The sequence below is a fragment of the Phalacrocorax carbo genome, chromosome 4 (assembly GCF_963921805.1).
Source record: "Phalacrocorax carbo chromosome 4, bPhaCar2.1, whole genome shotgun sequence".
NCBI classification, from domain to species: Eukaryota; Metazoa; Chordata; class Aves; order Suliformes; family Phalacrocoracidae; genus Phalacrocorax; species Phalacrocorax carbo.
The window spans coordinates 49,760,188-50,048,545 of record NC_087516.1 but is presented as its reverse complement, the minus strand read 5'-3'; the positions used below and the strand labels follow the sequence as shown (position 1 = coordinate 50,048,545).

The 288,358-nt window shown below is 41.1% G+C and overlaps 5 protein-coding genes, 1 long non-coding RNA gene and 1 other non-coding gene across 12 annotated transcripts; 4 read left to right on the top strand and 3 right to left on the bottom strand.

The window, feature by feature from the left end:
- Positions 1 to 11,523: 11,523 nt before the first annotated feature.
- LOC135313101 (ribonuclease CL2-like) lies at positions 11,524 to 12,576 on the bottom strand. Of its 2 annotated transcripts, none has more exons than XM_064449889.1 (2): positions 12,469 to 12,576; positions 11,524 to 12,051 (listed from the first exon to the last, which is right to left on the bottom strand). In XM_064449889.1, exon 2 carries the CDS (start codon positions 12,043 to 12,045, stop codon positions 11,608 to 11,610), a length of 438 nt encoding a protein of 145 aa, XP_064305959.1. In that variant the 5' UTR covers positions 12,046 to 12,051; positions 12,469 to 12,576; the 3' UTR covers positions 11,524 to 11,607. The 2 variants fall into 2 exon arrangements, with proteins under 2 accessions (XP_064305959.1, XP_064305960.1); XM_064449890.1 differs by having other exon boundaries at positions 12,463 to 12,555.
- A 2,541-nt stretch (positions 12,577 to 15,117) lies between these two features.
- On the top strand, positions 15,118 to 19,006 carry RPS3A (ribosomal protein S3A). The gene is made up of 6 exons (XM_064449887.1): positions 15,118 to 15,248; positions 15,738 to 15,841; positions 17,036 to 17,223; positions 17,398 to 17,606; positions 18,174 to 18,283; positions 18,840 to 19,006. The coding sequence occupies exons 1-6, from the start codon at positions 15,187 to 15,189 to the stop codon at positions 18,959 to 18,961; spliced, it is 795 nt and encodes a 264-aa protein (XP_064305957.1). The 5' UTR covers positions 15,118 to 15,186; the 3' UTR covers positions 18,962 to 19,006.
- Positions 18,504 to 18,574, top strand: LOC135313314 (small nucleolar RNA SNORD73). The gene has a single exon (XR_010372930.1). It is a non-coding gene; the product is annotated as a small nucleolar RNA SNORD73 (small nucleolar RNA).
- Positions 19,007 to 21,855: 2,849 nt separating the features above from the next.
- Positions 21,856 to 108,741, bottom strand: SH3D19 (SH3 domain containing 19). 5 transcript variants are annotated; one of them, XM_064449886.1, is made up of 21 exons: positions 108,663 to 108,741; positions 87,865 to 87,904; positions 67,211 to 67,251; positions 60,914 to 60,954; positions 59,942 to 59,984; positions 58,551 to 58,698; positions 58,118 to 58,319; positions 56,512 to 57,507; positions 44,350 to 44,457; positions 40,792 to 40,904; positions 38,497 to 38,555; positions 35,921 to 36,185; positions 34,569 to 34,637; positions 33,206 to 33,278; positions 32,784 to 32,914; positions 30,359 to 30,417; positions 28,545 to 28,732; positions 28,232 to 28,284; positions 27,544 to 27,730; positions 26,535 to 26,632; positions 21,856 to 25,179 (listed from the first exon to the last, which is right to left on the bottom strand). In XM_064449886.1, the coding sequence occupies exons 4-21, from the start codon at positions 60,927 to 60,929 to the stop codon at positions 25,063 to 25,065; spliced, it is 2,925 nt and encodes a 974-aa protein (XP_064305956.1). In that variant the 5' UTR covers positions 60,930 to 60,954; positions 67,211 to 67,251; positions 87,865 to 87,904; positions 108,663 to 108,741; the 3' UTR covers positions 21,856 to 25,062. The 5 variants fall into 5 exon arrangements, with proteins under 5 accessions (XP_064305956.1, XP_064305955.1, XP_064305952.1 ...); XM_064449885.1 differs by lacking the exon at positions 108,663 to 108,741 and adding an exon at positions 88,077 to 88,155; XM_064449882.1 differs by lacking the exons at positions 60,914 to 60,954; positions 108,663 to 108,741 and adding an exon at positions 106,951 to 107,411.
- A 26,482-nt stretch (positions 108,742 to 135,223) lies between these two features.
- LOC135313276 (uncharacterized) lies at positions 135,224 to 187,691 on the top strand. Its single transcript, XR_010372896.1, has 6 exons — positions 135,224 to 135,519; positions 135,818 to 135,894; positions 144,473 to 144,581; positions 150,731 to 150,854; positions 157,069 to 157,175; positions 185,838 to 187,691. It is a non-coding gene; the product is annotated as an uncharacterized LOC135313276 (long non-coding RNA).
- Positions 187,692 to 190,328: 2,637 nt separating this feature from the next.
- Positions 190,329 to 238,100, top strand: FHIP1A (FHF complex subunit HOOK interacting protein 1A). Its single transcript, XM_064449881.1, has 11 exons — positions 190,329 to 190,555; positions 191,966 to 192,592; positions 197,446 to 197,604; positions 200,054 to 200,140; positions 212,774 to 212,941; positions 216,638 to 216,717; positions 218,145 to 218,332; positions 218,845 to 219,885; positions 223,458 to 223,636; positions 223,923 to 224,061; positions 228,118 to 238,100. Exons 1-11 carry the CDS (start codon positions 190,454 to 190,456, stop codon positions 228,366 to 228,368), a joined length of 3,021 nt encoding a protein of 1,006 aa, XP_064305951.1. The 5' UTR covers positions 190,329 to 190,453; the 3' UTR covers positions 228,369 to 238,100.
- A 1,155-nt stretch (positions 238,101 to 239,255) lies between these two features.
- On the bottom strand, positions 239,256 to 287,879 carry GATB (glutamyl-tRNA amidotransferase subunit B). Its single transcript, XM_064449880.1, has 13 exons — positions 287,702 to 287,879; positions 285,455 to 285,605; positions 269,380 to 269,493; positions 265,454 to 265,652; positions 264,332 to 264,454; positions 258,732 to 258,845; positions 257,591 to 257,675; positions 257,171 to 257,215; positions 255,504 to 255,693; positions 248,436 to 248,569; positions 247,949 to 248,027; positions 242,291 to 242,425; positions 239,256 to 239,727 (listed from the first exon to the last, which is right to left on the bottom strand). Exons 1-13 carry the CDS (start codon positions 287,842 to 287,844, stop codon positions 239,599 to 239,601), a joined length of 1,641 nt encoding a protein of 546 aa, XP_064305950.1. The 5' UTR covers positions 287,845 to 287,879; the 3' UTR covers positions 239,256 to 239,598.
- Positions 287,880 to 288,358: the final 479 nt, after the last annotated feature.

The window sequence follows — 288,358 nt, the reverse complement described above, 5'->3', positions numbered from 1 at the left end:
CTCTGTATCAGCTGTATTTTCCACTGTGGGCAATTCAATATCAGCCGCCTACTACCTTTGTTAGATACTAATACAGCATGGCTTTCCTGTTTAGTGGTGCAGCCATGCAGGCTGTTGATTGTGAAAGGGAGAGAGCGAGCCCAGGATGCATCTGTTCATGAGGATGATGCTGCATGCTGGGAATTACCCCTTGTAAAGTTAATGAAATGGAAAATCCCCAATTCACCTCCAAGGCCTTGCGGGGGGAAGTCAGGGCGAGGTTGCTTTGCTTTCCCCATCCCTCCAGCTGCCTCCCTTCACCCGGTAATTCACCTGTCCCTTGTGTCTAGCCTTTATTTAACCTCTTTATCAAGAGATGAGCTGGCACGTAAAAGGCCAGGGCCACTGGCCTGTGGTCTGAGAGGGTCTTATTGCTGCTGATGTTTGAATTAGAAATGCAGAGAGCTGGCTGCACTGTGAACATTCTCTTCCAACAGATGCAATGCAAGAGCAGCACGATGAAAGAGGGAGAAGCAGGCCTGGCTCCCCCCAGCCCTTTTCCTTCTATCCAGACATACAGGAGCTATTCAGCTTGATAGGGGGGCCGTGCTGCTGCTCAGAAAAACTTATCTTCCAAATGATTGTGGCTGGTTTTACTCTTCCACCCCAACACGAGGCAGAGATGAGCTGCTCTGTTCCTGGCACCAGTTCTGCAGCCCTTGGAGAAGGGGTAGGTTTGCAACACGTGGAGAGAGCCCAGCACCAGTTTAGCTGAGACAGGATGTCATGAGCTGACCTACCCTCCTCCCAGCTCAAAATGGGGAGAAATTCACGAGTGCTTTCCTCTAGCCTTGATTCACCTCCAGATACAGCCTTCTCTCTTGGGGGAATTTTAATTCCCCAGGTTTTTTTGACACTTCCTACACTTTCTGTGAATCTTTTCCAGGCTTTTCACCTGGATTATTTTTTTTATCTATTTGGCTATGGTTGCTGCTGATGGGAGGGGATGGTTCCTCATCTGGGCACCCATTTGCAATGAATTTCCCGTGATCCCCTTAGGGAGGAGGCTGTGCATGTCCCTGCCTGCTAAAAGAATGTGGGATGGCTCCAACTGTGGCCCTCAGGGATTTTTTTTGTACAGTGGCTTTCTTGCCTCTGACTTTTGGGTCCACTTCCCTGCAACATAGGTGGCAGGACCCTTTTGGCTTAGGAACCACTGCCCCATGGACCATCCCGGACACATGGCCCTGGAAAGTCTGGCCCTGGCTTGCTGCATGTGGTCTCACATGGGTCAGCAGAGTGGTGAAACAACTGGAGAATCTGCCTGAAGGAGCCCAGCATGTTTTTCAGAGATAAGATGAAGAGATGACTCAGTTTCTAAGCATAAATATAGGGAATAAGTTGGAGGCAGCTCTGCAGGACAGCACTGAGGGTGACCTGGCCATAACAAATCCAAACTGTGCTGTCAACGGGGAGATTATATGTGGGGCAAGTGACTGGCAAGGCTTGGATTGGGTACTCAGCAGGACTCAGGAAGTAGCCAAGCATCCAACCAATTCCCATAATATGAGATTTCTGCTGTGTATCTTTTTGGGGAAAGCAACACCTAAGCATCAGTTGAAAGCCACAGCCGAGTCCGATAACTTTGCTGCCTTACTCCCCCCTACCCATGCTGTCCTCAGCACACCACAGGCATTAGCCTCCCTTTTCCTAGCAGGCATTCTTGCCCCCATGCCCGGGATCCTCTGCAAGAACAGTGGAGGCGATGGATCATCCCTCTTCCTCATGTGGCAGGGGACACAGCTGACCCTGTGCCCTGGGGGCCAAGCATGTGCCCCACTTGGTGGGGGGGATGAGTATTGCAGGAGACATCTAATTGGGAACACAGTTTGGGGTCCACATGCCACAGGGACAGTGCTGAGGAGCAACTGATGGAGGAGCACCACAGACCTATGCATCGTGACAGTACTGCTGGGTGAGAAAAGGGGTGTTTCATGTTTTGTGCTGCCCCCAGATGGACTGAAAGTCCCTTTCCCTGTGCCCAGGCTCCCAGTGGTCTGTGTACACAAGAAAGGTGGAAAGACAGGCCAGCAAGGTGAGGTGGAGGAGTTGCTCTTTATGTGAGGGAGCAACTGGAATATATTGAGCTCTGCCCAGGGGTAGAGGAGAGCTTATGGGTAAAAATTAAGGGGCAGTTAAATATGGGTGACACTGCTGTGGGCGTTTGCTACAGGCCACCTGATCAGGGAGAAGTTGTTGACAAGGCATTCTACAGACAGCTGGAAGTAGCCTCACAATCAAAGGCCCTGGTTCTCAAGGGGGACTTCAACCACCCTGATATTTGCTGGAAAAGCAACATGGCAAGGCACACACAATCCAGGCGGTTCCTGCAGAGCATCAAGGATAACTTTTTGATGCAGATGGTGGAGGAGCCAATGAGGTGAGATGTGCTGCTGGACCTTATCCTAACAAACAAAGAAGGTCTAGTTGAGGATGTGAGGGTTGGGGGTAGCCTTGGCTGCAGTGACCATGAGATGGTTGAGTGACCATGAGATGGCCCTGATGAGATGCACCCACGAGTGCTGAGGGAGCTGGCGGATGCTGTCGCTAAGCCACTCTCCATCACCTTTGAAAGGTCCTGGAGGACATGAGATGTGCCTGAGGACTGGAGGGTAGCAAATGTCACTTCGGTTTTCAAAAAGGGCAAGAAGGAGGACCCAGGAAACTATAGGCCAGTCAGCCTCACCTCCATCCCTGGAAAGGGGATGGAACAGTTAATTCTGGAGGTCATCTCCAGGCATGCAGAGAAAAAGAAGGTTATTGTCGTGGTTTAGCGGCAGCTCAGCCCCACACAGTCACTCACTCGCTCCCCACCGGTAGATGGGGGAGAGAATCAGAAGGGTAACGCTCGTGGGTTGGGATAAGAACAGTTTAATAATTAAAATTAAAAGAAACAACAACAGAAATGCAATGTAAAGGAGAACAACGAGAGGCGCAAAGCCCCGGGGGAGGGGGGCGGCGAGGAGGGAGGGGGAACGAACCGCCGGAACAAACCGCGCGCGCCGCAGCCGCTCGCCACCCGCCGACCCGACGCCTCCGTGCTGCCACTGCCCCCCCCCCCCCCAATATATTGGTTGTGGTGTCACATGGTATGGAATGAACCTGCCATTGGCCAGTTGGGGTCAGCTGCCCCCACCGTGGCCCTGCCCCTCCCAGCCCCCCCCGCCACGCGGCAGAGCGCGGGAAGCTGGAAAGGTAGCCAACCCCCACAGTGAGGAGAATTAACCCCTTCTCAGCCAAAACCAGCACAGTTATCAGAAGCCATCAACATGGATTCACCAAGGGGAGATCATGCTAGACCAACCTGATAAGCCTTCTATGATGGCCTGACTGGCTGAGTAGATGAAGGGAGAGCAGTGGATGTTGTTTATCTTGACTTCAGCAAGGCTTTTGACACTCTTTCCCATAACATCCTCCTAGGTAAGCTTAGGAAATGTGGGTTAGATGAGTGGACAGTGAGGTGGACAGAGAACTGGCTCAACAACAGAGCTCAGAGCATCGTGTTCAATGGCACAGAGTCTGGCTGGAGGCCTGTAACTAGTGGTGTTCCCCAGGGACCTGTGCTGGGTCCAGTCCTGGTCAACATATTCATCAATGACCTGGACAAAGGAACAGAGTGTAACCTCAGCAAGTTTGCTGACGATACCAAGCTGGGAGGAGTGGCTGATACACCAGAAGGCTGTTCTGCCATCCAGCGAGACCTGGACAGGCTGGAGAGCTGGGCCGAGGAGAACCTGATGAAATTCAACAAATGCAGGTGTAAGGTCCTGCACCTGGGGAGGAACAACCCCATGCACCAGTACAGGCTGGGGGCTGACCTACTGGAAAGCAGCTCTGCTGAGAAGGACCTTGGAGCACTGATGGACAGCAAGCTGACCATGAACCAGCAACATGCCATTGTGGCCAAGAAGGCCAATGGTATCCTGGGGTGCATTAAAAGGAGTGTGGCCAAGCAGGTTGAGGGAGGTTATCCTCTTCCACTCTACCCTAGTGAGGTGACGTCTGGAGTATTGCATCCAGTTCTGGGCTCCCCAGTTCAAGAAAGACAGGGAGCTACTGGAGAGAGTCCATCAGAGAGATATGAAGCTGATCAGGGGGCTGGAGCGTCTCCCATATGAGGAAAGGCTGAGAGGCTTGGGTTTGTTCAGCGTGGAAAAGAGAAGACTGAGGGGGGATTTCATCAATATGTATAAATATCTAAAGGGTGGGTGTCAGGACGATGGGACTAGACTTTTTTCAGTGGTGCCCAATGACAGGCCAAGGGGCAATGGGCATGAGTTGGAACACAGGAAGTTCCACTTAAACATGAGAAAACTTCTTTCCTGTGAGGGTGCTGGAGCAATGGACCAGGCTGCCTGGAGAAGTTGTGGAGTCTCTTTCTTTGGAAATATTCAAAACCAGTCTGGACACAATCCTGTGCCCCCTGCTCTAGGTGTACCTTCTCAAAGAGGGGGGCTGGACGAGATGATCTCCAGAGATGCCTTCCAACTCCTACCATTCTGTGATTCTGTGAAAGACAGCTCTGCCAGTGCCTGCTATCACCATGGAGGATGGATTGCCAGGAGCTGGACACAGTTGCTGACTGGTGCGTTCATAGCACAGGTTAGTTTGGTGGGGAGGTTGTGTGGTTCCTACGTGAGATGAGGCTGAGACCCAAAACCCTGAGAGAAACACTGGGCAGGCAGTTCTGCTACAAGCCCTCTTGCCCAGTGGTCTGGTGACCTAGCCTCCCTGCTTCAGAGCATCCCTCAAAGCTGAGGGACATTCCAGGAGTAAAAGCTAACCTGGTTCTCCAGAGATGCTGTTATATGACATTCCTTGGCCAACAGCACTTCTCACCCTGTGTGCTCATGTGTGCAGGGATGTGCCCCACCACCCACACAAGTTAGCCCAGGACAGGCTCAGTTCTGCTTCAGCTTCTTGGCAAGCAGCAGCAGCAGCAGCGCGAAGCTGTAGGAGAGGGGAAGGATGCTGTTGCAGGAAGTCCAGAGCAGGCAGAGCATGGAGAAGCTCTCGGTCTCCACAGCCACCAGGTTGTAGGCAACGATGAGCTGTGTGAAGACCCAGGTTGTGCCACGGTAGAGGAGCTTTGCACCCTGGGAGGTGGCCTGGGCACTGAGGAAGGAATGGATGCGGTAGTCAGCCTCCACCATGACAGCCCAGCACAGGAACCCAAAAAGCTGCCCAGGCCGGAGGCCGTGCCACCAGGCAGAGAAGGCAAAGGTGGCTAGGAGTGGCTGGGTAGGGCAGCGCTGGAAGATGAGTCTCCTCAACCAGCTGCCCATGGCTGTGCCAGCAAGAAGACATCCTCCAGCGAGGAGGAATATATACCTGGAAGAGACCAGATGCCCTTTGGCTGCCTTTTGGGGAAAATGGGGCTTGAAATTCCTGCCACAGTGTTGGTATCGGAGCTTAGTCTTGGTTCTGCAGCCTCCACAGGCTCCCTGTAGTCTGCCTCTTGGCGGCTCATGGGGCTGAGGGAACACCAGGGCAATCATGGCTGCAAGCAGGAACTGGGGGGGGGGGGGGCGGGGCAGGGGGGCGCACTGGGGCAGATATTGCTGGCCCTGCCTGGCCCCCATCCTAATCACACCAGAGGTAGTCCCTATTTCCTGCCCTGCCCATGTGCTCATCCTGGTACATCCCTAAACCCACCTCTCACAACACTGGAGTGTCCAACCTAGCTCTTTTGTCCTTAATGACCTTGATCTGGCCCCACAGCAGAGAGAGGGGGCTGGGGACAGCTCATAGCCAAGCCATACAAATGCCCCTACCCGAGTTAGCAGGGACTTGCTACCATGCATCCCACTGCACCTCTGGCCAGGAGAGCCCCCAGAAAGCATCCACAGTCATGACTTGCCCTCAGCGCGGCAGCAGGGGTGATGACTACGTACCGGGCAGTCAGAGAGAGGCGCTCCGAAGCACAGAGGTGGTGGAAGAGAGCAGCAAAGGGGAAAGCCGCCAGCTGGTACGGGGCTGCAGGGAGAAGGACAAGCAGGTCTGCCCAGCGCATGGAGCACCTTGCTTCTTCAACTGCCTCTGATGCCTGGAGAAAAGACTGAGCTAAGGGCTGCTCTGGCTCCTCTTTATATGTGGCAGGACCTCAAAAAAACAGAGCAGAGCCAAGGAAACAGAGGTATCTGCAGGAAGGGAAGCATGTTTTTTGCATTCATCAGTGCTGACTCCTTTAAGCACTTCTGTCTCAAGGTTTGTGTGTAGGTGGAAAAAGCTGTGGTTGGTTATTTGCTCTGCCAGACGCCTGGGCCATTACCACATACTTCAAAGACAGTTGAGAGCATGCTGCCGAGGTAAGAGCCTCTTGAGCTGCCACATGTGCCACCATGTGCACCTCAGAGCAAAATCCCCAGTAACTCCCAGAGTCTTGGTCCTTTCTCTTCACTTCCTCTCAGCTCAGTCCTTCACAGAAAGCTGTGGCTTTTTCCTGGCTCATTTGTTATGGGGTAGTGGTGGGGACGTCCGGGTATTTAAACCCCTGGTCACAGAAAGGAGAGGATGGGTTCTGCCACATCTCAGTGATGAGGGAGGGTGAGCACCTCAGCCCCACCACACAGACCAAGCTACAGGGCCTTTTCATTTACAAGAGATAAAGGAATAGCTCTATTCTCTCCGAACAGTTTTTCTTCAAGACAATAACAAAAAAGAGAAAAAAAACAGGACTCAGAGAGAGGACTCGGAGAAATATGTGTGATGGTAGGGATCAGTCATTGCAGTTAAACTGTTTCAACTGCAAATTCATTCAAATATGTGTCATACGAGAAAGCAAAAGGTCCTCTTTTGGGCCAGGCCAGAAAGAGATTTGAAGAGTGATCTCTAGGGTGACATGGAGCCAGCTGCTATTGCTCTCATAATGCCACCAGCAGTATTTCATGCTAAACAGACAAAAATCTTCAAGAAAACCAGTCTACAGGACTTCACTCTTCGTTGTGAGATACAGCTAAGAAAAACCAGATGAATTCAAATGGAAAGCTCATGGATTTTTTTTTTTAAACTCAGTTGATATCTGCTTTATTTTAAGCAAATGAACAGTGTGAATGCAAAGAGGAATACCATGGACTTTCCTTCTGGAAGGAAAAAAAAAACCCATACTGGAGGGGTAGAAGAAATAAGGTTTTCCCCTTCCTCTGATGAATTTTTCAAAATATCTAGATTAGTCTGTGTTTCAATAAAAGCAAAATTGGCACCGGAAATTACAGAAAGAACTGTGCTCATTATAAAAAGAAATTTTATTTTAAAAGTATATCGGTTCTGACTTTCATGAATGCTTCACTGAGCTTTTCAAGCTATCATAATGTTGCAAAGCTTGCCACATTATTTGGATGAGTTATTTAGTTATAAGAAGGTGGGGAGACCAAAACCCCATAGAAAAAATTATTAGAGCAAATGCTGCAGAGAAACTGGCTGTATTTTGCTATATTTGTGCAGGGTATATTTTAAGAGCAAGCGATAGCACTGGAGAGAGGCTTTTTCCATGTCAATATTGGCATGCGTGGCATGCAGCAACAGCCTGGTTTCACAGGACTCATTCTGCCCAATCCATGGAGCCTGGTATTGACTTTGCTGAGTAAATATTTTTGAAGGCCTTTGCAGTGCCTACTTAAGCAATTCCCTGCTATGGTTCTGCAAAAATGCCACTGATTTTCAAGAAGCAGAAATGAATTTCCACAGTAGCATCGGAAATGTTAACCAACTGCTCACGCCTCTCATTTTATACCATCAGACACCAGGCGGTGGAAGTATGATCTTAGAGCAAGCATGTGAGCCATAGTGAAGCATGTGAGAGCACATTATTTGCTTCATTTGCACGTACTGAACAAGCAACAGACTGGTTCCTGGCAAAGGAATTAATTGTTTGATAATATGGCAGGTGAGAAGAGGAGGCTGACCACTGTCACAGCAAACTCTGGGCATGAAATTCGAGCAGGTAGGACTCAGATACTAGCTTTGGGCTAGCATCCAGAAAGTTTATAGTTGTGTTCTTGGTGGAATATAGCACTGTTTTGGAAAGTTTTGGTTGCCTATTGTAATGTAGCCTGTACTGATCTGCTGCAGGACACACTGCAAAGTGAAAGGCGTACATTGAAAGCAAAAAATGTTAGTTGAAAGAAAAAGTCAGACTAACACAGTTTGTCTTTTCTCCAGAGAAAAGTACATAAATGGGAAGGAAGGCCATTAAATAGGGTTCAGGAGGCCTGAACTGAGCTCCCGTCTCAGACTTTCTCTGTGACCTTAGGAAAGCTGCTTAACTCCCATCCACAAAACAGAGATGATAGTTTCTGTCTCCCTGTGGTGTTATAAGTACCTAAATGAGAAAGGAATTAAGAAATAAATGTAATGGTTTATTAATACACAGAAATGCAAAAATCCCTCCTTTATTTTCAGGCACCAATCCCATGCTGGCCTTTTGCTACTTGCTGCCATTACAGATTTGCTGACCACTGCCTGTAAATGGCCCACTGCTGCTTGTGGCAAAGGCCTTTTTGTCTCCCCAGATAAAGGGCCACATCCCAGTAGTTTAAAGGCAGTGCAGAAGTCTCTTACCACAAATATGATCCCACTCATGGAGGTCTGAAGTTGTGCCTGGGGAAGGGGGAAGAAAGGCATTTCCATTAGTTCTCATGTGATTTTTTTTTCTGTCTTCTGTGCTTCTCAATACACAAATCAGTAATTAAAAGTGTAAGTTAACTGGCAATAAATTAAATTAAGTGAAATTTATGCAAATCACTTTTTTCCCTGCAATATGGCCTTGCAACTCCTGAGCACAGCCACATCCACTGAATTTAGTGCCAGTGAGGGGCCAGCCCTGTGCCCTTCCCTGTGCCAGCAGTGGCAAAAAGGTGATTTATTTTCAAGGCAGAATCCTGTTTGGAACATCTTTGTCTCTTTTGGTGTTGAGACCAAGACCAGATGGAGAGGATCCTTTTGTACTTCCTAAGGTTTTGGGACATTTAGAACAGGAACTTACGTCACTGGAGACCATCCCCTGTGCCAGTCCCCCTCAACCTCACCACTGAGCTCCTGAGATAGGAGGTTTACAGCTCTGAGCACCATGAACAGTAGCCAGTGATGGGGGAAAAAAGGTGTAGGGCTGCACGCTGTTCCCCTTCCATCCCCTTTCACATGATACGCAAGCCCCACAGAGGGCCAGTTCTTGTCCTGACATCTCCTTTTGGAGATAGCAGGAGCAGCTACAGCTTTTCTGATCCTTGTTATGAAGCCAGCAGATCAACTGGTGCTTTCTTTGCCTCAGATAAAGTACCTGAGTATGATCCCCATTGCCCCTGACTGCTGGAAAGAGTGGGTGTCCTAACACCCTCGGGATGATCCCAATTCCTTCGTGGTGAATTTTTTCCCTTTTGCCTTCACAAAGAACAGACACTAACATAAGCTGAAGAAGTGGAGTTGCTTCTCAGGGGAAAGCACAGCAGAAGGGTGAACCAAGAGAGCAATAATGGGACGGGATGTGCCAGAGGGGTGGAGCTGCCCTGCAGGCAAAAGGGAGATGACAGAAACAAGGCAGACTTCCCAGCACATTCAGGTAGCCCCAGCATGCAGGGCATCCCAGAACTGGCATTGCTGCTCTGGGACTGCTGCTCAGAGCTGCCTCCCCAAGGTGGGCACCACCTCTCCCATGCTCTTCCTCATCTGTTGTGGCAGGCTCGTAGGGTAAATCACAGTGGTGATATTTTTCTCTCTCAGTTTCAGGATGATCTGAGCTGCCAGCGAACAGATGGAGAGGCTGGAGTCCTCCTCCAAGCCTTGAAGAACCAAGGTAGAAAGAAACAGAGCTGAGATTAAACCCTTCTACTTGTAGAGACCCCAGGCATTTCCTCCTGAGAGGGTCAGCCCACCCAGCTCCTCCCACAGCCAGGAGGGAGCAGCATGGACAAGTGAATCTGCTGGAAGTTGCTGTACCAGGAATGCCCCAAATGCCCTTGAAATACCCCAGTTCCTCTCCAGTGTGCAGGGAGTAGAGCTCTCCTCACTGGGAGAGGGCTGAGAGCTGGAGTTCACCAGTCCATAGAGGGTCCTCCAAGTGCCTTTCTGCTGAACTCCAGAAAAGGAGCACCTGAGTTACTCAAGGCACATGAGCAAGAGACATCTTGGACAGGGAGCAATTGAAAAGGATCGGGAAGACCATTTGCTTCTTTTCCTCCTCGGCTACAATTTCTGAGTGCATTTGGGCTGCCTTTGTGCAGCTGCACAGCACCTGGATGTCACCACTTCCATTGGAGTCCTCAGGGCTCCCTCCGCAATCGGACCAGAGCAAAGAGGACCCCCTGCCTGCTGGGCTGCATTAGGCAGAGTGTTGCGAGCAGGTTGGAGGGAGGTGATCCTGCTCCTCTGCTCAGCACTACTGAGACACACCAGAGTGCTGGGTCCAGTGATGGACTTGCTGATACAAGAGAGACATGAAAATACTGGAGAGAGTCCAGCAAAGAGCTGATGATGATGATGAAGGGACCGGGGCATCTCTGATAAGAGGAAAGGCTGAGACAGCTGGGACTGTTCAGCCTGGAGGACAGAAAGCTCAGGCAGGGGATGCTTATCAGTGTACTGATGGGGAGGAACGAAGACAAGGAAGCCACACTCTTCTTAGTGGTGCCCAGTGACAGGACAAGAGGTGATGAACACAAGCTGAAACACATGAAATCCCATCCAAACCCAAGAAAATACTTGTTTGTGTATGCGTGTGCATGTACTGTGTGTGTTGTGTGTATTGTGTATGTGGGGTGTGTGTGTTTGTGCTGTGTATGTGTGCTGTGTGTAGGAGCGGGCGTGTGTATGTTTTGTGCTGTGAGTTGCTGTGTGGTTGTGTGCACTGTGCATGCTTTGTGTGCATTGTGTTTCTCTGTGTGTGCAGTGTTGTGTTTCTGTGTGTGTTCAGCGTGCATGGAGTGGTGGTTCAGGCTTGCGTGTGGCCCCAGCCAGTGCTTGGCTCTGCGAGGGTGCTAAGGGGGGCCAAGAGCAGCCTCAGCCCCAGAGGGGCCGCAGGCAGGGTCATAGGCACGTGGGAGAGGGGACTGTGGGGCACATGAGGATTTATGGGGCAGGCATGGGGGAAGCTGGGGGGTACCCGGGGAGTTAGGAGGCACATGGGTTGTTGGGAGACCCTGCAGGAGCTATGGGGTATCTGGAAAAGCAATGTGCCACCCAAAGGGTCAGGATACCAGGGAAGAGAGTTGGGCGCACATCAAGGGGATTTGGGGCCCCTGCGGAGGTTATGGGGCACCCAGGGGAGTTGTGGAGTACACAGGAAAGGGGAGTCTGTGGGGCACAGGAGAGGTCAGAGGCACCCTAGGGGGTTATGGGACTCTCAGGAGGTTGGGAAAACACATGGGTTTATGAGGCACACGGGAGCCAGGTCGACCTTGTGCAGGGTTGGGGACACCCAAGGGGGCTCAGGGGCACCCAGAGAGGGGTAGGATCAGAGGGTCCCCCCAGAAGCTGATGCCAGAGCCCAGGCCTGTAGCACCTCCTTTATTGCAGGACCTAACGGACCCCCCAATGGGAGGGCAAATCCACATCCCCACTTACAGCCACCCCATGTCAAACCTCCCTTGGGGGCATGTGGGTGCCAGCGAGGTGCACGGGCAGCCCATCAAGGCAGGCGACACGCACATGGTGGTGGAGCTGCCGGGCCCGGTAGGTGCAAGGGGGCCGGGTGTCCCCCCCCCGCAGGCGGCAGGCTGTGAGGCTCATGGGTGTTGGGGTGCTGTGGAGTCCCGCTGTGTCAGGCGTCTGGGTGCAGGCAGCCACCAGCTCTCCAGCTGGTGCGTGCACAAAGGTGTTGGAGGGCTTGCAGGGCCGCCCCGGGGCCGTCACCTGCCGGCGTGCCAGCATGGTCTCACAGTAGCGGTGTGCCACGAACACGGATGTCCGGGGGTAGTCCACATGCTGCCGCAGGAACTTCTCATAGCGGCTCTCACCCACTGCCTCTGGCAGTGCTGCCAGCACCAGGGCCATGCATAAAGCCCAGCCCGCCATGGACACCTGCGGAAAGTGGGGTCAGGGGCATCTGGACTTCTGGGCCCCCAACTGGAAACCCCACCCTGGATGCTCAATTCCTTTACAAATTCCTCCTCCCAGACACTTGGGTCCCTTACAAATCCCCTCTAAATGCATGGGGATCCCCCCTGGACACCTGGGCCACCTGTGGATCCCACCTGGATGCCTGGGTCCCCTACAGAACACCCCATGGACACCTGGGTCCCCTACAATTCTGCACTCCCCCAACACCCGGCTCCCCTGTGGAACACCCCCGCCCTGGACCCCTGGATCCCCTATAGATCCACCCCCTGCCCCTGCACCTGGATCCCCTACATATCCTCCCTTCCCCACTGGATCCTTGGGTCCCTCACAGTCCCCTCCCACAGACACTCTGGTCCCCTATGCATCCCTCACCCGCACCTCTGTGTGTGCCTCAGTTTCCCTTATGGCCTCGGGATCTCTGGATCCCTCCCACTCCTCTGTGCCTCTTTTATACTGGCCCCAGCTGGGCCCAATGGGCAAGGATCCAGGAGGAGGGGCAGGGCAAAGAGCAAAGTCCAGTGGATGTGGGGCGGGAGCCAGGCACCCAGGAGGCCCCACTCCCCCTCATGGCCCACCCCAAGGTCATTAGGTAGTCATTAACGAGCCACACCACTGGCTGTGCACGTCCCCTCGGCTGCCCCCTGCCCATGTTGCCTTGGACCGTGCATTCAGGCCTCGGCCATGTGTCCCATGGCGGGCAGGATACCTGGTCCCCTTGGGCAGCAGGGCAAGATACCTAGTCCCATTGTGGGTGGGCAGGATGTCAGCATCACGTCTGGGGCAGCTGACAGACACTCCTGCCCCTTTTGGATGATGTGGTATGTCCGTGGCTGCCCCACATTGCTTCGGGAGGTGTCTGTCCCTTCCCCCTGTGCCCCCTTGCAAATTCGTACCCCTGGGAAGTGCCAGGATGCATTCTTCTACAGCATTCTCCTAGTGAAGCTGGTGGCTCATGGCTTGGACGGGTGTACTCTTTGCTGGGTGAAAAACTGGCTGGATGGCCGAGCCCAGAGGGCTGTGGTGAATGGAGCTAAATCCAGTTGGTGGCTGGTCACAAGCAGGATTCTCCAGGGCTCAGTGTTGGGGCCAGTCTTGTTTAATACCTTTATCAGTGATCTGGATAAGGGAATTGAGTGCACCCAAAGTAAGTTTGCAGGTGACACCAAACTGGGGGGGAGTTTGATCTGTTTGAGGGTAGGAAGGCTCTGCAGAGGGACCTGGACAGGCTGGACTAATGGGTTGAGGCCAACTGTACGAGGTTCAACAAGGCCAAGTGGCAGGTCCTGCACTTGGGTCACAACAACCCCATGCAACGCTCCAGGCTTGGGGAAGAGTGGCTGGGGGGCTGCCTGGCAGAGAATGACCTGGGGGTGTTGGTTGACAGCCGGCTGAGCACAAACCAGCAGTGTGCCCAGGTGGCCAGGAAGACCAACAGCATCCTGGCTTGTGTCAGGAATAGTGTGGCCAGCAGGAGTAGGGAAGCGATCGTGCCCCTGTACTCGGCACCAGTGAGGCCGCACCTTTGAATACTGTGTTCAGTTTTGGGCCCCTCAGTACAAGATGGACATCGAGGTGCTGGAGCATGTCCAGAGAAGGGCAACGAAGCTGGTGAAGAGTCTATAGCACAAGTCTTCTCTGGAGCGGCTGAGGGAACTGGGTTTGTTTAGTCTGGAGGAGGCTGAGGGGAGACCTTCTCACTCCCTACAACCTGACAGGAGGTTGTAGCAAGGTGGGTGTTGGTCTCTTCTCCCAAGTAACTTGTTTTAGGATGAGAGTCAATGGCCTCAATTTGCATTAGGGGAGGTTTAGATTGGATATTAGGAAAAACTTCTTTCCTGACAGAGAGTTCAAGCATTGGAACAGGCTGCCCAGAGAGGTGGTGGAGTCACCATCCCCGAGGGTGTTAAGAAATGTGTAGATGTGGCACTCCAGGACATGGTTTAGGAGGCCTGGTGGTGTTGGGTTGACGGTTGGACTAGATGATCCTAGAAGTCTTTTCCAACCTTAATGATTCTGTGATTCTATGATTTTGCCCCAGCATTACCTCACATGCTCCCAGCTGCTCCACTGAGGCAGAGACAAGCAAAGAACCACGAGCCAGCCTGAGCCAAGAAGAGCGTGTCCCTTCCAGAGGGAGAGGCATACAGTGCCCGGGGGAGGCTGTCACCAGTGGGTGCAAGTGGTCTCCACTGCCCTCTTCAAAGACATGATAGAGACTGTGATGGGAAGTGGCAAACCAAGGATGAAGAAGCAAGTGGAGCCTCCAGCTGCCCCTTTTCTGCATGAGCAACCAAGTTTGACCTCACCAGTAATTCAGGAAAGACGATGACACCGGGTGCCGGCATTCCATGAGTGGGCCCCAGCACTAGTGCCAGGCGCTGCTGTGAGATGCACCCTCCCAGTGTGTGCCACCATCAGACCAGACCGACTTGCCCCCAAGGACGGCACAGAGCTGCGCCCCCGACTGCCCCAGGCCCACCGTGTCCTTCAGCCTGGGGCAGGCTCGGTCCTGGGCACCACCTACCCCAGAAGAGCTGAGGCGGCAGATGCCCTGCCCTGGGCTGCGGTGGCATCTCCAGGGCAATGTGGCCTCTCAAGAAATCCTCCTCCGAGCCGCGGAGCCCCTGGCCACCCCTCGCCGGCGCGGACGACGGGCACAGCCCCCCTCGCCGATCCCCCGAGGCTGACCGGCCGCTGCTCCGCCGGGCAGGGGGCAGGGTGGGGCTCTCATCACCGCCCCAGCGCTGCCCCTAGCTGGCACCGGGCGGGTCCCGGGCCCAGAGCCGTCTCAGCCGGGCACCCTCAGGCACCCCGCCAGAGGCTGCCGTGGGGCTCCTCGGCGAGCCACCACCCGCGGTCCCCGCCTGTCCTCGGGGAGCGCCCCCTGCCCCACGCACGCCCCTGCTGCCGCCCTGACCCCCCCTGCCCCCCGTCCCCCCCGCGCCTTTGGTTCCGACCCGCCGTGGTACGGCCCGGGGGCCGCCCGCCCCCTCCCGGCGCGACGCCGCTCGCGGTTCTCGCGAGAACACCGCCGCCGCTCTCGTATAATCTCGCGCGAGCGGCCGCTTCCGGTCTTTTCGTCGGCAGGGCGGGACCATGGCGGTGGGCAAGAACAAGCGCCTGACCAAGGGCGGCAAGAAGGGCGCCAAGAAGAAAGTGTAAGGGCGGCCGGGGAGGGCGAGAGGGGCCCGGGGGCGCCGGGCGGGGCGCCGCGGCGGCGGGATGCCGCGGGTGCGCGGCGGATGGCGGCGGGCAGCGGCGGGCGCCGGCGGGCGCTGCTGTCATGGCGGCGGGCGCGGGCCTGGGCTGGAGGTGTTCGTGGGGAAGTCTCTTGTGGCGCGCTGCTCGTATCGCCCCGGAGCGATGGCCGGGGCTGTAGCGCTGGGTGGTTTTCTGTCATCTTGGCTGTACGATGCTCCTGCAGTTGGGTTCCAGCTTTCTGAAGTAAACTGAAATGAACGCCTGCCTCACTGCAGTGGGTAGTAGTAACTGTCTCCATCCATATACTTACCAGCCTGCCCGCCTTAAACTTGGTGAGAAAATTCTGACGTCTGACGCTTCCATTTCACAAAACATATGGGGAGGAAGTTCATATTTCAGCCCGGTTTCTTTTTTAAAAAAATCTTTTCTGCTTTATTTAAATTAAGGGTTGATCCTTTCTCCAAAAAGGACTGGTATGATGTCAAAGCACCAGCAATGTTTAATATCCGAAACATTGGGAAGACACTTGTCACCAGGACCCAAGGAACTAGTGAGTAGTGGGCTTTGTACAGTAGAGGGAGATGTATTTGTTCGATGTGCTAACTCCAAAATGAGTCCCGATTAAAGAACTGCTGACAAGTAGTTTTTGCTTGTAATATTATGAACCTGGAAGCTTAAAAACAAGAAAAAAAAAAGTGTCTCTAACTTAATTGCTTGATTGGAGTGAGTTTTCTTAAGTTGACAGAGTTGTTTAAGTAAATGAGCTTAGTTGCAGGGGAGTTAATGCAGTGTGGCCCTCGTTCGTACAGGCGTACCAAACCATGGGCATGATACACAAGAACATGCCTGAAGTTTCTAATGAGCTGCTGTTGTGGTAACATGACGAGTTTGAGGAAAGCTCTGAGTTAAGGAGTCATTCTGATTATCCCAGAGGGAGACGTGGAGGCACTGCTACAGGAGACCTTGGTCATAATAGGATCATAAAGACTGTTGTGTTAGAAGAAACTGAAATTTGAAGCTTTTAGGTAAAGAGATCTCTCTGTCGAGAAGTAGAATTGCTGACTTAATGGGAGCATATGTAGGTGTACCACTGAATGGTGAAGGTTTTTTATATGACCTGGCACACCTTAGGGAAAGGAAGCCTCTGTTAGGAATACAGGGTGATCCGGAGAGAGGTGACAGTATTTTTGGAAGGTTAACCATGTAGAGTGGCTAAGTAGTTGCATTATACTATTCTGGTTGCTCTTAAAGTAACAAAGATGATTGTTATTTTGAACTGTGTACACATGAAACAAGTAAAATAAGGGGCACTGTAAACCAAGGATGAGTTAGCCAATGTTAAAATGGTTAATTGTTAGAGGTAGAGCTGTGAAATGGCTGTCCTTAGGTGTTTGTTGCTGCTTTATCTCAAGCACACATGGCTTTTTATGTTTCCAAATACTTTGTAACCCCTTCCACTTAAAAAAAACCAAACTATCACACATGCTGGAATCTGCAGTGTGCTGGTATTTGTGTTCAGGATCTAATATAATTCTATTAAAAAGATTCCTCATAAAGTTAACAAAATATGGTATTTGGTTCTATGAGTTGATGTGATCTCGTTCAAGATACGTATAAACTTCCGAGCTGTGAAGCTCATGGCATCACCTACTATTAGAAAACACTGAATGGAAATTCAGTATCTGATTTGAATAATGTTTTTATAATGGTAAGAAAAGGTGTTTTCTTTTGTTTCCTCATGCAGAAATTGCCTCTGATGGACTGAAGGGTCGTGTATTTGAAGTGAGTCTGGCTGATCTGCAGAATGATGAGGTTGCCTTCCGTAAATTTAAGCTGATAACTGAGGACGTTCAGGGCAAAAACTGTCTGACCAACTTCCATGGAATGGACCTCACCCGGGATAAAATGTGCTCCATGGTCAAAAAGTGGCAGGTGTGTAAAGAACAAGGTCTGCGTTGTTGCTAGTGCCTTTAGGAAACGAAGAATCTGCTGGCACCTGGCAAAGCTATGTTTGAAGTGGCATTGGCAGATACTGATGCATGTCGGGTGCATGGTTTTGAGAAACTTGTCCGTCACGTTGGTGACAAATGATCATTTCTTTTTTAGACAATGATCGAAGCCCATGTAGACGTCAAAACCACCGATGGTTACCTGCTGCGCCTCTTCTGCGTGGGTTTTACGAAGAAGCGTAATAACCAAATCCGCAAGACCTCGTATGCCCAGCATCAGCAGGTTCGGCAGATTCGCAAGAAGATGATGGAAATCATGACCCGAGAGGTCCAAACCAATGACCTGAAAGAAGTTGTCAATAAGCTGTAAGCTTTGTCCGTGTTTTCGGTTTGCTCCCCTACAGTTTAAATAGTTGTTTGTTGGTCAGTTGTTACTGAGTGCTTAGGGAATGCTGGCGCTTTGCGTGCTGCTTGGCAGAGACCAGGCAAGGTGCCTCTTGTCTTGGAAAGCTGATGTGCTGTTTTCTTCGAATACTCTTAGTCTCATATTTGGCTTCTATCAACCATCATGTTTGCGTAAGTATTTTCCTACAGACTAAAACTGTAATTCTGACCAGCTGTGTCTGTGAATGTTCTGGGTTCTTCTGACAGAAGGATGTTTTCCAAAGTGTGGTGTTTGCTTCCAGAAGTTTGCAGATTTTGCTCTCAAAATAAGCATGCTTGCACTATGTCCCTTCCAACATTGCAAGGAAAATGTCTTAAGAGTCTAAACATGCTTGAAAAAATTGTCAGAGTGCGAAGCTAGTATTGATGACGCAGGCTTCTATAGAGAGTATTATGCGTTCCTAGGAATTATTTTAAGCCTGTGTTGCAGATGAAGGAGAAGGCATAATTTTTAACACTCTGGTACTGATGTGCTCTCTGATCTCTCAGGATCCCAGACAGCATTGGCAAAGACATAGAGAAGGCGTGTCAGTCTATCTACCCTCTTCACGATGTCTATGTCCGCAAGGTTAAGATGCTGAAGAAGCCCAAGTTTGAATGTAAGTCGATTACCGCAAACACGTAGCGTTCTTTGAGGAGGATGTGGGGAGCCGTTTCTCTAAAACGCATTTGCTTTTGGATAAAGATGTTAAAGCAGCCTTGTGAGCTTAAGTAGCTGTAGCAGCTAAAAGGCTTGTCCTTCTAGTCAGTGGTCAGTTCGCAGCTTTGTTGAATTCTGGCCTGAAACTGCTGCCGAATGCTCTAAGGCTTTGGCTTGGGAATGAATGATGACAAAATGTTTCGGTCCCAGATGACATCGAATGATTCTATTTTCCCCCTTTTCTGACATTCCCATATAATGCAGTAGTAGGTTACATCTTTTTAAGAAAAACCTTAATTTGCAGCTTCATTATGTAGCACTCATTTCACTGCTTGTTTTTGTCTGACTCTCAGTTAATGCAGCAGCATCTCCTTGTGTGAGCTTTCTGGAATGGGCTCGATCGTACCTACATTAAATGTTCTGGTGGTTTAATTTGTATATGGTGACCAATTCAGTAATTTAAAACTGTCTTAAATAGATGTATCTCTCACTATGTATAATACTTTTCTTTTTAGTGGGCAAGCTGATGGAACTGCATGGTGAAGGTGGTGGTGCTGGGAAAACTTCTGGAGATGAGGCAGGCACTAAAGTAGAGCGAGCTGATGGATACGAGCCGCCCGTGCAGGAGTCTGTCTGAAACTGAAAACTGATAGAAAATAAAAGTTTTAATATACAGAAATAATGCTTGGTTGCCTGTCTTGCTACTGGACAGTGCTGGTACTGGATATGGGAATGGGTTTTTAATAAGGTAAACCTATTGCCTTGGCTTAAAAAAAAAAGGAAAAAATACTTGTTTTGGAGAGCTGTATTTCATGATTGGTGTTGCGAGATGGGTGGAAGAAGGTGGGTTGTAAAAAGGTGCTATTGGAAAGTACAATACCAAGGATTCTGTATGCTGTTTTTTCCCCGGTAGTTTTTGTCCTCAGAACCCTTGCGGAATGTGTGCAGAGTTTGTAGCTTCTGTTATACTGGTGAAACGTGCTTCGAAGAGGAGTGTTGTACAGGGCAAGTGGGGTGCCACGCAGGGAAACTCACTGCTTCAGAATTCTTTGTTACAAGGAAGCTTGAGGGGTTCATCAGACTACTTGAGAAATTCATAACATGTGTGTTTAAGCTTCTTGGTGGTAATTTGTTTGATATGGCCTCATGGGGTAGATCTGGTCTCTGATACTCAAAAGGTCTTAAAAAGATCTTGAAGTTGTAATTCTGATTGTGGAAGCAGTGTTAAGCTTTGAGCAGTGTGGAAACGCAGAATATGCTCAGGGGTAGGGTTGTGTGTAGTATTTTTTATCCTCTATCAGAACTGAGACATAACTCTAATCACAGTTTAAAAACCTGTGGTGCTTCAGGGTAAAAAATTCTACCATAAAAAGGCAGTGGTCTATGTTCTGAAAATAAAGCGCTTAAAATTGCTCTGCAAATCGCTCAAGAGCGCTATTTCCATTATCTGGTAGTGTTTTGCTTGTTTTTCATCTTGTGCTGCCTTAAAAATGGAAGAGTGTGTTCTGGGTAAAACGAGCATTTTGCACTATCGGCATGTTTTCGTTAGATTTGGGCAACGAACCTAAACTTTGTGCTATTACATTGTTGCTAGGTTTGTGATTTAAAACCTGAGAAGAAAATGGTGCCGACCTACTTGGGGCGGTCACTGAGATCGCGGTGGTGGCTCTTGCAGTCAGCTGTGAAATAGCTTAGGACGAGAAATGAGGGAAAGTCATGAGATGTTACTGTTGGAACCGAGATAGCAGGGGAGAGGGACGCTACCCGTGGGGGCTGTGCTCTTCTGTGTTGGGGATTTTCACCTTTTCCTAGCTGATAATTCTGGTTTGGAGCAAATGATGTGCAAAAAGAAGATGATCCTTTCTAATTTAGAAGACTGCAGGTGATGTGTTTTCATGTTGTGATTCCAAGTTACTATTTTAACATGGGGGGTGATATTTAGAACAGCCCATGACTTAATATTTGGGTAACCACCTTTACTGGACTGTAAATGTGGGCCTGCTTGTTCTGCGTTTTCCAGTTTGCGTAGTGGCAGGGTAGCGAGTGTTCAAAATCTTCATGATGCTGACACAGGAGAAAGCAATAGTGCTGCTTCAGGTCTTCTGCGTTGCTCTTTTCATCTGCGCCCTTGAGGCAGGTGTCGTTCTCCATGAGTTGTATTTTTGAAGTCATGAATTGCAACAAATTCCACTTCACTTTTCTAGTAAAAATGAGAACTTTTCGCTTGAGTTAGAAAAACAAACCGTGACTTAGGGTAAGCGTAGTGAGGTTGACAATTTTTGAACCTACTACAGCTAAGTTATAACGCAGATGCATACATACATATATGTGGATGTGGAAGCCCTGCATCAAAGCTAAGATCTGTCAGAGCTTTCTAGTGATAGATGTGTGTTGGCTGTATTTTTTCTGCTTAGCAATGTTTCCATCAAACACATCCTGAGGGGCCGCAGGTGGCCTGTATTCTGTAGACTAGGAGAGTTAGAAATCCTAAGGTGTTGTTTCTGAAAGCTTGTGTGTCTTCTATCCTGTGCCTTTTTCCTTCAGCTGTGTGCCTTTTTCCTTCAGCTGTGTGCCTTTTTCCTTCAGCTGTGTGCCTTTTTCCTTCAGCTGTGTGCCTTTTTCCTTCAGCTGTGTGCCTTTTTCCTTCAGCTGTGTGCCTTTTTCCTTCAGCTGTGTGCCTTTTTCCTTCAGCTGTGTGCCTTTTTCCTTCAGCTGTGTGCCTTTTTCCTTCAGCTGTGTGCCTTTTTCCTTCAGCTGTGTGCCTTTTTCCTTCAGCTGTGTGCCTTTTTCCTTCAGCTGTGTGCCTTTTTCCTTCAGCTGTGTGCCTTTTTCCTTCAGCTGTGTGCCTTTTTCCTTCAGCTGTGTGCCTTTTTCCTTCAGCTGTGTGCCTGGGGAGTAAATGTTGCAAAAAGGCCAGTGCAGGAGCATCTTGGGCATGAGCAAGAACTTGCTTTTTTCAGTTTTTCAGAAACTGTTCTACAGTTTCATGCTGTTCTGGTTTGGATGGGGTTTTTTTGTTGTTTGGTTTGGGGTTTTTTTGAACACAGCACTGCCGTTACCACGTAGGGGGCTTCATAAAATTATTTCACATGGAGAAAAGTTAAGCAGGAAGGAAAATTTTGTGCATCCTCTGTAATCTCTATGAAAAACCAACTGAAAAATGATTGCTGCTAGTCATACACCATCAGCAGAGCACACTTAAAAGTATGCGTGGAATTGCTAAAAGTATGTGCAGGTGGGGCTCAGGCTGTACCTTTGATACAGGTAAATCTCACAGGTAGATCTTTCCACAGCATGGGTAGAACATCACAGTTTTGTGCGATGCCCTGCAGCGGCAGCTGGCTGCTGCAGGTAGCAAACGTCAGATGCTGCAGGTGGTAAGTGTGAAATGTACCCGCGTCCAAAGGCTTGAATAAAGCCGTCTGGATTGTCTGCGGGGTTTGGGCTACTCATAAGGGGATGCAATAGTCCCTTATTTTAAGGGAGAGCTCTTTTCTCCACAGCATAAAACAATAAAAATGTTATAATGACTTAATTATAAAAATTTTATTGGTTAAATACATTCTTAATTTACAGAGGTACCATAACAAACTTACTGGACTTAACAAAGATTTATTTAGGACACTGTTAGTTGTACACAGAACAAAGATGTCTTCCCGACGATATTTCCAGAGGGTGGATCAAACAGAAAATGTTTTTATAAATGAGGCTTTTATTACTGTACTAACGTATGGGGGTCTAGCTGAATTTCAAGGTTACAGCTCAAATTTGCTACTATACTGCTGTTAGGATTTGTGCTCCACCTCATTCTCTGTTTTTTTTTTGCAGATTATGCACTGTACACCTTAGGAATTTTATGTTATGATCTATATGCAGTTTCATGGTGATAGTAGGCATCATATATTAAGAAATCCCTTCCTGTAAAAGCCGAGCATCTAACTTGTTTCAGTTTTAATAAATATGCTGTTTTAGCTGCCTGCAGTAATGCAAGCAGCCTGTAGATGGCACTCCTTGCTCTGATTATAAGGCTTTGCTGCTCTTCCTGCCCTGCATAATAGGGAGGAGATGAATAAAATAAAGCAGAGTGGTCTTATCTACTGACAGGCACTGACTTCAAACATTCAGTGGAATTTACAAAAACAACTGGTTTATACACAGTTATAAAAACGGGGAAGAAAAAATTGAAAAAAAAATTATACAAAAGGGTTCTACTTTTGAGACTCGTATCAAAATCTTAGAAAACTGCCAGACAAACGGTAAGTAAACATTACACACTTCAGCCTCACTCACCACCACGATGATGCAGTATGTCTTTGGAGGACCTGGGTATTCTGTTGGTGTGGGCTTTGCTTGGTTCTGCTGTTCTCCCCCCGCTGTGCACGCTGGAGGTTCAGGAATCAGGTTGGCACAGGTCATGGCGAGAGAAGCCTGTTCTAACAGGGCGATCAACTGAAAGTTTATGGTTGAAAAGTCTGAGTGGGCTTGCAGGAGTCAGGAAATCTTACCTATCTATATATGTTTCCTTGGATTCCTCTAGGAGATGGCTGTTTTATTGGAATAAATAAGGAGGTGGGCTTACGTTAGATTCTACAGGAGTTCCAGATAGGCTTGTTGGAGATGGTAAAATTTAATAGCTGCATAAATTGTTGTGTTTCCACCTTTCTAGAATAGCACATGATTTCTAATTGGTTTTTATAATGTTAATCCCCTTAATGAAAGTAGAAATCCAGTTCTTGGCTCATTAACCCTGCATGTGATCTTCATCCCCCAGTTGTGTGAATGGTATTGGTGCAGTTTAAATATACAGCACCTCATGTTCATGAGGCTTCTAGAGAAAAAAACAGACGGCTAACACCTGTGTCCATATCTGCAAGTACTGTGGCGTAGCAGTGGCTCTGCAGAGCAAAGTGGCACCAAGAACCTTGTGTCTGTGCTGTCTGTTCCTTGGGCTGGCTTCAGGCAAGCTCCAGTCTGCTACTGAGACTGGACGCCTGGTCCCTGCTGTGGGGGAGTCCTTCAGCCCAGCTTTGGCTGTAAGCTTGCTTCTGCCTGCTGCGATGGTAACCAAAGCATGTGCGCGGGGAGGGGAGGGCTACACTCACCAGCGTGCTTAGACACCAGTTTGGGCACACCCTGATCTTTTGTGGCAGTAGGTATTTGAAGCCATCGTACTTGGACCTGGTGTTGGTAAAGTTGTAAGCAGACACATGACAGTCAAAACTATCTCAAGGTCAATCATGATTCCCATTTCCAGTCTCCATCTGCCACTCAACTGTTGGCCCTTCTGCAACCTGAACTTCCAGACCCACAAAGAAAAAGCTCCTAAGGATATCTTGATACCTGCATGAGTAATGACCCATGCTAACAGCTTACTGGTTCCTTTCTGTACAAAAGTGAAGGAATGCTGTCAAGCAATGAAAGCCCCAACTGCAGCATAATTCTTTCCGTTCCAGTCTGATGAAGTTAGTGGTTAATGGAGATGTGTTTTAACTTTTTTGTCAGAAGCCAAGTGTTGCAAAAAGGAATTTACTACCAGATGTTCCTACCATGTGACGCTACCTCCATCATGGCTATCTTAGTTTGTTTGCTGCTTTTTACTAAATGCTTTTGGAGCTTCTTGAAGTAACCTCTTGCCCTGCGTGTTTTCCTTAAGGCCTCGACAGACCATTTATAATGATGCTCAGTATAGCTGGTATGTGGTAACAAACTGAAAACTAATCCCATGTCTGCTGAAAGCTAAAACCAAGGCTGTAAAATATCCTTCGTGTTAAGGATAGGAATAGTGTTACTGAAGTATGTTCCAGTGCTTGAGTGACAAATGAAATGCAGACTGAGCGAAGACTGGCTTTCCACTTACATGAAGGGGGTGGAGGGGCAAATAGTTGGAATAGTGCAGCTACTGCATGGAGGGATCTGAGAAAGCTCAGTAAATGCTGTCCATCACAACTGGCTTCAGCTGGGAAAGGAGGGTACGATGGAGCTCAAACAACAGTAGAAACATTAAACCTATATCTGGAAGGGATTTTAGGGGAAGGGAGGAAGGTCTAAGATGATTCATACCTATTTGAACATTATTTGTTAAGAGACAAAATACTTAAATTCTTGTGATCTTCCTGTATGAGCAGCTTGGGCTAAGAATAGAAGAATACTACACAAGGATTGGCTTCGGAGTTTTCCCTCTTACCAGTATTAGATTTTATATTTTTCTACTATGAAATATCAGTTATCTTCCTTATTCTCTAAGTCATAAAACAAGTGGATTCTACTGCTAATGTGGAAGTCAGGCAGTAATGAAACTTGGATATCAAACTTGATCTACATACTGAGTGCTGTAATTATATCTTAAAAACAATTTTTTAAATTTGAATTTAAAAAAAGTTTTTAAAGAAGCCCAAAGAACCTTACTTTATGCAGACTCTGTGCATGATAAATGTAATACCAGATAGTAAACACACTAGAAGGCTATTTAAGTTAAAATGGTGTTGCACCACAGTATTTCCCTAGTTGGAAACTGCTAAAAATCCTGCTTTTATTTGCTCTCAGAGCATTCATGAAGCATGACTACATACACTGTCACAGAAGACTCAAATTTTTCTTATTTGACTTCAAGACACTAGTATGACTGTCTAGAAAAAGTAGTGCAAAACATTGATAGTCAAAACGATGATGTCTTTGATGTGCCTTTAGGATAGAAAACATTCTCTCCCACATGCAGGGAGTGCAAAGAGAGGCAACAATTCACGGTGCTTTTAAAATCTGAACAAAGTTCTTGGGAAATATCCCAGACTTCCCTTGTATCTCTCCGCTCATCCAGTCTTCGTCTACAGCTTCCAGCTCTGTTATTGTATCACCTGCCTGTAAGAGAAGGAGTAACATGAGCCAGTACAGCTTACCCTGCAATGTTAATGCATGCATAGCTGATGTTGTTCAGAAGCAATTAATATCAATCACATAGAAGAGAGGCAGGACCTGGCCAGTCCCTTTGGTTGGTTACACTTCAAGATTGTTTGCCAAAACCAGCTGAAGCTTCTCTCAGGGTAAAGACTTGCCTATGCTGTAAAATCCTTCCGTGCGGAAAGAAAAAATAGCACTGCTGATTAACTTCTTGCATTGGTTAAGCAATCCAGGTAGGTATGTTGGAGAGCTGGCTCACAGGCCCCTGGCCTTACTTGTTAGTCCCTGCTCTATTATGAGGTTTTCTTTTCTTAAAATTCTGCAAAACTTTTGGTTTTATTTTTTTTACAATTTAGTCCAAATATTTTCCAGCACTTTAGAAACTTCCCCGTCCTTTAGAAACTTTCCTTTTCTAAAAAGGAAAGCAATCATCGAAGCAGCTTAGTGTGGCCATTTAAAATAAGCTGCAATGCCTATATTTGATCCTGTTTCTGTTTTCACTGTCCCATGCCACACCCTTCACCTTTCGTACTGTTATGGCCCTGGCCTTTCTTCCAGTACCATTATTCCCCTTGTCTGCTTTAAAGAATCCTTTATCCTTTCAGCACTGCAAGCTGCTAATGCTGAAACTTATTATTTTCCTAGGTTTAGAAAGAGAAAATAGTGTGTTCCAGCTGACGAACACAATTTGGGGCCTGCTGTGAAAAGCTGCTGTTTCTTGGAAACTTGCTTTTGAGGACACAGTTACCTAAATCATTACTTTGAATCTACAAGGACACGCTGTTTCTTGTTCATGCTTCTTTAATATTATCTGGGCATCCAGCAAGTATTTGATTTCTCCTCTTGCTCCCATGACAACTATGTATTGTGCTGCCAAACTTTTAGATTTTGCTCTACTAGGTGTCCCTTAGAGGCATCACTGCTGTAGCACTGGCACTCTTACTACTATTCTCCTTCTCGTTGCTGTCTTTCTAGTTAAAAAGGAGGCTCCCTTGACCATATCAACTGATCAAGAACTGAATGTACTGCAAAATGAGGTTTGTTTCTCTTGTCATGTTTACTGGATCGGAGAAGTCACAGGAATTCTGCAATTCCTGACCTCTTTTCAATGTCCTCAGTGAAGATTTCACCAATATGAAACAGAAGTGGTAAGGCCAAAAGTTTTTTTTAGAAAGGCCATTTATCAAATGCATCTATTCTATGTGCTTTGTTCTTTCCTGGTCAAACACTATTTTCACTGTGGATAAATCCTGGTTTTTTAGCATTCTTTAGGAGCATAAGACCTTTTGGAAAATTGGGCCAAGAGTGGTACTTACTTTGAAGGAAAGCTCATCTTCATTTTCTCCATGAAAATCATAAAGAGCTTTGGCTTTTCCTTTCTTCCTTCCTAGAGACTGTGACAGCTCTACCCTGGCTGCAGAATGGGGACAAGACAAGTTATTTGGATTGGAGTGAAATATCTCTGTTTCTGGAGTAGTTTCCTGTCATTCTCCTGTTTTCTCCCCACTATGTGCTACAGGGTGGCCTACTGCCACTTAGCAAATTTACTGTCCTAATGGAATAAAAATCTCTACTGATACCAGTTCATTTTACAGTACTAACACATTCCAATGGTTCTGCCTCTAAGAGGATTAAATTTGAAGTTCACTTACTTGAACTTTCCAATAGCAATACCTAATAAAAGCTGTCTTTTCCTCTTTGTACTTGGAGATGAAGTGGCACTTGGTATGCACTCTTTGCCAGTTAGGTGGAATTTATTTCCTGTCAACTTTCACTTATGGCTTTACTTGTGAAAACTATAGGGAAAAGAATGTGATTTTCTGTGTCCTCTGTGAAGGTTTTGACTGCATTCATTTGAGGACCAAACAGAAGCTCGAGGACAGCAAGCAGCCTTCATTCCTTGCTTCACCAAGGGCATTACAATAGTTCTGTGCCAAGATGCAGCAGTTAGTTATTTACAGCTCTACCAGCTCTTTGGCTCTGCTGCAGTGTTTCTCTTCAGCTGAGGGAGAAGCTGGCTCCCCCCCATCTTTTGTACACCTGAATTCCTACTAAAGGCGGCTCGATGGTCCTCTCCTGTGTTGCTTATGCCCAAAGCATGCTTTAAACTGACCCAGAATCTGTTTCACCTCCCAGATTACTTACTCACTAAAGCATTGTATTGCCATTATTAGAGTGGTTCAATGCTTAGTTTAGCTTTATGATATTAAGGACTGTGGTGGTGTGTGTCTTGTTAATGCTAATGGAATAGTTGGGTTCTCCTAGAACTCTGTCATGACTGTCACAGCCCAAGGAACAATGAATTGCCATCTAGGAGCACTGTACCTGAGCAGGTCTTAACAAAAACTGCTGGGAAAATCCCTTCCTTTTCATTCAGTCTTCCTTTATACCACTCTGAATCTACTTGTTCCAGTATTTGGATGTAGTCTCCCTTTTTAAAGGATAAATCGTCTTTGGTTTCTGCTGTAAAATCATGAAGTGCTTCACACCACTCTACTGAGCGTCTGTTGTTCTATTCAAGTGAACAGAAGAAATGCATTAATTTTAGAAGCGTTAATGGAGCCCATAAGCTGATAGATACTGGTGAAAGCAGCTGTACAGAACACGGGTGTCCTGAATTTCTCTCATACAATAGTTTCACTGCAGATGTAGACTAGAATGGCATTTCAGCAATTACCACAGAATTTCATCTAGGCTCAGACGCATTCCTTTTTATCATTGGTGGCAGGGGACAGGATTAATAAATTCAAAATTAGACCACTGCAGCAATACTTAAAATAGAGCTAACAAGAATTTGCTTAAGGACAAAGAATAAAAATTTACTTATGTTAATTTGCCAGAAGCTATGAATTCAGTTTAGGCCAACTGTCAGAATTCAAGCACTGTGTGCTGTGGGAGTTGTGTTACAGTCAGGTGTAAAGCTGGGCAGCTAATCTGACATTATTATAGGAAGTCTATGTAAATCTATGAAACCACGATGTAAATTCTGTCCCTCACTACATAATTTTATTACCTGAGGAAGGGAAGAAGAAACCTCCACCTTGTTCTTCAGTGCTGCTCCTGTACCTATGTAGGCAAAGGACAACTTAAAATAGCAGCAATGACTATTCAAAATGCTACTAACAGAAGATTTTAGATATTCAAAGTGATTATTAAGAATAACTTCTTGAAGTCCTACTATTCCTTTTGATTTTTCTTATCTGTCTCTTCTCCCTTTCTCCCTCCTTCCCACATTCATTGTCCTTTTGGGCTTTTCTCCTATATGCTGCCTATATACATGCAGTACAAAACCGTGTTCTCGAAGATTTTTGCAAACATACTCCTACCTGTTCCAGGCAGATCTTCAATTACTTCCACAAAGTTCAAGGGGAAAATTCCAGATGTGCCTCTGAGCTCTCCTTTGGCCCACTCTTCATTTACATATTCTTTAAGCATAATGGTTTCACCTTCTGAAAAACTGAGCTCATCTTTCTGATCTCCAATATATTCAAATCGTGCTACACACCTTGGGCCTCTGCACAAACAAAAGAGAAGCTTAGTTTCCTTATTTATTATTGTTCCCTTAATAATAAGGCAGCATTGTGCAAAATATGGATTGACATCTTTAAGTAAAATGATGAAAGAATGCACTGAAGATACAACAGGTAGAAAACTGAGGTCTAGCCCTGATTTTTATTTCTGGTTTCTGAGGAAGATGAGTATGGAGTCTTGAGGAACTGCATGCAACTTCTGCACCCCAATTCCTGGCTTTTACAGTATTTTGCATAAGACCCTATTTCTGTTCCAAACAACAACAACAAAAATATCACTTTGTTTCTGGGCTACCTGTCCCATTTTATATTTTTGCCTGTATCCAAGTAAGTGCTTTTGTTAAGAGTTTGATGGGTTTTTGAGCTAGCATCCAATTTAGATGCAGTCAGTTGTGTATTTGTCCCAAATACGTGGATGTTTCATTGGGGGAAGCTAGTTTTTATCTACTTTGTCAAACTTTATTCTGCAAAATCTATCCCAGGCATGAGGAAATAAATTATCTATCAAAGAAAAACACCAATGCATCTGATAGATTTTTACATAACTTGGTATAATACTGAAAAATAATTTTTTTCCTGAACTTAGAGTAGATATCATAATTTAATAAACTATTAAAATACATTTAAGAAATTAAGAAGATTTTTGATTTACCAGGAAAACTATGCTGGAAAAACGTTATAATAGGCTTTAATTCTTTCTATAGAATCAAAGCATCAACCAATTTAAGAACCTTGATTCCCACCCCTGTCCCCCACTCACATCTTTGCAAAATCTTCAGGACAGAGCTAGCACTTTCTGTTTCTTTCTTAGTTGCAGAAGCAGCTTTTAAAAATAAAGTTTTTTATTTAAAGTTTAAATAAAGTTTAAATAAAGTTTTTTATTCTGAGGAACAAACTGAACAATTCCATTGATACTAGTTCCTGCCTCATCCTGAATTTGCTTTAATTGCTGCAATGAATGATTATGAAATCGAATAAATAATTATTGAGTAAAAAGAGCAGGAAAAGTTGTTCCTTGCCCACAAATCTTAGTACAAGTTGTTTGCAAATTAGAAATTGAAGTCCTTGAAGTACATTTGATAATTTAATCTGAGGAACTTTAGATTCACCTCTATACGCTGAAGGTTAGATAGATTTCTTAAAGTGCAGCTGTATTCTGTCCCATTTTATCTTGTTCTTTCAAATGAGTAGAAGCCCTACTACATGTTAGATCTCATGAAGATACTGGAAGAAAATAACAAGGCCAGAAGCAGAGAGGAGTGTGCAACGCTGCTGATGTTAATCAGATTGGTTCACAATATCTGTGACCAATTTTCATGAAAGATTATAGGAAATGCTCTTCTAATACATTTATTCTAAATATCTATTATAAAGGTAAAGTGATCTACCGATTTTCTGAAACCATGAAGTGAGTTTTTAGGCTTTTTCTACCTGAATATGACTCTTATGAAAACATAATAAACTTTCAGTTTTGAGAGCTTAATTTTTAAAATCTATTTTGGCAAAGAAACTGTTAACCTCAGTGCACATAATACCTGCTTCAAAGTTATCTTTCTTTTTACTTCCTAGTAAATCAACACAAGAAAGAAAATAAGATTTATCTGACTCACTTAACACATTGTGATGAACAGGGTATTTTTTTCCTGTTGCCTTCTTCTGGAACATCAATCTAATAAGACAACAAAATAAGTAAAATCTTCCATTTCAAGCTCATGCAATGTAGCTACAGTAAACTTGGAACTGGTTAAAATAATCTATTTTTCAGCTAAGCATCAGCTCCAGTTATGACCTCCATGCGACGCTCCATAGTTGCTGGCATGCTATGATATATTACCATATTAATGTAGATTTTGGGTTTGTACACCTGATTTCTCATTTTTCAATCTTATGCAAACAAGGAGCACTATTTAATGTTTTCTGTTATGAAACTGGTTTACTGTTTCTACTTGTGGCATGACTGATTGACAGAAAATGGGACTGGATGCCACTATATGTTGTTGCATTTAGCTCCCAACTTTCAATCGGTAATTCCTCACTATTATTTACTAGCACAATATATCACAATAGACAAAATTATTGTTTACACGTATCCTTTCTGGGCTTTGGACAGCCAGCTGTCCTCTGGACAAAAACATGTCTCAAATCTCACTTGAATTGGAGAAATATAATTTAGAAAATCAATACACGGATATGTCAGACAGCATTCAAGTCCTTTATCACAACAGGATTTCAGCTGTATTTTTGGCGTGACACCAAGGATGATCTGTGGGATGTATAAGACTACAGGGCTAGAGACCCTGGCGAGGAGCTTTGGGTTAAAGCTCACTGTCACATGAGCCAGTTCCCACAAAAGTCAACAAGAATGTTTCATTAGCTTATGTGAAGGACTGGGGGAAATCATGATGCCTTTTTAGGACAAATAATCTTTGCAGTGCTCTTGCTAGAGGAGCTGGTATCTGTGGTGCTCTGAAGGTTCTGTGGGAGGTAATAACCGTGTATTGTTAGGTGTCCAGACCTAAGCTACTACCCAGCTCAATATTGTAAAACACACTATAGCGTATTGTATAGAGACCTTGTATCAAGATCAAATCTGACATGAATGAACAGAAGAATTCACTCAGGAAATTAGCCTCATGTACTGCACTTTTTTTTTTTAAATTTTGCTGAAACGAAAGAATTTTTGCACTCGGAGGGTAACCACCTTCTACAACTAAAATAGAAACTTGAAACACATCTTCCCTAGCTTTTACAAAGTTGTATCTGTCTGTATCAATGCAGAATTTGACCCCAAATAATCATTCCACTGCTTTAACATCTTTTCTTTATTAGCAATCAGTAGTAATAAGAGCTTTTAAATTAAATTCTTGGTCTGTGTAGAAGCAGCTTATCAATTTAGCTAATGAACCTTTCTTGTGAAAGCGAATTGAGCACGGTTCCATTATTACTAACCCCGAGTTTAGCTTTTATCCTTCAGCACTTCTCAAATCTAAAAAATTTTCTCCAGTAACACCATTACAAGCTAAACAGACACCCTATGCTCTCTGATGGTTACCAAATACTTGGTATTGCCCATGTAGCAGCAGTGCTCATCTCTGCCAGCTGCCCCAGCTCAACAGAGACACTTACTGTCTTTAATGCCCAGCCATAACCTTCACTGCATCCTGGTGTCAGTTTAGCTGCCCTCCATCTCCATACGGCTGGTGCGGATAGCCCAGTGGCCCCCCATCTACTACTGGAAGATGGACTTCAATCTCAGACTCAGGCTTGCAATAGATTTGACTCAGCGAACCATACTGTATCTCTTTTAAAGATGAGGCACTCGATTGCTACCAGGCTCCAAAACAGCACCTGTCTCTTGCCTGCCATTTACTGTCAAGTGTTATATTCAGTAACAGGATTGCTTTAAGCTGCTCATTTGCCACAACATGGTCTCCTTGCACTGTGCCAGCACAACCATTTGTGCAGCCACTTAGTAAGCCACTTAGGCAAATTGATCCAGATGGAAAAAAATATTCTAGGAAGAAAAAACCCCATGTTTCGTTGTGTCCAACTGCTGTCCTGACCTAGCTCACTACATGGTTATAGAAGTGGTGATTCCAGCGCAGTTCAAGGGACAAGAAAATGAGAGAAGCTGTGGGGGTGGGAGAGACACAAAAATCAACCATCTTACTGAGTGTTGATTCTTAGATGCAGCTGTGAAAAATAATCTGCTCTGTAGACCTTGTGAAAATACCCATGTTAACAAAGAGAATTTGGTGAGGGCCATGATTTTGTCATTTAGCTTCAAGTAACACAAGTTGGTCATGCCAAATCAAGCATCTTTCTAATACTATATATATATTATATATATATAATATAATATATATATATTATATATACTAATACAAACAAGTTGATACGTATTCTGTGCTGCCAGAGCAAAAAGGGATTATTTAAATACAGAATGGAATTAAACACACAGGAGCTATAGTAAAATAGAACCAGCAAACAAATGCCATAGGATCTTATGTAGCAATGTAAACAAAGCCTACATACAACTACTTTAACAAAGCTGGCAGGAAATATCCCTGTGCGATTCCCACATTTTCCTCTGTACCACTCAGTATCGATTTTCTCCAAAAGACAAACGGTGTCTCCAGAATGAAGGTCCAAGTCATCAGCATGCTCTGTAAGACAGCATCATTTCAGTTAACGGCAGTTGTCACACTCACTGATTTTCTCTAAGTAAATCCTTCTTAATATTAATACCACAGGCAAAACTAGAATAAGTTTTCAAAAAGTCTTTTAATTATACTTGATAAACCCATTAGCTTTAACTAAACGACTGGCCCAACTATAACTAAACCCATGGATCTGAATCACTCTACATGCAGACCTTGCAGGCTGAGCTTCCTCGTCATTTTTAAAATCCAAGTCTTGGAACAAAACAAGCTTTCAGAATAGTCACATTTACTTACCTGCAGAAAAATCATGCAGGACTACAGCATGAGGTGCACTTGTGTCAGAAACTTTTGGAGGGTGGTTTGAATCCTGACAACAACAAATAAATCCAAATAGTTTATAAATCATGGAAGATACTCACAGAGGTTCTCTGTTATATACTCAGAAAGTAATTTTCTGACTTTGGACACAACATTGTTCTTGTATCAGAGAATCACCTTTGGAGGCAGCAGTAAGTATTGGTCACACAGCTATGGGTCTGAATTCTGCATGCCTTTGCCTATGTAAATCAGAATGCATTTCACCAAAATCTACTTTTGAGCCAGTAAAAGGAAGGCATGGCCTGTAACTTTTCCCAGTATCGACAAAGCCTCAGCTGTCCCTGTGGGTCAGAAATCTGGAGCATCGATAGCAACTCCCATTGCAAGGGATGTGGCCAAATTTTGCACTGCTGCTCAGTACTGCATGCCACCAGTTACTCTTCCTTGCTTGGAGAGAACACCCTAGCCCAACTACCCCCAGCACACTCAGCAGGGGCAGCTGACTGCCAAGCATTTTAGAGGGGTGAGCAAGCCACCAGGCCTTTGCTTACAGGAAGATAATGCTGAGGGGAAATTACAATTTTGTTGTGGAATCTTTATAAAGATAAATTATATTGAAAATGCTGAGCCTTCTTCTCTATCCCACCCACTAGGAATTTTTAGACTGTACTAATGACAATCACTGTGTGTGAATTACATGCAAAGTAATTCATTGCATACAAAAAACCCAACCAAGAAAGCCCAAAATGGACAAAGATAAGGCCAGAATAATGTGAGTTACAACAGATAACAACAGATTGCCTAGAAATCTATTTCAGCCATGTAGGTTTCTGATAATAATCAAAAAGGCTGCTCATAGCTGTAATTTATATTAGCCATTTAATATTAATAGTCATGCCCTAAAAACAGGTTAGGTTCTGTAGAAGCAGTGAGAGGAAAATACTTTGAAGTCCGTATGTCAAAGCCAATTCACTGATATATCATCTACAGCACTTCAAAGAACTATTAGATTATCTTTTGCCCACTTATCACATACTCAGCGAAGGGAGTGATTATCTTCCTGTGAGACAGAAGCTTTACCAGTTTCCCTTCTGGCACTTTGAGTAATTACTGTTGCTCTGCTCCATTACCAGAATATCCTCGTGCTATAAGGCAAATCACTGTTATTGGGTTTTGTTTTGGTGGTGGTTTTGTTTTTATTAAAGAAACACAAGGATTTAAAAAACACTATTACATTTATCTCCCAGTGTAACCTTTAAAGCCTAAAGCACTTGATACTTTAACGAAACAGAGGAGACTAGCTCGTTAAATATTTATCAGCAGAAAAAAAATTCCTTACCTTACAGGACAGTTCTCCAGTGCTCCTGGGAAGACAATCTTCCTTGGCAACTCCATGAGGCACAGGTAGCTTGAATAGAAAGAGAGGCAAATGGAAAAGTTTGTTTCACTTGTAAGCAACTGAAAATGGTGAGACGATGAAGCTATTTAAGCCACCTATTACAGGTAACTAGTTTAGGAGTCCAGTGGAAGAAGACAAGCTCCTTTGGAAGGCATTCCAAATGGACTGCTGCTGATATGAACTGCCACTTCGAGAAACCCAGGTGTTGTCACATGCTTTAAAAGTGTCTTAGCCACCTAACTGGTATCATACCACACAGTGCATGATGTTCAGCAACACACTGACACAGAAATGTATTCGTCATGGAAGGCACTGGAAGAACAACCTGGGAGGAAAATTTAGTTGACAGTAACACTTGAGGGCAAGGAATTACTAGTGATCTGCTACTGAAAAAAAAAAATCTCACAAAATAAGTAACATGTTTCATATGTAAATAGGTGTGGCTACACCAGAGAGGAAGCAACGTACTTCCTTTATCTCAAAGATGTTCCTACTATCAACTTAGATACATCTTTCTCTTTCTTGCTCCTCTGCCCCACCAAGGAACTAATTTCAAGAGTGAAGATCAAAAAGAAGGCAACAGAAAGCTTCCACTTCATGCTGAATGTTAATGTTGTTCATGCTACGGTTGTGTGGGTGCTTTTTTTGACAACAGCCCTGGTTCAAGCAGTCACCAGCTTCAGCACCAATTTCAAGTATCTGGGGAAAGACACTCTCCTCTTTATCTGTAATGTTGATCCATTTATACTTAATAATCCTGAACAACACATGCAATACCAAAAAGAAACATTTTTATAATGAAAAGGGATGGCATCAATAGGATGAAAATGTAGAAGTAAGTGATGTTACATTCCTCACTCTTTGCAGGTTTGGTTAAGCAAGGTAAACTACCTTTAAAATTCTAATGTTCCGCATTTTTCTTAGGCATTTTGACATATACAGGGAAAAATAATATACAAACACAACTATTTAGCATCATTTTACACGCTGTAATAGAATTCAGAACTGGCGACTGTAAAAAGAACCCCCAAACCCTATGCATTAAAGAGATAAAACATCTATACACAAAAATGCACACACATATATCTATACTTTGCATGTATAAATTGCTTTCTCCAGTATTACCTTACAGTGCTTATTACTATTTATCTACTAGTATTTTCTAAGAAAGATTATGCTGATAGATGCAGTTTGAAAGCCACATCGTAGCAACCTACTTTACTACCTTTTTCACTACTATTTTAACCAGCACTGTTTTATAAAAAATAGTCTCAGAGTACCTCAACTCTCACCATGTATTTATTGTAGAGAGGATGACCTGGTTTAGGTCTAGGAGGTAATGCCAGATCTGGACTTTTAATGACTTGACTTTTTGCTCTCTGGGGTCCCAATCTGAACTTGCTGGGCTTTTTATCATGAGCAATGTCAGAAATAGATCGTGGAAGAGCATCCTTCTGGGAGGAGGTCTTGGCTGCAGAGAGTTTTGGTGGAGGCGGCCTTCCAGGAACACCTTTAGGTGGGGGAGGTCGAGCAGGTATAATTTTTCCATCCACAGGCCTAAAAATTGGGCAAAGCATCAGAGAAATATGCATATTAATAAGCCTGCCAACTTATACTCCACCACAGCCCTAGCTGTAAAGAGTACGCAATAAGGAAACTTGACTCACGATGACCTGGGCTGTCGAGTGTGTAGTAACCAAAGCTCTCCGGGAATACATGAACTTTTCAGATACTGGGAGTGGATGATCAAAGCTTTAGACAGATCCTTTGTCTATGTATTTTCAAGTCTGCTCACCACTTTTGCTTATCAACAGCCTGCCAGCTTTCTCGGGCGCCCACTACATAAGTAGGATTTCTTTCAGCAATCCACCTTTAGAAAGAGCTTTGCCTGAAGCTGCCTCAGGATGAAGCTGTTCTAGTGGACAGCTTTAGTGAAAGCCCTGAGAAACTCTGCTGATCTAGCTGGTCTTCAGGAATCAGGCCAGCTCATTCCCTGGGATGTCACTTACCTTTGGGCCTCTGCTGAAACTGATGACGTATGACGCCACTTTGACAATGACATCAACAGCAGAATTTACCATTTTTATGCAACAGATATCTACTGCAGAAAGAAAACACTGGTGAAAATACTCCAGTTTTCTGGCAATGCTGGAGATACCCCACTCTCATTAGAGTACCAGTAGTTTAGAAACCAAAATCAGAGACTCGTAAGTGACAGTGGTAATTTAAAAAAAAAATTTTAAATCTAAAACAATACCCCTTACTAACCATTGATTTAAAAAAGCTCTCTATACAGCCATGTATTTTTAGAATCAAAGAGTGTGGCCAAATCAATAATTTGCTAATTAAAAATCACCTGTGTTATAAACCAGCATTAGGTACACACAATGTTGGCTTCATGTTGTCACGAACACTGACACTACCACTATTTAAAAAATACAATATTGTTTTATTGTTATTGGGAAATCTTCAGCCAGTTACCGCAAGTTTCTGCTACAATTGCCTCTCTTTTTTCATATAGTGTAATTCAGCATAATTATTTGCTCATGTGATTTCCTCAAGGGTCTGTAAAAATTACCAACCACAACAAACACGCATTAGTGGATCTTTGGAGTATCCTTCTGACATATTTTTTGAGTGTCATCCACCACTTGAGAAGATATTAGTGCTCTACTAATACTTCTGATAAGAGTTCTCTTACTATTTGAGTATGGACTATTTTTTAAATTTCAAAAAAAAATTTACACTTCTGTTCAACTTCTACCTCTCCCCTTCCTTGGCTTCATCCTAAACTAAGCATTTTTAATATTGACAAAGGGGAAATTCCAAGTTAGACTGCATTGAATCTGGAAACAAACCAACCCATACGGTTGTAAGGCAACTCGACTAAACAAGAAAACCCGAACAAGCAATTCAGAGAATTATTACTGCTTACTTTAAGAAAAAATTTAAAAAATCCATTTGAGCAGAAGAATGAAAGGACAAAACGTCTGCTGCAGTTCCAGAGACCCTCAGGAGAATGGGGAATGCTGTTATGCTAAACAGAACAGGGGAAAGTAACAAACCCAAAAGGGGCAATAATGAGGTGTTTTCCTTGTGGGTACAACCACATTCTTGCCTGTTAATGAATACTCATTATTATTGGTAGACTAAGTTTAGTAACTGAACGATTCTCTTCTGACACAACAGAGCAAACTCTTGTGTTTAAACCCACAGATTTAGAGTGCAGATGCTGAGATAGCCGCAGCTGGCCAGCTAGCCAATGCCTTATCTCCCTCCAGTTTGTCTGGCATTTAGTTGACCTGAATTTAAATCTGGTCCAGCTACTTTTGCCTCTGCAGGCCTTCTTTGTTGTTGGTTCAAAAGAATAAAAAAACCCCAAGGTTATAATCGATTCTGCAGCTTCCATGGGGTTTTAGGTCTGAAGTGAACTGCATAAACTAGCCAGTGCTTCTGGGAAGGCGCTGGCCCAGCATCTGCCACCCCCATTCCTTCACCACTCAAACCCAGCCACAAGTGCAAGTGCTGTTGATCAAAAGGTCAGCAACAGGCAGGAGGGGATGTTCTACGTTCAGCTGTGGGTGAAAAGGTTAAAGATGCAGAAAGGAATGACTGTCAGCAGCCACTGTACATTAGCTGAAGAGCCAAACAGCTGTCCTCCTATAATCTCCCTGCTCATACCAATAACGTACAAACAAGTATTAATCAGCTAGCAACTTGGTCCTGCCTATTTTTTAGTGAGCATACTACCTACCCAGGCCTACTGAGTTAGGTAGGACTAGACTTGGTAGTGTCTACACTGAGACTAACTAGGCAAACTAGCTCTGAAGCACCACTTTTAAGTGAGTCATAGAAGAACTGCACTTACCTTGGGGGTAGTACAGGTTCTAGCTGAGGCACTCCACCTTGTTCTGAATGATCCGACTCCTACAAAGATTCAAAAGAAAAAAGCCATTTCTTTAAGCCTAAGAAATGAAAATTATCTTGTTTAAATGATGCATTTCTTATATTAAATTATAATCTACAGACAGGAAAAGCAAGAGTTTCTGGAGGTCTGGAAATAAAGTAATAAGTATTATGGTGTGTCCTAGCATTTTATAGTCTTGTTGGACATAGAGGGAGGTGTAAATAACCTGGCTGACCACCTGAACCACACCTTAAATTGTGCATGAGGTATGACCCAGCCCTCTTTTCCAACTACATGGGAGTCAGGGCTTAAAAGCCAAATTCAGGAGAGTCATAAAAATGTACAGTTTCACTGTCCATAGGATTCCAACTACTGCAGTTACATTATCAATTTTTATTTAACTTCGACAGATGAAACACTTTGAACATGCTTAAAGCAGAGAACATGACATTGATGCAACTCGCACAGGACAGTGTCTCTTGCAAATAACATTAGCTCTCATTAAAGAAGGCATCTAAGTATGTTTCCTAGAGATCTAACAGATAAACCCTGGTGAATCTTGCTTTGGCAGATGAAGGTGTCACTCCTCCCAGCTGCCCATCCTGACCCTGCCAGAGATTACTACCCTGCAGCGGAGTCAGCAGACGGGAACATGCGCCATGTCTGAAGGGCTTGGACCACAGTAATGGATTAACAAGTTACCATCCTTTCTGCCTCCTGCTGTTCATTTCCATCCCAGTGCCTGAGAGTATTGCCAGCTCCTCTGAACAAGCACAGCTGCTTGTGGAACAGCATGGTAAATCAGAGTGCTGAATCTGGGTTCAAAAGTATCCTTTTTGAATCAGTAGTTTTAAAGAGATCTGAACAGTCTTGTTTACTTAATTAGGGATACATATGCTTGAAACCGGTAAACAATTTCTGTGATCTTTCCCACCTAGAAAATACCTAAATGTATTTTGTGACAAAATTTTGACCCTTGATTGAGTCCCCAAATGAATGTTCCTGATCAAATGATCCTGATTAGAAAGAAAACAACCTGCCACTTTCAGATGGGGATGTTATCCTCATACCAAAAATTTTCTTCTTCTGTGTAAAAAGGAAGAAATCTGTATCAACTGCTGCTTACAGTCAACAATTTTTACTGTTGCTGGTTTATCACTCCCACTGACAAACAATACTAGTTTTAGAAGCACAGAAGTTCATATCTTTCCAAAGAAAAGATTTAAATGTTTCATTGGATTTGATGCAGTCTTTTTCTTAAAAAGATCCTCTGAAACTTACACATGCCTGTCACAATAACCTGGATGACATTGTAAAAGTTTTGGGGTTGCATTGTATAAAATGTTATTTAATGTCTTGTATTGGAAATCATTTTTTTCAGCATTATCCAGAAAAGATGGGACATCTATGAATAGCCTCTTCAGTCATGACATTTAAAAATCTCTTTATCCTATTAGCAGAGGTAGCCACAAAGACATTTGTTGGCAGCTGTCCATCTAGTGAGGGCTTTTGATTCGATTTGATCTCATCTTTCTACTGCCTGTGTTTTCCACAAGATTCTCTGCCATTCTTGCCATCACAGCACTCAATATTTAGAAATCCTACTGTAATTTTCCAGTTTAATTCCCACTTGTAACTCTGTGTCAAAGGGCGTACAGGACACATAGCTACAATGGCTACCGTTACTGTGTGCTCAGAAGTGAGGAGCAGAGTCTTACTTTCCGAAATAGGTGGTTCTATTCAGGATCTGACAGGACCAGTAGAAAACAACTAGAAGGAAAGAGCTGAAGAAAGCAAGCTTCATTCATCTACAGAAAAGTTTCCTCTGCCTGGAAATTAGCACAGACACCAAGTGGTACTGTGTGTATGAAGGTAAAAAAAAAAAACAAACCACATTTCTAAATGACTTTGACAATATTCCACTATGTAAATCTCACTGGACTTTAAACCACTTTGCAGTGCTTTTGAAACTAAATTGTAGACTATCCTGATTCCAGCTGCTAAAAACAGAAAATTGAAGATAGATGTGATCAAAGTTTAGTAAAATCAACAAAGTGCTTTTCAGAACTGACAGCAGGCTAAATTACCTAATTAAATTAGAGGATGCAATTAAAAGAAAAAAGCTTTATATTTTTGAGTAGTCCTTTTCATCCTTTGGTCCTTCAAGTAACTTGCTTTACAAATGCTTGAGAGTCACAAGAGATCTGTTAACCAAAGCAGACAAAGTTGTAACATAGGGAAAAAGTTCTAACTTACCACTTTTTTTACTAGGTCACCACTGTTGGGTTTTCCCACTGTGATATCGGAGGTGTTCCCAATAGGCTTTTCAGCAGGAAGTGGTGGAGGGCTATGCAGGATTTCATTTAAAGCTGTAAAAAAACCCCAAAAGTTCCTAAATGAAAGTCTAAATTAATAGGTTCTTTACATGGACCAACAATAGGTAAGTGAATGCACCTTGGTTTGGGGCATTTTTTTGTGAACACAACTTCCTTCCTCAAAGCCAGAGCGGCCAATGGGCAGGACCACTTAAAGACTAGTGAAGCAAAAAGGGATGTGAAGTGAAGGCAACGTTGCAACTCTGAGGCTGACTTAAGGAGTACTTCCCATCCTGCATAACAGATCTTCACTTTACACTCAGGACACCAGCAAGTTATTCTAGAGCTTCAAGGTTTCAGCTGCAATGCTTGTTGATATAATATTAGACGAGTAGAAGAGTTTCTACCCCTGGGAATGTCAGACTCATTACTGGATACCCTGAAACACCATCACCATCTCTCAGCCACATTTCTAAACTGGCTCACTTTTTTTCAGCTGTCAGCTCCTGGAATATCCTCCAGGCTGGAAAACAGCTGAGGGTTATTTAAGTAACCCTGAAAGATCAGGAGACTTGGATGGAAGAATCTCCAGAAAGGTAAAGGCAAGAAAAGAAACAGTTGCCTACTACAAAATTCAGGGTGACAGAAAGAAAACAGAGATGGAAGCTCCCTGGTAGTCTTTAAGGAGCTAAGTAAATTTAGGACATGGAAGAGGAAACAGTAGAGCTCTTACTAGGGAAGAGTGATGATGTCCTCAGTCTCAATAAAGAACACAAAAACCTGCTAATTATATTATATTTGCTTTCAACGTCTCTGCCATTGAAACCTAGAAAGCACTTGGACAGGTTTTGCCAGTATATTTAGCAATCATTTTGCCGTTACATATTGGAACCTGACCATCTATTTTACAATGTATTTGTATACCAAGAAAATTCATTTCATACAAAAGAACTGCAGACACTTATGCTCTTCTGAGTTCCAGCCAGTCTTGGAGTTATATAAAAATATGTGTAGACAGCCTGGACGTTTACAGACTGATGACAAAGAAGAGGAGACATCCTATCCAAATGAAAACTTTTGGTGGCTCATTTCATGAAAAGTACACTCAACAAAGAAGCAACACATAGGAAGGAGAAGTGGTGTTTGTTTTTAACACCTCAGTTGCATTACTATGATCTAAAACACTGGTGTGACATTTAAAAATGGATCAGTTCAAGGATAAATTCCTTATTCTTCAGAGCATGTCACAGTTACCATGTTGGCAGTGACTGAGCACAGCGGAAAAAGAAGTTAGTGAAGTTCATCACTCTTCTAAGCTAGTACGATGGATGAAAAGTAAAAAAAAATACCTGACAGTAATTGCAAGAGAAATCTTCTCTTATCATACCTTACTGATATATAAAAAGCATGAGAGATTTATTTATTCACACCACTTCAAATCTTGATATATACATAGGTGTCCTAATTTCCTTGCCCTTGCTCTTTATAAGACCAAAATTAAAGGAAATAAAAGAAAAAAAAAACCCAGAATGCAAGAAGCAGGAGGCAGGTGTTATTTTCAGTGATTGCTAAGTGTAATAACTGAAGTGGAAGTTTAATACTTCCTTTCTAATCACATCTCAACAAAAATGCTAATGCTAAATGAGTGCTTTACTGGAGTTCAAATTCTTAAGCATCCAACTCTGTTCCCTTTTCAGTAGTGCTGGGAGAGTTTGTTGTTGTTGTTGTTGTTTATTGGGGTTTTTCTTTTTGGTTTGTGCTGGTTCCTGGCAGAATTAATTTCCTTCCATACCCACAATGGTGAAAGACCCCTTGTACTGAGATTATGTGGCCCCCTTACAAGGTAAATCCTACTATATCCATATTGTACCTTGGCCCAGTTGTACTTTTCTCATTTTTTTAACTTTTAATAGCTCACGTTCCCACAGCAGCTCCTATCTGACAAAAGACTACTCTGCTCTCTTGGAACCTGCTTCTGTTCCTCCACATTCCATCAATCTTCCAGCCGCGGCCTCCCATAAAGCAGCCCTTCACACCCCCCTGACAACGGGAGCCAAGTACAGGTTCACCAGCAGCCTCCTGTGGAAAATTCAGTTACCACTAGAGGGCAGCAAAGGACCAGTTATCTACAAGTTCAAGAGCTATTCCAGCTCAGTAAAAAAAAAAAAAAAGAAAAAGAAAAAAAATTGTCAGGTCTTTTTCTTTTTTTTAATGGAAATTACAATTTCCTTTGCGGAGAAGAATTATGTCCTGGGTTCTTTACAGCAGTTCATAAACATATTATTCCAACTGAAAAAAACTTCTATTTATGATCGGGTATTAACAGAATTACTTTTCCTTATAGCTTTATCTTCAGTCCTCTCTGCATTTTTAATAATTTCCACTGCATTTCTTGCATATGCAGGAGAGAAAGCCTGGTATTTTAGCACTGGGGTGGTGGTGGTGGGAGCAAGGGAACTTGGGAAATAATGAGAAAAATCTTAGAAGAAAAGCCACCTGGACATCTAGTTGCTACAAGTTGGCTCTACACCTACTCAGTATAGTAAAATATGATTTTAAAATATGAGTTTCAGGAGCTATCTTATGACATTTCTCCCTAAGCTTTGAGGATAAAACATAAGGCTAAACAGAAGCAAGTATGTACTCCAGCACAGAAAGATCAATGCTAAGACCTTGTGGCTCTATGATAAGTTTCCACTCTGAGATACTGTCAGTGTCATTTGTAAAGCTGTAAAGGATTAGAGGTGGAAGGCATTAGGGATATAGTAACTGTCAGAAAACTATAGTCGAGACCTTGACACAAAATTGAACACATCAGGTTTTTGCATTCCTGTTCTCGCATACGTTTTTTATTCCCTCAAGTGCTACCAAAATACTATTGCTTAAACGGCCACAGATTTCAAGTCTAACAAGGGTCAAGGGAACTTTTTGATATGAGCTGTGAAAACTATGCTTACACCCCAACTAAGCTGTGTTTGAAGCAAAGTTTAATAAACTAATGTTGTTCGTTTGTCAAGTGGGGGCCCTGCTCCCAGGAAACTCGGGAGCGGCGTTGAAATATCCTCAGCTGATGTCAGAACAGAAGTCAATTTGACCAAAGGTGCAGCCTTATTGACATAGTTTAGCTGACGAAACAAACTTGCTTCTGCTGAAGGGGCCTCCTTCAGCTCTTCCCTGCCAGCCTTTAGATCTCCACCACCACACCGTTTCACCTCTGATAGGCATTAGCTCCATAAATTTTGAGGGACACCAAACTTAGTGCAAGGGAGGGAGCCAGACAAGGTAGCTGGGAGGCAGGGAGAGGGGAACATGATTCTCAGCTACTTCTCCTTCCCACCACAGCCCTTCTGTTGGCTCCTCTGTCTTGTCAAACTGTACCATGGGATTACTTTGGCAGATAATATAGCTAGTAAACAGCAACTCAATTAGTAAACAGTAAGTCCCCGTTAAAATTCTTTTCTGACAGAGATTTCTCAGACAATTTGGGAGAACAACTTACATTTCCCAGGTTTAGCTGGGATTCGGATCACAGTGGGTTTCCGGGCTAAAGCCGGTTGAGCTGTCTGTTCTTTTGCAGGTTCACTTTTGGTGACGAACTGAAATGGATCTAAAAGGGAAAAAAAAACCCAAACCACTCAACATACTTAATATTTATTTGTTGAACACAAATCTCACTGAGTATTGCTTTCATTATTATGGACATTTATATTTCACACCCAAGAAAGTCATTAAAAATATATATAAATCAGGCTGATGCAAACAGCATACTCAGCTCTTTGTAAATAACATGTCTTCTGTACATCTGCATTCATAGTTGACTTAGCATAAATATGCTCCAGATGCCTTCTGGGATTATATAAGCCACTGAACAAGAGGAACTGCATTGCTTGGTAACAGGGACCTGAAATCAGGATGGCTTTAGGGAAACATTTTCAAAGCAGTTGCTCTAATACGCAGACATAGCTGTGAACACATTAGCTAAAAAGTTTTAATCAATAAGATTTTGCCGAAGCTAAACAATCAGCAGCGCAGCAGATAAAATGCCTACAGAAACAAAACAAAACAAAGCATTTAAAAATTACTGATTACAAAACGTCTTTGCTGTAGAACAACTAATTCCCTGGAAGATTCTGCCTCATTTTGTTGGTTATAAACCTGGTATCATGAGGGAGACGGGTTCAGACCAAGGACTGGGAGTCGTGCCTGAGCTCTTCCCCTGCCTGCATTACTCATCCCTCTACAAGCCTGTCCAATCATTCCATTGGTAAGACAGGAGCAATGTTTTCTATGCTTCATAAACTTAAGCACTGGTCTCTTATTAATAGGCATGGGAACATATGTGCATGTAGAAGGCAGCTGTAAAAATACTTGTACATAAATAAAATCCAAACCAATGGGTTCTTTCTCAAGTACACCTTCATGTCAAAGAGCAATACTTCAATTTGTACCTCTTCTCTGTTGTTAACAACTGCTAACCTTTTCTCTGACATTACCAAAAACTGCAGTAAAATGGCAATGCTTAACTGTATCGTAAACATGTAAAGTAGAAACTGAAGAAGCACTCCGGACAATAAATTCTCTGTGACGCATATTCGTAGCCCCAACAACTGAGTCTGATCTCCTCTGGTGGCCTTTTTAGATGTATAGCTCAATGAGATGTTATTTATGGAGTGTCAGAGTCTCAGAGAAGTAGTATGCTGGGCATCTCTTTAAATTCTTTAGGACTTTTTATAAAACCATACCCTTTCCCAACACTACCGCCACACTTTCCGACAAAGTTGGAAGCCCTGTGTTTGATAAAATTTTATCTTCAACACTTATAAAAAACAGTTTAAAAGATTATGTAATATGAAGTAATGATTTCTTACAGATAATTTTGGACAGTATAAGACAATGCAGTTTATCAAGACACTAGAAATCTGCATCTGGGAATATACATAAGATTTAAGAAAATCCAGAAATACGGTATTTATTTATGAACAACCTCATCAAAAACCTTTTAGCATTTTAACTAAGAAAGCCTTGGCATTTTTAGCCACGGAAGAAGAGCAAGTAGATCAAGCTCTGTTGGTTTTGTTTCGGTTTGGTTTTTTTGTTTGTTTGTTTGTTTTTTAACCAAAAATAGGCCCAAAGTAATTTCAGAGACAGAAAACACTGAGTAATATAGAGCTGCTGAATTACAGTGTAACAGCCTGCCCTCCTGCACGCACACGAGTTGGCGGTCACAGCTCCCCCAGCCTCGGCTGCCGCTCCTCCTTGCCAGGTGCTTCTGCCTGCAGCCCGCTTTGCCCGTGGCCCCAGCTCTCCCCAGCTCCCGCTGCCAGCATGCAGCTGTAGCAACGGCAGGGACAACACGCTGCAGGCCCCTTGCATGCTCACCCCTGCTCAGGTGTCCACCTCCCACTAGCTCCTGGCTTAAGGCTCTCTCTGTAGGCGTATCCGTCACGTACATGTGTGCCATGGGAGTTTGTGCTGTGGTGTCTCCCTAAGTCAAGATACCTTCCTGCCTACAGGCTCCCCAGAAATCTGCCTGGGTACCTTCATGTCATACTTTAATCATGAATCGAAGTACATCAATTCCTTCTGTCAGGTTGCTTGTGTAACAGCTTTGAGCGTATACTTCAGGTAGAAAGGATCACGACAGGTCAATGATTTGTCTACAGCTAAAGGTATACAGGCTATAGTTAAAAATAAGCCAGTTAAAAATGGCTCCATCACATTGTATTTGAAGACACTGGTGCCTCCAGAAACCAGGCACAGGCAAACCACAATGTTTTAGAAGGTAAGGTTAAAACTAACATCTTGTTTAAGTTACGGATTAGCGCTAGCCAGTAAAAGGTTTAGGTCTCTTCAGTGAAAGCTGCATCACAGCACAGATTTTTCTACAGGAACTGAAAACACAGACCACAAGAGGGGTTGCAAGCATTTTGGTAGCATGGTCATCACAAGAAACAAAATTCCCACTCTTAGAGCAAGCCTGCAGTTATAATTTTCTTCTATTCCTTTATACCTATGTCTACTAGCTACACTGCTAACATTTGAATTGCATTAAAAAGAGATTTATCTAATCTTAACTCCGATGCTGGTGTTCAGAGTGACTTCAGTGCAGCTGAAAAAAAGAAAAATTAAAGCAGGCTGTCTTCTCTCTTTCAGTTATCTGGTAACTCTACAACAGATTTGAGGAGTGACCCTGGCAAGGCAGCAGGACAGCAGGGCCTCAACGCTGCACTGGCCTATTGGAAACTGGAGACACAGGATGAGCAGAGAAAAGGTGAGCAGGGCCAAGCCACGGGCTCCTTGACACAGCAGGACCATAGGGAATGCACTGGCACATGGAGTACCTCTCAAGGTAAGGTTCTGCAGAGGTTAAGTTCGTTCTCACACAATCACAGAATGGTAGGGGTTGGAAGGGACCTCTGAAGATCATCTTGTCCAACCCCCCTGCTTGAGCAGGCACCCCTAGAGCAGGGGGCACAGGAACATGTCCAAGTGGGGTTTGAAAGTCTCCAGGGAAGGAGACTCCACAACCTCCCTGGGCAGCCTGTTCCACTGCTCCGTCACCTTCACAGGAAAGGTTTTTCTCATTTTGAGGTGGAACTGCCTGTGTTCCAACTTGTGCCCATTGCCCCTTGTCCTGTCTTTGGGCACTAATGAAAGAAGCCTGGTCCCATCATCCTGACACCCACCCTTCAGATATTTACAGGTATTGATGAAATCCCCCCCTCAGTCTTCTCTTGTCCACGCTGAACAAACCCAAGCCTCTCAGCCTTTCCTCATAAGGGAGATGCTCCAGTCCCCTGATCATCTTGCTAGCTCTCCCTGGACTTGCTCAAGCAGTTCCCTGTCCTTCTTAAACTGGGGGGTCCGAAATTGGAGACAGTACTCCAGATGTGGTCTCACCTGGGCAGAGTGGAGGGGGAGGATAACCTCCCTCGACCTGCTGGCCACACTCCTTTTAATGCAGCCCAGGATACCATTGGCCTTCTTGGCCACAAGGGCACAGTGCTGGCTCATGGTCAGCTTGCTGTCCATCAGTGCTCCCAGGTCCTTCTCAACAGAGACGCTTTCCAGTACTATTGTTCTACATGAACAATGAGGAAACAGTTTTCCAAAGCCTTAATCTTATAAAACTACTGACATTGTGAGAACAAGTGGAAATGATCTTAACACCCAAGATAATCACAGATCTGTATTCTTATAAGTTTATGGGAGATTTGAAATTGTACAAAATTACTGTTTGTCCACTGCTAATCACTGCCATACGTAGAAATGGTTGTCTCGACCATTCAACAGTTGGCAGAGGTCTCTAAATCAATAAAACTGAGAAGACATTTTTAAAATCTGAGAAAAGTAATTTCTAAGGCTGAGAAAACCATTCCATGAACCTTAGTTTTCCACTCATTATCTTATGTTCAATTATACTGTTGTCACCTCATAATTAGTTTAAAACTCATTACCTTGTTTGTGTTATTCCACTCCCCAGTGTTGGATTTGCAGCAGAAATTGGCTGAGTAAAACGACTGCGCTGCTTTGTGCAATGGGACTGACAACATATCAAATTTTTATGTTGTTTAACAACAATTGGGCATCGTTTGAGCATAATTCACAAAGGTGTGAAAACAGGATTGTTAATATACTCATTTAAAGTTTCTCAGCTCAAGGAAATTAATCTGCAAGGCATTTTTCATAACACATATCAACAGACTTCTATCGATTTTTTTTATTACATTTCTACCATGATGCTTAAAGCCTGTGTCTTCCTTATACTCACTTTCCTACAGCTTCTGTTTCAAGGGTTTATGTGATAACATAATTACTGCGCTTGTTTGCAAGACAGACAAATGAAAGCTGTGTATTCAAATACACCATATATCATCGCTTTCTTTTACCACTTTAGGAGAGACTGCTTTTGTCCCCCACTCTCTTTTACCACCTTTTTTAAAAATAAAAAATTAGGAGGTTAAAGAACAAACACTAGGTTTTGCCCATGTGAGCAGGACCAATGGATGTCTTTCTGAAATATTTATTGGTAGTCTTTAAGAAAGTGGTAGTAAGATGGTAACGGATAGCTCAGCAGCCACAAGGGGAAACTCCAAACAAATGAGATGCGGAAAGCTAAAAGCACAGAATAGAGGTATCTGCTGTGAAGATGCTCGCTCAGTCCTACAAGAAGTACTCTCAGTACACACGAGAAAAAACATAGTACGGAAGGTGTTGATGCTGACATTACAACACTTGCCACTACAGAAGTACGTACCTGTGTCTACTTTCAGTGTTTAATTAAAAAAACCTAAATCAGCTGTTAAAGGCAAGGCTCACACATTCTCTTCACACAGAACAGTATTGCTATCGGGGTCTTCCAGGAAGAGAGAATAGAGCCACACACTATCAACAAATGGTTTTATTAAAACCTAGCTCCATGAAACCACTCTGGTGTTTGTGGAAGCATACTTAACCCATACTTCGGGGAAGGTTTTCAACAACAGGCCCCTCCTAGTAATATGGCTGGAGATTCAATGGAAACCTGACAGATAACATCCCGAAGAGGAATGGGGTCCACGCTCAAGAAACATTGTGATATGCTACAAGCAAACGTCTGATGTTCACTCAGACTTTCTAATTCTCAACTTATTTAAAACTATTAATAGACATTTTAAACAGGTATCCTACGTAAACTCCAGCATCAGTGAGCTTCCCAATCTCGGTTTTACCCAGTATTTTTCATCTCCAAATTAACAGTTCACTGTTCTTAGAAATGGTATTTCTGACCCAGAGAGAATAATATGAACTATACTGCCTTTCTCAAAATATGCAATTTGCAGCTCCCTGTGCATGGAAAATTGCCATGATCTGGTCACAACCATATCTTTTAACAGGAACTTTTAATAGGACTGGGAAATTGAAGAAGAAAAAGGGAAAAAAAGACGAGAGAGAGAGAATGGGATGCAGGGTGTCTCAGGATGCAATCTGTACATAACTTGAAAGTTAGCTCAGGTGAAATTCAGGCTTCTCAGGATTCTCCTAACACTAGGAGAGTAGATCAGGTCACTCAAATAAAAGGAATACAGTATTCAGGACTAGACTTAGCATGGCTTCAGACTTAAAATTGGAGCAGGGACAAGCAAATCTGCTATCATAACATTCTAGGACTTCTTTGTTCCCAGTCTACACAGAGGCTTTTCATGACTAGCCCAGTTATTTTGGTAGACGCTATGAATGGACTGTGTGGTCCTGCTTCATTCAAAAAGATTTATAGTTCATCAGGCCAAGGAGATTTGCTTTACCTGATATGGCACATTTAGTCAAACAGGTACTTGAGCAGGCTGGTAAAAATTTCTTACTTGTAACAACCTTTGCATATAAGTACCTTTTCTGATGTGGTTGCCAAAGCATTAATTTTACTTCTGCGCCTGCTTACGCTGTTTTATCAAAAGCACACAACAGCGGAGCAAGCACACAGTAATTTCAGAAAGTTTTACCCTGAGGATTATCTCTCCTCCCAGAAACACTGTGTCCAGATGCCAAACCAGAAATTTCAAACTTCTCATGCATTAACAAGATTTTATATAGAGTTGTGCAAAGACTGCAGGACAGGAAGAATTTACCCAGCAACATTTATTGCTGCTCAGAACAGAGAAAATGTATTGAACTACTTGCGTAGCTTTTAGGCACTGCTCCCTGTTCACTGCTGACATCTGATGGATCACCACAAAAAGCAAGGCAACTCAAGGCCAGTGATCACTATTTTTGAGGAACGAGTCCAATCCAAAGAATGAATGATGTTTATAGGATACATGTGGAGTTTACAGAAGGAGCCTAACCATCAGTACGACAAAAGTGCACAAAGTCAAAGAATTATGTAGAGTTTTATATTCTCTGGAAAGTATAGCAAAAAAAAAAACAACCAACCTGCTGAGGGATGCAATAGAAGAGCCAACCTAAATGTACTTGTTGAAAACGCAAGATGTCCTTAACTGAGCAATGAAATATCTCACCCACAGTGTTAGAAGGTTGGAGAGCAGATAAAATAAGATCTACTACTAGAATAGCAAAATTTCTTGGGCTATTGTAACACTTACTGGCAATACAAGCATTTATGGGGTGAAAAACTATGGTGCCATATCGTACACAGAGACAAATATAAATGGACGTTTTCTGAGCTTTCAGCACTTCTCTCTTAAACTACGGGAATGCCCACACTTACTATCTGTGTGTATCTAAAAGTACAACCATTTGGTTCATTGCTAGCTAGTCCATACTAGTAAAGGTGATAGTAATTACACCGTCTTTGGCACAAAAGGACTGCTCGTATCAGCACAGGCTATTATGTGAGAGTCTGGAGAGTTTCCTACCTCATTAATCTATTTTGCTAGTTAAAGAAATACTAGGATAGTTCAGATTGCAAGAGCCTTCAGGAGGTCTCTAATCCAACCTCCTGCCCAGAACAGGTCAGCCATGAGGTCGTGTTGTTAGAAATTGGTTGCATAACCTGATCTAACTTCAAAAATTGGATTCCAGAAGGTATTTGGACATACCGTGAGTGACCAAAAAAAAAAAAAATCACCAGGGTAATTTGGCAGTTAAGAAACACAGCCTTGTCCATTCTTGCCAGGTGAATGAATGCGTGTTCATCGGCAAGGGATTCAAGTGCCTCAAAACAGGCAAGCTGGAAATCTCCAAAGCAGAGGATTGGTGATGGGAAGCAGTAAGGCATACAAAATCTTTTTAATGAAAATGTGAAGGAAAACGGAATTTATCATGTTGTTTAAAATACCTATCTACTCTCCTGCAAGAATCTCGCATGCTTTAAGCAAAGGAAAAAAAATAGTGTGGTTTTTTTTTTTTTATAAACACTTCTTTTAAATAAGCATTTTGTCATTCTTTGACAATCTTTCTGGTCAAAGGATATCTGTATTTTAAGTCTTATTGTAAAATAAACAGATCTAATCACCAGAGCAGACAGTTATTATTAAGAACATTATTACTTGTGTGCTACCCCTTAACAGCACCTATAGACATGGAACTCAAAAGCAGAATGATTTGCATTTGACAACCTACAGGGCTCTTAATCTATTACATACTTATGACTTAAAAACCTTATTTGTTTCCTGAAACCAGATATAAGGCCCTCTCCTGTGGTAACAGTAGAGTCACTTCCAGGCTCCTTGAAGGCTAAAATTTAAGTTTACTAAGCAAACACCTGTAGTGTCTGAAGAGTTAATGGATGCTTGTTACCACTTCTGCTGGAGATTGCCAACCTCACAGCAAAACCAACAGGACACAGCACAAATCCATACCTCCACTACTCCACCCCACAGTAGCATGTCTTCAGGTAAATCTAGCCACCTTTTCTGGGGATGATACTTTTGGCAGTAAGTAAAAAAGGAGACGGGTAACTTTAAAATAACTACAAGAGTCACTGGAAGTAACACAGTAGAACCCTAAGAAAAGCTGCATTACTTTGAAGATATGTCTGGACTAATCTACCAGTCAGTTCTTTTTTTCTTTTTCTTCCTGAGGAAGCAATTAAAAACAAGCAGCTGAGCAATATCCCCACAGCAGACAAATTTGGAGTTACTCAAGCAGCAGTTTTTCTGAATTGACTACAATGTCACACAAATTCCACCATTCATGCCACGAGAAGGAACAATACATATAAATGGGTAGCAGCACTGGTTTGGGTGGGGGTTTTTCAGCATACAAGCAGAAATGAACTTTTATACTGTGATGAAGTAGGTAGATAGATAGACAGAACAATGAAGAAATGCAGTAGTCATATCTGTTAGAACTGAAATACACTAATGTGATGAAGAGAGAGAGAGATAAGTAAGGTAAGGCACTCTTTGAACTACTTTTCAAAGCATTTGGTTTAAATTGAGTTCTGCTATATCAGGCATAGAGCAATCAGTGAATGATATGCTGTTTTAGAGAGAGAAGATGAGAGAGAAGAATAATTCCACATGCAAAAAGGAATGAAAATATTCTAGCAAGATCACCTCCAGATTTTAATTCAAATGTGTGCCTTAAATGCACTGTTACCTATTTTCTTTGTCCAAAACATAAATTCTCAGAACATTTAGGAAGCAGACATAGTACTTTGCTTTAACATAGCAGCTAACACAAGTTATAGGTAAAATCATGGATCTTCAGAAGCCATGGAATTTATACCCAGTTCAACCTGCACTAGAAATTCATTTCCAAGCCGTTGTAAAAGTAGATTAGTGAGAAGACAGCCCACCTTACCGAAAGTTTTAACCTTCAGGAACTGCACAAATCCTTCTTATCACATAGAAGATAAATGGAAAAATACTCCAGATGATCCAAAATATCACAACTGTCATCAAAGCATTAGCACTTCAAGATTTAGAGTCCCAAACAGATGCCTTCACATTCTAAATGACTGACTTGAACAGGAGCAATTTCATTAGGATACTAATGGCTTTGAACATTACCTCTAGCCTTTGAGTCCAAAATTATGGCACTTGAAGCTGGCATCAATTTTGGCTGCTGATGAAAGGAGCAGTTCTACAGATTTGTCATTCCTGACTTCTCCTTCCTGGCACCTCCCTTGGGCCAGCATCAGAAAAACAAGTTGGATGCAAGGTTCTGCCACAGTTCACCTCTGAATGTCAGAGCTGTTGAGCTTCCAAAGCTCCCACAGACTTCAACTGGCAGAGTGGATGCTGAAAGCTTTGAAAGGGATCTTGGTACCTAGAGTCTCTATTTGCACCAGAATGGTTTTCCCTCTCCATATAGGTCAGACAAAGATAAAATCATTAATGTCTGGATAGGGGCAAGTTCACTCTACTAACAGCTGTGCTGTTGGAGATGCTGTCAAATACTGGCGAAACCCATGAGGTCGCCTGAGGTAGGTAAACTTGAAGAAAAAATCATCCAGCTAGGTTTAGTAGTTAAACTACCAGTTAAACACTGACAAACTCTTCAAACTATAAACTGGTTTGTTGCCAACACGGTTGATCTTAGCACATAAATAATATTCAAATACCTTTCACTACTGTGGGGATGGTAGCCTTCTGTTAGAGGAAGCTGATATCTTATGTCAGTCAACTAAATTGCCGTGGAGACTCTGAATTTGTTTTGCCTGTTTCACCTGTTCATTCATATGCTCGCTTCAACTTCTGTGCCCTCCCCATCATCAACTGAACGCTTCACCTTCTTACTTTTGCATCAGGCATTAGTAGCAGCAGTGATCCATCCTTTCAGTTCTATTTACATTAGTCAAAGTACCAGATGCATCTGTGCTGTTTCAGAAAAAAATTAAGTTTTGTGAATGCTGTAATCTGTGATGTAACATTGCTCTTTGACAAACAAGCTGTTGGTGCTTAGTTTCAAACACCACTGCATAAAAGCCTTCTTCCTTTCCTAGGGTTGCCATAACAACAAGCAGAGCACTCTCATTTTGCTAAGTAATGACAATGACAAATATGTAAGAAATGCAGAGGTCTGGGGAACTGGGAGCAAGATTAGAGCTTCTCTTCCTGCCTTTACAAAACATTTTACTGTGGATTCATCTTGCAAATCCTAAGCTGTTCCTATGGGAACATGAGAAATAGCCAGTGTTAGCGCTCCATGTTGCCTCATTTTTCAGAAAGCCAGTGTTTTTCTTGTGGATGCTTTGTCAAGACATAGCATGGCATTAGTAATCAAGAGTACAGGATATGATCTTGAGCTCACAAATGCCTGCAAAAATCTGGAATGAATCCTAATTTTACAGTGTAATAAAGCGATAATGCTGTCAGACCTTTTTCTCTTTAGTATGTAAGAAGGGGTTGCAGCAAAGATGCCATTTTATTGAATTAATAAAACCATGGACAGGTGACTCAAGAAGGCAGGAAATTATTATTTGTACAATTCTTCTGTTAACCATGAGAATGGAAACTATTTTCTTCTTAATTAAATCAAGAATAACACCTAGGACACCAACAGAAAGATGAAGACTGACATTCTTACCACTTCATCATGAAAGCTGTTTTTTCAGGTGAATTTAGTTTGGGATTTAACAGAAGAATTTATGTTATTTAATTTTTCCAGGTTGGGGAAAGGCAACCTTTTAGTGTACCTAGCCAAAACACCATTTTCCTTTTTATGCACTTTCAAAATGTAAGTATTCTCTTTTCTTGCCTACCACTCAGATCAGTTCTATTTTCCCACTGTTTGTTCCACCTATTAATCAAAATAAAATTACTAAAACTACAAGTTTTACCCCTAAATGCATGGAAAACAAGAGTCATCCCTTGTACTTCTAACTTTCTTCTAATACCATTACATGCACAGTGGCTGTTCCACAACGCCAGTCTCCAGACACGATGATCATGACTCTGTTGCTAGCTAGACACTGTCATTCATACACTTCCCTGACATAAGTACAAAATACCTCCCCAGTCACCCCATACTCCCGCCTCCTTCTAGGCTTGGTCTAGCTTCTGCAGTGGCCCTGGAATCTGTCAGTCCAAGAAGAAAATGGACTCGTATCCATGTTGAGCTAATCACTTCACCTGAAGGATCTTCTGTTGCCTTATTTCACTACTTTCATAAGCTCCCCTGAGATCGTTATGTCCATACATACCTATCTTAACAGTTTAGGGCTTTAAGGGACTTTCTACATCTGTCTTGGGGTCTTTATGCCAATACAGAGCAGAAACAATAACAAATCAGAACTTCATCTAACGATATAATCCACAAACGTTTAAGAAATCGCATTTGTTACCAATCATCAATATCAATTTACTGTGACAACTACACAGTATCTATGCTTCTCTTTTCAGAAAGCTGAGATGTTTAATGACAAAGGAGGTTAAAAAAAAAAGATTAAATATAGTTCCTTAAACAAGCATTTAGTATCACACACCATATGTTTTAAAGCAGAACTCTCTCTGGATTGCAATGGAGCTGGTAAGCTAAATCAGGACGTACTTGCATATTAAAAAGGAAAAACCTATTGCTATAAAATTTAGTGACAGCCCAACACCCACCTATGTCTTAATCTACTTAAGAGAGCACTAAAAAAGTCGACCCCAAGTGATTAATGGAATCAAAGAAGGTTTATGAAAGGGATGTAGTTGTAATAATTAATCTGTCCACATGAAACAGTTATTTTCACTTAGTAAAAATTGAAGTTGTGCAACAAGCATATTGTTGCATGACAAGACAAGACGCAGATAGGAAAGAGAAAATAAGTAGTCCCTGGTGAGGTGGAAAGGGCGTCCCAGTACATCTGATCACAAGTCTCCCTAAATGCAACAAACATTGCTGCTCCCCTAGATGACTAGATTTCTACTACAGAACTTCAGGCACTCAAATAAATTAGTCAGATTAGATGGCAAGACATAAGATGTCCCAAGTCCCCCAGAGAGAATTGTGACACATTCTGGGGGTGACATCTAGTGTGTAACATCAAGTCTTTTATCATTATTTTAGTAATCATGTGATAAAACTGGCAGGCAAGTTCTGATATTTATATAGCCTTAAAACCTCCCAAGTCTCAAAATCCAAGTAATTTCATAGTGATCTTGACGTAATAGAGAACCAAGAATTTCATATACCCATGCAAACCCCGTCAAGACAGGTAGACATAACGTACAGGGGATCACACACCTGCAAAGAATAACCATAGTGACAGTTTTAAAAAATTTCTTCTTACCTGCTGCTGCTTCAGAACTGATGCTATCTTTAACTACACAAGCTGGACTTAGGGGCAAAACGTCATCATCAAAACTGATCAGATCTCCTTCCACATCCAGTTTATTTTGCAAAGCAGGTGCTGAGGAGTTAGCTGCAGGTGACGTTTCCCCCAGAGACTTGAAAGCTTTTTCTTGGGCAGATACAGAGGCCCGTGGGGGAGCAGCAATTGGTTTTAGTGACGCCAAAGAAAGGGCAGGATTTTCTGCATAACGTGACTTTTTAGGAACGAGTGGCCTTGGCGCAGGAACAGGAAATTTCTTTTGTCCACCGCTGTTCTCTGCCACTGATCCACTCCTTGCATCAAGAAAATCACTACTACTACTTTTAACAAGGCCAGGTTTCGGCTTCTTTGGCAGTTCAGGTTTGGTTACAAAACTGCTCCCAACTACTTCAAGTTGAGGCTGCAATTCCTTTGAAGGTGTTGATTTGCTTTCTGTCCATGCATCCCAGTCTCCTGAAATTCTGCTTACCCCTGGCTTTGGAGCAACTACTGGCTTCTTTGCAGGAACAGGTCTTGGGGTGAATGAACGAGGGGCAATTTCTGGCTTTTTTAATAATCCTGAGGTATCATTAGTTCCTTGGGATTCAAAAACTTTGATCCTTGAAACGATACTATTTTGGCTCTTTTCTGTACTCATGCTGTCCATTGTCAAGTGATTGTCTAGTAAGCTATCATCTAAGAGAGGTGACTGCTGAGTTGGAGGTTGTTGCCTTTTTGTGGTAGACTCATTCACTTCTTCTCCATTCTCTATCTTACTTTCAGTATTTTTGACCACAGATCTGAGATTGCTTCTTGATCTTGGCTTTGGCACAGGACGTATCACAGCATTGGGGTTTTCTTGGCACCTCTGACCTTCAGAAATTTCAAAGACTATTAAGGGATTCTCATTTTCTGAAGGAGACCTATTCAGGAGAGATGCAGAAGGCCTAGGAGGTTTAAGAGGACTCTGCCCTGCTAACAGAAAAGAAAAAGTTGCAGTTATCTATTCCAGAACACTTTATGTTATTTTTTTTGTCAGCCATCAGGATGGTGAACACAATGGTTTTCATTGAGAACTTACTGCTTCTTGTGAAACTGCAGTTCTCTTTCTAAAAAGATGAATGAAAAAAAATACATGAACTCTAGGAAGAAGCTGAAGATTGCTGAAATGCATGGCATCCACATGTTTTGAGTTCAAAACTACTTGTTAGCTTGCAGCGCGAGGGGCATGCAAGCAATATCTAGACCAAAGAATAGTACAGTAACTTCCCCAGCTTGGTCTGCACACTTTTCAGCCTAAACATGTAACACGGCTGCTACCCTGATTGGACACCTGAGCTCCTCTGGCCACCCAGCAATTGCCATTATGGCTGAATTGAGCAAAGCTTTCAAGATTTAATTATAGTCTGACCATGAATGCAATGGTAGTTTTTCAGAAGAGAGGATTTTTACAGAAATTTACAGCAATAATCATTCACAGAAATTTAACTGTTATTCATATTAAATACTCCACAAACCATAATAAAGAAAATCTTCAGGAGACAGAGTAAGGTTTTCATCAATGAGAAATCCAAGGCAGCCTCACCTGGATAGCCTGCAGATTCCCAGTGTGTAGGCACAATAGTTTTTACATCACTTCCCGGCAAATGGCTGATTAGTTCCTCTGGAAAGTCAGTTTGCGTTGCAGAAGTAGTGGTATGTCTAGGGGCAGCAGCATTATTGTTATTTGTTGTATTGATTTGTACTTGATTGATTTCTTTTATCACCTGCTCATACGACGGTGGAAGCTACAAAACAGAGATAAATATTAACGTATGTCCAGATGTGATCCTTTAAAAAAAAAAAAAGGCATATAAATTTAAAAATACTAAATTAACGTATGTATAGGAAAAGACACTGTCATAGTCTTTTATTCAATGTGATGGAAGTCTAAGCAAGCAAAAAACTCTGTGCGTCTCTAACTTAACATGCTTTTTACCTTTATAAATCAAACACATATCATGAAAATTCACGCTCACCTCAACTGGAATATGCTCATTTCTCCTCCACTGAGCATGAGATGAAGCAGAAGGGAATCCTAATCCCTGAGGAGTGACGGGGCTTGCACCTGGAAACCAGGAGGATGGCCGGAGGGGTTCAGCAGCAACTATTGTAATCTCAGGACGCCTGGAAATGAAGGCAAAGGGGAATAATTACCTAAAACATTTTAAAATAGTCCTTTTAAATATAAAAGACCAAGATTTTCTCGGCATGGGAAATCAGAACAGCTCAGGTCTTTTTTATTTAAGCAAACATGTTTTTCCATGATTTCAAAGTAACTTACCTGACCTTTCTAGCAAGCACTTAGGCTTCCATTCAAGGCACCTAATTAAATGCCTAAGCCAAAAAGTAGGTTTATTGGCTTCAGTGAAATAATTTACATGCTTAAACTACTTAAACACAAGTGTAACTCAATTAGATGGAAGAAGTCTTAGTCTTCACGGGATAATGAGAACTAATCATGTGTTTGCCCTTAGCCTGCTACAATGTGAAAACAGCAGGATAGTTAAGGCTGCTTCTGGCTGGCTACCTAAAAGCTTGTCGATCTTAGACTTCTAGGGAAACCTCCCACTGTGCTAAAGTGGGGCAGGGCAAACCTCACGAGGCCTTTGGGACAGGGCCTATTTGCTTACAGCATCTAGTATAATAAAGACTTCCATGGCAGTTAGGGACCCATAGCTACTATACCTGTTCTATCACTGTAACAACTGCTTTAGAGCATCAGCTGCAGTGATGGCCCACGTTCCCAGACCACAGTCCCCAGAGTACCACTGATCAATCCAGTCTCACAAATAATACACTTTGAGAAGTGAGTTTTGTGAGTAGATGAAGCACCTGCTACAGAAGCCTCTGCTGACAGAAGAAACCTGCAGCAGCGTAACTTCCAAAACTATTGTAAACAGAATTTAAAAAAAAAAAAAAAAAAAAAAAAGAGGGCTACAGTTCCTTCACACCTGAAATAATGGCAGACTCAGTTCACCAGCTATCCAGGTTGGTGACTGCCTTTTTCGATCCCCTTCAACAAACTGGAAGGAGGCCCGAAAGTGTGCTTATTTTCATTGTTAAGTGATCCTGTAAATAGATATCAGGAAAGTAAAACAGTACTGCAGAGGTTTGATGGTTGGCTGCATTCTTTTTTTGAGGGCATATGAAAGTTGATGAGAACACTCCTCAAACTCTAAACCTACCCTGTCCTTAAGAATCACAGTATTTCATTTTATTCCAAGTCTAATTTATTTTTAAACACATTAAGGATCCAGAGAAGGAACAAAGATAAACTAGAGGAGAAAGACATAGAAAATAATACTGTCACATGATCTAACAAGTTTTACAGTAACACTTAATTGCAGTATAAATAACAGTATCATACCTCCTGTCCCTCTGCTGCTCGCTGTGGCTAGAGGTCCGAGAAGCTATTTAAAGAAAAGAAACAAAAGTTTTGAAGAGGTTACAATATACTGTCACAGCAGTAAGACGAGGATAATAGCAGAGCCCTTACCAATACACTATCAACAAAATGGAGAACATACAGCATCTGATCACGAATTCCAGATTTTAAGAGTGGCCAAGTTTTTTAAAAAATGTATTTGTATTAAATATGAGAAGTTTTTTACAAGGCTTAGGGCGCAGTTTCATAACCAGCTTAAGTCACTCTGTGTCTGGGCTACCACCAAGAAAGATAGTCCTGTCCCCTTTCTTCCTCCTCACCACACGTTCCTGCATTCTGCATTGTGGTGACCCTAGAGCTGAAACTTCTTTTTCTTTTCCTTTAGTTAAAACAATCCATGAATAAAACAAAAAGAAGTGTTAAACACGTCTGGCTTTGCTTTTGATGGTTTATTTCTGAGATGTGTTCTTTAATCTTTTTTTAATGTCTCTTTTTGTTTTAGAGAAGGGAAAAGTACTAAGGCACATAAACTAAGAAGCTATTTCACCCTCCGTTATGTAAAAAGAAAAAAATTAAATGTTCCCAGCTAGAAATTTCCTACAGTTTAATCACTTGTGTATTAAAAGTCAGGAACATTGTTTTTTTTTCAAACCATGTGTTTTAAGTTACATAAAATAAGTGAATCCTGACCTCTTCATTTTTCTGTTTTTGCCGTATTTATATTCAAATGATTTTTTCAACGGCCACATTATATTTCTATTTTGATTTATTTAGAGAGAAAAGGAAATTATCCAAGTGACAAATTTTTGCATAGCAAGCGCAGTTTACGAAGTGGTAGAGTCTTATCGTGCAAAAGCTGACAATTACGCTGTTCCTGTGCCATCACAGGATCATTAACTGAAATCAGCAAAGCATACTTGATTCAAGAGTTGCATAGTGTTGTGTCAGACATACCTCTTCCACAGGGCATTTTTGATGTGCACTATTCATGAGTGCTGGAGGGAAAAAAGAAGGGGTTACAGAAGAGGAAGAGGAGGTGAAGGAGAACAAACCAAGGCTTCAGAGCGCTAGAAACCATGATCAAATGGGTTAGTCACACAAGGACAGCACACGTGCCAGTGTTGTAAGAGGACAACTGTAATGTCTATTCACAATGCAGTGTCTTAAAAACCTAAAATAAAAGCAGATTTTATTTCTAGTCTCATGCTGATTTTAGCAATGGCTGTTTAGAAGTTTCCCTTACAACAAATTAACCATGAAGAATATAACTGAATATGGAAATGTCCACTGCATGACTCAACAAAGAGCCACTGTAGGAATGAGGAGAGGGAAGCCAAATCTCTTTGAATGCTTTATTTAGTTTAAAATCATGGTTTGCTTGGGTCTACACTTTTTCCCTTCCAAAAATAATGGGTCACCCAGAGGAGTTGATACAGATGCAAAGAAGTTGGGATCCCATAATTCATAGTCCCACCTACCAAACACATATGGGCAGGCAGGTTGAGCCCAATAAGAGGCACACCTCAAAGTCTTGGGCATGAACGCACATCTCCTAAACCAGTTCTGTAAAAATTGTTTGGCTAAAATTAGTAAATAAAAACCCCCTACATCTCACCTTCACTCTCTTCTTCAGAGAGCTTAACACAGCATTGATCTAATACGCACATTACAGAAAATAAACTGACCCAAACCAACCAACTCCAAGATTACTTTTGCAAAGAGGATGGAAGAAAGAGTTCATTTGGTAAATGTATTCCATACAACTGCTTGGGGTATAGCCGAATTGCAATGACAAGAGCATTAGAAATAAATGATAATTGATGAGGGATGCAAAACTGAATTTATAAACTTGTCAAATATTGATTCTTTCTTCATTTCTAGATAAAACTACATGCTGTTTTCTCCTGTGAGACTCTAAAGGTACTTCTATTTATTAAAGTTATTAAAACAAATAAGAACCTAAAAAAAGTCTGAAAGACCATTTTCCTTTCTTAACACAGGCAAAAAACCTCCAGTGAGGCATCTATGTAATCCATCAAACTCCAAATTTCAAGTAAACAAGTAAACCCACCTGAAAACAACATATTTAAAATATTTATGTAAGAATAACTTTATTAGTAGATATAAATATGTCTTTCTGAAAGGGCTAATATCCAATTCATCACACATGCTTTCAGAATGTGCTCAATCTGTTTGAAAAAATAAATCTCCCAGACATTTACTGAATCAAGCTACCTTCATGTCCATAAACATCTAAAATAAACATTTATTCTTTAAGGACCTTGACAAAGTTCTTCCCTTCTTCCATCAACCACTCTCCTCTTTTTGCTGTCACATATTGTACAACCACACTTTTAGAACACCTTTTGTTTTGAAAGCTCTTAAATCCACATTAGGAGTAGAGGTGGAAGCTACTGCATCTTCTGCCTTCATGTATTCCTTGGAGTTCCAAAAATGTGAGGGAACAGAAAATATAAACTTCCTAAATAATACTTGCCACCAGCTTGCACAGCTTTTACTCCTTTACCATTTCAAAGACATTAAATTAAAAAGTGTACAAGAGAAACCATGAATTTTTAAAATATAGCGCACACCTGATATAAAAAAAAAAAAAAAACAAAAGAAAAACCCCACAGCCACTTTTCTGGCCTTGTGGTCTTTTGATCCTGTCAGTCTATTCTTCATTCCCTTTCAGGATTGCCTTGGGAAAACATGCTATTAATTTTTCCTCCAGATCGCAAATTATGACCGCTTTAAGACTTAAAAAACCCTTTATTGACGTCAGAGGAGTCAATGGATATGTTTTTCAGTGCTGGTTTACATACTGACAACTGAAGACAGTTAGCTCCTCAACTTCCACACTAAGAAATGCTCAGGGTGAGAATTGTTGACATCTCCAGAAGATTACGCTTAGTGGTATTTGAGAAAAGGTAAGCAAAGCAGTCAATGAAGGGGTGGGAGAGGAAAAACTTGGGGCATAAAATCCAGACCTTTTCATCTCATAACCCTGTTGGTCTCAGGGGAAAGAAAAAAATATCAAATCAACTCATATCATTGTTGACTATTTATTTCCGTTAGTGTCAATGAGGCATCTAAATGTGTTAAACCTAGTACAGCATAATTTAAGCAAGTAAAGGATTAATGGTAACACTGTAAACAGAGGACAGATCAGTGACTTATAGACTAATTTTTTGTATATATTTCTACAAGCACTATTTAGTGGGCTTTATCGAATTATTTTTGAATGTGCAGTGGTAAAGGATGTATACTTACAATTCAAATGTTTTTCCTCTACTGTTTCTTCTCTGGGTCCTACTTTTCAAGTGCACTTAGCATGTTATTTGTATTTGAAACACATACAGATTATGGCACAGAGGGCATTTTAAGCTATGAGATCAAGATGCCTGTTTAAGTACAACCGCCATTACACCACAAACCCATAAATTGCAATGCTCCAGACAAGCTGGTGGCAACAGAAGTGTGACGTGCACTTTTGAGTCTTTGGAAGAGAGCTGGGCTAGAACTTACAGTCTTTCAGGCAATCTTTTAAGGCAATATAGAGGCAACTATGAAGTTCATTCAGGGATCTGCTCAGCAATACCATCCTGCTGTAAGCACTGAGGGCTTTCACAAGATATACACTGCATAATAATATTTGTATGTTTCCATTAGCAAATCTGTATGAAATACTGAACAGCTTTGTCACTAGAGAATGTTTTAAAAGCAAGTTTCATTTTGCATTAAAGATTGGAACTGTAGCCTCAAATAGCCCAAGCCTTGTGGGAAATCAAGCTCCAAATTTTTTCTAATGATTGTTATCTATTGTCCCTTCCAGCAGCTGTGAGTAAACATGATCCAGCCAATTAACTATTTCAGTAAGTTAACATTAACTATTAATAGTAGGTTTTAAAGTAATAATAATACTTTCTACAACAAGGATGTGTGCTAATATTTAAAAACACAGCTTCTTTCAATGCTTTTCTAACACCGGACTAGACATTTCTTCCATCAATCCTATTAAATATGTAGACTATTAGACTGAGATGTTATTCTTCTCACTATATAGCTGCCTAGGAATAAAGGTTATTCATTAGAGTATCTCAAAGAGAGTCTCAAGAGTGGGCAAACACTCCCTCCCTTACCTACAAAGTAATACACCAGAAGAGCTGACAGAATGGTTCCACTCAAGAGGCCACGCTTGCAGTCTTTGCACAATACCAAAGGTGTTACACGGCTGCGGAGGCCCTTCTTCAGGGACCAGGTAATCCTCAAACCAAAAGCAGAAGAAAAAGTCTGATTTCACCCAAGATCCGATTAGACTATTTCTGGACAAGTGGAGGTTCAAACTAATTGGAAGTTTTCATGCATCTCTGAAGAGTTGAAGCTTTTCTCCTGAACTATTTCTCGGCACAAGGGGGAGGTCTTGCGCCTTTTCTTCTGTTTCCAAGCACCTCAGGGAAATGTTAGATTGTCTGAGATTAGAGCTAGGCTGATCTGATGCTTGAATGTAGCTGCAAGAGATGGTGATGCCCGATTCCCCTTCCAAACATAGATTTTTGGCCCCTCTTGAATGAACATTAGCACTCATATGACACCACAGTAAGCGAGTTCAGAGTGTTAAATAAAAAAAAGTAAGTACTTTCTGTACAGTTTTTGTCCGTTTTATCCCCCTGAACCTGCTCACCTTGGGCTCAGACCACCAGCAGCACAGGGGAAGGAACATGCCACCCTCAACAGCTGGCTCTGTTTCCTGCCTCTGCTTCCCAGCTCCAGTTATTCTTCATGCAACTTCAGTGAGGGAACTGACGAAAAATAACCTGGGGGGGTGACGAGGATTCTTCTTCCCACCCCCAGTGATGTCAGATAGCCTTTTCACAGCTGTCCAAACTGCTGGGCACCACAGAGGCTGGCATCATAGTTATGCAGATTTTTTTCCACAGACCCTTAGAGCAAGCCCGTAGTTTCACTCAAATCTGACAATAATGATTTATGAAGGCAATTCATTCCTTCCTACACCTTTCCCTGGGCTGTATGTTCCTGCCTCTGCACCATCCCCTGCATTATGACAGCCCAAATGTTTGTGCAGATGGGGAGAGAGTGAGGTCATGGAATTGATCTGGTTGGGAAAAAGTGGGAGCCAAAAGAACCTAGGAAGCCCCCAAGCAAAACAAAATAAAAATGAAAAACAAACAAAACCCACAGCCAAAAATGGCTGCAAAACTGCCAAATGGAAGCCACAGCCTCAGAGTGCATACAAGCTGTTACGCATCCTTCATTCAGCCACATATTTGCTTAGGACAGAATGGCAACAGAACAAGCTTGCAGGCTTTTCCAACATTTTAGGGCAGGAGACTTCTTTCCATAGCCCTGCTCCTTAACGCCACCCTATTCTGGAAGAGCGGAGAAGCAAGCAAAAACATTGTTCCTCTTTGTCTCACTACTGCAGCACTTGGCTTGCCTCTTTTTACTTTCTTTGGCATTCTTGTCCATGTTGCTGTGCTGGCATCAATGAAAATAGTTCACTGATTTCAGTGGGCGCTGGATTTAGTGGTGTGTCCTGGCCTGAGACCATCATTAAAAATCCAGGGGTAACTTTTGAAGAGCTGAGATTAAAAAATTACTCCTGAGCACATCGCACGTTCACATGCTTGCTTTCTTCAAGTTGGGCTCACTGCTCTGAATTCTAGTGAGCTGTCAAACAACTGAAACTAAATGACACTGTCTTTCTATCCAGAGTCGTAGTCAGAGCGGCTGAAAGGCAACGAAACCCTCTTCCTCTTTGGCCACAAGATGTGGAGAGACTTACCGATACAAAGCCATATAAAGTGTTGTCTGCAGATTGGAAAGTTGAAACCCTGCACACACCTATAATGTTTCTTGAAAAAGAGAGATAAACAGCTCACAGAAGCTGTGATTAAGAAATAAAGATAGGTTTCTGACTCTGTTAGGGACATACACTTTTCCAGAGAATACTTTTTCCAGACTAACAGCAAGGGGAGTTAGGAGTTATTCAGGGTCCATTTTTAATTTAGGTCCATCCACAGGTATGGTTACTGGCATACAAAGAACTATGGTTTCAAATACAATGCCTTGATATGTGCATGGAGATTTTTTTCTAGCTTATCATCTGAATAATTCACATGGTTCTTGTATTTCATCATAGTTATTTACATATTAATAATATTAAGTATAATGTTGTAGCGTATGAGCCAGGGCTTCTTGACTATAATTTTTTTAGTTGATTGTGCCTCAAAACACAGTATCACTCGCTACTATATTTTCAAAAACATAGATATCAATTGCTTAATGATCTTTTAGACGGTTTCTCAGTTAAACGAGGTACTGGGGCTTAGGCAGTCTGAATTAATTCCTGACTCCACCACAAAAGGCCCTCTGTGATCTGATGCTCTCTGTTTTCCAGCTTCCTAGCTATGGCAGCAACAGCACAGATAAAGTGCTGCATTTTAACTACAGCATCATGGAGACTTGCTCCGAGTAAAGCTTTCATGATCCCCTTTGACTACCTCCAACCTAATCCATACTAATGAGCCCCTGACTAATAGGTCCAGGAGAAACAACTCAGTAGTACATACACTAATTTATTTTTCCCCATAGCAGTATCCTGAGGGTTGTTTCATTAATATGAAATTGAAATCATGGACAGAAAGGAAATAAAATTGAAAAGCGGAAGAAAGAAACAGCAAAAAATACTTTGGAGGATGCAGCTAAAGAAATTTTCTGCCTGGAAATATCATGAGCTGGGAAAGGGAAAGATGAGTTAAACAATGAAATCAGGGAAGAAGAGTTTGGACTTTCATTCAAGATTTATAAACAATTTTTTTGTTATCCAAAATGAGCCCAGTGCACGAGTTTAATCCTGTCCACAGTATAGTCACCAAGCAGTTGCTGCAGATTTCTACTAAAATAGAAAAATCATCTGTTTTGTCAAGTGAACTAAAAATTGGGCATCCATAACCCAAGTTCTCCAGAGACGGATCACATCTGTGCACAAATGCATTAGTGCATAAATAAGAAAACGTTAGTAACTGGCAAGAAGAAACAGCCCGTCAGCAAAGCAAAAAGATGGTCTAACGTGAAGCAAAAAAGAAAAAGGGTGAGAAAGAAATTACATCCCCCCCAAAGCCTGCTAGTTACTTTGTTTCCACACATAAAGTTATCTAGGTACTAAAAACAAAGATGTAGCAATCTTACAATATTATGGTTCTCAAAAAATAAGAAAAGTAGACTTACATCTCTTGATTGCTGCTTTTATGGATGACAAGGGTCCTTGCCTTAAAGAAGAAAAAAAAATATTACAATGTGATTAATGCCTCAAAGAAAAAACAATGAAGTAACACCATGCAGAAATTCACCATATATTGTAAAGGGTTTGCCAAGTGCATATTTCCCCTAGGTTGTTATCTTACAGAAACTTGTCCGAAACTCCTGGAGTATACAACCATACCCAACCCCTTCTAATGAAACCCAGGCTACAGCTTAGCTGCAAGACTCTGCAAAGATAGAAAGCCAATTATTAAAACCATTTTCTTCTCGATTCTGTGTTGAAGTTCACATTCTGTCTCATTTGACAGAAAAACCTGGAGAAGAGCCCATGTGGGTGTGCATATTCTCAGATTATAAGCATTTAATGGCTTAACATGCTTGTAAATAAATAAAACTTACACAGCCAAGTAAAAACCTACAACCCCTTTGCTAAATATTTTTAACAATTACTTAACAACTTATCTTCCCTTTCAGTTGAGATTGCATTTTTCAGTAATAACTTGGTGGGTGGGGTTAGATAGGAAGATAACATGACGACCAAAAATCTGTTGATACACAAGGACAGAAAAATGTTTCCTTCTGCCAACTCATCTGTTTTCTTGGTAAGACTAAGGTTTCTGATGCTTCTCTTCTGAAGGTCTTATTTAACAGATATAGCAGTCCTTACTATTTTTGCAGGTAAAAATCACAACTAACTTGGGATTATCATTTTCAGAAAGCGTTGCTAACTTGGAGAACATGGTATTAATAACCTGCCACTTGTGCAAATCTACAGAGTAGATTAAAAAAAAAAAGAACACACAACTACTTCAGAAAAGGACTTTTTTGCTCTTTTTTGTAAAGAATACTTGTTGGTGAGAAGCCACTGGAAGTGCTGAAAAGTCTTTTTAATGGCTGAAAATAAATAGACTACACCTGGTTCAAATTAATACAATATCTTAATTACAACAGAAAGGTATACTGATCAAGCCTTTTCTGGAAACCTTCCACCACAGCCTTCATCAGCAGTATAACAGCAGGAATGTTAGTACAGGGAGGGCATTAGCATTTTAACACTGCTCTCACTCTGCCTGCTGCAGGCACGCTGCACACCAACTCTGTCAGGGCTCAGATTAGCTCCACGTGCGCTTCCACTGCAATTGCTGATGGCTGCAATTACTCCAGTGGGATGAAGAATAGGGGGATTTGGAGGAGAGAAGAAAGAGACAGTCAGAAAGGACATGGATGAAAAATGTCCTCCCTCTACAGTCATTCTGAAAACTAATTAAGACAAAAAATGAAAGTTGCTCTGACTGAACTGTTTTCTGAAACAGTTTGGCCAGTCTAGGATAAACAATGCCTATTTGTCTGGTTTCAGAAACAGTTCAAATGTGGCTTGGCCCCTATCCACACAGCTAGCAAAGCTGCATTAGAAAACAGTTCTGTCAGTCATATTTCACCGTGCATTCTCAGCAGAAAAGGATTCTAATTTTCCTTCAAAATGTCCCATAATAATACAGCCTTATCTTTAAGAAGCACTTTTAGTTGTATGTTCCTCCCAGATGTACCCCAGACTCCTCTTTTAATTCCTTGTAACTCAAGTCTATTTCTTTTGGATGTTCATTTTTGAAGCTTTATTCTTCTGCTTTCGTTGCTGTGAATAACTACATTCTTCAGGGTTTTATTTTAATCATATTTAGTATCAGACAGGAAGGAGACTGAAGTCTGGTAATATGAATGTGTGAAATCTTCTGGAGTAGCAAAAACTTTCTATACTCAGAATTCAAGATTTACTTAAGTTTTATAGCAGGGAATTAGGAAATCTATAAACTGTGCATGTTCAAGTATCAGTCAGAACCAAAAGGAACAAGTTAAGCTTTTTCCTCCACTGGCAAGAGCCCTTTGACCCATTGCAATTTGCCTCAGAATCCAATGAGCACTTTCATATATGAGCAGGTATTTTTGGCTAGAAATCACAGGAGTCATCACGGCGGTAAAAGTTTGAGTTTTCCATGCAACATGAGGATCAAAAAGGGTATAGGAAAAACCAATTTTAAAAATCAAAATTCAAAGAACAAAGACACAAAAGCTTTCACAAAACCAACCTAGTGAAGTTGAAGTACGGATATATCAAGAGCAAGGCAGTTCAAGTATGCAACTATCCGTGTAATTTAGACCCCAGGATAACATAGTTCTGTTAGAAAATTTATGAGCTTACAGGCAAAACAAGCTGTTAGCAGATAGTTTCTTTTCCACTTTCCATTAACAGGTCACCCATCAACAACCTTTTGGCAAAGCACTACATGTCCTACCCCCAGGAGAGTCTGAGTCACATTTAGCTTACAGTTATTTAAGCCCTTTCAAAATATGGAAATGGGAGTGGATGTAGAAATATTTTTTTCTTACATGAAGCCCTGTAAAGGAACTGTAAATTCCATAACTTCGTTATACACTAAACCCCAGTAATTTAAATAAGGTGCTGTTCTTGGGGCAGCTGGTGATTTTGCTCGTAGCTTATCCTGACCTAACCCCTCCCTGTTCCACAGGCAACAACTTCTGATCTCTTGACCTGTCTTGCAAAGAGAGAAATGATAACGTTACTAATATCCTCCTCTGCTCCACAGTTAATGACACATTTTCTCTCAAGCCATCCAAATAATTAACACCACCAAATCAAATTTAATTCTCGTATTTGATGAGGTAGGAGCTGCAGCAATTACTCTACTGTATGGAGTCCCTGCCTCTTTCCCACCTCCTCCTCCAGTCCATAAAGCACAGCAATGAACCACAGCACACACAAAATCCCCACAAATGCACATGTCAAGGAGAAACAAAGACAGAAGAAGTTTCATCTGCATGGGACCTCTGATCCTGGTCCCAGCTCAACTCCCCTGACAGTTACATCAGAGCACGTGAGGACAGCCCCTGGGGGTGGGGGACAGCAGCTCCTGTATCACCCTGCGAGGTACATAAGCAAAGTCCAAACTCATCTTGCTGGAAGAAAACAGTGCAAAAGTTTCAGAGCATCATTAGCTCCAACACCACTCAAGCCATACCTGATAGGGAGTAACTAAAGATGCAAACTATTCATCCATCCCCGACATGATTTAGCATGCAGGAGTGGACAACCAGAGCACATTTATCCTAGACCTCGCTCACTGTTAATTTAAAGCCCACACTTTGTTTCATGTCCAGCTAAGGCAGCAGCTTCATTGAGCTCCACCTGCCAGCCCCTGAAAAGGGGGAAATAACCCACCTCTGTCGGGCCCTCTAGGCAGCCAAACAACCCACTCAATAGGTTCAGAGGGGATCTGTAAGCTGCTGTACCTGCTATGCTGAAAGCAGCTGGGTACTTACAACTAGTAAGTCGGCACTGATATGAAAAGGGTCCCAGGGCTCACCATTTCTGAAAGATAACCTGGAGTGGTATGTTTGAAGTTGTTGAACACCTACTAACTCTTCTACGCAGGCTTTATTCTGGGTTTCAAGGACAGGCTTTCTAAATATAAACACTTGAGGAAAACACTTCAAAAGCATATTTTAGGTCTGTGTATTGGAGAAATAAATTTGCCACAAACTACACTAGGCAAGAGCTGTAAACTGTTCAGTGGAATAAGTCACTTACTGTGTATAAACCATGGTCTCTTCCTCATTAGGGCCTCTGCTCTGACACTTGTACTGAGCAGTGTCTCTCTCAAACACAACTTCAGCGTAGCTACAGTATTTCTCAAAGGCCTGCTCCTGCAGGGTGACTCCTGACCCAACACAGCAACTGTGCTAGTATCACTCACCAGAACAGTCCTCACACAGCAGAGGAGGGGAGATACCATTCAAGTGGAATAAAGCTCAAATCACACAGGCATCTCCAAGCAAGCAGGCAGGGATTTGTGTGTGCCCGGAGCAGGATAGCATTTAAGTCATATATTACTGGAGCAAAGAGGCCAGGAGGTTCTGGGCTACCTTTTCACCCACACATCTTACAGCTGTTTTGGCTGATGGTGAGCCAGCTCTGCTGCTGAGTGCAGTCAGAGGAGTGCTGGGCTTTACCTGCCTCTGGAGAGCACAGGCAGTGCTGGCTTGCAACTGCTCCCTCCTGCCTCTGAGCATACCCATAGCCATTTAGGGCATCTCCCCAGGCTATCTACAGTCTTCTGCCCTATGGGTTGTGGTACTGCTTGCTATACAAGAGACATACCAAGCTACAGTCCTGTCTCAGCATCTCTCCTTCATCCACTTCCACCAGTGTCCTATTGGCTTGCATGGGATTCTCAGCTGGAATCGAGCAATCCTCCACGATGCCTGCTCCCTTTATGAGAACCAGGACTGTTGGTTTCTTTATCTAAACTCACATAACAATGAATATTCTACAGGAAAACTGATTGCACTTCTTTCCTACGTCACTGAAGACATACATAAAAGCCTTGGGGAGGGGGGGTATTAAAAAGAATGATCACTTTTTCTAAAAAATGAATATGATGAAGCATCTACTGCAAAATCTCAAAACTTATCCTTCATGTCATATTATACAAAGCTTTCCTTCAGTCCTTAGATTCACCCACCTGTGTAAAAGCTTTTTAACATATTTTTAATTGTGATTGTTATTGACCCTGTCCTACACACACGCACATACACAGAGTAAAAAAAAAAGTTAAAATGTTGCTATTTTTAATGTTTTGTGACTCCTTGGAATGTGAGCCAAGAATTTTTAAATAGCTGATGTTGAAATTATTGTGAGGCAAAACACTACTTTAATAAAAGACATCATATATTGCTCTCAGTTACTTTAGAAATCACGCTGTCTATGTAACAGCCAGTGCACTACAGTGTAAGATTTATAAAACTTATTAGAAGACATTATTCCAAACACAAAATCTTTAAAATGCCACCTAAATGATTGCACTGCACACTGAGTCACAGAAGGATGCTAGCAATTTTATAGTTAAATTAAGGGTGGTGCAAAAGATCAGATTTACCACCACCCTGATAGTGGGCCAAAGACACACCTATTAATTCAACCAAAAAGCTCCCAAAGTTGGGACAGAAGGCTTACAGCTATCCCATCTTTATGATTTGAATGCAGTAGACAGAACTGTATTAATCCTGCGGATTAAACGAGTCGACACTGAAAATGTATCCACAGTGATCAGTTTCTTCAATGCCTCCACTGCAGAGGACTCCCAACCCTCTAACTGATACATGAAATTAGATTACGTGACACACAGACTCGAGGTGCAGTTTCCTCATTAGAGTAAGCAGAGACTGCGCAGCCAGTAGTCCCACTTTCCCCACGCTCACGATTTCCACCAGCTCTTGTGTTGATGCTGACACAGTCACAAGTCTGCTGGATCAGCCACGTGATTTTGCTAACAACAAACAATCCCATCCCAAACATCCCGATTATTTTTCAGCCAGACAGTCTGACCGCTCCAGCTGGCTGCTCAGCCACAGGAGCACCAGGGTGACACTGGAGAAGCGGTGGGAGCGGACAGCTGGGGAGGCCAGCGGCAGTCCTTCGGGTAAGCAGCTCAGCCTCTACTCACAAAAACAAACCTTAAATCTGTGACTCTGCAACTGATCTGGCAGCAAACTACCAAATGCTGGCTATGCCTCGGGTCAGCTGTTCTTCTTACCCTTCAGTATCAGTTGATCCACTTTATTTTTTTAGCCCTGTTAGCACTGGTCATCCAGACTGGCCCACTGGGAGATAAGACAAGCACCAGAAAAAAGCAGCTGGCAGCAGACTGGTACCACAGTGGTGTCTCTGTAAAATGAAGATGCACTCTCATTCTCTGCTAAATCATGGGGTATTGTCATGGCCCTGTGGGTACAGAAGCCTAATGAAGATCCAGTCACCTGAGAAATCACATGCTCAACAGTACAGATCTGGTCACCTAGGAAATCAGACTCACCCCTGTACAACTTTACTTGTCTCTTGGGTCCAGCCCCAAAAGCAAGTAATCCTGAACCAGTAATTAAGTCCAGTGACAATTCAATCCTCATCACTATGCTGAGGATGTCTACTTCTGCATCACTTAATGAATGCCACAACTGCAACTTCCCACTGTCTGGACAAGTGAGGATGTAGTTAAGAAGCAGCTAAAATCCAGCTGCTCAGCTAATTAAAACAGCTCATGTTGATCAGCATAGGGAAATCCTTTCAGGAATCGCTCTCTAGCTGTTTCTTCAACCACTTATTACATATTCATGTGCTTGTCACTGTCATACTTGGGGATCATGTTTCAGCAACCAAACCTTCAATTTTAAGGCAGAACACAGGCAGAAAGTCAAAGCAGATCATGGCAGCAGATGATAACATTTCACACTCCAGTTCTCCCAGCAAACTAGAAGTCATGAGGTTGCAACATCTTCCACACTTAATAATGTCCAGCCTAGATCTTGAAGCTGGAACACCCCCCCAGTTTTTTGTGAATTGGAGTCACTCAGCTCCTCTGTACCCTGAATTAACTCTTTCCTGATCCTGAGCTACAGACACACTAGATAGATTTCCCCTAGCATTTTCTGAACTGCACCTTGCCCCCGCAGATGACTGTATGAACATGCCCATTCCAGAAAGGCAAATCCTCAGAGCATGATTCAAGTTATTCTCAGTCTTCATTGTACATTGACTGATTTCAGCTCCAGATAAAATGTACGTTACAAGAACGGAGGGCTCTGCTTATTGAAGAGTTTGGTCCTCCTGTAACAGCTAGGAAGATTCTCCTCTATGCCATCTATCAACACAGACAGATGATTTTCACTCACTGTTGCGATAACCCTGCTAGTATGTTTTGCTTAAAATGAGTAAATAGTATTTATGCTTTAATGACAATTTAACCTTGGTAGTAAACATTTCTAGCACTAGAAAGCACCTATAATTTTATTAATAGCACAATAGCAAAGCAGCACTGTAAATGTAAATGCAGGTATCACTGAATTGTCATAGTGCTGGTGACAGGATATTTGGGCCCAGCCAGCACTGTATTCAGACACAAAAGGAACAGTTAAAAAACTGAAGGGAAGAACCAGCTCTTTCAGATAAAAAAAACTTAGCTGTAAACCGCAGCTTCTTCTGGTGGTAATTCTTTACCATTAAAGTCTACGGAGTTTCTGCATTTGCAAACGGGGAAAGATGACAGTGCCCTGCTTCTACAGTTAAACCATACAAAACAAAGCTTGTTTCTGAAGAATGGTTCTTTGTTTCAATTATTTGCAGTCACATTTCAGTCAGTAAATCAAAGCTCTCTCTAGCCACTGACAGGACATTCTGCTTGCCTCATACATCTCTGTACATCAAATACAACCTGGTGGCTGAATGAGCTCTAGAAGCTTTGTAACTGACATCACAGATGAATAAAACCCGGTTTAATCATGAAGGATGAGCAGGACAAAGGCACAAAGAAAACCCGTAGATCTGGATCCACAGCATTCAAGATATCTTTACAGGGCTTTAACTATTATAAAGTATGGATATTAGATTTTGTTCAAATGGCCTGTGTACTTCATAGAACATGTAAGTACAGTGTTAAGGTTATTTTTGAAGTTCTGTAAAGGGGAGAGTGATATGTGAATGTCCTCCTGACTAGAAGCATTAACAATGATTACTAACAAAACAGATAACACTCTGCTTTACAACAGTGCCTATCTTAAATCCCTACTAAGCCAGTTACCTGCAGATCAGCAAAGAGAAGAGAACAGGGGATGGGGGCGTATATCACCCAAAGTAATGAAAAGATTGGTGTATTTCATCTGGCCTTCTGAAAACATAGAGGCTGAGCAGCTTAGGAACAGAAACACAACAGAGCATGGCTCCAGAGAGGAACAAGCAGGAACTAAAGGGTGTTGACTGCAAGAGCAAGAACCCAGCAGGACCCAGAGAATGCATGAGCTGGAGGTGAGGAGTCTGGAGAATAATGCTCAGGTGCTTGCAAGCATACAGACTTCAAAGACCTCAGAGCAGTAATCAAACCAAGGGAACAAGGTATAGGTGTTTCTTATTTTGCCTAGATCTGTCTGTTTCCAGTGTAAAAATAATCTGTAAAATATAGGTCCATTTGCTTCAACTATTGTGCATCGTTTGAGGAGGAAACTAGCACGTATGTATGAGGAAGGAGTTCCTGGGGAATCTTGAGGCATCTTAAGGCCTCCGGCAGATGGATAATTGAGACGCACTTCCAAGACACAGTACCAAATAGCTTCAATACTCAGCAGTTAAGATAGCATTGGATCCTGCATACTCAGAGATTAACAGCACACAATTCCAGCCCTGTAATAAAAAAGCCAGACATTTGAGAGGCATCCAAAATGTAAAGTTCAACCTAAGCCACAGAAATGGGATTACAAGAAGTGTTCGATGCTGGTGTGACCTCAGTGTCAAAAAATTAGCTGAGTGCCTTTGAGAATTTCAAAGTACAACAATGACCATTGCTGAGCTCTTCAGCAAGTCTCATCCCACGGGATTTCCACACTCCTTTAGCCTAATTCAACTTCTTCGTAGGCCATCTGAGTCAAATAAGCAGCGTGAAATGTGCTGGAGTTTAAGCTTTAGCTGAGTGAGGAAAGAAAAGGAATGTCCTCATTGTTTTAATTGTAGATGTATGTTGAGAGCAAAGACATTTATTGGGAAGGGACAGTCTATAAAACAGATGTATTACTACATATCCATCAAATATAGTGAAGTCTTAACTCAGCACTCAGAAAGAAAAAACAAAAGCCCTTCTACACTGTAAATGTGAACCATCAGCCAAAAAATGTGCATAAGAATATTACAAGGTCATCCATATAAAGAGACATACTAGCTTCAAACTGGCCATTTATGTTTTAAAATAAAATAAGTAATGTAACAAGCAGCAGAAACTCATTTTCAACAATCCCATGTTAAAGCCTTACAAAAGTAAAGCTATCTTCATGCGTGATTGCATTTTGTTCCCATGGACTGTTGACTCACCCAGTTACACCCTACAGTACATGAGGTCCATGAACTTGTAACAGTGGCCCTCACGGAAAGCACAGTGCACAGAAACTGTAAAATAAAAACCTCATAACCACACCCTTCACCAGACCTGTCTTTCCAGAAAGTGCCCTGCATGCAGCTCAGTCAGAGATACGGCATGTTTGCCTATACACTCTTCCCTTGCCCTTCCTCCAAAAACACTGCAACGCTTCCTTTTCTTCTATACCACAGATATTGACAGAGCTTTTGGTTACAAAGTACAGAAAATGATTCCTCAGAAACTTGCACCACATAACAACAAACTGTACACACATACATCTGTAGGTCTACAATGTTTACCTCCATGTTGAAATATGACCTTAAACTGCAGTCCTTTTTATTCATTCATAAAGATCCAGCAACTCTGAGATTAAGGTCAACCATTCCCAAAAGATACACATCAAAGATTATTTTTCAAGTCTTGTAGTTCTGATTCTACAAGGATGTAGGGGAAGTATAGCATATAGGTAAAAGTAACATCTTCGTTAGCCCAAGTAGGGGGAAAACAGCCCAAGTTTTTAGATACTCAAATTCTTTTCCAAGGGTGAAACAGAAACATCATCCATCAGAGCCAAAAACATTTTTTAAAAAAATCACACTTATACCTGCAAAACCTGCAGCTATCCCAAACACACTGCAAAACTGTGATAGATGGGCATAGCACTGAATTTGCTGTAAGAACACTCAAAATACCTACCTCAACAACCAAGAGAAGGCCTTTAACCACTGGGGACACCTCTCCAGTGAAACAGATCTCATCTTTGAGCAAGTGACCATACAAATGTACTATAAGACAAGAGGAATTTCCTCCACCCTCAATCATATATCCTGGTTGCCTTATGACATCAAGGACCCCAAATTGTATGGCAAATCAATAAATACTGCAGCCTCTAATGGATGGTTATAGCTTGGAAGAAGTAATCACTATCATCACCTTTCCCCATTCAATCAAATTTAGCTTCAGAAACAAACACCTTGTAGAACAGATTGGACCGGACCTTGCTGGTGCAACAGTCATAAGAAATACCTTGCCAAAATATTTCACAGCCAAAGAAATCAATGCCCCTCCCCAGCCTGTAAGAAACCCCAAAACACATAGCTCTCTTACATGCTCCTCCATGCACATCAATCAATGCATCAGGTATATTAGGCACAGGGAATTAAAAGCCACAAAGTATCAGGTTCAGCTTACTGAGGTGACTGAAACGACAGGAAAAACCACCAATCAGTGGCATTACACTTCTCTCCTAACAACCACTTCACCTCTGACCCTTGATCCCAAATATTTACAAAGACAGGATTAGAAAATAATATTTAAAAAAAAAGTCTCCAGTGCAGCTTAAAGGCTCTGGATTCAGATAACATAACAGGTAATTTCTCTAACCTCCAGTCTCAGCAATGCCCTCAACTCCAAAGGCAGTATATTGTTCCTGTCCTCCTCCTTACGACAGCCAACCACCTTATCCCCCTCTCCCCTTGCTCACATGCCTCTGGGCCTCCAGAAGTAATCGTGACCTTTTCCTTAAGACTGCCTAATTGATTAACACAATCTATTTAAACCTAAAACAGCAGCATTTGAACTTTCTCAAGAAGCAGGAAAGCTATAGGGAATGACAGCTCAGTTTCTTCACTACAGGACATCGAAAGCATTATATAAAATTGGCAGACACCAAGTTCGAAAGAGTCAAAGAGACTTTGCAGCATGCAACGTGAGGTTAAGCTGCGGCACTGCTTGCCACAAAACACTGTAGGTGCTATAAGCATATATGAATTTAAAAAAAAAAAGTAAAGAAAACCCACTGAGGGCTATTAAATACGAAGTATCACCTCTTTCTGAGGCCCCAAGCCACACAAGTCTGGATGCTGACAGAATGCATGGATACTTTCCAATACACACTTGTTTTTTCCTTATCTTCTTCCTTAGGCTTCTATTTCACACATAAGCAGAGACAAAATGAGAATACTGGAGTAGGCGGACTTTTGGCCTGTTCCACAAGGGCCATTTTTACACCCTTAGTTTGTCTTTCAGGATGGAAGGAGGTTGCCTGTCTGAAAGCTTCACCAATTTTTCCAGTTACTTCAGTTGTTCTAATAAGATAAATCTTAAGATAAAAGGACAAATCTTGGGTTGTTTACTTTTTAAATACATTTCAAAACCCTGATATTTTTAATGTGAAAATAATCTTGGCAATTTCTATTTTATGCCCTCCAAGAACATTAATGGTTTTGTTTTATATCACCATTCAAGTACCTCTGTATTACACTAACAAAAATACCTCTTTAGCACCTGCAGCATGGCAGTTACTGCCTAAGAAGCACATTTTGTCAATTCAAACACTAACAGACATAATTTTAAAAACCTACAAAAGACAGTATGGAAACAGTAATTAAAGGAAATACAGAGAACTGTGTCATCATTTCAGATCTGTCCTAGACAGAAAAAAATAAATGCTTTTATTAACAGAAGGCATTGGTAGTCTGTTCACACTGTAAAATGTTCATTGAACAGAACACATTTCCTTGCCAACAGCCTCAGAAGGAAGAGGATAGATTGGGCAGTGATGCAAATAATCTTCTGTCCCTTACACCAGTAAGGCGTGGTGAGAAAGCCTCTCCTGCAGCTGTCATTACTGTACTTGTCCCATGATGCTGTTCTCTTCCTTCCTAGCTGTCCAGATTTCACCCATCAGGAGGACTACATGCTTTTAGCTATTCATGGACCTAGTATTTTAGAAGCAGCATTGGAAACAAGGTAGTAAAACAACATAATGGTCTTCAAAGCAGTTGCCAAAAAGAAACTGTGTCCTTGGGAGGAGGGAAACTTTCTGACCTGGTCCAATCATAAAATGCTATCAGAATTGTTTGAACTCATACTGTATTAATACTAGATGTCAGGGTATGAGGGGATGGGGAAGCACAAGTCCAGACAACATGGAATAGAAGAATTATAAGAGTAAAACCAAAGTTATTTCTTTCCACTAAGCATTTATTCGAAGCCAAAACATTGCTTAATATAATGTGAGATCACTGATGTAATTCTGTTGCCTGAACTAGGTATTATGTTGTAGATCAAAAGAGAGATTTAATGAAGTAATCACTGTTTGTGGTTGGAACACTATGATTAGGTTTGGACCTTCTCTTTAATTATAAGTCAACCTTTGCCTCAAGCCTCAGGAGACGGGAATGTCCACTATACCCAGAACAGACGACAAACCGCTCGTAATAACTCTCCTAAGATTAAGATGTGGCTATGCATACTTATAAAGACCATACTTATATGAATACTTTCCGCATTTAGGGTTGTGTGGTCTAATTTGAGTCCTCTCTGTCAAGGGGCCTGCCTGTGACCTGCCTTGGCTGTAGCCTCCAAGGGAACAGACAATGTGACTTTTTGTACCACCGTATCTTAGTTCTCTTCCTGAAGCTGAAGTAATTGGGAACAGATGCAAAAGCAGCTCATTCTTGTCTACACTAAAGGGCTAGTACTAGCTCAGCTGAGCCTGTGGTTTGACACAGATCACCAAAACTAGGACAAAACCTATACATAAAACATGGCATAAATTCAAAGGGTGATACCTGCAGTGAGCAAAATACCGCTTTTGAAAAGAGAAACTTTGTAGCAAAATCAGAAATGCGATGTCTCACAAATGACAGGATCAGAGCCTGAAGTACAGCTGTGCAAACTGCACGGCAAGCATTAGACAGAAATACAGTAAGAAGAAACTATCAGTGTGACAGGCCTCACTAGGAATATTTTTCCCCCGTGATGTAGTGAGGATGTAACTGTAACATGCTTTGAAAGAGTACTTGATCAATCATTTCGATGTTCAACCTGCCAAATCAGATGCTTCTTAAGGTAACCGAGGACCTATACTAGAATGATATGCAGACACCAAAGAATAACTTACAATGAAATGACAAAGTAGGTGAGCAGTACAGAAAAAAGAGAATAAAAAAGGAAGAAGTAACAATCTCTTCTCTCTTGTGCACATCAGAGTAAGAGGCCATGGAAACCAACATAATGTAACTGCAAACTGAGCTCTCCCACTCAAATTCCAGAGGTGAAGGAAAATGTAGAAACTGACCTGAGCCTAGACAGAAAATTACACAAATCCTTAGGGAAATAAACCGAAGCTCAAGTATGAGCTCCAGGACTCTTAAAATATCAACATGAAATTCTTGCAGAGAAAACCATACTAGTACTACTTCTGAGATGGAAGTTTACAACCTGCTGAGCCTGCCTCCTCAGCCCTGACACATATCCCATAGGCTTCCCTTAGCAGCTCCTCCTTCTTCTCTGTTTTCTTTGAGGCTATTACAAATACCTTTGGAAAGAGTTCTCTTCCAGGCCTCTTTCCTGTCCACCAAACAAATTTCATGTCCTATTTATCATCGAAATGTCTTAGAGAGAAAAAAGAATAATCATAAAGAAGCAGAAGTATAAAACCATGACTGATTAATTTGTCCCATCGCATGTTACTTAGAGAATTCCAGTTCTCCCCGCATCTTCCATCCACCTCAGAGCAGGGTTAAAAGACAAAGCCATATTGTTGTTTTAAAGAGAATTATTGCCACTTTATAGGAAAAATGTGAAATCTTCTCCAAATGACCTTTAAAATGAAAGCTTCACGATTAAAAAAAAACAAACAAACAAACAAACTGCGATGTGTAATTGTGTGCTTCCTGAAACCACCTTTCCTAGAACTAAGGTCTATCATGGTTGGTTTTGCCCCAGACAATTCTCCTAACGCACAAGGAGGGTGGCGTTGTGTCTGGATGGTCCTCAGTACCTTCTACAGGAGTGTCCTCCAAAAGGTGACAGGACAGTGAAACTTGCTCATGTACAAAAGATGCCCAAAGAAGCACTGAAATTCTTTCAGTGAAGGAGGGTGAACCTTTTTTTGTTTATTCCTTCAACAGCCATCCTATTTTCAGCATTATTTTCCTTTATGAATTAGCATAAGCACTGGAGAGCAGCCCAGACAACGGAAGGAGTTGTTCAGAGCCCCAAAGCAAACAGTCCTTCAAAATTCCCTTTGCAGAAACCAGGAACAGAGCACTCTTTTGTTAAAACAAATCTCTCTTCTCTGTTTAGGAATAAGGAGTCTGGAAGGCTGGCTAGGATGCGCCCTTCACAATGACTCTTTACCACTATCTGTGAGATGAATAGCCAAAAATCCCCAATGCAACAGTGATGAATCGGCGGCATTAAAACAAACACCCACAGCAAGAGGCTCTAGATACCCACATGGTCCCTAATTGCCAACAGCTAATCTAAACCCATCTGCCATTTATTCCTCTGCTCTACCTGTGATTTTTTTCTCATTTACAAAGAAGTATTAACTGAGCAGGGAAAATTAACATTGCAAAGAATAAATTAAACATAATGATTTATAGTAGCAAAGAAGCTGTTAAAGAAATATGCTGCACAAAATTGCTCCAGCTTATTGTGCTCCTGGGAGGAACATCTCTGACGTGCACAGCACGTGCTGCTGACCAGAAATACATGATAAACAAAAGAAAGACACATAAGCAGATTCCAATCTCAAGTTTCACCAGTTTAAATCCACACCTAACCAGTGGGATTGCACCACAGTCCAAGTGACTGAGCCCAAAATTTAACTCTCAACATGGAAAAAATAGAGCCACATGATCTAACTTTTTAGATACCAACAACAAAAGTCATGACACCGAGCCCCTGCTTCCAGCTCTGCCACTGACTTATTGCACAACTTGCAAGAAACCACTCTGCTCCCCTCTGATGAAACTGCTTCATCTGTGGAGACACAGCTATTTTCTTCCCTGGAGATCAGCCTCCTGATCCAACTAACCACATGAGCACTGATAAGAGCCCAAAGGAGGGAATGAGATCCTTCCTTCTGCTCAGGTCAGGGCAATTGTGAAACTGCACCCCAAGGGTTTGGGGAGGAGACTAGATACTTTTTATTACATCAACTTCTGACCTACTGGGAGTGTACACAAGCAGGACGTTCCTCTTTTCCCAACCTGAAAGTATGCTTAGACTAAGAGTAACCTGCTACTCCCTAGCCTTGAAAATCATAAAAGCTAAATTTAGAGAATGTAATGGTAAAACAAGTGTCATCCCCCAACATTAGGTCTGTCTTCTACACACAACCATTCCCTTTTGGACAGAGGGTCAGCAAGGTTCAAAGTCTCAAACTTCAGATCTGTATTACAGCCTGTAACACTGGCTGTATGGGCAAAAGCCTGAAATTTTCCCATGCGGAGCAGCTGTATTGACAAGGTAATGCAGACATTGCCAGTGGACAATACAAAGCTTTTGAATGACAGCAACAAAAAAGTATATTTCAGGACGCTTGTGAGAATGAATCTGGTCTTTCTGGGTATCAAGTAGTCCAGTGTTTGAACTAAAGAACTAGATTGAGACTGGCTCTTTTGACATGGTCTCGGACAGCATTATCATTTAGAAATCAAGTTAGTACAAGACAGACAAGCAGCCTGTAAGTGGGCTGAAAATAAGTGGGCTCAACCTCTCTCTCCTGGGAGTTTTTCAAGACTTGGCTAGAAAAAGACATCATTACATCATTGGTCTGATCTAGTGTCAGCATCTTCCCACTATAAGCGAGATGTTTGACTTCATGACCTGCAGAGGTCCCTTTCTGCCAACATTTCCACCATTCTGTGGTTTCTCAGTACAGAGGCGGCAGCAGCATCAGAAGTCTCTCCATACCGCCCAGTTGACTAAGGCACAACAGAGAAGTAGAGGTCTTTGGCAGGGTTACAAGAGCACCTCTCTTTTCATTGCCCAATTCCAATATAGTTATCCTGGATTTTAAATATAACCTAAAATACACAAAATCTGTTATGGCCTGCAAAATTAGCAGTGAAATTACTCCTGAGGACAAAACAACTCGAGTTGTTATGTGCACAAATGTCAGCAGCAGTTTGTGAGGGGCTTGAAACTAGAACCCCAGGCTTCAGGAGTTAGGAGTTAGCAAGATTTCTGCAGCAGAAGGAAGGACTCTCATATCCCCCTTCAGATATGTGAAGCTGGAATTATTAAATGACATGAATACAGACTGACCGTAATGGTTACAACATAGAAAATCTTGTTACTGTCTGTTTTCTCAAGACCTCAGAAGCATATTGATTTGTAAAAGCACATTGGTTTAACTATAAAGTGAGGACAGTTCCACTATGTTCTCAGGCCTGTGCCTTGAGACTCCCTTCACGCTCTGTTAAAGGCTTAAGATTTTAATTAAAAGGTGTCTTTCAGGCTTCACAGATTATCTGGGAAAACACATTCTTAAGATACAGTCAGACCATTACTGTAATATTTATTAAACACAATTTCACAAGATCAGCAGAGGAAATAGAAATGCAGAGAAGCTTTCACTAATGGAATTCTGCTACATAAAAGAAAAAGGCAAAGTAACATGCAAAATACCATTCATAAAAATGATAGCTTGATTTACTAGATCCTCACTAAATGGATCTGTAGCCCCTTTGATCAGCCACTTCAAGTGCTTCTTTATAAAGGAACAAAAGAAGGGTTGTGTCTATTTGTATTGTTGACTTTATGCATTTTAAATAAAAAAAGCCCAATTTGGTTCAATCAAATGAAGGCAAACAGCTGTAAAAGAACTTTAGCACATTACAATCAGGAGGCAGACTATATGCCAGTAAAACCTAGAATCTATTCCTAGAAATGAATTCATTATTTTCTTCCCCTCCCCATTCTGAGAGCAAGCTTTCACAATGAGCTCCTGGATTTTAAAAAATCAAAATCTCTTACTTGACTTCCAAGTGATTGATGTGCTACTAAACCTCTCAACAACTTGTTGCGGTGTTTAGCTACCTTCACCCTCTCATCTCCAGGATCAAGGCAACTACAATGAATTATATCATGTTACAAGACTGTGTTTCAAGATATTTTGATCCATAATCCTTACCCCAAAGGCAAAAAAAAAAAAGCATAATGAAATTAATCCAGTTCCTTCTATGAGCTTTACTCATGTCCAGGGATTAACTGCAAATATGTGGATGCTTGAAATCCTCTATTCTATTACTATCATATAATTTTCAGTTTGAAAACATTTAGAGGCGTAAAACTAAAGGGTCTACTTATTTTGACCTAACTGACCTGTGTTACAGCAGTGCATGGCCTGAAGCTATCAGAGCCAACAGTGCACAACCTGACAGTAAAATCAATAATGATAATTACAGATCCCAGTTGCCAGTACAGATGTATTTTTAATACTGTCTGAAATACAACAATTGAAGGGTGGTTAATATTAGGTCATGAAATTAAATGTCTCTTGATAAAAATTTAACATAGCAATGAGTATTATTTGGATTCAGAGAACATCTGTTTTGATACTACTAATGTGCTAATATTTAACAAAAAAATCAGTGCAGAGCAGAACATGAAAACAATATCCACAGGCCCCATTCTGCTGCTCCTCACTTTATCTAAACTCTCCTGCATGGTGAATGGTTGCTAATTGCCAAAGGAGGCAAAAGATAGTGTATTAATGCACATTTTGTAAGCATTATCTATTATCTATTTCCCTTCTTTTAAACCATTACCTATGGTCTTTGGTTCATCCACTCTCCAAATTTCTTCCCAGTGTTATGCTAGGTTCCAGTATCACCACTCAGAATACGCCACCTTCTTGTAGCATTCCTCCCATAGTAAACATTTTATAGGCTAGTAACAAAACCAAAATATTTGCCAGAGTTCCTGATACTGCTATAAATATGTTTCGCCCTGCATTATCTAAATGGCATCATCCTTTAATAAAAGGAACTATATTAAAGATCATTTATATACTGCTCTGTCTAGAACGGTTCTTTATATACTTCTCATGGCAAATGAATTATGTTCAAGCTATGTTTTAAAACTGTTCCCATTTCATTGTATATGAGCTCTTGATCCCTAACACTGTGAAGATTCAAGTACAAGCTGATCTAGAAATACACAGAAACATGTAAGAATAGGGTGTTGGAAAGGACAAGCCTGACAACCCTGCAATCACAAGAAATACTGTCAGGTGATCTTTGGAACACGATCAGCTTAATAAAGACTAAAACTTAACGTTAGAGAGCTGGAGGGAGGAGGTGGTAGCGGTGGTGTTGGGGCTTTTATTTTGTCTCTTCTTATCCCAGTGTTCCACATTTGTGATTAGACTGGACAGACTTCTGGGCAAGATCTCACCAAGACTTTGTATGAAATAAACTTCTACTTCTCTGTCTCTCTCTTGCAAACATCTACACGCACTATTTCATCTTAGGATATCTACTTTTCTTAAGGCGCATTGCATATGTCTTCATCTGGTCAGCTAGTATCCCCATGCCCACCTCCATTATCCTACAGTAATTCTAGTGCTGAAATTCTTGTTACTAGACCTTGAGTCCAAGTACAAAAACCTGCAGGGTCATTTTTATTCACATTAGATCATGAGAGGGACGGTATGTTGCTCTTAAGAGATGCATCCCACAACATGCAGCTGAAGAAAAAAGTAGACAAGATGCCTTTAAGCCATTGTATTTTCTCTTTCCCTTATCATGGGCTGCCCCCAGAGAGGAAAGTGTCGTAGGTGTAGTAGCTCATCACAAAATGGCATAAACCATAAAACTGTTCCCAGTGGAACTCAAACCGCTCTGAAATGCTGCCCATGTTACAAGAGAAGTGTGCTTTGCACTTCAATTAAGTCCTGCAAGGGGCTCCAGTCTTCACGAGGCTGCAGCTCTTTTCCCAGATGTAATACAGCCAGACTGGGGATAAGAATCTCACCCAGCAATTTGCCACCACAGGATTATGCTTCCAACTATAATGAGATGTGAACCACAGAGTGTGGCAGTATCAATTAGCAGAGTACGTCATCTAAGTGAGGCAGGCTGCTCCTGCTCTAGCCGAGAAGCAGCAGCGAGACATGCACAAAACTACACTACTCATTAAAAAAATCACTTTTCTTCCTCATAGCTCATCCTAGAAAGCAGAACTATCATGACATGATGGCCAGTGAGATTGAGAAGGGGGCAGAAGATACATAGATATGGTTAGAAAGCACATGCACTACTGACAGAAATTAAAGACTATCGAAAGCTGCATTTTTCTCAACATTATGAGCAACCTACATTATATCGGTAATTTCTCTGTGCTTTCCATGTGAGAATTTGGAAACTGTAACCTGGACAACTTAGGGCAGTGTTTTATTGTCAGGGCTGGTCAACATTTGAAATTCCAATTCCATGGAAAAAAATCTGAAGTTTTACATTTGCTTTTTGCTTTTGGTTCCAAATTAGAACTTCTAAAATACACCCCAGAGCAAAAAGGTACTAGTGGGAAGGACCAGTGCAAAGGAAGGGGAACAGACTGAAGCTGTTTCAACCTTAAACTCAACATTTTGATCAAATTACATTTCCTTTTGATAATAAGTTGGATTTTTTTGGCATTATTGTAATATGACATGATCTAATAAAAGTTCAAACATGTGGACTGTAACTGCATCATTTTAGGAAAAAAGTTAAGTATTTTTAATAATAAAAGGAAATACAGTGTTTGATGTTTTAAGTAGATATAAGTAGTCAAAGACAAAGGCAATACTCCCCTGTAAATTAAACACACTGCTGGAAACAGCTACAGCGCTGTTGCGGATATGGGAGGGATGGAAGAGAGGTTGCTTTTCCCTTCACAACACATGGCAGATACAATGCATTAACAGTACTATAAGAAGAGGCTATAGTTCCCTCTGTTTTTCTATCTATAAAAGCTACCCCACTGTACTGTAAACAAACAAACAAACAAAAATATCAGACTGTAAAAATCAAATTAAAAGGCCGTGTCATGTCAGAAGGCTGGACACCAGGGACATCCTTTGGAAAGGCTTTTCACAAATGAGTGGGAAAGCCAATGTTAGCTAGTCTGCTCTATCACTTTACTTCATTAAAATCCCATTATCCACCACAGGATACGGAGGACATCCCATTACCTGGTGGAGAACTGAGAGGGAGATTTTGGAAACAAGGCAAAAGAGAAAGATTTTTTTTAAAAATGAGAGGATACGAAGGAGAACTACAGAATACTCAAAACCTTAAGGGACAATGTGGCCTCGCAAATCAATAGCTTAGAAGTTCATGGCAATTGCTGATGGAAATTCTAAATAAAAGCAAAATGGTTTTGTGTGTGGTTTGTTTAATCCCCATTAGTTTGCTTCTCTCAGTTTTGAAACCTTAGGTATGACAGGATTAGAGTTAATGGAATAAGTAATCAAGTGTTGCTATTCTTGACTGAAACAAGAATTATTGTCCTTGCTACAGAAGCAAACAGTCCAAAGAAGCAAAAGTCACGAGGGCTTCTTTTCTTAAACCACAGTTTTCCCAGACAACCCTGTATGTGATACATAAACAAGCGTTTGGATTTTAAGTGCACACAACTACAGTGTAGTAAGCCCTGTTAATTCCTTGGAAAAATTTGCATAAGGAATATAAAACAATTATCTTTAACACAAATTTATTTTGGTATTTCATTGCTGTTACCGAAACAGAGAAGTAGAAGAATGGCAATCTTATTTTTCTGGCTATTTTCCTAGTTTATCCCATAAAAGGAAAAAAAAAAAGGAAAAAAAGGAAAAGAAAGGATGAATAAATACAGAAATATGGTTCTTACCCTGAAGAGCGGCAGTCTGGTTTATTTCTTTCAGAGCGATCTGTGAGAAAGGAGGCATAATATCAGCACAAAAGTTGGATGTTCTTTAGCAATACTAGTACAGAAGTCTTCAAAGAACTGTGACACTGTATGACTAGCAAAACCAAAAGCTGATTCTTGTTACAAGACTTTTCCTGCACTGGACCACTCTGCCTAAGACCAAGTAAACTTACTGCAAGTTTAATGTTCGTTAAAATTCCTCTACTTAAAACAGTGTATTTAATGTTTTGTATTAATGCTTTGGAAGCTTCCCCTCCCTTCAGCTGAAATGAATAGGACTTTAGTTTAGGATGAAAATAAGGGAGAGGGAAGAGGAAAAAAGCAAAACCACAGATTACTCAGCGCAAAAAAATCATTCCATGAATCACAGCTGGCAGAGTTCCCTGACAGGATGGGACAAAAATCAGCAGTTGGTTGCAGCAACATCTGCAAATACACTGAATCCAGTGCAGCCCCATCATTAACTCTTCGACTTCTGGGAATCTTTCTGTGTTTTCAGAAAGGGTTTTGTTTATCCTGCAAGTATTTCAGGTTGCTTATTTGCACTAATGAGATTGACCTGCAAACAAAAACCTATGCTGTACAATCATATCAACTCAGATAAATTTCTTTTTGCTGAACAATTTATCAGTTGCTAGATACATTTCTAAGAGTTTTTTTTTATTTTTAAAAGCTCCAATATACAAAGTATAAAATACTCCTCCTAAGAGTTAAGATTATCATAATCATTACAAAATAACTGCTGTGTTGTTACTAGAATTCATATTACCAGTTATATTTTAAGTCCAGAATATCTCTTACTGTGTGACTTTTGAACTATCTGAAAGAAGCAGTTGAGATTTGTGTCCTCATAAAATACATACAGTATAAAATTAGAGGGGGTTTTAAAAATTTGTTACAGAAAGATTCACTATGCAATTAGAAGGCTATTCTTAAAGCTATATATAATCTCTACTGACCACAGTAATTTTGCTTCTGATTCCATCTGTGTCTATTTTAATCAGAAAGCTATTTTTCCTGTGTTAATAAATACTTTACTGAAAATTTCATCTATACTGAAGAATAAGAGTCTTCCTGAAAAAATTTTCGTACTCACAGACTGCATTTTTAACTTTAAAGCTCTACATTGGAAATAAAATTTGTTCTCTTAATAGCACACATTTGTTTATGTAGTTTTATTTCATATATATAAGTATTTTCCTCCCAAAGTTTTATGTGCTCATTTGATTATGTTTTCACTGAAGAGGTAAAAAATTATTGCATGTCAACAGCGCTCAAAGTATCTAATGCTTTTTCCATATAGAGGTGCTCCTATTGAGCTGTCATAGCCACATAGCGTATGATTTATTGTGTTTCTGACTCAAAGCCATCTCCATTTCATCACACCGTGTGCTAATCTGTTAGCTAGAAACAACATGGTATAGCTCAGAGCAGAGTTGCAGCAACAGTTGTTCAAACACACACAGAAAGGCTCCTTCCATCCTTATAATTTGTTCATGTAATCTCCTTACCTATGAGTACTGAAAAAAAATAAGGCAGGACTTCCTACTGAAATCTGCTTGCCATCTGTTGCTTGCTATCAGTGTTCCCTTTTATGTACGCAGCCACAATCTAACAGCATTCAGACAAAACCTTCCCGCTTCTAAAATAGATCATGTGAATAAACCAGTGAGAAGGGGAAAAAAAACTCAGAGCGCATGTAAACACAGCGAGTACCTGGGCGCTCTCCCCCCAGCCCACGTCCAGCCGGCAGATCCACCACAGCCCGACCACACGGCTGCAACCTGCTCATTCAGGAAATGAATGCAATTCCCTTTTCCCTTTTGTTTTATCAAAATGTTGAAACAGGAAATACTACCTTTGTTTTTACACATTTTATTTACTGCTAAACTTAGTGAAAGCACATGATCCACATGTACACTGGTCTTACTAAAAAGAACAAAGGGGAATGTAATGCTACAAGCACGCAGTTAGTGCTTTAAAGTAGAAATAAAACCTGCACCTGTTTAAGGTTATTGTGAACTTAAACTTCCAAATTTAATTTAGTATCATATGTAACAAGAGGCTCAAAGAGTTGAATCTTTCGATTCAGTGCTTAAATTTTGCAATTCTAGATGCTGTTTTGGCATTACGTACAAGCACCAATTCAAGTAACGTCACACACCTCTAGAATATGAAAGCCTAGAAGAAACAGGGAAATTTATTTTTTTTGTACTACACACACACATATACATATATATGTTACATTTAAACACACACACATGCAGATCCCATTCCTCCATTCTGCAGGCAAATCCTTGGCTTGCAAAAGCTGGGTCACAAAAGCGCATGCCCACAGCTGATTCTCTTTTACTCTATACATGTGACCTCAACAACTGTAATCTCTTCTAACAGAAATAAGCAAGAAGGCTGTATAGATGCAAAGGTCTGAAAATCAAACCCTGCACTACAGATTTTCCTCTATATCAGAAGACACAAATTGCTATAAAAAATTACGGGACATGATGTCTTTCTAGCACAATACTGTATATCCATCAATTCTAAACCCTGGAAGCCAGAATTGCCTATCAGATTAGATCAAACATTGATTGTTTCCTGGGCTAGCATGCACAATGAACAAACAAGGCAGTCCGCACTGCAGCATAGGAAATTTACAGAAAAAACAAAAAAATCCACTTCCAGTGACAGATACTACCTTCCAGACACAAGCTTGATGAGACACCAGTACTACTCCCCCTACCCTTGCATTGCTAAAGAAATACAGTTCCTTACTGTGCATGGATCTGTAGTCGAATAGGCTAGGAATTCCTAAGCGGCTAGTACTCACAAGCTAGAGAACTGGATTATTTGATTCTATGTTTATTTTGGTTAATGAACTGTTCTTGAAAATCAGCATCATCTCCCTAACCTGATAGAGGAGAACAGTGTGTAGTTCAGGCTTTGTGCTAGCACAGCAGATCTGTAGATCTGTTCTCGATCCACTGACAACTATCCTAGAGGTGGCACGGTGCTATTATCTCTCTAATTTTACTCCTGCAGATTTTGCCAGCTAGTTCAGCTAGCTCAGACAGCACAGACATATGCCACAGAGGTTGTTCTTCCACAGACAGAAAAAAGTTCTTTCTGCCTGTCCTCCAATCCACAATTTACATAGCCAGAGACTTCCAGTCTCTCCATCTGTAAGAACTGACCAGCCTCCAGCCTCCTGCAGTCTAGAAGTGGAGAAAATCTCTTCAAGTCACACCAGCATGTACTCTTTACAAAACCTTTGCTGCCCTTATACAAATACGGCCAGTGTGGGAGAAATATATTATCCTTGTTCAGCAACAGGATACAGTGCAAGAAGTCAAGGAGCTGCCAGGTGGAGCAGATGAAGTGGAAGAAGGCAGAGACTCCTGGCTGAGCTTGGGAAGACTGGCACCAAGTTTTAAGTACTGCAGAAGAATCAAGGAAAACATCAGGACACAAAGATCCACTATTCATACCACAACTGTCTGGCAAATCTAGTGTTTATTTAGAAACTTGTGCTGTGTATATTTCATCAGTAGCATGGACATGTTATGCTTTTTTTTCAGCATTCAAAGACCAAGCAGCAGACAGAAATGCCATGTTCCAGTTGCTTTTAGAAAGGGTCAGGCTTCTTTAACTGGTGATTCTCTTGCTCTTCAAGCATGGGAAAATTATCTTCTTTGATTGTTTGTTTTTAATATGGTAGAACAGTTTTTCTTCTCAAGCAAAATGTAAACATAACCATCAGGAGAAAAATAACTGACTCAACATTATTTCAGTTTCTCCACAAACTCAGAATAGCTCAAGTTTTTGCCAAAAAGACCACCAAAGCAGAAAACAATAGCTTTTAAGGCACACAATCTTGTCTCTGGAAGACAAGCAAAGAAAAGGAAAAAGGCAACTCACACCAAACAGAACCACTGTTTTTCTCTGTTTATTTTGCAAGCTTCTTCAAAGTATCTTGTTGCTAAGAGTGACTTCAACTGAAAAGCATGCTCTCACTAGAAAAAACCTTAAGTATAAACATGAAACGCTGTTGAAAACCAAGTGGAAAGTTAACACACATTCTGCCCCTTCAAAACTGCAAAGCTCCTGGGGAACTCCAGTTACCTACCCCCCCGAGGTAGGTAACTTCCTACTCTTAACCCCATCCCACAGCTTCATCTCTTTTAAAAGCTGAATTGGCTGAAGGGAGCAAAGGGGGACACAGAGCATTTCCATTTCCAGGAAATAACTGTATTCTTCATCTTAATTATGAGTCTTGAACTGAGCAGCCACCACAGGGGGCAGGACATCATAACACTCACCAGTAAGACACGTAGGTAGAGCAAGCAGCTGCCTCCATCTCTCTTGTTTTTAGCCCCTGATGGCTCAGCAGTGGTTTCATAATGAATAGTAGCATGAGATCCTTATAACATTATTTCTGTAACAATGGAAAACCTCTAGATAAACAAAGCTATGGGAACGGTGGCCTCTTAAGCAGCGCGGGCAACACCAAAACACAAAATACACAGAGAAGTTGTATTCTCAGAACAGGTGGTTGTTGAAAGTGGCTATACAACTTGCCCTAATCTGAATGCATTCATCCCCAACAATCATACTTTTGTAAGCTTCCAGGCCTTAACAAACCTAGATGCTAAGGTTGATGCAGCAACAAGGCATCACGTAGAAATGCGATGGCTCCTACCATTATTTCAGTGACATGTATCTTGACTATTAGACAGTTGATCAGCTAGAAGTTGCAACAGCCGTTAGCCAAGTGCATTAGCTTAAGAGCCCAGATTTCTATTTCAAATTGCCGATGTAGATGGGGCCCTCACTCAAACTAAAACTGCACATTTTCTGAGAAAAAGATCTGCATTTTTGCAGGATTTTCAATGCTAGTTGCTTTATTTGCACAGAGATAAGCAGTACCTGCCACTGATACTGCAATCTTTTTGCCTTCCATTCTGTTAAGGCACACTGGCTCACAGCGACTCTTCCTTCTTTTTAGCACTTCTCTCAGGTACAGAGAACACAAATAAATTCCACTGTATAGAACCTACTATAAATTTCACACAATTTTATTAGAAACTGCTCTACAACAAAACCCATAAAACTGAACATTTATTTATGTATTTATCATAACAGCAGAGTCCCTTATCAGTTGTTTAAAAGGCAGAAGTCTCAAGGAGAGGTTAATGAGAGGCCTTGGAAGAAACTTTTTCCATTTAGTTTATGTATAGCTTTCCCTTCACTCCAAAAGGCCACAAAACCAGGACACAAACAAAGTTTATAATTGTAAAGGCAGACAGTTTTTATACTTGCTTTACATTCTACAGTATGCTGCTGAATTCCAGAACAGTACATTGCAGGGGAAAAAAAAACCTTATAACCCCCCCAAATGAAATGACACTAGTCTGCCAGTTTTAATACTAAACAGTAACCAAGTCTTGTAAGCACAAAGCACTCCTGCGGTTGTTTTATACTTGGCATAATGTATTTTTCCCTACCCTTACGCATGACTGATACAAGGCTGAGGGGGGACCCCAACACATACCCAAGAACACACTGAACCTCTGTGGTTTTTAACCTTGAAACCTACTGACCACCTTAAAGCTTCTAATTATCCAAAGATCATATTCTTTACCTTGCTAAAGAGATTAACAATAGTCACCTTTAAAGCCTTTTGTGCACTTGCAAAACATATAAGTGAAAAAAGAATTTACTGGACAACAGAGGCCACATTTGCCAGTGCTACATTTGGTGCTGATTTGGTTTTGTGACTCTGAATTTCCACCCCCTCACTCTTGCTCCTACGTTACTCCTCCATTGCAACAGCAAAAGCGCGCGTGCATCAGTGTGAACACATGCACCAGCATAAGAGTAAGGGTGATGCCAAAACAAGAGAGAAAGGAATCAGGCTGTGCCAGCTCTCACTGCTTCTCAGAAAGTCCATGTTATAAGAACCTAGACCAAACTCAGCACCAGGAACCAGTCTTGTTCTCAGGCCACGCATGATAAACAAAGTATATAAGCAATCAAATATACACAGCATATGCATATGTTACCACACTTGTACCTTCTACTCTGCTTGTTTAAGAAGGAAATTTATGACACAGTTGTTTCTAAAGCTCTTTTTTCAAGAAATCAGCAACTCCAGAAAGCACAAATCACCACATCTTCATACAAGACATACCAGCTGATCAGTGCAACGTAATTCTTAGATTATGTACTTCAGGTTCAAGCAGATATAGGTATCCACACACCGCCAGAATCACAGTGGGAGCTACTCAAGACAAGCCCTACTACTTCATGTTTTTATATACTTGCATGAAGAATATACCAATTGACTCAACTTTTTGACAGACAATAGATATATAACCACAAAATACCTTCTTCTCTAGGCATTTCAGAAGTGTTAAATCTAACATTTCTGAAAAACATTTCTCTGTAAATTGCCAGTAAAAGGAAATTATCTTTCAAGAGCCCATTACTCTTTTTTTCTTCCCAAATCTGAGATTCAGCATGCTTGTAGGGCTCTGCATATTCCTCAACTAGACAACAGAGCTCAGTCTTATGGTGTGTCTGCCTGCCATAGGGTGCTGATACACACCATGCAACAAATGCAATAGAGTTAGACACATGTCAATAAACTCCTGGCTCCTACACTGTATTAACAGAGCATCTTATAAACATTCATGCATCCTATCAAGATCCAAATATATTTAGATATTTTTCTCCTCAGGGGTTTGCCCTGCTTGTGGACCAGCATACCCAGCACCTAAAGAGCCTCCAGCTTTGAACACCTCTGAGTAGGTAGGCTTACCTGTCACAACATGTCCCTCACCACACCAATCAGGGGCACACTCCATGCCTGGAGACTTAATATATGCACAGAGAAATATTGCTGTTGAGTGACTAGGGCAATAATGATAAAAGGCTTTCTAAAAATAATATTTAAATTATGTTTTCTACAGGGCATTTTGCTTGTTTTGTCTGGATTCTTTTTCTGTTGAACAACAGTTTCCTAAACTTGTGCATTCCTGGCCACAGGCAGGATAATTTCAGGCTATGGCTGCAAGGGATACCATTTCCACCATTTAAGCAATTTCCTTTGCCCTACACAGTACAAAACCATGTGTTGCAGAAACAGCCTTTGTTGTATACATTTCAGATAACCATTTACAATTTTTGAGAAATCACACCCTACCTTATTACTTTCAAAAGATAGAACCTCCGTCTACTACACTATATAGGAAGAATATTTATTCTTCAATGTTAGACATTTTTCAGATTTCACCCTTCCCAACCTCCCTGCCAATGCAACAATCCCGTCCCACCGGGCAATTAAAAGCTTTCTGAATTTGCTTACCCAAAACAATATGTTTTGATTGTTGAGATGGCAAACCTCAACAATAAATGTCCCCAGTGTAATTTTATGCATTACACGCTGGGAAATTAAGTCTTACTTAATGTGTGTGAACATGGATTCACAATAAAGTGCTGGATAGCACTATCAACAGAAGATATTCCCACTTCTGTACCACAGGAAACGAATTCATCTTTAAAACAAAAGTAAGAAAAATCCTTTATTGATTATTCCATCCTGTGAAGCCACTGATAGCAATAGAGATGACGCCGCTTCCAGTTTAGGAATTAGAAATGGTGAGTACAAGTAAGTCCTCCCAAAGTGCAGACCTATGTAATTTGGAGACTAGGGGGATGAAATGACACAAAGAAAATTACTTATTAAAATAAAAGACTGTAACACACTCAACCATAAAAGAACAGCCTCTATAAAAATAGAAGAAATGTACCAGTAACAGTACAACAGAACAGAAATGTACCAGTATTTATTTGTCTTAAGGTAACACTGAAATACTCAATAGCTTGTGCTTGGAATATTTTGTGGTCCCTTGTCACTATTTATGATGAAAGAATCCCCAAATTGTTCACCCGGTCCCCATAAAGACACCTAACAAGAGAACATTCTCAAACCTCAATGATTTTGTTGCAAGTACTGATTTTCTATAGAAGTGCATTTGAAATTAGCCTATTACAAAATATTCCCCTCCAGTGACATTGGTAATTCTGCCCAACAGTCACACAGAAATAAAAAAATCTGGTAAAGTGAATATAACAGTTGCTTCTCACATGCATTGGATTTTTCTTAAGTACCACAAAAAGGATTATTCCCTAAAAGGTCTCTTGCACTTTATCATAAAGCAAAGATTACAAGATCTAGAAACATCATAAAAAGGACTAATTCAAAGGTGCAAAAATTTTATTTGTTTAATGATGTTGGTATATACCAAGAAACTGTTGCAACCTGAGATAAGCCTCATCCATTAGCTTTGAGCACATGCTTCAGAGTTGTGCAACTCTAAGCTAGTATTCCATACAACAGGTAGCCAAGCACTTGCCTGTTCTTGAAACGAGTCATATTTTAATGCATATTATTTGATAATGTAGATATCAGCATCTAAAACTCATTTTTTAAGATGTGAGTCACCTGGCATTCTGAAGACATTTTACTGAGGTGTGAAATGAGTTTATCCACATCTATTCCAAGGTAAGCATTAAATACCTACCGAATCCTCTTTAAGGTATCTCAGACTCCTTTATTTGTGTAACGTGTGCGTTTGCATCTGCACGCATGCGCCCTTTGGTCCTTGAGGACCATCCTGACCAGAATCCACTATGTACAGCTGGATTCCTTGCGCCGTGATTTAACCTCTTGCAGAAGGCCCGTCTGTGCAGTGAGTCTGATCCCTCTGTAGCCACACCTTTTGCATCAGCCCAGTCCATGAGGAAATGAAGGTGTGCACTCATCTGACCAACACTGAACTAGGGTCTTACTACAACTTGAGACAGGAATTTGAAATGGAAGGCCAATTCTAACAGTGGGAGTACATCAGAAGCCCTGGCTAATCAGCGAGAGTGCCGAAGAACAGTGGATTACTGAGGAAGCCCACAGGTCCCCAGTGACTACAAGGACAGAAAGATGCAGCCACTCGACACCAGTGCCATGACTGTCCTAACACACGTCCACTTGCCTAACCAGTGGGGAACATACAGATATCCTCCCAAGCTCCAAAAGAGAAGATAACAATGTTTTTATAAAGAGAGAAGACAGGAGGAAAAAAAAAAGAGGAGCACAACAAGGAAATAGCAAGTCACAGAACAGAAACACCACCTGCTGTGATGAAAGAGAGGCAGGCAGCCCTTCCAGAGCACAGGGCTTTTATACCACTCGGTAAGAACTTCAAGCATGCTCAGCAAAACTAAGGATGGTTCACACCACACAGCTTGGTGTAGATTTTTTATTTAAAAATTGAAAACATGGTTGAAGTCAACAAGATTTACAAAACATACAAATAATAATAAAAATACTGTGGTCTCTCCATGTACAAACTGAAAGCTCTAAGTCACAGTTCTAAGAAATGCCTTATAAGCAACCACTCGGATGCATATACCTTTCATTCTTCACATGTGGCCCTTGTACTTTAGATAAAAGTTGACTGTACCTATCTCTGGACTCCTGAGAAATTACAGTATTTCACAGACCCTTTTATTCTGTTTTTCCAAATGTTTAGCAACTGTACTGTCTCCTCCTTCCAGCCTCTAAAAGAATACACAACAGCAAAAGCAGCTATTATAAAAGTATTTTTTTAGCTGCTCCTAGCCTTGACATCAGGCTAGCGCATCTTGACATCAGTCTCCCAAATGCACTCATTTACTCATGGTAACACGAAGCAGTTTCCCTACTGTTCAATGAGAGGCTTCGAAAACTATAAGGCAACTAACTTAAAATGGCCAAGCAAAAGGATGGCAAAGCCATAAGCATCCAGAAACGCTCAAAACAAAGGACCCTGTGTTTATTACAGATAAACCCAGGTTTCCTGGGCACTATGGTAATGCTGGCAGAGGCTGTTCCAATTCTTCGGTACCTTGGACAAATACCTCTCCTCCCACACGCTCCCAGACCTCTTCTCTTCCCACTCCTGTGCACACATCAAAAAGGCTTACAGATTCTGTCAGAGGCATCCAACCTCTCCAAATACGCTAGTAAGTACCTCTACATTGCTAAGGTGCCAAGAGTAAAATATCATAATGACACACCTCAGTGAAATAGTTCTTGATAATAGATCTACCAACATCAAACTAGGGGAGAGCAATTAGAGAAATGAAGTGTGCCTAATGCCACAGCAGCAGCTACCGTGCATTTCCCAGAGATGGTAGTGGTGATCTACAGCAAGGTTTGCACGCCAGCATGAAAAAACAGAATTCTGTTATCATGAAGTTATGCCCATGACCACTGGATACATGAGGTCTGCAGCATTATCCCATCTAATCGTTCAGTGATACCTGTCCCATGCTGGTAGTGACCCTCTTCCAAGCACTGCCTTGACCTGCTTAAACAACAGATGTGGTAGATCATCAATCTAGATCATCCACTGACATCAATCCACCTGACAGGCATCCCACCCTCAGGAACTCCGTTCTCAGGTGAACTTCACCATTCCAGTCTGGAGATCACTGGGTGTTTCTTCAGACGTACTTGCAAAGGCTGACAAGCTTATGACAAATGACAAAGCTTACAGCATTGGCTATCAGATAAACTGTGGCACCTGACAATACTGTTTTCAAAGCACTAAGTGGAAGGACAGAGATTTTTTCCAAAACTTTTACTTTGATCCCAAGTCTCACATTTCTATTAGTTTCTGCACCCAAGATTTACAGTGCAGGCAGTCATAAAATGAGTAGAGCACGCTGATGGAGCAATTTATTATGAGAAAGTTACCAAAATGCTGAGCTTGTTTCCAGGCATTTATGTCCCATCGCTCCAATAGGATGAGCCAAGAGGATTTTAATAATAAATAACATCACAGCACACTGTTCACTCAGAAATCCTTGTAAATGATTTAACGCAGATGTGCACAACGTGAATAAGTTTTCAGGTGCAGATCTGTGACATTGAGTGCTCAGGTTTTAAAGCAAGACAGAGTGCATGATGAATACAAATTTATCACCTTAAGAAAACAATTGATATTAATTTTAGCTTACCTCTTATAAATACAAGCAAAATGTTATAGCTGAAGAAAAAAACTAAATGGCTTCTTTTAGGCGTACAATATTCTACCTAGAAGGAGAATGGATCAGAAACCCCTCTGTAGGAAACACAGAAAATTTACCTAAGTTTTTAAGACTGTAAATCGCTGTGCTCAAAACCGTATTAAAAAAGCAAAATATAGGTAAGAGACTTATCATCATAATTCAAGTAGTAGTGAATACCCAGTAAAAACACCAATGAGCATGTAAAAGGTGGTAACTGATTTTATTTAATGAATAATTGTGTTCCTTATTACCATGTAAGACTTGAAGACCAAAAGTGTGAGTGGATTAAAAAAAGGAATTCAATTCATGAGAGATGAACCCACCGGCAACTATTTAGCAGAACCTTTCATATGCAGCCTCCAAGAAGTTGCTAAGACATTGACTGAAGAGGGAAGGGAATCTCTCTTGGAAGTAAAAATTGAATCCTAGATGTTTCTTGCATACTTTCCTAAAGACGTCTGTAGGCAAATGTAAGAAACAGGTTACCTGAGAAGATAAACCATTTGTCTGATCCAGTATGACATTCCTAAGGACATGAAAAATAACAAAATTCTTGTTCCATGTTTTTTGCAGTTTGCACAATGGGGCACATATGAGCTACTGTTGTGGCTCTAAAAGGCTGAGGCAGTACACCGTATTAGTTATAGGAGTGACAATGTCAAGCATTTGAAATCTTCTGCATGTTCTGATCCAATCACATTTTCTCCAAAAGCCTGAACAAGCTGACTGAGGTGGTGACTCACACACAAAATAAACAAAAAGCTTGGGGGGGGGGGGGGGGGGGCGGGGAAGGTGGGAGGAAAGGAAATGAACAGTAAGATCTGTTGCATTCAGCTTCTACTACAGTGTGAACATTTTCGGCCTTGCTTTCATCCAGCCCTTCACGCTGGACCCAAATACAGTTACATACAGCCATAAAAAGTAGGTACAGATTTGTTTTGCAATATATGCAATAATTCAGAAACCAATTAGGTTCATCTTTGAAGCATCTTATTTAGAATTCCATTACATCTTGTAAGAAGAGCCTAAATTCTCAAGTCAGAATGTCAAATTGATGTTTTTGGACTAACGCATGCAATCCGTACAAATCTCTGGTGATTGACAACACCACCCAAAGCAGTTAGCGTAACACAGCACCACATCAGATGGTCAATTTAAAAATATCAATATCCATAAAATCCTGTGTCTTTCAAAATTCATACAATATTGCGGGAAAAAGGAAGTTTTCCTGCTATGTGCCATCAACCACTAAATCTATGCTTATTTTTGTCCTTCACTGAAGGGAAAGATGCTTGCCAAGCATAAACCACAGATAAACAGGTGATATATTGTCTTCCCAAGTCTGCTGTTGGAGCGCTTCAGTAACTTTGGTGCATGCCATTTTTCAAGAGAAGAGTAAAAATCTTGGCGAGCGACAAAGCCAGTGCTTCCACCCCATTTTTGTACAGTTTGAGAACCTGAATAAGAGAGGGCTGCACAATGAGAAGGTTGAAAGGGACGGTCTTCTTCAGGCTGGCAAAGAGGATGCAAGGGAGCTATGTAACAGCAGCACACAGCTACTTGAAGGGTAGTAACAAAGATCCCAAATGCCAAACTTTTCATGCTATTGGCGGACAATGCTACAAGGGGCAATGGTCACAACTGTGGCTTGGGAGGTTCCAGCTGAATGTGAGGGAAAAATTCCTTCACTAGGAGGTAGTGCAGCACTGGAGCAGGTTACCTGCAGAGGTGGCAAATCCCTCTCTTTTTGGAGACTTTTCAAGGCGCAGCTTGACAAAGCCTTGGCTGGGTGGATCTAGCCTTGGCAACAGACCTGCTTCAAGCAGGAGGCTGGACTAGGTGACCCCAGAGCTACCTTCCAGCCAAAAAACACCAAAGCAAAGAACTGAAACTATGCTAAATGTAAAGCACTGTACTGAGCTGTAGATAATAAGCATCAACAGAAGAAGTTGATGTCAAATGGCTTTACTCGCTATCAAAATAAAATTTGTTTTTATACTGCACATATTGTATGAGATACTTATTGAAGCACACACAGAACTACATCAGCTTTTAATGGAGAGAGTGTCAACACAGCTTCCCTGTTGTTTCCAGATTTTAAATCAAGGCTGTACTTGTCAAAAGTAAATACTGATAAATTTATTTACAAATATTGAAGGTTTTTTTTTCCATCTGTAAACAACAACCACTATGGTAAAAGCTTCTTGCAATAAGGTTATGACTCATTCTGCCCTTTGCTGTCTATCCCCATTCCTTATGCAACAACCCTGATTTATCATAATGTTACCTTGACAGGAAATGATTGCTTGCAATGCAGTTAACAGCATAGTCTTTGGGCAATCATAACTCAATAGGTTATTCTCTTTGGCTACAAACTCATTGCTCCTTATGCAATGATACATTTTTGTGCCTTGCTTTGGCTATAACCTAAATGAAGGTCCATTTCATCACTTAATAATACTTATTATTATTTGTCCTTCTACAGTTCCCTTGGCTAGGGAATCACCCTGTTGACTATCAGAAGTTAAGTTATTTTCATTAGAGCAGCCTACATTTTCAGAAGGGTTGTTTCTTCAGAAGACACAACATCCTCCGTGGTTCAGTCTACACTCTTGGCCAAGTAACCGCAAGCAGCTTTTTTGTCTCATCACTGACAGTACACTTGAATTTCAAGATATGTTGATGAATTTCCACATACAGGCTACGTTATTTAACTTCCACAAAAGCTTTAGTTAGTATCTTATATTTACCTCAAGCAAGCTAAATTCAGAGACTATGAAATTTAATGGAAACGGGTGCAGTAACTTCAACGGGCTATGGAAAAGGCCAGATCAGGTAATCTTTTTAATACTTATCATGATACAACACATATGCACCAGTCAGAGATTATTACAGAAGAATTACAGTATTCATGCTCTCTGAATTTTAAGTGTTTACTGTGGTGGTGCCTCAAGCAATTATTAAAACTGAAGCCTTTGAGCCTGCATTGGGACTGCAAAACCAACAGACTGAATCCTGGGAGAAAGAGGGAAGAGATCCCCAGCCAGCAATCAAATCCACTGCTTCTTGAACTTGTGAGCTAATGGATTACATAAATAAATAATATAAATACTTATCCCCACCCCCCCAACTCTCCTCTCAGCCACCTTTTTAAGGGCTTTTTGTTTACACGTGGACAGGCTAGCAGATCATAGGTAGAGCAGATCAACTGTCTTGAATAAATGCATAGTCTACCAGGATTTTCTCTTCTTCTCCGAAAAAGTGACAATAAATGGTTACTCCCACTAAAGACAAGTTGAACAATTTCCAGATCAACACTGAAGGACACAGGCATGCAGGCAAAGAAGTTTCCAGCTGAACAATGCTGACTTCTGTTCTGTAAGACGCAGATCTTTCCACTTCTTCAATACACGATTCAGTTGAGATTTTAAGAACACAGCAGCTAACTCTTAGAGCCACCTTTTTCCTAATCACAGTTTCTCTCTGCTCCAGGGTCACTGGCGCCCCTTGGGAAGTACTAAGGTCAAGCTGTTCATGTGATGATCCAGTGAACCCTAAAGGACATTGTCACTGAATCAGTCTCAGACTTAAGAATTTCATGAAGAATCTCAGACCATCTTATTCTTTACTCCTTAACACCAAACACATATTTTGCATTAACATGGAAAGAGCTGCTGAGCATTCTTCTTCCAAATTCTTAATTTATCTGTAAAAAGTCCATGATGCCTGAAAATTACTGTCCACCAAATTTCATCACACTACACAAATGTACCCCCATAACCTCTCAGCATGTTGAGCAGTGAAACATTCAACCTTAATTTGTTATATTGGACACAGCTCATTGTTCTCAGCTTCCAAAACAAGTCAGCACCAGTTTGATGTGGGAGTTGTGGGAGTGTAAAGAATTGATCCAACTCTGAACTAGACCTTGTTTTGGCAAAAAAAACCAACCAAAACACCACACAAACCAAAGCACTGAGTGAATCAACCAACCAAAAAAAGATTGTTTCACCCATAATCTAAAATTGCCCACAAGAGTTGAAAAGGTTCCAGAAAACATCTGAAATACTACGAAGAAACAGAAATAACAGGGAAGAAAAGCCCAACAAAAAACCAGAAATGTTTCAGTCAGCATAGCAAAACTTGCGCGCAAAGTTTACAGCCACTGTGTGGGAACAAACCACAGACAAGCATTTGTGATAAGTAAAACAGCAATATTAAATTAAGTCAAAGCCTTTCCTTGTGTTATTGACCATCTGTACTTTTAACCACACATTAAAGTGCAAATCACAATAGCTCTTCATTATGTACTCAAATAAATTTCATTATTGACTTCTATATTTGTCAAATTTATTTTATTTTCAAGTAAGGAAACATCTGCCACATCCATAATGAGCTATTCTTTCTTAAGGAACACTGACCAGAATTCAAAGTGAAATAATACAGATACTAAATATGTTAAAAATTTCTTGTGCACTTTAGATAACATCAGGATACTGAGATTATCCCTCAGCCCTAATGTGGCAGCAACGACACATAATTAACCAATGCAGTTCATAACTAAGATTTACTATATTCACTATGAACTTCCCTGTAAGCCCACTTATAGTCAGTAGTCATAGAATAAAAAGCTAGTCAAAATAGGAAAGCACATGTGATTAAGGTCCAAAGTTAGACTGGAGAGAGCCCATGGGGAAATAGGATTTTAGTTTGGTTTGTTGTTGTTGTTGGTTGGTTGGGGTTTTTTTGTTTCCACTTTATTAAAAACAAACTAAAAAATACTAACATGCTAAACAAACAAACAAACAAAAAATCCAGTAAAAAACCAGTGTTCTCTATTACTTCCCAGAGCAATAATGTATTTGACAGAAATATGCAATAAGGGAGGCAGAAATCGACCACGTTATTTTACTTACTTATATTGCAGTAAAAAAACCCTTAGAGTTTCCCGGAAGACTGGCTTCCTTTCCCACAGCAGGTGACCAGATGATTTAATGAACCTATAGAGCTACTTTTATTCTTCTCAGTTTTTAAAGAATGTATCCTAGTTCTCCTCCCTATTGCCTAAAAAAACTATACATATTAAAAAAAAAAAAAAAAAATCAATCAGCATTTTCTCAGCGTGAGAGTCATTTCACCAGAAGAGTCTCAAATTGCTCTACATTGTATCTTCTCACAGGTTTTCCAGAACATGCTAATTAAAAAGCTTTCTTGAATTCGGAGAAAACAATTCCATCATCATGACACGCAGTGGGGTAAAAACAGGCAGTCAGACAAGTCAGCTGAGCTATCTATGACTACTCCATGGTCAAGGATGGTTCTGCCCATCTCGTCTGCTCACATCTCCAAGTTTTCATTCCCTGCTTTAACATCAGCTCTGGCACTTGACTAGTGCTTCAGCCAACCCTCTTCACCTCATTAAACCAGCAAAAAAGTCCCCAACCCAATCCCGCAAAAAAACCCAACCACGCAATCCCCCAACCAACCAAATAAAAAAACCCCACGAGTAGATCTCTCAACAGCTCTCAGGCTGCGGTTTCACAGCAGCCTAAGCCAAACCAACTCCCGGCTGGCATAGCCTCTTACCTCCCTCCGGCTGCAAGTTCCTGGTCTTTCACTTGTGCCAGCGTCAACATTCATCAGAACCTGTACAAAACCATTCCAGGGAGCTGAATCAGCAGGCTCCTATCCACTGAGGAGAACAAGAAATATAGGCCTCTGCTCAGCCACGGCACCAGAACAGGTTGGTGCAGGTTCTAGCAAGCGCTAGGGCTCCAAGAGAGGCCTCAGCGGCCACTGGGTAGATCAGCCCAGTCTGCCACCAAACCACAACTTTGGTGACTTCATTCACCAACAACTTGGACAAGCAGGAGAGCTGACACACGACAGAGAGCAGAAGTGCACATCCGTGAAAGAGATCACATCTCTAGCAGCAGCAAGATGTTAGATTAGTTTAGCTGGCTTCTTCCTATAGCATCTGGCATAGCACAACTGCGCCTAGCTTCAAGGGAAAACACTACTTTTTTGTTCCACGGTCTCCTGTGGTGCTCCAATAAGGCAGTGCTAATTGCATGTCTGAGTGTTTAGTAAGTCAGAAGCATTTGTGAACTTTCACCTTTCAGCTACTACTTCGCATACACGCCTTGTACACCCAGGACAAAGGTGACCAATTGCCCTTGTGCACTCTCATGCATAAGCTGAGCATACCAGAAATTTAAGTTGCTTGCACTCACAATAAGTTTTAACAGACTGATACGCTTAAGTCGACAGTCTGCTAAGGTGCAACTACAACATTTCTTAAACCCTGCAAAAATATCCAGCAGGCTTATTTAACACCTATTTACCATTTTCGCAGTGTAACTGCATATTACATGCAAAAAAAGGGCGCGCTTATTTTCAATAAGCCTGTAAAAAAAGGAATAAGACAATTGTCAAGTAAGGGAAGAACAGCACACTCATCCACCTCGGGTGATACTCTTCACTCCGCTGAGAGTTTTCGTGCCATTTTCCACTGCAGAGTCTTGCGAACAGATGGAAAGAAGGCGAGACAGTGAAGGCAGATCGCTAGTCATTCACACATACTTTACACTAGTAAGGTAAACAGTGCTGGGCCCCTTTCAAAGCAGGGTTGTCAGGACAAAATAATAATAAAGATAAAAAAATAGGACACAGGCCCTTCATTACTGATTAGTAGCATTCCGCCAAAGAAACTCTGGGAACAAGCTTTGTTACACAAGAAGGCGGCAAAGATCATATACAAATATAAACTTTAGAAGTAATTATATGCTTTCTGCTAATAAAAATCTCCACTCACTTTTAAAAAACAGACATCCTAACTAGCAGCACTAACATTTAGCTATTGAGGAAACCATATAGGAACCAACTTTTTTTTTTCTGCACCCTACCCTAGACAAGGCAAAACCCTGCACGCACAGAGTGTTTCAATAGGCTCCTGCCAAACATGCACCTGCCCAGAAATGCAGTGACATAACCAGGGTCACTAGAAGCCACAGGGTGGAAGCACCAGGGCCTGCATGTTGCAAGTTTTCCTCTGCGGTCCCTCAAATTGCTGTGTTTTTGCCATCTACGAGGGGACACTCAGTTTCTTGTTCCTCAAATGGATTCAAAACCACATGAACTGTAGAAGTTACTACCTCGCTAGGGTCATATCATGATTACTAAAAATCAGAATATTTGGAATTCAACTTTAAATATGCGGTGTGACTGGTATCTTCCCTGGAAGCAGACCTTAGGAAATTATTCATTCTGGAGGGAATTTTACGTTGACAGAAAAGGAAATGCTGCATTCACACCTCAGTGACTTCCATTGCCCTTCAATTAACAATGATTTCTGAATTAAATACTTCAAATTGCTGCCAGAGTCCACTGGATTTCACCATTTCAAATAAAAGCTGGTTGTGACCTGCAAGCGCCTCTATCAAGCCGTAACAACCGGCTTTGCTCCCAAGCTCCCGTCCCTGTGCCTTCTCGTACACATCAACGCTTGCCTCGTTTGCCAAGGCCTGCCGCCTGTACCTACGTGGAAATGGTTACGTGTGGGTAACTCGTGTATCTAGACGTTCCTCCACCTGGGAATTTCCAAGAAAAATCGGTACTGTGTTGGTACATGGCACCCCAAGCCTCTGGACACGTCCCTGGCGCACAGCGCGCGGGGATGTTGGCATTAGCTCGTAAGGGCCTGGGGCTGCGCCCCGGGGAGGAGCGCCCGCGGGCAGAGCGCGCTCGCGGCTCGCGCCAGCCGGTGGCTCGCGTGCACCTGAGCTGACCCGAGCCGGGGAGATGCCGGCTGGGGCGGCCGCACACCGGGGCGGCTCCGCCACGGCCGCCCGGCCCCCGACAGCGATTCGGACCCGGCGAGCGGGCCAGGGCGAGCCCGAAGCAAGCGACGCCACGGCCCGCCGCGCCCCCGCCCCTCACCTGCCGCCGAGCCCAGGGCGACCCTCCGGTGCCTCCTGCCGAGCTCCCGCAGCTCCTCCTCGTCCTCCTCCAACCTCCAGGCTTCGGCCATCGGCGGCGGGGGCAGGGGGGCGGCTGGACGCATTTAAGAAGCGGGGGCTGCCATGTCCGCCCGCGGCCGGGGGCCTTCCCGCCCGGTCGTCCCCTCGGCGCGGCCGCCCGGCCCCCGCGATCCCCGGGCCTGAGCCGCACCTGCGCCCTCTCCGCCCCGCGTCTCCCGGCGAGCTTTCAGCCCGGGCCGCTCCGCGATCCTGCCGGCGAGGCGAGCGGGGGCGAGGCGGGAGCCAGCGGGCGGGAGGAGGAGGAGGAGGAGAAGAAGAAGAAGAGGAGGCGGCGGCGGCGGCCTTTCCTGCCCATCCGCGGCTCTCCGGCGTCAGCAGGAAACCCGGCGGCCGCCTGGCACCGCCACAAAAGGGGGCGGAGGAGGCTGCGGCGGGGGGAGGTACGGGGCGGCCCTGGACCGCGGCGGGCACCTCGCCGTCCCCCGCACCTCGCCGTCCCCCGCACCTCGCAGCGGGGCCGGGCGGGCGGGCGAAGGCAGGGCGGGCTCCGCAGAGGGGCCACCGCCGGTGCCGAGCGGGGAGCGTCTGAACCCGAGCAGCCCGGCGCTAAGGGAAGGGCTTGCGGGGAGGGGGTCCGAGGTCTTCCTCCCTTCTCGATGAGGGTGAGGAGGTGAGGAAGGTCGCTGCTGCGAGCGGGGTGGGCGGCCCGGGAGCAGTGTGCGGTGCCGACAGGGTTAGACCAGCAGCCCGACCTTGCCGAGCCGGGTCCTGGGTGGCCCGTCGGCTTAGGGCTGAGGGAAGGCCAGCGCTCAAACGGCGGCCGGCTCCTAACTGGCGGTCAGGAGGATGTATTTCTTGGCATGGGGTTCGATATAGTGGTTTAAACCACTTGAGGAGAAGTGGTCTTACGGACGCACTTCAAACTGGTGAGGTACACGCTCCCAGCGCAGAAGCGATATGAGAAATCTGGCCATGTTTCAAGTCAGACACTTGGAAGTCAGGTGTTGTTTTAGCCTTAATTTTTTTTTTTTCTGGGCTTCAGTTGCCCATATCTAAAATCAAAATTATATTGCTTCTTCATGTCATACAGTTACTGTAAAACTAAGCCATAAATGTTTCTACAGATGACTCCTGATTAGGCAGCACTAAGAAAAGCATATAAGGAAGTTAAATTCAGCTTCAGAGCAGGTGAATAAGGGACAGTAAATAAATAAAGTATGTGACCACAAATTAGATCAGGAAGAAACAACAAAACATTGAGTAATCCTAATGTTGAGCAATATCTGTGCTGACTCACTAAGCACTGTCTACCCTGTACACTGAATAAAGCAGATCATGCAGGTTGGAAAAAAAAAAGGTATGCGGTCACGAAACTGAAAAGTATATCATAATATGTGAATACAAATGATTGTCTATGCGTTTCTTAGTGTTTCAGTGCTTGACTTGGAATCATTGTTCCTTACCAGAAGGTTTTTTCCCTGGGACATTTAGTGTTCAAGGGGTGTAATAGTTACACTTTAGAAGGATGTAAGGCCAGGGATAAAACTGTATGTGCAGCAGGACCATGTAACAGACAAGACAAACCTTCCACTCCAGGTACATGTTCTCAGAAGCCTCATGCTTCTGATGGCCTCTGCATGGGCGGATTGCATGCTAGTCGAAGGATCTCACCTCACAAATTTCAGTGCAAGACCAGTGTGCCTTCTACAGGATGACCAGTTGGTTACGAATTTCCTCAGTGGTGCGCTGCCGTCACAGACTCGCGATAGGGGTGTTCTGCAAAGCTTCACCTGCAACAAAAAACACAAAAAAGAAGTTCCAGTGCAGAAAGTATGAAGAACAGCAGAAGAGAGGGAAGACACTGGTGTGTGCATGGGAGGGAAAAAAGAACCTGCCATGTAAAACAAACAGTATGTGTTGTTTGTGTTCTGGTTCTTCACTGGAGCCAAAAATGCAGCACCTGTCTTCAGCTCCTAAACTCCGCTAACCACAGAGTGACAAGGCCCATCCATTTTCCACTTCCTGAATATCTCCTTTTAATACTGTGTGTTTCACTACTGGGGAGGAAGGAAAGGAACCTTGCTATCATGTAAAATTACCAAGGAAGGAAAAACCAGTGGTATATCATAGAACATAATACAAATTCAAAGAGCCCAGAAAATAGAATTAGATTTCTTTTTGTTGTATTGATGAATTTAACACAGAGGCTTCCAAGCACATAAAACTGAAAAATACATTTGGAGAGATCTTAGGCCTAAGAAAAACGTGCTGAATAGAGTAGTTCCAGTTATGACTAAGAAAACAATCCCCAAAATCTCAAATAATATAGTATGGAAGGATCACGAGTATTTAATGTTGATGATTGTCAGGAGTTCCTTAGCATTCACAGGGAAAGTCCTACTTAAAAATGAAAGCGTAATACCTGAATTACATAAAGTGATGAAGTCTCTGAAGCAACCGCTTGGCCGTATACTGAGCTCTGCCTGTGGGAAATGCATTTGGGCCAGGGACTGAGTTTCAGAGCTAGAGCAGCCATTCAAGAAATGCCTGGAACTGATCAAGGACAGGTTTCACCAGAAAGGAAGAGATCAAGCGATGGTACAATTCATATGTGGATACAGATTCAGGTGACAATAACCAACATACTCCTGGAAACAGTACTGGAAATGGTTTCCAATCAGTACTACTGGAAACAAGTAAAAATTCCCAGCATTTAAATGAAATTAAAATGCAAGGCAGCATTGCAAGAAATACCTGAATCATATTTCTGAAACATTTATTGCAAAAAACATTCAATAATGCACAATGCCTCCAAAAGGAGGTTGCTTACCAGTAGCTGGAGTTCTTCAGGGTATGTTTTCTGTAGGTGTACTCACGCTGCCAGTGTACAAATGGCACAAGCGTTCAAGCTTAGGGGTGTTTTTTAGGTTTTAAATGCCTGTAGACATGTAATGTATGTAGGGTAATGCACAGGAATGTGTAAGACCGTATGTTCACCTACTCTTCACTTCTCTCAGCTGCAAAATCTGATAATATGCAAGGACTCTAAGGGAGTAGAGACAGAGGGTGGATGTTTAGAGCTCCATTTCTTACAAGTGATTATTTTCTAGTGAGTGCTTGCCAGATGCACTCATCCATAATCTGACTGTGAACTGTGTTTTGCTTCTAGTTTATGTTGGTATTTTCAAGTGATCAACAGCTTTAGGGTTTTCTGTCAAATGCAACAACACATCACTGAATTGATACCTGATAAAGGTGTGTAAAAAATTGAGGTACCTAGGAAGGAGGTAGGCTTTAACATGTCTGCAGGAGATAGATGGGACTCTGAAAGAGTGCTCAGCAGCAGCAGATCCACCTTAGTGATCCAGGAACAGATCCTGACGCAGCCCTTTATCTGGGTAGGCAGTTTCTAGGGGGAGGAGAGAGCTGTGCTTTTGGGTCTTTAGACGAGCAACAAAACCAGCTGTTGAAATAATCAGAAGAGCCACAGTTGCTGGCTGGTCTAATAATAGCCTAGGCCAGACAGAGTAATTTGCAATAATTTGGCTCAGATTGGAACACACACACAAAAAAGCCTTCTGGGTTCCCTGGCCCTGGGGAAGAAGGAAACAAAGAGGGGGATGGGATGAACTGGACCCAACCATTTCAAGTGCAGCAGGAATTAAAGCCATGTGGGAAATTCTTTCCCCAAAGTCAAGGAACAAAGCTTCTCTTTTACTTTCCAGCAAATAAACTGATAGAAATTATCAAAAAGAAATAAAAGGAGAAGAAAAAGTGCATGTAGAAGCAAGTTGCAAAAGTTTTATGAAAACAAACAAAAGAGCACTTGCTGTAGTCTCAGGTAGTTGACAGGAACACATCGGCACGTGGCAAATGCTGCTCTAAAGCCCTTCATGAAGTACAATGTATTTGTGTCTTACAAGAAGGGTGAAGGAAAGTCATTGCATTCTTGTACTTCAGTGAGAATCTCTGCTGCGTACGTGTGCGTAGGAATAAAAAGACTTTTGTATATTTTCGTAGCTACGCTTCTCCAAGAATACAAACCTCACTGTCTCAAAAAGTCTGCAATTTGGTTGTTAAAATCTGGAAATTTCTCACTGAAATGCTACTTTATCATATGCATCTTTTCTGTAATGTACATATTTGGAATGTCACAATGGCAGAGTAAGAGAAGGAAACAACTGAGCAAATGTGTCTCTGTACTCTCTGCTGAATGCTTACAATTAGTTGCCTTGGCAGTTATTATTTTTTAAGTATTTTGTTCTGATTTGCATCCCTGGAATTCCTACTTTGTTTGGCCCTGCAAAAAGACACTGTTTTTCAACAGAAAATATCAGCTCTATAGAACTGCTTAATTGAAGTCGCCCGTGTAGCCTCAATGTCTATTCAGGTTCTGCAAAGCAGCTGAAGCCTGCAATGAATGTATCAGTGTTTGGCCGAGATACAGGAGCCTCAGACCACAAAAGAATGCAGACAAAGGATTTTTAAAAAATGCAAAGGACGAAAAAGAGTGTTTTCAAAAGGGAAAATGTAGCCTTTGGACATGACAACATTATTTTTGTTCTGAGTAAAAATAACAAGGGTCTCGTTCAATAGACAAGTGACGTTGGCAATATAGCCAGTATAGGAAGCTGACATTGCTGAGGGCCAAGATCTGATAATTTGATCTCCATTTGTGTTCAGCTGGCCCAATGGGTTTTAGTGTAGTTGGAGAATGACGTATCAGGAGCCTGCAGGCTTCCTGAAATGTCTCCAGCTAAGTGCACGTTCCCCTTGCATTGTTACAACTGCTTGTGGCTCCCAGCGTACCGGCACGATGACAGTCTGAAGGTAGATGGCTTCATGATGAGTGAAGATGATTGAAATAGAAGATTATTGATTTCCTTGAATGAAGACCTTTCTTACTGAAACACTGGGAAATTACCTTTATGCACAACTAGGGATTTTGAGACTGCTCCTAAAAAATAGAGAAGGATCTCTGCATGAAAGCAGCAAATCTAGTAATTTCAAAAGACCAAAAATTGGCAGTCAGGTGGGGAAAACCTGTTCAGAGGGAGGCTCTTGCAGTTGTTAGTTTTTAAATTAGATTTACAAATACTTTTGTTACTTTTGCTGTTTTCTGGCTTTTGTGGACTGAAAGCACCCTTTCCTCTCCTGTCCTGTTAAGAAACACCTCTTAACAGCATTTTTCTCCTTTATTATTATTAATACTCACAGGGTAAAAAATGTATCTGTTTCTACTGCCTTCATCATGAAAGAGAATAAGGAAAAGAAGTAGCAAAAACGTGAGGAAATATGGAAGGGAAAAGAACTGGTTCACAGATAAATGCTTCTTAGAAAGAGAGGCTGTCAAGGGCAAATTGATTTGTAACTGGAGTCCTGAAGTATCAGTATTTACTCTATAACCACAGAGTTATCAGTGGACAGTGTTGATGTTGTGCTAAGTGAGCTGGCAACAGCGTGACGTAAGAAGTATTATCACATTGGACACATGTGAGTCTAATACCTAACAATATACAATGCTAGCCCCAGGATGAGAGTCCAGCTTTTCTGCCACAGTTTGCACTTCATTGGAAAGAGCTGACAAGGGAAAAACTTAGGGAAGATGGCAAACTGAGTCCTAAAGAATTTTCAAAAGGTGAAGCAGTGTCATAAATCTGTCCATTGCAGTAAATTTAGAAGTTTCTCACAGTACTGAAATTGGTTACAGATATGAGTAGTTCTGATTTTGTTTTCTTCTGTTCTTTTGCCATGCAATGCACATAAACTGCCTTTCACTGGAAATATATATGACAAACGGGTGGATAATCTTCACAGCTCAATACAAAAATTTGCAGTCTCCTGTTTTGTTCCCTGCTCCCCGCCCCACGGAATCACCTGTGAGCCGTCAGGTATTCTGTCATGTGTTTCTTGTGCTGAACACTGACACAGTTCACGTTTACCACAAGTGTTCACAAAGGTACGTTAATATTCAGCAATAGGATAATTCTGCAAATAAATAATTGTATGATAGTTACTAATTTGTGAGTTCAGTGCTGAAAAGTTTAATATTAATGAGGTCATAACAGTCTAGTTACATTAATGTGTTTGCCAATGGAAAAACACTTCTAAAGTGGAAGTTTTAAAAAAATTCAAAATAGACTATTACAAATAGAATATTACGAATTTCCAACTTTAAAAGAAAACTATTTTGATCTGTTACAGACATTATCTTTCAGTCATACATTCATCAACACACAGCTTCTTAAAACAATTTGTTGTTTAGGAAAGATAAAGAATGGCAAAACAGTTTGATAGCTTTGATTGAGTACTTGGCTAGCACCCTTGACAAATTTTGGATTACACCTGCTTATTTTAGGCCAGACAGCCAAATGTGATGCAAGATAGAGCAGAGTTTCTCAGACATTTATTTTTCAACTTATCTGATAAGGAAGGAAGGGCCTGCATACCTCAGTAGCAATTAAGGGAAAAATAAAAATAATCTTAAATGATAGTATGAGTCCTGTCTTTTCCAATTTTATACCACAACCCTTACCCTAATCACCAAATGTCAATAGAGGAATAGATGATGACAAACATCCTCATTACCAAGGCTTCCATACTGGCTTTAAAGAGGCTTAAGACTTGACATCAACTAGGGGGTATATGTATTTCACACTCATGCTTGCAAGAATCTATTTTGCTAGGCTTTTAGGGGCCCTGCACTCCAGTTACACCTACTTATTTATACGACTGTAGTTTCTGAGCTGACAACTCCCAGGTAATCAATGAGATACTCATACTCTTTAGGTAGAAGAAAAATTGAGCTGCATAACTATTCTTTTTTTCTGACTCCCAGAAATAGTTTCATGTTATTAATACATTGTTACTACAAAGTGTTCTGGTATTTTTAGTGTTAATGACCTCTTGCTAAACCCTTTGATGTTGAGTTTTGTTAGCAGTATAGGCCTTATCCTACTTTTTTACCTCCTTATTACTTTACATATACATACATACATTCACTGGGTTCAGAATATTTTTCCGTATTCACCAAGTATAATCACAGGATTGTGTCATTCAAAGGAAAAAGATTCATGTTATTAAAAAACATACAAAGTTAAAGTTTATAATGTGATGGCACAACAGTAACGAAATTTCCTCAGGTTTAGTTACATAAGTGAAAACCAAATGCCTGCGAAAGGTATGGAGCTCCTAGTGAGGTCTGGACTGATGAAGGTTAACAGGATTTTCGCAAGATACTGTTGGCAAAATCCTGAGTCGGATGGGCATTTTCTCACAGAAAGCTCGCACCTGGCATCAGAGCTTTGCGCTAGCCAGTTTCTGAGTGAGATCCGTACACAACAGTTCTCAGCTGAAAAGTGAAGCAACTTGGATTTTCCATAAGGCATGAGTTTCAAACATTTTTAGACTTCCCTCACACCTTCTTTTCTGTAGCATTTTACATCAGCACAGCCTCTCCTTCTCTTCGCCAATGTGTATATATTGTAACTCCTCTAGCCTGCCCCAAACCTCTGCCTTCCTCAAACTGCAGGTACTCATACTGTTTATTCTTCACAGTGTTTATTCCTTTACCCAGAAAGAAATTGCACTCTTTCCTCACACAGAAACAGCCCATTCAGTCCAAATCTTACAGCTGCTTTTTCCAATTTCATTAGCTCAAAGGAAATGCCACATTCTTCAAGGGGCTGCTGAGCAGAAAGCTTTAGGAGTGTGGAAAGTATGAAAGGCAGAGAAAAGCCTGGGTAGAATTTCCTGGGGTTTTACACTGTGGGAGGAGGTATGGGCTATTCCTCCTCTCTCCGGAAAGGGCCTACCTCCAATTTACATGGGTTTTAATTGTTTCCAAGGCCAGGAAGAGGCATCCAGGAATTAGTAGGGCAGAAAAGATTCCAGACACACTGGCCTGTGCTTTCTACACTCTGGTTGTTCCCATTGACTAAATTGTCTTTATGGACAAAATCTCCTAAATGCTTATCTCAGGGTAACTATCAGTTCTGGAACTGCTTTGCAGAAAGAAATCTCTTCTATCTACTGTGAACTCCCCTCCTCCTAATGCTGTCTAAATGCCAGAAGTTGTTTAAAGGATCTCTACAGTGTTCAATTCCCGATCAGTAAGAGTTCAATGGTCTGGAAAATAAGGAAGAGAGCGTCAGAATCAGTTTCAGGGATGCTTTCACAAAAAGCATGTGTTCAGCACTGTGCTGGAGCCAGGAACAACCTATCAGTCCTGACACAGCTCTCTCAGAGACAACTTTATTCCACAAAACCTTCAGGGTCGTACATAGCCTTTATATTCTGAAAATCTATGGATGTGGTCATGCCCTGAATTTGTATCTGGACAACAATTTCAGACTTCCTTTGAGTTGAGAGAAAACAAGTGAGACGTTCTGATTTAATTGAGAATATAATTTAAACACAGATTTTTATGTAGAATTCAGCTATGAAGTCTACAGTACACCCCCCTTTTGCCCAGATTGGAGGCATACATGTCAAGGAGGTAGGTTTGAGTTACTCTCTTCTCTGCATTTCATCTGTGCAGCAACATATGGAATTTTCTACTGTTGATAGCTCTGGTGTACACAATTATTATTGGCAAAGCAATGATTTAGGACTGAGAAAGGAGTGCAAAAATTTGCAAAAGGAGAATGTAAAATATGCAGATAAAACCTTGGTTCCATCTCACACAATTACAGGAAACACAGCCTTCTGAGGGGATTAATATGGGTTTATCGTCCAGTCCCAGGGCAAGACATTACGAACATTTATAGCAAAAGGAGAACATATATTGAGAATTTCTGGAATAAATTATCTCTTGTTACTCTGATGCTTACACTGGCTGAATGTTGATCTACTGCTGCAGCACCAGGGCTCATCCTTCTTTGGATCAGCACTAAAGAAAATGCATTAGTTTGACAGTTGTAGTAAATGAGCCTTTAGCTTTTTTCGTTTTTATTCATGGCTGGTTAGGTGTGCGGGTCACGTCCCAGCCTCATTAGTGAATGGTGGCAACGTAAGTCTGGTTATTAATTCTCCAGCTTGCAAGTTGTTAGCAACTGAAGCCCCATAATACTGACATAATGTTGGCTGAACCAGATATTTCTGAGTCTAGCAGGACTTTTATTTTTGTTTTTTGATGGAAAATGTCTTGTTGAAAAAAACCACAACAAACTGCTTAGTGCTAGACAGGTTCACATGTGCTAACATTACACTTGGTGTGTTAACAACTGGAAAAGTGAAATGCTTGAATGTTTCCATTCTGATTCTTTTTCTGGTATTTGTTCAAGACTTCTGAAAATCTACAGGCCCAATTTTTCTCTAGAGAGTTTAAAAAGAGATTTACTGAATGAAAACACTTAAATTACACTTCCTGTTCTCCCCAGGAAGTGAATTTTTGCCTGAGTGCAATGGTTCTTGCTAACTTAAAACACTAAAATTATCTTGTATTTGCAAGACGTAATCTCCATCTTATTTACTCTGAAATACTTTGACCTTCTTAGTCTTCTACTAGCAGAAGTATCATATTCATTCTGCATCATTACCAGGTCAAAACTTTCAGGGGACAGCTGTAACTTTTCATGATTTACTAATGTATGACAAAATGATATTCAAAGGGGGCATGAGAAATGGAAAATCGTCACTGTTATGATATTTCTAATGTGCTTACAATCACAGTACCCTGGCATGTTAATGAAATTCACGGCAGCCTAATTCAATTCATACACTTTTTTTCATCTTTCTAATTACAACAGCACAACTTTTGTGTCACACATTTTCATGTGTTTGCGTATACATGATCATTCCTGCTTCTGTCAGCAACAAAGACACAATTCAGAGCAATAAGCTATGACTGACTTTTGGCCCTAGTAATACAATTAAAGCCTAGAATTATACAAAGTAAAACATTATGTTGCATGACAGGACAGCATCCGTTGTCTCCTGTAATTACTACTAAAATGTAGAGGGAATTTTGTATGCCATTTTCAAGACTCTTCATTATCTTATGAATGCTATTCATACATCTTTTTTTGTCCTAAAGTTGGACCTCCCCCTTTCAAAACTCCTGTAAAATTAGCATTGTGGCTTACCTTTCAATTTAAAATTAAATTCTTGGAAAATCCAGTGAAATGAATCTCAAGCTATTCATGGTTACATATGTTGCTTTTCTTGCTGTAACTGTACTCTGAACTGTTGAGTGAAGGAATATTGAAATGTCAGCATGATTCTTGCCTATAAATAAAGAACAGGCATGTAGAGTGAGTGGTGTCAAGAGGGGAATGACAAATCATGTCCACATATAACCCTATATTTCTTGTGAATATCCCCCATACAACTCTATCCAATATTGACATGTAATTTCTGCAGTGTAATCCAAATCACGTTCAAAGGATGGACAATTTTTATTACCATTCATCCTTGTCAGGATCACTTGAACAGCGTGTGTAACTGAACTCTCCAAGAGGCAATCTTTTTCTGTGCGAAGTGATATCAGAATACAAACAGTGAGCCAAGAAGAAATAGGAAAAACAGAAGTTCACGGCACTCCTGAGAAAGAAAACTGAACAGATTCTGCTGAACCAAGTAAAAATGTTTTACAATTATGCCCATTGAACTTAATTTTTGATTTGTCTAATGTCTTGTTTCCAGACTCCTGGAAACAAGGAGTCACATGAATCTTTTTATGTTGAATATATTGATTAAAAGACCTCCCAGTTCTCATATGACCTCTGTCTTCAGTCAGCTTGGCTAATACATAGCTTATTTAAAGCAGGAAATTCTGAGGCTGTCAGAAGTATCACTTTTATTAAAGGCTAGTGAGGAATCAGTAGAAATGGTAGAATCAGAAGAAATGGTAGAATCAGAAACCATCTAGATGGACTATCTTGTAAGGCTTTTGATTGGTGAAGGATGGTGACATGATCATTAATGAGAACAAGCAGTTTTAAGGAACAGGGAGGCGGAAACAAGACAGCCAGGAAGCAAGGGGTAGCAGTAGAAAAGGGAGGGTCAGGACAAACTTGCAATACATTCTAGTTTATTTCTGGCTTCTACATGCACCAAACACCCGCCAGTCATTAATACCTTAATCCAGGAAATAAAAGGAATGAAAGGATACACTAGAGATGTTTATTATTTCACAAAAATTCTGGCCTGACATTTGATATCACAGTACTTATGTTTGTGCTGTCAACTACAGATTTGATTAATTCCTCACCTTTCTTCCAGTTTCATTACTCTTTTGTTGGCTACAATAAAAAGTTGTGTTTAGATGCATATTCTTTGCATAATAAATATTCTATCACATTTATAATGAGACTATATGGTCCACACTGACCCAGACTCTGATCACAGGGAAGTTTTGCATAGGTTTCACCACAGCCTCTGGTGTTATGCCTTCTGCATTTCTCCCATTATTTCTGGGAGCAAATTTAGTGATGAACTGGAACAGTGATGACAGAGCTGTATCAGCACTGTGCTTCCTGGCAAGTGAGCCTCAGAGCTCACTTAGGGCATCTCAATAAAAGTGAAGTAGTTCTTGTGGACTTTAAATGTCTTCACATGTGCTCTACCCACTTTATGACCATTAAGACAGTTGGAGTGTTCTGCAATTGGTGGAGTCCTTGTTGGTGGCAGTATAAAGGTATAAAGATTATAAAGGCTGTTTATTCAAAGGCCTCTTGCAAAACATGGCAAATGGGAGCTGTCAGAGCCAGATGGCAAATGGGAGCCAGTTCAGACTGCCAAGCAACCCAGAATCAGAGGAGAACAAAGACAGTTTCAAGCTAGTCTTGCTTATCTTCTCCTAAGGGTGTGAATTCAGTCCTCCTGCTTCTAGGCAGGCAGTGTAAAAATTCTCCTGTAGTCTTTCGGCTGCTGCATGGTTTACTTAATTTGTCAGGCTCCCTTCTATATCAGAATTGGATTTCCTCATTTAAAAAAAAACAGCAGAAATATGAGTACTTTTCCCGTGTTGCAATATGGCAGTGAGGATGGAACAGAGCTTGGCACAGGTATTTCTGTATGCCTGTTTTAATCTGTATTAGTAGATGAGGACACATACTCCAAAGAATTACAGTCAAAACAATGGAGTCTTTCTGCCAACTTCAGCTTGTTTTGGATCAGGCACATAAGTCCTCACAGCATCCACAAAACACATCCAATGTCGAAGCAATCCAATGGAAGAACTACGAATTTTCCAGACCTGCAGATTGATTTGATGAGATCACATTTATGGGGCAATAGTGCCATTCCATTTCAGTCCTTTGCCTCTCTTCTAACAAACAACAGTGCTACCAATTCTGCCAACTGTGGGAAATTCTGAGTTGTGAATATTTATCCATTAGGTTGTGAACAGAAAATATTAGAGAGTGAAGTTTCAAAAAGCTGTGTTTTGAAGAGAAAGAAAAGAACACCCACGTAATTTCATGGGAATTTGTTAAATATAAGACTGATGCGAAATCAAGCCAGCTTCCTGGAACTGGTACTGTGAAAGTGGCTAGCTTTTTGAACCTTAGATTTAATATACTGCTCACAGAATTTATCACATTCAATTATTTTATGACAGCAGTATAACTTCATGTCTGTGTGTGACTGAGAGCTATACCAAAATGTGTTCCTGAAGTGTTGCATTGTATTGAGCAATTTTTCTCTTTACACTTCAATAAATTTACTCCTGTGTGTATAGGGGCCACAAAATACCTTTTATAAATACGAGTATTGGAGATTCACCACTGTCTGAAGGTTGTACTAGATTCCATGCATATTCAGGATAAGACTTTTGCAGTCAAGCCAACAGGAAAAGAAATGGTAGCTTAATAGACGTAACATGAAAATAAATAGTACAAAGACTACAGATAATTAAACAAAGCAGGAAATCAAGACAGAGGATTATTTCAATGCAAAACTTGATCTGACGTGAGAGAGGGCAGAGCACTGGATAGCTGAAGGATATTCACTTAGTGGATACTAACTTTGGTATCTCTTAAGTTCTTGCTTTTAATTGGATCTGACCATGACCTCCACTGTTTTGCAAGGCTGGTAGAGGGTGTCTGCTCCTTATAACCTGCTCATCCCTATGAAAACAGAATATTAGATGTAGTGCTTGGGGATATGGTTTAGTGGTGGACTTGGCAGTGATAGGTTAGCGGTTGGACTCGATGATCTTAAGGGTCTTTTCCAACCTTAACGATTCTATGATTCTATGATTCCTGAGGAAGAAGTGCTATGAGGAACTACATCTAGTGAAATAAAGTGATGAAGTGAGCTAGAGTACCTGGGCTAAAGAATTTATTGGTGTGATTATACTGACACAAAGAGCTTCCAACTCAGATTGGGCCCTTTTGTGTTGGGTACTGTATAAATGCACTGTTCCTACACTGAAAAGCTTACTGTCAAAACAAATATGGAAAAAACCCAATATGATACAATCTATGCCACCAAAAAAAAAAGACAAAAGGAAGTAAATACAACGCATGTGGAAACTGAAATACAGAAAAGTGAAATGTCATTTCACCAGGGATGGCAGAAGCAGGTAATTAACTCTGTCTCTCTAGGGCTCTAACCTTGCTAGTTCAGTCATGCTACCCAAGGTCTTTAGTGGCAAGGGACAGGAAAACTGGGAAAACTACATTTGGGTCCTCTAGGCACTTTCTGTTTTGGAACATCAGGATTCCGGATATAACTAAATCACCTGGGCATCATGATAAAATAAATACACAGAATCTGTTTGACTGACTAATTTCCAGTAAATACAACAAGAGGAAAGGAAGATAAAGTAAAAGCAGTTATTTATAATTCCATGTCTTGACACTAAGGTTGATTAGATTTTATAGGCCTTTTCCCTTTGTGAATAATTTACATGCACGAGGAAGAAAAGGTCCCTTTCTCAGGATTAGGATCACTCAGTAGTATTAAGATGGTTTTACATTTCTAGAACACTGAGGGCATGTTATTCTGTATTAAAAAAACATCAGTTTTGGATACCTACTGTCCCGGAAGCAGAACCAGACCAGGAAGGTGAAGAGTATGTAACTAAATACAGGCCTGTTATATGATGCCATTGTAAAGACAAAGAAATGGTGGCATTTTGCGAATAATCATATTTGGAATTCAGCAGCATAAATAATCTTCTATACAGCCCTTTTGTAGCCCTATTACAGCTGTATCTGGAATACACTGTACTAGCATTTCCAACCATTTAGAAGACTGCAGGAGAAAAACAATGGTAAATGACAACAAAGTTATGCAAAAGTTTCAGGGGAAAAAAAAACCCCACACTTTGTACAAGCTGGATGTTTTTAGGATCTCCATGTGAAGGAAATAATTCAGTTTATTACAGCAGCTCAAAAACTGCGTTGACTGTTACAGGATCTGGTCTGGTTTGCAGTTCAATTCACCATCTTAAATCAACAGTTAAATTAATTCTTGCAAACTACAGCTAACCTAGCTTTTGCTAGCTGTATGCCTCTGTATACATAGCTTGCTTGTGCATATACCTGACAAAGTGCCACCCAACAGAAAATTTGTTGATGTGTACTCACTGTCTACTGCTTTAAATCTCGCTCTTTAGCCTCGCTAGTAGACTTGAGTGTTTCAGCTGCATGTGTTAGGTGTCAAAAACTGCTGCACTGCAGCACTTGCTAGGTTTGTACATGGCACCGATCAGTACTCTGGGACCTTGGTGCTTCTGCTACAACAAATAAGCTACAGAGGAGGATCTTGCGCTGCCTGCACCATGCTTCAGGCAGCCTCCTTTCTTTTGCATTCTAGCCTCTAGCTGTTTGGTCAGCATCCCTGTTCTTTAAAAATACTTTTATTATATTTCAATATCGTCACTTGCAACTTCAGTGGATGGTTTTAAGCCACACCTCTTATGTTGCTCTTGCTTACACTGGCTGCTGTAGAAATACGGCTGCTGTAGAAATACTCTGGAAAATGAGGTCATTTTTTATCTCCTTTTGTACTAGTTTAGTTCCCATACCTAAGCTTTTTCTCATCCAACTTCTGAGCTCCTGCTTTATATTGTTTTATGATGTCCCCTTCTTTCTTAATCTCCTGCTCATAGTAAATTTTACTTGCAATATTCCTAAATGGGGGAGATTACTGGGGTATTCAGAGCTTCCTAATATATGTTACAGTTTGGTTGATTAGGGCATAGGCACTGTTACCTTCTTGGCAGAACTAATTAGCACTTTTAACAGCAGGTTCTGTTTAGAAACCAAAGGTGCCTCACGGCTGAACATCCTGGAAACTACTATTCTAAGAAGTTTTGTCCCTTGTCATAATATTAATCTACATTAACACAAAATACTAAAATGCTGAACAGATTCTCTGGAACAATGTTACTAACATGGCCAAAGGTCAGCACCTGTTTTAGTTTAAATCAATGATGACTGTACAATGGATTTTTATTTTAGTAAGAGCTAGCTGATTAATTTTTAACAACCCTCCTTCCCCTCTGCCCTCCGGCAAACCCAGGAGTGCATACAGGAGAATATTCAAAGGAAAACACATATATAAAAATGTTGAGCTTGTTTTCAAGCTACTGGGCTTCTCTGGCCAATAAGACCTCTTTTATTCACCTGAATTAATGAATTTCCTTTGCTTTGGACTTTAATGTTTCAGATTGCTTTCAAATGGTAGGCATTGTTTACTAAAAAATAGTATCATTTTGAAGCCCATACAATATTTTATGTAGTAACTAATGGCCACTGACAGTACATTAACCTGGGACTGTGTTCTTTACAAGTTAACATCTATGAGAAATTAGACCTCCATCAACCTTGGAGCTTTCCTCTTAGCTTGGGTGCGCTAAAAATGAAGGTAGGAATGCATCTCAAGGTTGCTCTTATTCCACTTCCTGAATGGAAACATGCACAATTGCCCAGGGATGAGGAATTATACTATACATATATACAGTGCCATTCCCACCCTCTTCAACGTGAGTTTTAGCTGTGAAAGGCTGTAGAACTCAAGCAAAGTGCTTACAGGCAGACAAATCTACAGCTTGCTCGTGGTACTTCAGAAGGCAGATCTGCTAAATTTCAATTCTCTCCACTTTCAGAAGCAGAGGTGAAACAGTGACTTACATAATAACTTACTAGGTAGCATATTCCGACCTTGCATAAGTGAAAAAAAATCTTAATAAAGGTTTAGATGCCCCTTTAATTCATTTGTAAACCACTGTGTATGGCTACATATAAGCCTCTACATTTAAAACACTTTAATTCACCTCCATGACTTAGTTAATGCACAGATGGAAAAACATCAAGACTACATCCTTATGAAGGGCACCAGGCATGTATCAGTCTAAGCATTTACTTGATTTCCTAGCAAGGGTATTTTGAAAGCATATCCTTTTGCTTTCTGGCATAAAAGACTGAATATTCTCTCATTTGAAAATACAATTCAAAATAGCATTATTCTAGACAGCCAGGGCAAGCAGCATAGTGGTAAATTACCTGTTAGGGTAATACAGTATGCACAGTAATAATGAACAAAAAGATAGTCTGCAATGTATTTAAGGTATCAGGCTGGTAGGTGTCTACAGGTGAAATGGTAGTCTTTTCCTTTGTTGTCTCTAAGGTAATCATACTCTTACTGTAGAACATGAAGCCCAGATGTTCTATCGCACATTCTCAGAAAACTCCTTCAGTATAGTTTACTTCAGTGGAACTAAAACTGTAGTTTATGGCTGTGGCCATAGAGCGGCAGCCTAGTAACAAAAAAAAATAAAAAGGATGTACTTGATGTTCCAAGAAGTGGGTTTTTCCGAACGGTTTAAGATTGCAACAGGGTTCTAAACACTAGAGAGAAAAATGAATGAGGCGTGACTAGTCCCTGGAGAAAAAAAAAAAAATCTGGCCTTGATAAAACCTCAATTCTAAGGGGAGGGAGAGGAAAGAGCTTGAAAATTAGATGGCAAAGGGGGTCAGATTACATGCCCGCATAAGCGAAGCTGATCAAAGAGTAAGAAAGGAAGGACTTGATTCATGTCTTAGAAATCAAATGCTTTTTCTTCCCTTTGATACAGGCAGTTAGTATTTCCATCATCTATGTAAACTAGTGGACAGGATTACATTAATACAAGCTAATTTTTAGTTAAGTGGTTTCACAGACTTTTCATTGATAGAAATACAGCTCAAAAAGCCTCTGAATGTTCAACCAGTATTGCAAATCTAAAATGTCAAAGAACAGTGTATCATTGTTCTGCTGTTTGCCATAGAGGTTTATGTGTGAAATAAGAACAATTAGATCTCTCTGCATTAAGCTTTATTTTTATGTAGAATTAAGTGGGTTTAGCAGTTTCAAGCACACTTGAAACAGTAAGTAACATATCACTGAGCCTGAGCTTTCTTTGCATTTATGTAAATGCAAATCAGGATTAACTCCATTAACGCTGGTGGAGTTTTAACAGCATGAAATTAGTGTGAAAAAAGCATTAGCCACAGCAACTTTTAAAGAAGTTAGTTCCCAGTGCTACCAAATTACATAGCTCATTATCCTTAAAACCAGAATTATTTTATATGAACCATTTGTAGTTTTGCTTCAAATAGCTGCAATTATCAAATTTAGTTATTATGCAATAAATATCTTCATGCTGGAATTCCTGATTTCTGTGTCTGTGATGTCCACATATTACTGATGTTCTTTGCAGGCCAGAAGTAATACAAAATTGAGAAAAATGGAGAGATAAATGCCAACCACTTAGTGATCAAATATAGGCTGCACTATATTTTCATGTGAACAACTTTCACTGCAGCAAGCCTGAAAATTACCTATCAAACTGAGCTGTAACTTGAAAACTGAAAAGCACCCTTGCACAAAGTTGAAGAAGCCTTTGCTGGCATACTTGGGTTCCTTCAAATTACCACATAGCCCTTTTACCCACACATATCCATCTGACTTACTTGGCTGACATTCAGTGCTTAAAGTAGGGAGAACTGGTAAACATAATTCTTCTCAGAGTTGTAACAATTGCTCTATACCGTCCATATTCTGTTCCTTTCTCATCTGCACCTGCTGCTTGCAATAAATTGCTGTTTCTAAAGGATGAAAAAGAAAGTAGGGACCTCCAACCTTCTCAGCTTCCTCCTGGACATCAAAACAGAGTCAATATTGTCTTTCCTTCAAGTTCTACTTTACTACCACTTAGCCTGTTGATACTTTCATGTTTTTAACGTGAAAAGAGATGGAAGTCAAGTACTCTGTAATGGCTCACACAGGTGGGTCTGTCCAGCCTGATATCCCATCCTCTGCAATACGTAATAATAATACACACTTACCAGGAAGAGGATGAAAATAGCTTAATTAACCTCTCTCTACAGCAATAAGCAGTTCAGAAACTTTCTGAGCCAGAGAAGGTGGCAGGAGTACTTTTTGCAATATCAATTATAATCAATAGGACTTGTCCTCCATTTTGTTTACTCCCCTTTGAACCCATTTTTACTGTTGCCTTACAACCACAATGTTGGAACATTCAGTGATCTAGCAAGGCATTCTGACACCTCTTCCTAGGTTTCAGTTACTATCCCTCACACTACAACTACCTCCTGCTTACTTGCTACTTTAAACCTGCAACCAGATCACTTCACTAACAGCCTTCTAGGGCTTATCTTATGAGAATAATCATGCCACAGACTCTACTGTACACTAAAATTAAGGGAATAAGCATTGAAAGGCCCTGACAGCTGCCTTTCCTAGGAAGCCAGGCATTGCAGCTGGGTGTACTTCTGGGCTCAGGAAGCTGTGATCAGTGGTACAAAATCCGACTAGCTGTCACTTACTAGCAGCACCTTCAGGCAGGGATGGATACTAGGGACAATACTGTCTAACACCTTTAATAAAAGACCTGGATGGTGGTATGGACTGCATGTGCAGCAAGTCTGTGAGGGATACCAAAGTGGGGGACACAGCTTTTACGCTGGAGGGCAGGGCTGCTATTCAGAAGGACCTCTGCATCCTGGATAAATGGGCTGATGGGAACTCATGATGTTTAACAAGGGCAAATGCCAAGTCCTGTGTCAGGTATGGAATAACTTCACACAACAGGGCAGGCTGGAAACCAGCTAAGTAGAAAGCAGCTCTGCAGAAAAGGACCTGGAGGTCCTGTTGGACAACCAGTTGAATGCAAGTCAGCAGTGTGTCCTTGGCTTCTATTGAGGGTCCAGAGTGGTAGGGCAAGAGGCAATGTGCACAAGTTAGAACACAGAAAACTCCCACTAGGTATCAGGAACAACTTTGTTACTATGAAGACAGTCAAATACTGGAACAAGGGCCCAGAGAGGTTGTGGCATCTCCATCCTTGGAAACATCTGAGGTTGGACTGGAAAAGGCCCCGAGCAACCTGATTTATTTGGCCCTGCTCTGAGCAGGGGCTTAGCCTAGGTGGCCTCCAGGGACACCTTCCAACATGAAGAAGGCAGGGAACTAGTTACCTTCCCAGAAGTGAGCAATTTCTGTCAAAAGAAGCCCTCTTTTGAGTTTCAGGCTCCAGCTAAGAACAGATTAACTACCATAAATTCTTTTCTTAAGCGCTTAGGACTCGTTACTGAAATAGTTTCACAGAAATCTGATTTTGCCAGTTAAAACAACCACGTACCATAAAACTATAGCACTTCAGCAGCACAATCATCTTCAGAAGAAGTATCTAAACTTCAGTTTTGTTTTCCTTCCTATTTTAATATTCATTTATTAGTATGTATTTCTGGCTATGTTTGCAACCCTGATAAGTAACTTCCATTTGAGTTTCTGGATTCCAGTCAAGGAAGTGAAACATTCTGGTTCATTCTGCCCCTTTTTACCTACAGCTGTATTCTACTTTCCCAGATGATTTTCATGGAGTTGGCAAGTTACATATGTCTGGCTGATTAAGAATTTATTTTGCACCTTTTAAAAAATTTTAACAGAGCGTTTATTAACTTATCAGGTAGGAATACCAGCATAGGAATGCCTGCATAGGAATGCCTACTTTGTGACTGCTCTCCCAGGTTTATGGAGAGATTCGTGGAGTTTGAATCCTGAAGCATTATTGGATCACCTTGTCCTACTTTCTCTGCATCACAGCTATCCAATGCGTTTATCGCTTAGTTCATCAAAACAAGACAGGGAGGCACCTTGACTACAGCGTGTAAGGTCATACGTGTATTATTCAGTCCCACTCACACACACATGCACACAATGAATTATGTGTGTATATATATACACATTCATACTGTTCATATACATATATAGAGTAAGGTATCCTGGAGCCAAGAATAATGACCTAAAAGAAAAAACTTACAGCCTTAGGTTCTTAACTAACTACACCACAGATTTTCTTTTTAATAAGATACAGACAGATTCCATATTAGCTCTTTGAATATAATGGGATTCCTACTCATATGAATAATGCAGAATAGATGCTAGAGGACTTCAGACTTTAATACTAGTTAGCATCATCATTTGGCAGGTGAGATATTTCCCACAGGTCACACAAGTCTACATATTTATTCCTAGTGATTTCACTAATCTCTGCTCTGGAAAGCCAAGCTCTTCTACTAGAGCTTCTCCTCCCATCCGATGCAGATAACTCCAGCAATAAGCCTCTAGTGACTGGAACAGATGTTGCTGTTTATTTAATTTATTTATTTTACTAATGCACAGCTGCCAGGGCCAACAAATGAAAAACACTGAATTCCATCAGGGTTACAATTTCTAGAGACTACATGTTAAAGGACAGCGTCCCTAAAAATGATATTTTTTTTAAACAAGGGTGTCAAGCTTGACTTGAACAAATAATCCCTTGTGATAAAGAATCTCAAGACACTAGTATCTGGCAACTTACATTCTGTAAATATACGAGTTCTTGGGTGTGCAAACTATAACTGATTTCTCAGAGACAAGTGCATACAACTCATGCTGTACAGCTAGGCCCGATTTCTTGAACTGTAACAGTCCAAGTTCAAAATTAATGATATTTAATTATCTAATCCAATCCTATGCATTGTTTTCTTTTCCTTTGTATAGGTAAATGGCAACCATATGCAAGTTTCCCTTAATGCAAGTAAAATACTACAGAATCTCATTTGAGGGAGAGAAATCTAAGGAAAACTAGGAAAAGCAAAACAACTCAACAGAAATACCCTAAAAAAGGCAGCTGAAAGACAAATTCTCTTGAATTATAATTCTGACTATTTCCAGTTCTCTATTTTGCCTTCAGCAAGACAGTTAATGGCCAGATTTCCACAGTGGTGGCACTGCCTAACTTTCATATGCTAGAGGGAAATTCATACCTACGTTACAGGTCCTTCATGGAGTGCATGGAGAGAACCAAGCCCCTTACAAAGGCCATCCAAGAAGTCTCCACTGAGCAGGGAACTGCTTAGAGCTAACAGCTTAGGGCTATGCAATACAGAAGAGTGTAGCTGCAACCCTGCCCTCTCTGGAGATTCAGTGTATGAATTGGAGCTACAAATGAAGATTTTCATTTAGCTAGCACCCAGAGTCTAGAAACTGCTCTTAGAAAGAACTGAAGGGAGCTGTCTTCAAAACACATCTGCTGAGGAACTGCTGTTGGCCCTAGAAGTAGTCCATTAATAGATGATTTGCCTATAAAATAAAAGAGCATGGATTAATTTTAACTCAGTCAAAGAAATTCAAACTCACCTTTCCTTCCTTGCACCAATGTTTCTTACCCATCAATTTCTACAAAGTGGGAAACTAGGGAGTGTTTTGAAGCTGGGGTACTATGTTGCAAAGAGCACAAGCCTGGGAAGAGCAAGAAAGAGGAGCATGATTGTACCAGCTGGCAGCTAGGAACTAACTCTCAAACAGAGAGAAAGAGACTTGGAGCCTGGTCTTTGACCCTAATGCTGTCTTTGCATTTCATCCAATTATTTTTAAATGCAAAGGGTTCTGAGCACTTCTTACCTGCCAGATACTTTTGAAAAAGTCCCAACAGGATTTTATTTCAAAGAATTCAGGCACCTACTAATGCTGGTATTGACCCCAAATCTCCAGTGGCCACTGACTTCTAATTCAGCAAATTGCTGAGGATTTCAGTAAAACTTCCTATTGAATGCCTCGCAGAACAAGGAGGGACCTTAAAATATGGGGCTTTATACCTGTGATTTTGCAGGAGGACATACTGGTGGTTTTGTCTTGACTGTTCTCAGTTTCTTTCAGAGAGTCTCCAACTGCCCACTCTGAGAGCTTGAAGTAATTAATCTCACACAAAGATAGGCGCCCAGCTTTTCTCTTGCCCCGAGTATTTATTTGGCATAAATAAAATAATTTTTGGCAAAAAATGCAAAACAATTTTTTCAAGAGATTAAGTAAAAACTTCTTTCAATTAACTATTTTATACTTATGGCTCTTAACAGGTAGCCATAAACTCTGACAAGAAGTTAAGCTACAATGTAAACCATTAAAAACAACTGAGTTTCCAGGAAATAAAAACCTTTTTCTGTACATTGCGTGCAATAAATGCACAGGGAAGCTCTCCTCCTTTGCAAGTCTTATTTCTGTCTCTTATTTTCTCTGTAGAAAGTAACACCTACTGATTCACAAAGTATCTGACAATGGTGAAGAATCACTTTATTCCAGACCTAAGCAAGGAACAAAAAAGGACACGCAGAGAAACAAAACACTACTAAGAATTACTCTCTGATTCACTATAGATTTTTCACCTAGCAGCTGAATGGTTCATCTCCTGTCTAGTATTGGTCCATTCAGAGGAAATCGGTATTCATATACTCACACAAGAATGCTACTTAACAATATTTCATTGTATTTTAAGTGGTATAAGGGAGAAATGCAGACTTATAAGATCTTTTGTTGCCTGTTTTGTCTCTGCATCTTCCCAGGCATGCAGCTGGACAGTAGCACTATTCGGAGACCAGTGGGCTTGTACAGTATAACATTTTCTTTTTCCCTCCCTCAGTAACAATTTCCAGCAGGTACAAATTCATGTTAGTCCAGGAAAGAAAAATAAATTCCAGTATGTCTGGTTTCACACCTGAAAGATAGGCTTCGTGCAACACAGACCACAGGATTTTCCCATCGCAGGCAACCTATTTCCTACTGTCAGTAGTTGGGCGATTAGAGGGTCTACCAAAAACATGGACTATTGGGAGGACAAAGTGGAAGGTTTTATGACAGCAGACAGAAGTGAAAGCTGACAGAAGTGTGACTTTGGGAGGGCAATATAATGGTGAAAACTAGGGGGTATGTAATGAAAACAGGGAGAATACTGTGTAGCTATTAATAAGCAAGTGCTTCTCTATAGAACTTACACAGATCACATTGTAATTAGCTGGTAGGATGCCTTCTATCTGAGCCAGTGTTCAATAGTGCTGTTGCAGTCTACTAAAATTTTCCCTACTGATGAACTGTTGACATTCTGGTTTTTTTAGAAATCAGGGATAATTAAATTATTAAATCCAGATTGTCAGAGGTGATTTTTGAGGGGGTAGGAGTAGAAAATGTGGATGTTTTTCCACTATTGACTATGATGTGACACGTGTGCAGGTTATAGGTTATGGAGGAGTAGCTTTGGCTCTGTTTGCTTAAATACTATGTTTGCTATAATAACAGTCTGTATAACCAGAAAAGCAGAATAATGCTGATAATGTAATTTTCATTAAGAAATGTATTATGTAGTTCTTGGCCAAAGCTCCCCCTGGACCTTGGAGTATAACTTGTAATTAGAAAAGGAAGACTGAGCCTTTAAAGAGCCCACAGCTACTTGTCCTCTAGGGATATTTTTTTGTTAAATACCCTTCAGCTCTATTCTTAAGGTAAGCAGTTTGCTAGGGTCCAGACATAAATCTTTGCTGGCAGGGATGGTTTAGCAAATCTGAAAGAAATCTATGAGAGACTGAAAAATTTTCTATCCTGCAACTAGCTTGTGACTACAGCAGCCTACAGAGAGGGAAGGAGGTTTTGTCTTGTTTCTGTGAGAAGGGAGGCTTTTTTTCCTTTCTTTTTTTTTTAAAAGCTATCAGTTGGCCACCTCCTCCTCCCCAAGAAGTACGCAGCTTGAAGGATTTACAGCACAAGTCCAGGGTTCAGCTCTGTGTTTTCAAAGCATAAAGAGAAAAAGAGAATATCTGAAGAGGACAAAGGCAAGTTCTCAGATACTGCAGAGGATATATTATAGCATGTGCTTTAGACACATACTCTCACGCAAAAAAACCTCACAAACAATAGGATAGAGCACAATTGTTTCTGGATGCCTATCTGTTAAAAGAAATTTTTTGAATCATACTTTCAGCTTCACATATTCTTTATGCTAATTTATGGTGCCCCAGCTCATTCCTGCCCTCATGCCGCTCCCTCTCTGTTCCAGGGTAAGGATTTATGTGGTGGCAGGTGAACCAGATCAAAGAACCGATCCACGTTAAAGTTAACCATAAAAAAGTGGGGGTGGTATAATTTTAACCTGGATCACAGAACTGGTCTCATTTATTAAACAGCTGCATAGATTTTCTTTGACTGCATCAGGGAAGATGGAAGTATAGGGAGGGACAGAATGGGTGGAGGAAGGCAAAATTACTTCTTTTGATAGCAGTGCTGACCTGTGCCATTTTACAGCATATGAGAAATTACAGACCATGAGTAGACTGACTTTTGGAGCAGAGTGAATTAACTTATTCTCCAAATTAGTGTCAGGCCCTTACAATGTATCATAGATAACCAAATCTGGTTTTAAGGAGGAAAAAGTTTTGTTAAAGTGGCAGTGAACTTATTTTGGTTTGTCTCATAAATCACTAATTTATAATAGTCAAAGGTGACTCTTCTTAACTGAGTCCTGTTATATAACTTCTTTAACAAACTTTCTTTTGTTTAAAGAGTTGTCTTGAGACAGGTAAATCAATAAATACAGGTTAAGATAGATTATTAAATCTTTTCAGTTGTTTCTGTTCATCAAAGTACAGACATTTCAGAATTCATTATCTCTTTTTCTTGGCAACCTTAGGCTTCTTGTACTCATTGTATTGCTGAAGCACTTAATGGTAGCATATTAATTTCCAATCTGTATAAATATTTTTATTAGTTACCAGTCCAGCTCAGTGTCTGGATTCTATCCAGGTAAATATAACATTTAGCTTTCACACACTAATGATTTCAGAATGATACTACATTGTGAGTTGTGTGTTGAAGCATAATATCTGCAAAACCATATCTCAAAAAAGCATGGGGACATCTTTGAGCATTAAGGGATAAATGTGGTTTAGACTGACCAGATGAAATATAATTTATGTAGAAAGAACCAATAATTTTTCATAAGCATTTGAAGTACAGTGCTTTTCTTTCTTAGTATGAAAGTTTTAGGGTATGTATAGAGAAAATTCTTAAAGGACATTTCTGATGATTTAAAGCAGCGTTTTCCTATCCCTCACAGAAGGTGTGGAAGAAAGGCTATGACATAGCATATAACGTGACTCGGAACACATACCCATATTCCTCTTCATTCTTAAATGGAACATGTTTATCCTCTAACACCTTTCCTGGAAATCAGGTCTCTTGCTTAGAAGCAAATATAGTATAGGTTCATTTTACTGAGATGATATCTAGATCACGTCTAAGGAAAATATGTCTTAAACAGAGTAGCTCAGGAGTCAATTCATAGAGAGCATTCTGGTTTGTTTACAGTGACTTGTTTTTTTTTAAATGAAACTATTTCGGTCTTACAGATTTTCTATTTGTAGTACACCCGCACCTTGTAATTGGAGAACGTAGTTAAATTCTTCACATAAAGCACACTTATTAATGGACAAATATACCTTTGAAATATGTAACATGAAAAAATGGTATAGGAATTTACAGGAAAAGAGCTCTTCTAAAAGCTGTCTGTTTTACATATGTAGATACACTTGGTCACTTTTATCTGCAATACCTAAATATTTTCTGATGCTGCAGGCATGCCCCTGGGTCACAGAAAGCAGAAACTTTCTGGAATTTCTTTAGAAAGTCTGAGCTCTCCACCGAGTAAAACTGGTGACCAAAAGTATATGCATACATGTTGTTACATTCTCTAACTACTGTAAATAACAAACTTAGTTGTAATTATTGCTTAAACTTCACCAGGGCACTGCACAATTATATGGATGACACAACATTCAAGAATGGCAAATGCTGTTCATTAAATTTCATTAAGTTACCTATACTACTTGCAATTATCCTGTTGGTCAGTTGCGTTTGGGTTCAAGTGGTATGTATGCCTCTTACTCTTATACCTGGGTGAAGTATTTCTTCGTAGCCAAGAAAGCCTTCAGAACAAAGAGGGCCAGTAGGAGGATTAGTGGGAGCTTGTGATAAGCCATGTTTACACTTCCATCTCTTCTAACTCTGTGTGATAGAACAGCTTATCTAATGATTAAGAGATAGGGATGTAAAGGGACAGCTACCTTGGATTCAACCTATTATCACAGGATAAATAATTATGGAGTGTTTTTAAAAAGCTTAGAGCAGCAACAGAAAGAATTGAAATAGATTATATCAGCATCCCTAACAGGCACTGCTTCAGAGGCTCATTCCTTAATGATCTGCTTATGATGAGATGTTTCACACAAAGGGCATCTTTCATCCGTGTGCTGCCTGGCAGTTCCCATGCTTCTGAGACCCAACAATTTAAACAGAAGTTTCCTCTCACTTTCTGCTAAAGTCCTCTAGACAATTTTACCAAATTCCCAAGCTGGCTTCTGCTCTGCCATCCCAGGCAGGCACTGAATGCCACCCACCTGCATACCCAGGCTCTACAGCAGCACACAGAAGCTGCTTCCTGACTGAACTGTAAGAAATACCAGATCTAATGTTGGAAAACACCTCTCCAACAGCAACATGCACACCCAGATATCTAGGCAACAGACTCTGAATTCAGACTATGAAGGGGATGACATTAGTAGATCTGCCAAGCACTTCTACCATAATGTTTGCAACAAAGACTTATGTGGAATAAATATTTCATCTTGCAGTTCTGAAAACAATATAAAACAGCATAAAAGGAAGTCTCTGGAAATGGCAGCCTTCCCCCTCCCCACCCCCTTAAAGCTTAGATTTAACTTCAATGTGTGTCGTATTTTACAACAGCCAATGATTCTTCCAGTCTTTCTAAGTGGAGGATACTGACTTAAGTTAGATCAGTTTTATTTCTGACTGGATTTCTGGATGATGGTTTTGTCCTGGGTTGGGAAATCTTAACCCTGCCATACCTAGGAGTGAGTTAGTTTGTGTGGATCTAGTTAGTTAGTAATCTTAGTAAATTATTCTTTAATTACATAGAGCATTTGAAGAGAATGCTTCCTGAGCTCATAGAGAACACCATTACACTTGGTAAATTACATCATACATTTATTTAAATGAGCTGTTACCCTAATAGGCCAGCATCTATTCCTATTTTGAGTCATTAGCAAAATCACAATCAGTACCCTGACAGTCTAATTAATTTATTTGAAGCCATTTAAAAAAAAGAAGACACAATAGCATAGTGAACCATGCTTAACTATTCACCACAGCAGTCTATCGCAGTTATAGCGAGGTGTTTAAAAATAGGAACTATACTGTTTGTATCATTAAGGAATTATCTCTAATTCTAATTTGTAGGTGATAGGGGCTGGATTTAAAACGGCACTTCTGGTTTGTAGGTTTTCCATGTAGGAGAAACTGACGGCAGGAAGCTTTCCTAGCTATTCACAGGGGCTACGTGAGTAACCCTCCTCCAAGAGGGCCCGGGCAGGTGGTTCCCCACCTGTAACCCCCCCACCACAGGCCGGCGCGCAGCTCACCGAGGAAAGAGGACTCGAAACGCTCCCGCCCGCAGAGAAACGCGCCCTGAGGAGCACGGGCATTTTCTGCTGAGAGGGAACAACGCTCGTACGCCGCGGTATCATCTAAAGAAAACAAAATTAGTAATAATAACAATTTCAAATTTAAAAGGGGGTGTGTGTATAACAGTGCCACCTAGTGACTCGCCTAACTGGGGCCACCTTCTTCGTCTAAAACACAGGACCTATCCACCACACATTTTGGGTTTTTTCTTTTAAAACATTGATTTTATTTGTTTTTCTTTTCTCCAGGAGCGTGTTTCTTCCCAGGCCGAGACCTCCTCACCTGATAACCACAAGTATTACCTCAGAAAAGGTGGCACCGACCGACGCCCTCGTCGTTGGCGGCCCCGCTCGCCTCGGCGGGCGGCGAGGGCTACCGCCTTCTCCGCCCGCCGAGGCGAGCGGGGCCGCCCGCCAGGTCACGGCTCCTCCGCGCCTCTCTGACTCAGCGGCCGGTGCCGGGTTGGAGCCGCCCGCCGTGAGGGGAGGGTGGCGGGAAGATGCCCGCCCTGAGGGGACGGAGCCTCCGGGGCGCTCAGTGAGGGCGGGCTTGAGGGGGATCCCTCCCTCCTGAGGGATTAGCGCCCGTCTCGGCTGCCCTGTGGCTGACGGCGACTCACCTGGTGGGCGGCCGTCTTACCCTCCCTCCCAGACCCGGTCGCTTCGGCCGAGAGGGAGCGGAGCCCGCCTCGCCCCTCCCCGGGGAAACTTTCCGCCGCCAGGTAGGGGCTGGGTGCCATGAGGGGGCGGCGGCGGCTGGGGACGGGCCTGGGACCTGGCGGCGGGGCCTCCGTGCCGGGCGCGGTCGCCTCCCGCCCGGGGTTGGGGCAGCGCCCGGGCGCCGAGCTAAGGAGGCGTCTCGCCGGCGTTTCGCCTCGGTGGTGCCGGGCCGGTGTCCCCCGCAGACGGGCAGCTGCTGCCTGCCGCCGAGGACTGAGGGGAGTATATAGGTCACTGGAAGTAATGCCCGCCTAATCCCCTTTATCTTGTTGGCTTGGCTTTTCTGCTGCTGGTTTGTAGGGAGACCTGGGCAGTGTTGGCCACTAACTTCTGGGAGAGGACCCTGGCTTCACGGAGGGGAGTAGGCAAGTGCCAAGGTGAGACCGTGGGATGCACGCTTTAATTTCTAAGAAGGCTTTTTCCTCGCAAGTGCGACGCTTTACGTAGTGCCAGGTATTTCTCCTTATGTCTGTTAATTGCCTGACCCTGTGCGTGGGTTGTCAGTTCGGGTTCAGGCTTCTGTTTTAACAGTGTAGTAACGCTGATTTATTTTTGTTTTTTTTTTTTCTTCAGGAAACTCATTGTGTCCCTCCCCAAATTAGTGAAGGCTGTTTTGATATTTTCTTGGGATGCCAAAGGAAAGTAGAGGTCTCGGCAACTTCGGGGCCCTTGTAACTGGAGGAGGTGGTGTGTCCTGATAAAGTGATTGCTGTGATCTTTGAGGCAATGAGAAACTATTAGCAAGGTCGTGTGAATGTGTTCTGTCACCCAAGATTGCTGGTAGTAACTCGGCATGATTTTGAGTTACTCCATGTGGACAAATCTGTAGGTGCAGGCAGACACATGCTGCCTGTTGGTAGGTTGTGTGTAGGGCCAGCCTGCCTGTGAAGGGTAGTTTGCCAGGTTGGAGCATATGGTTTCTTATAATTGTGAAATGCTAAGGCACACTTGGTAGTTGGAGATCTTTATTTTGATCTGATTTCCTCTTCCGCTCGGGTGTGTGATTGGTTTTCTGGTTAGCATCACAGATGTCGTACAACAGTAATAAGAAAAATGCCTAAAATTGAATGTGTTATTTTATATGCTGCCATACTTCTTCTGGTTGAACTGAAAAAGACTTCAGAATCTGTGAGTGCCCCCTCTCTCTGCCTAGATGTTTTCTGTTTATCAATGTGAAACTGATGCTGTGCAAGAGTTTATAGTTGCATTTTTCATCTGTACCACAATGTTTTTGTTCCTCCTGATAGCCATAAGAAGGATTCAGGACCTCATCTCGTTAGTGGTAAAGCGTGATGCTTTTACCTTGTTTTTATTTTCAGAGGGAAGAGGGAGTGATAATAAACTCTCCATTCAGAGCCATCTCTCACACATGAGCATGGTAATCGTGTTAGGTCATGCAGTACAGACCTATATTTCTGGTCTGTACTGGTTTTATATCATAATTTCTAGAAGTAAACCTTTTAGAAAAAGTAGCAATTGGAAGGGTTTATAATACCCAAAGGAGTGAAGACAGATTAGTGTTTTCACATCATTTGTGTTGCCTTGCTTCTGCTGGGCTGTGTATGAAGAGTCCACCTGATCTGAAACTACACTAAGAATTAGGACCGAATGCTGTAATTTGGTTCTTCCTCTCTGGTTCTGCTTTAATGAACATGGAAGGTCAAAGGGAGAGGGAAAAGGCAGAAAAACTTACAATCTACTTTGTAAAGTATAAAGAATTGCAAAGGGCAGGATTGTACCAGTGAGATACTGGTGTGAAGGTGAGCAGTTGTGAAGCTGATGGAACATCCAGAGGCCTTTTTTCTGTTACCCATCTCAATCAAGACAAATGTTTTCAATTCACTTTTGCTAACAGCTATTTTAATCTATGTATTGACCCATAATATGTTCTTTGAAAAATAAGTGAATTCTATTAAAATGATGAAAAATGTGTTGCCAAAGCCCATGAAAGAAACATAAGTTCATTTATATCTCTTCTCTCCTCTCTGTATCCTTGTTGTCTAAACTATATATGGAGGTGATGGTAAAAATTGGATTGTACTCTGTGAGGGTTGTTTTGGGTTTGGGGTCGTGTCGTGTCCCCCCCCAAATGAGATGCAAAACTTCATAGAATCCAAAACTAAGAGAACCAGAATTGGAGAAACTGCTGCTGTAGCTTTATTTGATCCTGGCATGAAACTGAGTTTCAGAAATCAACATGTGTGTTTTCTTTTTGAAAGATTATACTAGTGCATTGATGCCTGTTAAGCTTAAGTCTTCAGATTTCCAGAGTCTCAGTACCATCTGAAGCATCAGTTTTTCTGTTACACTGTTCATTGAAGGGTTATCAAGATTACTTTGTACATCAAGTGTTAAGGCTTTTTTAAAAATAACTTATTCACAAAGGCTGCTGTCCCACCCTTGCATATCTTTATTTATTAGTTATTATTTATTTATTAGTTGATGCTAGCAAAAGGTTTCATTACAAGGGCTTTCAAATTTTAATTAGACTTATGGAAATCTTGTTTAGTTCTTTAATGTTTGAGTTGCATACTCGAGTTTTAAAAGATGCAGGTCTCCAACATCCTGGTGTAATCTTATTGTGACTAGTAGTTTCTCTCAAACATTTGAGAGAGATGTTCTCTCTTTCTTTGTGCTCTATGGCGCGTCTAGAGTAGTTGGTAAGTTTGTGGCGTTCATTATGTGCTGCTGAGAACAGGGCTTTTGTGACCTCTTGTTCCAGTCATCCTTTTCTGTAACATTTTTATAACTGTGTTTTGGTTTATAGGCACTTAAACTCTAAGACTCTCATACTCAAACGTGCTGACTTGGCATTGTTAGCTTACTTGTGGTCTCTTCTCAGCCTAATCGGATAGTTATTTTGTGTAAGACTGACCTACAACCCAGGAAAAATTGTATCCTCTAACCCCATTGGAGAAAGCCCCTATGAAGAAGGGAATCAAAGAAGGCTATTGGCAAAATGGTGCTTTTTGTGTCCTGCTTTTGGGTGTGTTTCAGGTAATGTATTATAGAACAGTGGATGCCTGTACTTTAGGTATGTTATGGGTTCACTTTTAATGCTCTGGTAGCGTTGAGCCAAGAAAAGCAACCTCAGGGTGCTTTTCTTGGCTACAAAGGCCTGCACTGGTCAAAAGCTGGGGCACTAGTGACCTGAAATTCTGAATTTCTTTCAGTTGTTTTAGCAGTACAGCATAGTAGCCAAATAAAGTCTTGTAGGTAGCTGCTGGTATGGCTGTTCTGTAAGAATTGCTGTACCTTTAAAAACTCATGCGAACAGCCTCCAAGGTATGGTGCCTTCTTCTGATTGGACTCATCTATTTGGAAAGTAGAGCTACGACTTCCCTGTGTCATGGGGAGCAGGTCAGTTAGACCTGGATCCACTCTGAAGAATGGCTGGCCTGAATTGAAAGAACAGTTCTGAATGCACTTGTGGATGCATATAGCAATAAGTAGTTCTGGAATAATTGCTCCAGTGTAATATATATACAAATGCCCCAGTATATTTCAAAGTGTCAACTTAAGTTTGGAGGTGCTGTGATGGTAGCAAAGCATTCACACTGAAGTTAGTGTTATGAAGACTGAGGAGCTTTTGGAAATCCGTCTTGCCTACTTTCTATCTTAGTCTTTGATCATAACACTTCCTATTATTAAATGTAGGTATCTTTTAGTAAATGACTTGTTGATTGTATGATAAGAATACTTTCCATTTTAAACCATGTGGCCAAAAAATTAATGTCAAAGGTGATCCTGAATGACATGTCCAGGTGAGGCAATTGCATGAGGAATGAAAGCAGAGCAGGTAAGGTCAGAGCTGGTGACAGTGGTGGTAGAGGCTCAAGGCATGTGAAGATACGATCTAAGAACACATTACCTTTGATATTAGTGGGATTACCTTTAATTAACAGTGGAAAGTTTGGAAACATGACACTAATATAGCTATCTGCATGCAGGAGGCCTAAAACCTTAGTTCCATATATATGTGTAACAGTATTTTTCCTCCAAAATCAACTGCCACCTGAAAAGGAAGAATAAGATCCTGAGTTAGCTTGTGTAAGATGCACTTGGGTCTCTGACTTGTGTTATCTCTGAACTAAATTCAGCATATTTTCACAGTAGTTGCAGAATTTGTCCTGAAATTTATCCTGTTTCAAACTGTGATGGCTCCTCATGGCTGTTAAGTTACTGTGAAATCAATGACCTCTTTCTTTTTTTTTTTTTCTTAAAAAAAAAAGAAAGGGTCAAATCGTGAAGTAGTACTGAATTGCCTACCTGCACAGTGACGATAGACCATGACAGTTAATCCTGGTCTAATCATAATTAGCATTGTAGAGGACATGTTATCTGCTTCTGTGTGTGGAAATACATAGCAAGATTAGCACTAAAAGTATTAGGCAAATTCTTACTATGCGATTTTTGCCATTAACTGTAGAAGCAGTCAAATGTCATCTTCTCCCCTTGTACCTCGACCGTAGTCCCCAAGGGTATGACAGACAGAGTTTTGTTTATTTAAACAGTTGCTTGCCTTAAAAGAACTTGTCTGGTTTGGTTTAAAAAAAAAAAACAGGCAAAAAATCTGTGTGATAATTAAAGCATATGCTAGGTTCTTTGTGTAAATAACTGTTTCTGAAAGATGCTTCTGCCCTTTATCTAATTCTAATCTATCTAATCTAATTCTGCCCTAATTCTAATTAATTTTTTTACAAGTTGCCTCTATTTTATATTGGTGGAGGGTAGGATTTATTTCTGTGAAAATTTGTATATAAGTAGACTTAAGGTAGTGACTGTTCTAGTAGTATTTTAGTTTGCCTGGGGAACTGATAAAGTGATGCCGGCAAAAGAGCTCACAGCTACTGTATATTTAAAAAAGAAAAAAAAAAAAAGGGCGTTCAAGCTATTGACGAGACCTATGTGCCAGTAAATTTTTGAATTGTAATTAAATTTAACTGTTAGCTGTTTTTATTGCACTGTGCTGATGGTTGAAGAGTTGAACTGCTGAAGAATCAATCCCACTTGGGTTCACAAAATGTTTTGAAAACCTCGGGTACCCCTGAGCAGGAAGGATGAGAATTTTGCATTTTTGAGTTAGTTTTATTAACAATTAACAGTTAATATGTTTGTAATTACTACACATTTTTCAGCTGGTTTTTTTGACACACAGGCCAAAGAGCAACAACTGAAAAATTGCTCTTGTGGAGCCAGGTCTGAAAACTAGTGTGGGGTTTTACTAAATTGTGTTAACTCATTTTGATGTGACAGGCTCCTGCCCTAATGCAGCAGCAAACCTGAGAGGGAGAGATAGTTTGGCTTGCTGCTTCATCACTGTACTGGCATTACTTTAAAAGTAGTCTTTCTGTAAGCATATATACCTTGAACATATAAGGGAAGAAGGGAGCCTGAGTAAGGAGGTGCTGCTTTTATAATTACAAGTTGAAGTTGAAAGTCTGTGACTTGTTACCTTGTTACACTGGACCCATGTGCTTTATTAAACACACTGTGCTGTTTCCTGTATAGTTCAGTACAGTGTCATAAATTCAGTATTACTGTAAGAAAACCTATGGAGGACAAAAGCTTATCTCCCCTTGTGAGGGACTCCTTTTATTTTCAGTGCTGGACTTTGCGGGAAGTGCATGCTCCCAACCACAGGAAGATGTGGATTGGTTTCAGAGATGGGGGCTCTGTTCCTCTCTGCATGCGACTTAGAATTATGGTGGGTTTTCTCTCCTGTGTGCCTGACTGAGGTACAGCTGTAAGATGTGCCAAGCAGCCTAAGATTTTTTGGTGAACCAATAATGCCTTAAAAAAAAAAAAAAAAAGAGTGCATTGCTCCTTACTTTGCTCCGATGTTTTTTATTGTTATTGAACCACCCAAATGTCCTTGCAGTGCCTGTGATGTGGATTGGGAATATCAGTCATGTTGTAATTTGTGATTCCGAATTTCACAGAAGTAGTGGATTCAGCTAGTCTGTTACTTTGGGGTGGTCTTGCCTTTTTTTTTTTTTTGATTGGCCGTTGTGCCATTCGGTACAGGGAAGCAAAGAACACAGAGTCAGCAATAGGTGTAACAGGATAATTTCCTTTTTGAACTGCTGACTTGCATTCAGATTAATTATGCTTGCCTGCTTGGAGTGGTTTCAGGTAAACAATTAGAAAGTTCTTTTTCAGCTCCTTGAAACATTTTCATAGGATGAGGAGCATATGAAGTGGAAGCACGTTTTCTTAAAAGTGGAAAAGAAAAATGGAGGAAAAATAAACATGGGGAGCAGAAACTGGTTTGCCCTCACAATGATTTCTCTTCTTAAAATTCTGGTCCCAGCAATATGAACGACACTGGGAGATATAAACATGAACAGGCTGCCAGATACCACGGAAGTTTTATGGATGTCAGTGGTTACATCTGCCTTCAGCAGTATTTCACTGGCATGATTTTTGCAGTGGTGATGTTTGCCAGGAGCAGCCCAGTGCTTAGGGGTTCCTGACTTGCTAGTGTGATACAGCAGAACACACTGTAGTATTGAGATGGTTTTGCAGAATTTCCTTAGGCTAGATAGAGCTAGGTGTGTTTTGCTTGGATGCCAATGGAGTTCTTGGGCTTGGAAAACTTTTTTCGTTTCACAAGAACCTTTATGGTTGGGGAAAAAAATATTCAGAGAGAAACAACTAAGGCAGTTTAGCAAACACTGCATTTATGATGCATGCTATTTCCAAGTTATATCTTTTGTTAGTGGTGGTGTTTTTAACAACTTACTTGTAAGTAAAATGGGTTAATCAGAAATGGTAAATCGCATCCACCACCTGACATTAAGGATGTAGGGTCAAAGGAAGTGATAATGATCTTCATTAGATCAATTTCTGTAGCTGAGGGAGTAGACAAAGTTCTGGGCTTGCAGGCCTTGGTTCTGCTGATATTCACGTCAGCTCAGTTAAAATGACTGAATTATTTGACTTTTGGTGTATATAGAAGCTATCTGAACACTTTTCCAGGTATTAATGTTTCTTTCAGTCTTTGCCTATAAGGAGAAAAATTGTTAGCAGAATTTGTGGCTTGTATTTGCATGACCTTTTCCCATTAGTCTTCACTGAAATTCAACAGCATTTGAATTGTGTGCAGATACATTTTGAAAAGTTAAATGAATTAAAGATGAATGAAATGTTATCTGATTCTTCCTCTTGACAATTTAAAATTCTAAAGTGATAGTAATGCCTCCCATTTCATGGATATTGTATTAGTTCAGGAAATGATAAACTATGCATAGCTAAAATTCAGCACTTGCTGTACATTATATCATTACCATAGCAGGTACTTGTGCAATGGTTCAATAGGTGGAAAGTTACCATTTAATTTTTAAAGTAGCAGCAAGTGTGGGGGGATGAAACTTTGTTGTATTGGCAGCAAGGCATATTCCATTACTAGTGGTAACATTTGTACAGAGTTTTGGCAAACGTTTAAAGTAACCACGGTTTAGGTTTAAAAGAGGCATCAACTCAGCAGCAACACTTCAGGAGCACTTAGCATTGGGGTCAGTGACAGGAGATAATGTGGTCTAAGCAGTTATCACTCCAAAGTACATTCAAATATTCTGAGATAAAAATATTTTTTGTTCAAGTACAGGAATATTAGGGTCTGTGGCATGAGGGAGTTGAAAAAACATCTGGTGGCAGAATAAATAAACATTTCCATTCTAAACAATTCTACTAAAAGTCTGTGTGAATAAAAAGGAAAAGAATATTGGTACTGTCTTCGTGGAGGTGACTGAAGGCTGGCAAATCGTGGATTTTCTGTGTGTGGGTGTTTGTAGTGGAAATAATCCAGCTCACAGAATTTTAATTACCTAGGAGTATTGCCTAGAGAGTATGGTGGGATGCAGGTTCCTAGTAGGTTCTTGGAGGACCTTCGTAAAGCTTTCCTGGTACTAAATATGAAGAAAGCAGCGGATAGGCTCTTCAAAGCTTTGTTATAACCAGTACATAAGTAACTTGTGTGAGAGTGAGCAAATGAGAGTCTGGGAAGAAAGACTTGTGCTAAAATAAAACAATGGATTTTTAGAAAGGCGACTTCAGGTAAGTCTGGTTAACATAAATCTTATTCACTAGTTCTGTATGTTAAGAGGAAAAAAAAAATAGGAGGGAGATTGTTCCTTGAGGAAATTATGTTAATTACAGAAATTGAAACTATTCTTCTGCAGAGGAAACTATAAAAAGTAGTGAGAGGCTGGCTTGGCTACTAGCAAGCTCTTTAACATCAAACACAACAAGGAGGGAAAGGGAATCCAGGCTGATTGCCAAGGACAAGTGTAAAAATAAGCACAAGCACAAGCACATAAAATTAAAAAGCAACATTCAGAATAGTCAACAAAAAGCGTAACAAGAAATCATTATAGAGATATAATCTTAGTAAAAAGAAAGACAGGGAAGGTTTGCTGCTCTTTGAAGACTGGAGCTGCGGACAGATAATGCAAAGCAGGCAGAGGTTTTTTTTTGGTTTTTGTTTTTTTAAACCTCATCTTTAGTAAGAGTGACTGGGACTGGGAGGTGAACATGGTTTTCAAGGCAAGTGCTGAAACCCTAAACTGGTGTGAGGAAGGAATGAGTTATAGAGCATTTAGGTAAGTTTAAGTTCGAAGTGTTTAAAAAAACACTATTGAAAGGGTAAGAGCTGGCTGATGTAATCCCTGAGCTGCTGCAGTTTCCTAACTCATGGAGGATGTGTGTAATACTGTGAGACTGGGAAGAGTGATTACAGTGTCTGTCAGCTGTTGGGGGGAAGTGGAAATGAGCAGTTGTAGACCCAGTTGTTTAACTTTGATTATTTATTCCAGTATTTTCCCTGGGAATTAAGCCCTCCTAAAGCAGTAGAAGATTACAAAGAAATGAGCGGTAGCCCATATGATTTTATTTTTAAGATTTTAGTATTAAGATTTAAGACTAATGCAATTTCTTTCTTCAAAATGCTAACAGGCCCTGCAATCAGAAAAGCAGCAGCTGATCTCTGATAGCTTGACTGTCTGTAATAGAAAATGTCAAAACTTCACTCTTGTTAAAGAATGTCTGGAGGAACTGACTGTGGGTAAGTGCTAAACTGCTTGAAAACTGCTTGAAAAACATTGTTTTTTCTAGGAATGTACTCATGAGGTAGTGTTTTGGTTTTTGGGTGGGGTGTTCTGGGTTTGTTTTATGTATGTGAAGGATTTGGGTATTATAGTGGATGACAAGTATAATAAGAGTCACCATTGTTATGTAATTGTAAATTAGAGAATATCATACCAAGATATTGCCACAGAATGATTGAATTCTGCCTTTAGAAAAGTTTTTTTTTTAATAGGGATGATTCTCAGGTTGGGGCTGAGGTTTGCATAGCAAAAGCATAAGCCCCACAGCCCAGTTCCTTCAAAGACAGTGGACCTTCTTTAAAGTAGTTATTTCTCTCATCAACCAGGACACAGTCAGAGGAGGCCATAAGGACCGAATGCTTCCCCTGAAACTTGCTTCAGTAAACCTTTAGGACCTTTCTAGTTCTTACTGAGGGGTCCTGTGACTGCATCACCTATGTGAGAAGTATATCCTGCAAGTTAAATCAAGTAATCTTTCTAGCCAGTCTTGAGGTAGTGTCTAGTTCTGAAGATGGAATTTATTTAAAAAAAAAACCAACAAACCCCACCCAAGAAAAAAAGGAGGTAATATGAACCCATGGAGGGAGTCTGGAGAAGAGCAGTAAGAATACCTAGGTATCTGGGGGAATGACTGGATGAACCAGGAGTTGTTATTTTAGCTTCAAAGAAGAGAAAGAGGTAGTGGAGAAATGAGACAGTGAGGGTTAGTCCAATTATGTGAAATCTACGCGTTTCTCACAATGCTGTTTTCTTTCCTTGGTTGTTAAGACGCTGTTCCAATGGAATATATTACCGGGAAAAGTTGTGAATAATTTTAAGAATGGGTGATGTGACAGAAACATGACAGGTATTACTGTTGCACAGGGAGAAGGACTAGATGACTTTGAGGTGATTTTTGATACTTTGACTGGTAAATAGGAGATGGTTACTGCGGTGCAGCATGATCTGTAAAATCTAGGGAGAGTACAGTACTGAGAATTCCTTTTCTCCTTACCTCTGCTTTTACATCTCATCTGGCAGGGAGGATCCAGAAGATATTAAAACATTATGTGTGTCTTTTTTTGTTGTTGTTGTTTTTTGGCTGTGTGGAGTAGGTGAATGAGACACAAAACTTCACGTTGCCACAGCTGTGGAAAAGTAGCTAGAACTCCCTATTATAAGATGACAGCATGAAAAAAGGACTGCGGGCATGCCTGTACCCACACTGGCTCTGCAGGAGCAAATCCTAGAACAGGAAGTGCTAGGAAAAGTGCTGCAAAGATGCTTAGATTAGCTTCAAAAGCAGTTTAGTCATATTTGTACGGCATTGCATCCAAGCCAGTGTGGTTTTACTGCTTCCAGATCTGTGCTAGCGTCTGCTGTCTGCCATGCAGACTTTATCAGCTTGTGTTAGTGACAATTTGGCAAACTCTTTCATGTAATCCACTGTATGTTGTAAACAACCCTCTGTTTTTCTGCCCTTGTAGCCTGTGTTTATCTGAGTGCACCAACTCTTTTCCTTTAATTAATTGTCCAGTAACAGTACAAACCAGAGAAAGCACTTCGCTGTGTGAGATTTCTTGTCTGAATCCTAGGAATAACAACAGTGACATTAAACAAAGGTTTTAATTTCAGTTGGATGCTATTGGGCAAAGCTGTGAATTGCAGAAGAAAAACAAAGATTTGAGGAAGTCCTGCAGTGTCAACTGATCTTTAAATCAAAAGCAAATAGGCATGATTTTATGTAAAATTAACAGTTTAAGAGACGTTTTTTTACTTGCAAAGGAAGGTTTCCCAGGCTGTATTGCTTCTATGATGTGTTCTTTCTCTTCATTACCATCATGTATGTATGAAACAGCTAATTTTTAACGTATTTCCCTTTTAATATTTTAAAGTCCGTCTGCTGTTTTTGTGAGATTTTGAATGGCATGTATTACTAGTGGGAGTGTTTGTATTGATTCATAAATCTGTGGGCTGTGGCTTCTGGGGTTATTTTCTTGGGCTTTCACATGAAGGGGAAAGATAAGGAAAGCAATTTAAATTTCCCAAACCACAAGGCTATGCATCTTTCATAATATCTAGCCTGGGTAGTGGTGTAGGTTATGATACATGGGATGCACTACAGTCTCTAAGGACAACTTTCATCTCAAATAAAATGCAGTATAATCCTGAGCTCAAAATTAATTGTGTAAAAGAGGATGGCTAGTTCTTGCCTACTCACTTACAAATCTTTGACAAGGCTTTTGCCATTCTGAGGATGTCCTGTAACCTGCCTATGAAAAAAAGTTTGACAGACTGCTCTGCTGTGACTTGAAGAAACATTGAAAACTGCCTTCTGTCATGATGTTCATGAAATCAAGATATAAAATAGAGCATCTTAATTAATGAAGGTTACTACTATGAATTGACTTTTCTAATGTTCTAAAACTTTTTAATATCTTTATCACACCAATTTTTAGGACAGAATTTCCAGCTGTCCAAGCAATGTAAGCTGATATATATATATATATACACACACACACATACACACTTTTTTCCCTGATATTCATATTTTAATTTTTTTATATTTGGTTCCAAGTTTTTTGAGCAGTTCCTCTACCATTTAGTATTTTCCTCATTTGTCTCAGTTTTCAGAAATGAGAAGGCAGAAACTTCTTGTGTTCTCTCTCCCTCTTTCCCTCTTCACCTCTCTTCTCCCACTTAGGATACAGAATGCAGATGTGTATTATTTTTTACCTGGTGTGTGGTGTTGCTTGCTTGCTTTTACAAAGCTGTGTATTTGATGAAAAAGCAAAATCCTTGCTATTCCAAAAATATGTTACATAAGGCAAGACTGTGCTTGGCAGTAATAGTTTATCAGTGCATAGAAAGAGATCCAAGTGTCAGTGCTCCCTGGAGATGAGGATGTATTACTTTCTACCTGGCAGTACTGAATTTTGTCTGGAGGTAAAGGAGAGCAGGTAACAAGTACACACTGGCAATACTGTGTGATTAATATGACTCTCCTGGGCCATAAGTACAGGAAGCTCTCTGTTTAATTATAACAATGCTTCTTCAATTATAGCTTTTTAAATGAAAAAAAAAAAAAGCTGATTGGAAATTGGAATTTCTTTAGGTTATTCAAATTCTTGTGATTTCATATACTAGGCTGAGTCTTCTTTTGCCCTCTAACCTAAGGTGTCTGTCTGTTTTCTTTGGTTTGGTTCATTTTTAAATGAGTTGGGAAGCTAAAGGCACTTAGGTTCTGGAAAGTTACCATAGCTTGATGTTAAGGTTTTACATCCAGATTTTTTTACATATGTGTGATCAGAGAATCTTTCCATGTTCTGAACTCCTTCTCTTTAAAACCTGCACATTAAGTGCATATCATAGAGAAATCATGCTTTTGTAGACTACAAAAGAATAGACCTTTGTGTTTTTCTTTACTGCCTTAGTAGTAGTAGTAACAAAGAATCATTGAGTCAGTCTTGCAGTACTTTGAAGCTGAAACACTGAATATGTTAGGATAATATGGCACCACTCTTAAATATATGTAATATTTAAGCATATAATGGAAACCATGCACTAGTCAGATCATAAATGGGATTGTTCCTCATATGAGACTGTTCTTCATTGACTATAGTTTGTCTCTCATACCGATATTCAGTTTCAGGCTTGTGAGTCTAGACAAGAAATGTCTTTCAGGTTGAAGCACACTGGAATCCTTGAAACAAATGTGTGAAGAAGCTCATCCCTCCCCCCGCTCCCAGTTCTGACCACCTGAGGCCTGTCCCTGGGTGCCCCTTGCATATTTCTTTCCCACATCTGCTGGAAACAATTTCTAGAGAGGCTTGGGGTTACCTTCTGTGCTAGACTTCAGTTCTGGCTATGGGTAGGGGCTATTTATCTTCTTTTTTTCTTCCCCCCCCCCCCCCCCCCCCGTTCCCTTTGATGGACTGTTCATATGTAGCTAAAAGGAAAGAAAAATACCAGGTTGATCAACCTGTAAATCTCAGTCACGACGACTTCATTTAGACTATACCTTTTTTATGTGTATGACAGTAGTTTTTAAGCCATGCTGCAAATCAAAGATAAATACAAGGGAGAAATTAATTATTTAAGCTAAAGGACAGCTTGGTCAATAACACAATTATAAGCTCCACTTAAAAATTTACACAGAGAAGTGATACAGTGAAACAAAAATAGAAAGACTGTATTTAACAAAAGAAACGTAGAATCTTATTTTTATGACCAGACATAATGTATGTATGAAGCAGACAGGTGAGTAGTTAGTGTTAACTGCGAATTATGGAGAAGTCTCCTTCCTCTAGAGCCCCCTACTCGGAATTATTTTGCATGATGAGAAAATATATTGAAAATATCATGGTTTGGTGAGCTAGCATTTTGTGAACAGTATTTTACTATTTCAGTGATGCTGCACACATCCTCAGGTTGTGGAAGCCAGCTAGTAGTAACAAAGGCCATACTGAATGTCAGCAGATAAAGGCATGCAGAGAAGTCGTCATGGCTCTCTTACGGGTTTTTATCTTGAGTGGGCTACACAAAGCACTACCTTTCTGAACTGGGGTCAAAAAAACCCCAACCCAAAACAACAAACTTTTTTCTTCATGTAGAATTAAAAAAAAAATACAACCCCCACATATTTTGTTAAAGTACCCTTTAAATAGTAAACCGAACCCTTAGCTCATAACATTTTCTGGATTAATCTGGTTCCATGTTGGTGTTGGTTTCTGTTATTTAGAGGCACAGGCTGGAGTAGGATTATGTTAGAGGCACTGGAAGGAAATGCTTTGGAGAAGATCTGGAGGATGGAGGGATTGACCCTGGCATCACTTCACTTGAGGAAATTGTCTAGTTTTTAGGACTACATCTTTGTTTTAATAGAGGAGGGGGAAATGATGCTAAAATTGTGTTATGAGATTTCTAGTTACCTCTGTGGAGGAACCTGGTATAATGATCCCTAAAATTCAGGAGCATAAGATGGCAAGGGATCTCTTGGATCATCTAGTCTAACGTGTACTGAAACCATGCTATATTTGTGATCTATAAACTGATGGTGTCTTCCCATAAGCACTTAATTTTGGGCTGGTTTTGTTCATGCTACTTTGACGGGAAATCTGTTTAAGAACCTGGTTTAAACTACGAGTTCTTGGCCAAAACTTATGCTTATGCAAAATAATCATTTTCTCCACTGATATATATACCCTTTTAACTTTTGCATGATTCCTTTCAGCATGCTGAAAACTATTTCAGAATTTTACCTCCTTGCTTATAAGAGAAAAAAACTGACAGCCTTCCTATTTTGAATTAATTTGTGTAGTCTGGAGGAATTTCTGCTAGACAGGTTAGCAGGATGTCTGTAAAATCAATTTTGAATGCTAAGCACTGTGTAAATGAATAAACACCCTTTTCATACTTGCATTTTTTTTGTGTGCAGCCTTGTTACATGTCAAATATAAATTTAATATAAATTACTCCGGTGTTGACAGAATGGTGTGGATTTCTCCTTCTCCTTTGCCTTTGCATGTGTTTAGCTTGTTTAACAAGATGTTGTGATGCATTTCCTGTCTGAAAATTGAGTTCTGTAATCAGCTTTTTGGCAGTGTAGCCAGCTTTGGCATTCAGTGTCGCACCACTTTTTTCTGCTTTTGTGTTTTATTATTTTTTGTTTCCCCTGGTGGTTTTAGCCAGAACAGTTTCTTAATTTCCCCAAACTTACTCAGTGTGTGAGGTACAAGTGTTTCTGAGGTGCAGGATGGATGCAAACATTTTTGGGTTGCAGCAGTGAACTGGAGGCAGCAAGGAGGAAGGGAAGTGTGGATTGCTTCTGCAGTGGTGTGGGCTCACAGCTGATTATGGCCTTGGTGTTTCCAAGAGATGCTCACCAAGGTAATGGTGGAAGGCCTGAAAGCTCTGATCTTTTCTGTGTGGACCTGTCTCATGCTGTCGAATACACTTTGTTACTGCTTCTCTTGTATACTTTAGATTTTATCACCATGTTCTCTTTAAGATGGTTTGTGTTTTTTCCTCCAGTTGTTAAACTGCTAAATTTCATTCAAGTGTTGGGCAGCTACTTTCTGTTAATAGAGAATGATAATTTTTACTTCTTTCTCTGCCTTGTCTGTAGTGGAAAGCTGAATGCTGCTGAAAGGTGTCAGCTGAAGAAACTTTAGATCTGGATTGTCCACCAAATGGAAGACCTGCCAGAGCAAGTTTTTCCTTGCTGACCTGTTGACATGCTTTAATTGCAGGTAAAGTAAGTGTGTGTGTGTATGTGCGTGTAATAGGTAATTCATAATAGAAGTCTCTTTGCTCTCTATTTGGAATATTGGGTGTAATGACAGGTTTTTGCAGTATGGACACCTGTCTTCTGAAAAGCAGGCTCAAGACTTTAGTCTTATTAAATGTCACTTAGTGGCTCTAGTAGCGCTGAGCTGCGTTTAGATAATGTGGGCTCTGGAGCATTCTGTCAGTGTGTGTTGTTTCAGTTCTCTTCTTGTTCACACCTAAACAGTATACTCCACTGCGGATGACAATTGCATAGTGTTCCTGTGGCAACCACAGTAATTGCTTACATGTAAAATGAATATATGGCAATTATCAAATGCACTTTAGCTGTCTGTTAGTGCCCTGTAACTTCTGGAGAACATTTGTATGTGACTTATATACCCTATAAGTTGATGATAGGTTGCCAGCGGCACACTGATGAGAACAGTAAGGAGTGTACAGCAGGATTTTCTTGAGTTGGCAAGACTCCTCCTTTTTTTGTTTCAGAATATCCCCATGTTGTTTGGACTGTGGGATATGAAGTAGTTGAAAAGCCTGTCGTGAAGAATATACTTTTTTTTTTTCTCTGACTCTGTCAGGTTCACTGTAGGATACAGAAAGAGTTGAAGGAGGAAACACTCTTCTCTATCTGTGCTTTAAAACTGAGCACAGAAACTTTAGGAATCCTTTTACAACAGGAACTGAATAAGGGGTAGAGGTGCTTAGACTTTGGTTTGTCATTCAATCTTCTTACTCAGTAGTGAAACTTGTCAGCTGACTGTTGAAAATTCAGATAAATCTCTTCCCTGACTTGATCTACAAGCATGAGTATCATCTTGATGCAACATCATGTGTGTGCTTTTTCTTTTTATTAGATAGGCTGTTTTACAGGGTGAAAAGGGCTGAGCACTTATGAGTCGCCTTCCCAAGAGCAGCTTATTCTCAGATTGCAAAAGGGGCTGATGAAAGAGCATGAAAGAGGTGTGGTCTTCATAGCTTGAATGTTTCATAGAAGAGTTGGCATCATCTGGGGAGGAGATGTGGATGTTAATTGCAAGATAAGGAAGTTGTGTCCATAAGAGAAGCCCAAGCTTGCTAGTAGGAGGGAGTCTGATATGTGGGTGTGAAATGAGACTGGGATTAGTACAGACAAGCTTGAAATCTGCCATTATGTTTGGTTTCCAGAGCTGTGTTGGTTGTATCAGGAAGGCCAGTCATACCAGTTAAATAACATTAGAAAGGGGAACAAATATGAAATAATAGTTTACAATAATCACTATTTTGTGTTTTTTTTTATTATACCCAGGTTTTTGTTGAAACTGATTAGAAAAAATAGGAATAGCTGGTAGATATTAACTAAATACTAACAACTGTCTGGTAAACTGTTGTGTCTTGTTTGTTATTTTTAAAACTCCAAACACTTGCTTCATGAAAATGAACACCATCTTTCAGCAGCCTTTCATGTAGCATGTGTCTGGTCTTATCCTCCCCTGCAATGCTACATACTCATTCTTCTACCTCTTGATGCGGTTTGTTGCAGTTCTTGATGCTGACCTGTGAATGTGAGACTTCGGTTTTGTCAAGTTGGAAGCAAGGATCTTTTTCTTCTCCTATTAACCTGTGCTGTTCTGTAATGGTTAGGGAGGCACCTGGTTTCTCTGTTGTACAAGTTCCCAAAGTATCGTATCAAAGTATCTTTAGGAAACTGAGGGGCTGGAGATACACTGATGCTTGACAAGTAAAGTATTTAATATATTATTGTTTCCACTGTCTGAAGGAATTGATTGGCAGCTCTGACAGTGTTATAAACCTGTTTATCCAATGCAAATAACTAAAATGTTTCTGAATGTCAAGCCTTGTCTAGAAGCTCAGCTAACAGGGTGTTTGTCCAGAACTTTATCTTCCCAAGACAGATGGCACTATATCAAAAATTGAATGAGTACTAGCTTTTACATGTACTAAGCTACAGCTAATCCATGGTTCTGTGGCTGTATGCAAGCGGTTTTGATTGCCAAAATGGCTATTTCTCAATCAGTTGCTGTAGGTAAGAGTTGCTCTTCAGATGGTTTGTAGTGTTAGAACTTAATATCTTGTACAGTAAAGGCAAGTCTATGTCTTTCTCCTGATAGAAAACAGAAGAACAGCAACTGTTAGTGTAAACTATAGTCCAGTCTCATTCTGTAACTGTTTGTAGCAGTGTACAGCTTTTAGTTGTTTCTTCTGTCCCTGACTTGAAACCTAGTTATGCCAATGGAAAGGCAATACAGTCACTGGTGGTGGGAAGTGACATGAACTAACACAGTGCTGGGAAGTCTTTCTCTGGTTCCCACTAGTTCCTACTCCATGTTAGTTCAAGTCATCAATTATATTAGCATGGTTGAATTCCCCTTGGTTTAGCTAACAAGAGTAATGAAAAAAAAATCTAATTTCTTGATGTAAGAGCTTGAGTATCTAGTTTAAGTTTATCTGTGATTAAGGCTTTAATACCAGTTGGGACTAGAGTTGATAATGTTTTTTATCAGAAAATAGTAATGGATTTGAAATAAGTATGTTCCCATATATTTTTGTTTTAAATTAAAATTTTCTAAGGAAAGATTTCCTAGATTCAGATTGGAAATTCAGAATGAAAAAAAAGGCACAAAATGCATGAAAGCCCTTTTTTAAAAGTTATTTAGTTTGTATGCAGGATCTTAGGATCATGATTCCGTTCAGCTGTATTCTTCCTGTGGTTTGGGGTTTGGTTTTTGGTTTTGTGGGGTTTTTTTTGTTTGTTTGTTTGGGTTTTTTTTCTGGTGAAAGGTTTGTAAGGTTTTGAGTTTGTTCTGATTTAAAAAACCAAAAATGTAGAAGAACTGTGGAGACTCAGACTTGCGGGGAGGGAAGTGCCTTTTTCCTCCAGCAGAGAGTTTAATCTTAGGAGCAATCCAGTAAAAATGTGGTTACTATCAGTTACCTGAAATGAATATTGTCGAGGAATATCCTTTTCTACTGATGTAGGAAATTTTTTAAGTGCCTTGAGCTTCACAAAATGTTAATATTAATAGAAAAGAGCTATTACATGATTTAGATTTTACTCTTTCATAGGATTCCTTGGGCCAGTTGCAGGCTACTTGGCATGGCCTTCTTTAGGAGTCAATGACATGCTAGAAATAATTGAAATACTTCTTATTTCTAATCTTTCATCACTACATACTAGGGTATGAATTTGCTCACACTATATGATGGTGAGGGATAGGTCCAGAAAGGATGCATCAGCCTGGCAGTCTGAGAAGTATAAAGGTGTATGCATTGCTCTAGTAATGCATAAGACACTTGGTCTTTCTCAGGTCAGAGCAAACAAGGAAAAAACTTGCATATATATCACATAATGTACACTATTCATTGCAAAGTTTCAGGGTGTGTCATAACGAATGTTCTGTCCAACCATCCTGACTTATTTGTCATTGCTTGTGTCTTGAATCTAATTAGATAAGTACATATTCTGCCCTGAAGAATTAAGCATAGTGCAGTGAAGTTAGCAGTGTGTAATGGTAGATAGGAGAGGCCACTGGCATGATGAAATAGAGAAGTAAGACTAGTTTTCTGATTATAGTGACAGCTGTCTTTCCTCCACTTTGGTCTCATTGAAATAAAAATACTAAGTAGGTATCTTTTCAGAATTGGCTTCACCTTAGTAGTAAATCAGTGTAAATTGTGCTTGGTAGCAGCCCTGCGAAAACCAGGGGTATTTGTGACCATTCTGAATAAAGGAGACTTGGTAAGTTCAGTGCTAGAAATTAAGAGGTTTTATGATAGTCTTAAAAAACCAAAAAGTAAATGAATAAAAAAAGTTGTTATTATTTTCATAATAAAAGTGAGCATTATCTACATAGTGTTTTTATGTTTATGTTGGAGGAAAAAGCACAATTGTGATGGCAGCAAACCTATAAGGAAAAAGTCATGCTAATACAAAATAGAACTCCAGAACAAAATCTCTAAGGATCAAATTCTCGGCTGACAGGGTGTTTTCCCATGTATCATTGTTCTTTACAGCCCAACATTTTTTGAAACAGAGAGGGTTTTCAGGTAAAGCTGAGTTAATTTTTCCAGCTGTGGATTAATGAAACTGTTTTAAAGTGTGCATTGTTATTTCAAAATATAAACTTGGAATAAATGAAAGAGAGGAGTAAGAGATATTAATATATAGGTCTGCAAGAACTGATTGAATTGGAAGGCTGAATGTAAACTCCTTTATTAGATTTTGGTTTTGTTTCTGCAGTCCGAGAATCGGTTGGGCTGAACAGAAGAACACCAGAGAAACTTTTCTATGGCTGTTGTCAGACAAGCTCCCAGATAATCAGACAAGCAATGAAGATAATGATGTTTGATGTATTTGTTGTATATGGAGCAGTGGGGATGAGTGAGGGTTTTCAAGTTGAACTGTCCTTACAACAGGAGATGATGGGTTTATGACCCTTGAGAGAAGTCGGCAGGAGCCTGGTGGAAGTTGTGCTGTACAAGCATAGAAGCTGGGGTTCCTGGCGGCCATGTCTCAGAAATGCTGTTTTGATTTAAAATCAGAGAGGGCCTTGAATGTGATTCAGCATGTTTTCCTGTTGGTCAGATTTGGGTTCCAACCTACCGGCTGTGCTGACTCCTATGACTGAAACAAGAGCTTAAGAGTGTCTGTACTGGCTGGGGTCAAATCAACTCAGCACAGTGGTGTGTTCCAGTGGCATCTGCATAGGGCAGAATATGTGCATAGCCCAAGCATACGACAGTATCTCTGGCCGTGTACAGTCCATGGACTTATTTAATCAAAAGCGATAGTTTTTCTGTAAGTTCGGTGGGGTTTTTTTCTTTCACAAAGTTGATTAATAGCTTTTAAAAAGAATTTATACTTTGGTACCTGCTGTGGCCTGTACCGATGAGTTCTGTAGTTTGTGTAACAAATTCACACTTGTGCAGGAACAGAGGTGAGAAAAGGAGATATCCCGAGGGAGGAGAATGGAGGATCAAAGTCATAGGTGTTTAAATGATGTATCATATACTACACTCGTTTAATTTTTTAAAGGACTCTGTGTCTCTGCCTTAGTGTATGTTTCAGGGCTGTGAATGTACATTGTAATTTATCTCCCCAGGGAGAATTCCTGAGAATTTTTTTAAACACTGGTTTGCTAGAAATATAATTGGATTAATGCTGAAGTAATCTATTACCTACTTCATGTGTACTGTTGGGCTTTTTAAAGCAGTGTTTGTGGTCTTAGTTTCATATTAAGTTGAATGTTGTAAAATTTACATTGAATGTTATTTTTGTAAGTCTTGTAAACAAAAGTCTGTAGGTCCTGTAAATCAAAGATTCAGACGTTGTAACTATAACATTTCTGAGAAGGAATATTGGAGAAACTTTTTTACGACCCAGATTAGATTAATGAGATTTGCAGTGCTTGAGGTTCAAAGTGAAGAAATTGACTGGGTAGTAAATTAATTGATTCCATTGCCACATGGGTGCTCAAGTTTACAAAACACAAGCTAAGCAGAATACTTGTTTCATCCTATTCCTGTGGCTCTGTTAACTGAAATGAACTGTGGCTTATCTTAACCAAGAGAAGGTGGAAGTGATCTGCTAAATATGATACATTCCTAACGGGCACCAGTTGCTGGAACTAACATGTCATTTGCAAAATGATTTATCGTAATATTCTTTTTATGTCCATTTGATTCTAAAGCTGCTTCTTCCTACCAGTAAAGTGCAGCAGTGTATCTTATACCCAGGCTGGTTTGTAGCAGGCCATTTCCACATATTATAAAGGTGTGCAGCTGACTACAATCCCAGATTTTAAAGCTTTTAAAATGGTTTGCATGGAAACTGTTTTATGAAACACATGGGTTTTTTTTGTTTTTTTTGCCTCTCTTCTAGCAGGAACATTATATTCAAGAGGAAGGGAAAGTCTTTCACTGCCTTCTAGCTGTGGCATAAAGGCTGCGTGTGGCAGTATGTCAATGTCTTTTTTGGATAAATCTTTTGCTAATGGAGAAATCCAACTACCCTACTGCAGAAGGAGGCTAACCTTAAATAATATTGAAACTTTGACCCAAAGTCTGTGTTCTCATAGGTAAAATTAACTCATTGACTTGATTGGTACTATTCTGGGATTCACTTCACCAGCATCTGAACTTAAAGTGCAATAAATGTATAAATATTTTGTTTCAGTGCAGAACAGTTGGTGTTTGTCAGTTGAATCACTGTACAATTAGAATCTGATTGCTTTCTGAAGATGTTTGGGATCCTTCAGATATAAAAAGGAATGCTAGAAAATAACTTGGTAAGTACTATTTAATGTTGATTTTCTTCAATAATATTTCTCTCACTTCATAGCTGTTCTTAGCACTGAATGGCTACCTAGTTATACTAGGAAGGCCTATAACAATATTATTTAAAAAAAAAAGCCAAAATCCAACCAACCAAACAAAAAAAACCCACCCAAAAAACCCAACAAAAACCAAGGCCACAACCCTATCTCAGGATGTTCATATTTAATAATTCCTAGTTTTGCTGGTTGTCCTAATGAGCTTTGCTTGAGTTGAGAGTTTGTTCTCCCTCTGTGCTGAAATTGTATTGCTGATCTGTAAAATACTGTAGATTCTCAAGTGGCCAATGCAAAATATACTTTCTACACACCAGCAGCAGAGTATTATTGTTGTAGGATGTGCTGGAAAGCAGGCTTCATTTTAGCCTCATGAAATGATTGTTGAGGTATACCCTTGAGCAACCAGCTGCAACTGAAAAAAATTAATCTTTTGAAGAGGCTGTGGTAATGAAGCATTTACATGTGAAATCAGTAACTTTAAATTTAATCTTACAGTACAGTCTTTAAAGATCTAATTACTTATCTTCTCATTTAAAAAACAGACATAAAACTCTCTGACACTTATCTGATTCTGTGGGTGATTCTAGTGAGTAAGTAGGCTACAATATGATAACTGGCGAAAAAAATGTGTGGACTGGTATTTCACTGCTTTGGAAATGCCATAGTATCCTCAGTTAATGTAAGAGAACACTAAAAAGCTGAAGCTTGATCAATTTATGAAGGATTTGAAATTGTGATAGCAGATAGGGGGACTTGATAACCAAGGAAATCTTTCTGTTCTAAGCCCTATGAATGTCATGACATGGGGGAAAAAAACTTTCAAAAGCCAAAGTAATTGAAACACTTCTCTTCTGAGAACAGCTTAGAAACTTCAGCATAGCTTTTTGCTATTCATGAATGACAAGACAAAAACTTTATTTTGCTGTGATTAAGGAAGTAATGGTAGGTGTCATTCCAGGAGCAGTTCAAAAAAGTATTATGCCTGAGAGGAACAACTTACTTTCCTGCTTTTCCTCTGTTTTAAGGCTGTAACACTATCAGCCTGCTTTCCATTCAAGACTGTGTCAACTGCACAGCAAAATGTGTTTTAAGGTGGGAACTAAAGTCTTTTTACTGGAGTCATGGTAGATGTGATCTAGAATCAGTTCCCTCCATACCAAGGATCTTTGAGGGTGGGATAGAATGGATAAGGAAGTTGCTGTATCCTATATTACTTTTCTTTGTGGCCAGGCAGGGAGAGAGACAGCGCTACTCTTAGTTGCTGGGGTGGGTGAGATGCAAAAGAATCTGCTGGCCTCCAAGTGTCATGTTCAGCTTGGAATGGCCATTTGCCAAATGCAGAATTGGAGGTTTAATCTTGGATAAATAAACCAAGAAAGCAATCTTTGAGAAACCAGAATCCTTCCAGTTCCAGAGGAGGAAAGGATGTGAAAAATTTATTTTAAGAAAATAAGGAAATATTATTAATTTACTTGCAAAAAGAGATGCATTTCTGGGGATGTTTTGACTAGCGATCATGTTTAGTATGACTATTGAGTTTTTGTTCACTTCTGCTAGCATTCTATGTCAAGTTTCCATATATTTCCTTTATCAGTTTGTATCCCTTATGGGGGTCCAGTGGCTGTCAGGCCAGGAAATTTTTCTCTTGCATTTCTCTTACATTTGAAAGGAGGTTGTAGCAAGGTGGGTGTCGGTCTCTTCTCCCAAGTAACAAGCGATAGGACAAGAGGAGATGGCCTCAAGTTGCACCAGGGGAGGCTTAGGTTGGATATTAGGAAAAATTTCTTCTCTGAAAGGATTGTCAAGCATTGTAAGAGGCTGCCCAGGGACGCGGTTGAGTCACCATCCCTGGAGTTATTTAAAAGACATGTAGACGTGGTGCTTAGGGACATGGCTTAGTGGTGGACTTGGCAGTGTTAGATTAATGGTTGGACCTAATGATCTTAAAGGTCTTTTCCAACCTAAAAAATTCTATGATTTGGTCAGTTCAGAATAAGGTAAAGCGGAGGATCCAGTGTCTCCTGCTATTTTGAACGTTTTGAAGTGTTTACTGCTACTAAGTTTGAATTCTTGTGACTATTTCAGAAGAACTAATGTATCATTAATTACTGGCTCACTAAAAATGTATTGGCTGTGAATCTTCAGAATTTCACTTGTTGGCTCTAAATATACAGCTACAGTAATAAAAGTCAGAGGCTAATTCCGGACTCTGGTCTAGTCTCTGTCAGTGGTGGAAGCTGCACAGCCCCCTTCTCTCCCCATGCCTGCCCTGTACCTTGGCTTGTCCTCAGTTCCCAGCTTGCAGTGATGGGGGTTTGCTCCCTTCTGTTTTGACTCTTGTTAGAGCTCTTGTTACGCTGACTTGCTTTGTGAACTCAACAAGGGAAAGTCCCTTCTTTTCTCCTGGGTTTGTGTCTGCCAGTTTGGTGAACCAAGTCATCTCAGGAGTGACCAAGTGCACTTCCATGCACAAAATAAATGCACTAGGGAAGTGGGCAAGGGACAGGAGCTTGTTCTCTTGGGAACTATGAATTGTTCTCAGTGGCTCATCCCATCTTTTGGAACTATGCTTTTAGTAAAAATCCTATCAGGAGCTCTCTAAATAACTGTTTTGTCCTAGAAGGATAAAACTGAGGTTAAGATAAATAGCTAATCTTTGAGCATTAAAACTCATAGCCTAAAATGCTTTATTGTCTCTTAAATCTTAAGCCTGTGCAACTGGATTTCTTTTCCTTTCATTGATGTAAATCTACTTTAATTTCACTGAAAATCAACCTAGCATGCAGCTGGAAAGAAAAAATCAGACTGTGTAATGAGACACAGTTGAAGAAATCCAGTGAGACAAACTAAGATGAATGAACATATGGGAAGTAACTACAACTGAAGAGAAAAATATGCTGTATTTTGAGAAATATAAACAAGCAGGAGGGTAGTAATAAAGTGCTTGCACAGACTAAGCCAATTGCCTAGAGCTGGGTACCCAACAATAGTTAGTTCAGGAGATGAAGTTATTGTCCCATTGTATTGCTTTCTTAAAAGAAACAAGAAAAACTGGTCTGGTGCTTTTGAAAGGCTAGGCAGCAGCTGAATCAGTATCATGAATGACCCTGTTCAGAACTTCTCACTTTTCCTGAAACTGGAAGGGAAAAAAGAAAAAACTACAAACCCTGAGCAGAGTTACTGATGCTTTTTTGTGAATGCTTTGGTTTTCCTCTTATAATGGAAATTTTTTTATTGTTTGCATGATTATCTTACGAATGTGTACTCCAGAAAATCACCTGAACTGGTATATGGTAGTGTATCTTTTATCTGTGTCTTCTGAAATGCAAACTGGGGAGGTCATGTAAGTGCATCTGTTCTACATTTTTTTAAAGTATGTGTTCTTTTTTTCATAGTGTATTGACTAGCGTGTTACCAATAATAAGACAACTAAGCTTGTGTGTGCTCTGTCAGCATGTTTCATTTACCACATCACCATTAGCTTCCAAAAGTTATTCAATGTTCTGAAACAATGTGGGCTTTGAACCTAATTGAGACAAGCCCTGTGCTTGGTATACCATCTTTCTTGAGCCTCTTAATAACGAGTGCTACAGTAGCATGCCAAAGCAGTAAGCGTCTCATGATGTAGATTAATTGTCTTAAAATTATCCGTGGGGGAGTAGCTGGAACAACTCAGTGGGATTTCTTCTTACCTAAGCCAGGAGTGAGATGATACCACAATCTTCCTTCCCCTCAGCATGCTCACAGCCTGAGCACAGAGTGCAAAGACAGGATATTGTTTGTGCAAGTGACCAGGTGACAACTTCTGTGCCTCCAAATTGCTGCCCAGGTGTTAGCTTTTTGTAAAAGAATAGCCCGATCTGTGATCTTCCAATCTCCCCCTTTTTACAGGAGATCAGTATGCATATTTCCCATCTCCTAGAACATCTAAGCCAGCATAAATTACAGGCCTACATGTTAAGAAGTTTTGAAAGACCTCTTTTGTGTGAGTCAGGAGAACAGTGGTTAGGTAAAAATACACATCTGTTGTGGTTAAATTTTTCATGTACTACAATTTTGACTCAGCATCCTTCCCCAACCCTGACTCTTGCACAGTTAATAGCAGGAGGGTGCTCACAGAAAAAGAATCTGTCCCTGGGGATGTGCTGTGTTTGTCTGTTGGCATATAGAAATTATTTTCTTGCTCATTCACTTATGTTTATACTCCAAGTACTCTTTAAAGCTTCCTGTACTCCTGAGTGTCACTAGTTTTAATCTATCACCATTCTATTGCCATTTGTCTATCACCATCTATCTTCATGATGCATAGCATGGAGACATGATAAAAAGATTGAAAATATATCTTGGGCTTATAGAAAGAAGAGATTTTGTTTCCAGTATGATAAAAATAATTTCTGACTTACTATGCTTATACTACCATCTCTGTATATTTCCATTTTTTTCCTTCTTTTTTTTTTTTTCTTTTTCCATATTTATCAGTTATGGTAAGAAAAATCACTCACAGCGCATCCCATCTGTATCTGGGATTTAAGGATTTGTGCACTTAACTTTTCATTAAACTGCATGTACAATCCTGACTTGTAGATGATAGAAAATGAAAGGTAAAACGAAATGGCTACAGAGTTTTTGGAACTGAATAATTCCCCAATAATTCCCCACTTGCAGTTACTTCAAGTGGAAAATTAGCAACCTCCTGTGGTTGGCGTTTTAAAATAGTGCATAGTAAGGTGGGCCCATTTTTTCTGTTGTTTTTATTCTGGGTTTTTTTCATGTTTTGGCATGTTAGGTATCAAGGAAATAAATGGCCTAAGGTTTATTTAATGCATATGTAATTTTTCAGTGTTTTGGTGGTTTTTTTTAATAGCAAGGTATCTGCATCTGAAACTGACATTTTTATGTTTGAGGTGTAGATATTGACGCCTTCATATACTTCAGGTATGGCTCTTACAGGGTTTGAACATGAATTTAGAAATACATGTTTAGTAAATCTGCTTCTGTATTTAGCGCACAGCAGCTTGACTCCTAACAGCAACATGTACTGGCTTGTGTATGTACTGGTATCTATGTGTCTGGGTAGTGGTGGTGGTAGGGTTTTTTAACACTGCTGTACAGTACAGAAGAGGCTAATTAGTGTTTTAATCAATGTAAATTATATAAATCTATCTTTTGTTTTTCACCTGTTGTTTTTCTTTATTTCTTCCCATCCCTTTTTGTCTGGGAAAAAAAAAAACCCACTTGGTTTTGTTTCTTTCAGTTCTGCTATTTCAATCTCCCTCCATTTACTCTGTTCTGATAAACCAAACACTGTTCTGTAGGAATGATACTGGAACTGGAGAGAGAGATGAGACTCCAGTCTGTTAGGTGGCTGTTGCTTATCTGCACCTATCCTTTTTCTCTGTACTTTCTCAAATTTTTCTTCCCTCTTGCTTTGTTGTCTCATTTATTTCTGTAGCTCTTCTTCCTCTGTCAGCCATGGAAGATCATGCTTTGTACTTCTAATTCTTTTGAATTGGGCAGTGACAGAAACTAAAAGCAAAAGGATGGCAGCAATTATTTCACTATCTTAATTCTGCACTGCCTGGAGCACCTGTGGGAAAAGTGTCAATGAAAGCACAGCAGGCATACAAATTGAGCATCTTCCTACAAAACAATAATTACTTTTACTTTTCTGATGTTGGGAGGGAGAGAAAAATTTAAATTCTATGTAAGTGTGATCAGAAAATAGGAGTTTTAAAACTTTTCTTAAAAATAATTTTAAGTGGTAAAGTCAACTTTTACTTTGAAATTTGAAATGATAGCAAAAAGCTAGTCCTGTTTCAGACCTGCCCTGGATCATGCAGAGTAGATTGGATAATGGGAAAAATTTCTTCACTGAAAGAGTGGTCAGTCATTGGAACAGGCTTCCCAGAGTGGTGGTAGAGTCACCATCCCTGGAGGTGTTCAAAAACGTTTAGACGTGGCACTTCAGGACATGGTTTAGGAGGCCTGGTGGTGTTGGGTTGACAGTTGGACCTGATGATCCTAGCTGTCTTTTCCAGCCTTAATGATTCTATGATTCTCTGCATGATCTCTGGATGTTTAAGTTCATTAGAAAATCATTTTAGTGGAACAAAGAAAGCTTTAAGGACTAGGGTCAGCAAATAAGAAAGCTGATAGTTCTGCACTATGTAAGTATTTACTATGAGAAAATGGTGTGATTAACTTGATAAAACTGTGTTTAAAATAGTTTAATAATCTAATTTTGCAGTGAAGAGAAGCCTTGCGTGCGTCTGCCTCCCTGCTTGGGATTGGAATACTTGTTTAACTTTTACTTCAGGCTAAGCAGACGAGGTAGAAGGGAATTTGGGGTGAATAGCACAGGTGGGTTTTGTTGTTTTGGTTTTTTTATGAGCAGAATTAGGAGGTAGGGTCTAGGTAAAGGTTATGTTAATTAGGCAACCGGTTCAGGTCCTTATGGATTTTTTTCACCCGATTTCTACTTGCCTTTGTTAAATCAGAGACATTGTGCTGTTTCTCCTTGTGTGTGTTGACATCTGTCATACCAAAACTTGTAAGAATTCTGCATTTATTGAGTTTGTGTAAGACTTTGCATTGGTGGCGTGTGGGTATCCATGGTGAGAGGCCCCGTCTTGTTCTAACTGAAAAATTTTATATAGCTGCTGCCCCTTACTTTACTGAGCTCTCTGGTATTGTACCGTCCCAGTGCCACTGGTCCCAACTGTGACTTTAGTCATGGAACTTGAAGGTTTGTGGTTTGGTTTTTTTTTGGGGGGGAGTGGCGTGGAGGAGGTGGCTGTGGGAGACTGAGCTGAAAAATACTTTGATTATTTCTGTCTGGTCTGTTCCTTTATACACCTCCTTTGATTTTACTAATTTTATTTTTATCACCCTCACAACACCCTCAGCAATATGGCAGGTTGTCTGCAGGAGATCAGCTGACACCAAAAGACTGAACTATTAAAAACATTATTCTAGACACACAGAAATTATAAGAAAATTGCTCTGAACACTGTTATAGGTAGTTTTGGAAGAGTGGGAGAAATGAATAGATCTAAGTAAATTATGACTTAACAGAGAGGATCTCAGCTGTGTGCAGAGTATATCTGCATTAATCCTGTTTGGGTCCAAACTGGAAGTTTCTGCCAGTTAGAGAACATGGCAAAGACACTTTTTCTTTGTGGGGGCAGGATGGAAGGGGAAAAGGGCACAGATCTTTGCTCCAGGGAGTTGTTTGAGCTGTTGTGGTATGCGAAGTGGGAAAATACTTTACTCTTTTTAAAATCTTGGGCTTGAGCTGATAATGCTAAGCTTTGCTCTACCTCTTCAGTCTCCCTGCTATATATAAAAGCAGCTGCCAGCATGAGAGAGGCTGCTGGCTAATCTAATCCTGACAAAGGGCTCTGTTCCCATCCAGGCTGAGGAGGAGAGCAGAACATGGAAGATTTTCTGGGTCACTAAAAATAAAAGCAGCTCCCACTCCCCAGCTATAACTACAGATGCTTTGCTCAGCTTGTTTCCTGCAGATTTTGATGAGTCATTTGAACACTTAAGATGTTCTTGCAAGTTGCATTTAGCCAGGTACTGCAATACCTCAAAACCAAGCAAAAACCTCAGTATCAGCTCTTAACTCTGTTTTGTCTGAAGTGATTTGATTCTTTGGCAGAACTAGGATTTTGGCACTTTAATTGAAATTTAGTGGTTGGAGGACTAAGATGTGGAAACGAGGATGAAAGATAAATTTGAGTTTTGGAGTCTTCTCTGCCTGCTGACTCTGTCTTCACCTTTTGGATTCAGAACCACTAAGCAAAAAGTCTTTGGAGCTCCTCATGTTCAAGGACCTTTTTGAGCCTGCTCTGGCAGACCAAATACATCAGTGGGTAAAACCAAACAAAGTACAGTTTGATCAAATATAGGCCAACCCTATGTCAGTTAATGTTCTTTTATACCATATGGAAGGCTGGGATTGATTCTTCTTTCCAGACTTCTTGCAGGACTAAGCCCCAAAAAAGCAAAATACTGACTTGGCCTTGGTCCAGCAAGATATTTACATGTGTTCACTTCTGCAGGCATGGAGGTTCTACATCAGTTTGTGTTAAACATGTGGTTGCCTTTTCTTTCTTGGCTTGTCAGGGCTTTGAAGCACTTAGTGTTAGAGGGTGTCCCTTGAAAAATTGGGTTTGAAGGGGAAGCATGGAAGGAATGGCAGTAGCAAGAAATAATAAAAATGAATCTTTTATAGTTTTTCTGTTCCACTTCAAGAAAGGGGAATCAGTTGCCATTAAACTGAACCGGACATGTCGCACTGGGTGGGACCAAGCCTCATATCAGAATGATGTATGAGAAAGTAACAAAACGCATCACAGGATTCTTGACTATGTTAAAAGTAAACACATTAATGTAAGATATTCTATTTGTACAGTCGTTGATACTTCAGTGTTAGCAAAACACCCTTGAGATAATGACTGTAATGCTGGAAATTAGATGTGCTGCTGTTGCCTTTAATGGCAATTATGGCCTTGTCAGCTAGCCTACTTGCTGCTTGTTAACCCTAATATGTGAAACGGCAGCAGAGCTGCCATTATGTTCCTATACCTGCCTTAGTCTGACTTTTAAATTTAACTGAGCCAGAGCAATGGTGTATTTTGACATTTTTGTTATTATCCTCAGGATACTTTCTGAGCTGCCCAAATGCGCTGCAGCTAGCACATGTGTGCACATGCTTGCATATACAACTGTGGTAGAGGACTACCCAGTAATGCTCAGCAGGCTTAAATTTGCCTTGCTGACACAGAACAGGTTTGGTCATTCAGAAATTGGCATTGAGTACCCGTATGAGTGTTTAGCTATCCAGCTTAATTTACCTGTGGATGTGCATGATAGGTCTATTTATAATCTGGCTGCAAAAACCCTTGTAGTGGGTAAGATTTTCTTGTATATACAGAGTAAAAAAAAGATTCTGATTTAAGTAATCTTTTATACAATAAAAGCATTTTTCTGTAAAATCATCTTTTAAAGGTAAGCAATACTGAAATTTCATACTTTGCTTTTTTCCTGAACCTGCTACTCTGTGCACTGGTTAAGGGAGTTCAAGCAGCAATTATATTCGATCACTGATCAAGCCTAAAAGAAATCTTGCTTTAAAACACAGTATGCTTTATGTCAGGTTGTATAACTTCATAATTTATACTGTGCAAAGTTTTTGTAATCCATATTGACCATATGTGTTAATGTCAGCTCATAATTATGTGTCGCCAGATTATCTGGACTGCAGACTAACCATGTTGTGGATCCAAAAATAGTTTAGGTATGTTGGAGTTGGCATGTCATGGAACAGCACTACAGAAAATCCAACTTTAATGTTTCCAAAGTTAGTTTGTCTCTGGTAATGGTGCAACCAGTTTTGCCTGACACGGAACCAAAATTAATAAACGGTTGCCATACAGAACTAGCTTGGACATGTATTCCTGGAACGGGAAGCACTGGGAGGCTCAGCACAGAGGCATCTGCTATGCCTGAAGTGAGCTCGGCTTCATTTGTGGCCGTTGTTAGTTCTTCCTGCTGTACATAAGCTGATAGCAGCTTAAAGCTTGCTTAATGTTAGGTTTTGAGAAGATTTGTTATGGCGTAATATAGCACCATGCAAAAATGTGGACTTGGTTTGGGAATGTTACCACAACTGGTCTGTAAAGCACTCCTGTTGGAGCAAAGTGTTTTGCGTTGCTGTTACTTACAATGGTTTGCAGGAGATGGTTTGGATTCAGTAGTAGTGGTGCTAAGCCAAATCTAATAAAATTAAGGCAGTATTCCTATGGACTGTTGTTACTTTTTGGGTTCATCTACTCACTGTGGGCTTGAAAACAAAATACAAGTTTTGTGTTTAGAATTAATTGTGGTTTATGTAGCAGGACTGACTCTTCCAGTGCTTCCATTTATAAGCTTGAAAGATGGAATCTGTAGGAGAAAAATCAGCCTAAGTGGAATTTAAGGTTAGTGTTGGATACCTCTCTTAATTGCTTAGTGTTTCTTATCTAGAATTGTCAAAGGCTGATCTCGGCCACTTTAGCTGGGTGCTGAATTGTCACAGAAACATTTCAAGTATTAGCTGCACATTTTCAATTACTCCAAGAACCGAGCAGATATCCCCACTGGCTCCATTGCAAATGTGCTTTAAGATGCTGAATACTTGAAGATGGCTTCCTATTTCCAGCTTGCACTTTATCAGCAAGGTCATTTGTAACATGTAAATGTAATTGATACTTCTGCCTGGAATTTGGAGGTTTTGCATAATTCTGTTCCTTGCTGCTAGTTAGTCCACTAGTCAGTTGCTTCTCATCTGATCAATCTATATTTTGACAGTCCTATCAGCAGTATTCATCTTTTGCAGACTAAGATGTTTCTCTGAAGACAGCAGACATTCTGTTAAACTCCTGATCTCAAGTGGGATACTGAATGGAGACTCTGTGTAAGAGGTTCACTGCCTAAGTACTTTTGGAAGAGGAACTGACTTCTGTAAGCAGTCAAGTTTTTGGCATTCTTCACCACACCTGTGCTCTCCAGCACCAGCATTTGAGGCACCCCTCTCTAGTCTGAATATTGTGAGGCAGACTGTATAGTTATGGCTAAGTACGGCTTTTTATGGATGTTTTGTCTTTCTGTAGTTGTACTGTGCATAGCTTTCAGAATTCTGTTTTGATCCTACATTACACTTCTATAGTACTGTTTTGGAGGAATGAACAGAGCATAGTGGTGAAGATACCCAATTCCTGCATTGTCTCCATAGTAGAGAACTGTCAGCTTGCTTTTTTTTTTGTTTGGGGGTTTATCTTTGAGCTTTTTGGTTTGCTGGTTGGTTGGTTTTTTTTTTTTTTTTTATTTCTCTTAACATCATTCAACCCCCCCTTGTTACCTCTTCTTTGATTATGGCAATCTTGCAAATTAAGTTCCTGCAATAAATCTAGGATAGCAAGAAGCTTGGCTAAAATGACTAGTAACAGTAATGCTGATGTTCTAGTTAGCACTGGAAGATGCTTTAGTTAATTCGAAGTGCCAAATCTTACGTTCTCAGCTGTAAGAATTGTCAGGAGGTCAGGAAAATTGTAAGCACAGGTTGGTCCAGTATGATATGCCACTAACTGTATTTCTGTCTACTTCTTGGGTACAAGAAGTCACTAAATAGCTGCATGAATTTTTCATATTGTCTACTGGAAAAAAAAAAATTTTTTTAGAAGTTGTTCCTGTAGCAGGTTCTAGTGGGGGAGAGGATCTTTGAGATGACAAGCAGAATGAAGCTGATTGTCAACAGCACATTTCAAAATGATGATTTTATTAGTGTCATCTTCTGAAGATAACGGAATGAAAAATTTGTGGGGTTTTATTGCGGTGCGTGGTTGTTGGTGGGTTTTTTGTTACTGATTTTTGTTTGGTTTTTTCTTTTTTTAATCCTCTACCTGGCAAAGACGAAGTCTCAGTGTTACTTTGGTGAGAATATCTTTGGGTTTTATCCCAGAAATAAGATTCAGGTGGTGAACGGAGGGAAAGATTTGGGCTATGCAGGTGGAGCATTTAGGGTGGATTTCTTTCATGTGACAGTGAGATATACAATGTCAGTCAATTTTTTGAACTAGTTAATACCAATAAATTATGGGTGTCACATCATCTTACAGTATGGAATATATTCTGAAGATCTAAAATACTGAGTAGAGAGTGGAAAGTAATCTGGATTTCATTGAGGTGTCCCATGAGGCTACTTTGCAAAACTGCCTTCAAAGCACGGTGCTGTTGTCCATATTTTCCTGAGGTTCTCCTGTGGAGGATCAAATCAGTTCTTGAATACTACTTAATTAAAGTAACTTGCTTAATAAAAGCAGACACTTGTTATTTAAGCAGTAGTCTCTCTGGAGAGCAGCATGGCCCAAACACTGTGATATTTTACAAAGCTGGTCTCTCAACATCACATTCTACATGAGTCTCTGTTATGGTAATCTATTGTTCTGAGGTTAGATTTGATTATTGCTAGTACTATAAATATGTCTTTAAGTAAGACTTCATGGCATTTCTATGCAGGTGAATAATAATACAAGCATGAGGGTGGAGAAGGGTGTATGCTAGACTCGCTTTCCGTAAGAATTTAGTAGAAGAAATTATTTAAAGCTTTCCCTTGCATTGAAATTCTGAAAATTGAGCCTATGAAGAATTAAAAAGATCAGAGAGAACAGGAGTAGGTTGGGGTGGGTGGGGTTAGTTCTGTGCCTGGATCTTTGTGCTTTGACTCTTAGGTTTCCTCTTAGTTGTTTTGAGTTCAGAGAGAGATGTGAAAAAACATGATTTGTGACCAACAAAAGAAGGGGCTACAGCTGCCAAAAATTTGGAAGAAATCCATCTGGTTGCAGGAGCTGACCTGAGCTGTCCCTTCGTTTTCTTGACCTGTCATTGATTCTGCCATTGCACATGATGAAGGGAAAATATCCATAGTGCAGGAAGTGCTTGATGTTTCCAAACTGCTTTATCCTCAGGTTGAGGATAGCGACTTACACAAACCACTCAGATCCCTGCCATCATCTCCCACTTGGAGGATGTGGCAGACAGTCACCCAGAATATCGCACCTCTCTCCTAGCTGTAAATGTGTTGACTGTTGAAGAACTACAGACTTCTGAGTGTGTCATAGTTACTTCTGAATATTTCATGTGCACTAGCTCTTTTAATCCCACAATGTAGAATACTATTTTGGGAACGCAAGGTGCACTTAAATTAATTTAATGAGTATCCCAAAAATGTAATGCAGGAGGTAACTAATATCTGTTCTGGCCACAGTGGGTCAGCCTTATGTCCCATAAGTGGGATTATATTTTGTGCTGCTTTGCACAGGGATGGGGATGTGGAAATGTTTTTTAAATTAAACTTTTCAAGGTGTGTTGTTCTGCTATAGGCTGTAGCCTTTCTCTGTGCTTCTCTTTTTTTTTTTTTTTTTTTCCTTCAGTGCTGGTGTGTGGTTTTTTTTTTTTTATGGCAATAAATATAGCTGTCTAGCATTCAGTTTTTCAGCACATACTCTGCTCCTTAATGAATGTGATCATTTACACAGTGTCACTGTAGTATTGGCATGCTAAATAATTTAGTGAGCTGTGGCAGGTAGATAGCTCTGTGGTGTCTATGTTACTATGGCAATACATTTGCTTAATGTAAATATTAGTCATTCTGACCATATGAATCTCAGGGCTTCTGACATTATTAGCTGTGTTCGGGAGGTGGGAATCTGCGTATCCGAAAGAAAAGTTGTTCTGAAAATATTAATAGTTTAAAGACTAATTTCTTTTTTTCATAATTCCTTCAGCTCTCTGACTGAGCTACATAATCTATTGATTGTAATGAACAGAGCAGAACATTTCTCCTATTTCTTTATCATGGTTGTAATGCAGCTCTATTATAAAGAAATATATAACTGTATTCTGATCCTCTAAAAATTCAGCCAACTGAAATGAAAGGAAATAGGATCTTGAGATCCATCAACTTTGCTCTTGGTTACTGAGTCAAGGAAGTTCTGGAAGCACAAGAAATTAGATCAGACTTGGAAGAAAAATTCCTGGGGTATTAGATGTAATTCCATGGCTTGAAAATGAAGCGAAGCGTGAGAGTATCTTCTGCCCTCTTTGTGGATACCACCAGGTATAGAACCACTTAAGAAATCCCTCATTTGTCAGAAAATTAATGCATAAGCAATATGTTAATGAAGCTTGTTTCTTAAATGTTTATGTAGATGGTTTTCTAGTCCATTTTTTGTGGAGCATTTCCAGGGAAGAGGAACTACCTTCTACAAAGTCTTGTCTTGAAGGCCAGCTTATTCCTGACTGTATGAACTATTCTTTGCCTGTTATGATCTGCCAGCACTTTTGAGGCAACAAATAGAAGTGGTGAAAGAATTAAATAATTCACCCTTTCTAAGTGTGATATGGCGTCCCAATTCATCAGTTGATAGTCTGTATAAAACTTCAGTCACTTCGATCCACAAATGTTGAAAGTATGTCAGTACTATTCTAGCATTTCTGTACTGTTTTAAACCTTTACTTGTTAAACTGCTGAACTTAAGATCCATGTTGGAAAGGAGATTTGGCTGGAATGTGCTTCCTGCCACCATGTTTAGAATTGTCCCAAAGCTTTCTGCCAAACATCTGTAATGCAGGAGAAAAAAGCATAGTAAGTAGTGAATGATGTCTTTAATTATTTGTAAAGTAGATGATACTGGAGGGTTCTGTGTGCTGCAGTCTGACATCAGTGCTCAGCACCTATCTGTGTTTGGCCCACTAACTGTCAAAAAAGGAAAGAATAAAAAATGCAGTAGTAGCCAAGCACAGACTTCCAAATTCTTTGTATTTCACAGAAGAGTCTGTGCTGGACTTGCATAAGTGTTCTTTATTTTTCCTATCTATGAGATGAAAAGACTTCTGCTGTCAGTGCCTGCATGTAAGGTAAAGCTCCATACTGGACAGGAATATAAACTAGAGTTGTTAGTTACCTTTCCATGGCACTGTTGCTCACAAATGGTAGTCTGGAATTCAAGTTAACCTAGGAAAATTAATTATTTACCACTTATATCTTTTCCTGAGAAGGCTGCCTGTGGGAATACAGTGCTGCTGTCTGTCTCTTTTAAAAATATAATATGCTTTAGATGCATCTGTTGTTTATAGATGCAGGGAAGTATTGAAGCATTTAAATTCAGAATACATACCAAGTATTAGCATAGTTGAAAGAGTAATTGGAGCAGCTTCTCTGGTTATTCTTTTTGCAAACAAACCATACTCATAAAATGGCTTGGGAAAAGCCACATCTACTGCAATTACTGAAGGAAAAAGACTGCAAAACCACTTTCTCCTCTGTGGAAAGAACCTGTGTAGAGAGAGGAGCTCCTGCAGAATCAGGCTGGCAGGATTTTCCCTTAGGGAAAGAGGCTTGATGGTTCTGCTTTTCCAAACTCAGAAGCACCCATTTTCAAGACAGATTGTTGGGCGGGATCCTCCGAGCACTCAACAAACCCTCCTTTCCAGGTTTGGTTTCAGGACCTGATGCATGGCATAGAAACCATGTGAAGAGCGTAGTGGGTTCTTTTGACATAACTCACGCTACCAGTAGCTGAAAGGGTCTGGTGAAGCTTATCCAGTTTGGCAGCTTTGTAGCACTAGAACCTGCCACTGAAGTGGACTGCTCTCTCTTTGTTTCTTTCTTTCTTCCTTCCTTTCTTTTTTTTCTTTTTTTTTTTTTGTGCCTGCCTACAGCACAGGCTGGTGGATACCAGCGTATACCCATGGATTCCTATAACCAGAAACGCAGTGGAGTGCTTCACATCGAGCCATATTCCTAATCTGTTTCTGAGCTCCACTGTATTTCTTTGCTTGTACTGCTGAAATATGACATGCCTATGCTTAAAGCTAGGCTGAAGAAAGTGGAATGGATTATATTACGAGCTGAATGTTTAAATTCGGTGATAAATTGAAAGAAACAAAAGTGCGTTCCAAAAAGCAGTTGCATTTAATGCTTCACACATGATTTGCTCAGCTAGTTTCTTTTATTGTCACACTGTAAGTGCCTTTTCACTTCTCCCCACAGAAGAAAAAATTCTGGTAGTTCTGCAGTGCCTTTTTTATGTGCGTAATGAATATTTGCTTTTGAGTATTACCTTACCAATAAGAAGTGGAGTTGTTCTATCTATCGTGGTTTTATGCTTTTTTTTTTTTTTTTGTCATTCTTTTTCTATATTTTACTTTGAAAAGGTAAAGGTGGCTGCTGTGCGGTCCCGTACTTCCCATGGCTCTCCTCATGGAAGGAGAGCTGGTGCCATTCTTGTGTTGGGATGGGGAGCTCCCACAGCAACTGTGCATTTTAAGACTGTGCTTACCAGAAATTCTTTTTGGACTGGCACGTGTGAGTCCTAACACAGGTTACTGTTGATCCACAGATAGCTGTTTATCCCCTTCTTTCCATGGCTGTCACAGGGCAGATACATTGCAGAGATTAAAATAGAAAGAATGTTATGGTCCTTGTCCTCTTATGTTATCCTTAAAAATGATCGTTGTCCATTTAAGTGCTCATGTTAGATAGATGTGGCATAAAAACCATATAGGATAGTGTAAGGCCTAAATTGTGTTTTCAGTAGCCTTTTTAGTAAATGGTGGGAGTTTTTTATAATATGTGTAGTTTTGACAGAAGATGGTGAAAAAGGTGAGTAAAAACAAATAAATATGGTCTCCAGGCTTTTGTTGTTAATTTTGTCAGTACCTCAGTGCTTTTTCTGTTAGGGATTAGAGAGTATATACTAAGTGTAATGTAATATATTGTAGATACAAAAATACTGGTCACTTAATCCTTACTGTTACTGTAATAAGACAAGCACTGTTGAAATCATGGTAACAAGCAATGTTTACCTGCCTGTTGCTTTGTGAGAACATGGCTTTGGGCTTTCAGAAGGGTCAGGAAAAAAGTGCAGAAGGCTAGTGCTTTCTCACAGTGTGAGCTCTATGGGTGTTTATTTCCCGATGCAGAGCACTTAACTTCAGAGCTGCAGCAATGCTAAAGGATGTGATTCTAACATGCTCCTTGGCTATTGTACTTTAATGCCACTCAGCATTATAATTAGCTTTACTAGACATTAATAAATGGGTTTAATATTCAGACCATGGTGTTGGATATATGTGTGCCAATGAACCTTATCAGTGGAGCAAAATGTAAATTTTAACTCGTTTATCTCATTAGCCTTTAATAAGGCTGTGCTTCGCAAATCATGGCTGCATCATCTGCTGATTATATCCTCTGATCTGCTAGGCAAAATAACACTCTAATAATAGCCATACATTGTATGAAATCCTCCCACTGGTGTTCTGAAACACTTAATGTATTTTTTTCCTTCATTTAGAGGGCCTTGATTGTGTCTTACCTTTTCTGTGCAGTGCCAAAATATAGAAATGAAGGTAAGATGAAAATTCATTTCTTGTAGGCCCTGGACTTAGAAACATTTTGCCAAGTAGGAGTTTCTGATGAGGGCCATAAGTGTGTGTTGTCCAAGTGTGGTGCGTAGGGACTCAGAGTTTTCTGGGCAGTTAAAACAGTCAGGCTGTCAACTGAATAATGGTGACTTGCTGCTTTAATAATAATCAGAGCTCTCCAAAAGTCTGTTGCTCTCATCTTATGGGGGAAACTGAGCTGAGTGATTTGCCTGAGGCTCACATAAAAGGGAAGAGAATTGGAGGAGAACGTTAGGTCTCCTGGCTTGAACTCTTGCATGTAGGCAATTACTACTGTGGCTCGTGATGATGATTTTGTCCCCAGTGTGCTATTCAGAGCAACTAAGAGAGGAATTTAACAGATTTGAGGGAATTCTTCCAGCAAGTCCAATTAATCCTTTCCCACCAAATTGCTCGTACAGTCTTGTCTAAGTCTAAAGAAACTTGTTCAATCCATCTAGAAAATTTCACCTTTTGAAGGTTTCCCAATAAATGTCTGTAAAATTCAGTGATTGTGAGTGAACACTGTTGGTTCCAGTGTCTGAGACAAAACTCCACTTGTAAGCTGCTTTGGTTCAGGTTTGCTTTGTGTGGCCTTATTTTGGAAAATTTACACAAATCTTCTCAGGTTGAGTTCTTTAATGATTGCACTTCTTTCTAGATATCTGTAAAATGGTCTATCATTAAAGAATCTGTTGTTTAAGTAGCTGCTAGAGATGCAAGGTGAATCTCTTCTTACCATCCCATGTTAAAATTATACTTACAACCCTTTGTAGTACTCTGAGGGATGTGAGATGGGACAGCTGCTGTTGCACTGTATTTTAATAGCAATAGCTACAGCCCTTGTGGGTCCATATTACCCACAGTCATGCTTATGGTGGTAGGTTTACTATGTTAGTAGTCATCCGTTACAGTACTGTGTTTTATTTTTCACCTTGATCTTACTGAGTTGGTAGATAGATACACTGTCGTAGGGAAAACTCAGATTTTTCCCTTCTCAGAGAAAAACGCAGGTCTTGGCTCCCAGTCCTGCTGAGTTAGAGGATGGAGACGCACTGCCACAGCCCCATCTGCACATGTTGAATCTAGCAGGTTTGAATTTTCAAGTGTTGGCAACTTTGAGGACTTGTTCTTTCCAATTATGTTGATTATGGTGGTATGCTTAATTGCAAGTGGATGCGCTTTTGGTACCGGCGCTCCTGAAGAGAGGTTTTCTACCATCCATCATTAATTTGTCATTAGTCATATAAGTTTGGTTTAGCAGTGACTTACTGATAACATCATTTATTTTCAGTTAGTTTTTCAGTGCAGATGCTTGATTGTATGCAAATTCTCCCATAATGTCAATGAAGGGCCTCCTGGGACATTTCTGTGACTCTCAGCTCTGGAGGTTAACATCCTTCAGAGTACAAGTATGCTTGAGATCAGCAGGGGTATCTGAATGCTGGCTAGCGAAGAGACGGTGTATTCCGAAACAGTGTTAAAGTGCTTTATTATTGGAGTGTCTATGGTATGAATTACAAGGCAAGGAGAATGGCATCTGTGGGGAGAGGTGGACTGGAGGATAAAACAGTAACATGTGGAAAAACATAAAACAGAGTACAGAGATGGCAATATATGTGGCGACAATAGAAATACTGCAAGTTTTGTTTCAGCAGAGGGATAACTGGTAAATGATGTAATAGTTTTGCATTTACTAGAGTACCTTCATAAATCATATATCAAAAAACCCCCGATTTGACATATGCTTTCTGATTCTTGTAGCTTATTTCCCCTTTTAAATGAAGGGTTGGGGAAAAAAAAAAATCATAGATTTGTAATTCAGTGTCAAGTACCATGTCCTCAGGAATAAAGTTGGAGGTTTTACTTCAAAACATGCTGTGGTTACAACTGACTAACGTTGAAGGCCTGTGTGTACAGACACATTTTCTCATGCCTTTTCAAGCTCTTCCTGCCTCCAGCTTGTGCCTCTCCTTTGGGCTGCTGCAAGGATTGGTATGTCGTACATGACTCTGTGTAAGGCTCAGTTTGCAATTTTGGATAGCACATCTATTGCCAATTTTTAAGAAGATCATAAAGATGAATTGAAAAATTTGGGATGAGGGGAAATGGGAGAGAAGAGGTGCTGGATTTCAGGCATGGCAGGTAGGAGTACCCCCAACTACTTAAAAAAAAAAAGAAGAAAAAGGGTATTGGTGTATTGTAGTTTCTGCAGCTCCAACAGCCTCAGACAGGAGGACAATAGTAGAAGTAAGAAGCAGCAGGGTTCTCAGAGACATGCAGAGACACTCCCCACTTTTGGAGATGTTCAGGCAGGAACAAGAACAACCTATTGATGGGTGGAACCTGTGCTTTCCCAAGCCTGTAGAAGCCTCTTTAGTTGTTACAAAATTAGATGGGAGAGGTTGTGGTTTGACTTTCGGTTATCTGTACCAAGAAGCATTCCTGCTAGGGCTGACATCCAACTGTCTTCTTTACTAGGCTTTCAGTATTCAACATTAAAAAGTTTAAATAGTAATTAAATATTATTTCTTACTAACTTCTGATATTTTACCCCATGTTTTAGTAGATATTGTTCTCATGCAAAATTTGTGAGGTTCCATGTTTTTCAGAGCACTCCCTTTATATGATATATAGTCTTTGTTTGCAATTCGGAAGGAGCTGTTGTTTACCTTCTTTCACCCTCCAGGGCATGAAAGTTGCTAGTTTATCTTCATTCCTCCCTGGACTAGAAAGACACCTGTATTTCTATTAATGTTTTCCCAAAGGTTCAAAGGCAAGACTGAAAAAAATATTTTACAGAATTGTTATGAAAGTGTCAGATTACCTGGACCTTTTTTTAAAAAAATTGTTCCCTTGATTATTTAGCAGTTTCTGTTTTGCATGCTGGCGACATGTCTGAGACGTGTTGTATGGACTATAGAAGTTTCTTTTTTGCCAGTGTATTCATATGTCTTATTATCCAGGCAAAGGTAGTCACAAGAATGGAAGATACTGTAATGTCATTCAGTTTGCAATTGCAGAAGACTAGGTGGTGTAAGAGCGTAACATATTTTCGTAGTAGAGTAGCCTTGTGTTATGAGATCAGAGATGAAGAATTAATTTCTACTCTGCATAATGGACAACTCAATGCTGTTTACATGACACACATAATTTTATTCCTGAGAAAGCTGGAGGAGCTTAGAGGGAAAAACATCTACCACCTGTGTAAAATGCAATGAAACTAAATACAAATGGAAGTATAAATTCAATAACATGGGGGTTTTTCTTTGATTTGGCTTTTTATGCACTAAACATAATAAAAATGCCAACAATCCACTTTGGATTTTGCTGTTTACTACCACGTGTATTAAAAACAAAAAATTCAACATGCATATAGAAAGCCATAATTCGTCAAAGTCCACTCAACTTGCAAATCTGTACTAATGTTTTTTAAATAAGGGTGTCACTGCAGGAGAAGAGGTTGGTTTTTCATGGATCTGTGCTTGCAGATGGGGGAAGTGTTATTTCACTGAGGTTCTTGACTTTGCAATTAATTAATTAATCAATCTTGACTTTGCAACTAATATAAAATGATTCTTCAACCTCTGCTTGTCTGCTGTCAGTTGGAATAAAGAGAGAGAGGGAGAGCAGCATTTCAGTGCAGTTTCCTGTGAGACCAAATACATGGGGTTGTGTTTGTTACGGGAACAGGGGGCTGGAGGGACAGGATAGGATTTTGGAAAGGAGTGCTTGTTTTGCCTTTTTTCCCTTTTCTTCTCTCTCATCCCTGTTCTTCAGTGAACAGTGTGCTGTAGTGATTTGTGGGTCTCCTCTTAAAACAGTAATGTTTATTCAGTGGTTTTCCCCAGATTTGGAAATTGACAGTCATAAAAGGGAAATGAAAAGGGATTTTGCAGGTGCTTTTCTCTTTGCCAAGCCTGGAACATGATTTAGGACAAAGGGAGTTCACTAGCTTCTGGAGCTTTCTCCAAGCTAAACTGCAAATGTCTGATGCAAGCAATACTGGTTCACAAAGTGTTCTGTTCTTATTTTTTAAAAGAAGGAAGAAAAGACCACAACAATCACATTAAAAAGTGTCAGTCCACTAAAGATAACATTTTATCACAATCCCCACCTAATGTCAGGTGATACATAGTGCATAGAGTGAGATATGAAAATGACCTTTCAGGTTTTAGTAGCTCGTTAAGTTTACTAGGTTTGAGAATTCATTTGTGATGGGCTTCTGCCATCCTAAGTGCAATGAAACAGTTGTCCTGAAGCTGTGAAACAATATGCTTTTGCTCGTTCCCTTCGTTCATTAGTTCATTGTGTCACTAACAAGTTATTACTTTGGAGTGTAGGAAATAATGTTGACTTGGTGGATAGGTATCTTGGGGTAGTAATTCTCTCTAAAATGAGTAGTTTCAGTTAATCATGTACAGAAAGATAAACGACAGATTCAAGTCATCTAGTCAATTATTATAGTCCATGAACTATAATGAACATATTGAGAAGTGTGAGAGGGTTTTATTGTGTGATAGATAGCTACCTAAATTCATATACAGTTATAAAACCATTGTTTTTCAAGGAAAAAAACCCCAACTTTGTATTATGAATGAAGCCCTGGGAGGAGAAATAAATATGCATCTGGAGTAAGGATTATGTTAACAACCACCCAATATCCATTCTATACCTAACAGTTTTAATTTTATGGCGTAGTCTGTCCTTTTCTGGAGCTCTTAATTTGAAAGAGGCAGATAAAGAGAAGTAACGTGTGCATGTGGACAAGGGAGAGGAATTCCATCTGCAAAGTGGAAGTTCTTTTCTTAGTGAAAACTTGGTGACAGTCCTCTGGGGAAGCTTGTTGGTTGTTTATTGATCAAGTAATCAGCATAATCTCAATGGTGTGTTACTACCCATTTGTGTGCTTGAACTATATTTAGAACCTGAAGAATCAACTGACAGTTTGGAAAAAAATAAAGAAAAATGTTTATGGCTTCTTTATCATGAAACGTGGATTGTTTAGGATATGTGTGCATTTGCATTTTATTGTGGATTAGTGCTGAAAGCATACACGTCTTTTTTTAATGTCACTTTGTAGACTTAGGAACATTATTCCTGGGCTTCTTACGCTTATTAAAATGAGTAATTTGACATAGTGTACAAATCACTTGAAAAATGTTCTTACATATTATTGCTGTAGCCATAAAATATATAGCTTAATCTTGTTTTCTGTAATCTACATATGATAATTGCAGGTGTATTGGTAACTATTTTCCTAGACCATCTTTCTCTTGGGAAAGCAGTATTTCCTATTCTGTATGCTAGTGTTCTGAAAACAGTTTTAAATCTGCAGAGTATAGAGTCTTCCACTGCTTTGCTGGTCTCATTCATCTTCCTGTCAGGAAGGTTTTCTAGATAGGCAACTTAATAATTTCCTGTGAATTTATTTTATACTTTTAGCTATAGATACTGTTTCAGCTTTCTAAAAAAAAACAAACCAAAAACCACACACCCAAAACTTTAAAAAAGAAAAGAAGTTCCATTTACTTCAGCATCATGATTTCAAGAAGCATGTGGTTTGCCTAAATTCTGAGCATGTTGGGGCCAAGTTTGTATGTCACATGGATGTCAGAATTATCTTGGAAAGTAAAATCAATATTGCAGATTGCATGGATCATTTTGATTTCTTTTTTCCACTAGCATAACTGGAACATAAAGTAGGTTTTGTTAAATGTCTGTTTTCTGATGTGTTGTTCCTTCCTGCTCCCGGATAGTGATCAATTTAGAAATAAACCCTGTACAAATTCTCAGTAGAGATGGGGAGGTTGGCAACAACTATTTTTTTCCAATAATTCACTTCAATTATGACAAAATAAAATTCCTAGTGTAGTCGCAGCAACTGATATCTGCAATTCCCCTATAAATCAAGGAATGGAAGTTAGGTTTTGTTTAGTGACATGTGCTATGCCCTTTGGGGTTGTTCTCTTTCTCTTTGAAACTTGGTATGAAAGGATATTCACAGTAGAAAGTTTTAAACTGAGTTTTGTTTTGCTTGTAATCCCTGTCTCATGCAGTACAACAAACACTTTGGTCTGTGGTCCTTGGACATTTTAATGATGTGGTTTTCTATGGAAACATGCTTTCCTTGGGTCAGCAGTTTTGGTGGTGATTTGGGAACAAACCAGCAAAGTTAAAGCCTGTGAACTGATTTCAGTTCGATTTGATGACATCTGCCTTCTTCAGTATATAAGTAGAAACGAACTTTTCTGAGCTGCTATTTTTAATGTTTGGTTTTGTTGTTTGGGTTTTTTTTTTTTTAGTTTAGTTTAAGATTTTAATATTCCTTCTGTAGCAGTTGCCTGCTAGTAGCAGTCATACTGTGCCTGAGTGCTGCTAAGAATAGAGATATCTATCTTGCATTTTAAGAACCCTAGCTGCTATTTTATTCTTAAGTTTTCAACCGACATAATCTGTGTTTTGAACCACTGACTATTACTGAATTGTTGCCTTTCTGTAGTAGACCAAATGTGAGGAGATCAAATACAACAGAGAAACAAGTCTATGATATTCCTTATATCTCTCTAAAAGGAACAAGTCATACCACTAGAATAGCAACCTTACTTTTTCCCCTCCCTAGCTTCAGATTTATGACCTAGGGATATGAATGTGTAGTTCATTTCTCCTGGGACTTTGCAAGAGTAACTTCAGTGATTGTATGCTCTTGAGTTCCAGTGAAATTGCCTGTGTGCAAATGCATGCAGTAGATGAACATGCCCTGTAGTGTATCAGGTAAATAGAGCCCTCCTTGAGGAGGTCAAGGTGTCTGTCAGGTATTCTGCTATGTTTAATTACTGTTTTCTTGAGCAATCACTGCCATTTCTCTCGCTTTGGTAACATGCCCTTTGATGAATCATCTTTGCTGGTTAGCTGTATACCTTCTTAGACCCACTGTGTATAATTTCAGCCTTAACCCACCAATGCTTTTTGGACCATACTGCCTACCTGGCCTTTCTGTTCTTTCATTTTGGCTGACACATGCAGCAGAAGTCTCTGAAGGCTTGGGATTTGGCTTAGCCTGTGTCGCAGTGCATAGGCTGCCAGTGAGAGTTGATCCCATTGCTGGCCCTTGGAGCGTGCACGTTTATGCTGTTGCAGCACTGCTGAATTGGGGCTGTCAGGTGAGCCACTTACCTGGGGGGGAGAAATTGCCCATTTATGTGTCTGGAGAACCAGGTATGTATTTAACGCTGTAAGTTGGATCCCCTAACTTATAATACCATGGGGTTACATAGGTCACAGGAAGAGGTTAGTGGTATCCCAATTAGTTGTCTGAGCTGATGTGTATCTATACCTGAGTAGTGTAGCTCCCCAGAGATTTCAGGAAAGATGAATTGTGTTTTTTAAGTGCAGCAGGCTGACTGTAGATGGGACAAGAAGTTTTTTTTTTGTCTCATTATAAAACATATTGTGTGTAGTTTCTCTCATGAGATAGATCTTGTTAGGCAGTCTCTGTGGGGACAAATCACAAGACGTTCTTACTTTCATGTTAGCAGGTTGGATTAAATTGTGTTTGATGAGAACAGATTGATACTTTGATTAACTACATTGCTTTACAATTTGTGGTGACTTGTTCTCCGTTAGGCTTTTAAGCAGATAGCTTTATCAGTGTAAAGCATATCTTCTCCCACCCACACACGGAAGGCATAGTGTCGTTGCAGATACTGGGTGGAAAAGATAGATTCAAGAAAGCTGACTAAATGTGAAATGTTCGCTTGAGGTAGACAAAGGATGGGGCAACTGGCAGACTGCACCATTGAAACGTGAAAGAACAAATGAAGAAGGAGGATAATTGTTAATGTACTTTAAGCTGTTCTTCTAGTAATCTGCTGCAGCTTTCTTGCTAGTAGAGCTTCTGAGGGTGAGTAGTAATTGACCAAAAAAGAGGATCCTCTGATGCACTAGCTTTTAACCACTGACATTTTCTTAGTTGCCTACCACAGACCGACTGCTCTCCAGTGAGCAAGCAGTAATCCTTCTGCATTCTGGTGGTGAATGTATTGGATCATTGAGGGTAGGGGTGTGACTGTTCTTCAAATGCTTTGCTTTTGTAGCAAAATTTACCACAAGTGGGATGAATTCTTTCCTTTGAAAGGATTGATGTTTTCCTTTGAAACACTCTTGTTAATAAAATTTAAACCCTCTCCCTGATCATAGTCCCTAAAGAAAAGCTGACAAATTTATGCAGAAGGCTTTCTTTCAAATCAAAAATAAGCCCTGAACAAGGTCTCTTTTAAGCTGGAACTAAGTTGAGGCATGCTAAAATTTGCCACTTACTTTTCTCCTACCCTCCCTCATCCACTTATCAGAGAGTGCAGAGACATGATTGCATAGCTATGCATAAGACCATATAATTTCCCTCTGCTTCTTTGAAGTTGTCTAATTTCAAGCCCCTTTATGCCACACTGATCCATGAAAATATTTTGATATATCCTGTTTCTTTCACTACCATTGAGGCTTCTTTTCCATCTCTCCATTGTTTCTTGTGTACCTGGACTGACAGGGTGGAAAGCTTTGGCTGTTAGAACAGAAGCATACAGTATCTGATAACAGAGGTATGTTTGCGTTCAAGAACTGTTGGAGAACACAGCATCTTAGCGTTTCAACAGAAGATGACCTTGATAATTAAATTGCAGAGCCTCGCAGTGTATTTTGTCTGCCTTACTGTATTAGACAGCATATCTTTTGTCTGTATATTGCACATTTCCTGGGAAGCCCCAGTCTTGCAAACTTCTGTGTTACTTTTTTAAAATTTAAAGTGAAGGTTTTGAAAAGAGATGCTTCGGTGGGAGTGAACGTCACAAGGGATTCTCTGCTAGGCTGGTCTTCCAGCAGTAGAATAAGCACTTCTGTTGACTAGGGAGTTCAGCCCTGTAATCAGCCGTGGAAAAAGTGTTGATGATTTAGAGACTTCTGAAGGAAAACTGAAAGCAGATATCTTCCATGAGTCCAGTGACTGGGTCTCAATCTCATCATTAATCTAAAGATACTCAGTGCAATTGTGGACTGCTGCATTTTTTTAAACTGGAAATAGGTTGAATTGTGCTAAAGTTTTCTGCTTTTTTCCTCTCGTTCTCACTCACTTATCAGAGACATCACAGACATGATTATAGACCGATGTATGGGACTGTAACTTTGTCTGCTGCTGCTTAGGGAGAAGGAAGATGATTTTTAGCATGTTTGTATACGCAACAGTCAACCAGATTGGCAGGAAAAAAATGCCACCCAACTAACCAAGCCTGTTTTGAAAGGTATTTAATATGAAACCAACAAAGTTTATGTAGGTGCAAATTAGTTGTCTAATTTCAAAGCTGTTGTCCAGTTACAGAAAGAATATAGGAAGATCTTAGGGAAGATAGTGACTTGTCTCTTTGAACGTCGGCTCCTCATGTGTATGATGTATACGCTGGTGCTTCTAGTTCCACATGGGGATTAAATGTATAAACCCCTGGTGGCAGGGGCAGGTACCTCATGTAGGAGAGGCAGGATTAGAGACAAAATTGTTGTCAGTATAGACAATTGAAATAGCCTATACTATACTAATAGAATAGGTGGGATGAGTGGACAGTGAGGTGGACAGAGAACTGGCTCAACAACAGAGCTCAGAGGGTCGTGATCAATGGAGCAGAGTCTGGCTGGAGGCCTGTAACTAGTGGTGTTCCCCAGGGGTCTGTGCTGGGTCCAGTCCTGGTCAACATATTCATCAATGACCTGGACAAAGGAACAGAGTGTAACCTCAGCAAGTTCACTGATGATACCAAGCTGGGAGGAGTGGCTGATACACCACAAGGCTGTGCTGCCATCCAGCGAGACCTGGACAGGCTGGAGAGCTGGGCCGAGGGGAACCTGATGAAATTCAAGAAATGCAGGTGTAAGGTCCTGCACCTGGGGAGGAACAACCCCATGCACCAGTACACGCTGGGGGCTGAACTACTGGAAGTAGTTGGGAAGGACCTGGGAGCACTGATGGACAGCAAGCTGACCATGAGCCAGCACTGTGGCCTTGTGGCCAAGAAGGCCAATGGCATCCTGGGCTGCATTAAAAGGAGTGTGGCCAGAAGATCGAGAGAGGTCATCTTCCCCCTCTACTCTGCCCTATTGAGACCACATCTGGAGTACTGTGTCCAATTTCGGACCCCCCAGTTTAAGAAGGACATGGAACTGCTTGAGCAAGTCCAGCGGAGAGCTACTAAGATGATCAGGGGACTGGAGCATCGCCCATATGAGGAAAGGCTGAGAGGCCTGGGTTTGTTCAGCCTGGAGAAGACTGAGGGGGGATTTCATAAATACCTATAAATATCTAAGGGGTGGGTGTCAGGATGATGGGACCAGGCTGTTTTCAATAATGTTCAACGACAAGCCAAGGGACAATGGGCACAAGTTGGAACTCAGGCAGTTCCACCTCAATATGAGAAAACAACTTCTTTCCTGTGAGGGTGCTGGAGCAGTGGAACAGGCTGCCCAGGGAGGGTGTGGAGTCTCCTTCCCTGGAAACATTCAAAACCCGCTTGGACGCGTTCCTGTGCCCCCTGCTCTGGGTGTGCCTGCTCAAGCAGGGGGGTTGGACAAGATGATCTCCAGAGGTCCCTTCCAACCCCTGCCATTCTGTGATTCTGTGTATATGTAAGTGGACTTGGCCCTGTAATAGGGTTAAATGTCTGATAGGTAAGATACAGTTGAATTGCAGAATGATTTCCCTGCTAAGAAAGTTTTGTTTTTGTGTGGTGGGGTCAAAATATTAAACTGAGCAGTGGTTTTTGAAAGTAGAATTTTGAATGGTCTGCAGGAGAGGTGTATTTGCACTTGTCAAGACTATCAAATGATGGAGTAATACCTTGATCAGGATTTAGCAAAGAAGAAAGGATAAATTATTGTAAAATTTTAACCATGAACTGATTAAAATAAACCATTACTTTTGTTCTTAGCGGCCCCTAAGTTCAGTTCTACCCATTCCTCCATGAATCTGTGTTTTATAAATCAATTTGTTTCTCACCTTTGGACTCAGAATGGTCAGGTTATTTGTCCTGTTTAATAGGAGTTAGTTTTACTATACAGGGAATAATGTGCTGTTGCATTTACTGTGGCACATTTGGCCTTGCAAAATAATCAAGAAAACCTCCTAATCTAGTAACAAAACCTGTTTCCACAGATATAACAGACATATTCTTTCTGCTACTGCTGTAACTACAGCATGCTAACTTTAGATTGATACATATTTTAAAATATAGTATCTCTTCCAATTCAATTACTTTTTAAAATAGGTATGCTGTTTTTAGGATCTACTCTGTGACCACTTAAGTTGTCAAAAGCTTTTTATGCTTTTTGAAATGGTATTACGGAGTTTAAAGTCTTTGAAGCCTACGCAATCTATTAGTATTTTGTATTACTAAGGAAATCCCAATATCCCAAGATGCTTTCCAAACTGGAAATATTTGCTGCCTTAAGGGAATTGATTTGATCTTAGAAACATTATTGCACACTGCAGTCTACTTGTTGCTGTCTTGTTACTTTTAAAGTAAAGATGATTAAACATCCATAGTATTTGCAGTTGTGAAGATAACGTCTGTGTTTTCTCACTGCTCTTAGATATCTGATCCAGCGCCTGGGCTAGATGAGAGTAAACTGAGCCCTCGTCAACTTAATGTTTGCCACAGGCAAGTTGTTTTCAGCTAATAACTTAAAGTTGGTATTTGTGTTCTTCATTTGATGCTTTCTACAGTCTGTTTATGACGACTTTGTGCAGTAGGAGTGAACGTTCAGAATGAACTGTTTGATTGAATTTTACTGAGATGTTATTGTTTGTCACCAAGGGATGACCGATCTTTTTCATGATTCTTCATTACTAACGGTGTACATGGCTTTAATCTTGTGACTGTATGTATGTGCTGTATACTGTTAGGTGCAGTTTTTGTTTAGAATACATAAATGCTGGAGATGAATTTGGTATTTTACAGTGTTTGTCAATCACATACTCCCAAAGATCATCTTCAAGCAATGGGGTAGTTTTTATGCATGTAATAACTAATACAGTAAATGGGGCAGGCAGCTCAGGGGAACCTTGCTGAAAGTTTCCTGTGGTTGGTAGATATTTCTAGAGTTGGCAACATTGAAAGCCCTTGCTGTTCTGATGTGTTGTTGTCTAACTCTGAAAAAGATCTGATTTGAATCAAAACACTGCAAGTTGTTAATGACCCATGTATCTGAGAACTCCCAGTGTCATAACTTGAGTTGCCCAAATTAGGATTTGGAAGTGGCAGGAAGCTCTTAAATATAGAATTGTAGATTTAGGTTGGAAAAGACCTTTAAGATCATTGAGTCCAACCATAAACCTAACAATGCCAAGTCCGCCACCAAACCATGTCCCTAAGTGCTATCTTGGATAAATAAGACCTTGTGGGACTTCATGCAGGAGATGAGGGGACACGCATGCTTGTCTTGGAGGTTTCTTTCACAGAGGCTGTATCTGTTCTTTATCTATGGTGGCTAGACTTAGGATATCCTTGTGCAGGAAAAGATGCCTATAGTACAAGTGCAGACTGTAGCAGTCATCTGCTTAGGCAGTAAGCTGTTAACAGAGGCAGGACTTGAGTGTTCAATAACATAGTGGTAGTTATAAATTCTTACGTAAACATCAATAACGAAGTAGCACTTTTGTGGAAAGTGAGCTTTCCTATTGTGCACATGCAAATGTAACAGTGGCTCTGCCACTGGATCTCTTGGCATCTCACTGTATTTTGAATGTGTGGTGAGAGATGTGCCTTTCCTGTTCACTTTAGGTCTTCTCATGGCTGCAGAAGAGTAGGACAATATTTCAGGAGTCTGTAATTACCAAAGCACCAGTACGGAACCTCTACCCCAAAAAAGTATGTTTAGAGAGCTACAGGACAGAAGTAGTTATTTAAAGGAGGGTCTGATGGGGAGGGAATGAGTGTTGTCTTGAAGTTTGTGGAGTAGAGTCTGAGGCTGGAGTAGGAAAGATGCACAAAAAAAGAAAATTGCAAAGGCTAGGTAGGATGGAGGATTACAACAGGTTAGAGGAGAAGAGAGGGCAACAGGTTAAATAGTTCAGAATTGCCTGTGTATGGTCCCTCCTAGAGCTTTGCGTGCATCTCAAGAGTCTTGCATCACTGATCTTTGATTACTTTTTTTAAATCAGTATTATTGAAGAAAGCCATAATTTATCTTACTGTTGTTTACTAGCTGAAATGGTGGAGGCTGATCAAAAGTTTCCGATTCTACTCTTGGGATCATACTGCTGTACTGCTCGTAGAATTTGTCATATGATATCTAGATGCATAATACCAGTTTCTTTTATTTAAATTCTTAAATGACATGCAAAGTCTACATTGAAACAAGCTCTAAACTGTAAAGTCAAGCAACTTGTAAATTCCACAGTTGAGCTTGCCTCTGGTTTATTAATAAAGTTCTCTTGCTGCACCTTATGATAGCATCTTTAATTACGTGATCACATCAGTTTTTCCAAAGCTGCTTGCTTCACTCTATGCACAGGACAGGTCTGTTCAAAGGGTGAATCAGGGCTGTGCAGTGAGAGACACTTTTGCCTGCAGGAGTCTGCTGAACTTTTACAGAAATGGGAAGATTTGTCTTTGAAGGAGAGGGCTGACAAAGAGGGAGCTGACAGGAAGTGGACAGGTGATCTGAAGAATATGTCAATTAAATATTCCTTTGGATTATTAGTATGGTATTAGACAAACTACTAAGAGCAGGCCCTTTCTAAATGGTCTTTAAGCATGCATCTTGTTTGCTGAGTGTTTTTTTGATAGAAATGTTGAGCGCTCAGAGCTGCGTGCAAAAGTCACCAGAAGCTGAGCATTGAACATACAGGATACCTACTTACCTACTTAAGTCAGTAATGATTAAAAAAACTCCAGATCCTGGCCTCTGAAGATGGGTTCTCAAACCCTCTTGCTACTATGATCTCTGATTTTTTGTTTCCCCCCCGGCCCTGTGCAGGAACATCAGTAATGTAGAAATAGTACTATTCATTTTTCCAGGACTGTTTATGAAACAGCAGTACACTGGTAGGTGCCCTCAAGTAAATGAGCACCTGAACCAAACTGTTGGGAAGGAGAATGCTTGACAGTGTAAGACCAGTGTGAGCCTGGAAGAGATAAGCAGGCGAGAAGTGTGAGTGGAGATGGGGGGCAAACAGTAGAGAGACTTTGATTCTGTTTTATAAGGGATTACTTCTGTTCCCAGCATTGGCTGACTCTGAGCTAATTCTCACTGGTTTTACATTATGCTCTCCAATGCATCTGGTTCCAGGTGGTTTATTATCTGGGGAGTAGCTTGTATAGAGTGCCAGCGTTCTGGAACTGGTGTTACCCAAGCAGATAAACCATCTAGGATTTATGCTGGCTTCCCTACATGTGGAATGCTTTATCTGCAGAAATGAACTAGATTGTTTTAATTGTATTGCATGAGTGTTTAGGAAATGCATCTTGTGTGCTGTAAAAAGCAAGGGTTGGGATAGAGGTTGGAGACCCTGATCATGCAGTTAAATCTCGTTGAATCTTGAGCATATGAATACACATAGATACAGGGAAATGCATAACCATCTTTTGATTTTTTGCTTGCCTCAGAAATCTTAAAGTTGTGTCCTGTGTGTTTTTGGACAATTTGAAAATGGCAAAAACTGCTGCTACTTTTGAGACAGGCTGTGTGCTTTGCTGTGCTAACAGTTTCAAGAATACAAGCAGAGCACAGATGCAGGGACAGAGGTGTCCACTGTGGAGAAAATATTTTTATCTTTTAAGAGATACGCAGAGAAATACCAACTATACTGGCAAAGAATTGCTAAATGAGCAGCGGCAACTTAGGGTACAAAAATTTCCTCATGTGTTTTGCTAAGGCAATGAATGCCCAGGAGTCTTGGGATCCAAATGAAGACTGGAGAAAAGGAGAGCACTTCAAAATTCAGTCTCTAATGAAAATAAAAATCTGCTGTGATTTCTGTGAGCTATTGGAACTTGTAGTGCATTTGCTGTTTTCCTAAACTCTTTAAATTCTTTGAATGTTGGTCTTGTGGAGGTTTGGTTTGGGATTTTTTTGTTGTTGTTGTGTTTTAGTTTTGGTGTGGGTTTTGTTTTTTGGTGTTTTTTTTTCCAGGTTTTGTTTTGTTTGTTTTAGTTTTTTTGCTACAGCCCAAAACTGAACTAAATTAAAAGCCTAGTTGGTTAGCAGAAACAAGAAGCTCATGGAGGGGAAAAAAAAAAAAAAGGAAGGTGGACCGTGTGACTTAGATATTGGTGCCTGAGGAATAATATGTTCTCTTAAGCCTCTCAAATATCTGGAAGATATCTGTCTTTGTTTCATTTTAACTTTCCCCTGCAGGTGTGCAACTACTTTAAAACTCAGATATCTAAGATATTAAATAATTGATGAAAAGAATGCTTCAGTGTTTGGTCTTATTCTCATAGTCCTTTAATATGACATCTCAATTTATTTGACTTTGGGTACATGAGGGTTTTATCTTTTATCATTTGTTTTTGCTTATTTTGGTATTGATACAGATGCATCCTTCTACTTGCATACAGTGTTCTACAGAACATGTTTTCAGCTGTTCATTATATGCTTTCTGACAGAAAATGTTAAGTATTTGTAATTGTGTCTATTCATAGAAATATTGTTTCAAGAAATAGAGAAATAACCTGTACATTTTTTTTCCTGTATAGCCTGTGCAATCTTAATTACTAAGCAACTCTAAAAAGAGACATGGTCAGACAGCAAAATTGTCATAATGAAAAACTAAAAATGTAGTGACATATGCATAAAATGTTTACTGCATGCGCTTCTGTTATGTTTGGTTGTTTCAGTAGCACCTTAATTCAGTCACTGACCTCAAAAGTTTGAGCATTAGAAACTATTATCATGAGGAAAAGGTAGAGAACATGGTCACATGCTTTAAAAAAATTTCACCCTCAAACTGAACTAAAGAAAAAAAGGTTTTAGTGTTCTCTAAGTATGTACTTTTTTGTTATACGCTGTAATTTGATGTGCATAGGTATATGTGTGTTTTGGTTTGCCCCCCCCCCTTTTTTTTTTAAACAGATTTCTGTGGATACCAAAGCTCAAAACATGGTAATGATCTCATCATGATGCTTGAACATCTGTAGCTAACTACAGGATTTTCAAAAGAAATCCAGCATGGCCTCATTGGATTGACCTTTGGAAAATTTATAATGTCCTCTGGAACCAGTATCAGCAGAAATCGGCAAGCTCCGAGCCTGCAGGGTGTTGACCCAGAAACATGCATGATAGTGTTTAGAACACACTGGGCACAGGTAATGTTAATTAGTTTTATTGATTTGAAGTAGGCTGCATTAACGGTCATTTGCTTCATTCTTACTTTTGGGAAAATCCTAAATTGCTCAGGAACAAGCATCTTCCATGCAGAATGTAGTAGATGACATGGAAACATTTTAAAACATAAAGGTAATTGACATTTTAAGCTATCATTACCCTTTACTAATCATACTTTAAACTCTAGATTTGCATCTAAAAGGAAGTGGTAGGACATGGTGATATCTTATGGCAGGCCTAGATTTTCTTACTGGCTTTCCTAGTAATTCACTGTGACGTGGACCTTGTTGCAAACTTCTGTGCTTCCTTTCCTTGGGCTAGGTAAGGCTCGCCTAGCTTTTGTAAAGTATGTTAGATGCATGGTGCAAAGCTGTACGCAGTGTTTATTATGGAGAGATGTAGATTATGCACTTCAGCATGTTCTAAAAATTGTTTCCATGTCATCAGGGTTATAATTGCTTTTGGGCAAAGATGTTTTTCTCCAAGCACCATAATATAAGGTTTTATTTGCTGCAGTAATATGAATAACTAGCAGTTTATGTAAAATTGGTTTCTGTGCTGTTGCGGGTTTTTTTTTGGTTTTTTTTTTGCTATCCTGAGAAGCAAGCCAGATGAATGCTGGTGTTTGAGATGTTTCCAGTGTCGGAGGAACTGTCATTCAAGAGCCATGTTTTCTCGCTTACCTCTAGTGATGCTGTCATGTTAGGGAAGCTGCTGTTCCTTGGTGTTTTTGTGGCAATTATCCTTCACAAAAGTGCTAGACAGTCCTTATTTCACAGACAAGGACCTTCATTGATTGCATGCAGAACAGAATTTAATCCAGGAGCATAAGTGCTAGGATGACAACTGTTACTCAATCCTAAATCTCTATTGAATGTTGTAAGATTATGTGGGCATCAGCAGCCATTTGGTATCATGTAAGATAAGGCAAGGAAGGATCAGGTTGGTGGGCTTCTGCCACTCTTACTACTGCAAGTCATCTCATGATGTTGATACTCCTGAGCACAGTTACTCTGGCTGAAGAGCAGCCCTTTGATTTCAGTCCTCTGTGGCAAAAAAAGTTTATTGCAAACATCACTGAAACTCAGTTTCCGAAGGCGAAGGGTACCTCATTTACCCATACTTCGGTGAATCCCGAGTTTTCAGCAACAGGACAGCTGGCAAATTTAGGTGCTTATGGAAGTGAAAAAAGCATTACATTTTGGTCTTGTACATACCAAATGTGAAACTTTTAAATTTAGAAAACTTAACAGACAAAAACTAAAAGCATAAAAAGAGTTTGGGCTTCTTGTGTTAAGAATTTTGACCTTTTTTTTTTTTCCTTAGAGGGGCAAGTGCATACTTCTTAAAAAATACATTCAAATAACTAATATGCATTTGTTCTTCTTTAGGTTCTGAAAATCTTAGAGAAGCATGATCCTTTGAAAAACACTCAGGCAAAGTATGGGGCAATTTCATCTGATGAGGCCAGCACTGTTCAGAATTATGTGGAGCACATGCTTTTCTTATTAATTGAGGAGCAAGCAAAGGATGCCTCAATGGGGCCTATTCTGGAGTTTGTGGTCTCTGAAAACATCATGGAGAAGCTTTTTCTTTGGAGCCTACGACGGGAGTTCACTGATGAGACAAAAATCGAGCAACTCAAAATGTATGAAATGCTAGTAACCCAGTCTCATCAGCCTTTACTGCATCACAAGCCCATCCTGAAGCCTTTGATGATGTTGCTGAGTTCCTGCTCAGGAACAGCCACGCCTACAGTGGAAACGGAGCTGGTCATCCTCTTGAACCAGCTCTGCTCTATAATAGCCAAAGATCCCTCCATTTTAGAACTGTTTTTCCATACCAGTGAGGACCAAGGAGCTGCCAACTTCCTCATATTTTCCCTGCTGATTCCCTTCATCCATCGAGAAGGAACAGTGGGCCAACAGGCCCGTGATGCGCTGCTTTTCATAATGTCTCTGTCTGCAGAAAACAACGTTGTTGCAAAACACATTGCAGAGAACACCTATTTTTGCCCAGTAAGTTGTTCTTGGTTTGCTTGATCTTCAATGCTAAACTAACTCTCTCCCTTGTATTCTTCTCATCCTTTTCTGTAATTTTTGATAAAGATGTGTTGTAACACTTTTGTTTCTGCTAACAGCTATTTCACAAATTGTAATGCTGTTTAAGCAAGCCCTACTGCCAAACGCAGTCTTGCTCCTTGTTTCCATACAAGTGGCTCATGTTTTTGGGTCAGCACAAGTGTTTTTGCAGTCACACAGTGAATTGAATTGGGAAACTGAGGGAAGTTATAGCAGAACTTAGTGGGAGGGAAACCTGTTCTGTCTCTGTGAGGCCCCTGTGAAATTCTGGGGGTGAAGGGAGTGAGACATGGGAACAAGGTGGTCTGTTGCTTCTGGTGGCAGTGGTAGCTTAGGTGGGCTGTGCTTGCCACACTATAACGTCAGTTCAACAGTTCAAAAAAATAAGTGTGAAAACAGTGTGAGTGTTACAGAAATGTAATATTTTTGCAAGATAAGGGAGACTTGCTCTTTGCCACAGAATTGGACGTTTCTATGGCTGTCTCACACAAACCACCATCTTGCTATGTTTTACTCTGTTACAAAACTTGGTAGTAGTGTTGCGTTGTTAGATCTGGCAAGTCAATTTTACTACATGGAATAGAAAACCTTTGCTGTTAAATAAGTAATCTAATTTAACAAACAAAGCTGCCCTACCCCAGTTTTAAAGCCAAAGCATAATAGACATGACAAGCCCTGCTTCTTCATGCCTTATCACAAAGATCAGTTTGAGATCTGCAATGGATAGATTCAAAACCAAATATCATTCTGTAGAAAAGTTGCTCTTGTGTGCCAGTTTTTGGTCTGATTCTTTTATCTTCTGCGTGGTTTGCATTTGACTGTAATAAATACCAGAAGAATAATCACGTGGAGGGAAGACTTACATAGCTACTAAAGCAGAGAGGTTCAAAGCAGAGAATACCCTGCCTTAAGAATTAGGGCATGACAGCTATTCCAGCCATAGGTTTCTATTTAAGATTGCTACATCCTTTGAGCAGCAGGGCTGACCCAGGTATGCAGGCTGGAGGAGGCCTACAAGTTCCAAAGCAAAACTTCTAAATGATTTCCTTTGTCAGTTGTAAATATTGCATCACATTTCTTTTGCTGAGAGATTCCAGTTGACCTTGTTTAACAGTTGCTACTAAAGAATATGAACTTGATTCTCAAACTGTCCCTGATATAGATACCGTTATTGGATCCATGCTATAACTTTCATAATAACATCTTCCAATTAATTAAAAAAAAAAAAAGCGGCCTTTTTACACTGAAGATAAAAGCCAGCTATATTAACCTTCTAACAGCAGGGAGCCATGATTGACAATCATTCTAATTAGGAATGCTTCTTGTCAAAATGTGCTAAAATCATTCTTTTCTGAACAGTAATGAGACTGGCCTAAGTCTGTAATAAAACTTTAATGCAACGCCATAGAATTAGCTCACTAGAAAAAAATCTTTTTTGAATTTGAGTGTGATGAGCTGAGGGAACAGGTTTTGTTCTGGTGGAAGAGACTGTAGGTGTCAGTGGCATCGCTGTATATCACTCAGATCAGTGCAGATGTGGCCTCAGCTACTCTGCAGAACAGCTAGCGCAGTCCTGTGCTGATAGGAGTGGCATTTGGGTGGCACCGTGTTGATGCTGTCTCTGGTTCTGGGGCCAAGTTGGTTCATAGCATAGAGGATTTCGTTTACCATGGCTTATGGGATAGTATAGACATGCCCTCGGATGGGGTCTGGTCATAAATCTCTGCTGCCTCATACACCCAAATCAGTGTTAGATCTCTGCCAAAGGGAACCTGAAGGCTTTCTTGGTACTGTTAACTTTGATTAGCAGGTTTTAAAACTGGATTGTCCATGTTATTCAAAACTGTAAGTGAGTAAACCTTGAAGAAGGAAGGGGGCAGGCTGCAGTAAGATACATCACTAACAAATGTTTTTAACAGAGGATGTGTAGACAAAATATTGGGCAGTTTTCTGATTTTACAGAGATTTTTCTGCCATATCATTTTTATCATGTTTTGACCTGAAAGTCTTCTGAATCTGATTGAAGATATTGTCTGTTCAGCATTAGAATACAAAAAAAATGCTTCTAAAGACTTTTGAGCAGGAGAGCAGCTCAAAGTCTCTCCATAAAATTTTGTGTTTGTAAATACCTCACAGCTTAAGGAAAGCAGGTATTAAAGGAGGAGGAGGAGGTGTGGCTCTTCAGTGTCCTTGAAAAGTTGAGGCTGCACAGAGACAGAAATACTATGGATGTGGGAATTACTAAAGGGAAGGAATTGGCCAGATACAGCAATTGATTATATATTAACAGCACATTTTAACCATATAATGTGTCTGGGATTACAAATCACACAGTCGGTGTCATCTGTGAGTCAAGAGAAAGTAAATAAATCAGGGATGCTGGTTTGCAGAGGGACTCATGACTCAATAGTGAGAAAGAAACTGCTGGAGATGCTTGTAAAAGTAGGTGAGCATGTTGGATTGACTTGACAAATGTTGGGAGACGTTTAAAAGGATACTTCTCTGGATAAAACAATCTTTCCTTTCCAGGACACGAACTGATTTATTTCTTCCCCTTTCAGATTTTTTTTCCATTGACGTTCGTCATGACTCCATAATGTAGTCTGTATATGTTAATTATTTTATATGCCTCCTTATAGAATGTGAAGAGTGTTGTTAGTAATTTCAAAAGGTAATCCTGTTTATCCCATATATTTCTATGAAAATTTTCAAATGTTTTTTTACCTAAAGAGATGAAATTGCTTCCAGTGGCTACTCTCTGTCTCAGGGCTTTAGAAACATAATTTCAAACAGAGCCATTTGTGTTGTACTTCATAGGAAAAATAAAAGCTTTTTAAACTTTACAGATCTTAGCAGCTACATCTGTCACTTCTTACTTCAGTAAGTCAGACAAACTAAAGAATTCTTCACTTCAAGACATTGACTGATTGGGAGTTCACTGCCCCTTTTAGTGGAGAGTAGTATGTTTTGCTCCAGGTCAGTTTCTTGTGCTTTAAGGACTAAACTTCCATATGAAGAAGAAATGTCGATAGTACACAGCTCTGAAAATCAGATTGCTTACTGAGAGGGTAAGTATGCGTTTATGAATAGCAATTAAATTTTAAGCAGACAATGGAAAATCAAGTGTTCATTAATTAACAGGTTGCAACACAAAAACTCAAGCTCTCTCTTCAGAATTTTTTCCTTCCTAGAATCATCTGAAGCCTGGGTTTGTGAGTGTGTGTGTGTGGGGGTTACGTACAGGTAGTTCTATAGGCCTAGTGAGATCTTCCTAACTTTTTGCTTTGAGCTCTTCTTCCACGAGAGAGAGAGAGAAAGCAAAAAAGATTCTGGTTATAGAGGAATGTGATGGTACAAATAAAACTTTGCTCAATGGCTTTATCTTCTTAGTTTTTTAACGTATCTCCAGCATTTTTCTGTATATATCTATGTATATATGTGTATAAAAAAAAAAGCAGCACACTCTGCTAAAGCAGTGAATTTTCCCCACTATTCTCCCACCATATTTGTCTTAATTATGTATGCCAGAACAAATCCATCTTCAAAATTATGTGATTTAGGCATGGAAAGCACTCAGAAAGACAGTGTTTGTCTGACTGGATGGGTTAACAATTATAACTGGGTACGCTTGCGTATGATCAAAACCTGAATCCCCTTTCATGAACTCTGTTCAGGTCAAAGACCAATTGTCAACTGTTTGTTTTCTAATAGATAAATGTTGTGTTTCATCTGAGCTTTGACTGTCTAGCCTGTAGATGCCAAGTAGCCCTTTGCAGAAAGAGGAAAAATTCTAACAAGTCTATTGAATGAAAACTAAAAGGATTTCCATCAGGCTGAGTCGTAACGATCACATTGAAATGAGGATCATCTTTAAAATTATCCTGAGGTTGTATAAAATCATGGCAGAAGGATAAGACTTGTAAATAATGTTTATAAATTTTCCAGCTTCAAATAACTTTAAGAATTAAAAACTTGGTCTGAAACTACCAATATTCTAGATATATTCAGTAAAATTTAAAAAAACCTTTTTGGAAATATGCTTTTTAAATTGTAATTAAAAATCAATCTTTTGCTTCAGTGATATGTTCTACATAAATCATCTGTAAGCCTTAATATTACTGGAAACGATGTCTATACAGTAACTTATTTCAAGCTTTTTTATCTTTTCCCTTCCCCCTTCCAAATAAAAAAGAAAGGAAAATGAGAAATTATGAACAGTTAGAATTGTTTTAAAGTAGATTCAGCTGAGTTCAGGTGCCTAGGAATGAAAGTTAACATATACCTGTGGTCTATGCGAGGCTGAACTTCTTTTTTTCTTTTTTCTTTTTTTTTTTTTTTGATGGGGCACTTCCCCCTCCATTTCTAATGTTTCATATTTCTGAGTGAAATCACTTCATAGACATATGTAGGCAGTAACATTCAAATCACCAGTGAAAGACAAGCCATAGATACTCAACAGTGATGGCGTCTTGTGGAAGGGACTGAAGGAAAGTGTAAAATGATTTTACAAGTATTTAAACAGAAATTATAACTTTGGATTTAAAAAAATGACAACCTGCTTTTCCCCATCACTTTCTCTTAAATACTAGCTCTTGGAAGAAGGAAATTATGTGGAAGGCTCTTTAAAATATTCATGTCTCTCTGCCACAGGACTCTTCCAAGAGGAAATTAAATTAGTCTCAACACTTTATGTTACTAAAACTAGTAAGAGAAATGATCTGTGGCATTGCTATTCAAGCAGTTGGACAGTTGGAAAGTCAACTTATTTCTCTTCTGTTTTCGAAATACAGGTGCTAGCAACCGGACTAAGTGGCCTTTATTCATCTTTGCCTACAAAGCTGGAAGAAAAAGGAGAAGAATGGCACTGTCTGTTGAAAGACGACTGGCTCTTGTCACCAGCCCTTGTACAATTCATGAATTCCCTTGAATTTTGCAATGCTGTGATACAGGTAATGGAGCAGAGTTGGCCTCCCCTTTTGAAGTAGTAGTTTTCTTATCTATTCTGTAGAAGTTTGTAAATTATAGAGTTTATTTATTTCTATTAATGGCATGGACTTCCAAGTTACACTAAAATAGGTTGCTGATAAAATGAATGCTTTGTGCTGTTCATCCTCGTTATAATCATAGAATTATTAAGGTTGGAAAAGACCTCTAAGATCATTACATCCAACAGTCAACCCAACACCACCAGGCCTCCTAAACCATGTCCTGGAGTGCCACGTCTACACGTTTTTTGAACGCCTCCAGAGACGGTGACTCCACCACCTCTCTGGGCAGCCTGTTCCAATGACTGACTATTCTTTCAGCGAAGAAATTTTTCCTAATATCCAATCTAAACCTCCCCTGACACAACTTGAGGCCATTTCCTCTTGTCCTATTGATGTAAGGATGTATTAATATGTTTTTGGTTTTCACACATCAAATGTTTCAAATGAAAGCAGTGGATTTGTATGGTGGCTTGATATTCATTATGTAATCGGGAGGGTTTTCCGTTTTCAAGAAAAAAACGTTCATTGTATTTTAATGCTATTGTTGGTACTAAAAGTAAATCGAATGCCTTTACATATGAGAAAATGTAGCCTTTATATATTTAAGCACAGAAAAACATTCTGTGTTTGTCTAAGATCTCATAATAGTGTACAAAAGAAAATATGCAGTACTCACCAACAGGCAAAACAGGCTAAAGAAAGCTTTCCGAGCAGAATTTAGGTACCCTCCTAGAAATCTAAACTCATTTTAGATTGACCTATTTGGAATCCACTCTCTGTTCTTAATGATTATTTCTTGATTACAATTTTTTTTTTCTGGCTTTGATCCCTTAGTATTTTTTTCTCTGATCTAAATGTAAAATGAGATTTTTGTCTTTTTATATTGTTTTTAAGGCTAGAAAACACTGTAGAGCCCTTGTCCAGTATTTTATGAAAGCATGAGATACATTCCACAGAAACTGTCGATTTATGTTTTACTTGAAGAAATGCACTGAATAGGATTGAAAATTTAGATGTGTGTGAACTACAATAAAGCAACTGATTGACTATTAAAGCATTGGACAAGTGAAAGTAATAGTTACTGTCATTCTTCAAATACAACTTACAAGATGTTTAACATGCATGTTTAAACGTGAAGAGGAGACAATATTTATTTTGGTTTCTACATGGAATTTTTTTACAGACCTACATTTGCAGGTCATATTTGATACTTATTTTTTAAATTGATATAAAGGTTACACAGACAAATTAAAGATCAGCATATTATTTAAAACCACTTTTCAAGTAAACTCAAAATGGTTAAGCATCGGCAGCTGACATGCAGGAAGAGCAGCTTCTGACTGCTGCTTGATTGTGTCTTTATAGTCTTTCTTCAGCTGAATTGAAAGCTCAGTTACTGCAGGAATTTTTGCTCTGTGCAGGGAATGGTTTTCGTGGTGTGGCTTGTTCTGTGTTGACCCCAAAACTTTGGCCAGAGATTAAAAAGGGACAGCGTAGCCAAAACCTCTTGCCATGTACCACTTTTTCCCTGGATCACAGCATAGGAAGGGCAACCCATTTTCTTCCCCTTTCCAAAGTAAGGGTTACAAATTAAAGGATGTCTGGGAAGAATTACAAGTGGGAGAATGTATCTGTGGCCACATGTAAGCTGTGACATTCCAGTCTCTATGCAAACTTCAAACAGAATATATTAACTTAGAATGCTTCCGAATGGAATTTTTTCCCCACTTTTATCAAATTTCTTTTAAATGCATGAAATGTTAATATGTTTTCTTTGCGAAAACAAAATGAATGCTTCATTATGAAAGTAAGTTTTTGGCTTCTGATAACAGTTCATTTTTTTTAAAGCTCCTAGCCAAACTATTGAATGAATAATGTAGGTTTTGTTTTCATTTCCATTTCTTTTACAGTGGTTGGGAGAAGGGCATGTGAACAGTAAGTTCTTAACCCATAGCTAGAGAGCACTTTGATTTACCTACTCTTGAACCATGGGAAGCAGATGTTCTGTTTTTCCTTCTTTTAAAAGGCCAAGCTAACAATGGCAAATCCACCTTCAGGTGACCCTGACATGGTTGCAGGAGCTAAATTTAGAATCTGAAATCTTCCTTTGATGCATGGGTATACACACTTTGCTGTCCACCCATTCATCTTTGTCAGCATGCAGGGAGATTGAAAAGCCCTGTACTCTAAATTTGGCATGCTTACTCTAATTAAACATAGCTTGTGTATTTCTTTGAAGAAGGAAAAATCTTTAAGCACCTGAATCATAGCAAATGCTGCTGAGAAGGACAAATGAACATGTCTTGTAAAATGGAAAGGGTTTTGGTAGAGGATAATAGTAATCTGTGCCCCGTCTTGTTTTAAATCTCACTGGAACTGTTCTGTGTCTTTCTCTCCCCTACCCTCCTAGGTGGCACATCCCTTGATACGTAATCAGCTTGTGAATTACATTTACAATGGATTTTTGGTGCCAGTAATGGCTCCTGCGCTCCATAAGGTCAGTGGTGTATGCAAGCATGACACAAAATAATAACGGGCAAAAGCATTACAGATGATCTCTTTGTAAAGATACTATTAAACGTACTGTCAGTAGTGACTTCCATATAACTGAGTAAGTTTCTAGGATAACCTTCCATCTTTTCATTCCATACTTTCTATTTACACTCTACAGATTATTAAGCAAGATACAGGTATTTCTGAAAATCTTTAAAATTTTTAAGTGAAATGAAGAACCAAAATATTTTTGTTGTGCAAGGCTGACATATCATCAAAAAAGCAGTGACCTTTAGACAACATTTCACCATGGCAGACATGTTTTCCAGGAGGGTTGTTTTAGAAAATGTGCATTTGGAAAAAAGGAAAATGCTCACGAGGAAAATCTTCAGTCAAGAAGTATTATGCTAATTTTAGCAAAGTTGGTATTGTTTTGTACTTCCTTATCACAGTTAGTAGAGTTATTTTCATAAAGTGGAGAAGAAATAGAGTTTGCTATCCATTTTCTAATGAATTAGGGTGCAATTTTTGTTGCTTTGAAGAAAAAAAAGTCAGGTTTTCTTTGAATTTTAGGGTTTATCCTTTGCAAAATATGTCACTGGTGGTGGTGAATTACTTTTTTTTTTTTTGTTAGGCTGCAGAAAAGTACGTTTCCAACTGTTGCAGGATAGGTCAATTAACAGTCTTCATTGCCCTGTAAAAAGAACACCTTGTTTGAGGAGAAAAAGCAGGAATTGCTGAGAGTAAAAATACACCAAAAACTGCCAGGAGAGGACTAATAAATTACTTTCTGAAGGTCTGCTAATTTTTACTAAGCCTGCCAAGCAGAAAGCACTGCACCTGTTCTGTTTTCTGAGAGGCCAGTGAAACACCATACCCTGCTTTCTAGTCTAGGACTTGTCTTGGCAGTGCACACAATTATTCATGATAAGTAGTCACTTACCAAGAAAGTAATAAGCTGTATAGAGCCTTCTTCAATGATTTGACATTTGGGAGCTTGGCGAGGGCTGAAATAAAATGTGGCTGCGTTCCAGATCAAAGATGTAGTCTGTCACTGAGATCACCTCCTTACCTGGCAGTAATTTTTTTCTATTTCCATATCTTGACTTAATCCCTTACCAAGACTGGGAATTAGAATCAGAATTGAAAAGCTAACCAGCTTTGGGTCAAGGTTATGGATAACAAGGGACATAACAGCATGTAGCTGAGGGATTCTGGTCTTAGTGGGTACTGTTTGTATTTAAGACAAATTTTAAGTTGCTTTGAACACTACCATGCTGCTGAATGCCATTCTTATTGGTCAGTGAATCTGCTAACTCCCTATTGGGTTGATTATTTCCCTGTTGATGTTACTTAAATCATGTAAAGCATGCTGTTCTGATTAGTTTTTTTTTCACGTGATGGAAATTTTGTTGAACCTCATTTACACTGAAACTCAAACTGGGTGAAATGATATTTCTCTTGAAAATGGAGATGTTGACTGCTAACATATCTGAGTTTCAAGCCTAGACCTTTCCTCTTTGTTTGGTGCCTTGTTCTTCCAGTAATAAACCTTTCTTTGATTAGCTTAAGTTTGCCTTTTTCCTCTTTAAAAATTAACTACTTACGTGTATAAACTTCAAACACATTTAATGGAGAAGATGGATTGCACCATCTAGTGGATCTGATACAAGGCTTTCACATATGTGAGGCCAAAACTCTATAGCAAAAGGAAACAAGTAAATAGAGGCACATTTGACCTCTTCAGTCTTTCTGTGCTACGCCCCACATTAATTTAACAAAAAATAAATACATTACATCTTTGCTTTTGGGACAGATGTCTATGCCCTAAGACAGATAATTATGCTGTAACAGCTTTTTCATACATTAAAATAGTTTCTAGTCACCATTGAAAATATTTATGCGAAGCTGAGGAGTAGGCTTTGAACACTGTGTCACCCATTTGGAGACTTAAGTATTGTAATTAACCTTTAGGTTAAGAAAAAATTGTGAATGACCAAAATAAGAAAAAGGCCAGATGCACCATGGTGGTTTTTAAAACAGAAGTTATTTCACTGAGCATAGTACTAAATGGATCTTGATTTTTGCTTTTAAACTCAATGAAGTTGGTTTAGTGTATCCTAAAGTCTACTTGTAGCTGAATTTGTTTCTGGTCATTCAGTTCAGGCTGTTCTGACTCGTTCTGGCTTATGAGCTCAAATACAGTGAGTAGTGGAGCATGCTATAAATACCTGATTAGGAAGACAGATCTGTGGAAGATTAAAGGGAGGGGTAGTAAGAAGAGATGATAATTATTGGTACATCTTCTTAAGGTGTTCCTATAAATCTTATTTCTAGAACTTAACTGGTAAGGAACATGTGCTTCTGATAACTCTTGCTGATAGACATGGAAGGAGGGAAGCAAGGGAGTCCAGACCTCATGTGGCATTCAAGCCTTAACCTCCCCACACCCAGTCTGGCACCCACAGTTCTACCTTAATGTGAAAAATCGTAAGGGAGATGAGCTTTTGGCTCTGCTCTTGAGTAACTGTTGGGTAGGCATACTACTTCAGACCTGTTCTATCTGTCCTATATCCTAGTTTTTCTTCAAGAAGTAATGTTTTGAGGAAAAAATTGCTGTGCAGCAAGACACAGACTTGCATTTATTGTTTTTGCAAAGACAGGTCCAGTCAAGCGTGTAGACATCTAGGAAAGAAGTCTTCCATCTTTTCTGTTCTCGGTGTGGTAGAACTTCATTTCTGTTTAAAACAACAGCAGCAACATAAATCATGTTAATGTGACTTCCTGTCCGGTCACCAAATAACATTTAGTTGATTCAAGTATATAAAAATAAGCCACATAGCTGTACAAGCACTATTAGATAAATGGTGTAGCTAATTGTCTTATTAGCTTTTAATCACTCATGGACCAAAACCAATTCAGATATGAGCAAAATGTCTGGTACAAGGAGGGTTGCTCACTTCTGGATTAAAGCTAAGCCTGTTTTGTTAGGCGATAGCTGATGGCCAGTCTCTTCTTTCCTCCTGTCTCTTCACAGAATCACAGAAAGGCTGAGGCCAGCAGGCACCTCTGGATATCGTCCTATCAAAAATCTCTGCTCAGAGCAGGGTTAGCTAGAGCAGGTTGTTCAGGGATGTGCCCAGCTGAATGTTGAATATCCCCAAAGCTGGAGATGGGGCACTCTGGGCAATGCTGTTCCAGTGTTTGATAACCCATACAGTAGAAAACTCTGTAGTCGTTGCTTTTCCTGCCTTCTGCTGCCGCGCTCCCCCCCGCCATGTCCAGTTGGAATGTCCTGGATTTCAGTTTGTGCCCCATTGCTTCTTGTTCTTTCACTGGGCACCACAGAGAAGAGTTTGGGTCTATCTTCTTCTTCCTAGCACCTGTTCGCACGCATGGATAAAGATCCTGCCTGAGCCTTCTCTTCTCCAGGTTGAACAGTCCCAGCTCTCTCAGCCTTTCCTCATATGATAGATGTTCGCATCCCATAATCATCTTTTGGCGCCTTGCTGGACTTGCTCCAGTATGTAACTGTCTCTTTTACTGGGGAGCCCAGCACTCTGAATGTGTCTTACCAGTACTGAGTAAAGGGGAAGGATGCCCCCCACCAACCTGCTAACAATACTTTTCTTAATGTAGCCTGGGAGGCTGTGGGTCATCTTTGTCACAAGGGTGCGTTGGTGGCTCATGGCCAATCTTTTGTCCACAAGGACCCGCAGGTTTTTTCTTGCAAAGCTGCTTTCTAGTCAGTCAGTCCCCAGTGTGCACTTGTGTCTGGGGTTATTCCACCCCAGGCGCAGGGCTTTGCATTTGTTATTGAACTTCATGAGGTTCCTGTTTACCTTTTTCTTCAGACTGTCAAGATCCCTCGGAATGGCAGCACAGCCATCCAGTCTGTCATTTACTCCTCCCAGTTTTGTAACATCTATGAACTTGCATGAGGGTGCACTCTATCTCATCATCTAGGTCGCTAATGAAGATATTGAACAGTATTGTCCCCAGTGTAGACCACATGTCACTGGCCTCTAGCTGGTCTTTGCGCTGCTGATGACAATCCTTTGAACTCAGCAGTTCAACTAGTTTTTTATTGACCTCACTGTCCACTTATCCAGCGTGTTCTTCATAATTTTGTCTATGAGGATGTTGTACAAGAGACAGTGTCAAAAGCCTTGCAAGATAAGTAATATCTGTTCTCCATTTATCCATCGAGCCAGTTATCTTATTGTAGAAGGCTATCAGGTTGGTCAGGCTTGACTTCCCCTTTGTAAATCCTTGCTGACTATTCCCAGTCACCGCTTTCTCCTTAATATGTTTGGAAATGGCCTCAAGGAGGTTTTACTCCATCCCCTTCCCAGGGATCAATGTGAGGCTGACCAGCCTATAGTTCCCTGGATCATCCTTCTTGAAGACTGAAGTGATGTGTGCTTACTTCTGGTCCTCAGGAGCCTCTTCTGGTAGCTACAACCTTTGAAAAACCAAGAGTGGCCTTGACAGTCAGGGATGCCACCTATCAGGCCCCTCATATATGCCCAGTTTGTTTAAATGTTCCCTAACCTGATCCCCCTCCTCTACGGGTAAGTCTTCCTTGCTCCACACTTCCATTCTCATTTTCGGGACCTGGGATTACCAGAGGCAAATCTTGCCAGTAAAGACCAAGGTGAGCAAGGCATTGAGTACTGTGGCTTTTTCCATGCATTATGCCACCAGGTTCTGCACACCCCACCCCACCCCCGCCCCTTCAGCAGTGGGAACATATTTTTCATAGTCTTCCTTTTGCTGTTGAAGCTGCCCTTCGACTCCAGCTGGGCTTTGGCTTTCCTAATCCTTTCCCTGCACACTCAAGCAGGTTTTTCCATATTCCTCCTGGGTCACCTGTGCCTGCTTCCATCTATTCCTTTTCATGTTTCAGTTTTGTTAGGAGCTCCTAGTTCATAGGAGACCTTCTGTCTCCTTTCCTTGACTTTCTTCTCTTCTCCCAACTTAAAACATTGGACTATCAAAAAAGACTTCAGGTACAAGTAGCATCAGAATTTCAGTAAGTAGAAATTCAGTAAAAGCAGTTCAGAATTTCAGTATGTGGTCCAAAACTTTGAGATATGTATCTGTGTGATCTTGAAATGTCTGTAACACTTATGGAACTGTGTAGTAAGCTCTGCCTTTTTGAAATTTTTGCAGGTTGTCTGCCCATACATACTTAACTGTGTACACAGTTCACTGCGTGAATGGAACAGTACAAAAGTGTTGAGCATAGAGATGGATTTCTATGGATAAGTCAGGGGGTGGGGGGACCAACATATTTTGCTTGGTGTGATTTTTATGGTTTTACCTCAGGAAGCTAGTATGGAGTTGAAAAAAGAATTCACTAGTTCAGGTTTTTTCCAGTTAAGGAAGTTTCAGATTGCTTGGGCTAGTCAGCTAGCTTGAAATAAACTGTTTTTCACAGTGAGCTCTGTGAAGATTATTTACATAGCAGATTAACTGCAATGTGCTTAAATAACCCAAACATTCTCAAGTTTATGTCTCCCTAACTTCATTTCTCAAAGATAAGTATCATAAATATAGCACGTTCTTGTAGCCTAATTTATACCTGGTCTGTACTAGTCTTGCCACTTTGCGTGGGTTATCCCACCTACCCGTGTAATGAGTGATTGACAAACATGTTTGTATCTCAGAAGCTGCACGTTGCTGAATCGGTAGCCAGAGCCCAGATTTGTATTATGTAGCTAGGGATATGCATTAACTGGCTGTGCTGGATAGCCCCACCTTATCCTTTGGTTGCCTGGATTTTATCGTACTTTTTTCAAAAGAGTTACCTCCCTTACTTCTGACATCTGAGTTTCTTGAGACATTGAAGAAAGTGATTCAATGATATTGTTCAGGGAGTTGCCCTTATTTGTGACCTCGCATTCCTTATTTCTGCACAAATTCAGTTGAAAACAGAAGGAATAAAATATTTTGTCCATAAAGATACAGAGCTAAAGAAAAGGTTAATTGGGTAGTTTACTTTTTGTAGTAACAATCCATGATTTAAATTTTTGCCCAAACTATCTTTTATCCTTTCTGGTGTGTCTGGGATTTAAGAAAATTGAGACTATCTGGCAGAATCTGTTCTTAAATTAAGACCAGTATTTTTTGATGGCATGTCACTTACAACTTGAGACTATGCAGTTCTGTACATTGTTCCCTAAGTTTTGGTACTTAGGGAAAAAAATACTTGTGAGACGGTATGCTTTTGCTCAGGCATAGAGCCATACCATTATATTTCTGTGTCATATTTCATTGGCTATTTCTTGCTTAACTTTCAAAAGTAATATTTTTGGAGCTTAATCAAAAAAATGTAAGGTCGTCTGGGGCCAAATTGTACAAGGGTCCAAGTAATCAAATAAGACTAAGTTTCTCTTCAGTTAAAACCTAATTGAAGTCCCGGAGTTAATCCAGAATAACCCTATCGGGTTCTGCTACAGGCCATATTGCCTTTAGTTTTTATATATTTGGTAGTAGAAAGTGCTTATTTACCTTATTCTTTCAGGTAGTTGCAGCACTATTGTAGACATCTGAGTGAAATCTTTAATATGTATGTATTCTACAGTCAAAAACATGTGCTAGATAATTAGGACCCAAACTGTGATATATCTAAATATTATGCTGTCTGGTATGACTTGGATTGGTTATATACATCTCTTTACTGTAACTGCATATGGTTTAATTTTAATTTAGCATTCAGAGAATTTGGGTGACAAAGATAGCTATTCAGAATATCTTGAGTGTTTATATAATTTATGTTGTTTAATTTATTGAAGATAGTGCTAAAAATTTGACAAATGATATGATAAAAGCAAATTTTTAATGTCTTAGCATTTACTGCTTTACTACATGGCATTTAGTTGCTAACTACGATATGATTGTTTTTCTACTTGGAAGGCTTGTTTTAATCTGAATAATGGCAAATTGTACCAGCTTTTTACTGTAAAACATTGCTGTGGGCCAAGTGAACAGAACTGCTCTACGGAAGCGCTGGCATGGTCCTGTCAAATAAGCTCTGTCAAATGGACCTCAATCCTATTGGACACTAACCCATCTAAACGAAAACCTCTAACACGGTATGCTACTGTGTTAATTCAATAATACTTGCTTGATGATTACACAGCTCAGCTAGGGGGATATGACCGGTAAATTATGCTGTACAGATTAGAAGGAGCATCTTTATAAATATCCTACAAGACCGTCAGTTCCCATTTAGAAATCATTCCATCTTTCACCTTACTGAAAAGTAGTTGAACAGTTGCTGTAAAAAGGTGTAAACTGGAAAACTTTGAATTGTCTCAGCTTTGGAAAAGCCCACCAATAGCTACGAAACCTAATTTTACTGACTAAGGAGGGGATGCAAAAAAAAAAAGGTGCCTTTCACTTTTTGCATCAAACATTGTAGTTGAGTTGGATTTTAACCTGGTATAAACTGAACCAGTTGATGAACATAAGCTGAGGGAAGTTGAAGCAGTTCTGGTTTTCCGCTTCCCCCAGTGTGCAAACTTCCTCTGTCCTTCATCTCGCTTGTCCCCTCTTTCTGTTGCCAGGACAACTGTTCATATGGGAAATTGATTGAGGTTAAAATTCACATTTATTTCCTGGATAGTTTTAACCTGAGTCCATTCCCTGAGCCAATTCACTGTGCAGTGAAGCAAAGCGTGAGCCCTACTGCCAGTATAAGCAGGGGGCAAGAAGCTGAAAACGAATAGGAAGGAGAAGAGAGTGGGAGTGGTTCGGAATTTTTTATCTGTGAGGTGGGCTTATTCAGGTTTAAACTGCTTGTGGATCTAGAAGATAAGTTCTAGTAAGAACATTCATGGTGTCTTCATAGGCAATATGAAATCCTCTTAAGGAAGGGAAATGTGAAGGAAAGGAGGAATCATGATAGCCGTATTTCTGTAAGAGGGCATGAAGCTGTAAATTAGAAAATACATTGTGTGGATCCCAAGAGAAAATAGCCAGTAATAAAGAACCAGTGAAATTGGTCTAACACAGTCAGTGTAATATATTAAACTGAACTTGCAATGACAGTAATTTCTGGCTCTTTGCTATTACTTGGCACAATGACTTGTAAAAGCTGGATCTCTCTACAGTGTTCTGCCTCACTATCTAATCAGTCATCAAAGGAGGCGAGAAAAGATTTGCTAAAAATTATTACGTAATTAGAGAAAGGTATTACAAGGCTAAAAGTGGCTTTCTCTTTTCAATAATCTCTAATCCAATATCTGTCTGGCTACAAAGAATCTCGGGTAGTCCCTTTTGTAGCAGCCTACATCTTCAAAAATACCTATAACAACTGATTGTTGTAAAGAAAAACGTGAATGAGGTTTTAAATTATGTCTTTAGATAGACACTTTAAATTTATACAGATATTGGACAGAAAAAATCAAACAAATTTTAATTGTTACAACTATGGATAATGAAAACAGAAATGGTAGAGTACTGGTCTGATTGATGCAATGGATATAGATTTTTTTCATTTTTTATTTTCAGTCGTAGAGTTTTATCTCAGGAGCAGAGATATCTCTAGTCTTTACTATTGGTATAAAGGATCTGTGCAAGGGATGCTGCTGGCGAGTTTTTATTTTTGCTGTTGTGGCAATGGTGGGATTTAGTATTGCTGAAATATTGTTATAAGAACATAGTTAGAAGTTTACTCACTTAGCAAAGGGCGTTTCTAGAAAGGTACCGTACCATGTCTTATTTTTATTCACCTTCCTTTGTTACATATTTTTCTTGTTACTTGAATTATCAGAGGTGAAGAATGTTCAAATTAAACATCAGATTTGTGGATGTGTGAAAGTTCTGGCTTGTGTTTTTATCATCCTTTCAAAGATGTTCAATTCTGAGGGCTAGCTAAAAGCTTACTTGAACAAACTATACTGTGACCAAAGTTTACAACGATATAAAGTTTTTGTAAGCTGCCTCAGGATTTGACTGTAGTGGACATGCTTGATATGGGTAGTAAATGTTTTGTTCTCCAGCAGCACTTGTTCTTTTGCTGTTTACCTAAGTACTGATTTGAATTTATTTGAAAGGATTTCCCTACTTTAGTGAAATCTGTCTCACGAGGTATTAGTTTAAGGAGGGACAACCAGCAGGTAGTGTGAATGTAGCTTAATAGTGTGGCTTTGGTGTCTTAGAAAACAGAGATCTTCAATAATAACTATCCAGTCTATTATGTATGTGATCTGTAGAAAAGGTTTACAGAGCTAAAAGTGTTTTTGCCAAGGCTGGATTTTGCGCAGTGTAACTGATTTCTCCAACATCCTTCGCTAGCTGATTGCAAAAAAAGTGTCTTCTCTAGAGGCTCGTTCAGAGGCTAATGTATCCCATTGAGTAAAAGAAAAATTAGCCTCATGGAGCTAAAATAAGTCTTTTTCAATACTTCCCTAGGTGCCTCAAATCTTCAGAAGTTACGCTTACTGTCAGATATGGTAAAAGGGAGAAGCAAACCGAGAATGCAAGGTGGCAAAATAAGATTTAATTGTAAAAGCACAGATTTCTGCTTGCTGGGGTTAATTGATCTTTTTCCTTAGCTGCATATGTGGCTTTCATTTCAAATGCTGAAAAGCAATATTTTTGTTTGATTTGCTCTTGTGAGGAAGCAGAAGGATGGTCTCTGTGCTGGTTCATACGGACAAGTTGTGAACAAAGGCGTGCTGGAGAGCAATGGAACTTCTCGCACACGTTAGTGTTAAAATCACTTGTACAGCATTAACTTGTCTGCTTTGAGTGTTGCACAGTGAGCTGCGAAATAGATCCTAACTTCATTTATTGTGAAAGTTTGAAGGAGCGTTGTGGATAATGCAGTGCGTTCCCATTGAAAAAATGAAAAAAGATTCTTACAAATCCATTTAAATCTTGACAAAACTTAGTTGTCTTCCTTCTTTCTCAGAAAATGGTTAAGCAGATTCCACAACTTCTTTCCCAAGAAGAAATAAAAATTAAGTGTTATGTGGCATCCTGCACAGAAAACCTCAATTCAAACAATTAAGATTTAACAAGGTTATATGTAACTCCTTTGTGACCTCTTTGGGCTTCATTAATCATTGGTTGGTGCTTCTAGCTCTGCTTAGTGGTATCAGTGAAGTGTTGGCTACGGTAAACGTGATTTCTTTTTTTTGTCTAGTCCTCAAGCTGTTAGGAGCACTGAACACACTCTTGGAATTGAACATTTCTTTTCTGAAGTAGTCTCTAGCTGGCTTTCTTCTGCTCTTTGTTTCATTCATGATAAATGTAGGATGAGTTGTCCAAAGAGCATCGGTTTCAGAAAGAGGTCACTGCCCTTGTGAATCCGCTGGCTTTTCTTGCTTTCATTTACAGCTTCAGTATTTTATTCGTATCCATACGACCATTCTTCTGCTGTCAGCAAACATCTGTGAAACCTGCAGGCCAAGAACGTGCTTCCTTTTTCACATAAAGGGTGAAGGAGAAGTGACACAGGACATAACAATGTATTACTTCTGTCTGGCCTTTCCTTGGCCGAGGGTTTAAACTCTTCGATGAACTGTATGCTATCATAATGATGTCATATGATGGATTTCTTGGGCTTTGCTTTTTACAGTTTGCTGCTATTAAAAAGAAAAAAAGCAAAAACAAAACAAAAAAGCCAGTTCTCAGGGCAACAGTCAACAACTTTCATCAGAAAGCCATTCTTTTTTTCACTCCACACTTTTTTCACTTTCTCTCTTGTCCCCAAACCTTTTGGCTATTGAGGGGGGGGAAAGAATCTCAGTTGCAACTAGAAACAATTTTCTTTGTTTCACAACCCTGGCTCATTTCCTGAGCCTGTTTTTTGGTGGCTGAAATGTGGTAGTAGTCCTACGGAAAAGCGTGTGTATGTGCATAAGCATGCTTGTTTTCTCATATTTACAGTAACACAGAATTTGAGTTAGGACTGTAGCCACAGTGCTAATTCTGGCAATTTGTAATTTTGGGGTGCTTAACCCAGTAATTTTCTTTTTTTCACGTGACGCTTGTGGAGGAGGAATGAATTCATAAATTGTATTCTGACTTGGGAATATATGTTAATAGATACTATTTTGTGAAAGAACTATACTGTCACTTCTGGCTTTGGTAGCACCGAGCAGACAACTACAGATCTAGAAAATATGTCTAGCTGTTGCTTACTTAGCCTTAGAAAGTTCACAGATCCCGTGAAAGCGTGCCTCATTCCTTTCTTTTCACTGTTACATTTTAACGCTTGATTTTGACCAACCTTACTGCAATACACCAAGTAGGTGAACTTATTTCTCATTCACCAGTGAAAAATTCGGCTATTGCTACTTCACTGGTGCTTTGTTTCTAATGCCAGAATGAGCTAGTAACCTGCTCTATTAAGGATGGCATAGCTGAGTATTCGATTAAAGCCTCAGAATGAGAGTGAATCAATGACCTTAACTTTAGAGCCTCTCTCTGCTCTCCTCACTGGTGCTCTCTCTCCGTAAGGTCTGCAGGCTGCATACAGCATTCCTATGTTCTGTGTAACCAGCCAGAAGAAGAAGCTGGTGATCTTAAATGCTTTAAAGGGAACATTTGCAGCATGACATTACTGTGGACGTGGCTAACATGCAGCATAATGGAACAGGGATTTTAATATTTACAGCATGTTACGTAAATGCTGCCCTTCTGAGTATTTTCCAAATCCTCTTAGCTCTTAAGTGACAGCCTTGATTATTTTTTTTAATAAAATCAGTCTTTTCATTTATCCAGCTAAGTTTGGTAAACAAAAGATTTTTTTAATACTTCCTTTCATACAGACAGATTCTTGTATTTAAGGGTTTATCTTTGTGCACTTAAGCTTATTATGTTCCTGGGTAACTATTTTTAAAAAGCTGACGTTGCAACAGCAGTGCATGGTGCAGATGTGGCCTTTGGAATTTTCTGTGCTTTGCCAGTACATCCTGTGAATAGATAATCTCTGAAGTGTTGCCATAAGTGGAGCAGTGTGGAGCAAACGCCTCATGGATATTTTAATTGTATTTTGAGATACAAATAGTAGCAAAGATTTTTGGGGTTTGGTTTGTGTGTCTGTATGTATAAACATACTCCTTTTAAAAAATGAGTGAGATGAGGAATTGTGCTATGGGAAAATAAAAAGAAGGAATATTGTGGCAAAATTCTGGTATGGGAATGGGGATTTTTTTTCTTTAAAGCCCTAGGCCCATGAGTTTGTACTGTGCTTTGATTGTGCTCTGTCATTTATTTTTTAATAAAGTGGTAGATGCAGGTATTCACAACATCTGAAAATGCTTCTGAAGGATGACAAAAGTGTGATGCAAAAGAGCTGACATGGGCAGAAAGGTGGAGGGGAGCTTCTAACATGATTTGGCTCTTTGTGTTACAGTATGTGTGAGATTTGGGGTGTCAGTTTGGGGGAGGCTTTCTTTTTTTCCCTGGGTAAGCAAGACAGATAAGAAATGGGTTCAAAAGGCTTGTGAGTCATTCAGAAGCACGCTCTTCAAAAATTTAAAAGCAAAAACCTCATTGTTTTTGTGGTGGTGTTACGTATGGAGAGCTTAGTGTTTGCCAGGCATGTACTTGTAGAGGATGGATGGGTATTTTGTGTGTGCATTATGTTTGCATTTACACTATTTTTTTCTTGTAGGTGACTGTGGAAGAAGTGATGACTACGACCGCATACCTAGATCTCTTCTTGCGTAGTGTTTCAGAGCCAGCCCTCCTCAAGATTTTCCTCCGTTTTATTTTGCTGCACCGACATGAGAATGTGCATATCCTAGATACACTTACTAGCCGAATCAACACGCCATTCCGGGTAAGACAAGCAGGAAGGAAGTTCAGGTACTCGGCATGGATGTAGGCCAAATATTTAAATGGGAGATTCCCTATATTCAGTGGGTATCTGTCTAACTAGGAATTTTCTCCCCCCACCCAAAAGTGTGCTTTCTCCACCCCCTCAATTTTTTTCTTGTCTGTGTGATGGCATTTAGCTACCACGATACCAAGTTGATAAATGTGTGAGGTGATTTCACACATACAGGAAATGGGATAGAAGGAGATGAGGGCTTCTGGAAGTCTGGGTTCTGTTAGAAGATTAAAGGTAAATTTGGAAGCATTTTTATTCTGGATACTTCTGAATTAGTGCTGCCACAGATAACTCACCCTGGAGCTTATAAATATACTTGTGGTGGGGAGCATTTTTGATCTTTGGAGTTTTGCCAAGGAACAAGCATTTTCAAATAGTCCCTGTGGGCTGATGGGAGCCCTACAAGGATGTCTCCAAATTGATCTAAGTTGTGAATTGCAGTATGGCCAATATATTTCTCAGGAATCAAGTCTGTATTGTTGTAGCATGTTTGCTTAGCTGTGAGGTTGCCTGCTTTCTTTGATTAAAAGAAGGTGTTTTCTTGCTCAAGTGGTCAGATTGCTGCTTCCCTTTCTTTGCCTTCGCTCTCCTGTGTAGTAAGGTTTATCTCAAATTTGCAGTGAGCCCCTTCTCAGCCTAGGCACAATGCACTGCAGTGGCTGGAGAGCTAGCTGGCTGAGATAGTAGTTACCTTTGCTAACAGTTAGATCTTCTGGCAGAGGAAGTGACTCCTTGTAGCACAGGACGACCCTTCTGAGCCTTGCTTGGCTGGCAGTCTTAGCTGAATCTTGTGTGATGCGCAGCTTCATGGATGAAATAAAGAAGATTTGTTTTAGTGCAGGTGCAAGAGGAGCCGGAGCACCAGTATGTGCATTAAATTTGTGTATTAGGGACAGTAGCTTCATCTGAAATTTGGTTCGAAATGTGAGTGCACGCAAATGCAGATATATGCTGCTGTTACTGCATCTCTAAGATGGATTAACTCTGAAAACTAAAACAGCTTCTGTCGACAAAAATGCAAATGCTGTTGTCTCTGCTAATCATTAATTACTGTTCCATAGGCAAACGAAATGGGAATTGTAAAGAATTCTGCAGCCCTGAGCAACTCGGGATCTCAGCCAAAATGGTTCTCTGATGCTGAATGAGTTTTCTGCAGTACAGTTTGGCCAAGTGCAAAAGCCAGATCTGCAGCCTTCTGTGTTTCTGTAGCACAAAAGCTGCACACCTAATTATTGATGAAAATAATTATTAATAATTCACGGGGTTAAACTTACATACAGACAGGTGGCCAAAAGGGCTTGTAAAAATACTATCCTCTTTGTCTCCCAAGCATATATTAAATCTTTTCTCGTTACAAAATACAAGAAATAGACTAGCTTTACTTATTCAGGTGATTCCTGATTTGCAGCACGGTTGCAAAGACAAATGAGAAATGTTTCCCTATAAACTGAAATTTCCTAAATACAGGAAAACTTAAGGCGGTAGCAGGTTTTTTTTAACTTAAAACAGTATGAAGAAAAGTTAGACTTGGCTCTCAGTAAATTTCACAGAGGAAATGAGAATTTGCCTCTGTTCCCCAGCTAACACACACCTTTCATGCAAGGATCTAGTTTCTTCCAAAAGCTTGTTGTAAAGTGCTTCAACTCCTATTCCTATTAAGAACTCCAGTTCTGGTTATTTTTTCTTCTCTTGCCCTTTTACTTTCTCCATCTACTTCTGTACACATGAGGTCTTGGACTAGCTAGCACCTTCCTGATGGCTCCTAGAGCAAGCAGTGAACAGTGATGGCAGGTCAACAAGTTTGAGCTCCCCTTTGCTTCACTGCAAGCCACCTCATGGGCATTCCTTGGTTCTCTTCTCTCTGCTTTTTCCCTCTCTCTTGGTCATCTCTGTGTGTTAGTTCAATGACCAAACTAGGGAAGGCAATCAAAGAAACATTTGCTTTTCAGAGGCTATTGAGTGAGATTCACTTAAACTTTGCTGTTTAACTGTTCCACAGATACTGCTACCAAGTAAGGGAAAATACATGCGTGTATATATGTTTTTCAAGAAATATGCGTTCATCTGGTCTTGGTCACCATGGGCAGCCAGTCTTATTGTAGGAGAGCTGAGTCACTCTTCTGAGAGAACTGGAAATGGTGAAACAAAGAGTCTCTGAGTTTACGTTCTTGAGAAGCCATGGGCTGGAGAGAGGAACGTAGCAATGTGTTGCTGCAGGGCTAGAACAGAGCATTTTAACAGTGGGAGGAAGGGAAGTGACTGCTGAGAAGGGGAGGAAATTCCATAGTGTGGAGGAGAAGCCATGCCCAGGCAGGATGCTGGACTTAATCCTGAATGAACTACAAAGGATGCTCGGTGACTGAAAAAATGAGGTATAGGAATATCTGTAGCTTTTTGCTTATTTTGTCCTAATCTGTTTCATTTGCTAGCTACTGAAAAGTGCAATTAATTAAATTTATTAATTATTTGAGGTTTTGTAATTAATATAGGAAGAGGCAAGATTTAAACACCAACTTAAAAATCTAGCAAAGGGTCAACTTATGCTAAATAATTCTCACAAGACTCCAGCATGGTCCTGGAGTCTAAGCCAGCTGTGAGATACTGTTTCTAGGGGAGTGCAGTGCAGGAGAATGCACCCAAGGAAATATGCATTAGGAAGCAGGGAGATGATGGTGCTGTGGTCCATGAAAACCAGTGAAAGCTTACAGCTCGTGCTTCTACCATGCTGGACGTAACTGTGAGGTCTAGCAAGCATCTGGCAGGTAGAAATATACTGTACAATAGCTCTGAAAGTGTTGTATGTCTAATTGGTGACCAAAAAACCCTGTAGAATTCCATGTTTCTAGTCTGTCCTAAAGCCAGTGTGGAAGTGGGATGCCTGTCACAGAATGCGTATGACTTTTGCCTCTGCTGAGTGTGACTACTGAAATACCTAGTTATGGATATATTTGATCAGACCTTTGCCAAAAAGGCAAGCGTGCAATTCCAATGAGGAATCCTGTTTTTCTTTCCTTTCTCCTGGTCTCACATGAAGGATCTTCATGCCTCACTATGGTTCCCAGCCGTTCAAATGACCTGTAGTGGAGGGATTATGAACACTCCATATGGAGTAGATTCTCATAAAAATGACTTTTTTAGTCCTGGTCTATGTTAGTACATCAAGCTATACGTATAGAAGCATTCAGCTTCTTAATCTGTAGAACACAAATCATTCCTTATACTTAAAGCAACAGAAACTTGGGGCAGTTTATAACTTTTCTTTCAGAAAAGACCTTTAGTTGGTTCAAATTCAGTGTCAGAGGTAAAAACACACATTATAGAAGTTACAGGTTTCAGTTCGTGCTGAGTGAAACTAAATAAATTTGAATGATATTAAAGACTGGTAAAATACAACTTTTTTTAATAGCTTGTTTGAAGGAAGATTCTGGATTGTATTTTGTTAAAACGTAATATGTTATGCGTATAGCTCTAGACAACTTAAAAAAAAAAGTATCCCATAGGGGTGCTGACAAAATGAAAAATCATACTAACAGTGTCTTATAAAGCATGATGTTCTGGCAGAGCCATTTTGTAATGTAGTATCGAGGGAAGATTGGAAAGGTACAATTTCCGGATGAAATACTGACAACATTTATCATTTTCCAGCTCTGTGTGGTCTCCTTGGCATTGTTCAGGACACTCATTGGTTTGCATTGTGAAGATGTGATGTTACAGCTAGTTTTAAGGTAAAGCCCAAACTTCTTTTCCACTCTTCTAATTCTGGGACGTAGTCTCTGCGTATGGATGCAGAGGTGGATGAGAGTTCTCCAAGAGAGCAGAAATCCAAGCAACTACAGAGATAAGAATATTTATGATCCTGACAAAAGTCTACCATACCTGAAGAAGTGTGATTTACGTCTCATGATCTTCAGGAGCAAGAGATTTTTCTTGTGATTTATTTCTATGAAAGTGAGAGAAGAGAAGCTAAGAATATATTTATCACCTCCAAACTGCTTATTCTCTGCTTCTAAATGTATAATTCTTCTCTCCTGCATGTTTTCTCTAGTGTATTATGCACTGTGATACAAAGCTGTGTGCTCATTGGCACCTTCCACCTTCTTTCTTGTTGTTTTCCACCTCTTTGATTCCTCTCTTACTAAGAATACTGCAGGTTCCTGAACTGTTGGAGGTAGATTGTTATGTAATGTGCTAAATGCATTGATTATTTTTGCTTTTAACTGATGGTCCTATGCGTTGCTTCAGAATTATCACTTATAATTTTGTTATTTGGAAATATTGGTGTAACTAAATTGGGCTTTTAGCACCGTAGATCACAGGAACATTTCAGGTGCTGTCTGTCCCTCCAGCCACAGTCATTAAGGTGAAATTCCCTATCCCCTGGGTGTTGTGCCTGGGAATGCTGTTAGGATGTCTGTGAACTCAACTATGTTGCCACTCTAACAGCAGTAGAGTGCTGTATTTAATCTTCTTTTTGTTTATTTACGGAATCCTGTAGAACATGTTTGCGTTTTAAATGGCAAAACATCAGTCCAGTTAATACTGGGGCTTTTAATAAAGGGTTCTTAAAAAGTGGAGCAAAAGCATTCTAAAGAAGACTGTGCTTCCTCTATTCCTAATAGTTCCCATAGCTTACCCCCTCGTCTGCCTGAGAGCTCAGTCTTGATCTAGTGCAGTGAAACACCTTGATGATCCTGCCCTCCTTTTTGCTGGCTGCTTGCCTGGTACATGTAAACTGCCTCTCTCTGGATTTCCCAGGAAAACAAATAAATTAAGGATTCCGAGACAGAACTCATCCATAGTGGGCCCCAAACAGCCTGCTGGCCTTTGACATCTGCCCATCTCACACTTCCTCCATCCCTTCTTACAGCAGGTTTGCTCTGACCTGCAAAGGATTGTTCACTTCCCCGTTATGATGCTACTGATCACCTATCTCTACTTGTCTTGACAGTTCCTCATCAAACCATAGCTTCACAATATAAAAAGTCAGGGTTTCCTGCTCTTGAGAGGTTTAGAATATGGATCGCTGTCAAGATAATTATTACTGTTTTCTTTTTATTTGGAGAGGGCAGGAGGGTGGAAAGGGAATTTTGTATGTGGTTGCTTTCTCTAATGTGAAAGGATGATGAAGTAATGCTAGACACTGCTCTTTCAGGTATCTGATCCCGTGTAACCACATGATGTTGAGCCAGCGGTGGGCTGTGAAAGAGAGAGACTGTTATTCTGTATCTGCTGCAAAACTACTTGCCCTGACACCGGTCTGCTGCTCCACTGGAATCACCTTGAGACTTGAAAGCCAAGAAAAAGATTATATTCTATGGACAAAAGCAGCACAAACTAAAGGTAATTGGTGCTCAGGGGAAGACCAGATCATGAACTTTGTTTGATTTGGTAGCAGCTCTTGGGAGAAGGTGGGGAAGGATGGGAAGGGGGAGGAAATGTGGTGGGCAACAATAAACTGGGCAAGCCTGGCCTGGAAAGCTTATTTAATTCCTTCCTTGTGTCCAGGTCTATTGCAACCTTATTTTAACAGCTATCCATCTTGAATGTGTACTCATGATAGTAATGTACAGATACATGACTGCTGCTCTTGCTGATTCAGAGTAATTGCTTTGTTTTACAGTGTGAATGCAGGCTGGTCTCTCGGAAATCTTGAGTTATAACTCTGTCTTGGCAATAGGAACAAGTCATGTATGTTTATGAGCAAATCTCTCAGTCTTTACATTTTGATTTTCCTGCTTTATTGGATGGTTGGGACTAAAGACTCTACCTGCTATGTCTTAGTGGTTGCCTTGCTAGAGAACTTTTGTGTTGGTTTATCATGTCATGGTATAAGTAATCTCCTTTACTTTCAGATTCTGGTAGACGCTCTTCTGAATCTACTTGCATTGTGGAATATGGAAGAACTGTGGACATCAGCTACTTGCAGTACTTGGGGGAAGCTCAAGAAGCCATCCTCCAGTGCGTGAAAGATTGTAAAGTTTGGTCTGCCTTGTATGATGGAGTAAACCCGGATCCAGATACCTTTATCCAAACACTTGCGGAGGAGAACGGCACAGATGTGGAACACCCCATGTTTCGGCTCCAGCAAAGGACACCTAGTGTGTGTAGCTCCTCTCAAGTAACTCCATTTGGTGAGAAGATGCAGCTGGATCTAGAATGGGATGACAGCTATGACACAGGGATTTCTCCTGGTTCTGATGTGAGCTCACTGCAACCGTATGATGATCTGGGAAGCACAGAGATGCAGGCACCCACAGAGCCACCAAAACACATTCAAGAAATGAAAAAAAATGCCATCATGCTCGTCAAAGGATCTTACATAGAGGAATCAGACTTCCAGGATGATGTTATGGTTTACAGGTTATGTGCCCAGAAGGATACTCAAGATAATGACAGCTCCAAGGAGAAAACTTTAAATGTAGCCAGAGAATGTGAGGTCCAAAGCCAGACTGTAGTCAATGGGCCTTTTGGAAAGAGCCAGCTGGAAATGGACTTGGATGAGCACAGTAAGAGAAATTCAAGCTTGACTCAAGGTGTAATGAAAGAACAAACAAACCAGAAAATGACTGAGATTGACCCACAGCCAGACTTAGAGTTGAAGATTTCTCCTCAGGAGGCAGATCATAACTTAAGTGTAAGACTGCTGAGCACAGATGGTGAGGATTTCATTGCACAGTATGACAAAATTATTAAGGAACTGGATCCAAGCAGTGCAAGCTTGGAGGAGCAGAAGTTGGATACTCCTGACCCTGTCTCTCCTGCAGAAGAGGAAGAGGACTTTGAGAATTTCTCAGCAGACACCCCTTCTGCAGACAGCATGTCATCTCCCTTTGGACCAAAGGAGGATGTCTCTCCCAGGCACGCTGCAAGGAGCCAGAGTGCTCCATTTACAGGTGGAATGTCTTGTTCATTACATACATTACAAGTACAGGAAGGCATGGTGATTAAAGGTGGCTGAATGAAATCCCACTGTGTGGCACACAGCATGAGCACAGTGCAAGGAACTGTCCTGGCACTAGAGAGGGTATAGCCCAAATAGCTGAGAATGGTCCAAGGAGAGTGAGAGGTCCAAGGTGGAAGTAGAGCAGAGCAGTCAGTGTGATGACAGCAAATGGTGGTTGCTCGGGTGGGGGGCGGGTTGCCTGTGGTTTTTTTTTTGATTGTTTAAAATCTTGAGCAGGGGTTATGTTGTTCGTATGTGAGAGCTCCATCACTCTAGAGAAAGCTTTTGCAGTTGAAAGGGGATTTGAGTAACTGTTCTGATATACAAAGCTCATGCAAATAATTTGTTTTTCTGGTGGCTTTCATCTCATGCGTGGACGTGGTCACGTTGCCAGTTTTCTTCCTCTCTGCTATTTCACATTTAGGCACGCGGTGGCAGCACTGGTGCCATGGCTGTCCGTGCCTGCCTCCATGCTCTGCCCTGGCATCTTGTTCCTCCAATGTCAGGTCTGCCCCCGCTGTTGGTAGCTTTCCTGTCTTGTGCCAGGCAGCAGATTATGCTTGGTCTGCGCAGACTGTCCAAGCCGTTCAGGAATGACGGTGCTACCAGAGGTTAGAGTGGGCTTTTGATCTGTATTTGTACAGCTCCTTGCACTGTGGGGATCTTTAATTAGGTCTCCTAGATACCACAGTAATGCAAAAAATAAAAAATAATAATGTATCTAGGTTTCCTTATCCAAAACAAAACCTCTGTAAGATGACTTCTGATTCATTTGAAAGGAAGGGGAAAACAATCATGTCCATTGAAATGCAACCCTTTCTGGTCAGCTGTAGCCGGCATGCCTGGCACTGGTTGGTAACTGAAAAATTCTGCCTGTTTTCCAATCAATTTTCTATTTCTGCTGTGGTGGCAATTTCCTTATACCAGAAGCTAATCACATTAAAACCTTTCTGTTTCCCATTATCTGCTGTCAAATGTAGCTCAAAAATATTGTCCTTGTCTCTCATTCTTGATCTAGTCCCTCTCTCCTTTTGTTCCTTTCTGAAAAACCCACAATACCACCACCACCACCTGCCCCCAAAAAAACGCACAATTGAGCAAAACAAAGGAGGGGGAAAAAAAAAACCCACCATGAAAAGCCTTGCTGTTTGCTCCCCATCCACAACATGTTTTAGTCTGTTTACCTTGCTTTAATGAAGATCTTAGTGATTGCAAGTAAGGAGGTGCTCATAACAATACCTCAGAAATGTTGAGATTGCAGTGTCTTTCAAATATAATAATATATTTAATTTGCAATGCTGTATTATGTTTGTAGGTGTGTGTGATAAGGATTTTTGATTGCTTTCACTGTTTTGCGATGCTGTCATGCGATGGGGTTTCTCTGTGCAGAATCAAATCACCAGAGGTTCCCACGCCCAGTAAGCGTCAGCAGTGCAAAGATGCTCTCTTCTGGCCTACAGATCTCTAAAGAAAATGTGCTATTGGTGTCTGAGTCCCATTTAAAAGCATTAAACACGAGCATCCCTATTTTCCCAAGCAAGAACGAATGTGGTGTTCAGGAACAGGAATTTATGTTCTACTGTTCTCCCCATCCCCAATCAGTTCTTGATTTCGTGGCCACATAGAGATGCACAGTCAGGGAAGGAATAACTTTTTTGGCTTCCCATCTGTTTACCCTGTTTCTTACAAGGCTTGCAAACTCTGCTTAGTTTCTCTGATTCTCATTCCAATAATTTCTTGGGGGAATATGTCATTCTACCACTGAGAAATTTTTTTAATATATCTTGGTAACCTCTCTTGCAGTGGTATGCAGCACTTGTGACAAGTACTAGCTTCCGCTTTACCTACTCAGCTTTGAAGTCTGACCTAGAGGAGAGAAACAGTGATACAGCTACTTCTCATGCAATCCCTCTTGATACAGTAGAGCTCCCACTGCACTGTGGTTCTCAGGAGCTCTGTGAGAATGTCTCCATGAACATGAGAGGGAAAGCAGTAGGTTATGTCGGGACAGGAGAAACTGTATCTCAATAAAAGGTTTTGGGGCTGCTCCACTGGGTACCCAGGCAGGGGGGATTCCTGCAGGGTATGATACTAACCTTCACGCTGATGGCTGACGTGGTAGCTGAAAGGAGGCAGCCACGTAAAGACTTGTCAGCACTGGCCCTCCTACCTTTCCTGTGTGAGAGGAGCTGTGCCAGCATTCGCCGTGATAGATGAGTCTCGAGGGAGTGCTTGCTTTGTATTCACAGTCGCTATAAAACATGATAAACTTCAACCTTTTGTGATGCTCTAGTAGGTGAAGTGGCGATGTAGGCACTTACAATTTGATCCTTACTGTTGCACTGGCCCAGAATTGCTTTAGCCTCTGCTGTAGTTTACAGCCGGCGTCTTTAACTGGGCTAAACTATGCCCAGGTAGCTTGAATGGCAGCCATTTGCTAGCTGAGGGGAGCTGGAACAGGGACAGATCGCGGCCACCTACTTGACTTTAGAAATGCTCGTGGCGTGCATCTAGTGTCAGGGACTGGGGTGAGACATTCGAAGTTAGCAGTGCCGTAACTGCATCACCCAGGGATCCTTGTGCGTGGTTTCCCCAGCTTTTACGCAGCCAGAAGAGTGTGGTGGGATTCGGTGTGGGATGAGGGATGTTTCTGAGACTTGTGATTAGGTCACTCGTGCAGACTGCCTCGAGCACCTTGCCACCTGTATCATCTAACGATAAGTAGTATTTGGTTGAAGTCATGCTCAGCCTTACGAAGGTTTCTTTAGCTTGAGCACTAAGGGTTTATGTACTTTCATGGTAAATGCTTGTGTATTTCAGTGGTTATCCTGCAGCATGAATACACAAGCTAAAGCTATTATTTATTGGTGACATTTATATGATAAAGCCTACGTCTACCAATAATTTTGCTTATAAATCTATTTTAATGTCTTCCCTGCTTTGTGTGACTGTTTGCAGTACTGAAAATGCCTTTTCTTCTGATGTGAACTATCACAGTTCTTGGTTTCTATGTTTAGAGTAGCATTTTTGTATTTTCTTTAGAACACCACAGTTTTTTGATAAGACAAGAAAGCTAGCTATAATTTACTTTGCTCAGTCTTCATGTAGAAATAAGGCGTAACAAGAGTCAAAAGGGCAGATTCTGTTTGCATTGAAACTAGTGGTACCATTCCAATTAACTTCAAGGGGAACAGAATAGTAGACCATAACATAGTAGGCTAAATCCTTATTGGCACGTGTAAAGTAGAATAGTTACGCATGTTAAATATGCCATTAAAGTAAACTCATTGGCTAGCTCGAGAAAGTGCTTCTACTCATGAAAGCTTTTAACGCCTCTGTTAAGTCTACTCCGTCTATTCAGATACAGTGTGGTTTTTCCCCCTGCTGGCTTTAATTAGCATGTGGGAGGTCTAATTTGGCTGGTTATGATGATCAAAACTCCTTTTAAATGCCTGTTTCCTGGATCTAAGGATTTTTCTTCTGTGAAAACAAAAGCATTGGTTCCTTCTTCTTTTCTTCCAGGACCATTCATCAGCGTAGTGTTGTCGAAGCTGGAGAACATGCTGGAGAATTCCTTGCATGTAAATTTGCTGCTTATTGGGATTATTACTCAGCTGGCAAGTTATCCACAGCCTCTCCTTCGCTCCTTTCTGCTCAACACCAACATGGTGTTTCAGCCTAGTGTGCGGTCACTTTATCAGGTATTTGATCACAAGTGTTGGTCGTGCTTATTGGAACAGTATTTTTGGTGTCTCGTTAAACCTGATGTTAGCTCTTTTCAGTCCCACCTGTTGCTTTCCCACCTGTCTGAGAGCCTCTCATCTCATTTCCATGTTTTAATTACATTTGTGCAAAGAACTGGAAAATTTGTGTGACCATAACTTTTGTAGTAACTGTATTTTAGGGCTAGAGAAAGCCTGAGTGTTCAGCCTGTGGCTGCAGTGGGAGCAAGAGAGGAAGCAGTAACTGTTACTGTTGTTTTGGCAGGTGCTGGCATCTGTGAAAAATAAAATTGAACATTTTGCTTCCATTGAAAAAGACTTCCCAGGTCTTCTCCTGGAGGCCCAACAGTACTTGCTTTTTCGTGTGGACACACCTGATGCCACGGAAGAATTGCTAACCAAAGGTAAATGTTAACCACACTCAGAGGAGCGCTGGGTGGAATGACTCACCAGTTACCTCTCTCATTTTCTACAGCATGATTAAAAGTAGGTGTGGTGCATTGTGAATATCATTAACCAGATGTACCCTCTGACATTAAACTGCCAATGCTCAGTAGGCCACAGTGTATGGATCTATTTGGATGTTCTTTGCTCTTTAGAAGCTTTTATTTGCTACAGAAAATGTCTGTTTAAAAGAATAACAAAATCAGCTCTTGTCTTGCTGTCAGTTTGGCAGTAAACAAACTTGCTTTCAAGGCATGAGGTGAGATGGCATATGTGCATGATTTCATTTTATTTTTAGCCTGACCTTCAGCTAGTCATTGGTTCTTTTTGATAAATGTTAGGGAGGACAGAAGTCCAGAATGAATTGGTTTCTGCAACAATTGAATAAGGCTTCATGTCGTGGTTTGAGCTACTACTGAAGGAGATAGATATTAGCCAGAAAACTTTGAATGTGCTTTCCTGATTTAAAAACAAAACAAAATAACAACAAAAAAAGGGGTGGCTAGGTGGGTGTAAAAGCCAGGACACTTGGAGAGCAGTGGGGAGTTAAGCACTTGTCATCCCAACAAGCCAGCTTTCCAGGGGACTTCAGGAACATCTGCTGCTTCTCAAGCACAGTGCATGCTACACCTGTCTTGACAGGTAGCAGTATTTACACTGCCGTGGGGAAAGCTAGTAAAAATCAGCAAAATGAAGACTCTTAAATTCTAACTGAGAACTTTCCAGACACAGCCAGGCAACTGGTAGAGTCGGGCACATGCCCTGGGGACGTGCTTGTTCTCTGTGTGCTGCTGAGCAGGCAGCGTTGGGCACAGGTTCCTCCTGAAAGCCAACTTCCCACATGATGGGAGTGTGTTGAATTTGGTGAGAGCAGTGACCACAGTGATGAAGAACTGACTCAGCAACAGGGTTCAAGAGAGGCTGCATTTACAGGTGTGTGCTTACTCATCATTGCCAGTCGTTAATAATCACCCACTCTGCCCATACCTCTGTGAAGGTGTTGATATGTTTTGTGGATTTCCAGAGGTGTGGGAAGCAGGACTTTTTATGTGCCATTTTAATTGTGTTTTCATTCTTTGAGGCTCTGAATTTACCTAGTTTCTAGTCAGCATGGTATGTGTTTCTAAGGTTTGCAGTACATCTAGTCTATAAAATGATGATCTTGCTAAGGCTGCTTCTCAAAGACTTAGTCTGTGGAAGGTGCCCGCTGTAAAGGAGCAGTGTATTGCAGACATCAGTAGCGTTTTAGGCTCTACATTATGATGCCATAGATTAGAAAGCCTTGCAGTTAGATGGTGGTGTAGGTGGCATGTGGGAGATGAGATTAGGAGGCAACAAGTGCTGGTAATAAGAACTTCTATGCAATGCATTCCCAATGGCATTTATTGATACTTCCTATTTTACGTCAGTTTTCTTCTGTGGGCTTCAGAATCTGCCAGGTTGACTCATGCTGGTCATTATTTAGGAATTTGAAACAAGGCTGCTTAGTCACCCTGTTGGTACATTTTCTTCTGTGTTGCAGCAACTCCTGTAAAGGAGGCACCTCTTGACAAATAGATGGAGCGTAAATAAATGTCTGGATAACTGCAGACTTGGCTCCCAGCAAGACTGGTGCTGCAAGTAATCAAACTGTAATCCTAGGGGCAAGTTGGTTCAGTAGTCCATCAACCCACAGTAGTTCATTATATTGATTAAGAAGTGTGAGGTAGGAACTGCTGCAATAATGGCAAATGAAAAACAAAAATGAGGAGCTCCTGTAGGATTCCTTTGCATTAGTTTGAGTGCTGCCTTTGAGTGCCATGCAGATTAGCTGTTCTCTGAGGGTTTATTCCCCAAATGAAAGTGGAGAATAACCCCAAAGTTTTCTCTACAGGCCTGAGCATAACTGGCCTCCTACAGAATTCACATCTGAAAAATGGAAGCCAGACTTAGTGGGGAGCACAAATGTAAAACCAAAATATTCCAGAGAATTTCCTTTCTCTTGACAGGGGACAGTCTGAAGGCGTTGGAGCAGAAATGGACAATTTGTTATTTTCTGCTTGCAGGAGTAGGTGGTTTCCTTACACGGCAGCTTGGGTTCTGGTTAGATACAGAGGGCTGTCATGATGTAGATCCCATATGAAATGCTGACCTTCTTTCAGTGCATCGGTAACGGTATCTCCAGAGTACGCGTTTTTCTCAGTTTCTCAATTGTATGATTCAGTTTGTGTCCTGACACTGTAAAGGAGTGGATAATCCTGGGCAAAGGAAAAAACCTCAAATCTCTTGTCCTTAGACCAGCTTTCTGTGCTTTTTTCTTTTTTTTTTACCCCACCCCCCCACCCCCACCCAGTAAGCAGTTACATTTTCCCCAAAAAATGTTGATTTATATTTATCAATTTCAATGCTTTGTGAAGGGAAAAGTGTTAAAAAAAAAAAAAGTTTTGACAGTATCCTGGCATTCTGGTTATATTGGCTGAACTATTTAAAAAACTTAAAATATTAATTATGAAACATTGACGTTAGAAAATCTGAAGAAAAAATCTTCAAGGGAAGCTCACAACTTTATCTTTTCATTGTAATTCATAATTTAAGTTGTTTTTCCTTCCACAGTCAGAATTTTCCACTGAACTTAAACTCCTGTACTCTGTCTCTAGTAGATAAAAATTTGTAGAATAACAATATGAATGATTGATAAGTCTGGAGTGGGAAAGATTTTTTTGAAACTCAAGAAAAGTACAACTCTGTTAGAGGATTAAGAAGAAAATGTCTTTCAAGTTTTTGGAAGTGTACGGTAACTCCACTGTGCCTTAGGAGAAGTACAGGAAAGGAACAAAAGTCAAGAGCTGTTGAACAGAGGGATTGCTCTGCTGTCAGGGGAGGCATTCATCCACGGTCCTCGCCTTAGCTATGTGGAGAGGTTTCAGGAAAAGGGTGGTGTAACCTGAGACTGACTGGGTTGCCTTAACATAAACTGCGTGCACTAAAGGGAAACCTCTTAATGCAGCAATGTAGCGTTTGGCTTATCTGTGGTATGGGAGTTAATACGACTCCCGTATGACTTGGGGTTTTTTTTTTTGTAATGATTTACTTATACAGCTCCTGAGAATGTCCACCTGTAAGTTAGACAGGATTTTATCTGTCTCCACTTCTGGCCTCAGTGACATCTTGTGGCAGTGAGTTCTGCAGGTTAATTTTTCTTGTGAAGTATTTATTTCCATCAGTGTTAAATTTTGTCACCTTTTTAGTTTCACTAAATTAATTGTCATCTAATTAAAGGGCAGTTCTGTTTCAGGTTGAAACAAGGAGCAATTGATTGAAATTTAAGTGCTGCTGTCACTGTAATTCCATGTGTTCTGATGCTTCAGCCCTGATCCTCTGAACTCTGGCAGCAAAGGTCATGTAGCAGAGCACACGGTGATTTTTGTTTGCTCTATTTTTTAATGTTCGGTTGCTTTATAGGGACTTAAAGGTAAGTGTAGTCAGTGGGACCTACAGCTCTAGAAAAAATAAAATTTTCAGACATTTTTTTCCATAGTTTCTAGCTCGTTTCAGACTCCCATGGCGATGCAATAGGTCAGCATCAAACCCATTTACACGATGATTCATGGGGAGAGGATAGAGAGAGAGAGAAGTAAAGTCCAAAGACTATTTTGATCTGGGACACAGCATTGTTTAAATTGAGACGACCGTGCTGGGTCTAGATGGGTAGCTATTATCCGTTATTTCGTAAGGTAAATCCTTATTACTCTTTCCCTTGACTCCTCTTCTGCCCACATATTTCTCTCATCAGAGCTGAAACTGAATAATATATAACCTAGGGAAAGATGGCTAATAAAAAATGCAATAGAATCAGGCCACATAGAACTTTAAAAAGTTGGATTAGTGGAGTATCCCTCAGCATGGTCTGGGTACTGCGAACTACAGCTCTGAACCAGCCCTTGTACAGTGCCCAAACCCAGTTTACAAATACTGTGTGGGCTTAATATACTGAGTGGTGGTTTTTTTTTTTTCCTCTCCTCTCTTCCTGGCTTTAGGTAATGTCCAGCACAGCAGCAACGCGGGGAAAGGAAGGAACCTCTCTGAATCCTACCCGGCTGTACTCCAGCCTTTCCTGGGACATAAAGGAAAGAAAGGTCTGGCTCATCCCAGCCTTCCCGCGCACGTGAGGAATGCCGTACTCGCAGCTGCCCTGTTCCCGGAGTTCCTGAAGGAGCTGGCTGCTCTTGCCCAGGAACATTCCATTTTGTGTTACAAAGTACTGGGGGATTTTGAGGATTATTACTAGTGGGGTTTTTAAACATGTTTTAAAAAGATTTTGGAGTTTAAACAGATTTTTAATGCAAAGCTGCTTACAAAAGAAGGTTGTACTTCAATATTTCCTGAAAATACTTGATTTGGAGGGGGAAGGAGGAGGCAAAATGTTATTCCACGTTACCGTACATTAGGCCTTATAATTTCCCTCTGTGCTACATAACTTGAGAGATTTCTGATACTGCTCTTACTGCAACTTCCTACTTCATCTCCTCCTCTTTGCACAGCCACCCTTCTTTAGTGATGCGATTCCCGTTGAATTTCTCTGGTTCGCCTCTCTTAGCCAACCTATTTTTGCTTTTTCTGTTCCAGAAATACTCTTCTGGATAACTTCTTAAGGACAGTTTGTTTGGAAAAACATTGCCCCGTGGGGACAGTTCGGGGTATAGAAGTATAGTCAAAATCTGCACAAACCCCCTTTATGTGAAGGGTTGTGCTGCTTCATGTCTTTTGTCCTCTTTCCCCCTTCCCTTCCTTTTCCCTGAAATGGGGTTCTTACCGATCCACATCCGAAGCCCTCTTTTTAACTAGCGGCTCAGGTTGTTTGAATTCAAGTGATGTTACGCGTATTAAACCCATGACTAGCTGAAAGCAGGTGCTGGACCCTACACATACCATGTTGCCTTATGTTGCAGACAGATCTGCAGCTATCAGCTGTTGGTCTTTGAAGTCAGATGAACTGTGTAAGTGGATGTGGATTGCAGACTGCCTGGAATTTTCCTTGCAGTTTCTCAGCATTCTTTGATAACTACTGCATTGCTACCTAAACTCTCAAGCATGCCTTATTTAGTAAGATTTGCACAAAGTACAAACCAAAATGTTTCTATGCAAGCTCTAATTAGTATGTAGTTTGTTTTTATGCTTATTTTAATAAGCTAAAGAAAGGTATTCAATATTTTTCAGTAGTATTACAAGGATGGCAGGCTGGTTTTGTCTTTTCTGTTTTTTTCTTTTTTTAATGAAAAAGATTGGCTTGCTTCTGGAAGCCGTTCTGTTTTATTGTTAATTTCTTTGGGTAAGGGAGAAGTTAAATACTGTTTGTTTACTTTTAATTTAGGTGTTGACTTTTCCTAATGTTGCACTTTTGGGATGGTGAGGGGAGGACCAGACTATTCACCAGCTGTAGAAAAGGAAGGAGTAACAGGGAAAGCTGTCTGCTGGTGACTAACTGCTTGAGAAAATTCTCTTCTGTGAGTAATGGGCTTCATTAGAAGAACCCAAACATGATGAATTGGTGCATCACCACTGCATTTCATCTTATCTGAGTAGCGTAATTGTGCTTCCAGTGTGCTGTAGTTGGCTATATAAAGAGGGGCTTAGTTCAAGAAAGCCTTAAACCCCTTTGCCCAGGAACGAAACTAACAGCGACTCCAGGAAATCTGAAGAAACAGAAATCAGAAATAACATTTGCATACTCTGCTTCTCCTCCTCATTGTAATTCCATAGTGTGGGATGGTCCAGTTAATTGCGTCTGATTTTGAAATGCACTTTCTCCAAGATTGCAAGGAAACAGAACACTTCAAAAACAAAGACAGTCCAGAAGAGTCTAATTAATTACAGGTCAAATTCCTGTGGAATTTGTAGTGCAACTGAAGTTCCTAAGTCCTTTAGATGCTTCAGAAAAATTGTACCTTTAATCTACAAGCTGTGAGAATCATTCATTGTGTCAGACTGCTGTAGGGTATTCCACAGGAAAAAAAAAATCCCAAAGTGTCCCTCTAACAAAATCACCTCACGAAGTTCTCCGGGTCCGCCTTCACTTCTTTGCTGTACTGTCTTCACTTCCATGATGGCTGGGGCTCCTGCTGCTCCCTAGCTGCCTCTCTGGTTGCTTTCACTTTAACATGTTTGGTTTTTTAGGCACCATTGCATCGCCATCCTCTAAATCACCCACTGACCTCCACACAGCCCTGTTTCACCTCACAGGCTTCCTTGGAAGCTGAAGCCAAGGCTGCGGGTTTTTCTTAAATCTTAGTTATCCAGATTTAAGAGAGCTCTTTCTTTTTCTTTTTTCCCCTGCATCGTTGTTGTAAATGGGTGATGAGCAAATTAAGATTTGTTTGTTGAGTTGGTTGGGGTTTTTTTTGTTTTGTTTTTAAACCTGTCCGAGGACGTGGTGGGTTCTTTTCCCCACTTACCCGTTCCTGCTCCCACTATTACCAGTAGTGCTGTCTTTCACACTGTACTCGCTGGCCTGGCCTGAAGGAGTTGAGTGGTGTTGTGGGTGGAAAGTGTTTCAGCATTGTGGATGCAGGAGCCTCACCTCTTCTGGAAGGAGCTTCATGTGAGCAAAAGTACCAAATGATTGTGATCAGCTAACTTTTAGTGGTTCAGAAACAAGTGCTAAACTGCAGAAGCAATCCAATCCTTTTTTGGAAGGACTTTTGTAGAAAGGAATGAAAAAAATTTATTTTTTTTTAATAAAGAATTCTGCAGACCGGTGCTCAAGGCAGTAAGGTTACTATGTGAATATTCCCTTTCATTGTTTTTACACTAAGCTCAGAATCTTTATTTGCTGGGTAGAAGGGATTTGAGATTGTTAATTTTAACTGGCGTTTCAACAAATGTACAAAGTCATGGCAGGTTCATCTCAGCAGGTCTGTTAGCTATGTGGGGATTTTAAAATGTGGACTGCTCAAAAAATCATCTCTAAGTTTGAGGAAGGGGAGGATTTACCTCAAGCTGTAGCAGAGCTTATGCTCTACATCCAGTAGGATAAATTCAGCCTTGGAAATCTGGAGTCATGTGGAAGGCTTCTTGCTGAAAGGTCACAACTGTGTGTGCACCGTGTCCCCTTGTAAACGGGAAATTGTCTGTCAGCTCCCCAAAAGGAAGAGGTGGGCGAGTGCAGTGACCCTGGCTCAGGACTGTAAAAATGGTGATTGCACACATAACTTTCTCTTCCTTGGTTCCTGAGCGGGATCAGACCTGCAGCTATGTCTCAGTTGTGATAGTAGCAGAATGTCCAGCACCTGGCAAAAAACCAATAGTTAGGAATTGCATCTTCCCGTCTTTAAAATGTAGAACCTGTGATTTAGCTTGAAAATGTTGACATTTTGAGATTAATCACCTGGTGTGGATAAATTCTTCAGCCAAATGCTCGTTCAATAAGCCTCTTCCCTCCAGTCAGATAATGTGTTATCCCATCTCTCACTAGTGAGGCACGTTTTTCCAAAAAAACCCTTCCCGCTGCCTGCGGTCCCAGCCATGGCCCAGGCGGTAGGCCCGCATAGGACACAGCGTTGTGCTGCTCTCTCTCTCCAAGCGTAAGGAAGTGCTCTGTCATCTGGATTTCCACACCCTCACCCACGTGTGGGCAACTAGAGCAGCCCCTGCTTGGCGTGTCGGCTCAGCATCAGTCATGAATGAAGTGTCCGTTCCAAAACCTGCAGGTGATGGCTCAGCGATACCAAAGTTAACTCCAGTCTCCTGCTAGATGGTTTCAGACTGTGAGTGCCACGCTTCTCAGGATGTAGCCTTTGAGTGTGTTTTTAAGCTGTTCGGCTGTAGCAAGGAATCATTCCGGCAATTCCAACCTGCTATTCTTTTTTGGCAGCTTAGCTATAAAGTGAACGCTTTGCCTTGAAACAGTTGTAGTCGTTCTCTTTTATCTTTGACCATTTTTGGATGCCCTGTGGGTTAGTCGCAGCACGCACACATATGCACGGTTTGTATTCATTGGGCTAACGCCCTTTCACTCAAGACAGTATCCCCCTTTGCACATGGTGATCTTTGGACACGTACAGTCAGTTGCAACTCATGTGCTGTGTTGTTGGCCCTACTTACTGCCTTTTTATTACTGTATTCTAGGCATTTTTCTTAAATTTGATCTTTCGCATGTGTGTCCTAAAGAAAAATATGGGATTTCAAATGAGAGCAAGTTGCTGGTGTTGCAGTTTTGAGTGTGGAAGATGCACTGCCTCGTTTGTCCTGGTGACTTCTGACCTTGGTTTGGAAGAACAGGAATGAGAGCTGCTGTTCTCAGCTGTATTCCATGGAGATGAGAAAGTTCCCAGTAGGGGGTATGGGCTGTCCCTCCCACCCAGATATATCCGTCAGAGCACCCAATTCATAAGTTACTGATTTCCTCCTTCATTGGGGTTTGTCACTTTGTAAAATGTCCGATGAATTCAGCGGTGTGGAGCTGCCCTACCCGCTCAGTGCATTTGCCTTTCAGATGCGATTTGATCATTTTAGTAAGATCCGGTTAATTTTCTAGAATGGGGGAAGCACGGTGTGACTGGGGAGGACCCCACACATTGGTGGGGGGCCGTGCTTTGGAACAGGAACAGGACTAGATAGACAGTAAGACTGAGCAGCGTTTCTGCCATCAGCACTGTTCTAATTGCTCTCTGGCCCAGTCACAAAGCCGAGGTGGTCTGTTCGCTCCTTCAGAGGAAAACCTTTGCAGACAAACTTACTGCATCCCACAGAGTCCAAGGGTTTAAGATCAAGAGGTTAAGTTCTATTTACCCAGAGAATTGTACCATCTAGCACGGCACGTACGTGTTCGCTACCCTTTTGTGCACTCTGCTTATGCCTCACAGAAGGTTTCGTGCTTCGGGAAGGTTTTTTAGCTTCTCCAAGAAGCTTTAAAATCTCCAGGTTGGAAAGAAAACGATGGGAGCAGTGTGATTTGCTGCAGTTAAATTATGTCATTGTATCATTTGAATTTGTAGCCCCGGCTCGTGTTTGAGGGCAGCTTGATTTAATAAGCAATTTACTGTGCTGTATTTACTGAAATAGCTATGTCATGCCTGCAGTTTTTATCACGGCTCTTATTACATTTGTAACATTTTAAACTGCATCTGCAGTTATGAGTAGAATACTGGGATTTTCCTCTTTCTTTTCTTTTCACTCAGATAGCTCTGGCACAGTACAGTGATGCTGCTGCCGTGTCCAGATCCGATTTAGATAATTACAGTGTGTTCTTCCTTGCACCTTTTGAGCATTATCAGCAGAGACGGAGGGTATGTGACACTCACGCTGCTTACATTAATGAGCAAACCAAAGGTAAAACACTGCGGATTAGCAGGGGGCACTTGCCTGTGAGTGGGAAATGCCTGACTGCCTTGTGAAATGCAGTAAGCATTTACATTTTGTGTTGCTCTGACTTACTGGGGCCCAGAAAGAAAATGTTCATAGCAAACCTGAAAAATGAATATGACAGTGTCCTGTGGTAACCATCCAAGTGGACAGCACCGCTATGTAATGTTTTGGGCCAGAACTGTGCGAAGGAGGGTAAAAATTGCTCCTTGTTAAGGTGGTGTCAGACTTGCATAAATAGGTATTCAGATAATACGATGGTGGTGCCAGCTGTCAGACCGCAGCCAGCCGCAGAAGGCCATGCTATCTCAGTGACTCTGTTGGCAGAAAAAAACCCGCTCTGACTAACGGTACTTTATTTTTCAGGGGCCCCCAGCTTTTCTAAGCATGTTGTGGCCCAGCATCAATGTACTTCATTTGTTATATGCTCGGTTGGAAGCCTCTTATTTATGAATAGGAACATTACTTTGCCTCTCAAATATGTAGGTACTCAAAGTGGCATTTTGTCGCTGACTGTGCAAATCTTCTTTTTGTTCATTGATTATAATGGTTCTTGTTTGGCAGCTGGATTAAATTAAGACTGAAGTCTCTGGGCTAAAAGCCCTGATGGAACTTTTGTGCAAAGGCTGCATTTCTCGTCCAAATAACTTTCTCTTGGGCTTCGGCAGACTGCCCGCATACAATTACATACTGTGGACTAAATACCTGCAAACTTACATTTCTGACGAAGCCAATTCCACAGCAGCTGCATTTTATCGCAGTCTACTTTAAAAATAACTAGCTTGGATATAGACCAGAAACTGTGGATGAGTCAAATCCAAGACAACTAAACTGTGTCCTACTCAGCGCTGCTGTGTCGGTTTGGCCAGAGCTCAGACAAAACGCCATCTCGTCCTCAAAGCAGAGGGAGCGGCTCTGGGTCTCAGCATGCCCTGCTGCAGCTTGAGCCAAGGATTCGTGTCTCTCGAGGTGTCTCTCAGTGTCCCAAGTGCAGCTTGGTGTTGGCAGCTCTGACCAGCGTCTGTCGTAAAACTCCAGATTTTCAGGGTGAAAAACCCAGGGGCCTCCAAGACCACTCTAAAAATATAGCCTCTCAAGCTTTAGAAATGAGAAAGTAAGATACAACTTGTTGATGGTTATGCCTGCTTAGTGGCTGTAAATGCTTGAGATAATTAAAGCTGTGGCTGACGCGACCGTGTATCAGGAGAACTTCTGCTTTGTGCTTACACAAAATGCCTGTGCGTGCAGGGAGTGTCCTCTACCGTGAAACTGTTGGCCTCCAAGCACTCTTGTTAGGACTAGCTCATGGCAGTGCAACCTCTGCAGCTCCAAGTACTGACCCCTTCTCCAACGGCCGCGATGACAAGGCAAGGGATGGGGCACGGCATAACCGGCTGCCTGCGTAGGTACTGGGGTAAGGTGGGGTCCAGCACAGCTGCCACCAGTCATTTTTGTGGGAAGAGCCAGTGGGTGAGATGGAGTCATTTACAGGGTCACGAGTTGAACTTCGCATGTGCAGATAAAGGGGAAGGACAGCAAAGGTCAGGGTTGTCTCCATCTATGTGTACAACTGATCAGCAAATACTGCAGACAATAATGAAATGCCTGTATGCCCTAGGGGAGATCTTACGGGCCTGGAACGAGGACAGTCCTGGAGGGAAGACTTGGCCAGTGCTTGTTAGGACCACGCGCAGCTGTGTTGCTCACTAAACTCCACCTCCTTTTGCATCTTTGTTGCCTGATGGCAGCACCTGAGCATTTCTGTAGGTTTGTTTTATTGCAGTTAAAATGCAGGCTGTATGGCCTGATGTGGGGCGTGTGTCAGAGCGCAGTCAGAAGAGAAGGACCGTTACTGGTGGTTTTGTGTTCTCGCTGCAGTGATCCATAATTACTGCCCTGGCTCGGCCCAGGGGCTCTTCTAGATGGAGTTTAAATTTGCCGTCACAATGGGCAGAAAAAGGTGCAGCAAATCACAGGTCATGACAACTTAGGACTTTGTGTTTTATTGCCTTCTTCATGCTGTTTAGCAACAGAATATTCTCCCCACCTCCCCTGAAAGTTTGCAGCTTCTGAGGGGACAGGGATGAGTTGCACTCAACAGCCAGGCTGGCGTAGGTAAGCTGCTAAGATAAATCTTGACCTCCTGTCTGCTCTAACTTGGTTGCGTACAGCCATTATGTGAAGCAGAATCCGATGAACTTTGAGTATTTGTAAACAGCAGTGCAAGGAAGAGGCAGGCTACAGGGGCAAAAAGTTCACCAGCATGCTATTCCGTCTTCTCTCGCACAGTTTGAGAAGAGAGCGTTGAGTGAAAACCTGATTTGTTTTTCTTTATGTGAAAGAAAACAAACACTCTACATGTTGAGCGTACACACAGGGCCATAAATTGCTGAGAAGGTGCTGCTGAGGTCAGTGGTTGTGAAAGTGTGTAGGTAGAGGGGTGCTCAGAACAGAAACGAGAACATTACGCCGCAGAAGTGGAGTGGAAAGGGGCCGCAGTGAAATCGAAGTGTGAATACTCTAGCTGTAAATTTTTTTTAGTTAAGGTTCCTATCATATGCTTCTATTTTTAACACAGTTAAAATTAAACTCTGCAGCCAAGGCTGAGCGCTAGAAATTCCTTCTTCGCTTCTTCAGCATTGCCAGCATCTTTTTTGATAACTTTCTTCTCCTCCTCTGCAACCTTGGGTATGGGATACTTCAGCTATGCAGGATGGTAAGTATCATCTCTCCACTGCCAGGAGTGACCTCCTAAAGGACTTCCAGCAACGAGTAGATGAGATTGTTGTGACGGTGTCTGGTGTCAGCTTTTAATTTGTGAGCATTTTCCCTGGCTCTCTGTTCGTGGACGGTTACTGCTGAAAATCTGCACGAAACTGTCCTTAATTCACCCCGCCTAATGCTGCTGCACAGATGGCATCTGCAATCAGTAGATCAGGGAGGGCTGCTGTAGCTAAATAAGACTTGCAAGTTGGGGTCAAAGTCTCAATTCTAATTCTCCAGCTCCTAGCCTCGATACAGCCACGCTTAAATCGGCCTCCTGGTCTGTGAAATGGTCTGACGTCGAACACTTCGTAGTCAGGCTCTGCCTTTTATCTCGCAGACCCGCCTATCCCGTGCGGCTTTCTTCATTGGTCTTTACAACAGCAGATACTAAATTCCTTGAGGCCGCTGCTTCTGTCTTTTAACATGCTCCATTGACTACTGCTACGCAAATATAAACCAGTGCGGGTCTGCGCGGGGCAGAGTTCGTTTGTGGAGTGTTTAGAACTTACCTTTAGCCCCGTTAGGGGACAGAGGAGGGCGGTGGTTGTGTTTAGGCTGCTGTATCAGGCCCTTGGCAGGCAAAAAAAGATCTGGTGTTTGGGGTGTATTGGTTCGATCAGAATGGTGTCAGGTGACTGAGGAGCCCCTTAATGCAGGCTGCAACGGGGGGAGCGACATTAGCTGGCCCTGCGGAGCCTCCTTGCTGCTCCGCCCTAGCACTGCCGGCTGCTGCTGCTTCCAAGTTGGTAGCTGCTATCTCCGCAAATGTTAAAAAGATTCATCATCTTGATCTCATTTGACTCAAATGCTTTTTTTTCTATCAGAAAGAAATTTACATTTTGTGTGCGTCTGCAAAAGATTTCTTAAAAAATTTTAGAAGTGACTGTTTCATAATATCGTGCAAAATTGATAGACTATAGCTGCTCTTTCCCTTCCCTGGAAGGGGAAGAATGTTACAATTATCCCTTTTTAATCTTTCTTGTTATCTGTTCTGTCTGGCAGGTGGAGGTGAAAATAGATTGAGATTTACAGTAAATCCATTTAAAGATCTCATGCTGTACTCGTATAGAACTTGGCTTATGAATTTCAACAGATTTTGTACCGTATTAGCAAAGTGTAATTACGTAGGAAGAGAGCGGCTACAACGATGTGGCCATTAAAAAGACACCAGCAGCAGCCATGCTGCAGTAGCGGAGATCCCTTCCTCTTCCACCTACAGCCCAATTATTACTCTTCCAAACACATCATTGTTTTGCTTTCTCTTTTTGAAGAGGCACCCGCTAAGCAGAGGGGATCCTCAGCACAGCAGCATCAAGCTGCGCAACAAAAGGCACGAACCTTGGAGGAGCACCTTTGGGAAACAATTGTGCTTTTTCTAAACTGAGGGAGTACCTTTAAATAAAGACTCAAGATTTCGTGCAGAAGCCCTTGTGCCTTTTTGTTTCTTGCTGCCACGGCAAGAGTTGAACAGAATTCCAAAATTTGAAGTTTGCGGTATAATCTAAAGCATTACTGACTGAACACTTTTACATGAAAACTCACACCACCGTAAGCAAAAACGGTATTTTTTGCTCACGGTGTGAAAAGCAGTGGTAACATCCTTTGTGTGAAGGCCAAGTTGTTGGTTTGGGGTTTTGGGGTTTTTTTTTTGGTGGTGGTTTTTTTTTTTTCTTCCAAAGGGTCACGGTTTTTTGATTGCAACCATGTTACTGCTTTTTGTCAGCTGTATGACTTTTAAACTGTAAAGTTATTTTTATGTGACTAATGCCTATATATTTTATTCATTAAATGTATTTGAAAACCATGGGGTTTTTTCTAATTAAGAGTTTGCACTTGAACTGTGACCTATTTTGTACAGAACTGTCCTCCTCAAGACACCTGAGCACTCATGAGAATGAACTGCCGTCAACCTAGTTTGAACTAGTGTTGCAAGCACCATGTTTGCAAAAGGTGACTGAAGTCCCAGGGCTGGGCCTGCCGCAGGCAGATCCCCAAGCCCAATTCTGAATAAGTGTCTCTGAGGTCTGAGATCAATGCGATCTTTAAAATGTAGGGCGTAGCAGCCTCCAGAAGGGATTTAAGGACTTCACAACCCTGGCACTAACTGGGATTTCTTTCCCTAATAAATGTAAATTTGGGAGGTTGCCGCTAGTTGTGTTTCCTGTTAAGTGTTTGATCAGCTACAGTGGGTTGGGACCAGGAGGTTAACTCTAGGACCCTGGATTTCAGTGGGTGCTTAAGGCTAGGGGCCGAAACATGGAAGGTATTGGAAAAAAAAAAAAACCACCACCAAAACAAACCAGCATAAAGCACTCCTTAGGATTAAATAGCAGAGCAGGCCCTGGGACCCAGCTGAATCCTGCTCAGTGTTGGTAAGCCAGTTCCTTCCACAAAGTGGCCTGGGTCCAGGTGACAGCAGAAGGCCACAAGCCAGAGATGTGCCCAGACCTGGGCTTGGAGCATTTGTAACCCAGAGTCAAGTTCTCCTCAGCAGAGGGGAAAAAAGCAAACTGAAGCGAACAGTCCCTGGGCTACTGCACAAGACAAAGGCACTACTTGTTCCTCTGTAGGTTGGGCAGGGCTGGCAGATGCACATCTGCTATGCTGAACTTCACAGGCCAAAATGGGACGGGAAGCTCGCAAGGCACGCACCCGGTGGGCATGCTTCTGCAGGGAGAGTGCAAAGAAGTAGTAGAGTAGGCAAAGCACCTGTTTGGGTACGTAATGAGGAAGAGGCGCGCAAACAATCTAACGCTAATTGTTAGGTGTAGGCACATCTGTTTGTGGCACTAGCCTCAGGCACGCACTTAAGCAGCTAGCGACTTCCTCTTTTCCCCATCCCTTAGAAACCAGGAGTGTGGTAGCAGCGGATGGTTTCTTCCCTTCTGCTAGGCAGAGGCACGCATCGTCATCTTTATTACTGCTAGTGTTTTAATTGTCGCTACTAGTGTGCTCACGCTAATTTACAGTGAGTTATTAGCGTGCACCACCAGATTTTGCGATTAAGATCTGTGACTTTCCCTTCTCACACAAAGGCAGCTAGAAAAGGTGAGTTTACACTTGCTTTATTATAAAACTAACCGATGCAGCTTCAGCTCTCTGCATGCTCACAGACACGTCTGGAAACTGGTTTCCCACGGCTGTGCAGACATCCCAGTTCCGAATGCCAGACCAAAGTGAGGGAGATGCCAAGGACTCTCTCATCTCCTGCCATTCTTTTGCTCACCTGCCTTGGGCTGATGCAGCCGGGGAAGGCTAGGACATAACACTGCTTCGAGCGTAAGCAACGGTCCTGAGGCTATGCGAGGAGGCACCGAAGTTCATTTGCAGCAAACCAGACAGAACAAAGCAGGTGCCTTCTGTAGACACTTGGGCGGCTTTTCCTCTTGTGGCTACGCCGACAGCTTCTTCTCTAATAATTGTTTCACCAGAACAGGATTGGATCGTCCTTGTGTTTGTCTTTGCACCAGGCCAATTAACTTATTTAGAACTTTTTGATTTCCTGCTTTTATCGCCATAACCTTCAAAGAAAAGAAATCAACAGACACCACTGTTACAGTAAACCTGGACACTTTCACTCATTCACAGCCAAGGTATGAATATTTTTTGTCCTTCGGACTGTATTGTGCTAGAATACTGTATTTTGGGCTAAGACGTTATTTATAAAAACTGCCTTCAGCTTTGCAATAAGCTCCTGCTCTGCTCCCATGAGACAACAGCAAGTCCCTACAGCAGCAGGGCTTTACTACTAAAAGAAAGATCTCCTCTTATTGAAAAAGTCAGATAACAATTCTGGATTTTAGCAGTGTCTGCAACTTGAACAGCGACTGTCTGGAAAAGAGCCAGAAAAATGAGACTGGCTTCTTTTTGCTAATAGGATCTACCTTTTTACTCAATACAGTGTTCCGTTATAACAAGTAATTTGCATTGAATCGCAATCTATTTGATAACGTTTGTGAGGTCCTTCAAGTGCAGACACAGGCGTTTTTGTGACAGCACGTTATTGCCTTTAAGCAAGGAATCCTTTGCAACATAGCAATTAATTAACTGATCAGAAAGACGGCCTCCTGTCAGACATCTAGCGTTTGATGCACAATCACCTGCAAAACAGCAAGGGCCATATTTAAACAGCTAAGTAAAGGTGCTGGAAGAAGCACTGGAAAATTCACTTTCAGGCATTTCTAAAGGAGATGGTACCACTGACAGACAAGCCTCCGGCCTTTGCACCGTGTGTGTGGCGGAGAAGATATTCTCTACATTGTCAGAGTTACTGGGCAAAATGTCATAGCTTCAGTTAAACAGGATGTCATATTTACAGATATTAAGGGAACAACAGCGAACATATGAACCACCCACTGTGCCAATGCCAAGCACAAATACAGATATTGCTACTCATTATGGTATCCGAATTATTGGCAATCTAAAAATTGTCTCTGTAATGTCACAATATGGAACGGACTCAATACTCCCGGTCTGCTAGAGACTACCTATTTGGGGCAGAATACAGTACAATCCTGAAACTGCATTTTCATAAAGTGCTCCATGTTGGCCTGAGCAACTGCCTGCAAGTTAGTCCATTTCAAAGCAAGGTACTATCAAAAAGCAAGGCATACTCCCCCCCCTCCCCGCCCCCCGTCAAGTACTCAGCTGACTCTATTTTGTAAGGTAAGCTCTCGTGGCAATTTAAAGCGATGGATTACAGGCCTTCAAGGCACCTTTTGCCTTGGTGAAAGATCACCTGGAAAGAGTAGGGAAGCGAGGCTGTTAAACTGCATTTGGCTTGACTAAAACAGTGGAAAACAGAGGAATTACATTCTCAGAGAAAGCATTATTATTGAAATGGGAGTGCGGTTATGGACCTTCGGCTTCTGCACTTCCCAATCAGTTCTAATATTCTTTCTAGCCACACTTGTGCTTCCGTACCGGTCTGAAAATACAGCAGCACTTTTATCAGGCTCTGCAAATGAGTCAGTCTGATGGAGGTCACGCCGACCTACTGCAAGCTCATTTTCTTTATCAAAAGCTCTTGCAGAGCTGTTAGCATCCCCCAATGAGATCTGGGGTGGGTGGTACTGTTCTCAAAAGATGTTAATGTTTTTTTCCAAATGGCAAATGTATCTAGACAAAGTTTATATTAGAAGTAAGCTATTCACTTCTGCTTTTACATTTTCACTCCAGAGAACATATAAGCACTTATTTTCCTTTTGCTTTTTATAAAGCAGATTTTAGACTCTGTCAGGATCCCTTCCCACTCCTCCCCTTCACAATCAACAAGATTTTTTTCCCCTTTTCCCTGGCTCGGCCCTTGTTAGACCAATGAGCCACGCAGGCTGCTGCTGCGTGTCCTTCCAAGGAGATGGGGAAGAGCCAAACCCCTGCGTTCCTACTGCAGCATCTGCGCTGCTGCCAGAGCCCAGCAGCAGAACAGCAGAGCGGAGAGCAGCTCTGGAGCCACCCGGGCTGCTGCCACGGGCGTCCGGCTCCTCCCCACCCCACGGGCAGTGTCAGGCAGGAGAGCCAGCTAGACTCCTCTCTTTGGTAGCGGAGGGAGATGGGGACATGGCAAAGAGACAGACACAAAATTTTTGCCTTGCCAGCCTCTGATGCAGTCTCTAATTCCGTAACGAATATATGCCTTGCCAGGGCTAACTTCAGTCTCCAGCTTCAGAACAGTTTAACAGCGTTGCCCTAACATCACAACAGATGACACAAAACTCAGAGTTATGTGGTGGGGCGGCCAGGTCACATTAAAGCCAGTATAGCTGAAGAGGGAAAGAGCCCCACAGTTTTGCTTTCCTGCATTAAATTTTTACGGTGTCTCAGAATGACTTAGCGCATTAGCCAGACTGGTAATTTCTTCTGCTGATCATTTTGTGTATGCTTCAATTTCCAAAAAACCACTTAGTAAAATAAGAAAGGAGAAGAAAAGCCTGATAATATCTGTGCAGCAGCTTTAATGCTCCTATACTGGCTCTAGAGCACAAATGCCAAACAAAACGGGAAAAAAAAAAAGGCCATTTTAACCCCCTTTTTAGTGCCACAGACTGCCATAGTGCACAAGCTTCCCAGCACCATCATAATCACCTCATTTTCTTGTCCATCGATCACCGCCTGGCAGATCTGTTCAAGCTCTTTTTGATTCTGTATCACTTCAAGTTTCTTTTCTTTAACAATTTCGAGAGGAGTCTTCCCTTCTCCCTTCCACAATTCCGCAAGCACCTGAAAATCACAATGAGTAGCGAAGGTCAGCGTCTTGACATATCAATCTTGTTTACATGCAGTATTTCAGTTACCAATCCAAGAAGCCAGATTTTAGTTAAAGCAAGAGCAGATTGTCTAAACGTGAACAAACCCAAGATTTAATCCTGTGCCTCGCTGAAAGAGCTCTTGTACCCTCCCCCTCCTTTTCTGCATCCTGAAATAAGACAAAGCGTTTTCCCTCGCTGCATGAGTGCAGGTTAATGGTTCGCAACCGGTGCTCTGCAGCCCACCGCAGTACCGGGAGGTGCCCGCTACCACCAGTGATGGCACCTGTTCAAAGAAGTTTGCCGAGCGCAGCCTCCCATCCACCCCGCTGCAGCGAGCCACTGCTCCCTTGCAGGGGGAGAGGGGCACCACGGCACAGACTGTCACCCACTCCACGGCTGTTCCTCAGGCTCATGCTCGTCTCACATTATTCACAAGAACTGCCTGAGCGCAGTAAGTAAATGCATTTCCGTGAGAAATGTCTCTGCCCGGGAACCGACGATTAGCTGACTATTGTACCAAGTCCAATCCCAGGTAACTCATCCCATTACCAGTCCTCATCAGCAAGCTGTAACGAGGATCCGTATGACAAAGCAGAAGAAAAATGGTGCCGAGCAGAATGAATGCGGCAGCGCCAGCCCACCTATGCATCACCTCCAAGTACGGGAATGCTGGGTGAACCCAGGCCTCTGGAATAATCACTTGTTAATGCTAGTGTGTTTTCCTATGCTGTAGCAGGGCTATCACCCCGGAATAAACTTGAGAGAAGAGAACATTTATAAAAAACCAATTTCCTTGGGCAGTCATTTTCTGCATTCCCTTTGCTCTTATTTCAGAGCTGTGGGAGGAGAGAAAGAAAACCCTTATTAAGACAGCTGCTAGCGCTCCATCCTGAGCCGAAGACATAATTGTATGTTTGAGCCATTGCTGTGTACCAATAGGGAAATGGATGTCACGTCAAAATTTCGGCATTAAATACTCGCTGTAGGATGAAGGAGAGGCTGGGGTGGGGAGACGAGAGGGGCATTCAAGCTGCATGTTAAATAATCAGCAGGGCACCAAGACAACTTAGGAAAAATGAAGCACGTGGGAGGGTATCTTAACTACCCCAGCAAATTTCTTCAGCGTGAAGAATTTTCTGGTACAAAAGACCTTCAGTTAAACAATTTTGTAGCCACAACAGGTATTTAAGAACCACGCATTGACACAATTCCTGCAAGAGGAGATTTGTTTGCCAGCGGTACCCCAAAGCTTTTTATGGGATCTTATTACTCTGCTAGAGACCTTGAGAGAGGGTAATGACACGCAGCTGTATTGTGGCAGCTACATCTTGGTTTCTTCCCTGTAAGAGGGTTAAAGGCAGAGCACAATATTAAAGTTACTGATAAGCAGCCAGAGTTACAGCCACTATAAGTAAAGCTTTCAGCTGTTTACATCTAAATAAATCAGTGCCGTGTATGATGTCTTCTACAAGATCTTCCTTCTAGTGCAGTACTTAAAAATAATCATGCCAGTGCTACCTGGAATACCCCTAGAAAGAAATACATCCAAGAGATTCAACCTGTCAGCAGCCGCTTGCCTTTTTTTTTTGTTGCACTCCGCTGCTATCCCAGGCAGCCCCCTCCCGCTCCTTCCCTGAGGGACCAGGCAGGCAGCTTCCTGTCCTCGAGGCCTCCTGAGGCACCGGGATGCTACACCACCCCTCAGAAGGAGCCCTGGCCTCTTCGCACAGCACAGCCCATGGCAAAACAGCCTGGAGAGTCTGAAGCGCTGAGCAAGTCGGGCTGGACAATGAATAAGCCATATCGCTCTCCTGGAAAAAGGCAGATGTGATTTTTAGGACTGGTATGTATTCAAGCAGGATGCTATCAGCTGCAGGAGGGGAAAATGTGCAACTAACAAAACCTACGGAGCCGACCATGGCAGATTTACCCAGGAGCAACTCATACATCAGGCTGACTTAGATCAGGGCAGGACAGCTTGGCAGTGAGAGATCCAGCTCTGATTCCCTGCTGTTCCTATGCCAAACATCTCCTGGCACTGAGAAAAGCCTGCCCATTAGAAGCCTTGAAGACACCACGTTGTCCCTGTGACATCTGCATCGTGTGTACTTTTCAATTTGGTAACAAGCACCTCCGCTTAGCTAGTAGAGCAACAATGTCATCAAGGCTCTTGCTTGTTTACAGGTATGTAGAAAAGCAGAAAGAGATGTGGCCAAGACCTGTCAAAAATACACTTTTAAAAATGTGTTTCTCCACTTGGCAAGGAGTATGAATCTAAAGAAAGCAGTTTAAAAAATTATTCCAACTCATTTACACAATCTGCCTGCACCAGAACAGGAGGATCAAATTATGAAGTCTCCAGAGTCAAAATGAGAATCTCAGGCCTCATTTCCATTACTGAAATCTCAGTTGTTTCTACTATTGATTCTTGCCTGAGCGTGATTAGATTTTAATGATGTTCTGCGGTCTCCACCTACACAGGCATAGCAGCAAACCATTGGTCAAGATGAATTAATCGGGACTTACGCGTCTGGCTGCCACAGGCATCGTATCAAACATTTTGCAACTGGTGAGCGTGCCAGCTGACTGCTGTGTGCCTGAGAACACTCCAACTGGAAACCCTATCTGCAGTGAACTGCTGCCAAGGGTGGGAGGGAAGCAGCAGGCAGTACCACTCAAGTCAGTCCTGTGGGCATCTCTCCTTCCCAGCGATGGAAGCCTCAATGTCTGGCAGTTGTCCCTCAGCCTCTGACAAAAGTGAGGGGCAGGCTGGGTCCAGTCCTCCAGATGGTATGGCCATAAGCAGATGGTTCTGTTTAGGTTTGTGTACTGCACTCATTTCCCTGCTCTCCACTTTAAAGTAGGGGTGCCAAGTGGATCCGTTGAAGTTATTCCTATGTGGGTGACCTATGCAACTGCAGAAGCAAACAAGACATGGGGTTTGCTCTGCTCCATACCCTGCGCTACAGATCCCCGATGAACGCGTAACAAGGGTGCCCACGTAGAGTCGCTCCAGCATGGCTCTCAGCAGCAGGGGCAAATTTCTGCTTCCCTGGCCCAAAAACCAGCCTCTTCCCACACTGCCGTAAGTCAAAGGCGGGCCCCTTCTGCAAGAGGTGCACTCACTGCCAGCCCTGCAAACGAGGGCCGAGGCCCCACCTCGGGCATACTTCCCCATCAGACTGGCTTCAGCCCCGCGTGAGCAGCACCAGCATCTCCCACTGTGGGTGCCTCTGCGGTGGGCCACAGCACATGCCTGTGCAGGACCCCTGGTCCAGGACACGCTCACCCCACCGCCCTGCACGCCGGCAGAGCTGGAAGCTGCTCCCCTTTATACGCCAGTCTGAAACCACTTCGGAGACCTCTGGAGTAGGATGCTATATTTGATGGCAAGTTGGGCGTGAGCTCTGTAATTACCTAAGTGGTAATTATGTAAGCACGCAGTGCCCCTTCCTTGGCATATGCATCCTACCGTACAATGCTCTGTGTCTATAATCAGTACTCACAGCTTTGTGTTTTAGTGCCTTATACAGCAGAGAGCGAACACAAAACCTCTTAAAAAATTTAAACAGTTAACAGCTTCCTGCAGCGAGCATGTATGGGTATGCATGCCTGCATGCTCACCCCATCGAACCTTTCCATCCTTTCCTGTTGGATCTGTCTCTACCACCGCAGTTCTTTCTCCCCCACCCCAAGTGCTGCAATTCATCTGCTGTTGTGTATATATAGCCCTTTCTGCCCTCGGGCCATCCAGTATCTCTGCCTACTGCTGAGAATTGTTATAAACATTTGTTATTCTTCCGACACCCAGGCAACCAAAATACTTTTCTAAATGTGGCAAGGTTTCTGCAGCTTGATAGCATCACTCAGTGATGGCAAAGAGTACTGTTATTTCTCTGTGTCCAATTTCAGAACACCGAGGACAACATGCACATTACAAGGAGCTGATAATTAAACAAAAAAACCGTCTCTGAAACTCTTGACATTTCATAACCTGTCAGAAGTGCTGGCACACAAATGTATCACAAGGCAAGAAACTCCCACAGAAGAGCGTTAGTACCCTGTCTCTACCTCCACAAGGAAGCCAAGAGTTAAGAGTCGAGTTCTGAAGCTTCCCTTTCAAATGCAGACACCAAACTGATGGGTGTGCCATAACCCCACAGGCACAGAGCCGCTTTGCATGCCAATGCTTTTCCTATTAATACTTTATCTCCTTTTTTGAAGCTTTTACTTTTCCAAGCCAAAATTTCCAAATGCACACGCCTGAAGTCAGGCACTGAAATCCTTATTTATGACACCCGTCAGATGCAGCTGGGTATTCACAGAAGCAGACCAACAAGACCAATGTAATTAAGAACCACAAGCATCTCCAAAAAAGAAAACAACAAACGAAGAAGTATAAGTGTCTCCAAGTAGGGTAAAGAGCCATATTTGCAACAGTTACACTTGGTTTATAATCATGCAAAAAAAAAGTGAACTCACTTCAGTGCTATTCCAAGGTGGTACCTGGACTAAATCAACATGTGCTAGAAAGATGGAAACCCGCCCTGTGTATTTCAGAGCGTTAAAAACTTGAAAGCAGAAAAGGCAAGTTAAATATCTTCATTGCAAGTTAAATATCTTCATTAACAGTTTCACTGATGAACACCCGAGAAGAAGCAGTCATCTAATGTACTTGGCTAGAGGTTAATAATTAATCTGGAAAGACAATGCATTCCACATGAGCTGGCAACAATTTAAGGTGAATGACGGATAATTCCCTACCACAAAAAAACCTCCAAGTTTTGCCTATGGACACAGCAGTCACCGTACCCATTATATGCGATTCACAATTTTAGATACAGGTCACCAAGAGCTGATTTTTCAGACTGTCCTAAGCAAGATGATATTTAAAAAGAGGGGAAAACCAGCTTTACCATCAGTACTTGCTGGAGAGGCCCATGATAGCACTTGCTCAAAGAAGCAAGGATAAAAGAAAGGCCAGACCTCTCCACTTTTGACTCAGAGGCACACCAAAGCAGAACTCCTTTTGTGACTAGACTCAGGTGAATTATATCCTCTTCCACATGCTAATGCTTGGGAACGTAGACCTTACTGTCCCTTAGTGCCTAGGATATACTCTCAGCGTAACTGCAAGTCATGGATTAACTCCCACTGACCTTTCACTCAGGTCTGACTTGAACTGTGAAATTGAGACCTAGTGTCCAGTCTATTCAGAAGCAGGATTTAATTATTTGACTTCAGTTCACTTTGCTTAAATCTACTATTTGGCTTGTGCCCCCTTCTAACACCGAATGTGAAGGTGCATCTGTAAGATTATATACACACGAGGCATTTTGAGCTATTTTATATATATAGCAGATACAAAATTTATCCTCATCAACACTCCAAATAATTTCCTTTTAAAGCAACTGATGATTGATTATAAAATTGCTACACGAATGGCGTAAGCAGCCACAGGTTCAAAGTACAGTAAAATCAAAAAGGTACTTACCTGCTTTGCTGCTGTAGAAGAAATTTCTTTTTTTTCCAGAAGGTTCAAAAGGTCAGCCAGGAGAAAAGAACTGACTGGGCTAGGGAAAAAGGGGCAGAAGTTACCTCAGAGAGTAAGGTAAAGTAATACATCCAGGCTGCTGTTGCGTGCCTAAAGATCACACAGTTCAGCATGACAAGCTAGTACTTTTCCTCATGATACACTATATTTGACTTTGGTATTGATTGCCTGATTATGCCTTACCATTGTCATATTCCAAAGGAGGAAGACTCTGATTACTACTCTTAACTACACGGTCCTCTTCTCTGCAAGGTATTTGGTTAACTTCTTTCAGCATAACAGCATCAAGGCCTACACAGTAAGGCCTAGCGTAACACTTCACAGATAACTAAAGCAGAAGTGAGCAACGGAACAACACGATACGATTCACAGTATGTGAGAAAAGAATCACTTTTACTTCACCAGTGTAGTAATCAAGAAGCCTGACCTTTCCTTTACTGTAAGGGAATGTTGTTTCAAATAACTGAGCAGGTCATTTAGAATCCAGCCGATCACTTTCTTTGGCTTCATCTGGGTCTGTTTCACCACATTTTCAAAGTACTCTGTTAATCCGTCTTCATTCTGTTTAAGAAAAGTTAAATGCATCAAAAAGATACCAGAGTGCAAACAGAATCATAGAATCGTTAAGGTTTGAAAAGACCTCTAAGATCATCGAGTCCAACCGTCAACCCAACACCACCAGGCCTCCTAAACCATGCCCTGGAGTGCCACGTCTACACTTTTTTTGAACACCTCCAAGGATGGTGACTCCTCCACCTCTCTGGGCAGCCTGTTCCAATGCCTGAGCACTCTTTCGGTAAAGAAACTCTTCCTAATATCCAATCTAAGCCTCCCCTAACACAAATTGAGGCCATTTCCTCTTGTCCTATCACAAGTTACTTGGGAGAAGAGACTGACACTTTACAACCTCCTTTCAGGTAGTTGTAGAGAGCAATAAGGTCTCCCCTCAGACTCCTCCAGACTAAACAACCCCAGCTCCCTCAGCTGCCTCTCATAAGACCCGCTCTCCAGACCCCTCCCCAGCTTCGTTGCCCTTCTCTGGACACGCTCCAGCACCTCAATGTCCTTCTTGTACTGAGGGGCCCAAACAGACATGTTTAATTATACAATTACATTTGGAGTATAAATACTTAATCCTAAAGTAAACTTGGTTTTGTGAATTCATTCTAAAGTCACAAGACTCTGGAGTAATTTTATTAACGTAACAGCAAAGAAACTACGTTACGTCTAGAATTGGTACATACAGTCATCTGCCAACCTGTCTGTTTCAAGGGAACTTCCAATAGCGGGCTTTTTTCTTAACTCCTCCCTAAAATTAGCATTTGAGGAGAAGTTTTTTCATCTGCTCATCTGTTTTAAGTATGTATAATGCTAGAAAATATAATGCTGCCATCTAACAGGCTGTTGTGCTACCTTTTACCAAGAAGAGATTTTTCTTGAAACTGTCTACAGATATTTCACTCTTGATCTTGCAATCACTTCTGTTTATTTTGGATTGAAGGAGTAAGTTTAGCTTAGACTTACCCTTCAATAATATGGAAAGGTCACACTGTAAGAATCAAGGTTTTATTTTTCTTGTTTTTTCAGAGAAGCTATGTAAGGTTTTCCACAGCACCCTAAATGCTCAGAAGGTATGACAGTAGGGGATTCAATTTATAGCCTAAGTGAAATCTGAGATTCTTTTTAGAAGAACAGATACTGCACAGTCTGTTGAATGCTGTGCTGTTTGTCATCAAGGCATTGATGGATCTTTAACTGTAGCACAGAACTCATTAGGTCTACTGAAGGCTGAAGAGATATTAAGTGGCAGCTCCTACATCTTCAAGTTGGAATCCAAAACCAGCATGCCACTGGACTTCTGCAGCGTGTGGCATAAATGCACAGGAGGACAAGCCAGCTCTCAGAAGTTGAGAGAGGTAACAGTTTAGAGACAGCCAAGGAGCTATTCTAAGTATACTATCATCACAGCAAAAACATTTTCCAAGCACATACTGACTGAAGCCAGCTCTGAACAGTTCTGAGCAAAAAGAGTACAGGTACACACTAATCCAAAGCCTGGCTTTTCCACTCAAACATATCCCATCAAAACAGTCTCACTTGCCCTTGTTTTTAAAGGCAATTTATCACCATAGCAATACAGATTTTTTTACTTTCCTCCTCAGAACTTTCACAACACAAACTTCCAACAGCTCTAGATACCACATTTTTCATTGCTAATGATGCATGGCTTTTGAGAAGACTGCAGACTACTCTCTGTTCTGTGAAACAGAACAAAATGCACTTAGATTAATGGCTGATCTGCTGTAAAACTGGTGTGACAAAAATCACACCCATCCCCTTTACCTTGAGACCATGAGTAAAGAAACCAAGTTCCCAGCCTAGGCAAGCTACTGCGGTCTTCTGTGAACCAAGGTGAACTTTGTAACTCCCCCTATTTATCTAAGACACACAGACATAATTCCCTTCTTTTCCAGTGTTCTTACAAATTTAACTGGATGTTACTGTGTAATCAAATAATGTAAACTCTAAGGCTAAATAGACTAGAGGAACAAATTTGGCTTAAAAAAACCAGTACAGGAACGACACATTACCAAAGTACAGTACACTTGATTAAAAACCATGTGTGTGTTAAGTGGAATTACTAAAATGATGCATTACTAAATACTGTACTCTTTCTAATTCACCTCAGGATTCATTAGCACAAACAAACACTGATTATTTAAGCAGCAGGCTCCCTTCCACAAAAACACCTGTCCAATTTACTTAGGAAAGAGCGAGCATGTATAAATGCTGGTTTCTTTACACATGCTGCAGAAGGTTTTACAAACACTCCAGGCAGCACAGGTCCAGCTACAGGATTATGCACACGAAAACAATGTCGGCGGATGCCGTGTGTCTGAATGCAGGCTACGCAACTCGGACTCAGCCTGTCCAATGCTTTAATCATGCATAGGCTGGAGAGCGTATCTCCAGCAGTGGACACATTCAGATTTATGGATACCAACAACCTGGCTGGAGCTACAGCTCTGACCCTGCTGCCAGACCCTTGAAAAATCAAGGACAAACATACCTGGCCTTCACATTTTAATCAGCTGATTTCCAGGCAACAAGAGGAAAAAAGACCAGGCATACTCAGACAGACAGACTTACATATGCTACCAGGCACCAAACCCTATACTCGCTACTTGTGCACATAAAACCAGACATTCAAAAATTCCTTTGCATTTCATTTCAGATTTTTTAAAGTGACTGTCATTTTCGGTAGCCAAAGAGTAGGAAAACCCAGCAATGCTAGACTGAAATGAATACAGAATAATGTCAAAACATCAAAATGACTGACAGAAATTAAACATTTTCCTTATTTTCTTGCCATATTAGAAAAATGCAGGCATAACTTGGTTAGCTTCAATTTCTAGATACTGTACTACTAGAACTTGACTTTAATTTGTTCTGCATTTTGGTCAACTTTCTTCATGCCAAATTCACTCCAACTACCAACACACACACATACCTGTCCCTTGTGATAGATCTGAGCTGAAAACCAACATGCGCTCTAACATGCCGGTTTACAGGAACGCTAACGACCGTTCTCACTTAATTCTGAATAATCTATTTTAATCTTCCGGGAAGGACAATGAGAAATCTGGAATTGCAGCACTGTGTTTGTGATCCAGGCCCACTCAGTGTTCCCATTACACACCAAATATGCTGTAACTTATTCATTAGAGTCTCACCGGCATGAAAACTGACATACCAATATTTCAACCAGATGCAAATTTCTTTCTTAAACATGGTTTAAAACAATCATTTAGTAGTACTGAGATGTCAAAAAACTAGTGGTGGATTGATTCCAGATGCTTTTTAAACACAAGTTTAAAATAGTACATTATTTTACAAAATACCATGGGTACAATCTTTAGGGACATTGGGTCTGTAATGTAAACTTATGCTTTTAAAGACCAATAATGTTTCCCAAAGAACTGAAGAAGAAAACTACATCAATGTTAACAAATAAAATGTCATTTCCTGCTTTCTTATTCCCATTTTCACCATCTCAGCTCCCACAATAACCAACTGTGAGGTAACAACTGCTGCAAAAATGTGCAAGACTGTCAGGGGAAAAAACAGAAAATCTAGCCTATTAAAGCAGACAAGCAGAGCAGTCAAAGGAAGTCCAAACTTTTTCCTACAGCTTCTTATAAAGTGATTTAAGTTCTAAAAATAAGTATAAAGTCACCTGCACACCGTGTGTGCGGATGGCATGTCGTAAACAAACCGGTCAAACCCAGCTCCTACAGCATCCCACTTTTGGCTGTACCAAGGACTCACCAATGTAATTGTTACACCAAAGCAATAAGCCAAAACCCAAGTGGAACTGCCACTTTTATCTGAGTAAGCAGGAAAACAGTAAATATACTGGAAGACTTGGCATTCAGATGAGAAAGGAAGCGATCACGCTGTTTTTTTCCAATGCTGTACTGTGACAACTCATCTATTTTTTGGTTGGATCTCCCTGGACTTTAGCATGCTTTTGGAAAACAAAACGTTACATTAACGTCTATGCCAACACATCTTATTTTTTGACTCAACAGGAAGCAAGACAAAAATATTACAATTCCATAACTGGCAAACTTGTCAGAGATCCTTCTTGTGCAAAGTATTTGCCAGCCTACCGGTTTACACAGCAAAGTAGAAATTGCATGCAGAAACTGAGTACCCAAATACCATGGAGTCTATGTGGCTCAAAGAATTGTATCTTTATGAATAAGAAGGGTTCTGCATGAAGGAAATCAGAAACTTCATTTATTTTTGCAATTTATACAAAACTGTCAAAAATGTAGCAGTTTACGCTTAAGAAATTTCAGATAGAAAGATTTTAATAGGTACTGGTCCCCTTCCATTTCAGCACATCTTGTAATTAGGCAAAGCAGGAGTCTCAGATTCTCAGGACTGCAGCACATACAAGGTAGCTATTGTATATGAGAATAAAACTCATGAAGTAAGCTCGGAAACTAACTCGCACACTGAAGTATGGTATTGTTTCATTATAACTTTGATGCATAATGTTTTCTCTAACAAGTTGGCGCAGAACAGAGATTTTGCATTTTAGTCATCCCTCTACCACTGCCATTTATTTAATGAGCACTCCTGGGCGCTCTAACCTGAAAGAATGCTCATTAGATTTGTGCATCTGGCCCTATCAGCAATCTTCTGCAACTTCTGATGTAAGCTTAACACAGCAACGGACATACCATTTTCAGATGAATTAAGGTTAACTAGTCTCCCAGTGAAGAGGCAATCAACTTTTATGGAGGGTATACATGCTGACATTCTAATGCGCAATAAAAGAAGGCCTGCAATGAAGAACGCCTTCGCTTCATGCATTCAAATGGATGCATTATCCTATTACAAGCTGAATCCCAAATTTCAGCTTGGAGCTCATTAATTGTCTTACACGTTGCAAAAAGGAAAAAAAAGTTAAAAGGGGAAAAGCAAATCAAAGGCAATAGTCTGTTTCAGAGAACAGGTGGAAGGAAAGGCCTGTTGAGGCAAATACGTAGGGCTAGTTGATAGAGACGACAGAAACCACACAGCAGAAGCCATCAATACTAGCAAAATTGAAACATGCAAAGGGTGGGTTGATGCCAAGTGAACAGAGTGGATGTACTGGGTCTGGCTGGGATGGAGTTTATTTTCTTAAGAGTAGCCTGGAGGGTGCTGTGTTTTGGATTTGCGAATAAAGCAGTGCTGACAACACATCGGTGTTTTGGCTACTCCTGAGCAGTACCTGCACAGCGTCAAAGCCTTCTCTTTTTCCCACTCTGTCCCCCACAGGGAGTAGGCTGAGGGTGGGCATAACACTGGGTGGCAGGGACACAACCTGGACAGCTGACCCAAACTTACCAAGGGGATAATCCATGCCATATAACACCACGCTCAACTAGAAAAATTGAGGGAAGGGGATTTTTGGGGAGGTAGTCATTGGTAGGAGATTTGCTGTGCATCAGTCTACTTGTGGAAGGTGGGTTTTTCCCTTCCTCTTCCCTTAACTTAAATAAGTGTCTTTATCTCGAACCATGAGTTTTCTTGCCCTTGCTCTTCCTATGCTCTCACTTGTCCCCCCTGGTGTGGGGAATGAGTAAGCAGCTGTGGTGCTTAGCAGCTGGCAGGGGTCAACCCACCACAGAGGGGGAGAAGAATAAAAAAAAGAGTTCAGAACCTACCTGCCCTTCTGAGCTCTGTTTATTTTAATACGTCAGAAATATGTTGATGTGAAAAAATACATGCATGGACAGGAATACTGGCTGCTGAATCAAATTTTCCAGCTAATACAATGAAACAGAAAGGTAAGATACTACTGACACTTCTTGCTGCTATCACTGCAGCCTCATGACTTTGATGAGACTTAAGACTCACCTGTCCACCAAACAGTAAACAATCTGCAACTCCCTAAAGTGGCACACCACAACAAGAGCAGTTTTCCCAGTAGTTTTCTTCAGAAGAAAGAACCATTTTTTTTTCTGTAGAACCACCTTCTGTAAATGTGTATTAAATTACAGACACAGAAGGGAAGGATATTAGGTAGTTAAGCTAGGTGCACTCCATTTATAGTCAAAGGAAAGGAACTTCTCCTGAGGACAATTCAAAGTACTTCGGTTCTGCTCTGAATGTTACTGTAAAGTCCTTTTCTTTCTGTCTCCACTAATCACAGAGGTAACCAAAGCAGGACACTGTCCTGGCTTAACTGGCAATGCGAAATGTCTAATCTTGGGTGGGTATACTAACCCTTACACAGACTTATCATTGGCAAATGGAGATGATGCAGCTTGTATTTAAGGAGCTCAAGGTCCTTTAGAACAATTTTGGAAGTTATGAGATTTTGCTGTCACTTCCTTATTTATATCTGTATTTCCCACATCCTTTTCTTCCTCTTCTGAACCTACTGTGAGGTCAAAGTTGATGTTATACAGCTGTTTTGTGGAACAAGTCTGGGTTTTCTCAAAACAATGTGGAAGCCAGATCAACCAGGGCACACGAAGCTGAAAGGTTTAAACTTTGGGTTTTGCTTCTGCAGACAGGAAAACACATCTATTAATTTTTTAAATACTGACAAAGTGCCCAGCCTTGCACTAGACCCAGAGACGAGGAACACAGGCACTTGCAGACAAGGATTTGTCAAGCAGGAAGTTGTACGTTTGTTGCAGTCAGTCACGGGTGCATCCATGTGTAGACACACAAGATCAATATTAAATAATAGTTATTTGACTGCACCTTGCATGAGAAATGCTTCTTCCAGCCACGCTGTGTATGGTTTCCTTTTCCCACCCTCCTGTGTATATGGCCCAAAGGTAAAAAGTATGCATTGGACGTATTTCCAACTAAAAAATATCCATGAGAACTGACAGCTGGCTAATACGACATTTGTAAATCTTTTCAAAAGCCGTGCAACTTCGAAGTTTCTAGGCTTATTTTAGCACTTGATCAATAGACCTACCAATAAGGTGAAGCTGTGTTCAGGAAGAATCCCATACCGTTCAACAAGCTTTGCTCTCTTCACACTGGGGAGGTCAGGAAGTCTCTCATGAATCCAATCAATATTTACTACTTGCTGATGGTTCACATTAGCTGGCAAAGATTTAGCATCGTACAGAATCAATGGAGGAAGGTTTGGCTCTGGCATGAACCTAGTGAAAATGATTCTTTTCAGTCAGAAGCTAAACAACAATAAATAAAATTTATATCACAAGTTTACACTTACCTGGAAGTTGTATTACTATTTCAACCAAACAAAATATTAAAAATTCGTGACTTGCTATACCACTGTTAAGTAACAAGAGATCAGCCCCCAAACTGCTGTAAAGCCCCTGTTTTCTTTCTTTGAGTATTTGCCACTGATTGTCAAAGTCGGTGATAGAAAAGGGGTAATTAGAACACTTGTGCACCCAAAATAGCAATAAAAAATAACAACAATAATAATAGATTTGGAAACAACCCATTCCTTCTGGCATCAAGCATGAACTGTGGACCTGGACAGAAAAGGATCGGACTAGCAGGGGAAATCACAGATTGACAGACAACTGCCAGGAGTGATCTGGGCAGGTTGCAACCTTTTCCAGACTAACTTCAAAAATCTTGATGAAATCTCATGCTGTGCTAAAAGCAAAGTTACTGTGTTCAGCGGGGTGCCACCACAGAACAAAAGGTTCCCTTAAAGAGAAGACCAATTCAAACCACTCCAATAACTGCGACTGAAGCATGTCTTCATGCATTGAGCAAGATCACCCTTACATGATCAAATGAGGGGTTCAAAAATATCAGAATAAAGGACATTGGGCACCCTTTACATTTACTATAATGATTTCTATTTCAAATCTGCCTAAGCATAGATTTTAAGTTTAATATACAATGTGTAGCAGTAAGTTACAAAAAATCTGAAAAGCACTGTTTAGTGCTGATCATAACCTTAGTACTAGTAATAAGCTTCCTGGGCTTTATTTAAAATATCTTAGACTCACCAGTTTTTGCTAGGTTTTCAAGAATTTTCTTTTGCATTTCTTCAAATTATTCTTGTTAAGTAAGTCTGAAGCCAGCCCCTACCATAATATGGAATTCATAAAATGACCAGTGTCTTTCCTGCTGCATTTCTATAAACAATAGTTTAAAAAGCAGATTTAAATTTAAAAGTTTGTGAGATGTTTTCAAAATCCTTGCTCTGCTCTAGTAAGACCAGTGGTAGAATATATGTAGATCTAAGCATGGAGAGGCAGGGCTTGCTATCTGAAAATCACTTCCCTCAGTATTTACTTCAAGCGGGAGCAATGCTTAACTCAGAATATTCTTATATTTTATGCCAGGCATTCTTAAGAATACACTTGTACTGGCCACAAAGTAAACCTTCAACTTATCCACTTTGAGCTAAAGTACTCCAGCTTAGTTTTTGGGAAAGGTCTATGAGTTCTAGCAGAGATGAGACGCAGTTCTAAGTCTGAACTACTCAGACTAAGACTGATTTTCATAGGTCTCTTCTCCTTCCAGTGGAAGGTAAACTTTTAGTACAAACTCACTATACTGACTAACCTTACGTGCCCATTACACTCACTACACCTAAGAAACAAAATTAATTTTCAGTTCTTCAAATGTTAACTTTATTTTAAAAAATACCGATAATCCTGTTTTCCTTCTTTGTCTCTCATTGGTACCGTGCACCTAAAATAAAAACAAAACAAAGATGAGGTAAGAGGTACACCACAGAATTAGTTTTATGGCAAAAATACAAAACAAAAACTTCGCCTCATGAAGATCAGGAGAGCTTCTTAAAGCCACTTCAGAGAATGTGTGTATGTAACGGGACAGTCTTTTTCACAGAGACACCACTTGAAGTAACTCACAATCTGTTGTTAAAAAAGCCTCAACTTTAAGAATAAATTACTACCTGTGAGAAGACTATGCTTGTGAACATTAGCTTTAGAAGACAGAAGTTGAGCAATACCGTGTTACCTCTCCTGGTCATGTCACTAGGTATCCGTGGCGCTCTAAAGCCTGATTGTTGATTCCTGATCTTCCTCCAAAATAAAAACTTACCCAAGCTTGGAATCGAAGGCTCTTGTTTCATTCAGAATTGTTCCTCCTTTTTCAAGTTCTTCGATTTGCCTCTGTATTTCATAGTCTGACAGAAACAGAAGGAAAAATAATAAGCTTGTTGTACTGCGCTATTAGCTTTTGTACACTTCCCTATTTCATTCTTCAGTCCTATGCAATAATGGAATATAGTTTGTTGTTTTAACATAAATGAAATCAACAGCAGTAGTTACAGGCAGAATTATCAGTCACTGTCTCTCTCTCCAGCACTGTTTCTTTCTTTGTGTGCTTTCCTCATCTTCTTTCATTCCCATTAAACAGAGACACATTTTCTCCCAGGCACTGCAGCCAAGCCATACATTCCTAGCAACCTTCCAATCACCCAGTTAAGTTTTCTTTTGGAGATGTAATAATCATCCTTTCTTGCTCATACCCAAGCTGCATCTGAACTTCATACACACCACCACCTACTACACTCCGTGGAAAGCAATCATCTACATTGGAGGACACAGCTACTGCTAACATATTTCCGGGCTAAACATGCTAGGCATTGAATCATCTGGTTTAGCCTTCTTGCAGGCAGAGGGTTACCTCCGCAAGAAAACTGCAGACTAACACGGCTGCTATCCCCATGGCACCCCATACTGAGATTTATTCTGTCAGACACCAGGATGGTTCCACAAGGAGGGATAAGCCAGGAGCTGAGAGTGACCACAGCACAAGCAGTGCCCTCACTGCCTGGTGCAGTCCCACTGGGCAGAGGCATGCGCTACTAACAGGGTCCACTGAGAGTCAAGGTGAGGGGATGAGTTGGGTCCAGGGTCCATCCAGGGAGTTCAGTCAGAAGCAGCAGGAGGTAAGTCCAGAGACAGGACTGGGAACAAGACTACAGAACAGGTGCACAGTCCAGGAGCCAGGACTGAAAACTGGCATGCCTGTGATGTAGCTCAGGCAAAGTCTGAAGGCCCCAGCCTGAACTTAAATGGGACTTCTGGACCCAGGGGCAAGGTGCATGGATGGGGCACCCAGATGAAGCTAGTCAGGGCACTTAAGGCCAATTACTGTACTCAGGAGTCTGACATATTTCATGTCAGACCACATAAAATACCTACAATACTCCTGCAATGAAGTAACCATCATTTACCTATGGCTTTTGCCAGGAAGCGTATGCTATTGATATTCTTCACTTCAGTCCTCACTCCGTAAGGCTCTCCAGGGTGATGCACAGAAACATTGGCATCCACTCTCAGCTGACCCTCTGTAAAAGGAAACTTTATCAACAGAATAGTCTGCTCTGTAAACTAGAGTAAAAACCTTGGCATGCATTAATAAACTGCATGTCATGTGCAGTGAATTAATAGCAGGCTTCCATATGTCCAGAGAGAAGTAACAACCACCTCATCACAGCATTCTCTTTGTGATTCCATCTCAAGACTCTGCCTCCAATAATTAAAAATTTTCTGAGAATACTACTTTATAAAAAAATATTATTGCTCATAATTCTTTTCAGAGAAAACTGCATGGTGCAGGGCAGCACAGATTATCTAAGCCATATAGTGAATAAAGCCTCTGATTCACAGCTCTTAAATAAAGGGCAGAATTAGACAAGCAATTTAAAATGGTGGATTGTGAGCTTCCATTCCTCTAAAAAGAGCATAAAAATACCTTTTGGAATTACAATTTGATGGATATATACTACCCTAGCATGGAACACAAGAACTTACAGTTATGTTGAAGAGATTTACTAAGGTGTTCTTGCAAATTTACAGCTCAAGGACAAAATGTGAGAAGTAGTGGATATTTTTGTAATTTTCTTCCCTTCGTTCAAAAAAATGCAGTCTCCCCCCTGCCCCAAATTTCCCTGGCTGCGAAAACCAGAAACTGAACACAAAGTTATATATAAAAGCATCCTGCACTTTTAGTCCAAAATGGAATAACGTCCTTAGAGATCTTTAATGACTCAATCACAAGTAACTCATAATTGTATCTTTCTAAATTTTGTCCCTCTAAAGACGTCCCCTCTGAGAAGAAAAGGCTTACCACAGTTATTCAACTGGTGGGAATAAACAAACAGAAGAGGTTATATTAAAAAGAAACATCATTTTTCCCATATTGCACAGTGAACATCTGTAGCCTTCCTTTTTTTTTTTTTTAATTTCAGACACAGAGAGAAAGAAACAAACATTTACTGTTTAGATACAGTAGCATTATTAAAGTCAGCGCAAAAGAGCTTTGAGTTAAATCTGTGAAGACATCAACAGCTTCAGAATCCATTCCAGTCAACAGACATAAATTGACTAGAGAGGCCTTGGTACACTTTGTAAAAGTAGGCTGGACGATAGCGCACTAATTTCCTCTGTCTTCATAGAGTGTTGCCAAACATGCAAATGAAGGACAAAGGTGTTGGAGTGATCCAACATCTCTTGAAAGAGAAGTGTTTTGCATGTGTTCCCTCTTTGGGGTGAAATGAGTACTTGTTCCAAAAGAGGAATAGTCTTGTCCTGCCCTTGCTTCATTTTGAGACATGACCTGCTTCTACTTGGATGTAGGTGTCAATGGGACAAGACAATGAAGTTAATCGGGCATAAGTTAAAGTAGAATCAGGCCCCAAATGTTCTTAAAAAAGCTTTTTTCCTGTAAACCCAAATTTAAGGCCAGCTTCTTTTCCTTTCACTTTGCAATGAAATAATCTTGTCATCTGTTTGTTGTTAATGAAACGACACCTGATAAAACTGGGCACTTGTCTTCACTGAACACACAAGTAGAATGAAGGTAAAATATGAGAACATAAAGTCTTTATCTGAAAGCAAGTAATTATGATGAGGGAAAACAAGAGTAGGAAGCCCTTAAAAACAACACCTTGAAAAAAAAATCCAAATACTTTTAAAGCCAACTATACCAGAAGAAAAATATTGCCAACACTGGAATTCTCCTCTAAAGTCAGAAATCTCATTGCAATAAAAGATATCATAGTGCAATTCCAATGGCAACCTTAGGGCCAAATTCTGTAGTGATAAATGGTGTATATATACATGTCCACAAATGCCTCTGAAGAAGCATGCAAACTGGCGGCTTAATATTAACAACTGTTCCCCTTTTGACATGTGTAACGCTAGTGTGAGAAAAGATCCAGAGACATATATAATGTCTAGCAATTATTATTTCCCCCTACATTAAATTCGATTTGCATCACTGGCCAACATTTATTGGAGTGATACATGCACCGCTCTGACTCAGTTCTCTAGAAAATGCATCCACTTATACTATGGCCTGAATTTGTTGCCAGCAGAGCAAGGCCAACTGCCACAGGCAAAAACATAGCTTACACTGTGAGCACTAATAGGCAGCTCATAATTGGGTGTATGTGTAGAAGGGAAGAATGCCCAAAACTGTACTTTTAAACTCTCAAGCAGAAGCCTGCTATTTGCCAGCTGTAACCATCGGCTGGTTGTAAATTTTGGTAATATTAGGACTAGGCAAAAATAGCATGACCTGAATCCTCCAATCAATAGAGAGACATGAGACAGGAGGCTGATCACAGGCTGTGCTTCTGCACATCACCTGTTGTGAAAATTGGGGCCTTAAGGTTCCAGAAAGAAGAGCTGGTGTCAAAAGCTGGGGTTCCCGAAGTGGTCTCAGAAATATAGCGGTGATCTTGGCTAGGGAGAACCTGGAGGTGGAGGAGGATCCCAAAGATCAGAGAGATGCACGGAGACAAATGCCAGGGGATGCCTAGGGACCTTGGACTCTAACACCGAAGACTGGGGTCTGCAAGCCTGCTGCACAGCACGAACCAACACAATTTTCTGGCCCAGCTTCCCAGACCAGCAGTGGTCTCTCTGCTGGGAGAAAGAAAAGCTGAGACCTAGCGAACATAATGCTGGAGGGGAGGGAGGGACAGAGTGTGTGTGTGAAATGACCAAGTAGGGTCCAATACCTGCTATGCGTTGTCATTAACTCCATCCCACCTATGACACCAGCACAAGTTTACTGCCTACACCTATTGTTATGACTAGCTGGGACCTGACACACAACTTAGAAGACGATCCATGCAGCACAATGGAGCCCTGCTTTCCTGGAGATGGCTGAGCACCTGCCTGCCCATGGGAAGTGGTGAATGAATTCCTTGTTTTGCTTTGCTTGTGCAGCAGGCTTTTGTTTTACCTATTAAACACTCTTTATCTCAAGCCATGAGTTTTCTCAGTATTACTCTTCCGATTCTCTCCCCCATCCCACCCAGGGAGGGGAGTGAGTGAGCAGCTGTGTGGTGCTTAGTTGCCAGCTGGGGTTAAACCATGACAGCCCTTTTTGGCGCCCAACATAGGGCTTGAAGAGTTACCAGTAACAACGGATTTGATTGGAACGTTCTAGATCAAATTTATAGCTGTTATTGTTGTTTAGATATTAATTGACAGGCTCCTGTGTTTTCCATAGGGCTTTGTTGCCTTACTGTGTATTAGAGTCTAGTGCTCATTTGTGGCTTCTTTTCGCTTTTGCTGCTTACTGCACTGCTATACTGCTTATCATCTTATTCTACTATGCCTGGGAACATTTTGATAACAGCAATGGTGATGTGCCTCTGCTGGCAGATGGCCAGGGCATGTCTGCTGAGTGCTGCCATGACGGACATGCTAGAGCTTCAGTACGAACTGGAGTCAATGGCAGCCAAGTGGTATGCCACAATTGATATCGCTAATGTGTTTTTCTCAAACCCTTTGGCAGTGGAGTACAGGCCACAGTCTGCTTGCACTTGGAGGGACGTCCAGCACACCTGGAATCGACTGCCCCAGGGGTGCAAACAGAGCCCTACCATTTGCCATGGACTGATCCATACTGCACTGGAACAGGGTGCAGCTCTGGAACATCTGCTATACATTGATGACACCATCATGTGGGGCAACACAGCAGAATTTTTTGAGAAAGGGAAGAAAATAGTCCAAATCCTTCTGAAGGCTGGTTTCACCATAACACAAAGTAAAGTCAAGGGACCTGGCACAGGAGATCCAGTTTTTAGGAATAAAATGGCAAGATGGACGATGTCAGATCCCAATGGATGTGATCAACAAGACAGCAGCCATGTCTCCAACAACTAGCAAAAAGGGAACACAAGCTTTCTTGGGCACTGTGGGTTTTTGGAGAATGCATATTCCAAATTACAGTCTGATCGTAAGCCCTCTCTATCAAGTGACCTGGAAGAAGAATGATTTCAAATGAGGCCCTGAGCAACGACAAGCCTTTGAACAAATTAAACAGGAGACAGTTCATGCAGTAGCCCTTGGGCCAGCCTGGGCAGGACAAGATGTAAAAAATGTGCCTGACACCACAGCCTGGGAGAACGGCCCTACCTACAGCCTCTGGAGGCCTGAGGTTGATCCCTGCAGTTTTGGAGTCGGGGATATAGAGGGTCCAAGGCCCGCTATACTCCAACCGACGAAGAGATATTGGCAGCATATTAAGGAGTTCTAGCTACTTCAGAAGTGGTTGGTACTGAATCACAGCTCCTCAGGGCACCTCAACTGCTGGAGCTGGGCTGGATGTTCAAAGGGAGGGTGGCCTCTACACATCACGCAGCTGATGCTATGGGGAGTAAATGGGTCACACTGATCACCCAGCGGGCTTGAATAGGAAACCCCAGTCACCCAGAAATCTTGGAACTGATCATGGACTGCCCAGAAGGCAAAGATTTTGGAATATTGCCAGAGAAGGAGGCACTGCATGCTGAAGAAGCCCTATGCTGGGCACCAAAAAGGGCTGTCATGGTTTAACCCCAGCTGGCAACTAAGCACCACACAGCTGCTCACTCACTCCCCTCCCTGGGTGGGATGGGGGAGAGAATCGGAAGAGTAATACTGAGAAAACTCATGGCTTGAGATAAAGAGTGTTTAATAGGTAAAACAAAAGCCTGCTGCACAAGCAAAGCAAAACAAGGAATTCGTTCACCACTTCCCATGGGCAGGCAGGTGCTCAGCCATCTCCAGGAAAGCAGGGCTCCATCACACATAACGATTCCTTGGGAAGACAAACACCATAACTCTGAACGTCCCCCCCCTTCCTTTCTCCTTCCCCCAGCTTTATATGCTAAGCATGACGTCACATGGTATCGAATATCCCATTGGTCAGTTGGGGTCAGCTGTCCCAGCTGTGTCCCCTCCCAGCTTCTTGTGCACCCCCAGCCCCTCGCTGGTGGGGTGGGGTGAGGAGCAGAAAAGGCCTTGACTCTGTGTAAGCCCTGCTCAGCAGTAAGTAAAACATCCCTGTGTAATCAACACTGTTTCCAGTGTTGGAAACAAATCCAAAACATGGTCCCATACTAGCTACTATGGAGAAATTTAACTCTACCCCAGCCAAAACCAGCACAACTAGTTTGTCCCCTAACTTCCATATTCTACAACTAATCCTTCAAATCTTCTGTGCTGCAGTGCTGTGGCAAGCAAGATGAGGACAGGCAGGGAGAAACACCACAAGAACCCTGGGGACATTCCTTCCTGCCTAGGTTTATCCTGTAAAATTATTGTGTGAGGCAATATAAAACCTAGCACTGCAAAGCTCTGCAGACAAAGGCAGGCCCATGAGGACACCTGAAGCACGGCAGACGTTGGGACAGGCTCTGAGGATTGTAAAAACAACAGCTAGAAAAGACTGTGTTATAACCAACCACAGAGCAAAATAACCAGAAGCTGTAAAACTCCTGCAAATGCAGAGAATTACTGGTGACAAGGGAACATGCCCTTCCCCCTTCTGTACCTGCCATGACTGCCTGGCTGCTCCCAAGTGTTTGAAGAATGAGCTGAAGCTCTCTGACTGCGGCAGCTGCTTCTTCCCCACAGCACATATCAGGCTCCATGACAACCTCCATGAGGCCAACTCCTATCAGGGAAAGAGACGGAAGATTTTCAACAATAGCTTTTCATCTTGGCATATTAGAGTGCAACTTGCTAAACACATGAAAGCACTTGGGCTTTTAAAAAAAAAAAAAAAAAAAAAGAAAAAAAAGTATTATTTAGTAACTGTCACTATGGGCCTGGCTGCACATCGCCATAAAAACTTTTCCTCCTATTTTTTTAAAGGAACAGAGAAACCAAGGACAATCCTCCTCCCTTTGATGACATGCAGATCAGAAGGACACATTCCAACCCTGCCTTTCTCTATCAGAACTCCCATTTAAAGCCAGTATGATTCCAGATTCAAATTTATTTACCTTAAACTAATTTTGGAACAGACAGAACTGTAAACAGATGTAGTCTAGTTTTAGGCTTTAGGATCCAGTTTTCAAAGAATACAAGCAGCCACAGCCCTTAACTTCAACGGACACCGGAGCACTGTGTCCCAGTTAGGCTAGGCCACCAAGGTTGCTGCCCATGTTGTGTGCTAATCTGGTTCATTCTGTTTACAATTTCAAAGTTTAAAGAGCAAATCTACATTTTTTCAAAGGTAATAATTAAATGTCTGACTCATGCACTGACAAATTCCAACAGCTGCTCCTTCTATACACAAACTTGATTCACTAGGTCTGTGATATTTATTTTTTTTTTTAACAACAACGCACACAGTGGCAAGAGCTTAAATAGCTGAGTGGCTGTATGTGACTGACACATACACTTCTCAGCAAACTAGAGCCAACAGATTTCTAACTTGCTATTGCCAACTGCCATCAACCAAAGCAATGGTAAAGGTCCACTAGCCATTAAAAAATTCAAGTATTCCCCTGCTTCAAGTGTAATGGTCATTTGGATGAATTTTTATTTTCAAGGAGAGAGACATCAGGGTGGTTTTACTTTTCATCTGTTCCCTGTCACCCATTTACCTTTAAAGACTCATCTTACACAGAAAGGAGGAGAAACAAAAAGGAAAATAATCCAAGCCTACCAGCCCTATTCAAGTCAACGAGAGTCTGGCTCCTTGTGTCATCATGGAGACTCTTTCCACTGTCTTGCTCCAACTGAATTTGTTTAATCCTTACAGTTTTGGTCACCATCTGGCTCATTTTGTTGTCTATGCAGAGACTGTACGACAGACTTCCATTCACCGCAATAGGAACTCTTTGCTGAGTGATTTGATAGCCCGCCTGTCAACAAAATTAGATTTATACTCAAATAAAACACTCACTTTTCAGAAAGCATCAGCATGTCCAAGTGCAAATATTACACACTAAGAACAAAACTGAAAATGCAACATCTTCCATAGTGACCTATATAAGAGGATAGAACACATGCACATGGAAATTCAGAAGTTATTTTGCTTATGGAAAGGAAGTAAGCTAGAAGATGGGTCTAGAATTCGACATAACTGTGAGAAGCTGGAGATCTGGAAAAAATACAAGCACTCCTCAATACAGGCAAGTATAAGATACTTTATTAATGCAGAAATAATCAATAATCAACTGCACAACCACTTGCCAAGGATGACATAAATTTCACTGATAATGCCTTGGGGCAGGAAATGGACTAGAAGAGGTTCTTCCATTCCTGTGTTTCTGTGATCATGTTAAATCTTGTCTGAAGCCAGTTACCTACCTCCATCCCCAAACTGGCACTATCACTTATCCTCCCATCAGGCTGAATAACCCTCTCTGCCTGTTCAGAACTTAACTCATTAAAGGGGGGTGGGGGGGTGGGGGGTGGAAATCAAGAAAATGAGAAAGCTCAGTTTCATTAATGTAACAATTTAAAAGACAGACACTGTAACTCCACTTAGGGCACACAGCTGATAAATGCCACTTCATGCCTCAGACTCCACTCAAAGAGGAAACTGCTAGCCAGATAAGGGAGCTGCCAGTGACATGGTGTCCTGGTTTCAGCTGGGGTAGAGTTAAATTTCTTCGTAGTAGCTAGTAGGGGAGCATGTTTTGGATTTTTACTGGAAACAAAGTGGTGATAATGTGGAGATGTTTTAGTTGTTGCTAAGCAGTGCTTACACTGGTCAAGGACTTTTTCAGCTCCCCGTGCTCTGCCAGGTGCGCAAGAAGCTGGCAGGGGTCACAGCTGGGATGGCTGACCCCAACTGACCAATGGGATATTCCATACCATATGACGTCATGCTCAGTATATAAAGCTGGGGGAAGGAGGAAGGGGGGATGTTTGGAGTGATGGTGTTTGTCTTCCCAAGTAACCGTTACGCGTGATGGAGCCCTGCTTCCCTGGAGATGGCTGAGCACCTGCCTGCCCATGGGAAGTGGTGAATGACTTCCTTGCTTTGCTTTGCTTCTGCACGCAGCTTTTGCTCTACCTGTTAAACTGTCTTTATCTCAAGCCATGAGTTTCCTCACTTTTACTCTTCCAATTCTCTCCCCGTCCCAGCAGGGGGGAGTGAGCGAGCGGCTGTGTGGTGCTGGGTTGCTGACTGGGGCTAAACCACGACACAAGGTATTGGAATAACTGCAATGATGTAAAAATATATAATTGAATTAATTACTCTGTTGAGGTAGGGTTCCCATCTCTTCCTCCTTCCTAGCCCGCTCATGCCTCCAGTGGTGAGAATTAAAAAACCAAGCCTGCCAGATTTTATTGAATTGGGAGGAGCATTTGCATACCTTGCAAGGAGGCCAGACTTACTCTAAAATGTAGAGTTGGTGACAGTGCATTGGAATGGAGAACAATGGTCTGGCCCTTTGAACAGCTCATTTTATATAGGCAGTGAAGTGCATGACCTTCTAGCCATAATCACTTTAAGAAAAACAAAATAACTGACTCTCTGCAGCCTATGCTAATCACACAGCTCTTCCCATCTCCTAAAACTTCTAATTAAAATGATTTTTTTTAAAGCCTGAAATAGTGAGTGACAATAAATAACAAGAATCCCATTTCCCATCCAAAGCTCCTTTTTCAGGAGTAACAATAATCCCATTGTCAAACGACTCTAAGAGCTGGATTTATTTTATCTGTTCTGTACAGCTCATTAGCCTAAACTCTGCATCTTATTACAGGGTTCCTGACTAGACTGTTTCACCATGAAATGCAGGTTGGGCGGTTTATTGTCAGTGCTTAAACTGCAGAAGTCAGCCAGTAGAAAGCCAGAATTATGTATTTCAAGCTAATAAAATGTGTCAGCACCTCTTTGACCAAATTTCGACGCTTATCTGACCAGAGAATCCTGTAACTCATGCCTGCAGACAAGGGCAGCCAACTTGGTGCTGTGCACACCTTTCTCTACCTCACTCCTCTCTAAACAGATGGATACAGTTTCTTTCCTGTGACAACATTCTTCCATATAGCTTCTATGCAGTAGACTGATAGCAGCAGACACGACAAGAATACGAGAGATTGTTTTCAGTTTAACAGCAGAAGCACCAAAGGTGGCTTGCAAACAAGACTGTCATCATACTGGTGCTTCTTTATGACGTGTAAAGGAATTTTGAAAGTCATGTTATTTCCTGCTATGTTACTTTTTTCTCCTTCAGATCTGGGAATGGGCTTTAAGATAGTTGTACAAGTAAAAAAAAAAAAAAAAATGTATTGGCAATTCAAACTGGTAACCTTGTGTTTCACATTCCCAATAGCTCACTACAGAGCCCCCAACAAAAGGGCCTCTTAATGACTCACAAATAGAAGCAAAGTTATCCCCAGAAACCAAATCAATAACTACATCAACTTCACAGAAGAGCTACCAGTTCCCAACCTGGAAGAAAACAGAACAGAAACCTCTGTTCTCCAGGTCTCCAGTGGACAACTATAATATAATTATCTTTCTAAGGTGGGAAGCAATTGTATTTTAACAGATTTTGTGTAACTTCAAAATATTTCCAATGCCTGAACAAAAGACTGGGAGAGAAAGCAATTTGGTTAATAATTTAGCACCTCTACACATGAATTTGGGACCTGAGAAGTATCCCACTCTGCTTCTCTGGATGTCTGGGACACCTCACCTAAAGAATGGATAAGCTAACATGCCTGATTTTTCTCAGATAAAATCAAAATAGAATTTTTTCTTTTAATGCAGCCATCAGATCTTCACCCCAAAATCAAAGGAAATCAAATTAGTGTCCTCATTTTGACAGGTTAGTGTTTAATGGAACTTTCAGAACAAATAAGATGACAGAAAAAAAATGTTTAAAATTAGAAAGATTTAATTTAATTAAAATAGAAAAAAAGGGCTCAAACACTGCTGCACCCTGTTGCAATGACAGAAGTTAGGTTCTTAAATGACTTCAGTATTTCTACACCCATATCAGGTGCGGCAAAATGCATTTGACTTCCAGTGACACCTTCTACCAAATACGAAAGCTACCAACAAACCATACTACAAAGACTCAGGTTTTTTGTTTGGTTTTTTTTTTGTGTGTGTGTTTTCTGGTTTTTTTGTTTGTTTGGTATTTTTTTTTAATTTTTTGGAACTACTGAGTAAGTTTTAAAGGGAAATTAAATATTTTTAGGTCCCTAAGCACACACAAAAAAGACACTATTATGTTTATACCACCAGAACCTGTGTTTGTTATACATTCACTTTAAATGAAGGACTATTATCAGACTGCTTCTACCCTAACAGACAATTAGTACTAACACCAGGAATGGAGAACTTGAGGGGCAAAGCAGCTCCAGCTCCCAATTCAATTACATTAAGCTACTGGAATCGTGCAGCTAAGCAAGGAGTCAGCAATCAGAGCAATCATATTCAATCAGTGAGCACCAGGGTACAGCTGTCTATTCATCAGGGCACAGCGCAGCATCCTGTTGGGGTGAGCAGAACACAGACTGAAAACAGAAAAAACATCTCTTCACTCATCCCCTAATGCCATCCATACTCCAGACTTGTCCTTTCCTACAGCCATAAAGGGACCAGCTATACTGCATACTTACAGGCAGATCTGCGTAGAAATAGTGTTTTCTGTCAAACAAGGACTTCTTGTTTATGCTGCAGTTGAGTGCCAGGCCTGTCATCACTGCTGCTTCTACACATCTCCTGTTGAGAACCTAAGGAAACATGACACACAGTTTTGCTCAGATGCTCAGTATGTAACGAATGTCTCCCACACATTGCCTTATATGGAGCATATATTCAATTTTGCTTGCTTTCAGCCACCATTACATGTCTTTCCTTGTATGGGTAGTTCGTATTCATCACTGAAGTCGTGGTAGCTACAAATCTGCAAAGCTTTAAGAGGCAAAACCAAGCCATTCAGTCATTCTGTCATGCCACATAAGGAGGTGTGTGCTGTTCTGCCTTGCTACTTTTGTGAACATCCTAGTACTCTTGCACCCTCAAAGATTCAAAAGACAAATAATGGCAAATGAGAATTGACTTGTAACCAGCTGTCAGTTCATACTGGGAACTGGAAACACAGGGGACTGGAATCAGGGACTGCAGTGCCATTTCAGTAAAACAGTTCAGAACACCTGTAACCACAGAACCACATCAAATACATGATAGGTCTCATTGCTGTGCTTACCCAGGATTAAATTAAGCGCACTTACATGCTTTGCTAAAACAGAACCAAAGAGACATCCCATGGCTACAAGTATACATGTATCTCCAGCACCCAGGTAACCCACGGGATTGAAGTCCTTGCAGAATGCCACATGATCTGAAGACCCAGCAAGGCCTTAATGAAGAAATAAAGGAGCTAAATCCAATTTCTCACCATGGATCCATCACCCTCAGTGTTACACCCTTCTACCTCCTCAGCAGGGTCAGGATCCAGAGGAAAAAGCAAATTCTAGTCCAAAAAGTACTAACAAACAATGTTTCAGAGTTATGTTTTTTTCCAATGTGCTTTTGTTAATTTAACAGTTGGTTTAACTAACATCAAAGGGATAAAACCGTGAAAGAAAAAAGACTGAATTTGTCTTAGTGCAACTCTGACATGCTCATACTGGAGTATTTTGAAACAGGAACTGAACTTTATCCATCTTATTCTGCACCGTACAGCTGCCAAGAAGTTGATTTCCAACAGGACCATTAAAGGGGCACATTATGTAAAAGAATCTACATGACTTCATCTGCATTGACCAGAACATAAAAGGCTTAAATAATGTTTTCTTCAATGCTTCTGACAGTATTTACTTTTTATATTCTCCAGCCTGATTTCTGAAAACAGATTAAGCAGCTGTACATTCCCCATCATCCCACATCTTCAGCTGGAAAAGGAATCTCTTTGCTTTACTCATCTAATATTTCAAAAATCAAAATATTAGGAGAAAATATGAGGAACTTTTCATGTAAGAGAAACTTTAAAAGTGCTTATAAAGACAAGAAATTAAATATTTAAGACATTTAATGAGGGAACTTTCAGATCTTTAGTGTAGCTTATACGGCTAACCAGAACACAACATCTGTTCGGGCATATTTTATTTATTAAAAAATTTAAAAGATACATAAAGCAAATTTTAAATGAGAAAAAAGGAAGAACAATTTCCCTTTGAAATACTGATCTGCAGCAAAATGAATACAATTAGTCCTGACTGTAATCTAAAGTAAAATTGGTAACTACAAAGTATTAATTTATTTTAGTATCATAGCTGTAGTTCATTATATAGTAGATGCTCCTGTTTTCAACAATTAAATGCTTTGAGACAGTACAGATACTTTTTTTTACTGTTTAAGGAAGTTTGTAACAGTGCTAGTCAAATTGTTCAATGTTTAAAATATAATATTTCTAAATACACAGGCAAAATTTCCTCCTACTCAAGCTTTATGGCATGATCCTGTTCAGCTTTACGAATTAGGGAGGACCATGCCAGTCAGCCCATTGACAACCGGTCACCAGAAACCATTAAGGCTCCATAAGGACTGGTCAGACTCAAAACACCACTGCACCAAAGTAGTGACCTGGTGCCTTGCTGTTTTTCCTGATTGGGTTGTGACTGATTGTAATCAGAGAACGAGATAAAACCCAACTCCCAAGTCACAGTCAGTTAGAGCCTCATAGCACATTCTTCAGACACAGGTGGAATTTAGCTAATGATTACACTACAAATACTGCCTTTGGCCACTTGCTCTTCCAATTTTTTCTTCAAACAAGGTAGGGTGTATCTCACTCATCACCCTAAGATAACAGTGTTTTGAGGTGAAGGAAATAATTTCCACATACGTACTACTTACAGCAGTGAGAAGCTTTTGCACTACTGCTGATGAACCATTTTGGTGGCTCTGGGGAAAAACTGGCATAAATATGTGAAGTATTGATTATTTTCTGTGTATTACTAGGCATTTAGATGACTGTAATGTGTATGTGTCCCCAGTGTACTGGGTCATACTAGCCAAATCATTGTATATGCACCATTACTCATTCACTAGTACCACTTCCCGTGTTACTTCTTTATTGACCTCTGTGGTGACAGAAGGCATTGCAAAGCATATCTTTCCCACTATGGCATACTGAGATGTCTACCACACCAATCTGCTTCCTCTACCCTATCTGACTCTAAAAAAAAAAATAAGTAAATCAGATGACCTTCTACTTCCTTAAAAATCAAAACTTATCTGTTTAATATTGCTCCATTTCTGAAGTGACTAGTACTACCCATTCCAGAGATCAAGGCTGTGCACATAAAGCAGAGTTGTTTAAGCAAACTACTACTTTTCCTTCAAACAAGCCTAGCTTTTCAAATAATCTGTAGTCATAAACATCTATTCAATATGTGAAACTTCCCATACTAATGACCTAGAATAAGTCCCCCAAGCTGGTTTATGCAATAAACTGTTATTAAGTTGACAGCTTTGACTAGCACCAAAGATTTAAATTACTGGCTTGAACTGACAAGCTGCCAGTCTGGTATGTTAGCAAAGTGCTGGCCTTGAAAGCAAGCTATGTAGTTCCTGCAATAGCTATGGACAAAACACAAGAGCCTATAAAGCCTTCTTAAATATTTCTGGTCTTCTAAAACGGAGGCATCTCTCACAGGTATTTATTTAAAGAAATTCCTAGAGAGCTATCACAAAAGGAAATGTAAATTGTTTGTATTGGAAACTCATGAAAAACCTTAACCATGGCATCACAACACCAGCACCATTTCCCTTGTAGCAATGCTATCCTGCTAGAGCACCATGGTAACTAAGCGCTAAAGGAATGAAAGAACAATCCAAACAAGATCTCTCTTTTTCTGATACTCATCTATTCTTTACATCTACTTCACAAGTGGAAAGACTCCTTTTAAAAATTTTTCATCGGTATTTGCAAGGACAGCTTAGTCAAAACCTTGGTTTTAAATACAAGACTATTCAATAGCTACACAAAACCATACACAATACCTTCAACCGCACAAATTCCCACCAAAAGCAATTCATTTAACAGTTTTTTCTTCAAAAGCAGGTTTACTCCTTATATTAATACATTAAAGCAAGCTGCCCCCCTTTTAGGTGAAGATATATATTTCTATATTTAGTAAATGATCATTTTTACATTTTGAAGAGAGTAGGTATGCAGCTTCTTGTTTTGCTAATGACTATTATATAGGATAAGCAGGGATAAAAACCAGAAGAAACATTCAGATCGTTCTCCTGGAAGAAGTTTATTTTTGCTGCCTTTTTTTAAAAGAAAAGAAAAAAAAAGGTAAAAAAATGTAATCTTTGCCATAACAGTGGCACCCAGGAAGCCTCAGTTACAGAACAAAATATTCCTTGTACTATACACAGTAATATCAAAATGATTCCTTGGAAATTTTAAGTTTTGATTCTAGGTCACACATTTTAATAAAGTAGATTTCATATTAATTGGCTATCTTAAGACCTTCGTTCCTACTTATAATCATGAACAATCAGCATTAATCAGATTAACTACAGGACTGTTTATCTAAGAAACATAATTTTTGTCCCTCTTCTTTCAGAGTAACAGCTGGAAGGAAGTAGTGCGATGTACTTAGCCAGCTCTCTGTAGACCAGGCAGTATTCTTTAGAAACCTCAACAGGTATATCTAATCATATTTCCCAGTACTCCCATTTCATATCACTCTGATTTTTATTTGCTTCCACTAATGGCTATATTCAGTCTTACTATTCTTGCTGTGGTAAAATTACTAACTTGCTCCAATATATGGTCCTTTGAAATGCAATCATAAGTTAAACTTCAAAATAAACTACTTTTAGATCTACTCAGTCCAATGTAATTGTGACTCTTCAGTCTGACACTGCAGATGAGTACTTCAACACAGCGTTATTCCTTGGCATCCTCCCACACACACAGAAGAGCATAACTGTCTCCTAGCTATGCATATACACAATGTACATTACAATAAATGAATAGCTAACCACTGCCCAAATGGCCCATTTATTTCAATAGGTCTACAACCAGACCCCATCCCTCTAAGCACACAGTAAAAATTTAAAAACCAAGCCAACCTAAGTCTCACCATTTGTTTGGTCTGCAAAGAGCCCACATGTTCAAAAAACTGAGGTCTCTAACTGCAGAGGAAATTTTAAAAGGCGGCCAGCTTCAGTTTAGAGTCTTCTGTGTTTCAGTCCAGCATCTACTTCACAGCCTATTTCCTGCCCCAATAGGAGCATTATGTTCTTATCCCTAAGGAAAGGGGCAAGAGAGCAGGGGAGGAAGCACCAGACATTTTAAATCAAGACCTTAGATTAATAGAAAGAGATTCCAGCTTAAGAAAAGAGAGCAAAATGGCAACTGAGAAGCTGAAGCAGTAAAGGAAGATCAGGGTGGGGGCATTAAATATACTTTAATATATTTTGTAACTTTATCTTTCTGCAGTCTGGTACTGAAGATGTATGCTGCTATACAAAACATATTATTATTCCTAACCTTGTCTGTGGCAAAGCTGGCTTGCGGTGATGTAGCACACACTCATTCAAATCATATCTGAAAACCAGGCAACTTTGACATTTTAAGAAGTACCCAGCTCCCAAATACATTACTTTATGCGTACTCAAAGAATAAGAGGGCACACTCTCTCAAAGCTGAAGAACTAGTCTGAGAGCTCATATCACAAGGCTTAGAGTTGGAGGAAGCATCTTCCAGTGTCAGCGATGATCAGAAAAACTCTGCAGCAGTAGGGAGAAATGCTGACTCCTGGGAGTAAGAAAAACAGAAAGGTATCACCAGATACAAAAGCAATCGATATACTGACTGACTTCTGGGATTCTCAGCCGTTTGAGACAGAGGTTGCTAAAAAAAAAAAAGAACACAGATGGAAAAATCCATCCAGACCATTGAGCGGGCAAAGTGCTCAATGGTCTTAGTGGAATAAATCTATTTTCTGGAGTGGTAGGGAAGGAGCCAGTCCAGTGGCATTGCCCAAAACAGTGATCTTCATGTCTCAAATCTCATCATCAGCAGCTAAAAACAAATAAAATTCTACCATGCAGAACTGGTTCCAAGCAGGAGAACCCACAGTGAAGACAGAACAACGCAATGGCGATGCAATGGTTCACGATATCCATAATCAAACTCTGTATTTCTGTGGAGTTCCCATCATGAAGTCCAGTATCTCTCGCTCTACTATCCATATTGTCCCTGTTGACAACACAGTCTTCTGCGCCTGCCACATGGCTTTTTTTGACCTGTCATTAAGGATGCTTCCACTCTTATGTCAGAATTTAAACTATTGCTAATGCTATCTGATCCAGGACAAGTTAAATGCAGGAAGACCCTGTGAAAACACTTCACTGCTTCTGGAGGTAGGGGACTGAGCAAAGGCTAAAACCTAAGTTACAGGATGTGATCAAGTCCAAAGTCAGGCAGAGCTTTGAGGAGGACCTTCTCAGACCTTTTTTCCTACACCGATCTCCACAAAAAAAAAAAAAAAAAAAAAAGGCTAGAAAGGACTTTTAAACATGAACATCATCTGCCTTCTTCAATATGACCTAGACCGTTTAACTTGTTAAATAGAGAAAATCCAGAGCACTTAGGACAGAACAGAGTTTATACGCTAACCCCTGCCCTGTTTATCCTTGCAGATGGTCCTTTGCTTGTAGGCTTGGTGAGGGCCAGCTCAGCGGTTTTCCGAGTTGTAACAAATTCTGACCTTTGATACACATTGACTGCCATTTTCTATCATTTCTAGGTCTTGGCTGTCTGCCCGCTGCTCCTTCTTGCAATCTTTGCGTGTCTGAGAGCCCACACTAAACGCATACTGAAACTCCCAGCCCTTTGCTCTGACTCCTGCATCCCTTTTTCCTCCATTTGCTGTCTCCTGAAACATGCTTATTTGCTCCCCAAAGAGGTAGCCATCTTTCCCTCCAGGCTGACCCGGATCTCTGAAGAGAGCACAACATGCAAATTGAGAGTGAACCAGAAGCTGTCTATCACACATAGAGACAAGAATATACTAATTCAGGAAAACTATATGAGACATAATGCAACCAGTCTTGCAAAAGCTATCAAGAACGCAAACTAAAATTCTTTGGTTTTAACAAAGTTGTTCTGGAACAGCAGAACCAACAAAGACTAATTTCCTATAAATAACTGCCCTAGTCTGTTTTACGTAAGCAGTGACCTCAACACTCTCTCCTCTCTCTTCATATCTTCTCCCCATTTCATCAAACATCCCAAACTAAGTATGAAGTATCACAAATCTCTGAATAGCAGCAGCCCAAATAAAGCTGTGATCAGTGGGGAGAAGAGACTCAATCACTAATTTCCTCTTCACGTGCTTCCTAATACATTCACAACAACCTCCACAAACCTAAAATTTTTTGAGGCAAATTTGGCTGAACTTGGCAGTGAAATTGCAAAAATAGTGTTTCTGTATAGAAAACAATGCTTGCAGTGGCAAAATGTGCACATGTAACTAATAAACACCAGTTTATCTTCTCAAAATCAAATATATAGTCATAATATATTTAAGATGGCAAGGTGGCTGATAATCAACAAGAACACAAAGAAAGAAATTAATTTTACCCCAGGACCCAATTACAGCCTAATGGCAGCAAGATAAGTTTCAAACAAAATACATAAAACTTACAGTTACACAACATTACACACAAGACAGCTAACCATGAAGAGAACAAAGACCCAGCCTACAATCGTCTGTCATTACTGTTGGACAATGTTTCCTAAATACGCTTTAATGAAAAAACCCTTCAAAGAAAAAATTTATTAAGAAGAATGAAGAAGCAAGGTGTCAGTTTGCAGAGTTAAAATGCTAAGAAACAGGTAGAACCATGATTGCTACAGAAACTTCTGCTTAACAGAGCACCGCTTTCATACACATATATACAACACATTACCTTGGATTTCATCAAAGGGAGTTGTCCCAAACCAGACTATTTGTCTACATACTGAGAGAAAATTAAATCAAACACTTAAGGATGCCAGAGCATACATAGCGGCTGATAACAGAACTAATAGAAATTTGTCCCAAAAAATCCACTCATGGTTCAAACATAATATAAAGAAATTCCCAGCCCACTAAGAAAAACTACTGCAAAAAGCTAATGTGTGTTTCAGCAGCCATTTCAGACTGAATCCAGAAAGTGGGGACACCAATCTGCCTAGTTGTCATGTAATGGCTGTGCTGTCCAAAAGTATCAAAGATGGCACAATAACTGCACTAACAGAACTGTGTGAAAGAAAGAAAACAGGATACTGCAAACTCCTGCTCCCCACTAAGAAGTAGAAAAATATTTGTATAAAGCAAAAGGTAAAGCAATAAAAAAACAACACAAAGGGTGGTAAGAGAAAATTCATAGATAACATCGCTGATACGTTGAAGGATCTACTGAAATAGGTGATAGCAAGATGTTTTATCAGCTCAATGCTGTTCTAACTGGCAAGTTTACATCAGCCAGAGGGACCTGTTAAGGATGAACAGGAAAGCCAACAAGAACAACAAAAAGAACAGAGCTCAATAGGTAGCACAGTTACTGAGGTGCGAAGGAGACAAAGCCCTACAGGAACTGTTAGCCTTGACAAAAGGATTAAAACACCTAGAATGAGTGTCAGAACTTCTCACAAATAAACGAGACATAGCAAAAAGCAAGAGAAAACCTTGCAGGGGACTCCTTCAAAGCTTGAGAGAAGGGCAACAAATGTCACCAAATACTTCAAAGCACAAAAGCAGAGGTGTCTCCAGAAAACTGGCATGTACAGTTAAGTATGAAATAAAGCTGAGCTAAGTAACTGCAGTAACTGAGGAAGTACAACACTTCTCAGACCCCAGTGAAGGAGATTAGTTCCACAGGTAACCCTAGGGCTGTGAATGATCCCACGAAAAAGAAAGAAATAGAATGAGGAACAACCCCCACCATAACCCAAGCCCTGAAAGTCGCCTGAAGTAGGGCTCCCTCATCTTTCACAGACCTCTCCTGACCAGTACAACAGCACTGAACTGATTAACAGCTTGAAATTATGTAGGCAGGCTTTAATCCATCATGCACTCAGATATTTAAGGGTCTACTGACTGCAAAGGCATTCTCAGGGAACAACGGTTTGAAAGCCTGTTTCACTCCCCTAGTTTTTTTTTCTAAATTACGTGGGATTTTCTTTTTAGAGGCTTACTGGGACCACAAGTCCAGCAAGCTGAGATTGCATGAGCAACAAAAGACTGTTAACCACTGATGACACAATGCATGTCACAAACCCAAATATTATCAGGAAAGAAAAGACTGCAACAGAAAGGTACCATCAATTTCTAAGAAAATATCTCCTTTTTTCCTCTAAGTATAATTACTACAGTTTTACTGAAAGAAGTAACAAGCAGTTAAAGTGAACCTAGACATGAGTGAATTTTTTAAAACTAGCATGAACTCACTTTTACCTTCAGGAACTGCCACTAATTTATTTTTAGAGGAGAGGTCATGGATACAACAACCTAGGCATCACATGGTTTCAAAGAAAAGAAGAAAATTTGTATAATGAAAGCTAAACTGACATGCATACAAAGATTAGAAGATTGTCCAGTTCCCCAAGAAAGGTGCATGCAATTAAAAATGTAGTTATCAAAAATCAAGCTAAGCAGCAGGTTTTTTTCAAAGCAAAGTAGTACAAAAAGGGAGTAAATTCATATGCATGCCAGAAGGAATGTCAAAACAAAACTGAAATCACAAGTTGGTAAAGCAGCTGTTGCAATCACCAGATTTAACAGGCACAGGATATCAAAAAACCTAGTTTCAGGCTGTAAAGTATAAAATTCTGGTCTCAAATGCTGTTTCTGTTCCAATATGTACAGATGACGGACAGATCCACTAAAATCTCACAAAAACGTCTCAGTGCCTTTGAAAGCAAATGCATCAGGTAAATTCTGTGTATTACTATAATCTAAAATTCATCATAAAGTCTGATAGTGTATCACCCAAGACATCTGGAAAAACACTAGGTATCTGCCACTGCCAAGGATGGATGCAGTGTCAATACAGGAAGGAGAACTAAAGTACCCTCTACATCCCCAAACTGGGTATTAACCCTGTCATGTTCCTGGGCAGCCAGCATTGCAGGGGGGGAAGGCATGATACACATGCCCTCTGGTACTGTGCAGTGTTGCAGTGACATGCCTCAGTTTTGGAGAAGTCAGAGTTTGGAGTTTAAGTTGCCAGTGCTGCAATACCTGAAGAAACATGAGCTAATAGTTGTTCTAACGCTGCTTTCTTCCATGAAAAGGCATATCTGGTTGCCTGTCATTATGCAGGTGAGAGGAGATACAGTAGGGCCCAAATGCTCCCTTCTAACACTGTTTACAGAGGGAAAACTAAAGGAGTTTAAATCTAGAGGATATGAAAATCTCAGTACAGGATAGCAGCAATGAATGAGTTGTCAAGCCCTCAAGGATGTCCTGCAGATCAAGAAAAAATTATATATTCAGCTAAAATCATGCATCTCACATGACATTCTACAGCAATGTTCAACACAGATCTTATTCTGTTCCTTGACATCAGAAGGTATTAGTCCTTTCTTCATTAGAAAGAGAGCTCAATCATTACCAACTGTTTCTGAAAACTTTGTCTTAAAAAAAATAAACCAGATGCTGTTCACACTGCAAAGAGAATGAAATACAAATGCATAAGAAGGTTTCAAAAATTTCAAAATACTTAAGACTGTAGGGCTAACATTCATTCAAATCTTATTAATTTAAACATTGGTTATGTAAATCCTAGATTATTTCTTAGTGCACTTAGTGACAAAGAAATAGGATCAGACTTTCACTTCAGTCATGCAGGAGACACGTAAAATGTGCACCTTTTTGTGTGATTAGCAACAAAGACTCTAAACAGACAAAAAGGTTTCAGCCTGTAGCTACTAGATCTATCATCTTATTTCTGTAGCTAAGTTATAATTAACCTTTAGTCAGTCACCTCAATCATGAGAACACATAACCATGGATTCTCTTTCTGTGAGCTCAGTCTTATCTTTATAAACCTTTATAAAGATTCTCAGAATTTTCAAAGAGGATAAACCAGATGCAACCACCTCAGAAGGATTTTAGGTCGATCTGCAGGTATGAACCACTATATGCCATCACATGTAGCATAAAACTTTACTACAGGTCCTCTAAAGACACCAAGCTAAGATCATTGCCAAGCCCATTCACCAGGTCAAAAAACACCAAACCAAACTAAAACAAAAAACAGGCCTTTGCACATTTCATTACATGATGTAATTATGTATATAGTCATACATAGTCCCAAAGAAAGGCAATCCTTACATTAAGTTGAGTAGGATGCTGTCCGTTCTAGTGGTGAAGAGTTCTATCACCCTTCACCACAGGGCACAAAAAGTGAGCAGAGTAGCACGGGATGCACCATCCAGTCTCACTACTTCTACATCTACTTTTTTAATCAAAGCTTTGCCACATCATTTTTTCTGTCTCATGACAAACAGGAGCACACCTGCATAGCTGTTCTTGCTTGCAGCTGTCTCTCAGAAGCACATTATAAGAGCAGCATAGTGAAATGGCCATGGCAATAACTCTGTGATGGTCCTCCTAAGGTCTACTTACAGCACAAGTATAAAATAAGCTGTATTACAGAACAGGAAGAAAATTTCAAAAGGAAATATGGAGGAGGGCTAAACACATTCTTCTAGTTTCCCCTCTACTGTACAGCGAAGGCTCATGCCCACACTCATTAGTGACCCAGAAATGTGTAGCAACCAGAAAAGCTCCCTTTAGCACCATTCTTTTTGGTCTTGTTGTGAAGAAGCAAATACTAGCACAGTCATCTACCACAACCATCTCATGGTCCCACAGTAAATTTAAATCCCTGTGACACTGAAAACTGCCCCTATAGTTCTAAGTTTATAACAACAGTTATTCTCTGCTACAGACAGCACAACTACAGCATTAAAACTTTGCTAGTATTTTTTTCCTTTCTCAACAAAACAGAGTCAAAAGGAAAGACCAAATATTTACCTTCTAAAAAGACTTATTAGGCAATAATCTTAATATTTGTTAAAATGTTGCTTTGGGTTTTTTTTTACAAATACTTGGACATTTTCAATAACTACTATCAGACTTTCAAAAATCCACCAAAATCCAGTTCTACTTCAGACACTATTGCCATGTACAAATACATATAATTATTTCAAGAAAATGAACCCAAGTGTTTGATTCCAAAACAAACATTGGTCTCTAACATTAATTCCTGTGCACCAAGTACAGCAGGAAAATAAAGCTATTGACTGGATTTTGTATCATATTCTAACATGCAAGAACATGTATTTTTTAGCATTCACTTTCAACTCTATTTTCACCAGTACTACAGTGAGAAAATCTTTCTTCTCTTTGATAGATAAAAGGAGCTGATAGAAGCTAACACAGCATCACTACTTTTAAATTACCCTAACCATCCCGCTTTTTGCTTCTCAGGTACAGTTATATTCTCTGCCAAAGCCCACATGTACTGCGGTTTTCTCACAAAGGTCATACCAAGCCTCATTTGTAAAGCATTAACAGAGGAAAAAGCCCCCCAAAAACCCCAGATAAATAGTAACGTACATAAAAATGAAGCTCTTTATAAATACTCGGTTTTGTTCATTCGAGAACAGTTTTTCCAGTTGACTGAAGATAAGTATTATGCAATTTACCAGGATTTCCGTGCATTAACAGAACGCTAAGCAGAAGATCTAAAACAAAAATCTTGAACCCTTTTAAATTTTGTGACTATTAACTCATTAACCCAGCCCTGCCCCCAAATGAAAGGAACTAATTTTCCATGTTTAAGTCTAACTAGATTCTTTCAAAACCAAATGATTGCATAAGATTCCCATTCTCTCTGGAAAGTGTTCAAAATTTCCATATAGTCAGATCTGAAACTCAGCCCTGAATTGCCATTGAGACCAGTGCGAAGTCCAAATTTTATCAGCACATAACCTTCACTTCCTTAGATTTCAATACCTCTGCAAGAATCACAGGATCACAGAATCCCACGTTGGAAGGGACCTCAGGGATCATCTAGTCCAACCTTTCTGGGAAGAGCACAGTCTAGACAAGATGGCCCAGCACCCTGTCCAGATGACTCTTGAAGGTGTCCAACGTGGCCGAGTCAACCACTTCCCTGGGGAGATTATTCCAATGGGTGACTGTCCTCACTGAGAAAAATTTTCCTCTTGTGTCTAATCAGCATCTCCCCAAGAGCAACTTGTGTCCATTCTCCCTTGTCCTCTCCATGTGACTCCGTGTAAAAAGGGAGACTCCATCTTCTTTGTAGCTACCCCTTAAGTACTGGTACATGGTGATGAGATCCCCTCTGAGTCTCCTTTTCTCAAGGCTGAACAAACCCAGTTCTCCCAGCCTATCCTCATATGGCAGCTTCCCAGTCCTTTGATCATCTTGGTGGCCCTTCTCTGGACCCCTTCCAGCCTGTCCACATCTTTTTTGTATAGAGGGGATCAGAACTGTACACAGCAGTCCAGGTGTGGCCTGACAAGTGCTGAGTAGAGTGGGACAATGACTTCTTTATCTCTGCTGGTGATGCCCTTTTTGATGCAACCCAGCATCCTGTTGGCCTTCTTGGCTGCAGAAGCACGCTGTTCACTTATGTTGAGCTTTCTGTCCACCAGGACCCCCAGGTCCCTTTCCACAGAGCTGCTCTCCAGCCAGGTGGATCCCAGTCTGTGCTGCACTCCCAGATTATGTTTTCCCAGGTGCATGACCTTATACTTCTCCTTGTTGAACTTCACAAGGTTTTTGTTAGCCCACTCCTCTAGCCTATCCAGATCTTTCTGCACAGCAGCTCTCCCTTCTGGAGTGTCTACTTCCCCACTCAACTTGGTGTCATCAGCAAACTTCACCAGGCTACACTTGATGCCGTTATCCAGATCACTTATAAAGATATTGAATAACATTGGGCCCAATATTGATCCCTGGGGGACTTCACTTGTGACAGGTTGCCGCTTGGAAAAGGAGCTACTTATCACCACCCTTTGGGTGCGGCCTGTCAGCCAGTTCCCCACCCACTGCACAGACCACTTGTCTAGGCCATAACGCATCAATTTCTCCAGGAGGAGGCTGTGGGGGACTGTATCAAAGGCCTTGGAGAAGTCCAGGTAGACAATGTCCACCGCCCGCCCCATGTCAACCAGACAAGTCACTTTGTCATAGAAGGCCACCAGGTTTGTCAAGCATGATCTGCCTTTAGCGAAGCCATGCTGGCTTTTCCCAATCACGTGCTTCATTTGACTTGTGATGGCCCCCAGGAGGATTCGTTCCGTAACTTTCCCAGGGATTGTAGTAAGGCTGATGGGCCTATAGTTACCTGGATCCTCCCTCAAGCCTTTCTTGTAGATAGGGGTAACATTTCCCTTCCTCCAGTCCTCTGGGACATCCCCCGTTCTCCACGACTTCTTGAAGATTATGGAGAGTGGCCTTGCAATGATGTCAGCCAGCTCTCTCAACACCCTCGGGTGGATGGCGTCAGGACCCATCAATCTGTAGGGGTCAAGCTCCTGTAGTAATTCATGTACTAACCTTTCCTTCACTGATGGTGGGTCGGTGTTTGGATCAATTGGCAATTTCGTTCCCAAAGCCTGGGACCCCGCAGTGCTGGTAAAGACTGAGGTGAAGAAAGTGTTGAGGACCTCTGCCTTTTCAGCATCACTGGTGATTGACTCTCCTTTTCCGTTTAACAGTGGGCCTATGTTTTCCTTCTTTTTCTGCTTATGGTTGACATGTCTGAAGAACCCTTTCTTGTTATTTTTGACATCTACAGCAAGTTTCAATTCGAGGTGGGCTTTTGCTTTTCTAACTGCATGTCTGCACGCTCTGGCAATGCCCTTGCAGCTCTTGACGGATAATCCTCCACTTCTCCATCTCTGGTATGCTTCCCTTTTGGATTTGAGTAGACCCAGTAGGTCATGGTTGAGCCAAGGGGGCTTCTTGCTCCACATACTTCCCTTTCCTTTGTAGGGGATAAATTGGCTTTGCACTTCCAATAGAGAGCTCTTAAAGAACTCCCAGCACTCACTAGCTCCTTTGTCTTCCATGGAAGCTTCCCATTGAATCCCTCCCAACTGAGCCCTGAGTGCACTAAAGTTTGCTCTTCTAAAATCCAGAACCCTTGTCTTAGAGCTGACGTTTAGCACACTCAGCAGGATCCTGAACTCCACAATACTGTGGTCACTGCAGCCAAGGCTGTCACTAACCGAGATATTACAAAGCAGGCTTTCTCGGTTTGTGAATAGCAAGTCCAGCAGTGCCTCATTCCTGGTTGGCACATCTAACATTTGTATCAGGAAACAGTCCTCTATACATTCCAGGAACTTGGTGGATGACATGTGAGCTGCCGTATTGTTCTTCCAACAGATGTCTGGGTAGTTGAAGTCACCCATCAGGACCAGGTTCTGTTGGCCAGAAGCTTGTTTTAGTGCCCCAAGTATTGCTTTGTTGGCATTGTCATCGTGGTTAGGAGGTCGATAGCAGATGCCCACTGTGAGGTCCTGCTTGGAGACAACCCCTTTGACTTTAATCCAGAGGCATTCGACAGAGCAGTCACAATCACCACAAACTTATCAACTCATTTCTCTTTTTAAGGATCACACGGCATACCTCTAGACCCTGGCAATCTAGCCATAAGTTAATTCTCAATTTCAGAATACTATTTATGGCTGTATTATCATGATGAAAAGTTTCCAACAGACTAAAAAAATATATCTGCTCTGGAATTCAAACCTCCACTCTAATAAATATACTCAGTGAAACAGTTCTGCATTAAATAATTTGACCCCATTATAGTCTCTGCATGCTTGTTGCACGAGCCAACACTGTCTATTCAGTATTTATTTTCACTGTATTTTAAGAGCTTATGTTATACTTTTTAAAGTGTTATTTTTATATTAAACTTGTTAAATTCCCAGAGAATTCTACAGCAGTACCGTCATAGCCATCACAAAGTTATAATTAAGCTGTGACTTCAAAAATTTATTACATCGTCACTAATACATCTCACTGCTAAGTGCTAGCTAGCTATTCTGACTTGTTGGTCCACAATGTCTCACACAGATTACTTTTGGGTTTTTTTTTAAATAACTGTTTTGCTCTGGAAATAGGAATAGCTGACACTTTCCTAAATCAGAGACTTTCTACTCTGGAAGCAAAGTACCTCCACAGTGAGACATTCCAAATGGCAAATGACAGCTACATAAACAAACATATGGCAAATTAACATCAAATAGCCACTCAGCAATCTAAGATATTGCTCTCTCATAGGATTTTAAGTATCTCTCATATTTAAGGAATTTCCTGTGTGGCATACTGACCAAATACACCCACTCTGGCTTCAGAGAAATACCATGATTCATTCAATATGTTGAAGAGACACTCCTTATTTTTTTCCTTTGCAGAGGATATCAAGTATCTGTAGTGATGACTAGGGAGTGAGTAAAGTGAAAAGAAACAGTACTAGGCATCTCATGTTATCAAACAACCAGAAAATAGAAAAATATGTAAAAGTAGTTCTATAGTCAAATCTCGGATAGAACAAAATATTAGAAACGTACTCAAAGTTGTCTGACATTAATCCTGATATAAATTGGGTTGAAGCATAACTTACTGGTAAAGTTCCTGGTAAAGAAGCATCAAAGAAAGATACCAAAGAGTTAGGAGGTGCGGCAAACTGGACTTGGGAACCAGAGAAAAGTTTTGAGTTGGAACTGATCTGTGCATGAATTTCCAGACCCACAACTGGAACCCATGGAGCAAGACTGAAAAGGAAAGAGGAGAAGTAAAATACAATTTAAATAAGAGATGACATTAAACCCCATAAACATCTAAAAATACTAGAATTAAGAACTTTTCATTTATTAACAAAAATTAAATTGTAATTTTAAAGAAATTGTAAATGATGCTGTAAATACACCTACAGTGTAATGGCAAAAGTTGTGCTGCAATAGTGGAGATCTGAGACTAATTGACCATATATAGGGAGGGGACTGTATGGCAAAGTGTCTTTATTACATACAGAAAACAATGCCATAAAAATAAATATAACGGTCTGAAACTTTCAACTTCTCCTTACATGAGAAATCTGAGAGAAATTAATGAGGTAGACTTGCGTGCTGGACGACCCCCCATTTGGTACCTCGTGAAAATCACAATATCATCATAAATATCAATTACTTCTCAGGTAGCTTGATAAATCTCCAACAGACAGGTGGCATAATAAATTATGTATTCTTTGTCAGCTAGTCGCTTGCATGCTGGGAAAGGTGGCTCTCCAGAGCAATGTTAGTAGCATATTAGCATAAACATTAGTAATCTGGTAATAGAGAAATCATCATTTCAACTAGAGAGCTACTGCTCTCTGAACATACTCTGCAGAATAAAGCTTCTCTGTATCATCTAAAAAGTAATTGCAATTCTCACATCCATAACCTTTTTATGGACAAGAGAAAAAGGTCACCTTTACAGTATGAATTGCTTGACAGTTTCTGTAAGTAATTATCTGGCCTGGTACAAATGAATTGGCACAAATAATATTTCAGCGATGAAATTACATTTCTATGGCAGAATACTCCAGCAGCATAAGTACCCAGATAGCTATAGGAGATAAGCAAGCTATGGAAAAACATCAAACAAATATATCAAGTACAGCATTCCTTCCAAAGGTGAACGTAATACATTGCCAAGATTTTAGTTCTCTGTCTGCCCTACGACAGCTGAGGGCACCCCTACAAACACCAAACTAGTAATGCAGATGCCTCTGATATCACTGCTTTAGGAAGAAGAATATTATTACAAAGGAGTAAGGTTCAGATGTTTAAAGGAGCCAATACATTTTCTTTTACTGAAACAAAATTTTGTTTGGTATTTTCAACTATTCATAAACATACCTCAGGGTTTAAAGGAGAAAAAAATAGTTGGTTTTTTAATTTTGGATTCCAATTTATTTCATTGTTTCCTGCATTCTTTAAAAATGCAGCCCCGTCACATCATGGCATTAAAAATTATATCAGGCTTTGCTTAATCAGTGTGTTGGCTTACACTCAGATAAAAAGGTATGTGCATCATTAAGTCCTCGAGTCCTACTAACAACGCTGATGAGAAACCTAGAGTTTCTGCCCATGTTTGCTCAAGGTTTATGTTTATTTGTGTCTCTGAAGAATCAGCAGCATACTTGTATCAATGTCTGCATAACTTCTCTCAGGTGATCAGTTGTGCAGAGAGAAGCCTGAATCTCCCCAGAGAACAGGAAAGCTTATACATGCCATAACTTTCAGTTGCGGCAGGAATAAAACGCTCCCTTCCAAGCACGCTGTCAGAGTTTCATGTTTCTCCACTGGAAGAGAAAGCTTCCTTTGGACCAGAACAACCCTTCAAATACAAAATTGGTGCAGCCCTTGCTGTTTATACTCTGAACACCTGAACACTAACGCTTTCTCATTTGCTTGCATTGTGTGGGAATCTTACCACAGCCAAACGCGTCAAAGGGCCAACAGGCCTACTTGCGAAGACAAATTATTGTTCTGGGGGTTTCTGGAGGGTGTGGGAGATAAATGCGTGCTGGGAAGGCGCTACCAGCCATCAGCAAGCTGTAGATGCCTCACACCGTTCAGAGGACGGTCTTTACATCGGACCCTGCTGCTTCCTCCTTGCGATCTGCGGGTGACACACTAACCGCGCCCACAGAGCCCGCCCGGCCGGCGCCGCCCAGCCCCCGCGGCCGCTCCTCTCCTCCCCAAGCCCGGCGGCCCGAAACCGGGCCCGTCCCCCGCCCTGCGGCTACGCCCCGAGGGCGGGATTCCCCGGCGGAGAACCGCCTCCACCGGCTCCGCTTCCCCGCGCCGCCCCGGCACCGTACCCGCTCTTCCCCGCCGGCACCGCCCCGCCTCTGGCGGTACAGACGACGGCCCGCTGCCCGCGGGGGGCGGGGGCGGAACCCCTGGCGGGACGCTGCCACGCCCGGCGCCATACCCCACCGCACCCCCGCGCCGCTGCCGCCATTTTGCCTTGCTCGCCGCTGAGGGGCTCCCGCGGCGCCCCCTGGGAAATGTAGTCCGGCGGGCGGGATGGCTGCGCGGAGCGCCGGGCTGGGCCGGGGGCGGACTACAACTCCCGCCAAGCCCCTCGCCTTGCCTGCACCTTCCCCGCGTTGCCCCGCAGTCTGGCGAGGGGAGGCCCTGGCGGGCTTGGCGCCCGTTATGGCGCTGGAGGCTCTGGTGAAGGGATGGGTTTGTAAAAGGTTCTGCTGCTTCTCAAGGTATAGAGGTGGGGAGCCAGCTGCAGGCTCACGCCTCCCCGCCTTCACCAGGGGCGGGGTGAAGACTGGCTCTGCTCAGCTCTTGTGAATGTGGAGCTTTTGTCCCTCACCTTTGCTGTGGAAAGGCCTTCCCTGGCTTTGTGGCTTGGCGTCATGGCACCCTGTTACCAGGCAGGTGTGAGTCCTCCACACACAGAGCTCTCCTTACCTCCTCACAGAGAGCTGTTTCCCCAGGCACCCAAAAATGTGGTAGCGCTA

Coding starts and splice junctions, on each gene's coding strand:
- LOC135313101 (XM_064449889.1), bottom strand. CDS start 12,045: ATGGCGGGCTGGGCTTTATGCATGGCCCTGGTGCTGGCAGCACTGCCA.
- RPS3A (XM_064449887.1), top strand. CDS start 15,187: ATGGCGGTGGGCAAGAACAAGCGCCTGACCAAGGGCGGCAAGAAGGGC. Junction 15,842..17,035: donor CACCAGGACCCAAGGAACTA/GTGAGTAGTGGG, acceptor TTCCTCATGCAG/AAATTGCCTCTGATGGACTG. Junction 17,607..18,173: donor AAAGAAGTTGTCAATAAGCT/GTAAGCTTTGTC, acceptor CTGATCTCTCAG/GATCCCAGACAGCATTGGCA.
- SH3D19 (XM_064449882.1), bottom strand. CDS start 107,074: ATGCGTCCAGCCGCCCCCCTGCCCCCGCCGCCGATGGCCGAAGCCTGG. Junction 58,699..59,941: donor GAGCAGCAGAGGGACAGGAG/GTATGATACTGT, acceptor CTTCATTTCCAG/GCGTCCTGAGATTACAATAG. Junction 26,633..27,543: donor TTTTGTTAAGACCTGCTCAG/GTACAGTGCTCC, acceptor CCCATTCTGCAG/CCAGGGTAGAGCTGTCACAG.
- FHIP1A (XM_064449881.1), top strand. CDS start 190,454: ATGTCCTCTGGAACCAGTATCAGCAGAAATCGGCAAGCTCCGAGCCTG. Junction 212,942..216,637: donor GAATCAACACGCCATTCCGG/GTAAGACAAGCA, acceptor ATCATTTTCCAG/CTCTGTGTGGTCTCCTTGGC. Junction 218,333..218,844: donor AAAAGCAGCACAAACTAAAG/GTAATTGGTGCT, acceptor CTTTACTTTCAG/ATTCTGGTAGACGCTCTTCT.
- GATB (XM_064449880.1), bottom strand. CDS start 287,844: ATGGCGGCAGCGGCGCGGGGGTGCGGTGGGGTATGGCGCCGGGCGTGG. Junction 248,028..248,435: donor TCCCTTACAGTAAAGGAAAG/GTCAGGCTTCTT, acceptor CTTTTTCCCTAG/CCCAGTCAGTTCTTTTCTCC. Junction 239,728..242,290: donor TCGATGGACAAGAAAATGAG/GTGATTATGATG, acceptor TTTTCTTTGAAG/GTTATGGCGATAAAAGCAGG.